The sequence below is a fragment of the Uranotaenia lowii genome, chromosome 2, assembly GCF_029784155.1.
Source record: "Uranotaenia lowii strain MFRU-FL chromosome 2, ASM2978415v1, whole genome shotgun sequence".
NCBI lineage: Eukaryota > Metazoa > Arthropoda > Insecta > Diptera > Culicidae > Uranotaenia > Uranotaenia lowii.
This window is the reverse complement of record NC_073692.1, coordinates 228,931,134-229,168,395: the sequence shown is the minus strand read 5'-3', so window position 1 is coordinate 229,168,395 and position 237,262 is coordinate 228,931,134. Positions and strand designations below refer to the sequence as shown.

General features: G+C 36.8%; 9 protein-coding genes and 3 long non-coding RNA genes across 16 annotated transcripts; 6 read left to right on the top strand and 6 right to left on the bottom strand.

Annotated features, from left to right (window-relative positions):
• Positions 1-15,571: 15,571 nt before the first annotated feature.
• LOC129748599 (uncharacterized) lies at positions 15,572-22,575 on the top strand. The gene is made up of 3 exons (XR_008737774.1): positions 15,572-15,659; positions 16,858-16,931; positions 22,411-22,575. It is a non-coding gene; the product is annotated as an uncharacterized LOC129748599 (long non-coding RNA).
• A 4,670-nt stretch (positions 22,576-27,245) lies between these two features.
• LOC129744419 (nuclear receptor-binding protein) lies at positions 27,246-178,934 on the top strand. 2 transcript variants are annotated; one of them, XM_055736929.1, is made up of 12 exons: positions 27,246-27,666; positions 31,442-32,392; positions 83,248-83,656; positions 159,705-159,929; positions 160,004-160,134; positions 160,222-160,400; positions 160,470-160,760; positions 169,969-170,098; positions 170,206-170,392; positions 174,611-174,730; positions 174,797-175,010; positions 176,844-178,934. In XM_055736929.1, the coding sequence occupies exons 3-12, from the start codon at positions 83,522-83,524 to the stop codon at positions 177,248-177,250; spliced, it is 2,019 nt and encodes a 672-aa protein (XP_055592904.1). In that variant the 5' UTR covers positions 27,246-27,666; positions 31,442-32,392; positions 83,248-83,521; the 3' UTR covers positions 177,251-178,934. The 2 variants fall into 2 exon arrangements, with proteins under 2 accessions (XP_055592904.1, XP_055592903.1); XM_055736928.1 differs by having other exon boundaries at positions 174,797-175,058; positions 176,844-178,933.
• On the bottom strand, positions 57,871-58,296 carry LOC129742382 (uncharacterized). The gene has a single exon (XM_055734283.1). It carries the CDS (start codon positions 58,294-58,296, stop codon positions 57,871-57,873), a length of 426 nt encoding a protein of 141 aa, XP_055590258.1.
• LOC129744421 (uncharacterized) lies at positions 148,357-149,155 on the bottom strand. The gene is made up of 2 exons (XM_055736932.1): positions 148,997-149,155; positions 148,357-148,936 (listed from the first exon to the last, which is right to left on the bottom strand). Exons 1-2 carry the CDS (start codon positions 149,023-149,025, stop codon positions 148,471-148,473), a joined length of 495 nt encoding a protein of 164 aa, XP_055592907.1. The 5' UTR covers positions 149,026-149,155; the 3' UTR covers positions 148,357-148,470.
• On the bottom strand, positions 157,068-157,868 carry LOC129744420 (uncharacterized). The gene is made up of 2 exons (XM_055736931.1): positions 157,710-157,868; positions 157,068-157,649 (listed from the first exon to the last, which is right to left on the bottom strand). The coding sequence occupies exons 1-2, from the start codon at positions 157,736-157,738 to the stop codon at positions 157,184-157,186; spliced, it is 495 nt and encodes a 164-aa protein (XP_055592906.1). The 5' UTR covers positions 157,739-157,868; the 3' UTR covers positions 157,068-157,183.
• A 5,478-nt stretch (positions 178,935-184,412) lies between the features above and the next one.
• Positions 184,413-184,772, bottom strand: LOC129742381 (ribosomal L1 domain-containing protein CG13096). Its single transcript, XM_055734281.1, has one exon. The coding sequence runs from the start codon at positions 184,770-184,772 to the stop codon at positions 184,413-184,415; it is 360 nt and encodes a 119-aa protein (XP_055590256.1).
• A 64-nt stretch (positions 184,773-184,836) lies between these two features.
• LOC129744667 (sepiapterin reductase) lies at positions 184,837-188,169 on the bottom strand. 3 transcript variants are annotated; one of them, XM_055737302.1, is made up of 4 exons: positions 188,036-188,169; positions 187,665-187,902; positions 187,089-187,440; positions 184,837-185,804 (listed from the first exon to the last, which is right to left on the bottom strand). In XM_055737302.1, the coding sequence occupies exon 4, from the start codon at positions 185,775-185,777 to the stop codon at positions 184,971-184,973; it is 807 nt and encodes a 268-aa protein (XP_055593277.1). In that variant the 5' UTR covers positions 185,778-185,804; positions 187,089-187,440; positions 187,665-187,902; positions 188,036-188,169; the 3' UTR covers positions 184,837-184,970. The 3 variants fall into 3 exon arrangements, with proteins under 3 accessions (XP_055593277.1, XP_055593279.1, XP_055593278.1); XM_055737304.1 differs by lacking the exon at positions 187,665-187,902 and having other exon boundaries at positions 187,954-188,108; XM_055737303.1 differs by lacking the exon at positions 188,036-188,169 and having other exon boundaries at positions 187,665-187,947.
• Positions 187,106-187,869, bottom strand: LOC129742380 (uncharacterized). The gene is made up of 2 exons (XM_055734280.1): positions 187,665-187,869; positions 187,106-187,440 (listed from the first exon to the last, which is right to left on the bottom strand). Exons 1-2 carry the CDS (start codon positions 187,867-187,869, stop codon positions 187,106-187,108), a joined length of 540 nt encoding a protein of 179 aa, XP_055590255.1.
• Positions 188,170-188,961: 792 nt separating the features above from the next.
• LOC129744343 (mitochondrial Rho GTPase) lies at positions 188,962-195,259 on the top strand. Of its 2 annotated transcripts, XM_055736815.1 has the most exons (8): positions 188,962-189,160; positions 189,720-190,052; positions 190,906-191,111; positions 191,176-191,328; positions 191,388-192,176; positions 192,245-192,651; positions 193,510-193,572; positions 193,916-195,259. In XM_055736815.1, the coding sequence occupies exons 2-8, from the start codon at positions 189,842-189,844 to the stop codon at positions 194,052-194,054; spliced, it is 1,968 nt and encodes a 655-aa protein (XP_055592790.1). In that variant the 5' UTR covers positions 188,962-189,160; positions 189,720-189,841; the 3' UTR covers positions 194,055-195,259. The 2 variants fall into 2 exon arrangements, with proteins under 2 accessions (XP_055592790.1, XP_055592792.1); XM_055736817.1 differs by lacking the exon at positions 193,510-193,572.
• Positions 195,260-195,504: 245 nt separating this feature from the next.
• Positions 195,505-220,901, top strand: LOC129743843 (transmembrane 9 superfamily member 4). Its single transcript, XM_055736056.1, has 8 exons — positions 195,505-195,705; positions 217,453-217,850; positions 217,919-218,074; positions 218,132-218,415; positions 219,128-219,337; positions 219,400-220,001; positions 220,065-220,203; positions 220,267-220,901. The coding sequence occupies exons 1-8, from the start codon at positions 195,694-195,696 to the stop codon at positions 220,365-220,367; spliced, it is 1,902 nt and encodes a 633-aa protein (XP_055592031.1). The 5' UTR covers positions 195,505-195,693; the 3' UTR covers positions 220,368-220,901.
• On the top strand, positions 199,239-209,953 carry LOC129743847 (uncharacterized). Its single transcript, XR_008736701.1, has 3 exons — positions 199,239-201,592; positions 201,658-202,025; positions 207,977-209,953. It is a non-coding gene; the product is annotated as an uncharacterized LOC129743847 (long non-coding RNA).
• On the top strand, positions 213,130-213,725 carry LOC129743844 (uncharacterized). The gene is made up of 2 exons (XR_008736697.1): positions 213,130-213,436; positions 213,518-213,725. It is a non-coding gene; the product is annotated as an uncharacterized LOC129743844 (long non-coding RNA).
• Positions 220,902-237,262: the final 16,361 nt, after the last annotated feature.

Sequence of the window (237,262 nt, the reverse complement as noted above, 5' to 3'; positions counted from 1 at the left end):
TGGATATTTCAGGAATTTCGCAATCTTTACCCCTGACCACGTCGATTTCTCTACGTGAGTGTGCAGAATTTTCTCTCGCCTTCCGCGTTCCATCGTCGATAACTTTTGACTGACTGCTTCAATCTTGATGAAATTTTTACCACTAAGTAAACAAACCATCCGGATCAAAACACTGTCAATAGATTCACGATGTGACAACTAGGGGCGCTGCAGTAAATGAAAAGATGCGACCAGATTCTATGTGAAACAGACTTTAAACGACAGTCGACGCCCGGACTACACTCTTATTCTCCGTGACTCAGATTTGAAGGAAAACAATTCAAAATGCGCCAAAACTGGGAAAACTCAAATTTTGATTAGAGCGGCATAACTCAGAAATGAATTTTAGGGGTTTTCGCGAATTTTGAGTTGTTTTTGTTCAGGAATGTTTTGAGCTCGTCTGAAAGAATCTGAATCATAACAACTCAGAATTTTATCAAATTTTGATACGCTTTCGAAAGGAACTGTGTATTTTTGAAGAAATATACTGAAATTTCGAATAAAAGAAAAACAAAACAAATTTCTGAAAGTACGTTTATTTATCATCATACTGTTTCACCGAAGTTAGTGAATGGAAACAATTTTCTTCGGTACTGTTATCACGACTGTACCGTGAATCCTGACTTACCTTCCGGTAGTACCGATCCTGGCTGTTCTTCCGATGGTTACCGATAAGATTGCCCCGATCACCACCTTCTCCTCGACCACACCAACTTCTGTCGCCGGCACTCCCGTCGTAGGCGTCTCGCTCCATACTATTTCTGGGAAAATGTTTGAGGATTGTGAGTTGTCACGACTTCGGCTTCCTCCCCCTCGACTGCCTGCCCCGGGAGGCAAGGGAGCTGTGTTGTCACTGCCATCTTTCTGCTTCCAGTTGAGATTTGTGTCCGGCCATCAAAGCTGAAGTTTCCTAGAGGAAAAGATAAATTTGTTACTTTTTTCTTTTTTTATTAGAATTCACACAATTATTATCTGAATTTTGAATAAAGATACTGTAAATTATCTATAACAGCATCCATAAAGTAATTGAAAGTTGTACTTACCATTTTTTTTCATCACCTGCACCCGACCGTCGCATCCAAACAATCATATTGTTTTTTGAACCTCTCTGAGTTGTTTTCATCTATTTTGCACGAAAAAGTGTGCGTCTTTGCTAAGTCCCAGGATTTGGAACTCGCTAGATGAAAACAACTCAGAATTTTGAAGGATTTTAATTCAGTTGTTTTTATCTTCATACATGGTGCGATCCCTGAACCGAAATTATTCAGTCTCTGAATAATCTAAAATTACCGTGTAGAGAGGAATAGTTTCCAAGTCGAAAACAACGAAGACTTATTTGGTGAGACCTTACCTTTTGTGCTATTTTTAGAGTTTATATTGTATAATTTTCCTAATACACAATGCACAGTGGTCCAGAAATGAAATTTAGCGGGGAACAATTAATAGCGTCTTCCCATAAAGTTTGATTTATATAATGTCTTAGACAAACTTCTACACACTTAGATTGCAAATTTCCCCCTCGGGATCATGACTCTCTGAACCACAGGGTAATGGCTGAATTTCTTCGAAGTTCGTATGGGAACCCTCCCGAATCTTGGGACACTTGATTTCTCCTGAAATGTGGGACATAATATTCACGAATGCACAGGCACTCTAACAATTGTCCTGTATCATGGGAAAACTTCAGCTATCAAAAGTTTTCTGTCGCGTTTTTTATATAGTTCATCCTCTTCTATCTTACGCATAAAGTTCTGTATAATTTTCCCTTTTGAAATAAACTAACAGTCGTTCGATTAGAAAGCGGGAGTGGCTGAAATTTTGGCGGGCGGTAGGAACCAACAGGTCGAGGAATTGACCGTTAGAGAATAATATACCGACACCGATGGAGCCGCTGCTGACTGTTGGATATGTTGATTTCCGATGAAGCCGCTATGCTGATTGCTGGAGATATGCTACACAAAACAAGGCTGAGAATCTGACGGATAAGTAAAATCCAGTGGAATCAGCAGCAAGGTATGGTGCTGGGGCAGGTTAGTATTTTCATCCAATTTATAATCGACGAAAAACTGATATTTGACTGTTCTTTGTTTGCAGGTAAATCCAACATAAATTACCAAACCACCAGGAAAGGCAGCTAGGATGTTTATGTGTTAATTAAGGAAAAGGAATGTTAAGTATTGTTGATTGTAAATAAATTTTAATAATGTTTAAAAAAAAGCTTTTGTTATTTTGGTGTAAACAAATATGAAATTCATGTAAATATCGAATGGAAACCATTCCGAACCTACAGGAATACTTCGGAACTCCCTGCAAATTACAGGAGAAAACTGTTTCGAACCTACAGGTGCATTTGACAGTTGTTTTCCTGAGCTGATTCTCTGTCCTGAAATCGTCCTGTAATTTCAGCTGTTGAAAATACAGGACGAAATCCTCCCGACCACACAGGAGAAAAGATTAAGTGTGTACATCAACTAAAGGTGGTCATTTTGACTGGAAAATTTTTAGGGTGTTCCATAAGATTTCTGAGATCTGAAAATGATTTCCTAACTGTGATAAAATAGAAACCTTTATTTTTCTATAATATCGTAGAACATAATAGTTCATGAAACTTTATCGAAGACACGAAACATCTATCTCTTAAACTGAAAGGTTTATGACAACTTCTTAGGGTGGTCCTATAAAAATCAGTTTTTTATTCAGCAACATTTTAGATAAAATGCGCATCTTTTGTTGAAAACGGATTTGTTGAAACGGATTTTGTTTTGAAGTTATGAGGCATTATGTGTTGAAAAATGACTCTTTAAGAGCTTCAGTAACTTCAAATGGAAATTTTATCGTTGACTGCAGTTAAAAGTTCATGTCAAAATCTTCTTAATATCAAAAAATGAAGATGTGTTTTTTGATTAATGCGTTTAATCGTTGAATGACATTTACTAAAAAACTGTCAAAATCTCCATGAAAATAGAGAGAATTTGTACATTGGTTTTTCAAGAACTCAGGAACTGCTGGGCCGATTGATGTGAAATTTTGCATAAAGTAGTTTTTTGAGTAGAGAATGGTATCTGTGGAGTTTTGAGTCCGTCGCACTCAAGGAAGAGAGGGCTCCCGTAAGAAATAATCGTAAAATACGACAAAAAGCGGTAAAATTCAATCCATTGACAAGTGAATCTCATTCAAATAGACTGAAAATGCATACATTAACATGTTCAGATAATTGAAAGTACACAAAAGCCCCTCCCTTCAAAGAAAAGGGGGGTCCAAATTCAATGTAAAAAAAACACGAGGAAAACGCTCATCATGAAATGACCCAGGGTTAAAATTTAGCGATTTAAACAAAAAAGTTGTTTTGTGAAGCACCTTCCCCATTTTATTGAGCGGGAGGGACCATTTTATAAATAATCGCATATCGTTTGTTTGTTATTTGATTTAAATCACCCTGTGTGTTTCCTGATAAGGATTGTTTGTGTTTCCTGCTCTAAAAGAGTCATTTTTCAACACGTATTGCCACATAACTTCAAAACAAAAACAACTTTTGGTAATCCGTTTTCAACAAAAGATGCGCATTTTAATTATCTAAAATTATCAATAAATAATTTTGATAAAATATCACCATGAAAAAATATCCAGAAAAAACTGATTTTTATAGGACCACCCTAACTTCATGAAAACAAGTTGTCATAAACCTTTCAGTTTAAAAGATAGATGTTTCGTGTCTTCGATAAAGTTTCATGAATTATTATGTTCTACGATATTATAAAATAATGTAGGCCTCTATCTTATCACAGTCAGTAGATAATTTTCTGATCTCAGAAATCTTATGAACCACCCTAAAAGTTTTCCTGTCAAAATGACCGCCTTTAGTTGTTGTAGAAGTTTGTGCAAGACATCAAATGCATCAATCTTAAGCACGGTGTGTTTCGTAGAAGGACTTAAAGAAAAAAAAATACAGTAACGCTAATTTTTGCATGGGCTGAAAGTAGAGCTTTTCCCAGTTCATTTCCACCAAAAATTAAAATATTTGGTCGGTGACCCTCCATACAAATTTTTTTTTGAAAATTTTCTATTTGAAATCCTTAAAAAAATATACATATTTTTTAAGTGTTTATTAATTTCAGAGGTTATAATTCTCTTAGTACTAATTTTCAATATTTTTGAATTGAATTGGTAGCTCATCAATCATATTGGAAACTTTGAAAAGTTTTGAAAATCATTTCAAGCTAGTTATAGGGCTAATAAAACGAAGAAAATTGCACAAAAATATCTTATTATCCTAAAATTCAAAAATCAGCTGGCAAATCCTGACAGCAGTCTGAGAGGGTAAAATTACCTTAAATTATTGGAATTATCTGGAATAATTTAAATCCATTTGAATCCATTATCTTTAGATTTTCTGATTGTGGAAGCACTGGAGGGTATTTTTTTTTTAAACCCCCAATGATTAAGAAAATTAGATAATACTAGGAACCGCTATTACTTTTTTGTGATAACGCTTATCGTGAAGCGATCTGGAGTAGAGACATTTGTCTTAATTTAAGCTTTTAAAAATTAAGAAAATCAATATTCAAAAGTAAACGATCCGTTAAAAACAATTTTTGAAGAGAATTCAGTTTTCATACATCTTCTGAGTCAAATGTCTTAAAATCCCATTTGCACTTCAGACTCAATGCAAGTCACTACAGCAATTTGATCTTGCTTAAATTTTGCATGTTACTTTCTTTGATAAAATGATCATTATAAGCCTGGAGTGTTTAATAAAATGTTTTACTGCTATTTTCAAACCCAATTTTAGGAACCCTCCTGTACACTGTGATTCTTCAAGTTTATTCAAAGCATTTCTTTTAAGGTTTAATAATCCTAGCTTCTACAGTATTCAACCCACTATATTATTATAATAATCTTTTGAACTTTTTGTTTTGAATTGAATTTTAAAGTTTTAAGGGTTTTTTTTAAATGGATGAATCTTGTCTAAAAGTTTGAAATTATTCCAAAAAAAAAATGCATGTCTCTTTTTTGTCGATCTAAGAATTACAAAAATAAACAGTTTTGTTGGCAAAAGTGAATTGCAAATGATCGATTGCAAACTAGCCTAAAACGCGTAAGATTCATCATGTTTTGTTCTTCCCATACTAATTTTAGTTATTCTACTGAGCACTGCAGTTCATTTTTTTATTATTATTTATTCAATTGAACATTAATGAAGCATTAATGTAACAGTAAAAAAAATCATAGTTTTAACAATTTTATACCAGATGGGGTAAAAACCTCTAGAAATTAGTGTGAATTAACCATAGATATCCGTAAAAACTTAAAAATTTAAGATGCACAAATCTGGTCTTAAACTATCGATGAAATTGAATCTTCTTCTGAAAAAAATAGTTTTGCATCTTTATTCCATTAATTAAATAATGTCAACAGTATTTAAATTCTTACGCAAAAATGAAGTTCAGATGATTGATAGAAAATTTATTCACCTACAATATGCAAAAAAGTAATTTGTTATTGGGAAAAAGTAAAAGTAAATTGATACTATGCAGTCGAAGGTGCACGGATTTCAGTGCAGTTACTTTTACTTTTAACTAAATTTTATTTTGAAAATTCTTTTAAAACTGGTCTGCTGAGATTTGTTTAAATTTTAATCTGAAGTAAATGAAATTGAAAAAAAAAAACCGTAAACGAGTTGCATCTAAAACAATTTTTTTTTCTTTTCAAAATGCGTTGTCATATGCATCTGAGGATACAAATATTGTGGAATTTATTCAAAGAACAGATTTGAAAAAAAGAAACATTTTTTTTATATTTCGTAGGCAAACAATCAAAGGATGTTGGACTATTGTTATTCATGTATCTTTAAATTTCATTTAACCAGAATTAGTTTTCCAAGATATACACATATGAATTTTAGTTAAAGTTACATTTGGATAACACCAATTATAACGAGGATGTTCCAAATAAGAAATTTCAAATAAAATTTTCATATAAAATAAGTTTTTCAATCCAAAGATTAGTATCTTTCTAACGTTGAATTTTTTTTTATGTTTCAGAATAACAAAAACTTGATTAAAAATGAAAAAAAAAATTTAAAGAAAACAATTGCAATTCCATTGCATTGGAATAATTTTTCAGATTGAAAACTTATAAATATAGACTATAAATGTTCAAAAAAACAAATCGTATGGGGACTCACCGACCAAATATTTTAGTTTTGCCTGGAAATGACTCAGAAAAGACTAAATTTTCAATTTCTGAAAAAATTAGAGTTACTGTTTTTTTTTTCTTTTAAACATCTTCTAGAAACACACCGTGAGAGAGGACGCTAATAATTGTTTCCCGCTAATTTCATTTCTGGACCACTGTGCACTGCACAATGGGTATAATAAAGTGTATTAACCGCGAAGAAATGCAATATCTTTCCTCCTACGTGAACCAAATCGATGAAAATATACTCCCCGTTGGTGAAAATGCCCGGAGAATCGATTGGACATAGTTTCGAACACCGCACGAGCTTTCGAACGGGGATATGTCTTTTTAACTCCTTGTTCCCCTATATTTGGTGTAAACAATTCAGAAAACACTTAAAACACTAGACCTATCTTCTGTGATTCGCACGCTAACGCACGAATCGAAATATGGAGTTATGGCTGTTTTACTTTCAGCTCCCCTACATTTTTCAGATAGTTTAGAAAAAGCATGTGCGGATTTGAAAATTTCAAAACAAATGAGACCTATCTTATGTGATTTTTTTTTTTGAGGAATCGAATCGAAGTCTGTTTGAGCCACCGCAGGCATCGTAAAGTGGAATTATGTTTGTTTTTACAATCATTTTTCAATTCCCCTATATCTTTTATTAATTTAAAAAAGCATGTTAGGACTTAGACAAGTAGGCCATGTGTTTTTGACATCGCACGAATTTATTTCGTGCTCCGTGAAATTTTCTTATAAATAATAGTTCCAATACTGAAATATACATGAAATTGTGCATAAGTGAATTCCAGAGCGAATAGTTAAAGTGGCATTCGCAAAATATAGTGTGGCTTTAGGCAAATTTGTGCAAAGATGCAACAGTGTATTTTGTAGATTTGATGCAGAGGAGTTTGAATCCAGGAGGAGCGCTGAGCTTCAAGAGAACTCCAGATTCATATTCAGATAAGTGTTCTTCATTGATTTATGTTCCTTTAATTTTTTCACATTTCTTCGACATATTTCTTTTGTAACATAACATCCAAAATCTTAGAAAAATGGCAGTTAGATTTTTTTTACCAGCTGCGGAATATTTCAACAAGGGATGAAAAACTTGTGTGCAAGTTTAAATTTTAGCAGCATATATTTAGGCGTTTCTTATTAAGGAAGGGTTTTTCTGTACATAAATATTTCATAATATTTTTTTTTCTTTTTCCGTGATTTTGATCCCTTAGGATGATTCATCCCTTTTTCATAATGATTTGATAAATCTTTCGCAGCATGTTTTATTTTTTAACAGTCATATTCCACAGTTACAGCAAAACTTTTTTGCTTAAAATTTTTATAAAGTTATAAAATTAATAGTTATTTTGAAGTTGATTTACATGAACTTTATTTTTTAAAGGTGCGATATATCTAGATATCAAAAAAAATATTTTTTTTGTTTTTATAATTTGTATCATAATTTGTATAAAATATTTAAAACGTTTCAATCAATTAATCGTCGAAAATTGGCTTTCACCTTAGTTTTCAGCTATAGTGGATAAAAATTTGAAATTATCAGACTTATGTAAACATTCAACAATGGCAACTTTTTTTTTATTAATAATGACTAAGTTTAATGCATCAATAGGGCCGCTTAGGAAAATTGGAAATTCGAGAAGCTGTATTTCAGTGACAAAACAAACCAAATAATCTCATTTATCTTATATTTTTGTCATCCCATTTTCAGCAACTGCTCATTACGTATCGAATTTATCATCTATATATATAAAAATGAATTTCTGTCTGTCTGTCTGTCTGTCTGTTCCCTATAGACTCAGACACTACTGAACCGATTTACGTGAAAAATGGTATCAAATTTGGCATGCGGTGGTATTTGAGAACGGGGAATATTTCAATGAATATTAGGTACCCCTCCCTCCTCTCAGTGGGTGATATGAAGGGGGGAGGGGGGCTACTTTACAATTTTTTATATAACTCGAAAACTATTCAAGATATTCGAACCAAATTTTGCATGGGAAGGTATTTTGATACGAAAAATATTTCAATGATTATTTGAGACCCCTCCCTTTTTGCAGTTGAAAAGGGAAGGGGCCTCTTTCATATTGTTTTACATAACTCAAAAACTTATAAAGGCAAATTTGGCATGGGAAGGTATTTGGATACGAAAAATATTTGTATGATTATTTGAGACCCCTCACTCTTTACAGTAGGGAGATATAAAGGGGGGAGGCGCCCTCTTTTATAATTTTTTACATAACTCAATAACTTATTAAGCAAATAGAACCAAATTTGACATGGGTGGGTATTTGGGAACGTGACATGTTCTAATGATTGTTTGAGACCCCTTCCTTCTTCCAGCGGGGAGAAAGGAGGGAGGGAGGGAGGGAAGTTCTATGTAATTTTTATTGCATAACTCAAGAACTACAACAGCAAATGGAACCAAATTTGGCATGGAACGATATTTGGGCACGAGAAATGCTTCTATGAATATTTGGTATTCCTCAATCCATCAAAAAGGTGGATGAAGAGAGGGAGAAGAGATTTCCCTTACAATTTTCAGTATAACTGGAGATCTGATCGAGCAAATTTGAACCATATTTGGCATTTTAGGGTATTTGGGAAGCTGAAATTTGGATACGAGAAATGTTTCTATTATAAATTGAAGCCCCTCCCTTTTTTCAGCGGAAAGATATAAAGGGGAAAGGGGAGCTACCATATATATTTTTTTTTGCATAACTTGAGAATTAATAGAGCAAATGATATAAATTTAGGTATGAAAATTTTTTTGAGTACAAAAAATACTTTTATGAATATTAAGTTCTCACCCCTCCACTCAATGGGGCGAATGGAAGGGGGTTGTTACTTCCTTTCAAGTTTATGCATAACTCAAGAATTTACATCGCAAATAAAACCAAATTTGGCATGGGATGGTATTTCAATACGAGAATTTTTTTTATGTCAAACAATTCCTTTCTTGCAGTGGGATGATAGAATTGGAAATAAAGGAAGGGAAGTGGAAAGCTTACATTTAACTTTTTTTACAAAATCCGAGAAATGGACACTTAACATGAAAAATCATTTTGGTATGATTCTATGATTATCTGACACACCATCCTCCTTTCAGTGTGTAGGTACATAGGAGGAGGGAGGTGAACCCAATACAATTTTTTTAGCATAAGTTCTCAATTTATGCTAACTAAGACAACAAATGGAAACAAATATGGCATAGAAAGGTACTTGGTTACGAGATATGTTTCTACAATTGTTATAGACCCTTACGCTTTACAGTGTAGAGAGAAGAAAGGAGGGGGTTCCATTTTGTTAGATTTTTAGATTTAGATTTATTTTAGGCATCGGTAGTGAGTTCATGATATAGCATTCCTAGCGAGCAAGTAATTGCTCTTTTAAAGGAATGTAACGTTGTAAAGCTTAAAAAATTATCAACCAATGGATCAATGTTTGATACAAGAAGATTTTTGAGAACAAAAAAATGTGTATGATTATTAGAAATCACGATCTCCATTTAACAGGGGGAAAGGAAGGACATGGGGGGGGGACTCTCTTATCAGTTTTTTAGCATAAATCCAGAACATATTAAGCAAAACCAACCAGATTTTATCAGTTGGATTGTTTGCGTACGATTTATTTGGAACCCTCCTTTTTTTTAGGGCGGAGCTTAAAGAAACAGATTTAAATTATCAGATCTTTAACACAAATCAAGATATAGCGGTTGCTTATGAATTATGTTATATTTTGATTTAAGATAATGCCAACAAAACAATAATAATTTGAATAAATTCTGAAAATATCATTTGATTTTGAAAGGTGTTGCAAAGCACACCGGGTCAGCTAGTCTTTAATAAATTTTATTATAGTAAATGTTGCTCTATTATTCCATTTTGCAAAACGTATCTTGCATCTTATTTTCGCGATACATCCAGCTCACACATTCTACAACTATTTTTACTAATCAATTTAAGTCAGTTTTCAGAGTATCACCATTATCACGGTTGTGTTACAAATCGTAATTCTAAAGATATGTGAATTTCTCATTATGGCTAAATGATCTTTATAGTTTTAAATATGTAATCAATAAAACATTGCATATGAAGCGTTTTGCAGGAAACTCCACGCTTCATTCCTCCCTTTGCTCCAGTATCTTCCGCGGTGTTTATCATATGGTTGGCCTGGCCGTAGTAATCTCTGCAATGCATGTTTACATGTAACAGAGCTTACGTTGAAAAGAAAAAAGAAGGATGCAAGTGCTTTCATTTTCCAGGATGCTACACGATTTGGCCATGTTGGTAAGAGAAGAAAAAGAAGAAGAAGAAGAAGAAAAAGCATGTTCGGTCTTTAAAATAAAGTCTGCTTCATTTGATATTGGAACAAATTCTTTTGCTCATTGTGGCGCTCCTAGTGGACGGATTTGGAAACTTTTTTCACCCACGTGTCGGGAAATTCATTACCTTTCACCATGTATTTATGTCTTAACACCAAACGATAGCATTTTGTAAACAACCGCCATGGAAGCCGAACGGAGAGATCAAATTGTGCACAGTTTTCTTGAAAATCCATTGTTGTCGGCATCGAAGCTAGCTAAACCGCTTAAAATGCCCAGAAATACCGTATGGCGTGTTATCAAGCAGTACAAGGAAACATTGACGACGGCTCGGAAGCCGCATTCGAAGCGTCGGAGTGGAACTGTCGACCGGAAACTGTGTGGGAAAGTCATCAAGGCCGTCAAGAGGAATCCCAATCTTTCAGACCGCGATTTGGCTAATAAGTTCCAGGCCGCTCACAGTACGGTGCGACGAATTCGTCTCCGGGAAGGAATAAGGTCATTCCGAGCCAGCAAACAGCCAAATCGGACGCTGAAGCAGAACAATGTGGCCAGAATCCGTGCTCGAAAGCTGTACGACCAAGTGCTGACCAAGTTCGACGGATGTATTCTGATGGACGATGAGACCTACGTGAAGGCGGACTTTGGGCAAATCCCAGGTCAAAAATTTTATTTGGCGACGCACACAGGGGTAAAACATGAAAAAGGCGATCAAAACTGTTTTCTGCCGAAACTGTTCGTTTTAGACCTATAGTATCTTCGAGACAAATGACCAGCAGAACAAGGACTAAAAAATTAGTTTTTTGAAAAATTGATTAATCCACCTAGTAGTAAGTTAGAAAAATTAACTTTTTAAATATCCATTTTAGAGCTGTATTGTCTGAGAAAAGTTTTTAGCTTGTACCAATTCTAGCAACTTTGCTAAAGAAGTCATAGCTGTAACATTAATCGTTTCAAAGCTATGACAATTTTTAGAAAAATAACACAAATTTTCAGTTTTTTCAACAAAACTTTTTTGCGCGTGATTTTTCATATAAAATATGTTCTAGAGAGTTTTGAAGACAAAAAAGTTGTATACTTTTGCTGAATATACTGTATAGAAATTTTGAAGTTTAAACGAGATATCTTAAAAATACTTAACAAAAATAGTCATTTTGAACTGGTTATATTTGCTGAGTTCGGACGAGTTCGGTTACATATTTTACAGTTTTGCAATAAGAAAAGTATCGCCTTTCAAACAATGTACAATTCAAAGTGGCCAATTTTGATCTTCATTGTGTAAATGTCAATAGAAGTGAGATAAAAATGAAGTTTTTATACTAATTTGAGCCCATCTACCATCTCAAGTCCAAGTGGTTCAAGTAGGCCTACTTTTAGGAATTCTACACATTGCAGCCTGATAGTAATAGTTACGCTCAAATTAGTATAAAAACTTCACTTTCGGCTCACTTCTATTGACATTTACACTATGAAGGTCACAATTGGCCACTTTGAATTGTACATTGTTTGAAAGGCGATACTTTTCTAATTCTAAAACTGTTAAATATGTAACCGAACTCGTCCGAACTCAGCAGATATAACCAGTTCAAAATGACTATTTTTGTTAAGTATTTTTAAGATATCTCGTTTAAACTTCAAAATTTCTATACAATATATTCAGCAAAAGTGTACAACTTTTCTGTTTTCAAAACTCTCTAGAACATATTCTACATGAAAAATCACGCGCAAAAAAGTTATGTTGAAAAAACTGAAAGTTGGTGTTATTTTTCTAAAAATTATCATAACTTTGAAACGATTAATGTTACAGCTATGACTTCTTTAGCAAAGTTGCTAGAATTGGTACAAGCTAAAAACTTTTCTCAGACAATACAGCTCTAAAATGGATATTAAAAAAGTTAGTTTTTGTAACTCACTACTAGGTGGATTAATCAATTTTTCAAAAAACTAATTTTTTAGCCCTTGTTATGATGGTCATTTGTCTCGAAGACACTATAGGTCTAAAACGCACAGTTTCGGCGGAAAATAGTTTTGATCGCTTTTTTCTTATTTTACCCCGGTGTGCGACGGCTCGGGGGGATGTACCTGCAAAATTTAAGTTCGTGTTTGCGGATAAATTCGCCCGCAAGTACATGATTTGGCAGGGGATATACAGTTATGGACAGAAAACCAAAGTCTTTCTCACTGACAAGACAATGACATCAGAAGTCTACAAAAACTGGAGTAATGGCTGATTTACCCTCAATTTTCCAACATTTTTAATATAGTTCAGAAAAAACTTGTTCGGACTGGACAATTTTGGAGCACATGAGATTTATCTAGTGTGATTTTTTGAAGGCTGTTTGAACCATCGATCGAATCGGAAAATGAAGTTATGGCTGTTTTATCCTTAATTCCTCCACATTTTTAAAATATTGTTGAAAAGCACAATGTTTTTACCCTCAATTTCCCCATTTTTTAATTAATTCAGAAAACAATATGTTCGGCTTTGAAAGTGTGGGTTTTTTCCGAGGAATCAAGTGAAGGCTATTTGAGCCACAGCCTTAATGTCCATTCGTTTATCAAATAATTCAGAAAAGGTTTATTCGGACTGAAAATTTATTCCGAGAAATCGAATGAAAGTTGTTTGAGCCACGCATCGGAAAATGGAGTTATGGCTGTTTTACCCTCCGTTCCCCTCCAGTTTCAAATATTTCTAAAAATTGCATGTTTGGACTTTAATTTTAAAGGTTAAAAATTTAGTATCTTTGAGCCACCGAAAGTGTTGTGTTCAATTGCGTAGAGTTTCATGATTAATTTTATGTCATTCAAGTTTGTTCCGAACTGCCTTTGCAATTAATAAACTAGCATTTGTAAATATTATGCAGGTGTTTTATGATAAAAAAAAACTAGTTAAAACCGTCAAAATAGAGACAAATCAATGTTACCCCAAAGTCAAATTCTAAGAAAAGGCGAAATCGATTTTTAAATCAAATTTAAAGTAGTCTAATAAATTTCTGCAATCATGTGTTACGTTCATAGGAGTCCAGTACTGGTTTTAAAAATATGAAACATGCCACATTCTTCTTCACAGAAAAAAATAATTGAAAAATTTTTTGAAAAAAGTGATCAATCTTACCCCGGATTTCGGTATGTATGTTTGTATATTTCTATGCGAATTACACAAATCCACATCGCTTAATCGATCAGCCTGAAATTTGGTACCGTGATGTTTTTGGACCTGGGTAAGGTTTAAGCACAGATTCTCTGTGATGTAAATGAGTTTGCATGCATTGACAATTTACATGTTTTGTTTGAATTAAGAAATTTCACATGAAACAAGCTTAAAATTACTTGAAAATGCCCGATTCCTTTCTACCCATGTTCTTACATGTGAGGGTTACATGGATTTTCGAAATTGGAAATATTTGTTTGTGTTTTTTACATGTCTTTGCGAACGATTTTCATTTTCGAGTTCAAAAATGCAAAATTTCGTGCAACGTAACATTACATTTTTTTTTCTGTGTTATATCTAGAATCAACTTCGAGCAACATTTTGTTTCGGAAAACGTGAATTGCTACGGTTGAAAACGATCATGAACGCGGTTATAAATATTTACTCCAAGATTAGTGTACTAAACACAGATTTGTTCAAACGTTACATCCATGTATAAAAGTTTTTTTTGATTGTCATTTTAATAATTCCACTAAAATCGTGTTTGAAGCATTTTTCACCGTATACCTTCAACTAAGGTATCTGCTTTAGTGACAGAAAAAGAGTAAAGTTTGGTTCGGAAAAAACAAAAAACTGGAATAACCTTTTTCGGCCCTCATGGCAAATTAATGATAAATTTCTATAGGTATTTATAATATTGTGATCTGATTATCTGTGATGAAACGAACTGTAAAAATTTCTTATCACAAACTCTTCTTTACAAAACCAACCGCATTTTAATTGAAAATCTAGAGATTACCGAGTAATGTTTATATAACCAATATTTCAAACGACTGCTAATCTTCGAGAAAAATGTGATCCTGAAATATCTCAAACTCTTGAATCAACACTTCTTGTCAGTTCTGGGATCTTAGCTTAAGATTTTTAAAATAAAGTTTTTATTATAAATTTATATTTAGATTTATAGTTCCCAATAATCATTCACAGAATGCTATAATGATATCTTATTAAATACAGGATTTCATTTTTTAGTCTGAATTATTAAATTTGTACGCCGTCCTTTAAAATCTTAAACCAATGCCATGATTCATTGATGATCGATGCATTCTGAATCGGGATTGTAACTCAGAATTCTGAATCAGAGTTCTGAAATTGAAATTTGAGCTCCGAATTCTAAATCTAAACTTAGAATTAGAAAAGTATTTATTATATGTTTAGTTTCAGTTTGAAACGGATTGAACGTACCAATGATTCGAGATAATGATCAAGAAGATTTAAGGTATTTGCCTACATCTAGGCTTTTAATGATAGTAAACTTTTATTCATTCGGTGTTGCATAAATTCAGACGCATTAGAATGGAAATCATTAAAATATTTTTTGTTTAAATAATGCGCCTGAACATTCTAATGAGTCTAAAGTCGGAATTTAAAATCTATATTATACTTTTGAGTTCCGAATCTGAAATCTGTGAAAGAATATTAAGTTTTCTATTCATCTTTATATTTTCTCCTAACTTTTCTATTCATCTTTATCAATTTTTAATATTCTTTCTCCAAAAATATACATTTTCACCGATGTGCGAAAACGAATTTACAAAAAATCTATTGAACGGTGCACGCAGAAAAAGAAAGGGGGTTGGTTTCAACAAAACGTTTTGTTATTTTATTTTACAATATCGATGCAAATTTTTCGATACGTTTCACTAAAAAGTCGATCGGAAATAATAATAAAATTTTGTAATTTTTACACTCTCATTTTTTACTACCTACCTATAAAATTTGATTTAATTCGAAATATAAAATCGGTTCATTTCAATAAACGTGTAGTTGGCCGAAAAATTAAAAACAAAAGAAAAAAATAGCGGGAAAAATTAACAAATTTTCTCATCCGAACGACTTATTCGTCGGTGCGGCCGGACCCCTCCGGATTTGTTCCACAACTCAGAGGTTTGTATCATAAATTCAAGTACACGCAGAAAAATTTATTGTAGTATCAATCAAATTTGGGCCGAAAATAATAAAAATTTTGGTTGGGAAAAAGCAGAAATATATTTTTGTCTATATTAATAAAAAACGCTACTTGAAATTAAACTTATCGTTTATGTTTAAGCAATATAGGCCCTTTTTGAAAATGAACCATATTCATTTTCGTAATAATAAAATTTTTTTGGGTAAAATTGAAAAAAATGAGATTCGAAAGAAAATTAATTTTTTTTGTGGTTTTCAAAATAAAAGTTTGATTAGTAATAATTCTATGTATAGTTGATATTATTTTCAGATTCTGCTTATTAATTATTAATACTACAAATTTTAGTTTTTCAATGTTTCTTTATTTTTCTCTCCTTGAAACGGGACTAGACGGGATGAATCATCCAACCGGATGAAAATCCCTGAATAAATTATCCTTGAAATATCACTAAAAATAATTGACTCCTCCAGCACGTTTGGGGATAACACTTAATTAACTATTAATTCAACCGGCGATGCTGCTGGTGGCACAGGCCAGCTCTGGAAGGACCTATTCATGACCGTTCATGCGGGGTCGACGGAATTTCGGCCCTATGGAGTTGGAGGTCGAGGTCATCTATTCTGCCCATCGATCTGTAAATCTGTTGTGTTCCGGCATGTACCTAGCAGGAACTCTTACCCGTTCGTGCCTGCATGCCCGAGCCATGTTCCCGGTTCCGAGGTTCTCTGCAAATAAAATAAGCTTAAAAGATTAAAAATATAATTAAAGTTTTTATATTTACCGGTGTCTGGTCCAGCAAAAACGACGTTCCACAGCTCTCCGACTTTGTGCCGTACAACTTGTCGGGCCATCTTGTAGTTGTTTTGTTCGGCTGCTGGAAAATTTTAATATATTTTTTTTCTTTTTTTCACTTATCGTTTTTTGGTTGCACGTTGAATGCAATAAAGCGAATTTTGGTTGCAAATTAAACCAAATTCGATTTGTAAGTAATAAAAAATGTGTATGTATAAATAACAAAATTTCGTTATTATTTTCGATCTATTTTTTCGTGAAAGGTATTAAAAAATCTACATCAAATATATAAAATAAAATAACAAAACGTTTTGTTGAAACCATCCCCCATTCTTTTTCTGCGTGTATGGGTGAGGTGCTTATTTTTATTTTTTTTATGTTTAGGGACCGATCGAAGTCGAACCAATATTCGAAGCTGGTTCAGGAAGGAAATGGGACCCTGCATTGAGCGAAGTAAGGTCAAATTCACAGTGAGCGCGAAGCGAAGTGCGAAGCGAATTTCCAATTCGCGCGACAAACCGCTTCTTATTGAAACACGTTGAAAAAAACATCGACCGGCCACAGTGCAAGCGAATTTTCATGCGAAGACCCGGCTGGATCGCGCGAGTTCATCCTGTTCATGCGGACAGACACTGAAAATATTCTCTCGGATATTTTTATCGTAAAATGATTTATCTAAAAAATCTTTTTCAACAGTTTATTTAGCCGTTTCTGTGTTGGTAATGAAAAATGCACGGTTTTTTAGCGCGGATTTTCGAAAAAAACGCGGTTTCAGTCTTTTTCAATTGAAACAAATTCTAACTGGCAATAAACGACCGGTGGCATGAAAGCCCCACAATATGTGTATAGGGTGAAGGGGCTGAACGGATAGAAGTTGGAGTTTGCTATACGACGCCATCTTGAAATCCAATATGGCCGCTTCCACTCAACTTTAAAATGCTGGAAGTGACTGAAAAACACATGAAACTCCCACAATATGGGTATTGGATGAAAGTACCCAATAAGTAAGAAGTCGAATTTGGCTGTCCGACGCCATTTTGAAATAAAAGATGGCGGTTTCCACTCGATTCAAAATGCAGTAAATAAGTGAAAATCGCATGATCCATCCAAAATATAAGAAATTAGTAAAAGGGATCAAAAAGTTGATAAAAAATGACTGACAAAAATTTTGAGAAAACTGCAAAAAAGCACTGAAACAAATAAACAAAAATATGACAAGTGTTATAAAAAGAAAGTCACATTGGCAAAAATATAACAAAACTGTGGAAAAATATTAAAAATATTACTAAAATTTAAAATATGACAAAAATATGACAAACAAAAAAGAGATAAATGACAAAATTTTGAATAAAACACGACAAATGTAGTAAAAAAAATTATGCCAAAAATATGACAGATATAACACAATTAGACAAAAATATAAGAAAAAAATCACAAAAACTGCAAAACTATGACAAGACAAATGAGAAAAAATATATGACAAAATTATAATCAAAATTTGACCATAAAATGACCTGACAGAACTTATATAAGGACAAATATTTGACAACAAATTTACAAAAATGACAAAATAATAACAAAAAATTTACAATAAAATCAGAAACATCTGACAAACATATATAAAACTATAAAAAAAATTATTACAAAGGTGGTAAAAATATGGAAAAATTTGACAAAATAATGGCAAAAATTTGACAAAATTATGAAGAATGAAATAAACATATGTTGATGATATATATAACAAAATACTTTCAAATATACATGTATGTAAGAAAAATGACAAAATGATGATAAATACGATATTAAAATTACAAAATTTCAACAAAAAACATGACAAATCCGAACATAAAATGATGAATATGTTACAAATATATGACATATGACAAAAAAATAAAAATGACAAAATATGACAAAATCTAGACAAATCTATGGGCTTGTGATATGTGTGACTTAATTGGCAAGTTAGTTCCCTCCTAAGCCAATGTCCGTGAGTTCAAATACAAGAGTAATCATCGGATACAGTTGTACCGGGTAGGACATTCAGTATGAAGAGAAGATGGTAAAACGACTATATATAATCGAACGGAAAAAAGACAAAACTATCAAAAGAAACTTACAATCAAATGAACAAAAAATCTGACAGAACTATGACAAAAATACGACAAATGAATACATGACAAAAATTAAAATAAAATGACAAAAATCTTACAGTACTATAACAACCATTGTCAATTGTTTGTCATAATTTTTTTTTTTATCATAGTTTTGTTATATTTCTATCATATTTTTTAATAGCTTTGTTACATATATTTTTATCACATTTGTAAGATTTTTGTCATAGTATTGAAAGATTTATGTTATTTTATTACAAATTTTTGTCATATTTGTAATTTTTAATTAGTTATTATATTTGTCATATTTTTAATTTAATTTTTCATATTATCCATAATGTTGTCAAATATTTGTCAAAGCTTTTGTTTCGGGTTTTGGCATTATTATTAATTTTTTGTTATTATTTAGTAAATTTTTATTAATTTTTTTCAGATTTTTTTTTTTAATTTAGTTATGGCTTCGCCATTTTAACAGGCAAGTTTATCATAGATTTGGTATATTTTTCTCAAATTTATGTAATATTTTTATCACCTTTACCATATTTTTTATCAAAGTTTTGTCAGAGTTTCGTAATTTTTGTTGTTATAATATTTCAATTTTTTTTTATAATTTTGTAATATTTTTGTCATAGTTTTGGTAGATGTTTTTTCTTGCGATTTTCAGTCATTTGAAATATTTTAAAGTTGAGTGGAAGCCGCCGTATTGGATTTTAAGATGGCGATTCATAGCGTCAGACTGCAAAATTCGACTTTTACTAATTGATTCCTTTCACCTAATACCCACATTATGGGGGTTTTATGCGATTTTCAGTCATTAAAATCATTTTGATTTTAGGCTAAAGCCGCCATCTTGGATCTGGGTGTCAAAAATCAGGTCCTTATTCCGGTCCTAAGATTCCTTTTCACAAATCCTGTGGTCCTAGAACGCGCAGGGTTTTTTCCGCGGTTTTCCGGAATTGACGTGGTTTTTCGGAATTAATGCGGATTAGTATTTTTTGCGCAGTACTTATCCCTCTCTGACAGTTTTAATTCTGCAAATTAATTTGCAAAGATTTTTTCACGTGTGATAAATTTTTGCAAAACACCGAAGGTTTTTTTCAGTGTTTCACCGCTTCGCAATTCGCGTGCACTGTGGCCGGCCATCAAAAACGAACTTGCGAAATTCATCCGGTGAATGAATATTTCGCTTCGCGCTCACTGTGTTCGTACCCTAAGGGTACGAACACAGTGAGCGCGAAGCGAACTGCGAAGCGAAATATTCATTCACCGGATGAATTTCGCAAGTTCATTTTTGAAGGCCGGCCACAGTGTACGCGAATTGCGAAGCGGTTCAACACTGAAAAAAAACCTTCTGTTTTGCAAAAATTAATCACTTGTGAAAAAATCTTTGCAAATTAATTTGCAGAATCAAAACTGTGAGCGAGGGATACGTACAGCGCCAAAAAAAAAAAAATAATCCGCGTTAATTCCGAAAACCACGTTAACTTCGGAAAACCGCGGAAAAACCTTGCGCGTTCTAGGACCGCGGGGATTATGAAAAGGAATCTTAAGGTCATGAATTGCCTGGACTTTATGAGTACGTCGGAGAATAGATTTTTGACACCCAAATCCTGTATGACGGCTTCAGCCTAACACCAACATGCTTTAAATTACTGAAAATCGCATAAAACAAGCATAATGTGGATATTAGGTGAGAAGAATCAATTAGAAAAAGTCGAAATTTGCAGTCTGACGCTATGAAACGCCATTTCAAAATCCAATACGGCAGCTTTCGCTCAACTTTTAAATATTTTAAATGACTTAAAATCGCAAGAAAAAAAATCTACCAAAACTATGACAAAAATATAACAAATAATGAAAAAAAATTACAATATAATAACAACAAATATTACGAAACGCTGACAAAACTTTGATAGAAATATGACAAAGGTGACACAAATATTACAACATGATAAAAATATACCAAATCTATGATAAATTTGACATTAAAATGGCAAAGCCTTGACCAAATTTTAAAAAAATCTGACAAAAATTAATAAAGTTGACTAAATAATAACAAAAAATTAACAATAATTTCAAAACTCGAAATAAAAACTTTAACAAATACTTGACAACATTATGGAAAATATGAAAATTGAAATAATAATATGAAAAATCAAAATTTACAAATATGACAAAATTTTGCAATAAAATTACATAAATCTGGCGATACTATGAAAAAAATCTTACAAATGTAATAAATATATATGTAACAAAGCTATGAAAAAATATGATAAAAATTTAACAAAACAACGATAAGAAAACAAAATTATGACAAACAGTTGACAAAGGTTGTTATAGTACTGTAAGATTTTTGTCATTTTATTTTAATTTTTGTAATAATTTTGTCATGTTTTCATTTGTCGTATTCTGTCATAGTTCTGTCAGATTTTTTGTTCATTTGATTGTGAGTTTTGTCTTTTTTCGTTCGATTTTAGTCGTTTTAACATCTTCTCTTCATACTGAAAGCAGTACTGAAAGTCTTACCCAGTACAACTGCATTCGATGATTACTCTTGTATTTGAACTCACGGACATTGGCTTAGGAGGGAACTAACTTGCCAACTGAGTTACATTTTTAACATATTCAACATTATGTCATTTTTTTTTAATTTTTTGTTTATTTTTTGTCAGATTTTTGTGATTTTATTATAAATTTGTTGTTATTATTTTGTCATTTTTGTAAATTTGTTGACAAATATTGGTCCTTATATTAGCTCTGTCAGGTCATATTGTCAAATTTTGATTATAATTTTGCCATACATTATTTTTCTCATTTGTCATAGTTTTGCTGCTATTTCTGTGAATTTTTCCTCATATTTTTGTCTAATTTTTTTAAATTTGTCATATTTTTGGCATAATTATTTTACCACATTTATCGTGTTTTATTCAAAGTTTTGTCATTTGTCTTTATTTCTTTTGTCATATTTTTTAATTTTAGTAATAGTTAGTCATATTTTCCCACAGTTTTGTTATATTTTTGTCAATATTACTTTAGTTTTATAACACTTGTCATATTTTTGTTTATTCATTTCATGCTTTTTTAAATTTTGTTAAATTTTTGTCAGTAATTTTTCATCAAATTTTTTATCCCTTTCACTCATTTCTTATATTTTGGATGGACCATACGATTTTCAGTTCTTTATTGCATTTTGAATTAAGCGGGAACCGCCATCTTTTATTTCAAAATGGCGTCGGACAGCAAAATTCGACTTCTACTTATTGAGTACTTTCATCCAATACCCATATTGTGGGAGTTTCATCTGCTTTTAGTCACTTCCAGCATTTTAAAGTTGAGTGGAAGGGGCCATATTGGATTTCAAGATGGCGTCGGATAACAAATTCCAACTTCTATCCGTTCAGCCCCTTCGCCCTATACACATATTGTGGGGCTTCCATGCCACCGGTCGTTTATTGCTAGTTAGAATTTGTTTCAATTGATAAAGACTGAAACCGCGTTTTTTTTTTTTCGAAAATCCGTGCTAAAAAACCGTACATTTTTTATTACTAACACAGAAACGGCAATGATAATTAAATAAATAAACTTTTGAAAAATATTTTTTTGATAAATCATTTTACGATAAAACATTTCCGAGAGAATATTTTCAGTGTATGTCCAGATGAACAGAATGAATTCGCGCGATCCAGCCGGGTCTTCGCACGAAAATTCGCTTGCACTGTGGCCGGTCGATGTTTTTTTCAACGTGTTTCAATGAGAAGCGGTTTTTCGCGCGAATTGGAAATTCGCATCGCACTTCGCACCGCGCTCACTGTGAATTCGACCTAAGGCTTTCCATTATTTTTATCAGTAGCTACAAAATCCAACGGGTAAATTATCCCCCAAGGCAAGCTATTAGCGGGAATATAGATTGACCATGATGTGCAAAAAGGGAGACGAAGACTTTCCCAATGATAAAAAGCATTTTGTAGCAAATAAATGAGGCATAAAACAATTAATTGTAACCGAATTCAATTAATCCGAAAATCAATAACCATTTTGCTTTCTTTTGAATTTAAACAAAAATGAATTCAAATAAAAAAATATGATTAATTTTTAACCCCACTTAGTTTTTAATTTTAAGCTAAAAAGTTTTTGTGTGTTTTACCCAAAATTATTTTATTATTTTGACAAGTATGATGGATCATTTTCAAAAAGGGGGTATTTCGTTTTCAATCGAACGATAAGTTCAAATCGAATCGATACTTTTATTCAATGTGGCCAAAAATATATTTGTGCTTTTTCCCAACCAAAAATTTTATTATTTTCGTTCGAAATCTTATTGTTTCTAAAATAAATTTTTCTGCGTGTGGTTGATTTTATCTTAAGAATATGAATACAGAATCTGAATTCTGATTCCGAATTACATAATAGAAAGTTATAAAAATTGAATGATATTATATTGAGCTTCTCTAAATAAAATTCTCGATAATTGTCGCGACAAGAACTGTTAGTCAGATCTTAGTGAAGGTCGTATAGTCAGATCTGAATAGGAAGGGTTTTAGCTAAACTGAATTAGCTTCAGTCCAGCTGCACACAGTTGAAATTCACGAACAGAGTGAACTCAAGTCACAGTAAACGAAAATTACCGAGTTCGGTGGTTTTTTTACCGAAATCCTAACATGTGTAATTTTTTTCGGTAAAAAATAAACGAACATCGGTAAATGAAGAATCGATTCACCGATGTTCGTTTATTTTTTACCGAAAAAATTACCGAACAGTTGAACGATTTACACATGTTAGGATTTCGGTAAAAAAAAAATTACCGAACTCGGTGTCGTATCCTAGCTAATGGAATTTTTCGTGACGACTTTTCACGCGTTCCGAATCGTTCACTTAAGCGCGTCTATCCTCAACAACAATCACAGATAGAATGCTTTTCTCATATTTTCTGCTCGTTCATCCTTTCGCTGTTATTTGTTTCTGTCTCTTTTGTGCATCAGCGATTTTATACACTTGATTATACTTCATCTCATTCAGATGCCGTTTGAAGCGTTTGCACTAAAACACTTAAGCAAACTCTTTTCTATTTCTTATACAAATAATCATTCAATTTAGTTATGTTTTACCAATGCCCACCTTATTCACCACACCTTTATTTTACATCTTACAAACCAAAAAAAACCTGATCATTCAGCCAGGAATAATGAAAAATGTTTGTTTTGGTAACAATATCGAAAAGATATGCCTCTTCCTTACTGTTTTTCTCTCGTATTTGAAATTCGGTTACAACGGTTATTTCTCTCAATCAAGTTCAAAATAAGTCTGTGCTTCACCGGCCTAGTCATGCTCTACATATATAGCCTATTATCTACGAACAACTTTCGCTTTCGATAATGTTTGTTATATTTTTTTCTGCAAGTTTAGTGTAGAGCATTATGTTCTCAGAATGACGTCAGGATTGAGACATTCCACCAGACAATATTGGTTAACCCCTCATCAGCGAACTAATAAGCGATGACTTCACTCACACTATCACGTCATGAACGCGAGTGCGACGTAGTCATATCAGTAAAAAAAATTACAGGAGTGAGCGAATAAGCCAACACTTTCATTGATCATCATTTATCTCTTTCCTACGCCCATCTCACACCTGTTTTTCTCCTTCTTCGATGAGCGTCCAAATGAAAAGGTTGGAATAGTTTTTTTTGGCTGTATACATACATATTGCGGCAACCAACATGAAGGGATTTACTAATTCCGAGGCCTTAAGTAATGCCTTGTCCGCAGTAGAACGCACATTTAGAAACCTCTATTTTTAACTAAAGATTTGAGAATCTTAAGATTAAGACCAACGTCTTCAACATTCATGAGTCCACATTAAGAATCATCCAAATGAACATGAAGAGCATTACCCTTTTTCAATTTGTTTTACCTCCTACTCAACATCACCTGAAAAGTTTCTCGAGTTGAACCTTTTAAAAACCTTGTTTAGTTTATTTCAGAAATCTATCACTGTTTTTCAGTTTTTTTTACTTTCGTAACCATTCTACTACTAATGAACGGTTTTTCAGTTCTTTATATTTTGATTTTTTTTTCATCTTAATATCTTGAAATCTTAGCACAGAGAACAGACATACAAGCTAGCTCACGAAACTTGTGTAAAATTTCCAACGATAGTTTTGAACATTTTTTTTGTTTTTTGGCTGGGCCTTTTCGAAAACTGGCCACCTGAAAATTTGATTTGTAACTTTTGAACGGCGCAATAGATGGCACTATTTCAAGTCAATTTCTATAACGTATTTTTTGAATGTCAGCATTTGAAATTTTACACACTTTTTGGAAGATTTTTTGTTCGAGCTTGTACGTCTGTTCTCTGTGATCTTAGGTAGCAAACCAAGCTTCCCGATATGTTAATGTTAGGACAGAAACTTATTGCTGCTCTATTTTACCGCAAAAAGAAAATTCACTTTTCTTCACATTATTTAAGTTTGATTATTCATGACGTAGAGATTTTTCGCTCTGTTTTTTTTCTCAACTGCTTCTACAATTCGGGTCAACAGAAAGTTTTTCTTTTAAGCTCTCCACGATCCTAACCAGATTTCTAGCTTTCATCTTTGACAGATAACGTTGAAAATTGCTTCAGGTGACAAACCGAAGAATTTTTTTTACGTGTGCGCAACGATTGTTTCAACACTCAGGTTTCAAACCGAGAGTTTCAACTTATGAGATAAAGAAGAACAAATAGCTAGCTCGACCCACTATCGCATTATTTAACAAACCAGAGTCTCTCGCTCTAAAATTTGATTTATCTCATTTTTTTTTTTCTTTTTTCCTTTCAGAGATCTCTCGCTCTGACTCAGAGTACTCTCGCTCTGTTCGTTTTTTTTTGTGCAACTGATATCATTGCTCAGGCTTCCAACCGAGAATTTCTATCAGAGAACATTCCATTTTTCTTTTCCAAAGACCTCTCGCTTTGTCTCAGAGTGCTCTCGCTCTGTTTTTTTCCCACACAATGTAACTTTTATTTCCGCGTGGCTTTACTGAGCTATTTGTTTTCCTTTATCTAGATAACCTGTGAATATTGTATAGCACTCCCGTTTCACTGTAATCACGATTACCGTTAATTTTCCGAGCGGTTATGGAAACTACTGCGCCATTGTCGTATCCTAGCTAATGGAATTTTTCGTGACGACTTTTCACGCGTTCCGAATCGTTCACTTAAGCGCGTCTATCCTCAACAACAATCACAGATAGAATGCTTTTCTCATATTTTCTGCTCGTTCATCCTTTCGCTGTTATTTGTTTCTGTCTCTTTTGTGCATCAGCGATTTTATACACTTGATTATACTTCATCTCATTCAGATGCCGTTTGAAGCGTTTGCACTAAAACACTTAAGCAAACTCTTTTCTATTTCTTATACAAATAATCATTCAATTTAGTTATGTTTTACCAATGCCCACCTTATTCACCACACTCGGTAATTTTCGTTTACTGTGATGTAAACAAAGTGAGCATATTTATGAGGTTTTTCAAACAGTTATTTCAATAGTTCAAAAAGGTTTTTTGGCCCGTTTCTTCTACAAGTTTGTCTCAGGGGTGGAAAACAGAAGAAAAAAAAGCGTTCAAATGTCAAATTGATCTGATTAAATCACCGACCAGTGAGCAGGCATCGAATTTTGTTTAATTAGAATGACCATTATTAAAACTTTTTTCAAGTCGTTGAGAGAAATTTGCATTGGATAAGTGTATAGTTTCACCAAACTGAGCATGCATCATCTATGGAAAAACAGCTTTGTTAATTTTGTTTGGTTCCGGCGCGAATTTTAATCATAAATGATTACAAATCTTTTCAAAAAGATCTCATTTTTTGGTGAAAAGTAAAAAATGCTGCAAAAATGCTGTTTAAACATACTGGGCATGTAGTGTTAGCCCAACTATTTCATCTGAAGGCGTTAGATCGAAACGTCAATCGCGAAAATGCGGATGACAGCAGCAAAACGTAAATGTCAGAAAACGGGGACCGCCTCAAAGCAAACAACAGCGCATCACGGCAACACGCGTTCACAGGTTCACAAACTTCTACCTGCTATCTCTTTCACGCATGGTTTCTCGCTGTAGAGAATTTTCCGAGAGAATAGCCATTACTGTTTCGATTGAGGGAATATTAGCTACGTTCAATCGTTAGTAAAAATCGGTTTCAACTGGTTTCTGTTAACTGATAGATGTTCAACGAGCCAATGTTTTGGTCGAAACTAGTCAGGTCGTTGTTCAATGGAGCAAGTTGAAACTAGTCGAAACCAATCCAGCTCGGCAGCAGGATTAGTTTCGACTTGGTAGAAGTCGGTCGAAGTCAATTGGAAAGAGACAGGTGATCAACTATCAATCCATTTCTACTTGTTTCGACCCGTTTCTACTAGAGTTGATTGAACAGACATATTTATGGATTTTCGTATCTTCCTTTCAGAAGAATGAGAAAAGCTTTTCCAATCTTTCATATGAATTTGAATTCATTGAATTCTGTTGATGAAATTAGTTTTTATTTCGTAATTACGCTTCTGTAACCGAAGTTTTTATCTAATCAAATGTCGACTCTCTTAAGATAGTCTGGAGTTGAAAAGAGACAGCAACATACGGGAAGAGAAGTCAAGTTCAGAGTTTCCGATCCTGACTTTTCCCATCCATCAGCAGTTCCATTTCAAACCGTGTCTCAGTCGCTTCGGATTTTGTCTGTCAAAAGTTGATCCAGATCGTGTGGCTACCCATCATCTTCAAAGGAGAAGAAAAAAAGGCATTGTGCAGAATTTCAACCCATTCCCCATCGAGGATTCCAGTGTTGGCAATCGTGAGAGGGATTGGAAGTGGCTTGTCCTTGCCTTCCTGCAGACGGTCGTGTTGTGTGGACAGTTCTAAATATCCTAACGGTGCACCGGAGCTTTCGAAACTTCCGGCCCTTTCAACTCACCCCAATAAAATTCGATCCACCGCGAGTGATTCGTCGTCGTGTAGTGTGTGTGATTTTTATGGGACGGCCGCAAACGCCTTGTTCGAGTTCCGGATTTCTGTGGTTGGCTGCTGCTGCTTCTGCTTCTGCATGCAAGTTGGGTTAGTGTACATTTCGAAAGTTTTATCTCCTCTGTTTGGTTAATGTTATCGCATCCAAATTGCAATCGAAGAACAGAACCGTGCGATTGTCTGATGCGGAAAATAATTTGATGGCCGCAAAAAGATTGTGCAAAAAAGTATAATCGGAAAGGTTGTCTCCGAAATGGAGAAAAAAAGTGCGCAATGTGGAGTGTAAAGGAAGAAAATCCTGAAGACTTTTCGATGGACGGTAAATACCGAACGAGGGAAAGAGAAAGAGTGTCTGGCATAGCTGAATCGAGAAATTCTTGTGAAGATTGTTTTCATTCCAGGAATCAAATTTCAAGTTCAGCTTTTGCAGGGCCATAAAAGCATTGCGATTGGTGATAAATCAGTCACTTAACCCGAAAGCAAAAATCTTTGATCGGTTTATGCAAACTGGTGTCTGGTTTGAGGTAAAATAGCCGACCAAAAAAAAATGAGTGAACGTGAAATGGCGCAGGAATGAAACAAAAAACCTCTTGCGTATAGAGCGGATTTAGGGCTAGGGCGAGAAAGCACTAGCGCAGACTGTTTCAATGGGAGATAAAAAAAAATCCAATAAGAATATACCCTTTCAGGATTAACGAGCCGTCTGGCCAGAGATGCCAACTGAACAGATACACAATTTGAGTGCTTCCTGAGACAGATGTTGGTTAAATATTTTTAGTTTTGAAAATTTTACCATCACAGTTTATTTTTATTTCAAACGTTGAAGATTAGAAGATAAGATTTGTAGTAGCGCTGATGTGGTCTAGTGGATAGGCTGGCGCGAGTCTGGTAACCCAGGCGTACTGAGTTCGATTCCCGGTATCGGCAAGAAAAACTTTTGGGTTCGAATCTTATAAGTTGCCGAGATGCTTGGGGAGTAAGTAGAGGCCAGTCTCGAACCCACCCTTATCCTTCCTCCAACTGGTATCAGGAGGGGTTGGTTTGTTATCTTGAACTGCATTTTGTCCATATCCAGCTGGAATGGATATAATGAAGTGCATGATGGTTTAACCAACGTCTCATGATCGCTTACTATTCTACGCTGCCTACTCTAAACTTTCAAATTTACTTCTCCAAACTATCTCTAATTTTTATTTCCAGCGTCAGCTCCCCTAGCTATTTAAACGCCACAAAAAAAACGTTGAAGATTAGATTTGTTAAATGTTGTATTTGAAAAATAAACCTTTTTTTGTTCTAATGAAATATTTGTTTCATGTAGCAATTTCACATTTTTTATCAGTTTTTAATAAGATGAATAATAACTATACTTACCTTGAAAAAACTCTTGTGGCACTTATCGTTTGACTTCCATTTGAGTTTGGCGTCAATTAACATATTAAGATAATGCGCGGTCATTGAACATGCTGAATGTTGTTGTTATTTAGCTTACCAAAATCTGCCAAAAAAAATTGTAAACAATGAGAAATCAGTTGTTCGTTTGACAAGCTAGGAAATACACTTTCACCTCATAATACGGCCTAAATACGTTCCATGAAGCATGGTCGTATAGCGAAATGTCGTAAAACGAATCACCGATTTTCATTTCATACAAATCCATATAAATTCAATGGGATAGGTACCGAATTTGTGGAATAAGTAGCACGCTTATCAGATTGTATGGACTTATTGCATTCAAATCAAATTTACATATACATAAAAAGTAAAGGGTGTCCACGAAATCGCCATACTATGAAATTGCTCCAACTTTTAAACCATTGGGTAGAATTTAATAAAAATTTGAGTGGATTTAGTTCATGATGCATTGTTTACAACCTGCATGTTTTGAAGTCCTGTAATCAAAACTCGCGGAAATAGAGTATAAAGAACAGCTCGTGCATGATCAAATCTTGCGCATTCATCACGAGAACAAGGATCTCTTGCATCGTACCATCGCTAAAACGTTGGGAATCGCGAATTCCACGGGGTCGCGAGTGATTAAGCGGTTCGAGGATCGATTGACCACCGATCGGAAGCCAGAAGTGAAGGAAAAAATATTCCGAACAACACCAAACATCACAACCACTTAGATGACGCCTTCAATCGAAACCCGAACGCCTCCGTTTGGGACGTGGCTAAGAAGCTGCACCTTAGCCGAAGTTTTGTCCAGAAAGCCAAAACTAAGGCTGTGCTTCGAACGTTCAAGGTACAAAAGGTCCCTAGTCGCGACGAGAAGCAGAACAAGTCCGCCAAAATCCGTGCCAGGAAGTTTACCTCAATATGCTGACGAAAGTTGGATGCTGCATCATGGACGACGAAACATATGTGAAGGCCGACTTCAAACAACTTCCCCAGCAACCTGTTTTCATGGCCAAGGATAAGTTCAGCGTTCCGGAGCATGTTCGCACTCAGAAGATGTCCGAATTTGCGAATAAATTTCTGGTTTGACAAGCCACCTGCACATGCGGGAAGTGGGGTGCACCTTTCGTGACCCAGGACACGATGAATGGACAGGTGTATATGAAAGAGGGCCTCCAAAAGCGTCTGCCTTCTCTCCTGAAGGCCCACAACGTCCCAAAAATCTTCTGGTCGGATTTGGCCTCATGCCACTACTCCAAGGACGTGCTGAAGTGGTATGCGGACAATATGGTCAATTTCGTGCCGGAAATGTTCAACACTCCGGAGCTCCATCCCATCGAGAAGTACTGGGCGATTATGAAGCAGCATCTTCTTAAACAATCTAAGGTAGTGAAGACAGTCGAGGAACAGAAGAAAGTATGGGGTTAAATGCAAAAAACGGTCGATTCACAGATTGTGCAGAATCTTATGGCCGGGGTAAAGGCGAAGGTGCGGGCATTTGCGTATGGGCTGTAAATAAATTACGAGTAAAATGGTAAAATGAAGTTTAATAGTTATTTTTCAATCCCTGAAAATTTATGCCAATCAAATGAATTTTGCGAATAAATTTTGTGTGTTCCGATTTCGTCGTGGACACCCTTTACTCTCGTGAATGTATTCAATGAGACAATCTTTAGGGTTGAAACTCATGGATTAATGCTCAAGCGTCCACTTCTTCCACTACAAAATCTATCACTATTTTCGGGAGGACAAACGTTTTGTAACGTAGACAGCAGCTAAACTTGATCAACCCGCTACCCAGCGTTTATTCCATTTTCGTAGTATTCCGTCTCACGACATAACTTGACGAACATAATTCCTAAAACTCATTCGGTTCATGGCAACCGTTCTCCAAGTTCTCGGACATTCCACATTCGCCAGATCGTTGCGCCCCCGCTCGTCTTGTTCCTATCGGATCCGTAGCGAACACCTGTTTTGCAGGACAGTCGTCGGGCATTCTCGCAACATGTCCTGCCCAGCGTATCCGGCCAGCCTTCACCACCTTCTGGATACTGGGTTCGCCGTAGAGTCGCGCGAGCTCGTGGTTCATCCCGTACTTCTGCACGCCGAGTGTACGCAGGTCCTCCTCGAGCAATATCCATGTCTCGTGCCCGTAGAGAACAACCGGTCTAACCGCTGCCCAGCTACCACTTTCGAATTGGAATTTTGCCAGAAGGAAAAAATCATGTATTTGTGAAGAATTACTATTTTCTCCTTAGAGCAAACTTTAGATTAGTTTTTAAAATTTATCATAAATGGTAACAAGCTACGTTCGAGAACAAAAAAAAAACTCGAAATAATGATGACAACTCAGATCAAGTTTGAATTGCACAAGGTATTGTGCGATCATTCGATTCGTCATTTAAAATTCTAATATCGATTCGGTGATCGATTTTTTCCAACTAAATTATGTTTTTTTTTCTATTTCCAGAACATTAACCCGACAGCTCGTAAGCTCGTGTCAACCAAAGACAACGAATGCAGTCCGAATGTACGTAGTGATTGGCAGGATCAAGAGTGATACACTGTGTCTGTAAAACGTGTCGTTTACCAACCAGAATCGTTCCACTTCGGGACGAATGAAAACGCCGGAAACGTGTATATTCTGGTAACTTTCCACGAGAACTGGTAGCCCATTATTAGCTCCTTCAAACACTTTCGAGAGCTCTCGGCTGCTTGAATCAAGAAAACCAAAAGATCTGATTTCATCTTATCCCGGATAAGCCAAGTGACGCCTGGCTGTGGACGTGCCCCTGGAACCCGGTTGTCCCATCTTCCAGCATTGTGTTCTTGCCTGTCTGCTAACCACCACACGGTTAGAGAGTGGGATATCTTAAAGGAAAATAAAAGAGGCAGCTCGTGTAAATCATAACAGCGATCGGTCGCGTTCGTTCGCGTTTGAGGGTGTGCGCGTGTGTGTCCGCGACTGTGCCTGGTTGCGCGTGTCCGTCCGTCCGCTGATCGTGTTCAGCTCAGCTTTTAGCTTCTTTCTATCCGCGCACCGCTAATTTGCCGGCCTAGGTCTTTTTTCTGCAGCTAAAGGCCTTCTCCTCCCCCTCCGGGTATTATTGCTAATTCCAGTGATATAGGCTTCCTTTTGGCGGACGAAGATCGGGGATAGAATTGGAATATATTCGCCACTTTAGTCCAGCGAAGCTTGTTTGCGTGTGAGTTGGTACGAATTAGTACGTGGGTCAGTGGATTTGATTTCTGAATTCCGTATTCCAATCACACATATCATCTACTCGGTGTTGTGTATCAGCAGTTAGTGGTGGGCTTGTGTTGAGTTAGAATTTTTTTTCGGTAAATTGATACAGCCGCTTCTCGTCGATCGAGTGCTCTAAATGGAAGAGTGCTGCTTGAAATCAGGAGTTCAATTAGGGTGAGTATTTTATTTTTTTCTATTTTGTTTCTAGAGTCCATAGGTCATCGTTTAGTGTGATTGCTCGAATGCGCAATACGCATTTAGCAATTCAAAGAGTTCTTGTTCTATCACTAGAAACAGCGAAGTTTAGGCTAAATTTTTTCCACTATTTCGGCTTCAAATCATGAACCAAGTTTTAGATTTCTGTAACATTTCATTCTCTATCATACGCAAAATCTCAGTATGGGTCTAACTTTAACTGTATACTTATGTACGATGCGTGAGAACATTCTTGTTTTGCTTTTCGCTGAACCCAGCAGTAATCCGAACATATAGGACGGAGCACTAACAGTATAGATTGCAAAAGCTGATATACAATGCTAGACCCAGAAAGCAGAAATTAGCGAACTAAAGGGAGAATAAAATGGGGAATTCAAATTTCATTGGAGCAGCGTTCAGAAATCGTAGACAAACTCGAACCCGAATCGAAAACGATACAATGTTGCAAGCTTAGGTCTATTACGTTTTTTTATTCAGTCGGACGGAAGCTTAAAAATTGCTGCTGCCCCATTGCCACATTTTGGTTTGAGGTTTGCAAATGCTTAGCTTGAAGTTTTTAGTTTTACTGTTATCGGGTGTTAAATTAAAAAATAGTGTTTTGGAAAAAAATCGAATGAACTTATGAAAAACACTTTGTATTTTTAAACTACGAATCTTAAATTTAAAATACTTAAACATACTTTATTGAATATTGAATGTCATTTCTAAAAAATGCTATCTTTGTAACAAAAGGATTTCAAGAATTCAACAGAAAATGTTGTTCAAAAAATTAATTTCAAAAAGTCCAATTGATTCACATCAGACACAGATGATTAAAGCCAAGAAATGACGACAGTGTCTTATTCGACTAGACTTTTCAATCTTCAGTTGGCCAAATTGACGTCACCGAAGAATCAAAATTGGAACTGAATGGTTCGTGTTTAGGTCGTTTTGCTAAAGAAAGGGAAAAAAATGAACAAATAAATAAAAAAAAACACACAGAAAAATGTGACCGAGAGCAGCTACATGGAAGCTTATTGCTATGCAGAGTTGATTTGGCGCAACGAAATAACAGTACTCTCACTTTTTTCTACCATAGAGCGTCGTTTATCAAACCACGCACAGCCCCTGGCCACGATAGAGGCTTACATTCTAGACACGACATTTCTAGGGTAGGTAACATTTGGAATGGATTGTTAAATCAATGTTGACAAAATATGTTTGATAAGTTGTGCAATTTGACCTTTTTTAACTAGACGATGTTTTTTTTTCAGAAATTAGCTAGGCTAATCCATTGTATTTAAAGATAAATGAAAAAAATATTTGAAAACTAACATTTTCAAATGTTTAACTCGTACACACACCCCGAAAAATGTCAGATTCAATCAAGCTTCGGTAGATTTCCAGACAGAACATGCAAAAGCAGAAGAGCGGGTGGTATGCATTGAATTGTGAACTGAACGAAACGGTTGCAGGAGAATTTCGGCTGACCTTGGTCAACAATTTCCGGCCATGATTGATGGCTGCGAAGTTCATGATCACAATCGTCGAGATTGGGTGGAAATGCGTGGGTTCCGAAGATTGTATCGAAATATTGTCTGATTTCGATGTTCGGAGATTGACAGATGTTCTGATGTTTTTAAATGCAAATTAAAACAAATTTAAAAAATGTCAGCATCAATTTATAAGAAAAAAAAGTTTTCAGAATTAGACTTAGAATAAAAAAAATCGGGATACCTATTGAGAGGATGAAACGTTAAGAAAGTGTAGGATATCAGATATTAGGTATCAGATTGGGGGTAGGCTTAATAGCGGCACGTTATCCAAACATACGGGAAAATTGTGCCTAGCCTTTTTTAATCCAAGATTTTATCATTACTATTAACTGTAAAAATGGGGTTTTGTGTCACTAAAATCAAAATGATATCACGGGTGTTCAGGTTAATAGCCAGAATAGAAGTGACTGTATTATTCTTATCTCATACAAAGCTTCAGGTTTCACTCAGAGAATGTCTCTCTATGATATTCACTCTTTTCGATAGGGCTTGTTCAATTTACCGAGAGCGCTTACACCCTAAATCTGGTTATATCAAAGTTTCCATCCATAAAGCAAAAACAATATGTTAAACTAAACTTATCCAACAATATCGAAAGCATGTCTTCGAACATGCATTAGCAAAGGCATAACATTAAAAAACACTTCTTGTAAAAGATAAAAATTGAAACTCATCCATCTTAATAATATTCAAAATCCGATTTTCGACCCTTCTTCAAAATCCTGGCTGATCTTCTGACCAGGGTCACCATTTTTCATTCCATCAATTGAAACTTGATGCTTAAAGAAGCTTAGTCTCAAAAAGCTTTACTGCCTGTCAAAAAAAACTTTGGATTTTCATACTACAATGAAAAATTTCAGTGTTTATTCATTTCGAGAAGACCGACAGCACAGCAATTGACTGGAAAAAATATTTTCGCATTTTCAGTAATGCAATTGAAACAATTGAATACAACTTAAAGATTTTCTTGTGATGAGATGTGATGATTTTCTTAAAAACGACTTTCCGGTTTTTTATTTCTACTTTATTCCAACTTTCAATTTATTAAAAAGTTCTCCCGGAACTTAATGTTAACTTCATATTGTCATTTCCCAAGTAACGATGTGTTTGTTTATGCAAACACGGGTTGAAGTTCGAAACAAGTAGAATTAAGCCTCTTAATCTACTTCAAAGTTCCTATATTGCGAAGTTGCTTTTCAACTTTCGTTGGAACTAATTAAAAACTTTCCAAGTTTACAAAAGAGTAAAACAGAGCTTTTTTACGAACTATTGAGCTGTACAAAAGGACTTACAACCCTTTGATAGCTACTTGATATTGAAAAAATGAGAAGTACGTAACCAGTATATTGTTTTTCTTCATACCAACTTTTAAGTTCCCAAAAAGTAGAAACAGAAACAAAACAGTACTTGAAAGCTATTTTTTTAATTTTGGCTGAACTTGATAAAGAATAAAGTTCCTGAATGTGACCATCTAGAACAAACGGTAGTGCGAATCAAGGATCAATGTCTTTTTTTTTTTTTTTTAATATGTCTTTATTTGTATCAATTCATCATTACATTTATATTACATTATTACATTAAATTAGGTGTTCAGCTCAATAATGAACTGTTCAAAGCCCTATAGTTAACTAGATAATAACATTTATTTATAAGATTTAAACTTGCTGAGCGCAATCAAGTATTTAATGTAGGAGAACATCCTGTAATGGTAAAAATATTTTAAACTTAAAACTAAACACTATCCTAAAATAAAACTAATTATAAAGAGAACGAATCTCTGCGATGGAAGACTGCATCGATTTGCCTCTGAAGTTGTAGATGATTTTGTTGGCCATCTGTTCGATCGATTCAATGCCCGCAATTCGATGAAGATCTTCGGTGCTGTGCCAAGGTGGAAGCCGCAAAATCATTTTCAGAACCTTGTTCTGAATCCTCTGGATGGCTTTCTTCCTCGTCGCGCAGCAGCTAGACCAAATCGGAACTGCGTACATTATCGCTGGTCGGAACACCTGTTTGTAGATAAGAATCTTATTTCGCAGACACAACTTCGATTTCCTGTTGATGAGAGAATAAAGAGATTTAGTGTATTTATTACATTTCGATTGAATATCTTCAATGTGATTTTTAAAAGTAAGATTCCGATCAAGTGTAAGTCCCAAGTACTTCACGTGATCAGACCATTCTAATGAAACCCCATTAAAAGTTATTGAATGATTTTCATTAGGTTTTAAAAATTTAGCTCTTGGCTTATGGGGAAATAAAATAAGTTGAGTTTTGGAAGCGTTAGGAGAAATTTTCCACATTTTCAAGTAATTCAAAAAGGAATTTAAATTTTGTTGCAATCTACTGCGTACCACCCGTAAATTCCGACCTTTGGCTGAAAGCAAAGTATCATCAGCAAATAATCTTCTACCTTTTCCTTCTGGTACATCAGGAAGATCAGAAGTAAAAATATTGTATAAAATCGGCCCAAGTATACTGCCCTGAGGGACCCCAGCTCTAATGGGTGTCCTTTCAGAGCATGAATTTTGATAGCTTACTTGTAAGGTTCGGCTAGTCAAATAATTTTGAATAATTTTAGTGAGATATACAGGAAAATCAAATCGAGCTAATTTAGCTACTAAACCTTTGTCCCAAACACTGTCAAAAGCTTTTTCAATATCTAGAAGAGCAACACCAGTTGAATAACCTTCAGATTTGCTAGCGTTAATCATATTAGTTACACTCAAGAGTTGATGTGTAGTAGAATGTCCATGACGAAAACCAAATTGTTCATCAGGGAAAATAGAATTCTGATTAATGTGAATCATCATTCTATTCAAAATAACTCTCTCAAATAGTTTACTTAAAGAAGGAAGCAAACTAATTGGTCGATAACTTGAAGGCTCTGAAGCACTTTTACCAGGTTTCAAAATTGGAGTTACTTTGGCATTTTTCCATTTATTGGGAAAATAAGCCAAGTGAAAACATTTATTGAAGATTTTAACTAAAAAATTTAAAGTGCTTTCAGGCAACTTTTTAATAAGAATATAGAAAATCCCATCTTCCCCCGGAGCTTTCATATTTTTAAATTTTTTGAAAATCAATTTAAGTTCATCAATATTTGTCTCACAGGAACTTTCAAATACATTTTGCTTAGAAAAAATATCATCAAATTCAAGGGAAATTTGAGCATCAATTGGACTAACAACGTTTAAATTAAAATCATGAGCAGACTCAAACTGTTGGGCTAATTTTTGAGCTTTTTCTGCGTTAGTTAAAAGAAGTTTATCCCCATCTTTCAAAGTAGGAATTGGCTTCTGGGGCTTTTTCAGAATTTTAGTTAATTTCCAAAACGGCTTTGAGTAGGGTTTTATGTCCTCTACTGCTTTAGCAAAATTTTCATTACGGATGAAATTTAAACGACGTTTGATCTCTTTTTGAAGGTCGCAATAAATAAATTTCAAATAAGGATCCCTAGTACGTTGATATTGGCGTCGACGAATGTTTTTCAGTCGTATCAAAAACTGAAGATCATCATCAATTAAAGGTTGATTAAATTTATGTTTAATTTTGGGTATTGAAGCGGCTTTAGCATTGACTATTGAAGTTGTCAAATTTTCTACAGCCAAATCAATATCTTCAATTGAATTCAGTGGAACGTTTACATCTAAATTACGTTCAATAAAATTCCTATATCGCTCCCAGTCAGCTTTTTGAAAGTTAAAAGTTGATTTTAAAGGGTTTTCAATGGGACTTTGGGATAAAGAAAAAGTTACTGGAAGGTGGTCTGAATCGAGGTCCGCATGAGTAACTAATTGACTACAATGCTCGCCTAAATCCGTTAGAACCAAATCAATTGTGGAAGGATTTCTAATTGAAGAAAAACAAGTATGCCCATTAGGATATTCAACAGTATAATAACCTGCAGAGCAGTCATTAAATAAAATATTCCCATTTGAATTTGATGAAATATTATTCCAAGATCGGTGTTTTGCATTAAAGTCACCAATAATAAAAAAATTAGATTTGTTTCTGGTGAGTTTTTGTAAATCTCCCTTCAAAAAATTTTTCTGTTCACCGCTGCATTGAAAAGGCAAATATGCGGCAATAATTATAATTTTCCCCATAGACGTTTCTAATTCAATTCCAATTGTTTCTAAGACTTTGGTATTGAAAGAAGGAAGAAGTCTAAATTTGAGACGACTATTGATGACAATAGCTACACCCCCACCTTGTCGATCAAGTCGATCATTTCGCAAAATTTTAAAGAAAGCATTGCTTTTCAAGTTATTGTCCGGCTTTAAAAAAAGTTTCAGTGATGGCAGCAATATGTATGTTTTGAGTTTTCAAAAATAAAAAGAATTCATCTTGGTTAGCCAGCAAAGATCTAGCGTTCAATTCATAATATTTAAACATCTATTTGGATCCATGAGGGAATCGTAAAGTCATAATAATTTTATTAGCATAATTAAAAGAAGTTTGGAAAGCTTCAAACATTGAATTTGCTTTCAACATAAGTTGCATCATTTCCATTAAATTTTGATGCAAAAATTTTAATTTTTCCTCAGTAATCTCACCCAAATCAACAAAATTGTTAGGATCAGAAAATGAAGGAGAAGAACAAGTATTTGAATTTCGGGGATTTTCCCAAGCCTTCGCATGAACGTTGAGACTTGGTTTTTTCCCGTTTTTATTAGTTAAACCTGAAGAGGGAAACCCATTTTCAACCACCTCTGAGAACGATAAACAACGAGTCTGGGGCGCAGATTCAGCACAGGTAACATTAAAATCACTTCGGGTATTACCCAGCCGTGATTCCAATGTAGGCCGAGGCTGACCGCGAACAGGCAGGTTGTTTGCCGGCCTGACGTTTGAAGACAAAAAAGAGGAAGGAGGAGAAGAAACTTTTCTGGATACTTTGGGATTTTTCCTAGAAGCAATAATTTTTGCCCTGATGGGACAGTCTAGCGAATTCGAGGAATGATTACCTGCGCAATTTGCACACTTGAAAAATTCTGTTTGTGGCTTATCACCACCAAAAAGGCATTTAGATTTTTCATGATCGAATGAGCCGCAAAGCATGCATCTGGCATTCATTCTACAATTTTTAGTGCCGTGACAAAAAGCTTGACAACGACGACATTGCGTAATATTTTGAAGGAAATTGGTTGAAGATTTTCGAAAAGGTTCGAATTTGACTCGACAATGAAACATAAGACGAGCCTTTTCAAGAATTTGCAAATTATTAACTTGATCCTTTTTAAAATGGATCAAATAAAGCTCAGGAGCAAAACCAACACTACTGATATTATTCGTGTTGGTTCTTTTCCTCATTTGAATTACTTGAATCGGAGAAAAACCTAACAAAGAATTTAATTCAGTTGTGATCTCATCCGGTGTCTGATCGCCGGTGAGACCACGAAGTACAACTTTAAAAGGACGATCACTTCTAGTGTCGTAAGTAAAAAATTGATGTTTTTTATTATTCAAATAATTTAAAATTTTTTGAAAATCATTAAAAGATTCCGCCAAAATACGAGCAGTTCCCCTTCGACCGATCTGAAAAGAAATCTTCACATCCTTGACGGAAGTGACGATTTCTTTTCGAAAGGCATTGAAGTCAGGAATCGTGACCGTAATTGGTGGAACCTTTTCGTTTTTAAGAGTATAAGAAGAAGAAGGTTTCTTAGTACTCTTATCAGAATTAAATATGAATATTTCCTCATCACCGATGAGGAATGAATTGGAAATTTCAACTTTTTTAGGCGATGGACTTGAATTAGGTTCGGCAATCCGTTTTCTTCCGGCCCTTGAACCGGCCGATGACTTCCCCATGCTGGAAAGAAAAGAGAAAAATATGAATAAAAGAAAATAAAAATAATTTTAGCACTGAGAAGTGCTGATTGAAAAACAGGTAAGGAAAAAATAAATAATGTAAAAATGTTCCTGCAGGTACACAGCAACGATACGATGCTCCGGCGTACGTGTTGACGGCTCAACGGTACAGATGGAAGTCTTGAAGGATCAATGTCACTACGTCTATTTGTGCTGCGTTTATTTCAGGCCTAATAGCGAAGCTTCGATGTATTTGTCTCATATATCCGCACTCGATCATCTTACGAAAATCGCATCCAGTCAGGACATCATCGTCGTAGCCGGAGATTACAACCTACCGAATCTAATCTGGGATTTTGACGAAGATGCAAATGGATTTTTGCCAGTAAACGCTTCAACGGAACAATAACTGGCTGTTATCGAAGCAACAATATCATCCGGCTTCTCACAGATGTGCTCTCTCTCGAATGTCAATGGGAGAATTCTCGACTTAGATTTTGTAAACAGACCTGACATCGCCGAAATTGTACATGCGCCACATCGCATCTTAAAAGCCGACCGACCCCATGGTCCTTCTATTTTGTTACTCGAGAAGGCTTCAGACGACATAATAGACGCAGCTCACACTCGTGGACAGAACTTAGACTTCGGGCACTGTGATATCGAAACAGGCCTTCAGCATTTGAAAATTCGACAATCGACGATGCACATTCTGCCTTCTATGAGCATCTTTGGGGAATATTACATCAGCACACTACTCCTAGACACCTTCACAAGTCGTTTAAACTCCCTTGGTGGATTACTGAGCTACGTAGATGCCCGAAAACGTTATTTCAAAGAGAAATCCGATGATAAAAAATCTATTTAAACAAAAATCCATTAAACAGAAGTTAAACAAAATCCATCGACGTTTTGGAAATTTATCAACAGCCGACGCCATTCGAATACTATTCCATCGTCTGTATCATTCCAAGGACGTACGTCAAGTTGTATCAAAGAATCAGCCGATTAATTTGCCGAATTCTTCAGCAGCGTTCTCCGATTCCTATTTTGGAACTCTGCCCAACTATGACATTAGATTTCCGCAACCGCTTTTCACTGAGCAGGAAGTTACAAGTGTTCTGGGTACTCTCGATCCATCAAAAGGTCCAGGGCCGGATGGAATTCCTCCGTCTTTGATCTCGAGAATTGCAGTTTCCCTCGCCAAGCCGCTTTGTCTGTTATTTAACTGATCAATCTCAGAAAGGAGCTTGAAGTCCTTATGTACGAAAGGTTTTATGCGGCAACTACTCCGTTGCTAACCGAGGTACAGCACGGTTATAGTAAGAAAAGATCAACGTTGACCAACTTGTGTTCCAGTGATTTACATGCCGCAATTAGTAAAAAAAATGCAAGTGGATTCTATATACATCGACTTTGCCAAAGCCTTCGACAAAGTTCCTCACATTCTCGTGCAAGAAAAATTGAAGCGCTTTGGATTTCCAGAGTGGGCAACTAAATGGTTATTTTTGTATCTATTCAATCGTCAAGGCTATACAAATATTCGTGGCACACACTCCACTGTGTTCGAAATACCGTCCGAAGCTCCACAAGGCAGTAACTTAGGACCTCTAATCTTCGTGCTCTTCATTTACGACCTGGCTACTTTCCTTCAATCGCCTAAACTTATGTTTACAGACGACTTAAAAATCTTTCGAACCATCGACTCCAGAGTGGATTGCGCAGCGCTTCAAGAAGACTTGAATAGAGTAATCGCATGGTGTGAGAAATGCAAATGTATCAGCTTCTTCATAACCAGAACCACAGTTGTCTTTAATTACGCTCTAGATGGTACTCCACTTGAAAGAGTGACTAGCATAGAAGACCTGGGAGTAACATTCGATCAAAATCTCTCGTTTACCCAACATATCGCCACTACAACAGCAAAAGCTTTTGCTTTGCTTGGATTTCTCCGACGAAACATTGAGCTTTGAGGACCCGTACGCTTTGAAAGCAGTGTTCTTCTCATTAGTCCGCAGTGTCTTGGAGTATGCGGCACCAGTTTGGGCGCCTTTCCACTCCGTTCATGTAGAAAGAGTTGAAAAAGTTCAGAAAAAATTTCTTCGCTATGCGTTGCACCGACTGCCCTGGCAAGATCCCATAAGGCTACCCCCTACACACAAAGGTGTGGCTTGCTGTCTATGACATCGTTGAGTCGAAGAAGAGTGTTCCTCCAAGGAATGTTTGTCTACGATATCCTGTCAAATAATATAGACTGCCCGCCACTGCTTCAGAGTCTAAGTTTAAGCGCTCCAGCTCGCCGACTGGGTCACCAAACCACCTTTTGGATACTCACCAAGAAGCAGAACAGTATGTGAACAAAATCACCCGCTGAATCGATGCTGTCAAGTTTTCAACGAGGTTCGCACTTGTTCGACTTTAATGTTTCAAAATATGTGTTCAAATGTACAATCCGTGACGTTACCTAGTTTTAATTATTTTGTAATCTTATTTAAATATTCGGTCTGTATGACAGCAGTCAAAGACTTCAAATAAATAATAAAGTTCCATGGACCTCGAAAATGCATTTCGAACAGCTTTCACATAGAGCTTGAGTTCGTTTCTTGAGTGAAATCCGAACTTTTAGTTGCTTGGGAAACATTTATATTAATAAATTGAATCTTTAATTTTTCAAATGCAACCAGCGATGATTTAAAATATAATCTTATAATTATTATATTTTCGCATAACTACTCCAAGCATAATTCTGTGCCGAGTTGGTCTAGCTGCTAGCGAATACGCTGGCGAGAGTCTGGTTTTGATATGCTAGGAGTACTGGATTCGATTACCGGTATCAGCAAGAAAACTTTTGGGTTCTTATCACATAAATTGCTAACAGGTAAGATGGGTTTCCTTGAAAATATTCAATCAGTTGCCCAGGCCAGGAAAATATACACGGATGCCGGAATTCATATAGTAAACTAGCCCACCTGTTCTTCCAAAATATACTTTCATCAACACACGCAATACATTTACTCCATAACAGTTCATACGAAGCCATGGGGTCCGGGTATAGTTTAAGCTGCATTGGAGATTTGTCGAACTAATTAATCTAAAAAATGCATGTAAGCACATACTTAGGCAGAAATTGCGGCGAATCCGTGCACCCATGGTGGATAACCAACCTACATACACGGAAAATAAAGAGTTAATCACCGTAAATTTATTTTTTGAAATTATTTTATCGGCTATATCGGTGAAATTTTATATTCTTTGAGAAAGAATATTTTAAGAATTGAAAGAATATAGACGGATAGAAGATTAGAATAAGGTGAAAGAATTTGAAAATGAGCGGAAGGGTAATATTCTTTCTCAAAGAATATAAAATTTCACCGATATAGCCGATAAAATAATTTCATAAAATAAATTTACGGTGATTAACTCTTCATTTCAAAAATCAATACTTGGCTAAAAAGAAAATTAAAAAAAAAACACATTTCATTACATCGCACAGTGGGGATTTTTTATCAAAAAAAGGTACCTATTTCTGTGACGATCGCCTAAACTGCTCTAAATTTTGGAAAACTATCATTTCTTATGCAAAAAAAAAACACGAGGAATCGAATGGTCTACACCGCTTTCTGATAAAATGACTCTTTACATCTCATTTTGCCCGATTTCCCCTATTTTTTAAGGTGCAAAGTTATAATTCCGATTGTAACCATCTACCTTGCAACCAAAAAGTCATACAAACCATACTTATTCATGTAAAAATGTCAGCTGAATCGATTGATGTACTCCACTTTTTGTTTCTACTACAAGTGGCTCATTTTGCCTCTTTTCCCCTAAATTTAAGATTTTTTTCAAATTGGGAAATTGGGGTGGTTTTGACTCTTCTCGTCAACTTCACGCTTAGCGGTATACATCATTTGATTCAGCAATAAGTTTTACACCCGATTCAATGTTTTTTGTATCTGTTAAATTAAATTCTCATGTGTAACAATGTATTTTTCAAAGAAATTTAATGAATTTAGGGGAAATCGGGGTGATTAAGGCTCTTCTCGTCAACTGAACGCTAAGCGGTGTACATCATTCGATTCAGCAATAAGTTTTACACCTGTTTCAATCATTTTTGTGCATTTTATGATGCATTGTCATTTGTTATAATGATTTTTTTTCCACATATCGCTCGATTTTACGGGAAATCGGGGTGAGTGCGGCCATTCTCGTAAGCCGAGCACTAAGCGGTGTACACCACTCGATTCCGCGACAAATTTTACACTAAATCACTTGGTTTTTGCATTTGGTATGTGCATCGCTCGATTGTTACATTGAAATTTATGCATAAATTTAAAAAAGCTAGGGGAGGATGGGGATATTTAGCCATTTATATCCATTCTTGTACAAAAAAGTGACGCTTTTAGCTAGAATATGAATAAATCTACCAGAAATGATCCTTCATGATGAAAAACTGTTGGATTACACTTTGTTTGACTGCATTTCTTTGAAAAAAATCTTAAATTTAGGGGAAAAGAGGCAAAATGAGCCACTTAGAAAGAAAAGAAACAAAAAGTGGAGTACATTCAGCTGACATTTTTACATAAATAAGTATGGTTTGTATGACTTTTTTGCTGCAAGGCAGATGGCTTCAATCGGAATTATAACTTTACACCCAAAAAAATAGGGGAAATCGGGCAAAATGAGACGTTAAGAGTCATTTTATCAGAAAGCGCTGTAGACCATTCGATTCCTCGTGTTTTTTTACATAAAAAATGGTTGTTTTTTCATGCAAGGCGTTCTTGCCTGAATTGGGTACCTTTTTTGGCTCTAAAATCCCCACAGTGCATCGGTAGATAGCCTAGTATCGGACCATCGACCGTAGCGCGAATAGTAAAAAAAACCGACTAGACCGCACGTAATGATACAATACCGAGAACCGCATCTATCAATAAATGTGTCTCGGTCGTATTTGAAGCTTTTCTGAGCGATCACATTTCATCTTTTTGTTCGTTCGTACTGCAAGTTTCCGCTTGTGGGACGAACCACGCTAGGCCTACTATTGTGTGGTGGTAGCTACAAATCTATCTCGTATCTACCACTGCAAGGTAGTAGGCCCGTGAGGAACAAAACGATGAAATGTGATGAAAAGTTTTCAAATTAAAATTACCCTTCCGCTCATTTTCAAAATCTTTCACCTTATTCTAATCTTCTATCCGTCTATATTCTTTCAATTCTTAAAATATTCTTTCTCAAAGAATATAAAATTTCACCGATATAGCCGATAAAATAATTTCATAAAATAACGGAAAATAAAAAAAGGTAAAATTTACCTTTTTGCGAGGTGATTTTTTTCCACCCCTCTTTCGAGGTAAATTTTACCTTTTTTCAATTCACCTAGCAAAAAGGTTAATTTTACCATTTTGGCATTCACCTAGCTAAATAGTAAATAATACCGTTTTCCCATTCACTGATATAAAAGGTAAATGCTAGTTGGTTTGATTGGTTTCTTCAATAAAAATAAAAACTAAATTCATTCAAAAATGTATATTTATTTGAAATAAATAGGGATATTTACCTAATATTTATTTTTGAAATGTATCACCATGTTTGAAAAAATTATTGAGGTAAGTTCTTTTTTGCCAGGCTCGTGGCAATTCGGTTTCGCGTTTTTCCGCGTCATAATGGTCACTGAATCCTCCTGCACTGCGTTCACTTTCATGCCCTTCTCCGTTCGACTAATCCTAATCGCGGCTTTTCCAGAATGATATATGGAGCATGACGTGGAATACACCTCGAAGCTGGGCCGATCTGAAACAAAAGCAAAATGTTATGACTAAAATCAGCATATCTATGATATCTAATAAAATACTTGCCATTCTATTCCGATTTTCTCTTATTGGGCACGAAGCAAAACTTCCCTTCTGAACAACAAAACAGCTTTGGCAAACGGTTACTTTCTTCGAAAAGAATTGTACCGTTTTGTTTAGCTCAATCCAGGTCAACTTCACCTCACTACGAGGTAAGTTTTACCTTATTTGGATTTACCATTTTTTTCTAGGTGAATTATACTTTTTTAGTCAGCTCAATTCAGGTGAACTTCACCTCGCTACGAGGTAAGATTTTTGGATTCACCTTTTTTCTCGATGATTTATACCTTTTTTCCAACTTCGATTCAGGTAAATTTTACCTCGCTGTGAGGTGAGTTTCACTTCGAAGAGGTAGAAGTTATCTTTTTGGCTTTCACGAGCGTTAACCTTGCTATCTCGGTAAATTTTACCTTTTTATTATTTTCCGTGTAGGTACCTCAATTAAACTTTCAGCTCCAATGGAGTTTAGTTTAGGCATTAGGTATACGTAGTTGTTCTTGAGCTAAAACTAGGATTAGTGCAAGATAAATTGAGAGTAAACATTTATTTCTAACTGTCTTGTGTGGGAAACGAAAAGGTATAATTATTTCATATTGTTGCCAATTTGCAAAAATTGAAATTTTGGCTAAATACTCGAAATATGTGAAAATAATATTTTTTCATTATTTTTCCCTTCATGTACTCATCATTGCGCACTATTGATATTTTTTTCAAGAAAAAATAAAATATCATGAAATGAAGGGTTCTCAAAATCGATCGGGTTTGCATTGGCTTTGAGGGCCCCAAATGAATATTTGGCAGAATAAACTTAAATTTTCAGTCTTTTCACACTTTCACCTACAAATATTATGAAGTGTCCACTTGGAAGGTCAATAAATTCTGTTAATGGTTTTAATTGGTGTAAATCAAAAGAATCATTGAATCAAAGCGCTAAAACCGGGTTAAGGAACTCCTCAGTTCACACAAATCAAATTTTTGGAAAAAGGAAAATAATACTAAACCAGCCATTAGAAACAATATAAAGTTAAAAGTTTAATCTTATCATTTCTTAGTGGGTATCTAATTGGAAATTTCCTACTCTGAATCAATAGTGCCACCCGCGCAAACCTAACTATACAATAGTTTTCACACCTCCAAAAGACTTGGTGGAAAACAGTTATAATGGGGCTACCGATATCCATCCCAACATCCAATTCAACAAGTAACCATCAACCGCCATCAGCCAGGCCACACTTTCTGTACAATTACCAATCCCGCGAACGCGAACGATCGGCATTATTTACTTATGTATTTTCAAACCAAACAACACACCAATAACACACATCTCTTGCAGCTCTCGGGGCTTTGCTGATGTGGTTTACTGCATCAAATGGGTGAAAATCAATAAACACATAAAAAGGAGAGCCTCTGTGATTCTTGTAATAGACGAATGTGTCAGCAATTGATGAATGATTAAGGTTAGTTTTTAAATATTTCCTCAATTTTCCCTGTGAGAATATTTCAGTTTTTCAATACTTCATCAATTGGTTTTGTTTTGAACGTTTGTTTTAATTTTTCACTAACGTTTTGAGACACGCAAAGCTCCACCGGCACATCTCGAAACCAAACCTCAACTCAAATCACATGGAAAATGAAAAATTGATTATTTTTCCTCTCGCGTGGCTTACTGAACGCCATCATCGTCGGGCATTTTCCTCCCAATAAAATTGGAAAAAAATCGGCCTGCGATAGTGAAAGCTAACTTCCAATCGACATGCACCGGGTCTGGCCAGACCACGAATCAACCAACCGACTTCTTTCTTCTCAACAACTCCTCAGTCGTCAGTTCCAGGCCGAGGAGGTTTCCTCCGATGGATTGATGAACTGTTGCTAACTCGCTGCATGAAGCACGAAATTGACTGGCCCGGGAGTGCAGCCAGCTATAAGTATAGCAGCGCATTGTAAATGATGCGTTTTGAGAAAATCGAAACATTTAATTGGCAGCAGGTTCACTAATTATATCTTGGTTTCGTGGTTCGTCTCTCGTTCCGCGACGCCATAGAGGTTAGAGCCGGGAGCCGCGATACTTCTTCAAGCTCTGAGTATCGCGACACCGTGCGTTCAGGTTCAAATGGACAACGACTTCAAGGGGTCGAATGTAGAGTCGTTCGGTTTTGATTTAATCGTTAATTTATGTGATTTATAACTGGATGTTACCCTTTGGCTTCGATGTGGGCTGCTTGAACTTAAACTACAACTTTTAATCGATACGCACCATTTCACCTTTGAATTTTCAAGTGGAGAAGTGTGTTCTGCAGCACAGTATCTACCAAGTAGAAAGCAGTCAATAGTTTCAAATCGTATTGTAAGTGCTAGCGGGGTATTCCTGACCGTTCCGCGAAAAAAAACCTCAGCCCATTTGGTTGTTGCGTAACTAAATTGGGACTGATAGAATGGAAGTAATTTATTCTTAGTTTTCTAGCTTTAAATTACACATTCGACTAGTAACTAAAATCATGATAACCTTGATGCTCTACGCAAAATAATACTTCTAGGATATACATCTAGGTAGCTTCTTTTGAATGACTGACTCTATTTTGCATATTTTTGCAAATTTTCTATCGATTCATTGAAAATCATTATTTAAGATTTTTTAAAAATATAAAAATGGATCATTGGTTGTTCCTCTCAAGCCAGGTCGATCCTCATTCATCCCCTTATAATATTTACGGCCTTTGCTTTCATTTTATTTACACAGTTTTCTGTCTCTAACTTGATGAACATAATTCCTCCAATTCACTTGGTCCATTGCAACCGTTCTCCAATTTCTCGGGCATCCCACATTTGCCAAATAACGCTCCACTTGATCCAATCTTTTCGCTAGTTGCGCCCCTGCTCGTCTGGTTCCTACCGGACTAGTAACGAACACTTATTTTGCAGGACCGTCGTCCGGCATTCTCGCAACATGTTCTGTCCAGCGTATCCGTCCAGCCTTCGCCATCTTCTGGATATTGGGTACGCCGTAGAGTGTCGTGGTTCATCCTTCGTCTCCACACTCCTTTCTCCTGCATGCCGCTAAAGATCGTTTTTAACACTCGTCGCTCGAATACTCCGAGTGTACGCAGGTCCTCCTCGAGCAATATCCACGTCTCGTTACCGTAGAGAACAACCGGTCTAATAAACGCCATTAACAGACTTCGTGCGAGGGCTAAGTATTCTCGACCGCAGTTGCTCGTGGTGTCCATAGTAGGCACTACTTCCGCTGCTCAAAAAAAGTCCATAGAGTGGTATGCCGCTAACAACATTCAGGTTGTGCCCTGCGTAATAGGAACGTACGTGTGGTGTGACAGGCGCGAGTCTAGGTTAAGCTGCTTTCGATCGGCACACGGCGGGTAAATAGCCTAGGGTTACCAGCCCCAAAATAACCAACCAAAGGAAGGAGGAAGACCGGACCACAGTCGGAGTAGAATGCCCGTTCCGTGGGGGCTTTCGAGTTGAGTGCGTCCGATCCTAGCAGTAAATTGCATGCTTTAGGTACGGAAGCACTCAACTCGAAAGCCCCCGCCGGAAAGGCATTCTAATCCGACTGATAAGACTTTACCTTCGTGAACGCTGTGTAGGACACCTTCACTGCCGCGAAGTATCCGAGTGGAACGCGCATACTGCGAGGATAAGACAATACCTTCTCCACAGTCGAACTTGTAGGGAAGAGAGTATTCACGCCGTGGAGTACACTCGGATAGAGTGCTTTCGCGTCGTCGGCGGACGGTGTAGGATGACGTATTCGCCGGGAATCATTCGAGTAGTTTCGTAAAGCCCCGGACGTGTGCTGTGACAGGCGCGTGTTCAGAATAAGCTTCTCTCGATCGGCACACGGACAGGCAAAGAGGAGAGGTCCTCGAGCCAAACCAAGCGGTGCCATGACTTCTAGCCGTTAGAGGAGAGGTCATTGGTCTCTAGCAGTGGTCTCAAAAAGAGGCAGAGCGCAATATAGTCGTGGTAACCAAGCGAGCCTCGGGTTACGATTTAAGGCTGGACTTCAAGTCATCAGGGGAGAGGTGCTTAGCCTTGAATCGTAACAAGAGGCGGGGTATATATTTATGCTGGAGTTTTGACTTGAAAACGAGTAAACCGATTAGCGCAGAAGCGTGGACTTGGTCTACCATCACGGGTATAGCCTTCGTTGCAGGTCTAACCTGCAACGACCGCAACCCTAGTTCCCACCTCGAACTGTTTAACATACTATGCTTCAATAGTGGGAGGTCTATCCGCACTAGTGCGCTCCCAGGCAATGCTCATTGACGAGACCACTTTCAGCAAAACCTCTCATCCTTACGACTCGACGTCCGAACTCTCCTCTGACGACTTGAGAACCGACATATCCTCGCAATGATTCGAGATTCCCACATAAACCTCTTCACGTCTCGAGACCTGATCTCTCCTCTGACGACTCGAGATTCGACCCCTCTTCGCATCGACCCGAGGTCGTACACATACTTCTCCTCTGCACTACTCAAAGTCCAATCTCTCCTCTATCGACTCGAGAGCTGTACTCTCCTCGTAATGACTCGAGGTAACCACTTATACCCCTCCTCGTTGATTAAAGGCGTGATCTCTCCCTCTTGCGACTCGGGACCCGACCTCTTACCGTAAAGACCCGGGGTTGACCTCTATCGTCTCGAAACCCGATCTCTTACCTCCAGAATTCGAGGTTTGCCGCCTTTATGCCCGTCATGTGCCGAACGAGAGCAGCTTATTCTAGACTCGCGCCTGTCACAGCACACGCGCGCACTAAACGCAACTACTCGGATGATTCCCGACGAAGACGCCATCCTACTCCGACTTGATTGGCCCACCCGAGAGCCACTTCATCCGTGGGTATACCTTGATCGTGAAATAACCCTTCGCAATGATTTCCATTGCGAAGAAGATCAAGTCTTATTCCTCAGCTTCGGTCGTTGGGAATCGCATTACTCAGATACTCCCCGAAGGTGGAGCATCCTATGCACATACTAGGACAACACAGTCTGCAAAACTCATCATGTTCCACAGGACTACACTCACTGAGACCTTAATTGTCGCCATTCCTTAGTCGGTCATTTACTGTTGTTAGAGTTTATAGAGGTAGTTTTCCATCAGCCTACGGATATATACCTGGATCCTCCTCCGGGTGAGTAACAATGCAATAGCTGCTCAACTGACACTATAGGAGGCTTCCCCACGTCCTGGGTGACAACCGCACAGAAGCCTGGCCTTTGGTCAGTCGAACTTACTTTCCGGGAACCGTACTCTTCACTATCACTTTACCGGCTGTAGAGTGACTCTTGACGCCGGACGAGTCAGTTGAGTCAGTGGAAGATGACGTCTAGACTAGACAGAACAAGCTGCACTCAATCGCAACACGACGGGCAGAAGTTTGAACCTCGAGTCATCACAAGAATGTATCAGACTACAGAGGTTAGGCCTTGAATCGTTTAAAAATAAGGTTGTAGAGTATTTGCTGTGAAACAGGATTCCTGTACAAGTACTGTCGTAGGGTGTACTAGCGCTAGTTTTACCTTCCGCCATCTAAACATAGTGTCACTGCAGTTCAGGGTAGGGTCAAAGCTTAGAGGTCCCAGGTGGTGTGCAGGAGGAGGGTTCACGTGGGTGTACCACGAGTCGTCCCATTGTACCTGTTTGTCAATAAATTAAGGATTAAAAAGTCGGCTACTGCATTCTTCGGCCCACGCGCTGAAGTGCGACTCCTACCCGGGAGTCTGCGTCTTCTCCAAACTTTTCCAAGAGTGAACTTGGCGACGCATAGCAGCGTGAAGAAAAAGAGCCCGATAACTTTGGTTATCACAAAGCCTGCATTGGGGCTTCTACAGGCTGCATGTTCTCAGGTTCTCTGGTGAGCTACGCTTGCGCTTCTCTCTCGGGATTGCTTAACTCGCTTTCCAGCAGTGGAACAATTTCCTCGATGTTCTTCGGGTAGATTGCATTGCTACCGGCCTTTGGTAGCCTCTCCGTCACAGTCTTCCGGTTTTCCTTTTGGGCTGCAATCAGACCTAAAACAACGTTTGCTATGAGATCGTACAGGCTCCGAACCACGGTTACTGCATCCGTAGTCTTTTTGGAGACAGGTAGGTAGGTCGTAGAGCTCCGGAGAGCTTAACATTTCCTTAACCGCGTTGCTCGTTACCTCCAGCGTTTCTGTAGCCGGGTTTTCCTCAAAATGACAAAGTAGCCTGATTGAGGATCGTTCTCATACCCTGGAAGGTCGGACAAGGTCTCAATACTTCTGGCTTAGAAGACTTCAACGCTATCCTCTACACAGCAAAAAAGTAAATATTGAGATATTACATCAAAAACCTGTATATAACTTGAGTCGCAAATGGATACATTGTCTTGATGTGTCCGGTTGTTTGAAATCATAGAATATTTTTGTACCGTTGATGCCAATATATCGAATTTCCTAAAAATGAAAAATCATGAAATTATATTTGAAGCTATGGTTTTTTTTACATTTTTATAGTATTTTGGTAGTACTTATATACAAGTCAAATACAGATATGGTCCGTAATCCGTTTCTTACTTTTTTAATTGAATCAAATTTGAACGTCAATTGAGGAAAACATCGACTACTTGATGCGATATCATACAGAAATGCTGTTATAAGTAACATGGAAGAAGACTTAAAACTCCTTCCACAAATATTTTTCAGCTAACCTCCTGACACTCAGTCTTACTAAAACGAAGTACATGATTTTTTACTCTCTTAATTGCGATCTCAATCTTTCCAATACAACTACAGAGAGGGTTACTAACTTCAAATATCTAGGAATAATTCTAGACGAAACTCTGTCATGGTTCTGCCACATTGATCAACTACAAAAAAAAATTTCATCCCTGAGCGGAAACTTATGGAGGGTGAAAGCTTTTGTTCCACGTCTTATTTTACTTAAATTTTATTTTGCTTTTGTACACTTCCGTTTATACTATTTAATAACTGTTTGGGGCAGAGCGTCGTTATCCCTTGTTTCTCGTCTACAAATCCTTCAAAACCGTTGTCTGAAAACCATATTCAATTTTCCTTTTCTCTATCCAACCAATTTAATTTATTCTAATCGCTCTCACAATATATTACCCCTCTCCATACTTTGTGATCTTCAAACTACCTATGTTTTTGATAATTTAAATTCTTCAAACCATAATCAAAACTTAAGATTCAATGCGGGTTTATGATATCACAATACTGGTCAATCTCACCATTTGGTGCGCAGTACAAGTTCAACAAGTTTTGGCCAACGTCGAATTTCCTTCATTGGTCCAACAAAATTCAACAGCCTTCCTGAAAAAATTAAAAACAAAATATTTTTAAGACTAAACTTATGCAGTACTACAAAGATAACCTAAACCGATGATCAACCAACCACTTATTTCAGTCCTTTTTTTAATTTTCTTAGCGATAAATTTAATTTAAATTATGTAATTTTAGTCATCTTCTTAGTTCCCTTTATATTAATAATTCTTTTAAATCTTAGTTTTTTCATTAGATCAATAATGGATCTCTCAAAAGGAATATTCTTCCACTGAGATTCATTTTTTAACGAATATTGTTATATTACCTCATTACATTTCCTCGCATTAAATAATCACTTTGTAAGTTCTCAGCAATAATTGAAACTTTGCTCGCGTTTTCAAGTACATATTAAGTTTTTTCTTGTTTTGCTGCCAGACATGCTGAGAACAATTAGCGTCCATTACCAGGGGGCTCAAATCGAGCTTTTTGGTGTGGGGGAGTGTGGTAGGCCGATAAGAAAAAAAAATAAAAAAAGGCCACGGTCAGCGGCCCAGGATCAAGTCATCTGAACTCTGCATTTCACCTTTTAACAGCAGAACCTTCAATTAACAAAACTTAACCGTCCTGTATAAATTTACAGCTCAAAAAAACACTAGAAATCCAAGCTTCTTTCATTGAAATGTAATGTAATATGCAGAATTTGACAATTTGCCAACTCTCCTCTAGACAAACCCTGTAAACATCCATGGTTTGCTCAGTCTATCGATAACCACAGTCTCTGAAAGCAAAAATTCAAAGAATATACCGCAAAAGGATACCGAAACATCTGTTTTCCTCATTTGATCCAGATTTCATCCGCTGCACAGGTATTAAAACTGCATAATCGGGGCTGTACAAAACGCTTAAATTATTCCACTTAACCCCAGTCAGCTCCACGACGGAACATAAACGTTATTTGCACTTCATTGCTCTCGTTTATTTTCTCTCCTTTTCTAACTTGTGTTGTTCGCCGCCAGTGTGTGTGCGTGGGTGGAAATGAAGGAATTCTGCTGCTGCTGCTTTTGCCGTATATGCGCCCAGAATGAACCATCCGGCAGACGAACAGACAGACAGACAGGAAATGTTTTAACTTCTCTGGTTGCATTTGCTGTTGGCTGGTTTTATTTATTTTTTTTTTGGTTTCGACTTTGGGCCCCACTAATCGTCCCACAGCCAGCCACTCAGACGTTTGGCATGCGTTCCTGGAAAGATTCGTGAAGGCGTTCCGATTGGACCAATTTATTGTAGCTTCTTTTTTCTGTCCTTTTCTTACTACCGATCTTATAAGGTTTTTTTTAATAATTCGGAGTCTGTTTAAAATTTATTTGTTTGAATATCGTTAAACGTAAGACATATTTTAAATTTATATTTCAAACTTCAGATTTCAGACTTTAAAATAAAAGTAAATCATGTGTTTTTCGTTCATCATTTCTGTGAAACACCGTTATCGAGTAATGGGTTCTGCAGAAATCGATTGATACCTTATTTGTCACTGCAGTTTTATTCCGAATTCCGATCACCGATTTTTCCCCAAGGCAATGAAACAGCAACGGCTGCATGTAAATCCTACCAGCCGATTATTATTCCAAACCATCAACGAAACGTGACTCACCGTCAGAGCCAAAATTTTAGCAACAGGGGTGGTTCAGTGCAGGATGACTCAATCTTTGGGAAGGCAAATGCCATACAACTGGAAGTAATTAATTGTTTCTGCTTTCACTTGGGTAAAGTTGCAGATTAATATTTTAGTACAAAATTGTTAAATTTTATAATGGACGTATTTAAGCATCAAATTGTGATAAGTTATATTTATACAAAACATTCATTGTGCTATGAGTTAATCTTTTACCCTGAATTCGTCCAAAGTCCACTTCCAAAGAGCTGGAGTCAGCATTACCAGATTGCAAACCGCTCAAATCCGTATTTTGGATGAAAAACGAAAAATGTACTGATTTCGGCGCGAGGAAGATTTACCTTAATGGGTTAAATTCCTATAAAAAAGGAAAAAAAGTACTGATTTCGGCCAATTAAAACTTGAGGACTTATTTTATTTTGTGTCGTCAGGTAGAATTTTAGTTAATCCACAGAATCCCTATGCTTTTTTCGATAATCCTTTAAAATCCGTAGGAAATGCCAAAAATTCGTAGATTTCGAGCATCGATCCGTAGATCCGTAGAAGTGCTTAAAATCCATAGATCTACGGAGAAATCTGTAGATCTGACAAAGCGGTGCCGGAGTTACTCGCGTCTTTTGATTCCAGAAAATGGGAAACAGGATCATGAATGAGTTTCGAAAACCCATCGATGTTCATCCGAAGTTTGTAATTCACCTTAACGTCATCAATTTAAAGAGCTTTATGCTCTCAACCTCCACAGGTTATGGGTTCAGCCTACCAGTGTATATGAAGAGAAGAAGTATCACCAGTATTACGTCGGAGAAGATAATTGGGCCTAGAATCTATTGAAAAGTCGTCGAATCAGGGATCTATTGGACCATTACAAAACACGGCCAATAGATCGGTGCCACTGGAAGATCGTCGAATCGGAGGCATGCAAGTTTTTCGAACCGATGCCTTGGAAAATTGTTCCAGGGAAGTTCCTTGGGCCAGAGCCCGAGGAAGGTCTTCGTGCCAGGAATTCATTGTGAGGTCATCGAGCCGGAAAGCCATCAGTGGTAGATCGTTGAATCCTAGTTGGTATCGGTGGAAGGCCATTGGGGTCAGTGCTGCAAATTTTCAGTGTCAGCTTTCAATATCCAATTAATTTATTGCGGTGTATCGGTCAGTTCAATTCCAACTGGATTCATACGAGAATGAACAGAAAGCTCAATCCCGAAAGCACTCTGCACACTCATTCACCAATCGGAGACATCGATTGTTAGTATACATTCAGGCTCTTTGCAGGTTCATGAGATTAGCAAATCTTCATTTTCAGTTTCAGGCAAACAATGCTGATATTGATGAAAGCTTTATTTCAATATCATTAAGTTTAGTCGAATGGTGACAAAGCTTGGGCGAATCGACTCGCTAGGCTTGCGGAAGAAACTATGTGCACGACAATCCACGATGAAATTAATTATGAAAAAACCTTTCAAAATTGCGTTTTTATTTGAGTAGTTGGTCACTTGCATGCGATGTCAATTTTTTATATTGAATTTTGTTGAACTTCTCAACATTTTGTTTTCAAATCCTGAAACTTATCATAACCAATTACGATTGCAGGTTAATATTATGGAATACTTATGAATTTGCTAGTAAAATAATCCGAATGCAATAAAACTGATTAAATCATGAGGTGGTCATTTTATTTATCACAAGGATGATCTGAGAAAAACTAAAAGAAGGTTAGTAACAAACACTATGTGCAGATAATTCGTCATAAAAATAGACAATAGATATATGTATTTTGTCATTCAAGTCATTGTCGCTAAAATACCCTTGAGAAAGTTTTAGTAAATTCTACATCAATAAGAAATTTCTAACCTACGAAGCCACCCGTCCCTCATCTGAAAAATCGTTTAGTCATAGCGGTTTACAAATCGTGTTTTCATTTCAAATTCCAATTGCAAAAATGGCAAAAACAATGTCTACCGAAATTATCAGCAACTTTTGCTGACACTGATTGAATGCTACAGCTGCATTCACTGATCGAATACAAAGACCGAAAATCGCTATCGTAGAAGCCGAGCGAAACAAGTTTGTTCTGGTTCACGAATGTGCTTTCAACTGACTGACAGCTATATCGACAAAGCTTGACGAAAGCATGAGAATGACTGAGCCGATCAGAAGCTTTTGAATTTGCTGACGTCTCGGCTCCATTCATGTCAGCTTGAACTTTCTACACTGATAGAAATTCAAAGTCATTCTCATTTTGTGCTTTCAGAAAATTGCAGCACTGATTGGGGTTTGTCAAGCCGGGTATCCGTTAGAATGCAGTCAAGCTGGGAATCCAATGGGGGGTCGTCGAAAAAGGAGAGCAACTGCTGAAGATTTTTGGACCAGAGTCGACGAACCAGGTCGCTTGGAAGGGTCGTCGAACCGGAGGTTCAAAGAGGTCTTTGAACTTTGAGGTCTTTGAAGGGTCGTTGAGCTGAGGTTGTTGTTGGGTCCGATATCGTCAGACGATTAGAAGGTTGTCGTGCCTGCAAACCATTGGAAGATCGTTGAGCCGGGAATCCATTGGGAGGCCATCAGATAGGAATGCCATCTGGAAGGTCGTTGGATCTGAGTGAATGGACGATAGGTCAGAACTGTTTGGAATGACGTCAGAAACCTCACTGTACGTTATTATGTTGTTCAAGCACCCTTAAACTATTATGAAAGAGAAAGTTTTGACTCGGAAACCTCTCATTATTATAACTCGAAGTCTGAACTCTCCTCTCACAACTTATGAACCAACATCTCCTCGCAATAACTCCAGATTCCTACATAGACCTTTCCTCTTCGCGACTCGAGGCCTGATCTCTTATGACTTGAGATGTCGAGGATTGTCACCTTTATGCCCGTCGTGTATCGGTCGAAAGCAGCTTTGCCTAGACTAGCGCCTGTCACAGCACACGCGCGGGACGTAACGCAACTACTCGGATGACTCCCGACGAAGATATCATCCTACACTGACTCGAATGGCTCACCTGGTATCGAGAGGCACTCTACCCGTGAGTATTCCCCGATCGTGGAATAACCCTTTTCCAACGATTTTCACTGCGAAGAAGGTAAAGTCTTATCCCCGCAGCTTCGATAGTTGGGAACAGCGCTACTCAGATACTCCGCGCACCCTTGACCTCCACTACGTAGAAGATGAAACCTTAGCTTCGATCAAGGGAACGGACGCACACAACTCCTCAGGTGCTCCCAGGCGATGTAGTCATCCTACACCGTTCGCGGACTGTCGATGATTCCTGCTCCTTTGCAGGACAGTCATGATCCGGGTGAACTCGCTAACCACATGTCAAGTATTGGAGTCCGTACACATCCTCTACACCACGTTGTCTACGGTCGTGTCGGGCCCACAAACCGCAAGTATGTTGATACGTTCCGCCGCAAACCTCGGACTGGGACGATGCGACATCCTTCTCTAACAATACCGAGATGGGCATGAAGCCCGCCACTACAGGCGGCTTCGTACGCCGGTTCATCAGCCGCTGAACGCTGCTAAGTCTCTGTAGGTTACACTGTCTTTCCAGTGCCTGCCTCCAGGCCGCCGCTCCGTACCACAAGATTGACGTGGTCACGCTTGACAGTATCCTCCTTTTGCTACTTCGGTTTGCCGAGGAGTTCGACATCATCCGTATGAGTGCGGCCGCGGCCGTTCTCTTACACACGTAGTCGACATGACTCGCGAAGCTGAGTCTTTCGTCGATCATATCACCCCAAGACACTTAGGCTGATGTCATGCTGGAGCAACTAGCAACGCAACACAACGCAACGTTCCAATAAGAAAGCGTTGCATCGCATTGGTATGTCATGCTGGCGTGACCTGTCGCTTTGAAATTCCCTACAAATCATCACTTCTCTACATCTGATAATGCTTTGAGTCGTCTCCTTTCTTTTGGGAGCCATCAAAAACTCATCAAATCACGACCCGGATTGCAAGAATGCCGAAATTTGAACCGACAAAATTCCTTGTTATTTTGCCGGAACTAAGAATTCATGAAAATTTTCTCACCGATTAAGATATTTTTTAGTTTATTATCACAAGTTCGGACAGATCTTCGTACTATTGTGCTTAAAACTCGGAATCACTGCTTCAAATCGAGAAAAAACAATATTCCCATTGGATTTCCTACTAGTCGCGCTACAAAACACACTGGCATCAGATTTGTCGCGCTTTACAAAGCGACCAGTATGACAGGTCTACGCTTTTTCCATGGAGATCAAATGAGAGCTGGTTTGTCGCGTGATTGCGTTGCGTTGCGTTGCGTCGCTAGTTGCTTCAGCATGACATCAGCCTTAATTGCGCGTTTGGACACGATATCACACGATTCAACTGCAATGGTACCTGCTTGGGGTGAGATCAGGTTGGTGATCAGCACCATCTCGGTTTTGTGCATCCAGCTTTCCACTTCCTGGATAGCTACTTTGGAGAGTAGCTGTACCTCCGCTGTCGAGGAACATATCGCCAAGAGGAATACATCATCCGCAAATTCTACGAGTTCAGCTTCCGATGAGAGACTTATTCGTAGGAGCTCGTCGTACGTGGAGTGCAGGACCGGGCCAAGTATTGATCCCTGTGGCGCACCCGCCTAGACCTCTTGTGTGCGTATGCCCTTACCGGCCATGTACTGTAGTTTGCGATTGCCAAACTGTTTCTCGGAGAGTCCACCCGCACTGAATCACCTTCTCCAGGACCTTACCCATTGTGTCCAGTAAACAGATCGGCCGGTGCGCCGATGGATTTCCTGGAGGCCTACTGGGTTTTGGCAGAAGGACTAATTTCTGCCGCTTTCCGTTACATATCGTTACAATGATGATCGGAACATATCGAGAAACTCCCTGATCGTGGCCTTCACTGCGACGTTCGGAATTCCGTCCGGTCCGGGGGCCTTCCTTGGACTTGGCAATTTCGCGAAGTTCATCCTTCGTAATCGTCTCCTCTATGCTGGTATGCCAGTACGAGACCGTTGGCCAGCGGGTAGCATCGTGCTGTGGGAACAGCTCGTTGATGATCACTCTCAATTTGTCTGGACGTTCATATGTTACTCCAAACTAGTATGAAAGTGTATTGCCTAAGAAACCTGGTCATAAGGAACCGAGTAAATACTTCCTGGCCACTGCGAACGAAGTGGCAGGGAACGAAGAAGTAGACTAGCTAGCTAGAGAAGAATCTCAAGGAGAGTTGATTGGACCTAAAGTTTTCTGCGGGGTATCGGGGAGTGCCTTGACTAGGAACTACGAACTGCGAAAGCACCACTATTGTTTCCAACTGGAAAACATCGAAGAGAGCAAGTCACACAAAAAGATTCATTGAACCAAGCGCACGACTCCCCAAAATCAATGTCTCTTGACTGGACATTGGGCTCCAAAGCATCTCAAAAGGATAAACATTATTCAAAACGATGACTGTCGATTCTGCAGGTTCAAAAAGTAAACTGCAGAGCATCTTTAATGCAACTGCTGCGCCCTTCTTAATCAAAGAGAGCGAATACTTGGGGCAAAATTTATAAGCGCACAAGACATATGGTTGCACATCAGTCCTGAGAAGGTTATACGGACATCTCCGATATCCGAATGGGACAAAATGCTTTCAGCTGTCACTCACTGTTGCTCTTAGTTCCAATTCTAGTTTATAAGTCAAATCAGCTAGCACAGACTGAAAAGGATGTTACTATGAATGCTTCGAGATTGTTCCTGCTCCGGCTAGTAAGATAGAGTGGCTGGCAAAGTAGAGATTTGAAACGCTGTTGTCATGATTAATTGTGTCATGTTTAAGTACCTTCTACGTGACTTCTGAATTATTATAAAAATACTTTAATTTATGATTATCTTTCGAATAACTTTTGAAGGATTCTATGGATCGAGTTTAAAATTTGACCTTGTTACTTCTTAATTGAAACGCATTAATTTGCTTATTGACTATCAAAAGACGCCACAGAATAACTTGAAAGGTACGCCAATTATCTTAATAGATCAGACTCTAGGTTCTATTCTAAGACGAAATTCACCGGATCAATTTATCCATCGCTCGGGCATCAGCAGATGCTAACACCAAATTTTAACTATCCCATATCCATCAACAGATTCCCGAGCTAATATTTTCCTGGTCATATAATACACAAAACACTCATCTGCATTCCATAAAAATTTCCAGCTATCCAGCTTCCTAACGTGTTTCGGTTTTTCGAAAAAACACACACAGCGCACACAATTCCGGTCAACTCATAAACAGAAATTTAAGCGAGAATCGATGCAATTTCAGGTTCAGGTCGGGTTAAGGCCGTCCAAGATCATTTCCTTACCTTGCCACCGCGCGAACCAGAAACCAGATTCCGACTTTCGACACTGATGAGCGCAGGAAAAAAATAACTAAGTGTTTGTCAAAGAGCAATATAATAAGAAATCAGCCAGAAAAAAAACACCGCCCGTTAAGTGGGCATGGGTCACGTTTTTTTTTGGGTGTCACTGGCTGGGTAAGAAAAAATATTTAAACGGTCTCGAGCTGCCAGAAGTTGAAGGTGTCTGTTGCCGGTGCGTCTATTTATTCTGGTGAATGAGTAAAATCAGGAAGTTTTTCAGAGATTCGCCATAAACCGGTCCGGGACGGCAAGTTATCTGATTCCGAATGACTGTGGTGGCAGTTTTATGGTTGCATAATATTGATTTCAGAACTATACGGAATGGATTTGCACCGTTTTGTTAGCAGTGAGTTTATCGCAAATTGTTAAAAGTTTGCAATAAACATTACCCTTAGCCCATTCGAGACGGAGGCCTCTTCGAGACATTCGAAATAATAGTACTTCACTCTTAGATAACTTTGATGTCGTTGGATTTTAATCAAAACTAACTATCAATAAATTTTGCCTAAACTTTTCAGATTCCATTGGTATAAGAATATTATTTTTCCGCTCAATAGTAAACTCACAATGAATGATTGTTTTGACAAACGAACAAAAATTCCATAGCACACATGGTGTGCAATCGGGTTAAGATGTTGGATGACAATACATTGTTGGCAGAACGTGATCACCACTTTCTAATTTTTTTTTTAATTTCAAAACTCTCAGTGACTTTTACTTGAGTCAATGTCATTAATACGATTGCTAATATTAACGATACAAGTTCGTTACCAGGGATGATCAACTAATAGACCGATTTAATTGTTTTGTACTGCTTTATTTATTTTCTACTTTCTCTTAAAATCTAGAAATCTAAAATCACCTATTGAAGTTGTTGGCATCTTAGTATGATGTTTTTAAGGTTGTGGAAGCAGCATTTTGAATGTATAACAGTTAGGCAGAACAATAACCATGATTCAAACTTAGGACTCTAGGAATCTAGGATTACTTAAGTCCCCAAAACTTTGATTATGAATCCAAATGGGCTATTTGATTTACCGGAACTCGGTTTAAGAATCCATAATATTACGAGCTTTGGGTCCATATACCTTGAACTCATATCCTTTCATAAGGGGCTTTTCAGACCTTGAGCTGAATGGATTTTGAGCCTCATGAATTTCTGGCTTTACTGACCTTGAACCTCGAAGACGAAATGTGCTACGGATTTTGGGCTTTACAGATTTTATGCTCCGAAGGTTTCTGTATTTTGACCTTGGAGCATACGGCCTCGAGGCCTTACTGACCTTGATCTTTTCGGGCATACGGCCTTGCATTAAGCTCGCCAGATCGCCCGGTTTTACCCGGACTTGCCCGGATATTTGCTACAAAATTTGAGAATGATCAGGTCCAGCCAGGTTGCCCAGATTTCGTTGAAGAATGCCCGGATTCTGCCCGGATTTATTCACTTTTTAAGCGAAATTCTGACCCTAACTAGGAAAATTAACAAAAAAAAGACCAAAATTTGGTTCCAAGATCAGAGATTCTACCCAAAATTCAAAATTTAGAATTATTATTTTAATGTTTATGCTAGAATACAACAGTTAAAAATAATGTGTGGTAAGAAAATTATTAGTTTAAAATTAAAAAAAATACTCTGATCTTTCTTCAATTAATTTGCATTGAAATAAAACGCAATTTTCAACGGAACCCGGAGTTCAAAACTGTCTCGAAGAATGAAATGAAAAATTCTAAAACTCACTTAACATTTGTTCAAGTATCGCATGTCGCATCATTAAAAAAAACGATCAATCATATAAAAACAAATGAATTAATGGTTAAATTTTGAATTTAGAACTCTTTGTCGCAAGCTTGGAACCGTAAAAAGAGGCTTGTATTATCATTTTCCAGCGATAGTGTTTAATTCAAGAATTACCGCAAGACAGAAATAAAAATTAATCTAAAAATCATCTTAATTCTCGGCACGATATTTCAAATTTGCGGAGTTAAATAGTCCTGGAAAAAAGTTATAATATAAATTATAATTTTTTTTTGTAGAGAAATGAATCCAACTTAGATGAAATTTCAGGGACTAGATAAGAGAAAATCGATGTTGAAAAACATGCGAAAAAAATTCGCCTTGTCTCCCGGTGAGACTTGAACCCACATCTTGCGCCTCTCCGGGGCCCATGTATTAACATTCTACTACAGGAAATAGACCAAGAAAAATGATTATGATCACATGGGAGAACTATTCCCTTCATTCCGATAGACATCGACACTCAACCAGTATAATATTCATACGCCAGGTTGGTCTCCTGTAGTAGAATGTTAATACATGGGCCCCGGAGAGGCGCAAAATGTGGGTTCAAGTCTCACCGGGAGACAAGGCGAATTTTTTTCGCATGTTTTTAAACATCGATTTTCTCTTATCTAGTCCCTGAAATTTCATCTAAGTTGGATTCATTTCTCTACAAAAAAAAAAGTTTCGCTGACTGAATGTTTGAGTCAAGACCCATCTCTGGGTCGCAATTTAAAAATATAAATTATAATTTTAGGCACAATTTTCCCGTATGTTTGGATATCCTGCCGCTATTAAGTCTAGTCCCATTCTGAAACACAATGCTTAAAATGCTTTAAAATTGTTACAATTATTCATTATTGCATGGTACCTATTCATGTTTTGAGTAAAGTATTCCAGGAAAATATCATTGTATTTAAATGGTAAGAAGAAGTGATTTTCTTTCAACAAACAAACAAGATAAAATAAAATTATTGCTTTATAATTAGTTTTTTCTTTTTGTTTTATTTGTTCGATTACACAAAGCAACATAATTCTCATTTTCCGTTGTGCCAAAAGTTTAAGAGCTTTTTTGAATTCATTTGATGACGGTGATTCCAAATATGCTATTTGTTTTTTTTCTACAAGTTCCAATTTTTGATATTCAAAGGTTAACTTGTGAAAAAAGGTTAAAATCTTTCTGTTATCTATTAAAAAAGAACTTTTCTAAGATATTCGAAAGAAGTAAGAAATCGAAAATTTTGAATCAATGGTCAACTTTTCCGAAGGCTTTTGAGATAGGTTTTCTTTTAGTTTATTTCATTTTTTTATCTGAAACTAGAATAGTTAGTTAACATTTTAATCCTCGATCAAATGGAATAAAAATAAAAGATTTGAAGTCAGTTTTTGTTTTTATAGAGGATTGTCGGTTCATTTGTTATCAATGGTTGATTTTACTCGAAGCTTAGTTATTTGAAAGTTTTAGATAGAATCTGACAAATGATTCGAATTCAAAACGGCAAAACCCTTAAAATCAATTTTATCATCAATCAATTTTATGTAAACTGTTAAGTCTCTTGGATTTTGATACCTTATATGTAAACCATTCAACTTGGTTTTAGCTTTGCAAGCTCAGCTTAGCTGGATTTTGTACAAAACTTTTAAAATTTGTTATCCTGATACAGAGGTATTTTCCAAAAAAATATTACACAAAACTTTATAACTTCATCATTTACCAGTTTTTTTAAATAAATTTTACCCCAAGAAACTGACTCAAAATAATAACATTTGTTGAAAAAATCACTGTAACTATTTTCATTGATAGAAAAATCCACATATTTCTGCATGACAAAGCTCTACTGTCTACTGCATTCATTAATTAATAAGTTGAGAAAAAAATGTGTCGATGGAAATAACTCGATTAACCTCTTCTTAGAAATTTATGCCAAAAAAATCTGAATTATTTGAATAGTGTAAGGTCGTATGTAGTAGAAGGGTTTGAAAATGTTCTACAATGTTTTGTTTAAAATTTTTATGGCTATTTCAAACAAATTGCCATTTGTGATCTTTGATTTCTAAAATAATATACGAAAATTGTACCTTGAATTTCGAATTCATGGGTTCTGAACCCAGTGTTCAGAGTTTTGAAATAGTACAGTCAAATTCGAGTATAAATCGATTTGGACAGCAAAATTTCGAATTCCAATTTTACTACGCTATGAAATTCAACAATAAATGTTTTGTTATGTTTATTGGTCTACAAACTTTGACAAATCATAAATTAAAAAAACATAGTTTTGAATAACTTTTCCATATATTTTTTAAAATCATTTCGAAATTGAAAATTCCTTGGCTATAAAAATACAGTCGGTGAATCTTATTTGAAACAAACGTATCATTCCTATTTACATCTCAAACGTTGATATTCTGGTAAATAATTCCTAAAAACTGTTAATTCTAGACTGTGAGACTTGTTCCCCATTTATTTTTTAAATTTTCGCAACTATGTTTGAATAATTGTTTCTAAAAAACAAAAAATTGAATATTATTTTTGTTTTTTTTTTCAATTTTTTGGCTTTTTCAAAATAGAAAAAAATTTATATTGAATTGTAAATAACATATTTTTCGTTTTAAAACTTGGTTTAAAAAAAATCAGAAGACAAGTTGGAAAATGGCACTTAGTCAATTTAGTAAATTATGATCAAAATTACCCTGATTTTTCGTTAGGTAATAACTTTTAGTGTTGGCAATATTTCAAAAAAGATTCTGAATACTGCGTATAGATAGGATTTTTGATCTTTCAAAAATTACCACTGATCAGTAAAAATTTATTACACTTGACATTGCATCTATTACTGAATTTAAAACAGTTGAAATCAACATTTTAATTAAATTTACCATACGAGCGAGTTACTAGATTGAACGCATTTCAGAAAAATTTAAAATTCAAAGAGACATGCATTTCGTGAACTGTAATTACACACTTGGTTTCTGTAACTTATCAAAAATGATATAATATCCTATTTGATTCATTTGAATACTTTTTGGTTCTAATCATGGCCATAATGACGACTGGGTAATTGAAAACATTGATTAACACACCATTTCTAATTTTTTCGTGAACATTTTTTAAAAACATCTATCTAAAATATGTTTTAAATGCATTATAGTTTCGTCAATTCAAGCTTCAAGCTACCCATACAAATTTTGTGTGGAATGTTTTTTAATCATTTTGAGAATAGATGATAAATACCTTAAAATAGAATCGAATTCCCTAAATGTGCAATGATATGAATGTGATGATCAATGAAATAGTTAAGCGGAAAATGTTGCTATACTTCGACGAAATTGGACCATTCTGAGAAACCTTGAATTGGGAAAACCGGGAATTCCAAAATAAAAAGTTGTGGTAACCCTATAAAACATATTTTACCAAAATAATCGTGAACAGTTTTTAAAAGACGATGATGTATTTAGTCAAAAAAAATTTTTCTTCTTGTGTTTTGGTGAACAATTCTTGGTTCTTAACCTAATATGCCCGAATATTGGGTTGAAAATTTTGAAATCTAATGCCCGGATTTTGCCAGGTTTTTTTCGATTAGTTTGAACTTTACAGACCCCGGGCGTTGCAGATCTTAAATGGTGTGAACCTTAAATCTTTTATGGACATTTTATCTCTCAAATCGTTCCCCATACTGTTTTTGTGCTTCTAGATTTTAGACGTTATTGAATGTAGTTTTACGAAATTACGTATAACATGCCTTGGCTGTGTGAACCTTTCGTCTCAGGGACCATAGACTTTTTGACATAGGGCCATACAAATTTTGATCAAACAAACTTTCGCGTAATGTACCATTCGTTTTTACAGACCTTTGGTTTTTGCCATTGCTGTTCTTGATGTGTTGACAAAGTAATGGTTAATATCCCTTAGACGGCATTCATAAAGTCATCGTTGAAAATCTTGGCTTGAACAGGGTTTTTACGGTACATAATACGGTGCAAGTACATAATACGGTCGAAGACTTTGTCTATCTCGGCTCCCTGGTGACCAGTCTTCACAAAAACATGTACCGAGTCCAACTTGAGTGCGGAATTCCAGGCGCAAGTTTTCTCTGAACTTGCACACAAGCTTGTACTTGGGTTTAGTTCGAACCTGAACTCGAGCACATTTATTGTACCCGAGTGCGCGCCCCGATGTTCGTACCCTGGTTCGCTTCGGGTTCGTACCGAGTTTTGTACTCATAGTAGCTGGCTGAACTGAGATTGAATGTGTCTGCCTGTGTATGCCTGGGAGTTGAATGCGGTATTAATTATTTTCTTCAGTTAGTTTTTCTATCGTTTGTGCGTATGTTATTCAATTTCACTGCTGTTTTTTGAGCATTTTTGGAGTTATGTATGGGGTGGTAAAACCGATACATATATATGGTTGGTTTTTGAAAATTATTGATGAAATTTTTTTGTCTGTTGGCCAAAAAAACCGATTAAAAAATTCGGCCGAAAATTTGTTTGTTTGAAACTAGATAGTTCCCAAATATTCCCAAATATTTCATAAAATCACCGGTTGATGTTTTTATGAAACATTTGGGAATTGCCGTTTCAACTCTCGCTCCGCAAACCTCATGAAACAATGTTTATGTTTATGAGGCATTAAAAATGCAAACATTAAATTTATAAATAATCGCATGGCGAATAGAAAAAATGTAAAATTTTACATAATTTGAATGATTTAAAATTATAAAAAAAAGATCCAATTGACAGAAATGGAAAAACGGTCAAATTTTCAAAATGTCAACAATGAAAAAAATATAAAAAATGGCTTTAGTGACAAAAAAAGAAGAAAATGGCAAAAATATCACAAATGGCAAAAATAAGCACATGCTTAAATGGCAAAACCTTCTTAAGCTGTTCGAAAAACATCCGTTTCGAGGAAATTTGAGTTGAAATTTGATGGCGTTCTCCTGGCAGAATATGTTATCCGATTTTTATGATATTATATTATTTATTCAAGCTACTCAACATTTCATTATTAGGTCGATATGTATTACCAGCTTTTTAGAAACTGGTTCAGACAGAAAATAGTAAAAATAAAAAACAATTATATTTCCAAAATACTTATACCTTCTGACAGCTTTGCTGTATTTGAATGTTTCATTGATGTTTGGAATTGTCAAGAATACATCCATCCGACGATGTTTAGATTTGTTGGAATCCAATGAAAGTTTTGACCGCTATTTCGGATCTTCCACTAGAAAAAAAGTCTTACTTTAAAATCGACATCTAATTTTGGCTTTGCTTAGCTGTATTTCATTTCTCTATGAGCCGATTTTTTAAAATTAAATTTTAATTTTCTGTAGTTAATTTGATTATCGTTTTGAATGAACATACTAGGTCTTATCATATTGACCCGAACAATGTTGAAGGGTTAGAAATGACAACAAATATTTTGACTATGAAACTGGCAAAAATGGGAAAAAAATAATACTCATAATAATTTGGAAGATTTGTAGTGGTAGCTTTCCACTGATAAGATGTTGAAAAAATTTAATGCCTCATTTTATTGTACACCTATCAAATTGAGAATTTTATATAATTTCTTTTATTTGCTCTACAATTAATTCGTTATTTGAGCCCTGTTAATACCGGGACAGTAAATTGTTTTACAATTGTATATCGCATCATCTATTTATTTAATTGTTTTTTACACAATTACTTCATAGAAAGATTATGTTCATCATTCTCAAAAGTTCATAACAGGCCGTACTAGATTTTTCGAGTATTTGTAGACTGGATTAGTCGTACATGAAATAATGTTTTTATTGTCTTTCAAACTTCGTTTGAATGACATATTCTTTTAATGTGATATCGGGCTCTGAATCGGATAATGAAATTTAAAAAAAACGCAGTAGAACAGTTTTTAAGTTATGCTCGAAATATGAAATTTTAAAAAAAAATTGAAAAGTACTTGTACTGAAATTCAAATATCTCTTAATGCATGACGTGAATTCGAAATCTCTTATTTGTATATTAAAGGTGAATAAATTTTCTATCGATCATGCAAACTTTATTTTTGAGTATGATTTACAGTACATATTGTTGATATTAGTGACTTTATGATAGTTTAAAAATATAAAAATCGCATTTTTATAGAGAATATTTTGTTTTAGCTTTAGTTTCAGACTCGAAGGTAATATGTTAAAAATTCGATTTTCTTTTGTACTTAAATATCAATTCAAAATAAAGATTTCAAGTGATTGTTTATCAAAATCACTTGAAAATTGAAAAAGTTATGGTAACTTTACCATAACAGGATTTTTTGCATATTTGAATAATTTGGCGAACCACGGTGGTAAATCTCACTCGCTCCAAGTCAAAGTTAGTGAATGCCAAATTTCAAAGTTAGAAGGCCAAATGCCAAATTTCAGATTGATCTGACCATGGGGAAGGCTGCTTGAGTCTCAAACGTTAATAGGATTTTGAGGTATTTTGCTCGGGAGGAACAAAAAATACTGGTTTTTCTTTAAATACTTTTTTCTTCACTGGCCGGTTGCTTTAATGAATAATTTTCTTAAAGCCTGAATTCAGAAAAATATTTCACTCGAAGACTGTAATCCGATTGGACTTAAACCAGAAAATTTATTGCGATGGTAACATTCTAATATTGTTTGTTTTATACGGAACTTGAATGTTGATATAAAACAAAGATTTTAAGTTCTTATTTATCAAAAATCGGTTGAAAGTTGTAGAAGTTATGTTCAAGGTTGCCGAAATCACGTAATAATCCGTAATTTTACAGAATTTTGAGCATATTTTCGTCACAGATTCTATGTCATAGAAAAAAATATTCACAGATTTTTGAAATTTTGTATACTTTTCCAAACTAATAAATTTTCATACCAATACTTACTTTGGATTTCTGAATCAAATTCACGAAAATGTTATAAAGTTAACACTGTATATTGATACAGTGTTGTAATTGTAATATTGTAAAAATAACCATATGCGAAATGTTTTTCAGTGAAAATGGTAACAAACATCACAGAATCTTGTCACAGAATTTTGTAGCCAAATCAAAGAAATATAGAACTTTTTTTTCAAAAACACACAGTTTTTTCCAGTTATGGTTATTTTAAGTAAGTAATATTAGCATAGGAAGAATAAAACATGGTAAATCTAACCAGCTGCAAGCTAAAATTAAACATTGCCTTACCAGAAGTTCACAAGCCTAATTATGCAAAATCTGACTATCGGAAGGGGTTGCAATTGAGCCTCAAGCGTGAAAGGGATTACGAAATATTGTGCTCGGGAGATGCACAAAAAACAGATTTTTCATTAATAACTATTTTATCCACTAGCCGATTGATTTTTTAAAATAATTTTCTCAAAGCCTAAATCAAGACAAACATTTTACCCGAAGACAGCATCACGATTGGAATTGAAACAAAAAAGTTACCTAAGATGCGCTTACACTTTCTGCATTGGATTCCGTTTCCTGGATTCTGAACATGGATGCGCGCACACGGGTTCGCACCCGAGTTCGAACACGAGCTCGAACTTGCACCCTACACTTTGAGTGCGGTGAGTTTAAATGGGTGCGTGTTGAACTTGCGCCTCAAAAGTTGTGTGCAAGTAAGTACAAAAACTTGCGTGCACTTCGCACCCAAGTTGTACCGTGAAGACTGCTGGTGACCGCAGACAATGACACCAGCCGTGAGATCCGGAGGCGAATTATCAGCGGAAGTCGTGCCTACTATGGACTCCACAAGCAACTGCGGTCGAGAAGACTTTGCCCTCGCACGAAGTGTAACCTGTATATGACGCTCATTAGACCGGTTGTTCTCTACGGGCACGAGACATGGATATTGCTCGAGGAGGACCTGCGTACACTCGGAGTATTCGAGCGACGAGTGTTAAGAACCATCTTTGGCGGCGTACAGGAGAACGGAGTGTGGAGGCGAAGGATGAACCACGAGCTCGCGCGACTCTACGGCGAACCCAGTATCCAGAAGGTGGTGAAAGCTGGCCGGATACGCTGGGCGGGACATGTTGCGAGAATGCCGGACGACTGTCCTGCAAAACAGGTGTTCGCTACGAATCCGGTAGGAACAAGACGAGCGGGGGCGCAACGAGCGAGGTGGTTAGACCAAGTGGAGCGTGATCTGGCGAACGTGGGGTGCCCGAGGAATTGGAGAACGGTTGCCATGGACCGAGTGAATTTTAGGATGTAAATATAATAAATAATTAATAATACGGTGCAAGCTAGATCTTCAACAAGAACCTATACATTAGAATTTCAGAAATTAGCTCCCTGCAACATAAAAGCGGGATGATCTCCACTCGAAGTAATAATTGATTAGATCAAGGCCATAAGCCTTTACCATGTGACATTGCAACGGATACATCTGGTAACCAAGAGCGCTATTAAATATTGACAACCAAGATTAGCTCAATCCAGGTTTACGGCCATCAATATTTTTAATGATTTACAACTATTTTCGAAGCAATCAGCTGTCCCATTTGTGACAATTTGCGTGCAGCTGCTACGAATCTCTGACACTGACTGCACCAGTTAATGATCGAATTATATGGCACGTCAATCCCATGATTACTGAAAAGATTGCAGGCGCTAATGATTATATAATCATACATCTAACGTAGCTTCAGCAGTATAAATTACCGGTGGCAAGCGCAAGCTTCACTGGAACAGTTTATATCGGCTACCATGCCCTTATCTGAAAGCGCTAAACTGTCATTTGATCGCATATGGAAAACATTCATTATCGCTTAGGACACTTTCGTTACTAACCTGGTTACAAATCAATGATCATTCTGTAATATGGTCCTTGACCTTTGCTTTGGATTGAAAGAATGTCCTTAAACAATTTTAACAAATAAGAAATAATTAGTTGATAAAGTGGATCGTTTACAAACACAATATTATTTATTGGAAGAACTTTTCTATTCGATGTCAAAGAGCTTTCAAATAGATAAACAGAGCTCATCGTCAGATATTTGTTTACTTTTTCAACTAGCAATTAAAATCTAACCTAGTTATCGTATACGCTTGGTTCCTCCTTGTAAATAAAACCGTTACCGATTATCACGGGCCGAATCCTGGGACCGCCTCGAATCTGGCCAATAATTTACCGTTGTAATAAAATAACGATCTCCTGTAGCTCTATGTGTGTGGTGTATGTTGGTGAATCGCCTATTTTCTAAATAACAAATCCTAAACTATAACAAAGTCAAAGTCAACCAACCGAGCGGAGGACGACGACGGCTAAAGGCCAGACTAAACAAATAAATCAAGCAAAATTCATTTGATTTTCGCATGCAAAACGCTTGCGAGGACATCTTCACATAGAAAAAATAATACACACACTCTCACGGTTATTGTGGGTTTCAAACTTTGCTCTGGTCGCGTTATTCATTTGCTATAAACATAGTCACTAGGATTCAGTGTGTATAGATATACTGAATGGTGGTCTAGTTTTTTTCTGACGGATGTCAGCTGCTGGCGTTTGGTTTGTTTTTTTTTCTGTATTTATTTATTTTTCGCTTCAAATTTATGGATGAGCCGTATGTGTTTATGTTTCCTGATTCAACCAGAATGCTTATAATATCAATTGTCACAGGTCAGCACTTTGTTGTGGTGGGTAGAAAATTTTTCTGATATACTAACCCAAGAATACTACTACTTTCTTATTGGTTGTTTTTTTTATTTATTTGAATTTAAAAATAGTATACTAAGCATAAAAAATCCAGATTGTTGGTGTTATCAAGCTTCAGTCGAATATTGTTCAGCTGAAGAAGCAATCTCTAAATTCCAAGATCACTTCTAGCATAGAAAACATTAAAAGACTACTGGGAAATCTTCAGGCAAACGCCCTTATCTGACACGATGGCCAACCCGGAAGAGCCGGTCCCATTTAATTATGTCAGGAATCGGCGCTAACTGAATGTAGATTAAAATTGAAACGCGCCGCACAGGGGGTGCACATGGGTTGGAAAAGCAGAGGACCATCATCGTCATCATCAGGCTGTTTACCGATGGTAAACAAATGTAACCTTTTTATAGCATCTTCACGTCGTTAGAACGGTTCAGAGAATGTTATGGCTCTGTTTTTTTTTCGTAAAAAAACCAAAAAGGATTATTTCGTTTAGACAATTAGCCTACTTTGGCCACTCAAATATTTAATTTCTTGTTAAATATCTTGATTTAATGTTACTAATACTATACCCAAATTTCAGCCTTTACTCCAATCATGAGTTCTTAATAAGGAGTGTTCATTTTATGAAACGGACACTCTGTTTTGACGATATCTTATTCATTTATTGACCAAATTACATAGAGTTTTCTGTAAAACATAGCAAAACTAATCCAGAACAAGAAGAAAGTGAGAAATTTACCCAAAAGTTTTCAGCGATAAAATTGGTGCACTTTCGAATTCCCCTTATAAGCCTCTTTACAGTTTCCGGCTAGACTTTTCGGCTGACTTTTGTCCATATTTAATTGAACTCGTCGATGGACTGTGCTTCTCTTCCATCCTCCCGAAGATTGCGCTTGATGATTGCCCAGTAACGATCCACCGGGCGCAGCTCAGGACAATTTGGCGGATTGTCCTTTTTTTTGCATTTCTTACGATAATTTTCACCATTGATGGTACCTGTTGTGAAATATGGCGAACTTCTTTCTCGGCAAGAGCAGATAGCTTGTCGAACAAGCACTTTTTTGCCAAAATTTTCGATTTGAAGGGATCGCTTATCATGAGGTACTTCCTTACCAACAATTGCGATGAAAAATTTCGGCCCAGGAAGAGCGACTGGAGGAAGAGTCCAGTTTGCAATAAGTTTCATTGTCCATCAAAATGCAAAGGTTACTTTCCTTCTTCAAAATCGTATCCAGTCTTTGACATAGCTGCTTCGCTCGTTCGTGCTGTTCCGCGCTCCGTTTAGGATGTCTCTGCTTCCTGTAGGTCTTAATGTGGTTCCTTCGTTTTATGTTTTGGACGATCCCAACGGAAATTTTCAGTTTCTTGGCAATTCTTCGAACAGAGCTGTGTTCATGTGACAACAAAAGCTTAACACATTTCTTCTCGATTTGTGGATTCACTGTGCCTCTTCTGATTTCGGATCTTGGCAAATCTTCAAGTGTATGGTGCTCTCCAAACTTCCTGATGATTTGATAAACCGCAGACTTCGATCGTTTCACAAGCTTTGCAATATTTCTACACGATAGTCCATCTGAGCAGTACTTTTGAATTATAAAAACACGAGTTTCTTTATCAATTCGTCCCATTTTACGAAATTTAGTCGCTTTCTCACAAAAAAAATGTCAGTGCTTTGTCAACAAACTTTTATACACGTTGAAACCAGTTTCATCAAATTTGGGTTAAACGTCAACTTTTTATCGTAACATCTAGGTGTCCGTTTTATAAAATGAACACTCATGTGCCAACGTCATTGGCATAAGATGTGAATGCCAGCGGCAATGATTCAATTTAAGACCACCGGCATTAACCTCCCAGCGCAACCGCATTGCGTATGACTAAATGAAACAAAATAAAAACGTTTTCATGTCCCTTCCTATCCCAACACAAGATAAAGGAGGATGAACACAAACGCCAGTCAGCCAGACTCGAATGAATTGAACCGCTCGGTCAATGCTGTGCGTGTGTATGTAAGGCGGCATTAGGAAAACTGCAGACAAAAAAGCATTTCCTTGTTCTAAACCACCGGCAAACAACCATGGCCAAGCTGCCCGGCTGTAAGCAGCTGTGCGTGTGTATAAAATCAGGCAGTAAGAAAGCAAGAAAAAGTGTCTCGTTTCCAATTACTTTTCTTCTCATAAGACAACACTAGCACAACCCCGGCCAAACGCCAGTAAGCCAGCACTGTTCGTTTGTTTTTTTTTTAGATTAGGCGTGGCAGAAACACTATGACAATTAACCGTCGTTTACCATCTTGCTCAGGTTAAGCTGTCGGATTGGCAAGATGAAGGTAAAAAGTGTTGTGAGTTCAATTCTCACTACTGGGATGAGTTACCGCATGTGGCCCTCTGGGCGTCCTTGCGTGGCCCGCGATTATTTTTTTAAATTTCTTTTTTTATTTAAATTTTCTATCGACTGATCCAGTAATGTTGAAAAAGTTTTTCGGCGATTACAGTCTCAAACATCATAAAACGATGTTTATTTACTACATCCGACGTTTTGGCATGTTTATTATATGTTTTCACACCACAGCCAACGAGACGACTTTTTCTTCAAGACAGTTTAATTCAAAAACATTCTGGACAAATAAAACGAAAAATAACTGTACGTAGAATTAAAAGTTTTTAACATACACATAGCTTTATATTATATAATTTTTTACTCCTTTGATTTGTATTGTCCTCAACGTTTAATTATATAATATTTATTTTGTCTTGTCCTCAAAGTATTAAAACTGTTAGATGTTAGGAATCATATTAGCTGATACAATAATTAATCGAAAAATATTGTATACTTTTTCCAACTCGCCAGATTCCTTGATAAAGGCAAAATAAACATGCCGAAACGTCGGATGTAGTTAATAAACATCGTTTTGTGATTTTTTGAGAATGAAATCGCCGAGAAACTTTTACAACATTTCTTTTTTTCGGCTTTTTTCTTCGATAGATTGTCATTAAACATTAGTCCATACTAAACCAAAAAAAAATTGACATGTCAGTAACTTGCCTTACAATCATTGAGATGGTTTCTTCTGGCATTTCTTGTGTTCTTTTGAAGGCAATTATTAATAGGCGAAACACAAGATTGGAGTTTGTTTTTTAATCAGATGTCATTTTTTTTCTTGTTATTCAACAATACCATCGAAATTTTAAAAAAACATTAAAGCAACAAAACAAACAAAAAACCGGAAGGCTACAAATTATCAATTGCTCAAATACTGGCAGAAAAATAAAACCATTAACAACAACACTATTTTTGTTCTTGAATATTGAGAGTTCTTGTCGACATGATCATTACAACATGATTTTACAACATCACTCATAGTCATAATCAAAAGCAAAAAGTGGCTATTTCCAGAAATTTCATAGATAAGTCATGCCAAATATTGATCAATTTTGTCATTTTACTTCATAATTTACTTTTAAATAAGTAGTACACATGTAAGTAAGATTAGCTTTAGAAATCCAAATCCAGTGGTATCTCATTTTATTAAGAAAATCCATGAAATCTGTAAAATTAATTTAGAATCAAGAATGTTAACTGTAAATTTAGTGAAATTTGTTTGAAAATCTGAAAAGATTTTTTTCTGAGAAAACCTTACTGACCATCTAAAATAAAATAAAACTTGCAATGCTGAGGAGACAGTGATTTCTCTTAAAACTGTAAATATATTTTTCACGCCATTTGTCATTGCTGTGATATAGATTAAGGCTTTTAAAAGTAAATGAAAATTCAAAAACACAACAACCATCTGTTTGATGAAAAAAGAAATTGTTTCAAATAAACGGTTCGAACTGTTATACGAACCAAAAAAAAGGCTTTAAATTTTTCGCTTCAAACAAAATTAAAAGGTGAACAAATGATGGCTATCCTGAGAGAGAAAATATGGAAATGCTTTTGGTACAATGTAAAACCCTTCCAAAACGAAAAAGTAACACTCAGGTTACTGATGGCGGTTTTCTAATAAAAAAATGCAGGGAAATAAATCTGGGATTCAAGAAATCAAGATTGAGAACTGGAACTTGGACGAAATTCGCTTAAAAACCTGAATTTACTAAGCTTTGCTCAACGCCTAATTTTAAATGAAATTTTGAATTAAAAATAGAGTTTTCACCGTTTGTAGATCTTCGGAAAAATTTAAATTATGGAAAAAAGAATTTCAGTCAATATCTAAGCCTGCAACAACTTAAAACTACTAAAGTACGAACTACTAAAAACCAATTCAATATCAAATTTCGTTAACTTGGATCGTAATTCAAGGGCATTGAAGCTATTAAATTCCATCGATCTCCGTTGAAACTCGTTTTGAATTGGATTTAAAGTAGTGAGGGATTTTCTATGAAGATTTTTTTGTTTTTTTTGTAGATGATGGCTTGAATAGAACTGGATTGATATCCATTCTTATTAGCCGCTTAGAAGATATATTGAAGTTCATTTTCTTTCCCTTCTTTTGAGAGGAATTGAATTCATTCTGTGGATCATATGATGGAAAGCAGCCATCTTATGTTCGAATGAATGATTAGAGGTGCTAGGGATAACCCTCATAGTATTGGTTGGTGTTTTCCTGTAAATCTCAAAATTGAAAAGATTTCCTTCTCTCTTTATAAGAACGTCCTGGAAAGGGGTTTTCTTGTCCTCTTCCATTTTCTTATAAAGAGAGAAGGAAATTTTTTCAATTTTGAGAATCACGGATGTTCCAACTCCGAGCGACAAAAGAAGGATTTGAAATTTGTCCCGGCCTAAATTTCGATAAAGATTTAACGCCCATCGCTTAAAAAAGAGTGATTTCCAAAAGAAAAATATCTTTCCAGCAGACAGATGAGAAGTAATACAATTCGAATGATATTTTTAGCAAACAGTTAACATTTGGCCTCGAATTTTCGTTTTTGATAAAAAAGCAAATAAAATAATGTCTCGTCTTGAAAGAACAAATATTTGCAAAAAAGGTTAAAACCTATTAACAAATTTCCGTAAAAACTAACTTATATTTAGTGATGAACCTTAAAAATTTTAGCTGGTATTGTCGGCTTTGCAGACGATAAACCGTGTTAAATTTTCTTTCAAACTTTTCAAATTAATAATACACGAATTTGTTATTTTTTTTCGCTTTTTAAGTTTTTGTTCTTAAAAATTTGATGTTTAATTTTGATACTTCTCTTTAGCTATCTATGAAGCTTTATAAATTATTAGTTAGTGATATTTTAAGTGCGGCCCTACGTATTATATGGCAGAGTAGGCAGCGAACCGGGAAACCGGGATAACCGGGAAAAAAACCGGGAATTGAGAATAGCACCGGGAAAACCGGGAATTTTAAATCAAAACCGGGAAAAACTGTCAACAAAAGAAATTATTTTTCCTCTTAATATACTCACATACTAAATGGGAAAGTTCATCAAGAGAATTTTTTCCAGAAGCTTTAGATATAAATTTGTCAATTTTGTTCTGTTGTGATTAAATAAGACATGGAGTTGAATGTATGTTGAATGAATGAATGTATGTTGAATGTTAGAAAGAACTAGCCATAAGAGTTCTTCTTTAGAAAACGTGTTTCAAACAATAAAATTACAAAAAAAAGAATTTTGAACTCATATTGAAAATTAAAATATTAGATTCTGAAATAATATTCATATGTGATTTGTCAACTTTTAATGGATTCTGTGAGATACTTTTTCGGCTTGCAGTCGAACTAAATGACTATTTATTTAATAATGAAAGGTCATTTTTGCTATTTAATAGACTGTTTGCCGAAAAAGTATCATACGGAACAAATATTCAAGATTGAATCTAGAATTTCAAAATTTGAATTATTTTCGATTTGGATTCAAAATTCAAGTATAAAATCAAAATTAAGAGATCTATTTAAAATTTCTATTATTCATACAGAAGTCGGACTCAAAATACAGATGAAGAATTTATTTATATTCAGAATTCAGGTTTTAGAGCATTTGTTATTCAGAAATCAGACTGAAATTTCAAATTTACAATCCTAGATTAAGATTGAAATGCAAGTTTTTAAACAAATGTACAGCTTCAAAATCAGAGTCTGTTTTGAAATTTCTGTGGAAATTTTAAATTTTGAAAAACAAATGAATTTATGCAACTAAAATTACCCGAGAATAGAAATCAAAAATAAAAATCCTAATTTCAAATTACATAGGTGAACAGCACTTTAGATTCTTATATTCGTAATGCTGCTTTTGGAAATTTTTGGTCTTGAATTCGAAATTTTTCAAGAATTTCTATTTTAATTGATATCTCGATTGGAAGATCTAAACCTCATCAATTCTGAGTAAATTCAACATTGATAATTGATGAGCTTAAAACCCTATATGAGGCCCTCAGAGCCAAAAGGGTAAAAGGGCAGAAATGTTCGATTTTGAGTTTATAACGCCAATTGATTCTTCATATTTAAAATTATATTTCGTGATTTTTTCAAGGCCTTATATGAAAATCGTTAACGATTTCTATCAACTTTTGTTGCCCTCTAGAATTTATATGTTTTCTCGATGTAGATCTCATAAAACGTATTATTTTTTTCAATGTCGTCGAAATTTCCGTGTTTTACAGAATCGGGAAAAAACGAAATGAAAAATGATATTACTCTGAGGTCAATACAACTCACGATTTTCGATAAAATTGATATGACAAAAAATCTTAAATTTGAGATCCTACTAATGTTTTTCAGTTTTTCTAAAAAAAAAAGGTTAGATACACATTTTTAACATAAATGTAGACCTTTTTTCAAAGGTCAATAGAATCTCAATCAACTCTTGAGCTGATAAAAAAGGCTGATTGCTTGGAATCAGCGCCTCAAAATCAGCTCCTAAATTCTTGACACTTCAGAAAGGGTAAATTTTGTAAACCTTTGTAGCAATTGAAATTAAAATAAAATATTGAAATTGAAAATAGCTTAATTCACTTTCACCTTAAAAAATTGTAAAATGTCTTTTATACGGTATAGACAAATTTCGAAGTATTTATCTGGGTACTTATGTTGAAACCGGAAAAAAGATTAAAATCTTCACCAGGAAAACCGGGAAAAAACCGGAAATTTGATTATGGACATCCGCTGGCCACCCTGAATATGGGCTTTAGAGCTTCTGCATCCGTACTGTCGTAAAAACTTTGTCATACCTAAAGATAGTTTTAGCACAATTTCAAATTGATAGTCCCCACACAATCCCCTCCGGTGTAATAGCAAAATTTAAAGTGCACTTTAATTGCAGACATTCAATATTTGAGAAGAATAAACTAATGACAGCATTTTGATCAGTAAGGTTTGTTTATCTTGTGGTGAAATTTTTGTCAGGATCGGTACACGCGTTTAAAAATTATCCAAGATGAAACGCGAGAGCGAAAACAATCTGCACAACTAAGTGGCAAACCTTATTTGGCCCCGTGAGGTTCTAGCCCGATCTAGGTAGCCCCAACTACACCTGGGATAAATTGTAATGGTTCCAGAATGATAATTTTGATGTTTTTATTTAAAGTTTTAATCCATCAAACTGCCCACAGTTTCGTCCCATCAAAAGATAATGGGCAAAATCAAGCGTATATTGAGAAAGGGTTTCAAATCAATCATATCATCATCTGATGGTGGTAGAAAAAAATGGCCTAAACAGTTGATGTTAACGTTGTGCAGAAATTGTTAGGAGGTATTCGATGAAACGTTCAAAAATCCATCAAAATAGCAAAAAAATCCCAGAAAGTTCAATAAAACATATTTTTACCAATTGTGTACGTTATTTTCTCGTTAAAAAAAATCGGAAATTGTGTGTGATCCGCTTCTAAGCGGTACAATCCTTAATTGAAAAATTGCATTAGTTTTGAGTTCCACAGTTCGATTGTCTGAAAATTCATTCTACGAATACATTTTGGAACGGTTGCTATCATGATCATACATGAGAAAATGTAACCCAATTAATTATTTTTAAACAATCTTAGATATTAACACATTATGTACGATGAAGTAATCTAAGCTGGGAAACACCAAAATTCGACATTCTGTATCGCAAAAACATTTTGACCAAATCCTACAAATTTGAGTAATTTCAAGTACTCAAAATGTTGTGTTTGATTTTGTTGAATAATTTTTAATTATTGAATTAATAACATTTGAGTTATATTTTTTGGAGCAGCTCACTAGCGGCAAGCGAAGCTTCTGCGTAGTACGAAACTAAATTTTTGTATATGAGCACGCGAAACACGTCAAATTTATGCTTGTAGTACTCAAATATGAGCGCGTTGAGACAAATGGAGCAAACACTCATTTGTTGCACTTGGTTCAAGCTTCAACGAGATTCATTTGCACATTTTTGCAATAAGCGCTCTTGAAGTTGAGAAAAAAAACTTTGAGTAGCAATAACTTTGCTAGGAAACGTCTTAGAATGTTGAATGTCTTCTGCAAAAAGTGATTCAACAAATGTTTAGAACATCGAATTAATAGTTCCATAACTCTGCCCTGCACATAAATTGAGTTTTGATGCTTTCAGCAAAACTTTTCAACTTTTTAAAAGATAATGAACCTCTATCTCTTGAAACAAAATAGCTAGAATTTTTTTTATAGTAGGTAGTCTGGCCTGCCATGCGTGTTGTGTTAAATATTTGCTCCGATAACCATTAGCATCTAAAATTGGAATTAAAAATATTCATTTCTTTTTTTTTCGTTTCGTGTCAAACCGGTTCCATAAGGATACTCTTATGAAGATTAAGGGTTCTGAAAATGGGTCAACCAACGGAATATTAATTCGTTCATACACAACAAACCAAATGAGACATAGTGTATCGGAATGGTAGGTTTCGTATGGGATTAATTATCTTTCAAAAATTGATTCTCCAGGAAGTAAGGCTTTAAAAGGTCAAATTCATATAACAGAGAAAAAAAGTAAAAGTATCAAAGATCGTATTCTGATCATTTTACTTTTTGTCTTTCTGTACTGTGAAAGAATTCCTATAAACTTAATTCATCGAGAATTCAATTGGCAATTCTTAAGCCTAAAAAATGTATTCGATCTCATTTCTTACACTATTTGACAATAATAACTAAAATATTTCATTTTTTGGCATAAATTGCTTAGTTAGAAGTCAACAAAGTTACTTCCGTTGTCAATAAAATTTTCATAGTTCATGCAGTAGAGGTTTAGAACCAGTTAGTTAATTTCTGTCCTAGAGAAAAAGAACATGAATCAGACTAATCCGCCTTCACTCACCAACTATATCGAAACATCTAGTCAGTGGCGCCGTTTTCTTCTTTCCTCGGGCTGAATCTGCTGAAGGGAACAAACCAGAAAAAATATAAGCCTGCCACACCAGACTTGGTTGAATGGCGAAAGTTATTCATTCTAAGAACCAGTTGAATTCCGCTACCGAACGGTACCCCGGTATAGTTTGGCAACCAAAGGAAGAAAGACAGCAACGTCATACCTGCTCGTATACATAATGAGAAAACAAAACAATTTGAGCTAAGCGCCCCCTGCACGTGTTGAAATTTTGTTCTACATACAAAACGAGCCAAGCAAACAAACAAACAAAAAAATAAATACTTTTCCTTCCAAGTAAATAAACTCAACCTTGGATGTGGCTTCCAAACTTTAAGGCAGGGTTTGGAAACATTTTCAAGAAAGTTTCGTCGTAGTTTGTTTAATGAAGGCCTAAGCTATACGCTGAAAAACTGAGTTCATTTGTGTTTCTCAAGTGAAGTTAGTACCACTAAAAATCATTATAACTCAAAGCCCATGATTTTTCTTATATTTCCAATCATGACATATGACATCGGGAATCAAAAACGTTTTTACTTTAAGAGAATTTTTAAATCAGCCAAAGTTTAGCTGACATAGTTAAATTTCATTATTTCAAACGAGATTGTTCATCGCCATCGCCATCGCCATCTTTTCTTAGCTATTTTGTCTTTGGACTCAGATTTCAAACACCAACGAAATTAACATATTTTTGTAGTGAACATGCAGACGATTTCAAAATGGTAGAATTTATGGAAATCGGCTCAGTAGTACAGCCAAAATAGTAATCCGGGTCTATATGACCCTAAACGGCTAATTGTTTTTTTTTTTAAACCGTTAAGGAAGGTTAAAACGCGCATTCACTTCCAATGTGATATTTGGTCATTCAATGCCGGTATAATGTAAATGAAAATTTGTATTCTACTTTTAAAGTCGTCTCAGACGTAGGAACAAGAATCAAGAGAAACTATTTTGAATTGTCTATATCAAAATTGTATGACCATGCTTGTTATTTGTATTAAAATGTAACTCAATAAGGATATAATAATATTTTCCCGGTTTTGTTGAAAAGAAGCTCTGTTCAAATTCAATGCAGATGGAGTTCCCGAAAAAAAATATCCCGGCTCCTCCGAAAACTAAATCTGATCCATATTAAGCGTTCAAATTTAATTGGAATCCTTAAAGCTTGTAAAACAGTGTCAAGATTATGGAAAATTTGTTTGGGGTTCATATAAGAAAAATAATTCTCGATTAAGTTCCGTGAATCATCCTGTGATAAATTGTTTTTTCTACCTTTCAACTAAATTACGTTCAAAGTTTTTTGGCTGCTAGTCAGCTTATAAAAGTATTTGAAGGTCACTTAATGCTGACCTTAGACATTATTTTTTTGGCACTCGTACCCCGATAAAAACATCCTTTGGGTCACGTAAAAGACCTTCCGAACCAAAGAGCACCTGGTTGTATTACACACCGAATAAGTGGTTGCTAATTGTCGCCATTCTTAGGAGACACAACTCCCAGCCCAGTTCTTGTTTCATCCTAGTACTAAATCAAGTTTATAACGTGTCCCTTTTTTCTGTTTCTCTTTTCTCCACACTCGCAGATACTAATTAAAATATCCCGGACGCCGGTTCGGCTTCTGTGGCCACTTCCTCCGCTCGTGTGGGACCAAGGGGGGCACGCCAGCCGGTGGAGGAGGTGGAGGTGGTGGTCCAAGGCTTCGGCGGAGGCGGAGGAGGCGGGTGGTTCGGGGTACAGGGTCGTCCATTAAGCGGAGGGGCAGCAGAAGACAGGGGGTTCGCGGCAGGGCAGCAGGGCGCCCAAATTCGGATTGCGGTCCGACTGAACTTCATCCCCCAGGAGCCGCCCATTCTGCCATGCCGGGTAGCCGTTCCAGCCAAAACGAAACCGAGCACAACAAGTCCCCTAGAGAGAGCGGTGAGGATTCGGAGGATGAAAGTGAAATTCTAGAGGAAAGTCCGTGCGGAAGATGGCTAAAACGGAAGGAAGAGGTAAGTGTTGTCGGTTTTTTTTTGTTTTGCCTACCTAAACTCTTTTCAGACTCGGTTCACTAATTGGGAAATGAAAGTTTAGATCGTTTTCTCGTTTGTTAGTTTGGAAATGCCCTAATGAGACTACTTATGCGGCATTTTGAAAAATCTATACATTTTGATGATTGTTGTAAGAGATTCTCAATTTGTTGAAACATGAACATCTTTGTGGCATTTGTGACTTTACATATACAACTTACAACTTACATATACAACTATAATACATATCCACTGTTTTACTCTTGAGCTCGAACTGCTGCTATTTTCATCGAAGAAAACCATCACAGAATTATTGTAAAAATCACAGAGTGCCTGTGTTTTTCTTCGCAAAAACACAGAACTTTTTTCGTCAAAGATTCGTTGTTATCTTTAGAGACACCAACAAACATGAAATCGTATCAGAAATGATAATGTAAGTCGTTTAAAATGGTGTTGAATATCGCAATTCCAACTGCACAGTGAAAAGATCGCATAAAATGTCTTCTTAAAAATCGGTTTTAATCGGATATGATAGAAAGTCCGTCATGTTTGTAAATGTTGAAATGATTTTGCTCCCGCGCGGTCTTCAAGTGAGAGAATCATCGTCATGTCAAGCCGCAGCCTGTGGCGTAGAAGATTGCCTTCAAGTCTTCTAAGCCAATCCAGGAATCTCTTGGAGGAAACAACAAGTTTCATTAAGATCCTGTATGTGTTTGTGTTCGTTTCTATGTTCTCTCTGCAGCCAGCAGTGCATCCAGATGGCTGAAAATCAGATGCGTATTTAGTACCTAATATTGACTAATGAGAGAACTGGAAAACATTGTCGCCGATAACGATGTGAAGGCTGTGGGAGCAAAACCTTACGTTCTCTTGCATTGTTCCGAAAGGTACGAATAAGGTGTCGGATAACGCCCAATTCGTGTAGTTTTCGTCGCATTAGAAAGAAATGAAATTTATAAATATATATTGCCTTCACGTTGGTAGGTAAATGCTGTTTTTTTTTTTAATTTCCCTACGATCATTCTATTATGTGTGTGGAACGTTTATCAAAACAGCATAAGAATATAACTACAAAAATGTTTGGGACATTTCTAGACTAATTGTACATTTGAATAGGGAAACGATTAAAAAAGCAGTACTTTTAATGAATAAACTTTCAATAAATGCAAAGTTTTGGGGCTGCTTCTAAGTTATTTAAAATTTAATATTTTAAACCTTTATTGGCCTTTTTAACGAGTTTTTGGTTGAGTTTGATCAGGCGGAACTTAGCGACATCGCCATGAGAAAATTTTATAACAACAGAGTTTAAATATTCTTAACAAGAATGAAATAGCATATTTGAATGACAGAAATTAGTTTTTTGTATAGAAAACTACTTAACCTTAAAATTCATTAATATATTCTTCTTCTGTAGAAATGATTTGTATTTGTAACTGAAGTTAATGGAAAAAATGCTGATGGCGATCATACGGTGATCGCTCTAATATTTACACTGCTTTCCAGAATGCTCATGAATTACACAAACTGGTACCTTGCACATTTTCTCATTTGGTTCAGCTTTTTTCAATGGTTTTGTTATTTTAAAATTGGCTTTCTTGTTAGCGAGATTGGAAAATGCTCAAAATTAGTGTCGGTCACAGTAAAGTTTTTAAAAATTGAAATTATCTTAAATGTTCTGTTATTTTTGGGTTTGATAAAAAAACTGTTTTTTTGTTTTTTCTGAATCGGAAATTTTGTGAGACCATAAGGGGAAAAAGTCGGAAAAAATGCGGGAAATCAAAAATTGAATTTTAGAGGCCACTAGACCGCAACAAAAAATGACTTTATCTCCAATTTGTTTTTTATGCTTTTTGGGTCACCAAGCATCAGTGTAAAATTTGAGATGATTTAGCTGATTCCTGAGTTAGCGCAACGCGTTTTAATTTTGTATGGAAGAAGAAATTTGTGCACATTAACCCTCATCCGCATTAGATTTCATTACCCTAATCAGCACTTGTGGTGTCAATTTGACACCACAAGCTCAAATCGTTATAACTTTTGGCGTGTTAGACCGATTTAAACAAAACTTACATCAAAAGAAACCTTGTAATGTCAGTAAAATATGTTTAGAACATTATATATAGCTAAAGTTACTAGTTTTCTCGTTATTCAGCATGAAAGAAAAAAAATCCGAAAAAACATGCCTCACGAAAACTGCTGTAGTTCATATGTTACACGTCCAAAAAAATATTTGCCTTATGCATATGAAAGCTGAAGTTAATGCCTACATCATGAAGACAAGAAATATTTTTTTAAATTTTTTTTAATGAAATGGTCACAAAAAGTTCAAAAAAGTGGTCTAAAAAACCTACTTTTCATTCGATTGCTAGTAAATACTGTTTGAGCGATGGTAGAGTTTTGAAAAAAATATGACTACAAAATGTATTAAAATTCCAACATTTTGCTGTCTTTAGATTTTTGATGCAACAAAAATTGAATTTACTGGAATTTTTCAAAGTTCACTACTTTGCGCGATTTTTTTACAAATTGAAATTTCATCTGTTTTTGTGGTTCACTGTCAGGTTGTACCCAGATTATCAGTGCTTTTACTTTGTTTGGACCAATCAAGAGTATATTCATTGGAAAGCACATTTAATCTACATTCTAGTGAGGTGCTACAATTCACGCTGTGAGATTTAACAAAAATATGAAAATTATAAACGTAAAATCATTCCTGAATTTCTAGAACTACAAGCACCTCGTCCAGCAAAACGTGTTTGTTTGCTCTCCGAGTAGGTACGGTGGGTGGTGATTCGGGCAGAGAGCGAAGCCGACAGACGAAATAATGATGCGTGTCGTACGTTTCTCGGTTGGAAATTTTCTATTGACAGTAGTTCTCGTTTGCTAGTCACGACACGCATCAGTATTTCGTCTGTCGGCTTCGCTCTCTGCCCGAATCACCACCCACCGTACCTACTCGGAGAGCAAACAAACACGTTTTGCTGGACGAGGTGCTTGTAGTTCTAGAAATTCAGGAATGATTTTATGTTTATAATTTTCATATTTTTGTGAAATCTCACAGCGTGAATTGTAGCACCTCACTAGAATGTAGATTAAATGTGCTTTCCAATGAGTATACTTTTGGTTGGTCCAAACAAAGTAAAAGCACTGATAATCCGGGTACAACCTGACGGTGGACCACAAAAAGAGATGAAATTTCAATTTGTAAAAAAATCGCGCAAAGTAGTGAACTTTGAAAAATTCCAGTAAATTCAATTTTTGTTGCATCAAAAATCTAAAGACAGCAAAATGTTGGAATTTCAATACATTTTGTAGTCATATTTTTTTCAAAACTCTACCATCGCTCAAACAGTATTTACTAGCAATCGAATGAAAAGTAGGTTTTTTAGACCACTTTTTTGAACTTTTTGTGACCATTTCATTAAAAAAAATTTAAAAAAATATTTCTTGTCTTCATGATGTAGACATTAACTTCAGCTTTCACATGCAAAAGGCAAATATTTTTTTGGACGTGTAACATATGAACTACAGCAGTTTTCGTGAGGCATGTTTTTTCAGATTTTTTTTCTTTCATGCTGAATAACGAGAAAACTTGTAACTTTAGCTGTATATAATGTTCTAAACATATTTTACTGACATTACAAGGTTTCTATTGATATAAGTTTTATATGAAGTTTATAATAATTCAAACGACTTAAATAGATTTTACTTTTGTGGTGTCAAAATGACACCAAAAGTCGGAAAAGGGAGTTTTTTTGTCCAGGCTTCCAGGGTTCGTCCATAAAAAAAGTAAAGATGCAATATTGAAGAACTTTTGAATTCATTTAGGGTCCCCGAAGAAATTTTTGTATTTTGAAGCTTCTGAAAAAAGTTACAAGCCTTCAAACTTGCAATGGTGTCAAAATGACACCCTAATGCGGATGAGGGTTAAATCATCCAGAAAATTCAAAAACCTAGAAATGAAGTTGGTATTTGATTTTTGGTTTTGATCATTCTTAAGATTGATTTTTTGCTAACATGGGAAGCAGCATTTTAGGAAAAGAAGGAATAATCATTTTAAAATAAAAAAATCTGAATTCTTTGAAAAGTATTTAAAAATGGCAGACTTTTCTTGCTAGAGCTTTTAATAATTTTATGAAATGTTTTTTGCTAAGTTTATATAAATCAATAAATTCCCTGGCTAAGCAAAGCAGTTTTTTTTTAGATTTTTTATTCTCATGCTATGGTTACACAGCTTTCAAATAAGCAGTAAAAATGCTTAAATTAAGAAAAATATTTTGAAAAAAAAATAGTATAACATCAAATATCTTTCCTAAGGTCGATGTTGTGACCGATCAGCAAGTCACAAATGAGAAGCGCTCATCATCATCTGTCACGTTGACATGCCGCGAATTGTCATCACTTGGAGAAGAAGATCATAAAACAGAATTGGAAACCACATTGACTCTTAAAAAACCGTAGCAAGTGACCCAAACGTGTTTTCTACAACTCTATCAATTTGTAAATTTAAAGTTTATTAAATCAATTAGTTGTATTGCCAGTATTTAAGTTCACAAAAGAACCCTGTTTTGAAGTATTATCAGAATAACCAAGCTATTATTGTATTCTTTAGTACATTTTCGGAAACGGATAACCAGGATAACCATACAGTGTCGCTCAGATTAGCTGGTCGAATCAGAAAAGGGACTAATTTGTAAGTCAATTTATTATTTCTTTTTCGACTGTTAAATTCATTAATTAAAAATAAATTCTAGTTGAGTTCAGTCGAGGACGAACTGCAAAACCCCCAACATTCTCAAAAATTATCGGCGAAATGAGCAAAACTGATCGTGTCATTCCTAACCTCGAAAGCGCTGTGGCTGGAACCACAAACGTGCACAACTGCTGCGATTGCTCCAAGGCAGATGGGGCTGAAACCATGGTAGCATGCGACCAGTGTAGTCGCTGGTGGCATTTCGGCTGTGCTGGAGTCGACGTTGACGTTGCAGACAAATCCTGGAAATGTACGGATTGCTGCAAGACTCAGATTCTTGATCCGGAGCACATGAGCTCGAAGAGATCTGCAAGATCGGTTATATCGGTTCGATCCACCGCTTCTGTGTCCCAGTTACGGCTCCAACATCTTGAAGAGCAGAAAGAACTGGAAGATCGTTACCGGAAGGAACAAGCAGAAAGAGATCGTCAGTTTCTGGTCCAAAAACATAACCTAGAAATGGCGATCATGCAAGAGGAGAGGAATCCTGGTAGCGAGAAAAGATCCGCTATTCTGGCAAATATGCGGGTCGAAGCTTGGGTCAACGATGCTCGAAATACGGAAAAGGAAGTTTCTGCGACAACTATTATACCACTTACCAGCTCAACGCCTTTGGCACCGCCAAATCAGCATAGGCCCAATTACGACCATCAAGAACCAGGTAGAGCAGCCGCAAATAACTTCATGCTTCCCTCGTCAGTACCAACGGGCCCAAGGGAGCAAGTGAACGTGGAAAACGGCCCTCCTAAACCTGATCATTTTCGTCGTGATCCTGCACCCTCGTATATTAATCAACCATCGACTAGTCGTGCCATGCAAATGCACCAAGTGAACTTCGGACACCGTGTTCTTCCTACTGGTCCTCCTGCGGCTTCCAAATGCCAACCAGAAATCCAAGGCTTACCCAGGAACGATTTCTTTCACGCTCCCTCACGGAACAACCCACCACCAATTTCACAACAGTTTGTGAACGGGCTACCACAAGTCAACCAGCAAGTACCTTCAAACGGACAACCGACACAGAACATCCCGCAATACTCTCCGGAATACGTCACCCAGCAACCAAATTATGGACCAGTTCTTAGTGCCCAGCAGTTCGCGGCGCGGCAAGTAGTTTCGAAAGACCTACCGAAATTCGCCGGCGACCCGCTTGAATGGCCGATGTTCGAACACGCGTTTGAATCGACGACAGCAATGTGCGGGATCCAGCCCGATGAGAACCTTGCGAGGTTACAGAGAAGTCTCATAGAAAATGCTCGTGAAAAGGTACTTAGCATTCTTACAGTACCATCTGCGGTTCCCGAAATAATGGCAACTCTTCGTGCGGAATGTGGAAGACCGGATCAGCTGATTAACAGCCTTATAAGCAGAATCCGAAATACAAGTCCTCCCAGCATCAATAAGTTCGATTCCCTAGTGACGTTTGGACGTGAGGTAAGAAACCTCATTACTTACATAGAAGCAGCTAACCTGGAATCACACCTCAACAACCCGTCGCGTGTTACCGAACTTGCTGCGAAATTGCCATCGGATCTTCTCCTGCAGTGGGGAATGCATATTCAATTGACCCAGCAAGCAACACTCAAAGAATTCTGCAACTTCGTTTCCGCTATTAGAGCTGCGGCGTGTAATGTGTCGGTCCCCTCAAAGCAATCTGTTGATGGGAGCATAAAAAAGGACAAGCGCAAGGACAAAGGCACCTTTGTGAACGTGCACCAAGAAGCTGATCGAGTATGCGAAAAGGTTTTCACCTAGTCTAATACCAACAATACGGCGGCAAAGTCGTGTCTCGGATGTAGTAGCAGGGCACACAAGATCCGTGATTGCCAAAAGTTTCGTAGTCTTACAGTGATGGAGCGATTGAAGCTAGTGGAAGAAAAGCGGATGTGTCGTCGGTGTCTGGCGCCCCATGGCAAATGGCCCTGTCGCACTAAACAACCCTGTGGCCTTGAAGGTTGCTCAGAAGCGCATCACAAACTCCTACACGTGAGTCAATTTGAACCGGCAACGGTTTCCATCCATCGTGACAAAAGGGGTTCTACTTTGTACAAGATTGTACCTGTTACACTTCACGGCAACGGAAGGTCCGTTTCTGCTTATGCATTTCTCGACGACACGGTTCGAATGTAACTTTGGTAGAAGACGAGATAGCAGAAAAACTTGGCCTGGAAGGTGACGATCACGATTTGTGTCTCCAATGGACGAGAAGTGTTACCCGCAACGAAAGTTCCCGAATCGTTCAATTGTCGGTGTCGAAGGAAAACAACGGTCACGAATATCCTTTATCGAACGTTCGAACCATTTCGAAACTAGACCTTCCCCAACAGACTTTGGACTACGAGGAGCTCTGTAAGAGCTTCCCTCATCTTCGCGGGTTACCCATAAAAAGCTACCAAGCAGCCAAACCACAAATTCTAATTGGATTGGACGATGCCAGGTTGAAGCTGTTGTTAAACAAACGTGAAAGCAATGGTGCAAATCTCGTCGCCGCAAAGACTCGTTTAGGATGGGCCATATATGGTGGTCAAAGAGTAGCTGACTCGAATTTTCAAACGATGGTTCACGTTTGCAAGTGCACACAAGATGAGCTGATGCATCAACAGGTAGCGGACTATTTTCTCTCTGAGTCCTCAGGAATTTGTCCACCATCTCCACCAGAATGCGAAGAAGATCAACGTGCACGTAAAATCCTTGAAGCTACAACAAAAAGAACACCTTCCGGACGTTTCGAAACTGGACTTCTTTGGGCAGACGACTTTGTGAAATTTCCCAACAGTTTCTACATGGCAGATCGTCGTTCGTTATGTCTAGCTCGACGCCTCGAAAAAGATCCCCTTTTGAAGGCAAATGTTGTACGGCAAATTGAGGAATATCAGGAACGTGGATATGCCCATAAAGCGACGGAACAAGAGCTACAAGAATCCGACCCGAACCGTGTGTGGTATTTGCCGATAAGTGTAGTTTGCCACCCCCGAAAACCAAATAAAGTAAGAGTGGTCTGGGATGCGGCAGCTCGTGTTGGTACCACTTCGTTAAATTCCATGCTGCTTAAAGGCCCTGACTTGCTGAGGCGTCTGTTATCGGTCCTTTTTCGCTTTAGAGAAAGACAGTTTTCGGTGGCTGGTGACATCCGCCAAATGTTCCACCAACTTTTGATCCGAGCGGAAGACCGACAGGCTCAACGGTTCCTGTGGCGCATCGATGAAAAATCTCCCCCGGAAGTTTTTGTGATGAATGTGGCTACTTTTGGGGCAACTTGTTCTCCATGTTCCGCCCTCTACGTGAAGGACCTGAACGCCTCCGAACACCTCGCTGTTTATCCGGAGGCAGCACAAGCTATCGTTGACGGAACATACGTCGATGACTTTCTCGACAGTAAGGACACCATCGCTGAGGCGGTAAAGCTCGCCAAAGAAGTAGCCATCATCAACAGCGCTGCCGGATTTGAAATACCTTTATGGAAATCGAACTCCGAGGAAGTTCTGCAAAAAATCGGAACAGGACTCTCGAAAATGGAGGAAAAAACGTTCTCCGACAGATCATCGGTTGCTGAGCGGATCCTCGGCATAGTGTGGTTGCCGGATCAGGATGTGTTCACCTTTACCATACAGTTTCGGGAGGACCTCCAACAGTTATTGCGAGCTACTACTATCCCCACAAAGCGCCAAGTTCTGCAAGTGGTGATGAGTTTTTTCGATCCGATTGGTTTTATTGCTGCTTTTACAATCCACGGCAAAATCCTGATCCAGGACCTGATACCAAATCTGGAACAAGTAAGAATTCCCAGGTGCTACTTCCCCGATTACGAAATCGGCAGTTACGATACCCTCCAGCTCCACATATTCGCTGACGCCAGCGAGCTGGCTTACTCTTGTGTGGCCTTCTTCCGAATCGTTGACAGGGGACACCCTCGCTGCTCATTCGTTGCTGCCAAAACAAAGGTCACACCACTACGCCCTCAATCCATCCCCAGGAACGAACTGAATGGTGCGCTCATAGGTGTTCGTTTGATGGAAACTATTGAGAAAAGTCATCGGCTGAAGGTGACGAAACGGTTCCTTTGGACGGATTCTTCCGTAGTCTTGTCCTGGCTGCGAGCAGATCCAAGGAAATATCGACAGTACGTTGGATTTCGTGTGGGTGAAATCTTATCCAAGACCAACATCGATGAGTGGAACTGGGTTCCCTCGAAATTAAATATTGCGGACGAAGCCACAAAATGGAACAACGGTCCCAAATTCGATCATTCCAGTACGTGGTTCACCGGTCCCGATTTTCTTCTGCGTAGCGAAAACGAGTGGCCAAAACGGAAACCAGACCAACAGGAAACACCCGAGGAGATGAAAGTCGTCCATTTAATCCACTACGCAGCTCCGATGCGACCGCTGTTGCAATATTGTAAATTCTCACGCTTCGAACAACTCACCAAGTATTTGGGTTACTTTTACCACTTTTTCCATCTTTGTCAAACCAACAGTTCAACTTACCCAAAAAGATTACGCTGCAGCTGAAACTGCTTTGTGGCGTTTGATACAAGCAGAAAAATTCGCAGATGAAATTGCCGTTTGTCGGAACAACCTTAGCTTGCCAGTAACAAAACGTAAGAAACTTTTGAAAAGTAGCCCTTTGGCGAAAATTTGCTTATTTTTGGACGACGATGGGGTGCTTAGAGCAGCGACAAGAATTGACGGTAAGGCCCTTTATTACCCTTACAATTTTCGAAATCCAGTAGTTCTTCCCAAAGATAGCCACGTAACCAAACTACTTGTATTAAAATTCCATCAACGTTACGGTCATGCTAACACCGGAACCGTACTCAACGAGATACAACAGCGCTTCTATATCCCAAAATGTCGAGCAACAGTGAAGTCGATCATCGATGTTGTGACCGATCAGCAAGTCACAAATGAGAAGCGCTCATCATCATCTGTCACGTTGACATGCCGCGAATTGTCATCACTTGGAGAAGAAGATCATAAAACAGAATTGGAAACCACATTGACTCTCAAAAAACCGTAGCAAGTGACCCAAACGTGTTTTCTACAACTCTATCAATTTGTAAATTTAAAGTTTATTAAATCAATTAGTTGTATTGCCAGTATTTAAGTTCACAAAAGAACCCTGTTTTGAAGTATTATCAGAATAACCAAGCTATTATTGTATTCTTTAGTACATTTTCGGAAACGGATAACCAGGATAACCATACAGTGTCGCTCAGATTAGATGGTCGAATCAGAAAAGGGACTAATTTGTAAGTCAATTTATTATTTCTTTTTCGACTGTTAAATTCATTAATTAAAAATAAATTCTAGTTGAGTTCAGTCGAGGACGAACTGCAAAAACACCAACAGTCGAGTTAGGTTGATTTCATGCTGTTGTCGCCTCGCAGCGCAACACGTTCATACGACATACCTGCTCTCATTTGATCTCCATGGAAAAAGCGCAGACCTGTCATGCTGAGCGCGTTGGAAAGCGCGACAAAGCTAATGCCAGGGTGTTTTGATGCGCGACTAGTATAAGAAATCCAATGGGAATATTGTTTTTCTCAGTTTGAAGCAGTGATTTCGGGTTTTAAGCACAATAGTTCGAAGATCCGTCCGAACTTGTGATAATAAACTAAAAAATATCTTAATTGTCGAGATAATTTTCATGAATTCTTAGTTCCGAAAAAAAACAAGGAATTTTGTCGGTTCAAATTTCGGCATTCTTGCCATTCGGGTCATAATTTGATGAGTATTTAATGGCTCCCGAAAGAAAGGAGACGATTCCAAGCATTAAATATCAGATGTAGAGAAGTGATGTTTTGTAGTGAATTTCAAAGCGACATGGCGCGCCAGTATGACATGCCAATGCGTTGCATTGCTTTCTTGTTGGAATGTTGAACGCAAAGCGATGCTTGTCGCCTCAGTATGACATCAGCCTAAGGTTTATGCTTTGTTCACATAAGTTTTACAGCAAGAATCAAGGAATATTTTTCATCCAAAGTTGAACTTTCAGCTCTGGCGATTTATGAATGAAACATTTTGTATTTCCATTCAAATTTCCATCCATTAAAACTCGTTGCGCTAAGTCAGGACTGGATGGATCGCTTCCAAAAATTTTATTGATATTTCTAGCAGAAAAAAACAATCAAAAACTTATGGAAGATGTAAAAATTTAAGAATTTGATTTTTCCATACAACGCGTGCAGCGGTATGGTGGCCAACCTGCAATTGAAATAGTTTGCAAATTCAGTGGTTTGCAGGTTTCCAAAATTTTACAGGCGTGTAATATTCAACACACTGAAAATTTCGCCTGTACCCGTGGTCCAAACAGCCGGTTTGGACCCAAATTCCGACCCGAGCAACCGCACTGGTGATCCATTATACCAGTTTCAACTCAACTTTTTTTAGAGCTGGTATAAGGATTGATCCAAAACTGATGAGATTTGGATCCAATTTGACGCAGTTCTAAACCGTTTGACAGTTAATGGAACACGAGTGCAGTTGCCAGTTTTTTCATTGGATGGGATCTAATTTCTTTGGTTTAATTCTTGTATAAATTAGACCCAAGAACAGACCACGAATACAGATACTCTTAGTGATGCTTATTTTTATTTACACGGCAACCTTTTAAAAAACAAACCCTTTGTTACGAACTTTGGTAACAAAGTAGACAAATGCATTCAAGTTGATGTCAGTGTTGAGAAAAACTATTGGAAGGTCAATTTCGAGGAATTTGATGTCTTAATTTTTTTATATGGCTTTTCGATTGCTCGGTGAAAGGATATTAGGTTGTCTTTTGAAGTAATAACTTTCGTTACGCATAATTCGATCGGGAGTTTCAGTTAGCACCCCTATACAAGTGTTGCGTGAGATATAATTTTACTATAATAAGAATACCTTCAAAATTTTCATACTTTTTTTCTATATCTCGGTCGTAGCAAGACACCCATATACCACAATTAGCAAATGCATAAAACAATCCGGCCGAAATGGAGCTTCTTTGCTCGAAATTAATTTAGCGGCAACCAATCCATTAACCCTTAATTTACCGGGACCGGTCATACTGTTCGGCTTGGACCGAATCCCGAGAGTTGACACTTTGACTCTGTGCGTTTTTTTATGTTCCCAGCTCGTTCGAAGCTATTAGCATTAATTATGCCCCGGGTGTATGTGCCGAAGTATAGTTGCCAAAAAATCATCCAAGAAGAGCTACCGAGCAACTAACCGTCCGGCAGAGGTCAGCACCTCTTCTCTGTAGTCACATCGAAAAGATTCCCAACACCAGCTTCTGGTAAAATTTGGCCCAGCAAACTGAAATAAACCGAACTCGGCAAGGCCAAACTCGTTTCAACAAGTGATGAACCAACCCAGCCCAAGTCTTCCTCTCCTGCCCGACTTTCTGTCGTGTCGTCGTGACTGGATGATTCATTCACATTCCCGGTTTTGACGCGAGGGTGACAACATAGGGTGGGTAACACCGATACCGACTACGGCGATGCTGACGATGATTAGTTAGGGGAAAGGTGGGCCCCGGGCTTCGTCGAATGGTCAAGCTAAATGGCGTAATGTTTCGAGAATATCGGAAGCAATCCTAACGGTAGCAGTTAAGTGGTAGATCATCTCGAAGTTTAGCGACAGTCGATTGGTTTTATGAATGGGCAGTAAAACTTTAACTGTTTGTTTGACACAGATTAACCGTGGATTTCAAATTTAATAAAATTGGTTTAAATGTGATAGTTCGAAAAACTCAAAATCACCAGCAGTTTGAAAAGCAATGCTTTACATTATTCCGAACATATTTCAATCAAAAATTGATTAGAAAAAGAGTTCATCAACATTTAAACTAGCGTGAGTGAAAATGATTCTTTTGGCTTTTTGTATGTTGGATATTTTGTTCAACTTCATTTTAAAAAATCCAAAAATAAACTTAAAGACTTTTCATAAATACTGTGACCAGTTCAAATGACTGGATCATATCGCAGCCTTTAAGAAGCATTTTTCGAACTCGTTTATCTATCGCTTAATTTGCTGTGTACGTCCTAAAGGTTTACATTCATAAAATTAATGATTTAAAAAAATGCCATTTTGCTTCGAAGAGTGTCGGGAATGAACGCGATGTGGTGTTCCTATCAGTGTGACCAGCGAACCGGGAATAAATGGATTGCTTTTTGGCTCGATGCACGGTTGTAGACGATACACCTAGCTTATTTGCGGCAATTCGGATCGAGAGGTTAGGGTTTCGCATGAAACTACCGGCAACTCTCTTTGTCGTCTCAGCGGCTTCCGGTTTTCGATTTCCCCTCGATCCAGACTTCCTGGCTGTCGACAAAAGTTCCCCAAACACTTTAATAACATTTGTAACGGTTGATTTGGCAACTTTTAGCGATTTTGCCAGCTTTGCGTGCGAGTAGCTCGAATTTCATCGATGCTGGAGCAAAATTTTGATACGCTGCTCTTCTCCTTCCACACACACACACACACACCTTCAAAATGAGGGGTGTTCAGGTTTTTTAAATGCAAAATTGAAAGAAATATGTACGTCTGATAATAAAATTGATATTGATCAAATTTTGACCGTATCACCCTTTATGTTAAAAACTTCATCTGAGACACGCTATGCTGAATCAGAACTCAAATAGGCAGTTAAGAAAATATTTCATATGTACGGAAACAAATTTTGAAGAGCCCGACCAAAAAAACGAATGAATATGTTGAACAAATGAGAAGGAAATGAAATTGACTTATTTTCGGCTATTTTGAATTGAAAAGTACACGTACACGTTTTTATCATAACCATTCTTCAAGTTTTCATTTCATCAATTTATTTAAAAAGAAAATCTAGCTAAACTAAACAAATTATATTTCTGTTATTTATAAACTTTGCGCTTATACTGATAATCGCTTTCTTTATAACAAAAAATCCAGAATTCAAAAATTTCACCCTATGCACGGTTTTGAAAATTTTGATTAAATTTTCAAATTAAAAGTTGACATTAGTATATTAATACTTAAATTCTCATTTTTTTTAAATATTGCAAATCCAGAATCCAGCACCCAGAGCTCAGACTTATTAAAAAAAATTAAAGTTATTAAAAAAAACTGAATTCAACCTAACATGAATCTTGAGCTTTTTGTTTTGATATACGGATCAGTAATTCAATCCTATATTAATTGTTCATGACATTTCAAATATCAGAAGCCAGTGCTTAATAGTAAATTCAGTAAAACATCAATTTAAAATTTTCAGATCACATGGCTTTATATCAAAGCAATATTTTATAGATTTGATAATCATGAAAATTTATTTTAAATAAAGCTTAGTTGTCAAAGAATGAGTAAAGGTGGCAATCTTCGACAAGATTTTGCACTACTGACTAGAATTATATTTTACTAAAATTATTTTCATGAAGCTTGACATTTCAATTTGTTAATATCTAATTTTCTGTAAAATATGCCAACATACATTCATGCACATACAAGTCTACTTCTTTGGTTAAAAAACCCGTTATTCAGATTTCTTCCTGCTATTTAAAACTGGAGAAATCATAAAATTTCCTACGGAAAAACCGGGAATTTTATAATGGAAACTCGCTGGCCACCCTGTCCAGGCATTTGACTGCCAATTTTGTTGGTTTGATAGAATCTTTCATTAAAATTTGGCTCTTATTCTTTCTTCATGATTTTTGTCGAAATTATGTATGTAGGATTTAATAAACAGTTATTCGCCTAATTGATCGTACACCCATTTTTTACTAGTTATTGAATTTTCAACTGTCCAACAATAGAAACTTGAAACCTCCTTTGAATAAATAACCCGAAAAAAATCATAAAAGATGTTCAAATTGATCGTACACTACAAGTGTTTCCTAGACAATTAAGATAAATCCACCAAAAAAAAAACAAAAAAAAACAAACTATCAAATGAAGCATCGAGTATGACAATCAACCAGTGTATTTGAGCGTCGGATCGTTTATTGAGATTTCTGGACACTGGAAACAGAGAACTCTGTCTGGTCTCCTCAACTGTTTTTTTACTAATTCCCTATTATTTCTGAGAATTTTTGGTTTATTGACAAAATTCTTGACACTTTCTCAGGGTACCCTCAATGAATTCTTGAAATCTTTAATTTTACATAATAACTTTTTCTATGGACGCACCCTGAAACCCCAAGAAAGAAAACCCCTTTTTAAACCTTGAGTGTCAATTTGACATTCCTCGCTTGAATTTCCTCAGATAGCCTTTTTCATACCTCTTCTAGTAGTTAGCGCTGCATTACTTTACACAAATATGATGTGGAAATCTTGCGTTAATATACTCAAAATCCAGTGCAAACTTGAATTTAAGTCTTAAATAATCCGAAAATTGCAAATTGACAAAGGGTTCAAAAAACAGCTATATTTGAAAATTCGTCAAATATTCTTTGTTTCGTATTTTGACAATCTAAAATGCAAAAATGTGCCAAATTACGTCAACTTTTCAATCCTCTTTTTAAAATTCATCTGGTCTGACTTAAACAATGTTTACCGATAATTGATTGAAAAGTACGGTTTTTACACCATTTTTTACATTTTATTGGGTTTTGATTTAAAAAAAAATTTAAAATATATATATATCCTTGTGCAGTTTCTTGGACACCAAGTAAAATTTTTGTGAACATTTCGCAGCTGATCTACAGTCTTTTTTCCGAAGCATGTTTTTCGGATTTTTTTCTAAGACTTTGAATAACGGAAAACTGAAGTGTTGTAGCTGAATATTGCCTAAGAAACAAATATGAATTACATTACGAGGTTAGGAAACAAGAGATATATATTGGTTTTAGTCAGGAGTGTCAAATTGACACTCCGAGGACTGTAACTGGTAAAAAATTCTGGGACGGATGAGGATTAACGCATGGGATTTTTTTTTTCAAATGTGAATTGCTTTATTTTGATTCAGTAAAAAAATATAATTTTGTCTGTTATATAATTTTAATTCAAAAAACACAACTGAACAGCGTATGAAGCCGTTATTTTTTTGTCTTATATTATGGCTCATCAAAGTTAAAAAATGATTTAATTCAATCCGATTTTGTAAATGTCTTCTAATCATGATCCCGATCCTTATTCAGATTTTGACCCTGATCCTGTTCGTGTTCCAGAATCTTATCTCGTACCTCTTCCTGGTCCTGGACTATAGGTTTTTTTTTCGTTTGCTGTGTCCTACTATGTTGCCGACTAAAGTGTCTTTTTTAGCTTCGAATTTTCATTTGTGAATCAGAAGCTTAGTTCTATATGCCATTTTTTTATAATCAGTAGCTAGTACTCAGTATCAATTTATAACAATGAATTCGATTCATAACTCTGCATTCTAGTTCATACTCAGATACTCTTTGCACATTTTCAAATTTAAAATATAGCTGCACGGCAAAAGTGCCATATTGCGATTTGTCACACTTTTCAACGAAGTGTTTTGAAACTGCATAACTTTTCTAGTTTCATGACTCATCCTTTCATTATCCACCCATGTTCGATTGTGAAAATCGTGATTCAAACATGTCTGTGATTATTTTTTTTCCCTTTTGACCGAACGTCGTGATGACTCTCTTCCTAGGTATAGAACATATTGCATCTCGTGACCAATGATATCTATAAATATGATTTATCCTGTAGCCACCGTTCATGACAATCAAAGGCGATTGACAATTTAAGTCCTTTCATGAAATTCAGCTGGAATTTACTGAATGTAGCTTGTCTGTACTAATCGCAGCCATTCGAAAAGAGTCATCGGCAGGATCAACACCTAACGGCTTATGTAGTCACCTCGCCGGAAAATTATTGGGTCATTGTAAAAAAAAAACGCAATCGTGATTGTTTTATGATGATAAGCCTCCAATGATTGACAGGATGTTCAGGCAAGGATAAAAATATTTTAAACGATTTAAATTTATGAAACAGAACTCTTAAGTTTTTTAAGGATTGTCATTGAAAGATGTCAGAATACTTCAAACGTGGCCTATTAAACCTCGTTTTTACTCAGTACTGCTACTCTTTTAGAAGAGGTGACGTAATCGGCCTAATGCATATTATATAGCGTTTTCGGCCTTCCTGTCGGTGTAACGTGCTCCGAATGTCGGTAGTATTAACCGGTGTCTTTCTTGCGGACTCTATTTAATCGCCCTTACAAAGGTCCACCTAAAAACAGACATTTTACGAGTGTTATTGAAGAACAGAACAAAAAATTGCCACTATTCATATGCATGGCGTCCAGCCGGCTCAAGCAGTGAACTCTGTCTGGTGGACTATGAGTGTACACAGCTTGGTGTCCTTTCACTGTGGATCAAGCGAAATTCCGGATGAACCAAAACCCTCAATCTCATGACACATCACCGCATGGAGGCCAGCCGCGATTCCATTTCGGTACGTATGTCGTGGAAAATTTTTATTCTGTTAGTTTTGCTAATGTTTTCTGTCTGATGGAAAAAGTTAGTCAAACAAACCTTCGTCATTCATTGTTTTTTTTTTCTCATTGGCCGCCCTGTTGTCCGTTTTGTTCAAGTTACGCGAAGTAGCATCCAGTGGGCGCGCGCGCCTCAATTTGAATTGAAACCACCAAGCCCTCGACTAGAATGACGACACAACAACAATGCAATGGACCAACTGTGTATTGACATTATGGGCCGGCATGATTGGATTATTTGAGAACTGTCAATTATTCCATTCTAGTTTTCTTCGACGAAACTGTTTCTCAGTGAATGATGATTACGATATGATATGGTACGGAGGGAAATTTGTCGTTATGATAGTTATGAAAAGTTGGTTCAATGCTAATTATAAAAAATCCATCCATTCAACAAGAATCTTTTTATTATATTAAAAAACATGCGTACAGAAAAATATCATCAATTGTTTCAAATCTTTTTGATATTCATTCACAGTGAGTACATCAATCAATTGGGTTTAGTATTTCCGCTAGGAAAAATATTACCCGCTTTCAGCATTTGAATAACACAAAGCGCATCCATCTTATCCGGTTGTTGTTTGCCGGTAAAATGCATCTGAGAATTCAAGCTACCACATGGGCCTGTTGTTGAATCGTAGGCGGTTTCAGCTACCCGCCTCCGCACGATGTAAAGAGAGCTCAGGTGGTTCATTTCCTTCACTATGAAAAACACGAGTACTTCCTTTTAGGACAAAAAGTTGTATTCATATTTTGCAGGGTTGCTAGCGAACCGGGAAAACCGGGAATACCGGGAAAAACTTTGGAATTTCATCGAGTCACCAGGAAACCGGGAAAAAAAAATCGGGAATTTCGGCACCTCACTGGGAAAATTTTCATGTTTGATTTTTTCTCACGGAAGTTCTACAATATTTTTAAATTTGATCTAAATTTAAGAGTAGTTTTTGACAGTCTCTATATAGATTTATCTCATAAAGTTTCTGGCTTATCCAGGTTACATTGTACCAGTTTTAGTTTTCGACGTCAAATGGTTCAGTGTTCAATATAGATATTTCATCAAATTATTTTCTGCAAAAAGCAAATAATTTGGCAGCGTGAGCCGTATTTAAGCAGAGTTACACCTCTTTTCCACAAGAACAATGACAACCTATACAAATTTTTCTAGAATTGTATAAAAATTCTAGAAAATTTCACAGGGGCTGAAAAGAACATTATAATTTCAAGAGCAACTTAACCGGACTTATTTTTACAAAATTGTTGAAACTGTGAAGCAAAACAACGAACAGATGCCATTTTCTTTAGATTCGTTATAAAAAATCATGAAAACCTGTCAATTTGATACGAAAAGACTACGTGTTAAAAGATGTCGAAGTATTTGTCATGATTTCTAACCGGTTAACAAATTTTGGGATACATTTGTTAGAAATCTGAGACCCTTTACATTGAATTTTTTTTTTATTCACCATGTTTTTATATTAAAAAATGGGGAAATCATAATTTATAACCGGGGAAAAACCTGGGAAATACCGGGAAATACTTTGGAATTTCAAAATGAAAAACGCTAGCAACCCTGTGTTTTGTTAATTCGTAATTTTCCTAATAACCTCCATGTCTTCTCCCCCATGAAGGTTTATGAGCATCTCACAAAATATATTAACAAAAAACTATGACAAAACTCTTGAAAATTCACCATATTGATGAAAAAAATTCTTAATTTTATCCCTTGTTAGGTTTGGAAGAAATTAAACATCAAAACCAGCTGTTTAATTTTAGATACAACTAGAATCAATCCAGCAAATTATCCAATCAATAATTTTTATTGGTCACATCAACCAAATTCATGTTTGGTTTCTAAACTTCGGATTTTGAACCCAGCCAAGAAACTCAAGTTCCATTTTGGATAATCTTTAAGACACAAGTAACAACAAAATTACAAAACCAATAACACAAAACAGGGGAACCGCATTTTTGGTAACTTTGTTTCAATGAAAGATATTTGCGTCTTGAATTCAAATCATTTGTCAGATTTAGCCTATTACATACCTCTAGTTTTGGTAATTTAGCATTTGGAAGTGTTGAAATAAACCAGTTTTGAGTAAAATCAATCATATGTAACTAATTTACTAACAAATCACCATGACAAACAAAAAAACTGATATTAAATCTTTTTACTATCTTTTGTTCAATCAAGCATTCAGAAATTTCGGTTCATTTATTCTAAGTATCAAAGATAAAATGCTTTAAAATTGAACCTCAGCAATTTTTAGAAAATTTAATTAAAAAAATTAAAACTATTTCTTGCCTTACACAAAATCATTACTTCATTTTATATAATAATAATTTTGATTTATTTTACAACTTTGCTGAAGACTGTAAACCGATTTGACTTATAGTTGAAAAAAATAGCTAGGGATCGTTTGAGCTTTACTTCTTTTTAAAATTTCCTCAATTTTTTCTCTTTTTTCAAAATTAGAAAAAAAAATTTCTATAGGCCCCTTCCGTTTTTGGCAACACGCTCGAGAATTTTGTGTTGCCAAAATCGAAGCTGTTGATGAAAATAATCCGTTTTTATTATTAACTCAATTTTCATCCTTTTTTTGATAAATATAATGAATTCTAGTTAGTTTTTGTTATATTTTATCATGTTGTTGGCACATTTAGAACTTTTTTTGTTATGTTTAGAATGTTTGTTTTTTTTATCATATATGTTATCTTTGTCATTTTGCATCTTCTTTTAAATATTTTTTGTCATTTCTATTCTTTTGTTCGTATAGTTTTTTTGAGTTTTGATTTTTCAATTATTATATTTTTTTCATCATTTTTGGTGTTTTTTTTTTAAATTTTTGTTGTTGTTATATTTTAGCGACATTCAAGGACGTGAAAACGTAAACAAAATAGATCGAAATGAAGAAAACCCTAAATTGTGAATTTTTCACTACACAGAGGCATTTTAAGGAAAAATTCATATTTGCCACGGCCAATGACAGCATTTAAAACAAATTGGCGCTATTTTGCAAGCTTAAAATGACACAGATTCTTCAAAAGAAGAGTGGCGCGTATTAACCACTTGGGGCGTTATATGAACTTTTCCCCTATCTCGAATTCTTCCGTGCAACGATTGGTCAATGATGACATAAATGTATTATCAAAGGCAAGAGCAAAGCGCCATTTGATAACAGAGGGAATTAAAGCACTGCGACTTGAGCCCTTGAAGCGATTTCTGTCTAAGTTGAAGAAGAAACAGCTGATCGTCGTGTTGTCAGACGAGAAACATTTTTCGATAGATGCGGTTTTAAATTCTTTTATTCTTTATTCTTTATTGGAGGGGAAAAAGCCCATATAAGTTGGATTGGATCCCTCTCATATGCGCGTAAAAACCCTCATCTTTTGCATCAACAGATTACAATTTAAATCCAAATGATACATCGAGTACTTAAAATTAATACAACTTACAATCTAGCACTGTTTGCACATTTAAGTATAGATAAGCCTTAATTACGAAAGCTCTCTGCGAAATTTACGTTTTAATGTGTTGTGGGATAAATGAAAATCAAAAGCTGATGATACGCGATTGAATGTTCTAAATATTCTAACAAGTGGTGCATTTTGACCGTAGTTTGTAGAAGCATGTGGAAGGACCAGGAAAGATTGAGACGAAGGTTTCTGGGCCTTACATTAAAATTTAAACTTTCTAAAATTTGAGGACAATCAACATTACCGAGAATGATGTCGGATGTGAAGGATGCATCTAAGACAGCTCGACAAGAAGAGTATCAAGTCCTATAAGATTGCATTCACAATTCACATAGGGATCGTCATATTTGACCCCTGAAGGCTAAGGATGTTTCAAAAAATGTGAATATCAATCAAGTTTACCACCAAGTATCTCGGAGGAGTGATTGTATTTGAAGTTAAAAGTTAATTATGCAAAAGTTAATTATGCAGTCTATATGAACATTTTGAATAATCAGGGGCTTCTGAGGATTCGGGCAAAGTTCGGTGAATCGAGAATATGGCACTCGAGAATTTTTTTCCAAAAAAAATGGAATCCTTGCCATTTCTCGAAACGGACCCTAACCTGGTTAGAGGAGAATATGAAGTGACCGAAGGATCTTTGGCCTCTGCTGCACGTCCGGATTGCAATCTCCTCGACTGTTTGATATAGACGTACATTTGTTCAAGCGAAGGCCCCAAGTGTCCCAAGTGTCGATTTCTGAAGACTTCCATTCAGATCTTGCCTGGAAAGGATAGTTGAGAACAAAGGTGGAGACATCGAATTATTGTTTCTTAATATGATATCTACATTCCTGAATGAATGAAAAATAAAAAATATTTAAATCATGTAAATATAAAAAAATCCTTTTTGAACCTTGATGACATATTTTCGCATTTTTTATGGGTCATACTGTAGTTTTGTCAGAATCAAATGTGTAATGTGTATTATGAAGAGGGTCTCTTGTACTTACGGTGTTTTCAAATCTAAAGTGTAGGTCTATCTTAATCCTAAACTTAATACAGTAGCGATAATAGCTTACACATGCCTGTTGGAGTAAATCACAGTGATTCATAAATTTTTAACTGGGGCATTATTTTTCCGACTGCATAAAACAGCGATTCATATGCGTAATTGCAGCAAACAAACAGAATGAAGAGTGATACAATTGTTTTGTATTATTTTGAATTATTGTGTGTGGTATATCTATATATTTTTCTTGGAATCCCCTTTGTTGAGTATTGTCAAAATAGAAAGATATGAGTTACATCAAATGTGATTATACTACCTACATATTCGTAAAAGATTTATAATTTTTAGATGTAGCAAATTATATGACAAATCAAACCATCAAGTTCCTTAATATCTTCCAATCAATTGTATGTTTGGATCTTACGTCAAAAATCTCTATACTTACCACTCCGTGATTTCTTTAACACAGAGATAAATGCTCTTCAACTTTCCGGCAGCGAAATCACTTAAGAAGACTTCGCTCTTTCGATATCGACTATTTTAGGTGGCAGTGGCAGTTCAATTTTCTTCTAGGGAACTCACGATTCACTTCGCACCTCATTTGGTTTGTGGAGCGACGTATTTTCTTAAAGGCTGGGGACAGGCCGAACAGAATAAACTAAAAGGAGGCTAGAGGAGTTGCCGGGATGGAGTGCAGATGATTTTACAAGTTTACTTACCCGATAGACGAAGACGATGGCGACGGCGGTTGACTATTTTGCATTTATACTTTATGTGATGCACATGCACTTGCAGAACGTGGATACGTGCCCTGAGCAGTTTTTTGCTCCCCTGACGTAGCATATGTGTGTAGGAAAACACTTAGGATTCCTTTCTCGAATCTTGCAACTTAATTATGCCCATGGAAAGACGTTCACGAGAAAAATGCTAATCATAAGTTCTATTGCTTTAAATCAATGTTCAATTTCTTTTTTTTTTCAAGGGAGTTTAACTGCCAGGGTGATTCTTCCCTTAAATTCAATTTCTTTGAAGACCGGGAGACTTTAAATGTTTAAAAAAATTCCTATGTATTTATATTTTCTCCTTTTGTGGCTTGTGATTTATGTAGCTATAATATTCAAAACGAAAATTTGAAGTACATCCTGGCTGAATGAATGTATGAGCGAAGATAATTGAAGATTTGTATTGGCTCCTGTGGCTGAATTCAAAGGAAGTCACCGACTTCTTTTGTTCGGGTATTTGGAGGAAATTTTACAGAAATTTTAAACAAACAGAAATGTAATTTATTTTTTAAAACATAAGTGAAAACGTTTCACAATCTTCAACTGAGTTGTTCAATAAATTCAAGTCTGTAATATCAAAAATCGTCATTTCCAAGAAAAGCTGAAACTTTTTGTATTAAATTTACTAAATGCTGTGGAATTTTCTAAGAATTCCCCTGTTCCCTGTCAATGTGGGAAAAACATAGGCATAATTAACTTACACAGTAAATATCGGAGACTCAATTCAACACTTTATACCTTATCAATGTACAAATATTTACGATATTAAAAACCACATTTTTGTTGAAAAGATTTTGATGTTAGGCTTTATGTAGTTGTGAACAAATTGAACATCGCCAAAACATGACGATTGCAGCCTTTCGAAAGCTGATGCAACTTTTTTTTTCATTGGTAAACAGTTTGTATGGGACCGTCAATGAGGGAAAAAGTGTATAAACTGCGATGAAATTCAATATCTTCCTTCCTTCATAAACCAAAACTATTAAAATATACGTTACTTTAGTAAAAATGTCAGGAAAATCGATTGGAAATTATTTCAGACGACGCACGAGCTTACGAACGGAGATATATTGGCTTTTAATCCCCAATTCCCCTATATTTTGTTCCCCCATAGAAAAATACTGACTTGAACTAGAAAATTTTGACCACTCTTGTGAGTTTTTTTTTTTGAGGAATCAAATGAAGGCTATTTGAGCTACCACAAGCTTGGGAAAATGGAGTTATGGCTGATTTTACCCTCAACTCCCCTATATTTTTCAATAAATAAGTTCGGACTTCAAAATTTTGAATCAAATGAGACTTATCTAGTGTGTTTTTTCCGAAAAATCGAATGAAGGCTGTTTGAGCCACCGCAGAAATCGGGAAATTGAGTTAAGAGGGTTTTACACACAATTTCCCTACATTTTTCAAATATTTCAGAAAAAGCATGTTCGGATTTCAAAATTTTGAACCACATGGGACTCATCTTATGTGTTTTTTTCCTAGGAATCGAACGAAGGCTGTTTAAGCTACCGCAAGCATTGTAAAATGAGCTATGGCTGTTTTTACCCTCAATTCCCCTAATTTTTCAAATGAGAGCAAAGCATGTTCTGACTTGCAAATTTTGAATCAAATGAGATCTATCTTGTGTGTTTTTTTTTTCGAGGAGTCGAATGAAGGCTGTGTAAGCCACCGTATTCATCTTCAAACGGAGTTGTGGCTGCACAGCAAAAATTATTTCCTGTAAAATTACGCAATGTCCTGTAACAAAAAGGAGCAGAACATTTACCGTTATTTTACAGGTCGAAAAAAAAATTACGTGACATTTAATTTTCAGTGTACAACTTTTTTACAGGACATTTGCTGTAATAATAAATGAATCTTCGTTAACTTTCATGGAAAACAATTTAAAATTACAGGTTTTGACAATTACAGGTTGATTTATTTTAAAGGTTGCAGTTTCAGTGACACGTAATATTCAAAAAAAAAATTCTCTGTATTTTACCCTCAATTTCCCAAAATGTTTAATACCCAAGCAACCAAAAGTCGCATTTTTACTTGAAGATGGAACTCCGAAGTTCACATTTGGCTGAAAAAATGTTTTACGGGAACTTCAGGTGACTCTTGTTGCGTAAAAGTTACTCAGGAACTTCCATCGCCCTTTGAAAGGTTGAACTATCGATAACGTAACTTCTAAGCGCTTTTAATGGAACTTCTTTCAAGAAGGTCGATAACGTTCGCGTAACATTCTAAAACGCACCATTAAGATACTTGAAGGTGTTTTAAAGAACCTTTATGGGAATTCTAAGCGACATGTCAAAAATTTCTGTCAATTTCTTGTCATTGTATTTGTTTTGTTTATATCTGTACTTATATTTACAAATGGAATTCAAGATTTTTTCGATTTTTTCTCATAAATGTTAAGATATTCGAATAAATTTTTGATGATGCGAATTTTTGTTATTACTCATATTATGTACTGAAAGTCCTTTAAACGAAATAAGGTACAATCTATTGACCAACCTATTCAATTATCTCAAATGACATTAAGTTTAAATACTAATTATTACAGTGGCAATGAACTATTGCTGGGTTGGTCGAGAGGCTGGTGAGTTTCATTGCTACCTAGAGAGCAGCGGTTCAATTCTCTAGGCGTAAGCAACATTTGTAATCAAAACAATATAATTAGAACCAATGAGATAGACCAAGATAGACTAGCAACCTAAGAATCTGACATCTGGTTGTCAGAGCAATCTGTCAATCGGGTTTTTTTTGACATTCTCTTAGAAGCTGAATAGCGTTCTCTACAGCCACCTAAACGAACTCGAAAGTAGCTTTAAGAACTTAAATTTTGGGCCGATTAGCATTCTCTTCAGACACAAACGAGAGCTGATTAAGCTTCTATGGAACCTTTTTAAGAGAATACTGGTTGCTTGGGTATAGTTCAGAAAATGCTTTTTTCTGAGGAATCGAATGAAAGCTATTTGAGTCATCGCATGCGTTGGAAAATGTAGCTATGGGTGTTTTACCCACTATTTACATTTTTTCAATTAATTTAGATAAATTACAATTTTGACTTGAAAAATCCTGAACCAAATGAGACTTATCTTGTATGATTTTTGGCCGAGGAATCAAACGGCATCGTAAAATGGAGTTAAGGCTGTTTACCCTCAATAGGATAAATTGCATTCAAAACCGTATATTTGAATGCATTTTATCCTATTGATTAAGAATGAGTTATTCATCTTAAAGGTATGAATATAATTGATCATCCATATTGAAAAGTTAAAAAAACAACATAACAGTGGCAAGCACACGCCTCTGATTATTGCCGAAATCTTAGAAACTCAACCATGTCCGTTTCACATTGATAAACTGCTGCAACTTTGTAAGACAAATCCCCCCTGACTCCCTTCAATCATCTTTGCGGTGGTTGTGCATATGGTTTGGGTAACCATCTTCTGTTGTTATGTGTATTTTTCTGTTCAACTAATCTTCTGATTGCCGATGGGCCTATTTGGCAGGCCGATTGACATGAATTGAATTCTGCAATCTTAGGTTTGATTTTAATCGTAATAGTGAATAATGTGATAGCCTATTCCATTTTTATTTGTAGAATAGTTGTAGTTATGAGTTTGGTATTTTATGTTTACTGTACTCTATCTTCCATCACATTTTCCCTATTCTGGTCACCTCACCTACGAAACGCCGCAAAGATTGCTGAAGAAATTTCATGTCACTAATTAATCTTATCCACTAATGGACCATGTTAGGGCGATGCGTCTCATGAGTTGTTGTTGCCTTCGTTGGCTGCGTCGTTGTTGGCAGGCAAGTAGGAAACGTTACGGCTGAAGAAACACAGCATGACGTGACGCGCGGCCTAACCCCATCCCTGAACGGCTCCGAGAAAGGTGTGAATGCATTCCCAAATTAGTTCAAGCATCCATCCATCCCTCGTCATCCGCCAAGCCGTTCCTGCTCATAGAACCCCGTGCGTTGTGTGTGTTCCCTCTCAGGTGTAAACATACGTATTTGGCTTTGTTTTTTTTTGGCACAAATTGTGAGTGTTCTCAATTGGAGCACTCTTTTTCAATGATGGCAATGAACAGATTTTTGCTCGTTATCATCACTTTCAATTTTTGAAAGTGTTCCCTTTAGGATATAAAACTTGCCATAAATTTTAAATTAAACCCAATCTATCCCATGAGGAAGTTTAATATCCTGAATTTTTCCATTGCTGCGTTTCCTCGTCATTTAATTGTGAAATCGAATCATTCAATTAAACGGGCATTTTTCCTTGCCATTGTTCGATAAAACACCCATTCAACGGCCAGGTGCAAGTGCAACTTAATTGAACTATGCCGCCCTGCAGATTAAGGCTTGTTCTCTACTACGCGGCGGTTGTTACAGTTTATGAATAAACTTCCAGAGCTACGATGGAATGACCCGCCGCTGCGCCGGATCGCTGCTACTAAATCATTCGCTTATTAGATCGTATATCAATCAACGTTTTGCCATATATCGGAATTGACATCTGCCTGCCGGATGATATGATTCTATCCATATAGCCGGGCTCACTCCTCAGACAGAGGAAAGTGTTCAGTTGCCCTTGTAGATGCTCCGTAAATCCGCACTGCTGATGATGCTGGTGCATTTCGACCGTAAGTAGTAGTTATTCTACAGATGGTGGCGGAAGATTTTTTTTTCCTAGTGCGCCAGTGGGTATTCCGTTATTGCACATTCCGTGCAGTACTGGTTGTTCGGAGCATGAATGGCGTAAGATTTCCAAATGATTCTGACCGGGGGAAAAGTCTATCAATTGAAATTGAATTACCTTTCGCCGGGCATCAAGCAATTTTTTATTCTGAATTGGGTAAAGTTTTATTTTGGAACACAAACAACTTTTAACGAAAACATTATCTTATTCGTTTTCAGAAGAGATTAGAACTTTTAAAATATTTATATACACACCCATACAAAAATCCAATGCCTATTTAGCAAATCTCTGTGCCCAAATGCGCATCTCATTGGATAATTCACTCCAAAAAAAAAAATAGTCTGAATCGAACTCACTGCAACATTCTCATGTCGGCTTGCCAGTCCAATATCTTACTCAGTGCACCATCCAAGTCGGGTCACAAACGAAAATTTATTGTCATAGTCTTTCTGCCACTGCCTACACAGCAAAAATTATTTCCTGTAAAATTACGCAAATGGAGCAGGACATTTACCGTAATTTTACAGGTCGAAAACATAATTGCGTGACATTTAAATTTTAGTGTACAACTTTTTTACAGGACATTTGCTGTTATAATAAATTAATCTTCGTTAACTTTCAAGGAAAACAATTTTAAATTACAGGTTTTGTTAATTACAGGTGATTTATTTTAAAGGTTGCAGTTTTCAGTGACACGTAATAGTCAAAAAAAATTTCTGTGTATCACCAAAAAAACGCACCGCATTGGCCGTCTGCCGTTTGACCGGTGTGTTTTTTTCATCCTCATTTGTCCTTTGATGGGAAAGGGATGAGAATGGGATGGGAATAAGGTGGGAATGAGATTCTAGAAACTGCTTTCTATTGCCGCCCGGTTTACATACACACGCACAGCTCATCTTGGCTGGTGATTTTTTTATGTTAGTTGGAAACAAAAGATGTTTTTTCTAATACCGGTTTACCTACACCCCCAGCATTCGGCATATCATTCGACAATATCCTTGCAGGCTGATTGTTTCCATCTTGCTTTGTCTTCTGATAGGATGTGGGATATGTTTAATTTGGTTTCTTAGACATATGCAATGCGTTTGCGCTGGGAGGACAATGACAGTTATTAGAAAGCTTGTTAATGCTACTTCGGCATAGAATCTTATGCCGATAATTCCACCTCCAAGGAAGTTCATCATTGGAGTAGAGTCTGATTTGTGAGTGCAGTTACCGGAGTGAGTTCAGATTTTTTTTTCTGAGCAGGGAAAAGCCTGCGGGAGTTGAACTACTTTCAAGTTCATGCTCCCGTAGGCATTAAACCTCCTCTTCATTCTCTATTTTTTGTTTTTTTTTACATATTTTTTTTCCAAACACTGGGTTCACAAAGGTATTTCATTAATTTGTGCACTCGTTCACAATATTTAAAAGTTCATCATGATTTTTGGGAGTTGTAATGTTGACGTTGGTGTTGTTATTGGCGGTTGTGATATCGACGATGAGGCGGTTGGTGGTGGCGGTTTGTGGCGGTGGTTGGCGGAAATGAGAAAAATTAGATGTTTCAGCGTATTAGAACGTAGGTTTAAATTCGTTTAAACGTGGGGGTGGAATTTTGTACACTGGTGGGTGGGTGATTCGTGGTGGAGAGATTAAAGGATGAAGAGGATGTATGGGACGGATTGCACTCCCAGTGAGAATAATCTCTTTGAAGGGAGTACACGTCAGCTGTCATATCTTGGAATCGTTGATCGACTCAATGCTGACCGTCACGATGCTTCAATCAGGGTGACCAGCGAACCGGGATAACCGGAAAAAACCGGGAATTGGAAATAGCACCGGGAAAACTGGGAAATAACCAGGAATTGTAAATCAAAACCGGGAAAAACTGTCACCAAAAGAAATAATTTATCCTCTTAATATACTCACATACTTAATAGGAAAGTTTATCAAAAGAATTTTTTTCAGAAGCTTTAGTTAGAAATTGGTCATTTTTTTTTTTTGTTATGATTCTACAAGAGATGGAGTTGCATGTTTTTGTGTCCCAATTGAGTTTTTTCTTTAAATATTAGAAATAACCAGCCATAAGAGTCCGAATTTATAAAACCTTTTTCAAATAATTAAATAAAAACTATAATTTTGACCTTTTATTAAAAACTAGCTGACCCGGTGTGCTTTGCTACACCTTTCAAAATCAAATGATATTTTTAGGAATTATTTAAATTTTTATTGTTTTGTTGGGATTATTTTATCTAAATCAAATTGTAACGTAATTCATAGGCAACCGCTATAAAATGAGAGCTGCAGCTGGAGTTTCGATTTGCAACACAAAGATAACTTAAACTTATATTCTGAATCTTGATCTATAAATTTGTGTTAAAGATCTGATAATTTTTATCTGTTTCCTTAAGCTTCGCTTTAAAAAAGCAGGGTCCCAAATTAATCGTTCGCAAACAATCTAATTTATAAAATATGGTTGTTTTTGCTTGATATGTTCTGGATTTATGCTAAAAAACTGATAAGAGAGCCCCCCCCTATCCTTCCCTTCACCCATTACTGAATGGAGATCGTGATCTTTAATAATCATACCCATTTTTTCGTTCCCAAAAATCCTCTTGTATCAGATCTAGTTCCATTGGTTGATAATTTTTTAATCTTTACATAAATGGAGCCCCTTCCTTTCTTCCCCTCTCTACACTGTAAAGCGTAAGGGTCTGTAACAATTGTAGAAACACATCTCGCAACCAAGTACCTTTCTATGCCATATTTGTTTCCATTTGTTGGCTTCGTTAGCATAAATTGGGAACTTATGCTAACAAAATTGTATTGGCCTTACCCCCCTTCTCCCATGTACCTACTCACTGAAAGGAGAATGGTGTGTCAAATAATCATAGAATCATACCCAATTGATTTTCCATGTTAAGTTTTGTCCATTTATAGGATTTTGTAAAAAAAAGTTAAATGTAAGCTGTTCTCTTCCCTTCCCATTTTCCCAATTCTATTATCCTACTGCAAGAAAGGAATTGTTTCACATAGAAAAATTTCTCGTGTTGAAATACCATCTCATGCCGAATCTGGTTTTATTTGCGTAGTAAATTCTTGAGTTGTGCATAAACTTGAAAGGGAGTACCATCCCCCCTTCTGTTCTCCCCATTGAATGGAGGGGTGAGAACTTAATATTCATAAAATTATTTTTCGTACTCAAACACATTTTGATGCCAAATTTGGTTTCACTTGCTCGATTAATTCTCGAGTTATGCAAAAAAATTGTATGGAAGCCCCCGTTTCCCCCTTTATATCTTTCCGCTGAAAAGGTGGGGATTCAATTTATAATAGGAACATTTCTTGTATCCAAATACCCTCACATGCCGAATATGGTTCAATTTCGATCAGCTCTCCAGTTATACTAAAAATTGTAATGGAGACCTCTCCTCCTTCTTTTCATCCTCCTCTTTGAAGAAGAGAGCGATACCAAATATTCATAGAAGCATTTCTCGTACTCAAATATTGTTCCGTGAAAAATTTGGTTCTATTAGGTTGTAGTTCTTAAGTTATACAGTAAAAACTGTATGAAACTTCCTCCCTCTTTCCTTTCTCCCCGCTAGAAGTAGAAAAGGGTCTAAAACAATCATTAGTACATGTCACGTTCCCAAACACCCGCCCATGCCAAGTTTGGTTTCATTTGCTTAATTTGTTTTTGAGTTATGTAAAAAACTTTAAAAGAGGTCCCCTCCCCCCTTTATATCTCCCTACTGGAAAGAGGTTGGGTCTCAAATGATCATAGAAATATTTTTCGTATCCAAATACCCTCCTATGCTAAATTTGGTTCAATTTGCTTTATTAGTTTTTGAATTATGTAAAAAAATATAAAAGAGCCCCCCCCCCCGCTTTCTACTGAGAAGTGGGAGGGGTCTCAAATAAACATTGAAATATTTTTCGTATCCAAATACCTTCCCATGCCAAATTTGGATCCAATATCTTGATTATTTCTCCCGTTATTTGAAAAATTGTAAAGTAGGCCCCCTCCCCCCTTTATATCACCCCACTGAGAGGAGGGAGGGGTACCTTACCTTCATGGAAATATTCCTCGTTCCCAAATACCACCCCATGCCAAGTTTGATACCATTTGCTTGATTGGTTTTCGAGTTATGCAAAAAGTTGTCTTTTATTCGGGAGGCCCCTCCCCCCCTTCATGAGAGAGGGAGGGGTCTCAGACCATAATAGGAACCTTCCCCTGCCTCCAATACCCCACCCTGGCAAGTTTCACTCAAATCGGTTCAGTAGTTTCCGAGTCTATAGGGAACAGACAGACAGACAGACAGACAGACAGACAGACAGACAGACAGACAGACAGAAATTCATTTTTATATATATAGATTCAAATATAGTATTCAGAAATAATATTCATATGTGATTTGTCGACTTTCAATGGATTATCAGTATCACTCAGAATTTATGTTCAAAATTCTGATAAGAGTTTCAAAATCTGAATTTATTTTCGATTTGAATTCAAAGTTCAGGTAGAAAATTCATATTAAAAAATCAGATTATAATTTCTATTATTTATATACAAAAGTCCGACTCAAAATGCAGATGAAGAATTCATATTCAGAATTCAGGTTCAGGTTAAAATGATTAAAAAATTAGACTAAAATTTCAAATTTACACTTTAAGAAAAGATTGAAATACAATTTTCAAAGAAATATACAGCTTCAAAATCAGAGTCTGTTTTGAGAATTTCTGTGGAAAAGATAAACTTTTGAAAAACAAATCAATTTATGCAACTAAAATTAACCTAGATTTCAAAGCTGGAAACTTAGAATAGAAATTAAAAATTAAAATTCATTTCATTTCATAAATTCGAAATTTTCCAATCACTTCTATTTTAAGTGACATGTCGTTTGGAAGCTCTAAACCTCATCAGTTCTGAGTAAAATCGATATTGATAATAAATCTATATGAGGCCTTCTGAGTCAAAAGGGTATAAGTGCAAAAATGTCAGATTTTGAGTTTACACCGTCAATCTTTTATTCATATTTCAAATTTTATTTTGTGTTTTTTTTTTCAGATTTCAAGAATTTTGTTTTTATATGTTAACATTCGAAAAAAAAAGTATTTTTTTAAATATACGGAAAATAACCAAACACCACATCTTTAATGCGTGTTTTCTCGAAATTATACCCCTTTGGATCAAAAGGCTTTACAATTTCTTTAAACTTATGTTGCCCTCGAGGATTCAGATGTTTCCTAGATGTTGTAGATCTCATAATACAATGCCTTACTTTTGGCGTAAAATACTTTTAAATGTCTACGAAATTTCCGTGTTTTACAGAACCAATAAAATTCACGGTTTTCAATGAAATTGATATGGCAAAACATCTAAAATTTTGAAATCCTTCGAATGTTGTTCAGTTTTTCTTTAAAAGGTAAATACACATTTTTAGAAAAAATTTCAACGGTCAACAAAATTCTCAACCAACTCTTTAGCTGAAAAAAGCTTATTGCTAAGAATCAGCGCCTCAAATATAAAACAGTTGTTAAATCTTAACTCCTCAGAAAGGGTAAATTTTGTAAACCTGTGTTAGCAATTGAATTTAGAATAAAATATTGAAATTTAAATACTATTCATTTTCTTTTATTCTTAAAAATGGTAAAATATCTTTTCTAAGGTGTAGAAAGTATGTATCTGGGTATGTTGAAACCGGAAAAAAGATTAAAATCTTTCTGTCAAGGAAAGTTAAGGTCCTTCAGAAACGAAAAAAGTGATAAAGGAGTTCTGTCAAGTTTACAAGTCTTCTTTGGATGATATTAGCAAGTGGTTTGGCCCATTGAGTAATTTTAAGCCCGTCGATTTGCTGTTTTTGCTGGAACCACAAAGTTTAAAATTTGAGCAGCTTGAGAACTGTGTGAAAATTTTACCAGTTTTACGAACAAAGGTATTGAAATCAACGATGTCAAACTGTATGACCGATTTTGTCGCCTAAATTCGTTCATTGCGCAGCAGCAAGATGATTTCAGGAACAAACTAACTCATAAAAAATGGAAATTATTATTCCAATCAAAACAATTACCCGATCATCACTCCGAACTGCTGACGATTGCTGAATATTTCTTTGCAATTTCGGCTCACAACGCCAATGTAGAGAGGATTTTTCCCATCATCAATAGCCAGTGGACCAAGGAACGCGGAAAACTCCTTATTGACGCAGTGAGAGCGATTATCTAACTGCAATACAACAACAGGCAATTTTCATGTTCAGAGTTCCATTCCTATTTGTTGAAAAATGAAGAGTTGCTAGAAAAAATTGTCTCTTCAGAGAAATATGCTTTAGAACGAGAATAACTTCCTTTTTTTTTAAGTAAATACTAACGATAAAATATTGAATTTAAAAAATAGAATTACTTAAAAATGTGAAAAAACATTTTATATCTTAATTTGTTGTTATATCATCCTATCTTATTGAAAATTTGTGTAAAAACTTTTTTTTTTTAAATAAAAATCGACCTATTTTTATTCCTATCTTTGATTGAAAAACGTCCTGCTTTTTCATAGAATTTTGAGCAAAATGTCCTACTTCCCGAAATTTTATTCTGGTAAGCCTACATGAAAGTATTTTTTGAGAATAACCATGTCAACATCAACATCTTCATAGCATAGAGATGTATCATCTGCGAACAATCTTGTTTTCCCGAGAAGTGGTAATTCAGGTAGATCGTTTATGTACACAAGAAATAGCAAGGGACCCAGATTGCTGCCTTGGGGTACACCTACTTTCAGAGGGCGATGACTACTGTTAACTCCATTTACCACGACGAACTGATCCCTTTCATCTAGAAAGCTTTTGAAGAGCTTATGTACTCGTCCACGTATTCCGTAATAAAACAATTTTTCGAGAAGAACGGCATGGTCTATCGTGTCGAAAGCTTTCTTCAAATCCAAAAATAGTAGCTCGACTGGTTTTTTTGAGTTGATCGCATCATATACGCTTGTGAACAATTCTCCATAGGCGGTTAAATTTTATCAAACAGATTCTGTAAAGATGATTTTTTCGGTAATCATTCAATTAATCTTTTATTCGAAAATCTCCATATTTCAATTTTTCGGTAAAAAGCACGCCGCATTTAGCGCTTATGTTATATTATTAAGTCGTGATTATTTTTCTTAGAGATCTATGTGATTTAATATAAGTTTTAAATCTACTCATATTCCTAATCTTTTTATAGCATCCGGTCTCCATGTTAGTGGTCAGCTGTTTAACCCTTCGTTTCATAAAGTAACAAATTTTCAACAATTAATGTTTAAAAAAGGTGAAAAATCGTATTTATTTTATTTTTTTTCTTGATGTACTCATCATTTCCAACTGTTTAAAATGATTTTTAAGGGAAAATAAAAAAAAACATGAAATATGGGTTGATAAAATCGAGAAGAAAATCTCCCAAAAATATAAATCACGGTTTTTTCAGTAAACATTACCAGTAAATAAGACAACATTAATGAACATTAACAATTTTTTCGGCAAAAACAATCGGTTTTTCGGTAAAAATTAATGAGTGATAAGATGATAAAAGATGAACAAAACTTAGTTCTTTTAGAAATGGGACACTTTCTTTTGCTAATAGCTCGTTTACTAGTAATCAGACATTCAAAATAAAAAGTACAATCCGATCTTTTTTTTTGAAAATTTAAAATTTACGCGTTTTTTGAGATATTTATGATGCAAGAGAAAAAGAGTAACAAATTTTTCACAGCTGGTGGACTGGTGGAAAAGTATGCAAACACTGTCAGAAATGTCCACAAAGTTCAAACCAAGCATATGATCGGCAACTACGGTTAAGGGTCTTCAGAGAAGTCAAGTTTCATACTATCATTTTTGATTTTCAATAAGCGAAAAACTAAGTGTAGTTCGCTGAAATGTCAAAAAAGATTTCTCCGATAAGCTGAAAGCGTTGCCTTGTTATGAGTCATCCAAACCTTACCTCAAGAAACAATTTTTTTCAAGAATCCTCATAAGATTAAGTTTATTCCCTTCATAGAATGTATTTAGATCAAACGAATGGTTTTTGAGATACACGCATTCGTAACTATCCCATTTCTAAAAGAATTAAGCTTTATTTTCATCAAAAAATTACCATCCACCCGACCCGATGCAATTTTACAATTTTTCGGTAAAAAGTTACCGAACACTCGGTAAAAATTACTGAACAATCGGTAATACGAATGTCAAATCGATAAATCGTTTGAAGTTTATTCGATAAATATTATCGATATTTCAGTACTTTAAGCGAAGTATACCCACAATAACCACAATCCAAAAGATCATCTAAAAGAATTATCAAACTGGTTAACAAATTCCGCATGTTGAAAATTCGGTCAAAAATTGCCGAGTTCGTCGATTCTCGCAAGTAACCCTACGTGTATGCGTTACAAGGAGTACGTCAAAAAATAAACTTAGAATATCACCTTCGGGGTGTGCAGCTAAAACACACCTCAAACATCTAACAATTGTCCAAAGCATTAAAATATGTACGATTATTTCTACGCTTTTTTCTACTAGGTTATTATACAATAGACTGAGTCGATATGTGGTCATTTTTGAATTATCAAATCCTGGTGTTTACAAGGCTTCTTTCTGCTTCAAAACTGATCCATTTTTTTTTTGCAGAATCTTTAAGTAACATTTACATTATTAAATTTAAACTTTCAGGTTGGTATGGGATAATTGAATATTTTGTACTGAAAAATCAACATCATTTTTGTTTCTTCTATGGAACCGAGCTGGCTGATATTTTTTGTGTCAATTTATAAATTTTCTAAAGGAAATGTTACGCTGAACAACTTTTTCGAAGACCATAACTTCCTATTTTATTAGGCAACAAAATTATTAGCTGTTTAACAGGTGTATGTCTTTTGGCATTGAAAACCGATAAATTCAATTGACATCACTGCTGGGTGCCTAGCGAGGTATTACATAAAACTTTTCATTAAATACTTCGCGAGGCACAAGCAGTGATGTCAATTGTATTTATTGTTTTTCAATGCCAAAAGATATACCCCTGTTCAACAGCTAATTTTGTAGGAGATAATTAAAATTTTCTACGTAAATTTATTGCCTTTTACCTTCCAAATCTACTAAGTTCTAGGCATTTGATGGTCGTCGTATGTAGCTAAGCGCCACCTTAAAATACTTCCTAACCCGGAAGTAAGATCAAATTGCGAATAAGAAAACATCATATCCACTTTAATTGGGGTTCGTTAGAAAATAACGCGAATTTTAGAACATTTCATTAACCAACTTCAAAATTTTAACATCTGTTTTTTCTTTTCTCTTTCTAGGTAAGAGTCGTCAGACGTCAGCAAACCGCTTCATCAATGGTTAAATTTCCAGAAACATTTCTTGTACTCTACGCTTGAAAATTTTTCACATTTTAACACAACACAGTAGAGGCATGTCTGTTATCTCTGTCGATTGTAGTTGAACCGTTCATTGAACTTCCTGTACTACGCAGGAAACATTCTCGCCATTCTGTGCAGCAGTTCCTATTCAACATTTGTTTCAACACTAAGTAGTGCAGCAGGAAGATGCCTTTTAATCGAAGTTGTGTTATGTTTTTTGCAGTTAAAAACTGTTTTTGAAAGTAAATTTTTTTTCTCAAATCAATTATAGATTATAGTAAATTTAGTCAAATAAAACGGATGATGGTTACAAAAAACACCAGGTTATGGTGTAACTACCCAAAAATACACTGTTCGATACCTCTCAATCATCCGCCAATTAGCAAGTGATTCACACGCACTCCCATGACCGACCAGACAAACTAAGCCAGAGAGGAAAAAAAATCCACATTCTTTCGTCCGTCTGTTGATTCAGTAAGCGGAGTTAACTTTTTTTTTCTCATTGTTGCGACTTTTAGAATCTAGTAGTTAGTCGACGACGTCTAGTGTAGGATTACACAAATTCTTCAAACCACTTCACTTCACAGCCACGATAAGTACACCGAATGGGAGAATCACTCACTCAAATTCAACTCAACAAAACACAAACATTCCCGATGTTGGTGGTGGGCGCAATCGTCGTCTGCAGGAGGAAGCACAGCTTCACTGGGCGTTAGGAATTTTTATTACGCATCGTAAAGTAAGAATATCGCAATTCAGCTTTCTGTTGCTTGTTTTGGTTTTGGTACCAAAGACGCCTCCACATGGGGCGTGTAACTGATATGATTGTGTGTTATAATTGTATTTTAATTCTGATTTATTTCGAGTTAACCAGTAAAATGTACATTGTTAGGTTTTTATTTCAAATGCCTTCGTGCTGCAAAAAAAATCATTTTCTAGGCGACAATGCTTTAATCTGTACATGGTAATAAAGTGACGTCTTAATTATTTTTTTTTCATTCGGTACATCTTTTTTTACGATTCATACGGTTTACTTACGTAAAGCAGAGATTGATTGTCGCAATGTCGATTTGAAGGTTTGCGAAGAAATGCATAGCTAAAAAATATTAATAGGCAATTTTATCAAAGCCAATTAGTTTTTTGACCATGCTAAGCATTCTTGATAATGGATACTTGATATTTTTCAATTGAAATAATAATATAACTAACCTGGTGAACTCCTTCCTAGTTTTGTTCATTTAGAAACGGGACACTTTCTTTTGCTGATAGCTTACTTAATCGGACATACAAAATTTTGGCAGCATTTTGTTGCCTGTAAAATTTACTATCCGCCTTATTTATTTCAAATTTTAAAATGTTGCTTTTTATTCAGATATTTACGATGCAAGAGAAAAAATATTATGCCAGTTTCCTTCAAAATCCATCACTATCGAATCGAGAGCTGGCAAAACCGTTGATTATTCATAAATGTCTGTGCGTGAGTAGTGGAAAAGTATACAAACACTGCCAAAAATATCCACAAAGTTGGAGTCATGTGTTGGAGTGAAGCACATGATCGAAATTCAATCTCATATAACTTTAGAGTCTAGGCCTTGGACGTTTTATTTTACGACATTATATGACGTTCACAAATTGAAAATAATTTTTAACTGTAAATTTCGAATTGCAATTCCATGAACCTTTTGTTTTGAATCTCATATCTCTAAAAATTAAACAAGGGAGGTTTTGATTTTTCTTTATGATGGGGTTTCCTTCAGAAGTGCAACTAAACAAGTTCAGAATATTAAACCAATCATTTTAATTTCGAAATTCATTTACTGATTATTTATTTAACTCATCAACTAAACTCACGATACTCAACAAAATGAGAAAAAAAACTAAACTCAAATATCTTATAAACTAATCACTATTAATTAAAAAAAATCGCTTTGATCGTTGGAAATTTTATGCTTATATGAAATATTCTTCGAAAAACTAATTTCAGCCTCAATTTATTTTTTTGTTTATTGTTCAACTCCACATTCGAAAGGGTTTTGATAAACACAAGGCAACAAAATACACATTTTTCCGAGGTGCAATGAACTAAAAAGCTTATTTTGGTTAATTTGGGAGCCCTGTCTCCAAATTTGAAATGATTGATAGCAGTTTTTTTTGTTTACATTTCTCGATTCGGTAAAATACGAGAATTTTTACGAATTTTGAAAGAAGTTTCAAACCAAATTGAATTTTAGATATTTGAATTGCAAAGGCTTAAAAAAATTTTTTTAATGAAATAAAATCTTCTATTTCAATTCTCATTTTAATGTCAGATGTACTCGTAATGATTTCTTATTTTTAAATTTCTAAAATAGAATTTAGCTTTTAAGATCGATGAATTTCCGAAATTAGAATATCGATGATTCTTTGGTTGAATGAAGGATAATTAACAGATTCACAATCAGTTCTCGTTTTTTTTGTAGGATTGTTGGTAAATCTGTTATCTATGATTCATTTTATTCAAATCTGATTCATTTTAAAACTTTTGAACGCTACATCACTAAAACTAAAGGTTTTTTATATTTCCCTTTCTATCTTCTTTTTCTTCAAACAAAAAGTGTTACGATAGGCAAACAATTGTAAAAACAAAAAAAAGGAGTCTGGCTCCTTAAAACCTGAAGGTACGAGCCGTTTCAAATAAAGATCTACAAAAAAAAATAAAACTAAAGGTGATTGACAAAATTTTACAAATGATTTGAGTTTAGAACGCCAAAATATTTCTATTAAATCATTTAAGCATAGGCACCAAAAATTCATTTCCTTAGAGTTTATTAATTTTTAAGAATAAGTTTTTGTAATAAATATTTCTTGCTAAAATGCTTAAAAACTATTTTTCTCATCTTCATAGCTTGTATTGATTACCAAATAAATTTACCGAATTTCGTAGCCCTACTTTTTTTTTATAAGTTTATCTTTGCTTTGAATTCTGATTTCTTGTGTACTGGAAACATAATCTTCTTGGAAGTCCAAAAATCTGAATCGTAAGGGAAACAGCGCGTACACAGTGAAACGGATGAGAAAAATTATTTTCTATCCTGTGAAAAACACGAACAGCGATCAATAGGCACTTAGCCATTGAACGAAAATGAAATCGACAAAAACAAAAAGACAGAAAATTTCCTTGAGAAAGTTCAACAAAACCAGTGGAAACTTCGGGTATTTCTAAAACAATCTTTGTTTGATCTACATCCAAGACCGAAAAAGCCAAATTTAAATTGATAAATCTAGATGTTCAGTTAGAAAAACACTTTTAAATTTTACAACCTGCTCTGGAAAATTTATAAACGTTCCACTCATTTTTGTTCTTTAAATACTTTTTTCATCGATTGTGTTTTTTTAATATATTAATGAAAAGATCGAAAAATGTTCAAAAGTAACTACTTTGAAGAAAATTTTTAATGCGTAATGTAAACTATATTAGTATTATCTTTGTGCTTTCAATCTTAACAGATTAACAGCAAAATTTTAAATTCCTTCATTTTTATTTGAATCATTTTCTCATTGCTCATTCAAAGCATTAAATTCCCAACATATATTTGGTCATTATGAGCTTTCAATGATTAATTTAAATATTTAAAATTTATAATGTGAATTTCAAAAGTTAACGTTTTAAGACTTTTCAGAAAACTGGCAGAATATGAATATGAACAAATGATTTTATCTCTGGCTTTGATCCTTGGCACTCTTATAAAAAAAATTGAACATTTTCTTCTTTAATTAAATTAAATTCAATAATCAACTAAGGTACACCGGGGTAAGTGTGGACGGGTTTTCGTATAGTTCAACTTTAAAAAAAATCATTAAAAAATCAGCAGTGGAGCAATTTTGATAAATTGACGTTCAATGTGATGCAGAACATGTTGTTTACAAAAGCTGAAGAGATGACCTCGATAGAAGCAAAGCGAAAAAAGTTATCACGTAAATCGTTATGGACGGCTGGTGTTTTCACTTACCCCGCTTTATGGGGTAAGTGTGGACGGTAGATTTTCCCTTTGAATTCTCAGGAAATTTTCAAAAAAATTGTATTTTCTTGGTTGAATACGTTACTTTATTGCTCGAACCGTACACAATTTTGAAAAAAGTTCATGATACTATAATTATAGTGTGTAATTTATGTTGCAGCACACGAGATCCGATTTTATCAAAAACACAGAACAAATAAGTACTTTACTCAAATTTTCATGATCCGAATGCTAAATATTGCTGAATAATACAACTCATAAAGGATGAAGGACAGAAAATTGAAAAAATGTGTAAACATCAAGTCTTTTTAAAGCCGTCCACACTTACCCCAGGTAGGGGTTGGAGCAGTGATTGAATTTTGCTGAGCATGAATTGATGAACCATCTCTCGCTCAACGCTTTACTCGGAAGCAAAGGTTGCTTTGCGGCAGCGAAAACGACAAAACCGATGATGCATACGCTCTCACATGGCCCGCCTTCAAGAAGCAACATACATTCGAGGCAGCGAATCCAAAAAACCAAACGAATGGCTCTCACTCATCTCCTGTTACATTCTTGAGGGAACCGAATTCAAAAGGCAGAGCAAACCCGAGTCTCCTCGTTTGTGCCTGTATCGAATACCCGAGGTTTTTCTGCTATTGCTATTATTGCACAGCAACCGCACGCAGGCAGCTAGTTTTTTCGTTTCTTTTCCTCCCCTCTCCTTGCTCCATACGTTGCGGGCCTATGCAATGCAATAAGTTCGGTTGTTGTCGTTGTTGCCTCAACCTTTGCGGCGAGGTTAAAGATGTTCTCCTCAACAAAAGCTATCGGCTTGAGTCCATCAAATTCAATAACGTAAATGAGTATGTCTGCCTCGTCTTCTCCATGCATCATGGCATCATGTAGCGACCGAACGTTGAGAGAGTTCGTTCTGAGCAGCGAACGGATAGTGTCTCTCTGAGCAGATCCTCCTCATGGGGGGAGGTTTGAATGAATGTATATGTATCGTCTCCTGTATTACTATCAGTGTTGCCATATCCAAATCTGTACCGCTCATCGATAAAATCTTTTTTATCTGTACCAAAAACTCAAAAATCTGTACCAAAATCTGTACCGAAGAAAACAAAATTCTGCATGCATTGTGTTGATATGTGAAGATTTTGTTTCCTTATTTTGAAATCTTAAAAAAGATAGATACTAGAGTGCCCCAAATGACCCGACTTTTGAAAAAGTTATGCGCTGCAGGCTAAAATTGATCCTAGACCTAGTACAAGATCTCATGCCAAATTTGGGCCAGATCGGATCACGGGAAGGGGTCGCTCAACGAGCCTGAAGTTTGTATGGGATTTTGAGACATTTTGTTCGGGAGAAACATGAAAAAACAGTTTTTCATCAATAACTTTGGTTCCCGTCGGTCGATTTCTTTCAAAAACGGGTTTTCTTAAAGCCTAAATTATGAAAAACATTTCATCCGAAGACTGCATATCGATAAGAGTTAAGACAAAAAAGTTATTGGACTTCCAAAATGGGCTAACTTTTTTTACGGTGGTATTCATCACTGCTAATGAGGCGTCCATAAGTTCGACCGCCCCGACTCATTTACAGTGATGAATACCATCCTTAAAAAAGTTAGCTCATTTTGGAAGCCTAATAACTTTTTTGTCTTAACTCTTATCGATATGCAGTCTTCGGATGAAATGTTTTTCATAATTTAGGCTTTAAGAAAACCCGTTTTTGAAAGAAATCGGCCGACGGGAGCCAAAGTTATTGATGAAAAACTGGTTTTTCATGTTTCTCCCGAACAAAATGTCTCAAAATCCCATACACACTTCAGGCTCGTTGAGCGACCCCTTCCCGTGATCCGATCTGGCCCAAATTTGGCATGAGATCTTGTACTAGGTCTAGGATCAATTTTAGCCTGCAGCGCATAACATTTCACAGGTTTTGAATTTCCCATACAAATTTGGGGCAGTCTAATAGATACCTTATTGCACGTAGTACAGTTTTTTAGTAAACTTATTTAATCATTTTTATTTTCTCCTTTTAAAAAACTAACATCAAAAAATATTTTTTATAACAAACACTTTCTTATGTTCATGATGTTTATACATAGTTTTATTAAAACGATTTTTGTGCGTCATATTTAATACGACATTTTCCGATCCGCCGTTCAATCTTAAACAACTTTTCGTTCTAAGGATAGCGTCCAATGTGTCAATACTCTCACGATTATGAACATAGGTTTTAACGGTATTTACTTGCGAGAAAATGCGCTCAACCACTGCTGAGGAGTGGGAGATTATAATCAAATATTTATTTATTTGTAGCAAATTTGGAAATCTTATGGTTTCATTACTCCTATCGTCCGAATAATAAAGGCTAACTTTTGACTTATTTTCTATAAAGTTTTCAATAAACTGGATTAAAGCAAACTATAGAAACTTTTTTCAGTTTTTAAAAGTCAAAAATCTGTACAAATCTGTACCAAATTTTGAAAATCTGTCATCTGTACGTACAGATTCTGTACCAAAAATGAGCTCACAAATCTGTACCTGTCTAGATAAATCTGTACATGTGGCAACCATGATTACTATACGAGGCCTCAAAGTGTGTATTTTGAATGCCTCTGATGAGAAAATGGTTGAGGATTTCAATCACTGGGTTGGAGACAAAATTTTAGTTTTTTGTAAATAAACTCTTTTTTCTTAATTTTTAACAGCCGTTTCTTTTCCTAACTGGTTGTTTGGAATGTAAGGATTGTTTCAATGTAGAGTTTTTCATCGAGAGCCAGCTAGTTTAGGAGAAATTTGCAATTGAAAAAGATGCACATCAACTCGACATCGTAGTTGAAAATAGAAAATTCCGAAAAAGTCGCTGTAAACATCCGTTATTGTCTGAATCGTATCATTTTCACAGTTATTGGATAGATTACAAGTAAATTGAACATTCTGCATCAAAAGTTTGAAAAAATAGTGCACAGTATTGTTTTTATAGCCATCGTCCACACTTACCCCGCGTCCACACTTACCCCGGTGTACCTTATGTGTTTCTAAAAAAATTCTCTATACTTCAAAAAAGATTTTTTTTTCTCCTAATCAAGCATTCACATGCTAAAGCTGAATATTTTTTCCAAATTCAAGATACAGTGAGCGAAATAAGAATAACACCACTATGTGTTTTGCTTGTTAAAATATGAATGATTGAAAATTACGAAAATTTTCTTCCACAGTTTGTTCTGAATTGCTTAACGGATAAATCAAGCATAAGTTTAATTTTTTTGGACGTAGCAATTGGTGTTGAGGACCAAAAATGTAAAAAAAGGGGTGCGAAATAAGAGTAGCACCACTTGTTTTTTTTTTTGTTTCGATTATAGTCGTTTTACCATTTTTATGGCATTCGCGACTTTATCAACGTTGCAGTTGGCGGATCGTTATTGAAAAACTCATCCGGTACAACTGTGTTCGATGTTTACTCTTGGGCTCGAACTCGCGGACATCGGCTAAGGAGACAACAGACTTGCCAACTGAGCTATATCACAAGCCCAGTAGCAGCACTTGAGTTTTTTAACAAAAACAAGAATATTTTTAAAATGTAAATGTGTAAATGTTTAATGTGTAAAAGTGAATAATATAATGCTTCTCTAAATTATTTGTATATATAACTGCATTTTAGGAGTTTTCCAGAATTCCAAAGGTTTTCAAAGGTATTAAAAGGGGGTTTTAAGATATGCTCCTCTAGCGTTAAGGGATGCATAAGGATACATGGCCGTAGGAACAGGGAGGGGCGGGGGGGGGGGGGTTTGGGAGTTAAACCCCCTCTCCCATTAGTGTCCAAAAAAGCAAGCGAGGTATTTATTCTACTCTACACTCAAAATTTTAAATTCATAATCAAATTATGATAGTAGAGCAAAGCGAAGATATTGAAGAGTAACTATCTGGTCTAAAAATTGATACAAAAACTTCAAAAACCCATTTCAAGTTCAAAATTCTACTAAAGTTTTTCAAAATGTTCTCACTTGTTCATAGAATAAGGTTGTTAGATTTTTTCACCACATATCTGGGCCGGACAAATATTTTATATAAAAACCTAGCAAAATCCGTGTATTTGATTTAAAAATTGGTGATCAAATCCCGGCAAAACCGGGCCATTTTGGTCAAAACCCAGGAATTGCTAATCAAACATCTAGAAAAAAAAATTAAAAAAACCTTTCATGATTATTTTTTTTGAAAATTGCAGCAAAAATTTTGGACGCATTACAAAAAATTACAACACTATTTGTTTTTTTTTTTAAGTTTGATTTAAGAATGAGAATGAGAACAAATCCGGGTAAAATCCGGGCTTTTCCAATGAAATCTGAGCAACCGGGTCGGACCGGAGTTTTCCCAAATATCCGGGCCGATCTGGTTAAAACCAGGCAATTTGGCAACCTTATCATAGAAATTCAGGTCTGAATATTAAATTTTCAATTAAACCCATTTTGGAGGTTTTGGTTCCATTTTCCCATAATCAAAATTGTATTTCTACATATTTTTGTATTTCTTATTTAATATCAAGTTTAGGATTCTTGATATTCAGTTCGAATAATCATAAGAAATAAGGAATGAAAAGCTGCTTTGAATTCCTTGTTCGATTTCGGTTTTGCATTTTGTATGAAATTTGGATCATGTTTTTCGAAGATCAAATGCATTTTGGATATTTTGATAATAGTTTTCCGAATATGGAATAAGAAGAAATCTTATATATAAAAATGGAGGCGTTTTCTGTTTGTTTTATATTCAAATTCGAAGTTCTTAATTTTTTTCTAACAAAATATTTCAACATTGAAAGCTTCTAAGTGGCGAACCAAAATTGAAAACCAGATTTAGATTCATCATTCGAAATTCACCTTTTAAATCAAATTCACAAAATAGGTTAAAAATTAATAATTAAAATAATGAATTAAGATTTAAGCAGCTTTACAGAATTTAAATAATAGAATCATGAATGAGGGCTCATGAAATTCTGATCTGGAATTAAGATTCGGAAATCGTATTTTTTGTACATTTCGGAAATCGTATAGAAATTCGGAAACAGATTCAAAGTTCAATTTTTGAATTTCAAGGTTTGAATTCAGATTTAAAATTCAGAAAAAAGATGTAGCTTGTGAATGAGTTTTTCAATCAACATAAAATTTTTGAGAAATTCAAGAGAACATGAACTTGAAACTTTGTTAATTAAATTTCCAGATTTCAAAGTTTTAATCAGAATTAGTAGGTACACACAATTCAGTTGAAAATCACAAATATTAAGTAGAATTTGAGTTAATTTTCTAAGCTTTGATTTGTGCAAAATATCTCAAGTTATATTTAAAAAAAATCATCCATAGGATTTTTAGTAGGTATGCAATTGATTCTTTATGAAAAATATTTTATGATCTTCAACTTAAAAATCTGCACAAAATTCTTTATTTTCTCTGTGTATTGTTTAACATTATTAATATTGCAGCTTTTTTAGGAGCCAAATTCCAAACTAAAATCAGAAATTTAGTTCAAATTTGCATCAAGAGATTTGATCCGTAATTTTTTTTATCGCTTACTGTTTTTTGGAAAATTGTATTTATTTTCATCAAAGGTTAGAATCTTGGAATTTACAAAAAAAAGATTAGAAGATTTGGCTTGTTTGATTTGAGTATTGAATGAGTTTCTTTTTAAGAAATTGAAGGCTCCCTAAAAAGAACTTATTGTATGCTCAAATTAAACAACTTTGATCAGTGTTTGATCTACAAGACTTTTAAATAAATTTATAATTTTTTCCATCGATGAAAGCACATTTCATATTTTGGTTCTAGAGGTTTCATCAAAATAAATTTAGATCACCCTTTAGGCTAAGGGCCACTTTTCTAAAGTTACTTTTTTTAAGGTTTAATTAATGACACTTTACAATCCTTGTGGCATTCGTGTCTTCTCTTAAGTTACGATTTCATACGTGAACTATTAATGAGTACTTAAAAAATAATAATCATATGGTTACAAACATAATTTATTTTATTTTTTATATTCGTGTGTTGTTAGGCAAAAAATCATAGGTAAACATTAGTCACCAAAACCCCCCCTACCCCATGAGTCAGTTCTTCCTACGGCCCTGTAAGGATATATATTTGTTTTTTAAATTTTTAAAAATCATGACCACAAAAAATGTTCGAAAGTGGTGTTAAAACCGTATTTGTCAATCAATGAACCAAATTCTTTTAAGTATTTTGCAATCAAAACCAAATTCTTTTAAGTAAAACCATATAAATTTGCAATACCGATTCTAGTGGTATAATTACATAAGCTATACTTTACAGAAATATGATAAATCTAAATGTAAATTCAGAAAATTTATGCGAACGCTCACGTGTTGTAGCTGAATATTGTCTGAGAAACATATTTGAGAAACATTACGAGGTTTTCAAAACTACAAATTTTGTAAAAATCGATTGAGAAACAAGAGAGATATAGCGATTTCAAGCGAGGAGTGTCAAATTGACACTCAAGGTCTGAGTAGGAAGTTTTTATGTCTGGGCTTTTAGGGTGCCTTCATAAAAAAGTAATAATGCAAAATTAAAGATTCCAAGAATTTATTGAGAGTCCCAGAAGATTTTTTTATTTATTTGGATGCACCCAAATAAATAGGGCCCAGTATCCTTCTGGATACTGGACTCGCCGTGGAGTCGCGCGAGCTCGTGGTTCATCCTTCGCCTCCACACTCCTTTGTCCTGAACGCCAAAGATGGTTCTTAACACTCGTCTCTCGAATATTTACTTCGAGTGTACGTAGGTCCTTCTCGAGCAACATCCATTTCTCGTGCCCGTAGAGAACAACCCGTCTAACTAATGAGCGTCATGTACCGTTTACACTTCGTGCGAGGGCTAAGTCTTCTCGACCGCAGTTCCTTGTGAAGTCCATAGTAGGCTCGACTTCCGCTGATCATTCGCCGCCGGAACTCACGACTGGTGCCATTGACCTTGTTATTACTGGACAAGCGGGTTCGGTCGTTCTCGGATCCGCAAGCCAGCAGATACTTCGTCTTGGACGTATTAATCATTAACCTAGTTCTTCCTGCTTCGCGTTTCAGTTTGCTATAGATCTCCTCCACTGCCGCAGATGATCTGCCAACTATATCAATGTCGTCGGCAAAGCAGATGAGATTCTAATGAACTCGACAATACACTCGAAATCCGCACACAGCGCTACCGTCCCGTCCATCGTTGCCTTCATCAGTCTGGTCACCTTCCCGGAAAGGCCGTTCTCGTCTATGATTTTCTATAGCTTGTCACGGTCGATCGTGTCGTATGCGTCTTTGAAGTCGATAAATAGGTGGTCCGTAGGGACTTGGTATTAACGGCATTTTTAAAGGATTGGCCATAGTGTGAAGATCTGGTTTGTCGTAGACCGTCCCTCCATGAAGCCGGCCTGATGACTTCCCACGAATCTGTTTGCTTGTGGCGTTAGGCGGCGGAGTAGGATTCGGCACAGCACTTTGTAGGCGGCATTTAGGACAGTGATCGTTCGGTAGTTCTCACAGTTCAATGGATCCAAAATGGATATTTTATATATTACCTAACATCATTTGAAAATTTTAACAAATCTGTTATTGTAAACAACAGCTCAACTATTCGATTAGCCGGTTTTATTTTTCGGCTTAACGGTTAATTTTTCAACCCAAAAATGTTTCGCTACTTTTGGTATTTTAATATTGAAACCTTCAATCATCTGTTAAACAAAATCACAAAACAGAAGCGAACGTTTTGATTGTAAACTCTGTGTAAGTTGTCACCAGAAACAGAAACAATAACATCTTTTGCGTTCGTTGAAACATCTCATCGGTTACCAGCAGCCAAGGGCGGCAGTAATTATCAGGATCATTCAAAGTGACAGCCCATGTGAAACGGCAAACAAACTACCCAGTACTATTTAACTACGCTTTTTCTCCTTGTCAGGGTATGTTTTTCAGACATTTTGCCATACCAGAATAAACCAGCGCCGGGAAGGAGGTCCGGAAATAGCCACGATCTCATCCATTCTCATCTATCAACAGCCGTTATTCTGAAGGATCACCGTCACGTTCCTAGAGAGTGTGGCGAGATTCCTCATTGATTTATATGAACAACCTGTGTGGTATGTTTTGCTTTTCAAAGTGTTAAAGCACCACAGACATGTGATTTAAAACTAAATAACAGAAAATTGAATAAATAAATGATTAAAATAATGAAGTAGAAGAATGAGGAAAATAATAAAGATGTGAGTGAATAAAGGATAAAAAAAGTTCAAGAGAACAACAATAAAATTTTCAAAAAAGTTGAAGGACACTGTTCAAAAACTGCGTCCTCTTATCAACATTTTAATTATGAACTGATAATCTTGCCCTCAAACAAACTTCTGTTTTGTAAATAATCCTCTTTGAAGGACACAGAATGCGCAACATTGTAACTTAATTCAAACGATCCAACTCGACACCCAATTTGCCACATCAAATGCAGCTCGACACGATAAACATTTATAACAATTTGTCCAAACCAATTACAGCGTAAACCAGAAAAATCAAAATCAAGCGCCACCGTAACCGCAACAGCGGATCAAAATATTGCATTTCGCCGCTGTCACTACACGGCGACGGGGTGGCAAATCGGGAAACGGCAACAGGATGATCAACTAAAAAAAGGACAAAAATGCAGACACCACGATTCTTTTTGTTTTCATCAAGCGCCCAGTAGAGCTGTAGTCGTCGACATCGTTTGTTTGTTTTTATTTTTTCGGTCCGCGGACTAGATGCTGATAGTTGTTTCACTTGCTTGACCGACACTTATCGGTAAAAATAGTAATCGACAGTTATTTATAGCAGCCCCCCGTTGTTACTACTAGTAAACAGTTTCAATCAAAGCAAAAAAAAAAGTCTACGTAACGAGGCCTGATGGTTGTTGCCCTGTGAGCCGGCGCGCTTTCTGTTTGGGAAAGATTGTTCTGACTGCTTGTCGAATTAGCACAAAATTAACAGATAACATTAGAGTGTATACATAATTCAGAAAATATGGTGACTAGCTTATTTTTTACAATACTAAATAAACACTTATGTTTTTGTTTTGCGTCAATTGTGAATAACCAGAGTTTTCGTTTGACGTTTTTCATCAGGTTTTGCACAGACTTACTGCACACTAGGGTGTGTAGCATTGCAACTTTTCTCAAATTTGATAAACCCTACAACCTAAAAAAATTCCATTTTGATCAAAACAAACGAAAGAATATGTGAAATTTTTTTTAAGTACCCAGGTTTTAATTTTAAATTCTGTACGGAAAAACGCGAAAATTTGTTCAAAAAAGGTCACTTTTTTGGTTTTTCTTGAATATTTTATTCTCACACAATGCAAATGAGTTTTCCTGAAAATTCTCTGGCTACAACTTTGCCCAAGACGGCAAAGCGTAGCGAGAAAAAAGTTATAACACTCCAAACAGAGTCTTCTTTTTTATGAAAAGAAACTAGCAACATTGACAGATTTTCCGGCCAATTTTCGAGTATTATTCTTACGAGAAAATGATTGATTTTAGAGCTTTGAAATGTTCTGATGAATTTCTCTTCATAAGATTCTTTATAATTTGCAAAAAAAAAAATTAGGGTTTTTAAAAATTAGACTCACCAGATGCCATGATTTTTCAAAAATTAAACTTAAATCAGGTATAACTGTCCTTTTTTCTTTACATTTGGTTTAGAACATGAACCCATTTTTTTGTACAAATCGCATTTTGAATAAAGTCTAGACATTTTCCATGGTGCAGCTTGTTGATATCCAATAAATTCATGCCTTTCTTCAAAAAAGTGAACCTCGTCTGAACCCTCCGACACTATCTTAACCACACGCTCGATTCCATGGCTATAACACTAGAAAAGCGTCCGATAACTGAATATTGTCATTGAAGTTGAAATCCGAAGTTTTCGCGCTGGTGATCGGCAACCTTGCCAACTAGCGACGTTGTGAAATTTCATTACTGGCAACGCTTTTGTAAAGTAATAACCAGCGTGCCTATACAGCTACGGGTGGTTGCATATTGAGCAACAGTAGGCAAGGAGTACCAAAAGTTTCTCATTGGTGGGGGGTGGAGACGGAGCGCTTTTTGACAGCGAATTGTTCGCCTACCATGCCTATGATTGCGATTGCCTGTCACAAAATGGACGATTCCGTGTATTCACGCAGAGCAAACTTGAATTTTGGAACGAATTAAATCTGACTTTGATTCAAAACATTAATTTTTTTGAATCCAGCTCCTGTTTTCTTTGAATCAATGAATTATAGTTTTGATGGAAAAGAATAATTTTTGAAAGAAAGAATATTTTTTTTGAATTGAATAACTTTGGACTTTGATTTCAAATAAATTCTTTGGTTCAAAATAAATTTGTTCAATTGCATATTTCTTTAGAAACAAAGTAAATTTTCTTTCAACCGAAGAAAAATGTTTTAAACTGAAAAGAATAATTTTTTGAAACAAAAACTTCAAACTTAGAAGATATTTTGCATTGACTTGCAAGAAGAACAGAAAATCGAAAAATCGAATAAAGTTCGGCCGCTCGTTTTAAAAATCAAACCAGTGAATCGGAGTAAGCTATAAATAAGGAGGATTCAGGATGCAAAATGGTAAGTGTAAGTTAATAAATACTGAATATTTAAGTGAATTCAAGATTTTCTAAAACGCTTGTATAGTTACAGGACCACGGCCGACGGATAGATTTCGAACATGGAGAAAGCTGCGCAAAGTAACACCGCCCCAAATCCGGCGGTCGTATTTTTTCGGCCCAATCTTCAACGGCAATCACCAGTCGGACCAGCCAGCAGCTGGAGTGGCTTTCGGAAGTTTATTGACCGGCCCACGGAGAATGCGAAACTTTGTCAACGATATCAAGGACCCTACTCGGTTATAGTGAACCAGTGTTTTATGTGTTTGTGAATAAAAAAGAATTTAAGAACTAAAATTGTATCTTTTTATTATTCAAACTCCTAATAAGAACTTCGAAACAACAGGGTAAAAATCTTCCAATTGGAATAAATGGAAAATGGTTCAATGAATAAATGCTTTTAAATCTATATCTAAATTACCTTTGAGCAAAGATAATAACTTTAAATCAAATGAAACTGGTTTTTGTATCAAAGCATTTATATTTTGAATCTAAGATTTTTCAAAAGAAAAAATCTTTGAAACAGAGGAAAATGCATTTCAACCAAAGGATTTTTTTATTTATACCAAAACCAAAGGAAAAAATCCTTTGTTTTTGCGGCACTTTCCTTTGAAATAAAAAATCTTTGGTATAAGAACACATCCGAAGTTGTACACGTCCTGATAATAACTTGTCGCCAGTGAGTATCGCCAGTAAATGTCGCCAGCGCTCATTGACGATAACTCCGGTTTGGGGATTCAGCGACAATATACGAAAAAAAATCGGGTTTGGTCAAATGATGTTGTGATTCCTTTTTTCCAATTCTTCACGCTGAAGAAACAAAGCAAACATTTGGGTCTTCAATCAATTTCCACTAAAGCGGGCCACAGACTACACAACATTTTTACAAATGCGATGAAATTCGATGAAATTTTGTCGCTGTAAACACGATTTACATAGTGTATGGCACTGCTTGAATGAGCGCCCAAAGTTGGAGTAAAATCGGTCGGGATCGAAATATTTTGTACAAACCATCAGTTGGGGTGGAGATGGTTTTTTTTGTTGCTGTTGCTGTTTTCGCCAGCAATCGTTTGTGTTCGCGTGAAATATGTTTGTATAGTTTGTGGGCGAGCATAGATCAAACAATCGTCGTGGAATCATCGAATTTGCACACGCCATTTGTGTGGAATATGGTCCACTTATCACATTTTTAACAATATTTCTCAGCTTAATTTTTGGATTTACTTTCGATTAAAATAGGAGCACTACTCCTGTACATTCAATGCAAGGTTGGTTGGTCCAGAAGAAATATGTGCAAAAAGGCGTTTAAAAAACATGTAGAAGAATTTAACAAACGTTCTTTTTCAACTTTTTAAGAATTTTCAACTTTCAGTACATTTCCGGAAAGATCTCGTCAAGAATCCAAAAATGCGCTAAATTTAGTTCACAAAATGGGACTTAGTTTTTTGCTATCCTTAAACTGAATTTTTAATTTAAAACTTTTAAGTTTAAGTTCTTGACCGTACAGCTACACGAAAAATTTCGCCGCACCCCATTTTTCGTTCGTAACATTTTGTAAACAGGACCTACGAACTCACACCACAAAAGGTAATTATGTACGTCATCGTTTATCGACCCATATCAAATTGGAGAACAGTCCGGCCCGGTCTGGTTTCCCGAATTTCATTGAAAAATGCCCGGATTTTGCTCAGATTTTTTTCAAATTTTGTTGAATTTTTTTCTCATTTATGCCTCTAAAGCGGAATTTTTTGACCAAGTTTTATAAAAATAATCATGAAAGGATTTTTTTGGAAGCCTTAAATGCGATTTTAAGTCTGTCGATAAATGTTGATGAAACATTTTTGAAACATGAAACATGAAACATGCCCGGAAAACCTATGCTATAAATTTATTGTCTTTAAGTTACCGAAAGGGTTGTGTTTTATTTTGTAGAATATTGTTTTATTGTCAAATCAATAACATTAGAGTTATGCTTCCAAGTAGAGTTCACTGGCCGTGGACATAAAAACAAGATATCCCGTATTTGGTTCGCAATGTGTTAACTTACAATGTTTGTTACCTTGATTTATCGGCCTAGCGGTGAAAAGTGATGTCCTTTTTAGTAGGGACATCTAAAGATTATGAAATTTTCATATAGATGGATAGAAGGTTAGAGGAAATGAAAGATGGTGAAAATGAGCGGGTAGAATTTGTTTAGAAGCATTACCATCACATATCAAATTTTTGTTCCTCACGAGCCTACTATTATGAAGCGGTAGATACAGATAGAGTTGCATCTACCACCACACATTAGTAGGCCAAGCGTGGTCCGCCTCACAAGGGAAAACTTGTAATGCGGACGAACAAATAAGGACATCACTTTTCACCGCTAGGCCGATAAATCAAGGTAACAAACAAAAATTACGGTGATTAAATGAATTCATAAAATTAACTTACAATTTTATCGATTTTGTCAAATAAAAACATCCGTATCATTTTCTATTTTGATTAAGAGCGTTTCTAAATAAGTAGACTTGATCCAATGATCGTTTGGTGGAAGAACATGGAACGGGATATCAAACTCAGTGGAACACTACCTCGAAGGTTAAATCGACTTATAAATTAATGGAAGTGGGGCCAAATAGTAGTTAGGCAAAATGAATTATTGCTCGGACAAAATTACGCTTCGAAGAAGTAGTAACGTTCGAGAATATACTGAAAAAAAATATTACTCTTTAGATAACAGACTGAATATTTGACAATACGAAACGCTGCCTTTGATTTGAGCTTAGTTATTTAAGAAATGGGACAGTTACGAATGCGTGTATTCGTTTGATCTAAATAGTTTCTATGAAGGAAATGAAGGTAATCTTATGATAATTCATGAAAAAATTTGAAAAAAAAATATTTATCGTTTTTTGTAAAAAAAAAAACTAATTTATTATCGGTACCTCCCATCGGCCGGCGCACACATTTTTCATTCATGATATTGATCAGTTTTTCAAACTTATTCTTCGTCTAATCTTAATTTTAGATTGCTACATCCTCCTCCTTCAATTTCTGCTACTTTTCGGTCAAGTACTTTTCTCTTTTAAAAGAAATTGAGGGCAATTTAGTGGATACAGCTGTTCCGAAATTAACCAAACTTGATTATTTTTGAGTCACCTTAAAGTTTTTTTAATGCAATTTCTGCAGTTCAAATCTGACTATAACGAAGTAAAACCATCATGTGATTGAACTTGAAGTATAATCGGTTAGTACAGATCGTAGATTGCGTAGGGTACATGCAAGATAACTCTTTTAGGCTTTTAAAAATTGCGAAATTCAAAATTTTCGTTTTGTAAATTGTTGTTTTTTCCATTTGGAGCAGAATTTTGACAATTCGTTATATTTTATTCAAAACAACTAGCGAATACATACTTTAATATGCTCGGGACCTTGCCACGAGCAGACATGGTAAAGGATTCAAACGCAGGTATTTGTTTGAAATAGGATATTTCATAAGTTTTGTCGTTCATCAGAAATCATCTGTCCCATTGCCTCGGCACCGGCTATACAGCTTACGAGCTCTGGAACTAGCAAAAAATTGTTGTTTGAAGTTAGGTTTGAATGACTTATTACTAGGCAACACTTTCAGCTTCTCGGAGAAAATTATTTTGGACATTACAGCGATCCACCCTTAGTTTCTCGTTTATTCCAAATTAAAAATGCTGGTATGAGACTTGACTTCCCAGATGACCCTTAACCATAGTTGCCGATCATGTGCTTAACTCCAATGCTTGATTTGAACTTTGTGGACATATTTGACAGTGTTTGCATACTTATCCACCACTTACACACAGTAATTCTTTAAATAATGAACGGTTTTGTCAGCTATCAATTTGATAATGATGGATTTTGAAGGAAACTGTGCATTTTTTTTAATTTTCTCTTGCATCGTTAATATCTCAAAAACGCGTGAATTTAAAATTTAAAAAAATATGCCGGATAGTACTTTTTACAGGCAGCAAAATGCTGTAAAAATTTTGCATGTCCGATAACTAGTAAACGAGCTATTAGCAAAAGAAAGTGTACCATTTCTAAAAGAACTAAGCTTTAGTATATGGATATCGAACGCAAGGTGAAACAAGATCCTAAATAGTTCCTTCAATTTAGATTTTGTTCCGATGGACATTTGTTACCGAATACGAAGCACGAGCCGCGGTACTTGTACAATATTTATCTGTTCTACGTACAACCCACAGATTTTTATCAATTCTCATGCACGTGTCACTATAAATATTTCTTCCATCATCTGGCAAACATACCAGAAAGGCGCTAGTATTTTTTTCTTCCGCAAAAGGAAACCCTATCGACGTCAGCAAATTAACGCCGGCTTTGAAACGAATCATGTTTCCCGAATCTGATGAAACTCTTCTTTACACCTAAAGAAGAGGTGGCAAAATTTCAATGACACTTGGCGCTAACCATGCCAAAAATGCGCTGAAAAGTGTACAGTACCAAAGATGATATTATTGGATAAGCACTACTGGCATTAAGACTCGACCTCTCAAGCAAAATGATGCCTGATCACTACATTCAAGCGAAACATGAAAAATATTTTATGTGATTTTCATCCTGTTGGATGATTTATCCCAAAATAAAAAAAAAGTGAGAATCGAACCCAACGCAACATTCTTATTTCGGCTCGCAACCCCGATAACTCAACGAGTGTACCAACGTGGCCGTCTGCCGTTTGGCCGGTGGTTTTTTCTTTCAGCGTCCTTTGTCTTTGATGAGAATGGGATAGGAATGGAAAACGAGAAATTGTTTTCTATTGCCGGTTCACATACATACACAGCTGTTACTGCCGGACATCTTAGCCGATGGTTGAAAACAAAGAATGTTTTTTGCCTTTCTTTCAGAAAGGTATAGTAATCGGTCGATTTGGGAGATCATTAATTATGGGTCTTAGATATACCTTTATAGGTACCTATCGAATCAGCTCGACGAGTTCAGACGATGTCAGTTTATTTGTGTGTATTGGTGTGATTTTTTGTAAACTTTGTACTTTGTCCACACGTTTTTTTTTCTAATGTCGGTTTAATATTCACACAGTGCTCGGTACATCATTCGACAATATCCTTGCTGGCTGATTGTTTCCATCCTGCTTTGTCTTGTGATAGTATGTGGAGTATGTTATATTTGGTTTCTTTCAGACATATGCAATGCGGTTGCGCTGAAAGGACAATAAGAAAGCTTGTGAGTGTCGGTCCGGCATAGAATCTTATGCCGATAATTCCACCTCTAAGTCATTATTGGAGTAGAGTCTGATTTGTGAGTGTAAAGGCCGACCGGCGCGGTAAAAAATATCCGAAATACGATAATCCCAGCGAAAGTGTAAATCGTTCTGAACATTTTTGATTTGAACCGATGCCAAATTGGGCTGGCCCGAATTTAATTGTACTTTGCTCCGGCGCTGTCGTGTTATGGTGTTTTCCTGAAACCACATTTGGACCAGAACACGACCGGTCTCTCCATGCAGCTGTCACTTTTTGTCAACACTAATCGCTTCGGTTGTAAGATCGTTGTCGTACCGTGCAAAATAGAGAATAAGTTGTCTTGGCACGCAAGTGTGCGCTCTGTGGTTTATCGGTCTTTGTTTCTGGCATAGCTATCACATTCGGGGCAGCTAGATTCCCACGCTTTTAATTCAATGAATCGCAGCCAATAAATAATCCAGTAAATTAATCCTTCCATCATCGTTCGCACTTCTTCCCCCGCATAGCAAGCGCATAGAGTTGACGGAAAAGTTGGACGACCGGCAGAAGCAAGTGATGGCGCTCAATCACTCGACAAATCTAACCTGACCAATCCCACACGCCTAAGCTACGCCATCATAGAGGTTTCTTCTATAACTATTTTCGTGTTTTGCGTGCTTTCTATACTTAGAAAGACTCCTATTGGATATTCTGTAGTGTAACAGTTGTAATTTTGACATTGTTTATGAATAATAGGTCATTTTTGTTGATAATATCAATCATGTCTCGAATCAGTTGGAATTGGGTTTTACGTTCAGATGTTGAAGGGCAACTAAAAATAATAACAAAGATTTCCCAATGATCCCAAATAACAAAAATATCATGCCTAGATTCTTAACTGGGTCTTGAGTCTTACTAAACATTTGTCGTAGCAAAATGTCATAAAAGTTCAAAGGAATTTTACGGCGCGTTCGTAAATTGATTTTTTTGGGTGATGCATCAGTCGATTGATTTGTTTGGTAGATGTCAAATCACTTTCCATATGCTTTTGCATACGTTTGTTTGGAATTTACGAACGCCAGCATCGATAAAAAAAATCCTTTCGATAGAAAAAATCAATTTACGAACACGCCGTTATTCATAAAAACCATTCGTTCTCGCAAGACAAATGTCATCATGCAAATCGTGCTTAAAATTCAATAGATAATTTTCTATAGACAATGAACATCGTCATAAAAAAATACTTAGATTGAATTTTCCTACCGTTCCATAACGATCACCAATCTTCTAATTAATTTCGTCAATCAACAGTTTGGGGTGTGAGATATTTTCAAGTCGAAAATGATATGTCATGACATTTGCTCAGCATCGGTGGTAAAATAAACCCGTTAATCGGCACCTGTAAACTCGTCTCGGATGGGCCGCTTCATCAGATGGATATTTTTCTTCTTTTATACATCATTCCGCGAACTCCCGGTCAAAAAATTAATCCTCCGATTTGACACATTTGATGAGAGATTTGTAAACATTTGACCGCCCCGAGTTGGCCACCGAATTATCCATCAACACACTTTCGGAATCCCTGTACCCAGAGGTGATTAATTTATTTATCTAGATTTTTTTAAACGAATACAACTGGTATTATGTTTGTAAGGGGCTAGAGCACCTAACATAAGCTTGCCAGTTTGCCCAGTTTTATCCGGGTTTGCCCGGATATTTGATGCAAAATTTCGATAAAGTCCGGTCCGGCCCGGTTGCCCGGATATCGTGAAAAAAGTCCGGATATTGCCCGGTTTTTTTTCAGAATTCTCACAAAGAAACCCAAAAAAAAATTAAAGTTTTTTAGTAAGTCTTAGCAAAATCGATTAACGGTATGGAAATTTTCAACGGTTGTTTCAAATAATTTCGCTGATTTACTTTTATAAACCTTTAAATATTTAAGTGTTGCAAAAAGTTTTTGGAAATTTACAATTACATTAATAAAATATTAATTTCAATTTTTTTTGCATTTTTTCTTTGCTTTAATGTATAATTACACCTAAATTTTGCCCGGTTTTTTTATTTGAAAAATTGAAATCCATGCCCGGATTTTGCCAGGTTTTTTTTTGAATAAATGCCCGGAATTGCAAGGCCCGGATGGGGGTGGAATAAATTCTGACAACCTTAACCTAACATATGTATTGATTGGTGATTTTGAAATCTATCATAAGGGTTGATCATAAGGTCAGTTCTAACTTCCAAATTGGCATTCTCAAATCAGCACCAACCCGATTCTTTACGAACTGAACGGCTGAACGCGTCTTGGGAAGAAGTCAGGCGCCTGTGCGGTCAGTTGAAAAAGATAAGTGACCGTACAGAAATAAATTACTTGTAGACGTACATATGTATGTTTGCTATGCAATGTTAGAAAGACACTGGCTAAAAATATCTAGGTTTGGCTATTGCGCCTCCGCTTTTTTATGTCTCCTTTTGTCTGGGTAACTTCTTTTTTATTTGTTTTTTTTTTTTAAATTGACAAGTCTTCATAACTACAATTAATTACGATTTGGTTAACATTTTTAGCATTCTCAGAATTCGCATTCTGACGAGAGATGAGCGAAATCTAATTTCCACCCTAATCAAATCTCTCGCGAAGGGAAATATCAATAAATCAGTGCCATTTAAATTTACGCGCATATGTCACCGCCAACATCATTGTGTCATATCGCGCACACCGGCTGTTGTCGTATCACTGTGAGGAAACGCGAATCTGGCATCATTCACTGCTATCCGCCGAAATCGGAAGCAAAACAAACAAATTTGGTTGCTGCTCAACATTCTAGTTACCTAGTGCCATTATTTCTATTATGGTTATTGTTGTGGTTCAACCATCCAGTTTGGTGTGATCCGGGACTTTGTTATGGTGGCACTGGTTCTTTTTTTTTTTTTGCTTTGCCAATGATCCGATGACGATAAACCGTGTAGGTCGTAAAGATCCAAATTCGGAATTGAACGAGTGTTATGTTTGAAAGCGCGCTGGAAACCAAATTTTGGGTTGTGGGAATTCGGTAGTGTACTAGCAAAGCAGACAAGATAGCAATCGAATGTTAAAAATAATTTTCATGTGATATGCATTTTTCATACAAGTTTTCTGGACCTGAAGTCACGAATACAACACATATGGTTGTGAAGTTTTTTCTTACATTTTTATATAGCTTTATACAGTAGGGGAGAATGAGGATTCTTGATCCCTGGGGATACATGATTCCTTACAAGGATCTAGGACTAAAAAGGATCAAATGTTCACATCAAAATGTGCCAAATGGAGCAAAACAACTATGCTATGGGCTCAAAAAAATTAACAAAATAATTTTTTGAGTTTTGGACTTTGTTTGAAAAATTTTACAAAATGCAATTTGAAGATTTTTTTATTACTTTAAAATGTTTCTGACATGAAAAAATTAAAACGAAAATATATATTCCAATAAATAAATCTTAACAGTGCAACATGAACTTCATAATACCATATTTTCAAAACAATGATAAACTCGCAACATTTTTCAGATTAAGTTTTCTAAACCCTAGAGTTCAAAAAGATATATTTAAATTCTAAATAGATCGAGATCATTGCTGATTACGTGATACCTAATATTTATCCAAAAACTGATATTTATACAAAGTTGTCTGGCAAAAAGGGCTAAAAAATTGATTTTCTTCTAAATTTATAAAATTATGGCGCTATTTTCTATATTTAGAAGTATGCAACGACTCCAGGGTTGAGACATTATTTTTAAATTTTCTAATTCTGACATTTATAAATTTTGAAATGAAAAAAATATGACCAACTGATGATCTATTTTTTTGATTTTTTTTTTCCAATGATTAGGGCCTCGGGAATAAAAGATCAAGTCTCCTTCAAAAGGCCGGATTGAGGGGGGGGGGGGGGAGGGCAATTGCCCCGGGCCTCCCGACTCAGGGGGACCCCCGAGGGAAAAAAGTTTTAACATTAATTTAATCATACTACCTCAATTTCTTCCAATCTATGCAAAGAAATCAAAACTAGAAATTCGAAATGAAAACTTGAAATATAACAACTAAAGGGGCCCCCTAAAATAATATTTTGAATAGTATTCTCTGTCATTAGGGGCTTCCTTCACCCTAGAGTAAGCTGTGAAGGAGTTCTTGCGCATTTTTTCGGGCTGAGAATATCGAAGTCTTGCTTGGTATTGAATTACAAAATTTTCAACCAAAAATCTGGACAAAAATAATGTCAACAGTATCTATTCCAAAAAAAAAATCGACATAAATAAAGAAAGTATGAGGCTAAACATCTCAAATTTACAATTTTTTTTTCATGGAGACGTATCATATTTTCATATCATAAAAACGTTTTGCACAATAAATGTGTGTGTGTTTTTTTTTTTGTTTCGATTATAGTCGTTTTACCATCTTTATGGCATTCGCGACTTTATCAACGTTGCAGTTGACGGATCGTTATTGAAAAACTATCCGGTACAACTGTGTACGATGTTTACTCTTGGGCTCGAACTCGCGGACATCGGCTCAGGAGACAACAGACTTGCCAACTGAGCTATACCACAAGCCCTAATGAATAAATGTTTATGATTATTTTTACTTTCCAAGTAATGGTTACTGCACTAAAATAGCAGCTTATTTTGCCAAAACTGGCTCACAGTGCTAGAATTTTACCCGAGCAGTATCCGGGCTGATGCCGGGTAATATAATAACTTTTCCCTTTTCAAACATTACTATTGAAAATCGGTTTATAAATTCTAAACCCTTTTAATACATTTTTTTTTTTTTTGAAAATAAAATCTTTAAAAAAATGTAGTTGCTTCAATTGGACCAATCGACAGTACACAGTTTTTTTTTTAATTTCCATCCCAATTTTTGTTTTAGTCTTGAAATTCGTATTGAAATGCAACTGATTTTACAACATTAAATATCCTGAATTCATCATATCACTTTTCAAATGATCATTCTCAAATTCTAAAAAAAACGATCTCATAGTTAAGTTTCTAATATCATTGAGTGATTCCTTTAACACAAATATTTCTGTTCTGTTTCTGTTTTTAGTCTTATCCTTTTCAAGATTCAATTCTTTGAGTATTTCAATTCTTATGTTGTTTCTTCAGTTACTGAAGTCAGTTTCATGGTTTTTCTGAATTTTGAGAATCCGGGATCTTTGTTTAAGGTGCTCAACTCATTCTGTGTTATAAACATTTAATCTCTCTTCTAATTTTTTTTAATCGATCATTTTTGCACTTCTACCCCTTTGGATGTGAGGGCATCGAATGAAACTTTTGTCACATTTATAATAACAATTTGATAACAATTTGTTTCAACTGATGTGATGTGAACTGAATTGTGGTTCTGAATATTACCTGTTCTTAAACTCTTCTATCTGTATCTTTATGGAATTTCAATTTAATTACAGACCCCGTTTGTTTTTGGCAACACGCTCGTAAATTTTATGTTGCCAAAATCGAACGGTTTTTTTTTTGTCACTTTTTCATTTTTAACTTTTAATCAATTCTGTACAAACACGTGAAAAGGATCTATCTCCATATATGGCGAATCGAGAAAAACGCGTTTGAAAAAAATACAACCTATTTTATATAGCTTATTAAAAATTACTTGAAATTTTTGATTTTTATGAAAGACAAACGATTTTTAGAAGCATCCTCTATATGTTGGAATAGAGGAATATCAATTTTCATGAATTAACAACGCGCTATCGTAGATAGAACCTAGCTCACGTAATATTTTATCTCCCTTGTTTATACACCCTTTGCTATTTTCTCATTTCTAGCTTTAGTTTTAGGCTCGCGTTCATTTGCAACTATGTTTTTATTTTGAATAAAGTGTCAAATATTTACCAACACAAAAAGGATCTATATCCATGATGGCGTATTTAGAAAAACGCGTTTGAAAAAAATACAACCTATTTCAAATCTCTAATTAAAAATAACTTGAACTTTTTGATTTTTATGAAAGACAAACGATTTTTAGAAGCATCCTCTATATGTTGGAATAGAGGAATATCAATTTTCATGAATTAACAACACGCTATCGTAGATAGAACCTACTTCACGCAATATTTTGTCTAACCTGTTTATACACCCTTTGCCATTTTCTTATTTTTAGCTTAAGTTACAAGCTCGCATTCATTTGTAACTATGTTTTTATGTTGAATAAAGAGTTAAATTGATTATTTTGAGTTTGTTGGCGGAGTAGTAGCGAAAAATGGTTTCGGAGTAAAGGGTGAGTTCTGGTTTAAGAATGTTTATAGATCCTTTACTCAAATTGAGTTTTTAATGTAACGGAATATTATTTTCTCAAAAGGGTTTTACCGTTAAGTAGTGCAAGTGTTGGCCTATCGCGAGTTACTGAAAATGGTTTTTGTTTACTTCTGGAGATAGATCCTTTTCACGTGTTGGTACAGAATTCATCAAAATTGTCAAAATAATCAAACTTATATCATTAGCCCAAATTAAAAAAAAATCATACTTATATTATGTTTTAAATTAATTTTAATTTATTTGAAATAAAAATAAAAAAGTAGTCTTTTCTGGATGTTGCCAAAAACAAACGGTTTTGCTCGGATTGTTGCCAAAATCGAACGGGGTCTGAATTTTGTTTATTTTGTATTCTATGTTTCAAATCTTGGTAAGCTTGGTCATTTGGTAAATATCTCTCGATGAAGCACAAACCAGACGATTGATGATGAAATAACAATCATTTAAAATATCTATTTTCCAAATCAGAGAATTTTGGTTGGTAATAAGGATATTAAAAAAAATTGAGAATTGAATTTTGCATTTTGCATCTCAAATTTAAGCTTTCATTTTTGAGAAATTTCTGAACTATTCCGCAATGTTTGCACGTGAGTAATAAACAATTTTTATTTTAAGATACCAGAATCTATCTTCTACGCAGACAAAATGGCTATTTGAAGACAGTATACTAAACTCATCTCCAGTTCTTTAACACGTTTAAAATGTTTTGTATTCTCTGGGATAGCATTTGAAAAAAAAAATCGAATCATACGGCCCCCCCCGAGAAAAATTGCCCCGGACTCCCCGATGGCTTAATCCGGCCCTGCTCCTTCAATAAAGGATCAAGTCTCCCTCAACTTAAAAAAATATTGCAATTTTTTTATTCCCACCAAAATGCTTCTAGTTCATATACGGATTCATGAATCGTTCCAACTTTTGTAGCATAGAAACTTGAAATTACACGCTGTCAGAAAATGCAAAAGACGACGAGTTGCTATTTTTTTCCAAAAAGATATGATACAAATAAAAAAAAAGGATCAAGTATCCCCATTATCCCCTACTGTTAAACATAATAAACCATTTTAAGGATCAAAAATGGAATTTTTTACCTCTTTTCTAACAAAAATTAGGAAAACTGATAATTTAAAGGCAGCCGCAATCAATGCTAAAACCAATTTTCAGAATTTTGCTAATTGCTTATCATTTTGGCACAAAATGATCGAGAACACGCAACATTTAACGAAAAACTGACGAAAATCTATTTCTAATGAAGATAATGAATTGAAGCAATCTGTAACTTATTACCATTTTATCAAGATCGCTATGGTTCACTTTGATAAAAATCGTTACTTATGGGAGTACATCTGGACCGAATAAATATAATAATTGTGATATAAACACATAAATACAAATAAATGCAAAAAAAAGTGAGATAGACCACAAGAGCAGAGAGATCGAAAGAGAAAAGAGGGGTGGAAAGGAGAACGACAAAGATAATTCGAAAAGAAAAGAAGCATAGAGGGTGTATAAAACCAGGATTATGCTAAATACTAGAACGTTAGAAAAAGTGTAAAAAGAATAAAAATAAATAAAAGTCAGAAAAAAGTATAAAAAAGTAACGAATAAAAGGAAACAGAGAAAAAAAAATGATAAACGCGAAATGGAGAGAACAGAACGAGAGGAATGAAAGCAGAATAAGAGAAGACTGAAGGGAGGAGCGCTAGATAAACGGAGAGAAAGTCAGGGTGGCCACCCATTTGGAAATGCGGGAAAAAACGGAATTTTAGATCCACCGGGCAAATGCGGGAAAAAGACGGGAATTCTTTCGAAAAGTCTGTGTAAAAGAGCTTTTCTGTTATTTGTGCGAGGCAATGGTAAAAAACGCACTTTAACTTAAGCTACAACGCCATCAACTTGAAAGACAAATATTAATAGATTTCATCTTGCATATATTCCTAACACAAACATTATTAGTATAATTTTGGCTCACGTGTCATCCTATGATTTCGACTCGTCGCATGCAATTCCTCCGATGATATTCTCCTTCTGTGCGCCGATTGCCTTGGCGAACCTAACAGGATCGGGCACCGGACTTTCGGATCCTGACGGTGATGTTCTCCTTCTGTGCGCCAACTGCCTTGGCGAACCTAACAGGATCGGGCACCGGACTTCCGGATCCTGGCGGTGATGTTCTTATTCTGTGCGCCGACTGCCTTGGCGAACCTAACAGGATCGGGCACCGGACTTCCGGATCCTGCCGGTGATGTGCTCGTTAGTGACCTGCGTAGAAGCCCAGCAGGCTTCGTTCCGACACGAAGAGTCTCGCGGTGGCGATTCACCAACACGTTCGGCAAAGTGCTGCTGACATGCAATTGTATCCAGTCCAAAGAGTTTCCGTGCATCTGAGTTCCGTCTTCCGCGGATGTGTGGTATCGACCCGGAATAGACCCGGCAAGTGTTCGGGCTCTGGAAGTCCGGATTGAGATAGTCTCGTTCGTGGGAAAACAGTCTGCTTTTCCCTCGTGGGAAGGACCCCTGCCAGTGACGTGTTTCGTGTGCGACCAAGTCCTCGAACTGCAACTGCTGGTAGAAAATAAGCCGTAGAAAAAAGCCCTGTTGGCGATGCCCAATTAGTTTCATCTAATTTATGGTATTTTAGTTTTTCGGTCTTACCCAAAGGAAGGGGCTGCTTTTTCTGGCATTTAACACGTGGAAGTTTGTCGTGTGTAAATCAGCCTGTGGGAGAGAGATAGACGTCAGCTCCTTGCCGATTGGTCCTTTGAGGTTAACTTACCGATCAATCTTGGGGGTGGCGTAATAGCTGAGTAGCTTAGTCAGCTAACATGCTGGTTTGCTTGCACCCCGTCTTGATTATATTGACGGCAATCGTGCCTCCGGCTCCGATGGATAGACCTGCCAATGGTTATTTCATGATTAACATGAGCTTTCCGACATGATCATCAAATGCCAATGAAAATTTCATTCCGCTTGGAATGCCTACTCACCAGCAGCTGTGGGCGAAGGTGTTAATTCGACGAGTCTAGGGCCCAAGTATCCGCGGCTTTCTTTTTTAGCCGTGGTTCCGTCACGGTCTTCTGATGCTGGATGTTTCGTCGCTGAACACGTGCACTTTCAGGTCCGCTGTGTAGGAATGGCACTTCCCGACCTGACACGTCACTTTTTTTCTTTTCACACTCTGGCGAAAAACTAGCTTGTGTGTTGATACTGTTTACGCTGCTTGGCGAGGGGTACCTTCAATTTCAGCTAAACATGTCCACACTGTGGGGACTTGGTAGCCAATTTCTTTCCGTGGTTTTAATGAATGATAAATGCGTGCTGAATATATGCATAAAAACAAAACTGTAACACAATCCTATCATGGGATCAGAGTTTTTTGTGAGGCTTAGAAGAACCTCACAAAAAACTCTCCGCTTACGCTTTTGTCCTGCGCGTGAAGACTTTACAGATCAGAGGGTGTGAGTAGATCCCATGCGAAGCTTAACTTCGAAAGTGCAGCTGAACTGCAAAACTGAACGGCAGCTGAACTGCAGACACTAGACAGCAGCTGAACTGCTAACTACGGCAACTATGTGTGCCTAAACGGTGATCTGAACGCCATCTCATGGTGGCCAAATGTCTCTGAATACAGCAACTGATTGATCCCATGAAACATTTAACTTAAATCGTGCTAACTTAATTTTCTAAAACTAGCCGATTTAACATCTAACAAATAGCAATAAAAGTTTGGCATTTAAACTAATCTACAAAAGATTTTAAGCAAGGCAATAGGAAAGGGAGTATTTAGTTCCCAAATCGCCAGGAGTCCAAGATAGAGGTTATTCCGCGCCCCTAGATCGCGTTGCTTTTGATTATTTGTCCTGACGACCCCCAAACCGTACTTAATATTCGACTTGACCCAATGGATAGTGTTTAAGACTAAGTTGTGTTAAATTGCGTTGTTGAGGCTTAAATTCTTCATCATGTTTTCTTAGCAAGTGAGATTTGTATCCAAATTGAACAGTTGTACCAAAGATGAGGGTTGTTTAGTGGTTCGTGGCCTCCAATCTTGGTCAGAGCTTATTTTAGCGGCATGATGCTCTTTGTCGTCAGTGATTGTACTGCGTACATAGCTGGATAGACAAATAGATGAGTGCTTTGGAGGTTTCACAGCCTACACTGAAGTCGATATGGCGGTAGCGGCCGTCATGATGTCTACCCCTCACAACTTGCAGTGCAGTGCTGTATTCGATGAAATGTCGTTTTCGGGATGTGCCTGCGTCGCTTCGCTTCTGTGGTGTGACTTTTCATCGCCGGTTCCTTTGCTGGGAATGCGAAGTGACGGGTTCCAGACTTGAAGTATTTGGGTGTTGTCGAACTCGGTGTGTCGTTACATTCGATATTCTGTCATGTTCGAAGGTTTGTTGAATACGTCTCTTGGCTGCACATGTTGTTCGATGACGATTTTCCTCCGTAGTTTTTCTTCGTTGTCTTGATGCCTCGTGCCGTTGGTAGTGTGACGGATTTTCGCTTTCGGTTGTTCGATGACTTCGGAGGTTCTTCATGATGCTGCCTGGAATTTCAACGATGACTGTTTCTCCGAAGAGTATGAGAGGCGAGGTTTCCAGAGTGAGATAGATGTTGATCCGTCAGCCATCATCATTTCGTATTTAGGTGGCGTCTTGAGCTCGTGGTCTGCAACTTAAAGTCTGCTTACATAGCTTGAGTATGTTCCTGCTAGTCGTTTTTGTGGTTTATGGTGTCCTGACAATCGTTTCAATTGCAGCGACGTGGTATGTAGCGCCTGGCTACGGCGACTCACCAGTACTACTATCCCAAGCGCGATAACGCTGCTGTTGATGACAGGATTGCTTTTAGGACACTGAGTGGCGGCAATCCCACGCAAGGTTGCCGGCCCTCCCCAAATTCTGAAGAACTGCATGGCGGAGTTCTCAGAGTCCGTGCAGCTGACGCTGGTCCCACGCAAGGCCGTTGTCTCCTTCATGAACGCCTACTTCTTCGTGTTCGTCGGTGTATTAGCGACGAATTGGCATCAGCTGTGTTCCGTTGAGTTGTTTGAATGGAAGAATTCTGCATAATTTGCTCCGAGTTGTTGGGGGCGAGGTTTCAAAGATGATGTTGGTCCTTCAGCCTTCTCCATTTCGTGTTTTCTGCTCCAAGTGAGCTCATGGTCAGCGTCAATGCTTACATAGCTTCAAAATATCGTTCTTAGTCTGCTTTGATGTCCTTAGCGTGGTACTGACCTCTTTTCCCGGTTGACACATCTTCAAGGGTGTACAGGTTGGTGCCAAGTACTGCTTTCACTATCGCTGGCAGAAACTTCGGATCTAGTTTACGATTTATGTGATCCACCTTAGACGACTGGGTAAAAGTTCTTCGCCATACCAGATCTCCTACGTTGAATATCACAGATCTCTTCCGTAAATCATACCGCTCCTTCGACTTCGCATGGTTGTTCCGGATTCGTTTCATCACAAACTCCTGTATGCGCTTGATCGTGGATAAACGGATATTCAGAGCGATTTTTGGATCTTCGTCGGTGTTCAGATCTTTCTGAGTGTACAAATCGGTGTGCAGAATTAGTTCTCTTCCAAAATTTGCGACGTGCGGACTGGTTCCTGTTACTTCATGCTTGGCACTGTTGATGGCTGCGCAAATTGCAGGCAGATGTTCGTCCCAGGTCCGATGATCCTCGTCAATCAACGATCGTATGCAGGTTACCAAGACTCGATTGACTCTCTCTGCGTTATTCACCATAGGACAATAATATGCCGTCAGCATGTGCTGTATGTTGTGCTTGCTCAAAAGAGATTTAAAGGCAGAAGAGATGAACTGTTTTCCGTTGTCTGAAAGGATTATTCTTGGACGCGAGAACTTCAGGAAGACTTGATTCTCGAGGAACTCCACCATCTTGCAAGAATCCGCTGATTTCATTGGATGAACGACGATATACTTGGTAACCCAATCCACCACGACAAGCATAACTGTGTTACCCGAACGTGAGCGTGTTAATGGACCAACAAAATCTATGGAAATCAGTTCCCATGGGGTGCGTGCTGGCTTCAGCTTCCCCATTTGAGGCATCATCTTGGAGTTTGCAGCTTTACTACCTTTGCAAACATTGCACTGTTTGACGTACCGTGAAATTTCCTCTCTCATCTTTGGCCAGTAAAAGTGTACCTGAATTTTCTGCAATGTCTTTTGAAATCCCAGATGCGCGGCTGAAGGTGCGTCGTGGAATTTCCGCATGATTTCGACACGATTTTCCTTGGGTACTGCTTTCTTCCAACGATGCGTAGTGTTCCCGGCGTCATCCTTGAAGGTACAATTCTTATACAACTCATCCTGAATTATCTGAAAGTCGGCGAAGTTGTTCGGCGTTTCTTTAACGTTCTGCTTCATTCTAGTATACCAGCCATCTGCATTCGAACCTTGAGTGAGTGTTACTGAAGCCACAATCCTGGACAGCGTGTCTGGAACCACATTTACCGATCCCTTTCGGTAGCGAATCTCAAAATCAAAAGCATTGAGTCGTAGCAGCCATCTGCACATCAGCGCTGTAGGGTTCTTCATCGTTTTGAGGTAGCTGAGGGCAGAGTGGTCACAGTACACGATGAAGTGAACGCCTTCTACGTATCCTCTGAATTTCTCGATAGCTCTGATTACTGCCAGACACTCCCGCTGCGTCACCGAATATTTCCGCTCCGCCGTCGTCAATTTTTGCGAGAAGTAACAAATTGGATGTTCTTGCCCGTCGGTTTCCTGTGTGAGCACTGCCCCAATAGCCACATCGCTCGCATCGCAGGCGATCGCAAACTGCTTTGTATAATCCGGTGGCGCGAGAACAGGCGTCGATACTAATGATGATTTGAGTCGTAGAAAGGCTTCTTCTGCTTCAACCGTCCAACGAAACTTGTGTTTTATTTTCGTGAGCTCCGTGAGAGGCGCCGCTATCTCCGAGAAGTCTGCTACAAACCGACGATACCAGTTGCACATGCCGATGAAGCGCTGCACCTCTTTCCTAGTTGTTGGAATCGGAAAATTGACTACACAGCTTGTTTTCTCCGGATCCACCATCCAGCCATCTTGGTTTAACACATATCCCAGGTATTTTATCTCCTTCCTACAAAAACAGGATTTTTCAGCAGAAATTGTCAGATTCGCCGCACGAAGTCTCTTGGCCACTTCTTCAAGTAACTTTATATGCTCTTCAAAGGTCTCCGAACACACAATTATGTCGTCAAGGTAGTGGAAGACCTTTGGTTCCATATCTGCGAAGATGGTTACCATGACCCTCTCCAGTCCTTGGCTAGCGGTGCACAACCCAAACGGAACCACCTTAAACTGAAAATGGCCTCGCTGAGGTACCGTAAAGGCCGTAAGTTGCCTCGAAGCTGTTTCTAGAGGTATTTGCCAGAATGCGTCCTTCAGATCTATCGATGAAATGAACTTGCAGCCGCTGAGGTTGTTCATAATAGCTGCAATCTGCGGTATTGGATAACCCTCATTAATCATGATGGAGTTTAGGTAGCGAGCATCTAGACATACTCTGTACTGGCCCGTCTTCTTCTTCACAGCTACCAGCGGGTTGTTCCACGGCGAAAAGCGAGCTTCTTCGATCACGTCCAATTTTATCATTCGGTCGACTTCCTTGTTTACCTCGTCCAAAACGTATTTTGACATGACGTAGTAACGCTGCTTCTTCGGCTGAGTATCCCCGATTTCAATGCGATGTGTGTATAGATGTGTACGACCCAGACGACCGTCTGTTGCTGTTGGGAAGTTCGCTACTGTTGCTTCTAGCACGACTGATTGTTCCGGTGACAACTGCTTCTGTTGATGCCTCTTAATCGTTACATCGTTGTCGACGATACTGTTGACCTCCTCTTCATCGTCGCCTTGAACTTCGTCTTGTAACTTCATACTACAGCATATTGCCTTGACTCCGAATTCATTCCAAAAGTTCATTCCCAGAATCACGCAATCCGGCAGGGTCGGTAATAGCAATACTGGGATTACTCGGGTCTTTCCATTGTAAGCGATTGGTAGACGAACAAATGTCTGGAAATGGTGCTCCGTTCCATCTGCAGTCTTAATTCCTCCAGCCAATGATCCTTTCCGCAATTTCAGCTGATCCACTAACTGTACAAAGCTTCCTCCGAAGAGCGAGCAGTTCGCCCCGCTGTCTAAGAGACCGGTGATGCTTTTGCCCAGGACTTCGATTACTGCATGCGGTCGATTGTCGTTGTTGAGATTGATGACTAAAGAGTTGATATTGTTGAAATCCGGTATCTGGGAAGGATCGTCAAAACATGGCGAGGAATTCGATCCCTCCGTTACTAGTTCCCCGCCGGGGCATTTCCCGAGCGATGACGGCAACTTGGACAGCTCCGTAACGAAAAACCTTTTTGTCCACAACGATAGCAGAACAGTATCGCTTGTGGTTTCGAACAATCCATAAAGCGATGTCCCTCCTCATCGCAATTCCAGCAAATCATTGGTGGTCGAGTGTTCACGCTCGGTGGTTCTGGATGCTCCTGACTAGACACTGCCGGCCGCGATTGATTTTCCTGCGTGTTTGTAGTGTTGTGTTCCCTGCGTTCGAATCTCACCCTCAGAGCATCGACCTGATGAATCAGTTCCTCCAAACGTTCTTCCACCTTGTTGTTACTGTTGTTCACCGACGATTCACCATGCGAACTCACTGCTTCTTCATTTCTGCGACTATTCATTTCTTCTAGCACATTGACTCTTCCGTAGCGCTGATTCATCGGAGCATTGCGATTAGCGCGTTGTACTGGCACTGGTGTGGCAAGCGATGGTTCTAACAGAGATGCTGCCGGAAGTAGCATTCGCCGCTGAAGCTGTTGAAGCTTTCTAAGCTCATCGAATTCCTTACATGCTTCTACTAGTTGTTCAACCGATGCTGCTTGCTGTGCTGCTGCAACAGGAGCATATGTGGAGTTCATGTTCTTCTTGATAATGAACAATTTCTCTCTATCCGTCGCAGGTGGATTGGCGTAACTAAACAGTGTTGAGATATCCGCGAAGAAATCGCTAAAGGTTTCTTGCTCTCCTTGGAGCCGATGATACGCCTCAGCCCTCAAAATGTAAGCGTAGCTGCTTGGTAAGAACTCTCCCCGGATCAACCGCTTGAAATCTCCCCACGACCTCAAATCGCCTCTTAAAAACGCTCTAGCATACCACTTCAAAGCATCACCCTTGAGTAAGTGCTTGATGTTCTGCAACAGCACCTGCTCAGGAACCTCTTCGGACAATGCGAACACCTCCACGCTTTGAATGAACTCGTTCAATGATGCGCCATCTCTTTCGCCTTTGTAGAAGATCTGCCAATTGTGAATTGCCTTGCTTGAAGAACGCCGGTCCTCCCAACGCTGCTGTTGATAAGCTTCCTGTTCCCGTCGCATGAATCGCTCCAGTAACTCATCCCTTAATCGGCTGTATTCATTCCTCGCTGATGCTTCTTCCACTCGTTCTCTAGAAGCGTACGGAGGAGGAGCGGATTCGTCGTCCGGATACCCAAGTTTCTCGCTAATTCTAGGTCCACGATGATGGCCAAACTGCTGGTCGAAATTGTTTTCTTCAACGTCACGTCGGTATGTTGCTGTATGCTGTGATTCATATGTGTTGCGCTCTCGATCTGACAGCCGTTGCCTCTGCTGTTGTCTCCTCGGCTCGGGTTCTTCAACTGCGGCAGCTCCGCTCACCCATGGTGAATTCCCTAGGTACGTGCTGTCACGGTCTGAGCTGAAGGAGTTGGCTTCCGATTGTGACGTCCTGCGCCCTGGCTGGTCCTTCCCGATGTCAACTGGCTGATTCAAGCTGGCTGTGGTTCTGTTTCTGGAAGGCTTTGGAATAGTTCCTGTTCTGCTCGAGCCGGCCCGGGATACGTTCAGATCCACTGCTGCTGCACCATAATCCTCACTAGCACTTTGCACTTGCCCACTTGCTTTTTTTCTCGGGTTGCTCAACACATCTTCAATGTCCTCTAAAGAACATTGGATTAGAAGAGTCAGTGTTGCGTACGTATCGTTTAATTTTGAAGGTGGTTCTACTATCGCTAAACGTTCACGATAATGAATAAGACGCGACGTTGCTTGACGCATGAATTGGTAATCCGCGGATTTAAAAGCTACTTTTAATCGTTCTAGCAAGTTATCTACGCGATCTTGACATATGCGGATGTTTTGCTCCGCATCCATGATGTGTGAAGAATTATCATAAATTTTATTGTTTCTAACATCCTCTAGCATGATTTGCCTAAGCCTCAACGCTTTCGCTCTTCTCGGAAGAGAACTTAAATTAGCTACGTGACGTAGCGCCAGCTCATAGCTCACCTCGTCTTCAGAAAGACAAGCTGGATCCATATCCATTTTGAAAAAGGGTCTTATAATCTTAAACACAAATAGCCAAACTTTGAAACTTCAAGATATGCTGCATAAACTAAACAGCAGCACATCAAACACCACAAAAACAATTTAAAATGTGGGTTAATTCTAGTTGGGCGCCATTGTAAAAGAGCTTTTCTGTTATTTGTGCGAGGCAATGGTAAAAAACGCACTTTAACTTAAGCTACAACGCCATCAACTTGAAAGACAAATATTAATAGATTTCATCTTGCATATATTCCTAACACAAACATTATTAGTATAATTTTGGCTCACGTGTCATCCTATGATTTCGACTCGTCGCATGCAATTCCTCCGATGATATTCTCCTTCTGTGCGCCGATTGCCTTGGCGAACCTAACAGGATCGGGCACCGGACTTTCGGATCCTGACGGTGATGTTCTCCTTCTGTGCGCCAACTGCCTTGGCGAACCTAACAGGATCGGGCACCGGACTTCCGGATCCTGGCGGTGATGTTCTTATTCTGTGCGCCGACTGCCTTGGCGAACCTAACAGGATCGGGCACCGGACTTCCGGATCCTGCCGGTGATGTGCTCGTTAGTGACCTGCGTAGAAGCCCAGCAGGCTTCGTTCCGACACGAAGAGTCTCGCGGTGGCGATTCACCAACACGTTCGGCAAAGTGCTGCTGACATGCAATTGTATCCAGTCCAAAGAGTTTCCGTGCATCTGAGTTCCGTCTTCCGCGGATGTGTGGTATCGACCCGGAATAGACCCGGCAAGTGTTCGGGCTCTGGAAGTCCGGATTGAGATAGTCTCGTTCGTGGGAAAACAGTCTGCTTTTCCCTCGTGGGAAGGACCCCTGCCAGTGACGTGTTTCGTGTGCGACCAAGTCCTCGAACTGCAACTGCTGGTAGAAAATAAGCCGTAGAAAAAAGCCCTGTTGGCGATGCCCAATTAGTTTCATCTAATTTATGGTATTTTAGTTTTTCGGTCTTACCCAAAGGAAGGGGCTGCTTTTTCTGGCATTTAACACGTGGAAGTTTGTCGTGTGTAAATCAGCCTGTGGGAGAGAGATAGACGTCAGCTCCTTGCCGATTGGTCCTTTGAGGTTAACTTACCGATCAATCTTGGGGGTGGCGTAATAGCTGAGTAGCTTAGTCAGCTAACATGCTGGTTTGCTTGCACCCCGTCTTGATTATATTGACGGCAATCGTGCCTCCGGCTCCGATGGATAGACCTGCCAATGGTTATTTCATGATTAACATGAGCTTTCCGACATGATCATCAAATGCCAATGAAAATTTCATTCCGCTTGGAATGCCTACTCACCAGCAGCTGTGGGCGAAGGTGTTAATTCGACGAGTCTAGGGCCCAAGTATCCGCGGCTTTCTTTTTTAGCCGTGGTTCCGTCACGGTCTTCTGATGCTGGATGTTTCGTCGCTGAACACGTGCACTTTCAGGTCCGCTGTGTAGGAATGGCACTTCCCGACCTGACACGTCACTTTTTTTCTTTTCACACTCTGGCGAAAAACTAGCTTGTGTGTTGATACTGTTTACGCTGCTTGGCGAGGGGTACCTTCAATTTCAGCTAAACATGTCCACACTGTGGGGACTTGGTAGCCAATTTCTTTCCGTGGTTTTAATGAATGATAAATGCGTGCTGAATATATGCATAAAAACAAAACTGTAACATCTGGAATGTTTGGCTCAGTGAAAGTCTGTTCAATGCAGTTTGGTCGAAACAAGTAGAAATTGATTGACAGTTGATCACCAGTATTTTTCCAATTGACTTCGAACGATTTCTACCAGGTCGAAACGAATCCTCCTGCCGAGTTGGATCGGTTTCAACTAGTTTCAACTTGCTTTTTCAAACAAGAGGAGAGAAAGATTAAAGAAAACCATTCAAACTTTAAATGGAGTTTTCCATAGATTTTCCGGTCGAATGTATTCGACATTGTTGCTAAAGTCGTAGATAATAATTTGGTGGTACCCAAATTCACTTTTTTTGTTGCGTTTGTTACGGCCGCATCGACTGTTGAGTCCTTTTTACGCGATTATCAGACAGAAGCACCGATGGAGAAAGTTGTAAAGCCTGAACGACTAAATGTTCAATCAAAAACACTTTTTGGAATTGAACTCTCAAAAATAAGTCTTGAATCACCTTGAAGCGTAGAAATTGTATTCTCAACTAAATCGGCAATTAAAAAACAAATTGAACGGTATTCTCAAATATTTTTAACCAAATCCTTACCCAAAATATTGAACAATTTGTGTAAGTATTTGTATGGATTTTTACCACTCAGCTAGCAAGGTACAGCCAGTAGCAGCGAGCACTTCTTGCTTTGCAATTTGTCCAAAATTTTAGAAATTTTAGTGGACTATTACATTGGAAAATAAATGTAAGCAGAGGCACTCAAAATATTTAACAATTTGGCCAAGAATTATTAAAAAGTTTATTATCCGTTTCATTTACTGAAATCAACATTTGCGCAGACAGAGGACATTATCAGGAAGAAGTCGTGTGTTGTTTTACGATAATGTCCACTGTTTCGCAATTTTTTGGTCGGGCCTAAAAAAGTCACTAAATATAGGCTTCCGAAAAAGGGCCCAAAAAACTTGGTTTATGCCATCGTTTTTTTCGGGGAGAGTTCATCAGATAATGCGCAAGATGCATGTTCGGCATACTTATGTACACACATTTGAATAGGCAGTAGCGAACGTAAATTCAGTGAACGGTCCTGTCTGCCGGGGGTAATAAATTCGCTGTGGATTATTGCTTATTTTTTGGATACACATCTCCATAAAATAAATAATTCGATCAGCGGGTCACCCATCAGTGGCCTATAAATAACTGGCTGTCGATGGTTTGATGTCATCAGATGTTATCTTCCAATTGATTTTAGCTTCCAAAATGTTAGAAGAATAAATATCGATTAGCTGCAATTAGATAAAATTTAACCTTTTTTTTCTTTTTATCTCAATTGAATTTCAGGTCGAGCAACGCGATGTCCCCGGCATCGATTGTGCACATTTGGCGATGGACACCGAGGAAGGTGTCGAAGTTGTCTGGAACGAGGTGCAGTTTTCCGAGAGGAAGAATTTCAAATCTCAAGAAGAAAAAATACAACTAGTATTCGAAAACCTAACACAGTTAGAGCATCCAAATATAGTCAAATTTCATCGTTATTGGACGGATACGCATAACGATAAGCCTAGGGTAAGATTTAGATTGCCGTTTAGATGGAATAAATTTTTTAATTAATAATTGCACACCTTTTTTCTTCCCATTAGGTAATATTTATAACGGAATATATGTCCTCTGGTTCCCTGAAGTATTTTCTCAAACGAACTAAGAAGAACGTTAAGAAACTTCCACTGCAAGCATGGAAGCGGTGGTGTACTCAAATTTTATCAGCACTTAGGTGAGAACGTCGTAGAAATAACTACATAATATAGATTGTAGAGTCGTTAATTGATTTTTTCCTTTCTTTCTCTCGTTTCGCTTCCAGTTATTTGCATTCCTGTTCGCCGCCAGTAATTCACGGCAACTTAACCTGTGATACAATATTTATTCAACATAATGGTCTAGTTAAAATTGGTAGTGTAGCTCCAGATGCCATTCATCATCATGTAAAAACATGTAGGGAAAATATGAAAAATATGCATTTTTTACCGCCAGAATATGGATGTAGGTTCACCTTTCACAAGAAATTCGTTTGATGAGGATTACTTAAATTTTGTCCCCTTCTCCAAGCAGCAGCCGCATCGACGACCGCCATCGATATCTACTCGTTTGGCATCTGTGCGCTGGAGATGGCCGCACTGGAGATCCAAGGGAACGGAGATTCGGGTACGCTAGTCACAGATGAGCAAATCAAACGCACTGTCGAGAGTCTTGAGGATGCCCAGCAGAAAGACTTCATCATCAAGTGCCTCAGTCATGACCCTGCCAAAAGGCCTACCGCTAGAGAATTACTATTTCACCCGCTGCTGTTCGAGGTGCACCCGCTGAAGCTGCTCGCCGCCCACTGTCTGGTGAATACGTCATGTGAGTACTTTGAACTATTCTTTTTTTTATTATCTGAATTCAGGTCCTCGATAAATCCTAGAAGCTCATAATTTCCTCATGTGATACATGAACTGTAAATTCAACAGCTGTCTTCTACATGTAAAAGTAGATGTAGGTAAAAACATATTTTTAAAAATCAAACGTTAGGCACCATCGGAATAGATTGTCACAATTCATACTATTGGATGTTGATGGCTTGTACCTTTTTTCAAAGAAAAGGTTATTTCTTTTGGATTATCTATATAGTGAGTTCAAATTATATTATTTTGCAGCAATGCTTTTATATGGACAAATAATCCTGGAAACCCAAACACAAAAAAAATCTTTATTCAATTCTAGAGTGAAAATTGCCGGCTTTAAATCGCTCTATCTCTTTTCCCAACCGATCTTAACATACCTTAAAGTATTAGAAATCTTGTAATGTAAATGAAATATGCTTCTATTTTTAGACTACAATGTCAGAATCCTAGGTCCAAAGTCAGGTCCAAAGTTACAATACTTTTCACTAAAAACTTCAAGTTCAACTAAAAAAAATCATGTTTAGAGGCCAGTTTTTTATGCTTCTTCAATGTCTGACGATCCCTTCACACTTGAGATTCAGTTCAATCCCTTTCCGTTGTCAGATTTATCTCAAATTTGGCATATGGCCTTCTTATGATTTTCATAAATCATCTAAGTCTTTTTTTTCAATTATTTCGATTTTCGAGTAGGTATTTATTAAGTCGAATTTAATTAATATAATTAAAAAAACCTAAATTGAGATTTTAAATAAGTATATAAATAGCTAGCTCTTAACAGAATGATACAAACGACATATTTTGTTCAGCAAAGTTTAAGCGCACAAAAATTCGTACTTTGGCATCGGCATAAAAATTCAAGCCGGGTACACATTTTTTTTAGAAAACAGCTGGTTTTTAAAGGAATTTGGTTCATTTTAGGTAAAGCCTTTAATATTTTTATTAAATATAAAATATATAAGCATTGTTAAAATTTTAGGACTGATATTTTTAAAAAAAATCAAATCTTTGAAAAGTTGAAAGAACCTCTAAACATGATTTTTTTAATTGGCCACATACAGAAGTTTTTTTCCACACCCAAATCTATCATTTGAAGGTTGAACCTCCAGATTCTCAGGCATTTTGCAATTTTGGGCCTCTCTACTGTCTAAACACCAACCCCTAAAAACATCATTGACGAGCTGAAGCGGTTCTATCTTAAGCCCAAGATCAGGATTTGCTTCAAGATCAGGGTCAGGATTTGAATCATGTAGAGATCTGGATCTCGAAATACTGGGATCAGGATTAGGATCTTGATCTGAATTATGATCAAGATATGAATTATCTTCAGGATTATGATTTGTACTGGTTTAGATTCAAATCAGGATTACGATCTCTCTCAGGATCAGGAACAGCATTAGCATCAAGATCAGGATCTGGTTCTGGATCTAGATATGAATCCGAAATTTTTAGATATGAATCCAAAGAATCAGTGTCGGTTTCAGGAATAATATCTGAATCTGGATCATGATCAAGATCAAGTTCAAAATCTAAATCCTGATCTGTATGTCAATTACATTTTTGAAATGTTTTGCTTTTTCACTCAAGCCAAGTAAGTTAAACTTTTCAAACCTTTGTTCTAACCGGGATCAGCCGAAGGTTTTTCCAGGTGTTTTCGAAAGTTTCTGGCATTTTCACTCGTCATGACTTCATGTTTAGATGTTTTGTAGACGCCTGATAATTGTTTGTTTTTTTTGGAAATAATTCTCATTATTTTACTTTGCTGGGCAATCTTTTCACGAGAGTACTAGGCAAAATGTTGAACAATAGATGTGAAAATTAAAGATGTGTTTTCAACTTTTTTTGTGATGCTCTTTTGACTTCCAAATGTGGTATTTTTTGTATTTATATAAATATCATGTTTCATTTTATAGAATACTAGCTGTCTCGGTGTGCTTTGCTGAACCTTAAAAAAAATCGAATTTAAAAAAGTTATTTGAATATTGATTTATTTTTTGTAGCATCATTTTAAATCAAATGTCAACATAATTCACAAGCAACCACTTGAGAATTAAAGCTGCAGCTGGATTTTCGAAATGCAATACAAACATGATTACATATTTTTAACAGAAAAGGCTTGTGATATAGCTCAGTTGGCAAGTCAGTTGCCTTCTGAGCTGATGTCCGCGAGTTCGAGTCCAACAGTATCGAACACAGTTTTTCAATAATTGTCCGCCAACTGCAACGTTGATATAGAGTCGCGAATGTTCGAGGTAGAATAGCTCAAACGCTAGTGGAAAAACGTCGGGACAACGAGATAAAGTTAAACGCGTCTAGTACCGAGTAGTGAACAAAGGAAAACTGAATTTATTCTTCAAACTTGTACATCGAGTTTCAAGTACTGTTGCCAGATGGGTTAATAGAATTGTTCAGCAGTTGTTCGTCGAGACGGGGGGTCTCAACAGCGAATACCATTAGGATGGTAAACGACTTTAATCGAAACAAATAAGAACTTATTTACGGAAGCTCTCATGTCTCTCATGAGAATTGAGTGATTTTCGGAACACTGCCTAAAGATTCATAGAAATATTTATCGTACCCAAATACACTAAATTGGGTTCCATTTGCCCGATTTGTTCTACTTCAATACAAAAAATGTATGAAGGCCTTCTTCTCTTCTTTTTTCCGATTGGAAGAAGGGGGGGGGGTCTCAAATAACTATACACACATTTCTCGTACCCAAATACCCTCCCATGCGAAATTTGGTCATATTTGCTCTAAAACTGAGGAGCACAAAATTGTAAGGGACCTCCCTCTTCTTTTCTTATCTTCTCTCTGGAACGAGGGTAGAGGAGTGCAAAATATTCATTAAAGCATTTCTCGTACCCTAATACCTTCTCATGCCAAATTTGGTTTCATTCGCTTGATTAGTTTTTGAGCTATGAAAAAAATTTTAGGGAAGTCCCCCTCCCCCTTCCTTTCTCCCACTGGAGGAGGAGGAGTCTCAAATAATAGAATCATTTATCGTACCCGAATACCAAAAAAAACTGGAATCTCAAATCAAAACCGGGTAAATTATGTTTTTTCCCATAAAGTATGGACCACGCAAAATCTGGACGCATTAAAAGGTTCTGTCTCGGAGCTATGATAACGAAATAAAAATGTTTTGTACTCAAAATATAGGGTTTTTATTGCACTTTAAAGGAAAAATAATAAAAAAAATATTCCGATGTTTTTTTTTTGATGAAATTTCGAACTTTTCGTCGAGTCGAGTCGTCATCATAGTTTGAACACTCTATTCAATGACCTTTGCGGCCATTTTGTTCCACAATCTCTTCATTTCTGTTGCATTCGAGTCGTCCTACCATTCTTCTTCATCTTCTGCTTGACAATTGCCCAAAATTTTTCGATAGGGCGGAATTGGGGTCAGTTGGGTGGGTTGATGTCCTATTCGACAAAATCAACCCGTTGGCCCGATACCACTGTAGTACCTCTTTGCTGTAGTGGCAGCTTGCCAAATCTGGCGAAAACTTTACTGGTCCTTTATGAGATCTAATTTACGGAAAAAAACGTTTTTCAGGCACTCCTCCTTGTACATTTCGGAGTCCATGGTCTTGTTTTACACAAAAAACCGGGGTTTTTCATCCGCAGCTGCAAATACCTTGCCAGATCAAACATTTTCTTGCCAACTTATTGTCAAAAACGTATTTGAACTTTGCGGGGACATCACCCGGACCAGTGGCTTTGTAAAATTTTTGGCCAGGAAGCCGCCCAAAATCAGATTTCACGATTTTTGAACCAGACCACTTCGGGTTTTTGACGTGGGTGTCCAAAATTAATTTTCGTCTCGCGGTTTCCATTACGTGTAACTTTTTTGGAACAGAACGAATCTCAATGAAATTTACTGCACTGTTAGAAGAAACATTTCCGAACAAAGTACTGTCAAAACATTCCAGATCCGACAACTAGGAGCGCTATGGTATAATAAACAGTGCGTCCAGATTTTGGATGATCCATGCTTTATATAAACCTATCAAATCCTAAAATTCATTCATTTTATCATGACGATACATTTTCTCAGAAACTTTAGTCGTGTATTTTATGTAGGATTGTAAACCATTCAGGAAAAACGGGAAATTGTTGGGATATTATATTGATCAGTAAAAAGCCCGGAAAAACGGGAATTTCATAAAATATAGATTTTGCGACTCAGCGTATATATTTGTCGACCAAGAATCGTCATAGAAAAATTCCTTGACCATTAACTATTTCTTAGATTTTGTCCCGTTGTGCACTTTCTTTGAGAATATCTGAAAAAATAGATCTTGCCACCATTTTTTTTGATTAACTGATAAACGCACAGAAGGCAGAATGTGAACAAGATACGTTTTTGTGTGATTCTTGTACAAATTGTTCACTTAAAGTAGTAGGATTTCAATTTGAAAAATCGAATAAAACATGCAGCTTTAAGATAGGATTGAAAATGCGAACTTAGATTTCAGATAAATTTACCAGAAATTAGGTTATTAGATTAAGGCATTTTAAACTCAGCGCATTAAAAAAAAATGTATCATTTTCTTACCGTATTACCATCACCGTATTCTGAATCACCTTTGAGTTTTAAGTTTTAACGAAAAAATAGATCCTCTCACACTTTTACGTTTAACTTGAATAAAAATAGAGATGTACCCAATATTCGGTCGGCCGAATATTTGGCGCCAAATACCGCCCAAAAACCGTTAAGCCGAATATCCAGCTCACCGAATAGTTGAGCTTAGTGTTCGGCCGAATAGGCCGAATATTATTAAAATTTAAACAATTACAGAGTTATAATTATAATTATAATTTTTTTTAAATGATTTTGCTAAATTATGTAATATCCAAAAGTTGTGTTGTAAAAGCTGCATAATCATCAGAAATTTTTAGTTTCAGCCAAATATCTCAGGTGTATCCGTGTATCTTTTACTGAAGATCGTACAGGAGAATGCTGACGAGTATCGCTTTATACTTTGATTATGTTTTTTCAGATTTTTTTATATATTCAGGCTTGCCCATAAGAATTCGAGGTAAGTCAAATCTGGCCGAGATGTCAAGATATTCCTTATAACTTCCCGAGTTTTTCTCGAGTTTATTCAGATAATTTGCTTACTTGAATAAAAAAGCCTAAAATTCTCTTCAATATTTTTTTGTTTTTGTGTTCAATAACGATTTAAAAAAAAATCAAAATGAACATAAACTTTGCCCTTTTTTATTTTTTCTAAAATCATCCTGAATGAGTGAAGGTGTGCTTAAGGTCTATAGATAATCTTTTTTTAACAACAATTTTGAAGATTACTTGCTCTAATTCGACTTCCATCTTGTTCTAGTTCTATATCAATTAACCCTCCAAAGCCGTTCGGGTCAATATGACCCGAAGCGCACATTTCAAACATCTTTATCATCATTCCAATATACTGATGAACTGGTAGTTTTGACAGACCAAGTATGTTCTATGAAAATAATGATCAAATTAACGCCAAAAAACTAAAATTTGAGTTTTTAAAATCGGTTCATTGAGAAATGAAATACAGCTAAGCAAAGCCAAAACTGGATGTCGTTTTTTTTAAGTAAGACTTTTTTCTACCGGAAGATCTGTCATAGCGGTAAAAACTTTCATTGGACCCCAATATATCTATACATTGTCGGATAGATGGATTCTTGACAATTTCAAACATCAATGAAATAAATAAATACAGAAAAGCTGTCAGAAGTTATGAGTATTTTAAAAATAAAATGGATTTTTCGGACTTTTAACTTTCTGAACCAGTTTCTGAAAACCTGGTAATACATATCGACTTTATTTTGAAATGTTGAAAAATAAGAATAAATTACCTACACAATGAATATAATATCATCAAAATCGGTTAACATTTACAGCCAGGAGAACGAAATCAAATTACAACTCATATTTCCCCGAAACGGATATTTAGCGAACGGCTTTGGAAGGTTAAGCAAAGCCAAATTGCTTGGCATCTGTTTCGACAGTTTTTGTCATAGATTTCACAGGAACACAATATTTTTGGTAATAATTGCCCTTGTCATCTGATGTCCTTTCAGTTATTGGTGACGTTTTTAAAATCTGAAAGACTACTACTTGAAAAAGATCTTTTAAAACATCATCTGATAATATCACCTGGTTGAAAATAATCGACTCAAAAACATGAGGGAATAGAAAGAAATAGAAGAAAATTGAAAAAAAACACCTTTGTTTTTTCATCAACAACTCAATAGAATATTCGACCGAATATTCGGTCGAATATTGGTTTGGCCGAAAAGTTGAAAAGGTCAATATTCGGTATTCGGCCGTTCGCCGAATACCACTATTCGGTACATCTCTAAAAAAAAATAATTTCATTTTGGTCACAAAACCTGATAAAACATATTTATTTGCGCATTTTGAAACTGGGAAAATTCATTATATTATCTATAAATCATGGTCACGTAAAACATAGATTGAAAAAAAAAAGTTTCTCATCTCAAGCACACAATTGTAAACAAACAAAACGAGTTTGGCTCCTTAAAGCCTAAAGGCAAAATGAAGAAGTTAAAAATAAAAAGTAATATTCCATCACAATCCTTAATAACGCATTTTAATCTTATCTTTGTAACATGCCTTCCTGTACCATTAAGACTTAATTAAACAATAAAAGTTAATTGAAAAAGTGGGATTATTTAGAGGTTCTAAAACGGAATTATCTGGCATGAATTCGAATAACATTCCTCGTATTGACATCTTTACTTAATACAAATCTTCAAATATTGGTAACAATCATTCTTCCCATTTAATATTGACTATTCCGTACTACTACAATTAAACATTAAAAGTAATCAGTTATATCCGTTTGATGAAGAAGCGTATAAGGCTTTTTAGGCTTTTTAAAAGAATAAACAAACAGAATCGTTACCCGGGACGATGCAAATATATGGTTGCTATACTCACTCTTATGTTTACCCCCAACACTGACAACTTTTACGGGTTGCAACCGCCTGCTCTGAATCAATAAACGAACATAATAACAGCAGTTAGGGCAAAACTCATGGGTAACTAGGTTGCCACTGCCAATAAACGAAAACACTATAAGAAAACTTCACGTAAACATAACTAAAATCCTGAATGTGAGCTTTTGGTTCCCTTTTTGAGCTACAGTTATCGAATAATGTATTACAGGTTTATCGATCAATAAGGATTGAATGCTGAGTATGACTACGTGTATGTGTGTGATGACTAGGTAATCCCAAGTAACATTTACAGTTTTATAGCAGGCTACTAGATAAACTTTCGGATTTAGAAGGGGTTTGAGGAGTCTAATAAAACTATCGGTGTTACTTGGGAATGGTGATTAAAAAGACATCTAGCTAAGGAAAGAGAATTTCGTTGATTTTTTTTTTTCTGTAATAAAATCGAAAATTGCTAACCATTTCAAAATATTGTCTAAAATCGCAATAAAAACTATCCTGCAACTATTCTCGTTCCAATTGTCAAATTTGGAGCAAATCTTTTCTGGCGTTTAAAGGCCTTCCCCATACACGCTCACCAACCTTTTGTTTTTTTTTATTTATAGCAAATAGATTATAAATAATAGCTTTATAATGTTCTGTGTGCAATTATCAGGCGGGAAGCGCAATACGAAATAACTCGTATTTGATACTATATTTATTAATGTGCCTTTCATCACATTCTAAGTACAGATAGAAATTTCCAGCTATGTTTCAGATTAGCATCACTATCTAAATCCGTTCTACTGGAAAAAAAATCTGAACGAAGTGTTAAAAAAGAGGACCAATTCTGTTTTATCGGCGTTTAAGCAACCACACAATAAAATTATTCTCTGGAGCCACCACTTTTAGCTGTACCGTTGATTGTGTGTGTTCTGTCACAGTGTGCATATTAAAATTTCACCTAGAGATCCGGATCATTCATTTTCAAAGTGGTACTGAAATAGTTTTCAATGGTACAATTTAGTATAGTTGGCCATGCAGTCGACACCCTTTTCGGGATTTGCAAGAAAAAATGTGTCTGATTTTTTTTTCTAACAATTAGCATATGTATGAAACTATATATGCTTATTATTCAGATTGAATCATGACTTTTCAACATATGTAGAAAGGGAATTTTGGATCCTAATTCAACGACTTATCCAAATGCCGTCGTGTTATAGAATACAGCTTCTGTATTATATGCGGATTGATTTTGGAATATTGTTTGAAAAAGTAGTTGTGCTGTTCAATATACAGCTTTCGAAATCAACTCACATTTCTTATTTAAAACCAAACATTCCTCTAAATACTATATGAACTTGCTAATGTAAGAATGTAGATTTAAGAAATTAGATCCACATTTTTATAGTTCCGTTTTGTCCTTTCATTTCTTTCTCTTCCGAGCTATAACACTGCAAGTATAAATTCTTTATGTCAACCATTTTTAACATCCTCTCAAATCAATTAAGTCGGACAAATTCCCGCATCGCAATTTGCAAATGTGGCCTTCCCTCCCAGTCAGTATGCAAATTGACCTTTGACTCGCTGGTAAGCATCTTACAATGCTTGAACGAGAAGGCTTACTTGTCCGGAAGAAGCAATAATTTTTCGCTACCGGTTCCTGATTCAAGGGACTTCAACTTCAACAATGGTCAATAAAATTGCCATTTTTTACCTGCCGTATAAAAGATGTTCATTATTCTTCCTTCGGTTGAGCAAAATCTTCCTCTTTATTATGCTGTATGAAGAAAAGTTTATATTTCATAAAGATGCAATGAGAGATTTGACTGATTGTCTAGCAATTTCAGACATTTGAATTAGCCCGTTCCATCATATTTCTACTTTGAAGCACCGTATTGCTTAAGCAGTTTAAATCCAGCCATGCAATCATGAGGAAATTACGACAGCAAAACAGAACTGAAAATGTTTTTCCTGTATACCTACACATATTTCGATGCATCGTTGACTGATTATTTTAATCGTTTTTACTATATATTCCTGCTCTTCTTCGATGCACAAAACAAACACCGCGTGTCTCGAATTGCCGCCACCGTCACAACATTCCGGGACGATGTCCTTATCACCGATGATGAACGAACGAACGAACGATGCACAACACCAACACCTCGTTATCTGCCCCCATCATCACACTTCCATCATCTTGCAACCGGCAGCAAACTACGACGAGATGCTGCAGAAGCTGAACAAACCGGACATCGTGTATGCCGAGGTACGGCAAGTCGAGTTCCACCTGGGCGCCGTGACCGGTGCGAAAAATCTGGAAAAGTTTGTAGAAGATGTAAAGTGAGTATGTGGGACTCGAAAAAAGGGGTTGGGCCTAGGGTGGGGGGGGAGGTGATGTTTTACATTTTCCAACTGTTCATTTTCTCTTTTCTTCCTCTCCTATACAGATACGGCATTTATCCACTGACTGCCTTTTCGGCACAAAAACCACCCGCTTCCCGACCACGAGCAATATCGCCCGAGACTGCAGAATCGGTCAAATCCGCCACGCCCGAGCCGATCGACGTCGAAACTAGGAGAGTTGTGAATATGATATGTAGTGTTAAGCCGCGAGAGGAAAACTGTGAACTATTTGTAAGTATGCCGGAGAATATTGATATTACTTTTCAAGTTGAATGTTGATTATGGCATGGTAAAACGATTAATTTTTAGTCCAATAAACGGGGTGGCAATAAAAATAAGAAAAACTTTTGAAGAAATTAACACCGGTGGAGAGTGAGCCGGTGCCTAAAATGTTCAAATATTTTGTACGGTAGCTTTTCTACTTCAATGGCGACCGTCATAAAAGTGATCGCTTGTTGATTTGCCGATACGGAACACGTAGGCATCTCAAAAAGGGATACCTATCATGGATAACGATATGTGCCTGAAATAATTCTGGTGCCTTTCTTCAAGAGTCATACGATAAGGCATAATGTAAAAATGGCCAAAAAGTGGTATGTCGTCAACAACGTCCAGACGGGGTATGCAGAAATGAACACTTTAATTTTTTCGTTTGCTAGTGGAAATTTGTAACATCAAGTCTAAGGCCGCGTTTTCACAAAACTCATTATTCATGTATACGTATTGATGCGTTCATCTTTAAAATTTTATGCGTTATATACACTTTTCAAGATAATTTAGAGTTTCAAAATATCAGAATATTTTTTTAAAAATTAAATGGACTTGTTTTTATACTCATAGAAGTTTTAAAAGCCTATATTCAATGATTTTTAAAATCATAATTTAAGTGCATTTATTGCACTCATTAATAGAAAAAGCCCCCAGATGTAGACTTTTGATTTCTGTATAACAGTTGAAGGCTCTGCTGGAGCTTTCAAATGAGCTGTCGCTGTCATATCTGGCAAACAATATGCTTCTCTTTCTACCATAGGTGAATTAAGGCTAGGGAGAAAAAGGGAGACAAAAGCTCGAACTGCTCGATTTTTCGACTGTTATAATGAGTCCAACATTTCATTTATGCACGCATCAATAAGAAATTTTGTGAAAACGAGGCCTAAATGTCATTTTCCTTTGGGCTAAAACCATTGAACACTTCCAATTTCAACACGCTGTAAGACAGCACACATATTCAAATATTTCATTCAAAAGTCTGAAAAATGCAGAAATTCAACATTTGAAACCAAGTTTGGTTTTGCAGTTTAAGCAGTACAAAAGATTTCAAATTCCCATACAAAATTGAGTAACTACATTAAGCTTTTTTACGCGAAATTAAATCCGCCATGAACGTATAGGAATAAATATATTTTCGCTCAAAAAATGTGTTGACTCGTGAGAGCCTTGTAAAAGGACTGTGTACATGGCAGAAAATCGAGTATAAAGAAGCCGTGTTAGAAAAACTAAGCGAAATCAACTGCTTAAAAAAACCCTTTGTGTATCTTATTGTAAATTTTTTACAACTTTTAAGAATCTTAGAACTATCAAAGACAACTCTGGAATGTGTCATGCCAATTTTCTTTTAATGTTTAGAATCAAAGCAAAATTTTAGGGTAGTTTTTATACCTATATTTACTTCAAAAATGAAAAGAAAAGTTAATCGATGGAGCGTTTTCGATTGATGCCCTCCCAGTCTTTACAGTGTCTTCCGGGAGCCGAAGGCCGATAGGCCGGAAAATGTTAGGCCGAAGGTCGCTAGGCCGAAAAATGTTAGGCCGAAGGTCGCTAGGCCGAATGGGTTAAAAGGCCGCAGGATGTTTGGCCGAATAGGACAATAGGCCGAATGGGACATTAGGCCGAAGGTTATTTGGCCGAATGATCATTAAGCCGAATGGACATCAAGCCGAATGAACGATAGGTCGCATGGCCGAATGGTCATTAGGCCGAATGGTCACTTGGCCGAATGGTCATTCGGGCTAATGCTCATTAGGCCGAATGGTCATTAAGCTGAATGGACATCAGGCCGAATGGATGTTAGGCCGAAAGATCATTAGGCCGAATGGTCATTAGGACGAATGGTCGTCGAGCCAAATGTTCGTAAGGGCGAATGGATGCTAGGCCGAAAGATCTTTAAGCCAAATGGTCTTAAGGCAGAATGGACGATAGGCCGAATGGTCGTAAAGCCGAATGGATACTAGAAGGTCGTTAGGCCGAATAGCCACTAGGCCGAATGGTAAATAGGCTGAATGGTCGTTGGGCCGAATTCATGCTTGTCCTATAAGAAATATTATCGCTTTTGCATTTTAGGTCGATCAGTAGTTAGGCCGAATGGTCGTTAGGCCGAATAGTCATCAGGCCGAATGGTCATCAGGCCTAATGGATGCAAGGCCGAATTCGATCATTCGGCTTTGCGACCACGGCCTATCGTCCATTCGGCTTTACGACCATTCAGTCAAATAACCATTCGGCCTTGTGACCATTCCCCCTAATGACCATTCGGCCTAACAGCCATTCAGCCTAACGACCATTCGGCCTCATGACCATTCGGCCTAGCATTCAGCCTTATGACCATTCGGCCCAACAACCATTCGGCCCAACAACCATTCGGCCTTACGACCTTTCAGCCTAGCATCCATTCGGCCTTGCGACCATCCGGCCTTACGACCATTCGGCCATGCGACCATTCGGCCCAATAACCATTCGGCCTTATGACCTTTCGGCCTAGTGACCATTCGGCCCAACATCCTTTCGGCCTTGCGTCCTTTCGGCCTAACAGCATTTGGCTAGATAACCGTCGGCCGAATAACCCATTCGGCCTTGTGGCCTGTTCGGCCAGATAGCCCATTCGGCCTAACGTCCATTGGCTGAATGACCTTCGGCCGAATGGCTTTCGGCCTCATGACTTTCGGCCGAATAACCCAGCCTAGTGTCCTCCGGTACCAGTTTTTCAGTTTTTTTTTTTCCATTTTCTTAACATGTCCTTCTCGTCTTTTTTCCTGCTCTTCCGTAGTTCCCGCTTCATTATTGCCCAGTATTGCTTCACCGGGCGCAGCGCCGGACAGTTTGACCATGTCCATGTCCTTTGGAACAAAATTGACCTCATACCCTTTCAGGGCACTTTTAGAATAGTGGCATGCCAAATCCGGCCAAAATAGCGGAGCCAAAAAAGGCGTTTCTGGAGTCGCTCAGATTTGTAGATTCGGCCATTTACTGTGCCCTTTGTCACGAAAGGCTCCCTCATCAGTTCGCAAGAGCAGATGGCCTGCCAAACGAGATATTTGGATGCGTACTTCGACATTTTCTTTTTAAAATTGTCTTCCACATCGGACTTGCTTTTACCAGTGAAAAACTCCAACCCCAGTATTTGCTAAAAATCGGCTTTTATATACCTTTCGTCTTCCATCACCCAGCAGCCATATTTTGTCAACATCTTCTCGTAGAACTTCCGTGCCCGGGTTTTAGCCGTCGATTGTTTCCGCTCATCGTAGTTTGGGATGTGCTGTACCTTGGATGTATGTAGTCCAGCTCTCTTCTTTGCATTCTGGACTTAGCTCTGCGAAATTCCGATCTTTTTAGCCAAATCACGGCTTGAGACGTTGGGATTTGCTGTAATCATCCGCTTCAACCTTTTTCTCCGTCTTTTTGTTCTCCGGTCCCGGTTTTCTTCCAGCTCCTTTGTCGTGGTCCAACGTTAACCGCTTCAACACTCTGGAGACGGTTGAATGGTGAATTTTCAACATTTTTTCCAACTGCCGGTTCGACAGGTCAGGAAATTCCAAGTGTTTGAAAGAATTTATTCCCTCGACTCGCGTTGGTTTACCTCCATTTTCGTTGAATAAAAAAAATACGACTTCGAACATGCTATCAAAATGTAAACAGTACACATCAATGAAAAAGTGTGCAAAATTTGGTTGATTTTTACCCAATGCAATGGTAAAAAAAGTTATGCCCTATTGAATGTGTCGTAATGATTTCGGGTCCGCCCTTTAGGCGATATGATTTATCTCTGGAGCCACCACTTTTTGTTCTACTGCGAATTTAATCTACCTGTTAAGTTCCGTTGGAAAAATCTTGTCTACACCGTACAGAATACGTTTGAAATACACACAAGCAGAAGGGCTCCATCCTTCCATATTCTATGCTTCACTGTGTCCGAAAAAAGCTCTATTTATGAAAGATTGTTAGTATATACTAACAAATTCAGTGGGCCCAATTTGCTCCCCTGTGGCACATCCGTAGTAATGAACCGTTTGGTACTTGGGTCTCTTTTGAAGGACACAGTATTTTGTTAGTGATTACAAATTCTATTGAAAGCTAATGATTTGTTTAGTGAAACGTTGGACACAAGACATGTTTTTTTACAAAATTGTGTAAATTTCGATAGTAGCTACAATCATTTCAAATTTATCATTTCAGATGACAATACTATTAAGGATGGATGATAAGATGAACCGACAGTTAACATGTCCCATTTCACCGGACGATTCTGCCGTCGCGCTTTCGCATGAGCTAGTACATTTAGGGTTTATTCATGAGGTAAGTTATTTCCAGATAGTAACTTAAACTGGCTCATTGACTAACCGAACGTGACCTTCATTTCAGACGGATCGTGAAAAACTAGCAACGATGATAGAGGACACGTTACGAAACAAACAACAGCAGCTGCTGGGGGCGGCCGCCAAGCTCCAATCGGCAGCGGCTCAGGCCGCGGAACGGCTCGGGTCCACCGATGGCGGAAGTGGTTCTGCTTCCTCGGTCGGATCGTCCGATGTTGGCTCTATCATCGGTCCGGCGACTTCCACCAACACTTCCTCCGGTAGCAATCATCTTCTTCACCATCATGTTCCTGCTGTAAATTCGGCCAGTTAGTAATCCTTCTAGTTCTTCCTTGATTTTTTTGTCTTACTCACTCACTGCTCACCAACAACCACAAACACACAAACGTTCACACACGCATTCACTAAAGTCCTAAATCGTGTACCCCCATTTTGAATGTGCGTTTATTGTGTTGGTCCCACGCGCTCTCGGTAGTCACACCAAACTGTATGCAGGGGGATCATAGCTTTTCTGTAGTCCTGTTGATTCATTCGTATCGAGCTAACCGTTGTCTGCTGTGTTGGAAGTTATGAATCAAACCATACGCATTCTAAGCTCCCGTTATTTTGTTCCTGTGCGTAAATTTATATTTTTAGTTTTCAGCCGTGTGTATAGATATTTACGCTTATAGGCCCCAAAATAGTCAGCACCGCTCACAGATTCCCTAACATAACTCTCTTGGAGGAACAAAAAAGTAGCTATTATTACGATGAGTGTTCTGTATGACAGTTATCGAACCGAACCGGGAGAAAAAAAAGTAACCAGTGATCAAGTCATATGTGCTATGCTAAATGTAACATGGAGGAAAAACATCTAGTAACTAGAACAAATATATCGATTGTGTATATGTTGATCATATAACAATTCACGTATTGTCAGAGCGTCTAATTGCGCTACTATTGCAAAAAAACTGATGTTGGCTATCCATATAGGATTATGTTATACTCTAAGTTACTTGAAGCTCAAAGAAACCGAACCGTTTAGCGATAGATTTTAATAACGTCAGGAATGACCATTCACCACTAAGCTCACACACTCACAAACACATAGACCATCATTGTCGTTTGTGAATTTAATGTATACATACATGTGTTATAACATAGATAACACAACACTGAAACACCATACCAATCTCAATCGTAGGAGTAAATTCCACAAAATAAAGCAGTATCTATAATCTTTGAAATAATAATAATAAAAAAGGGAAAACAAACGTGCAAGCAAAAAAAACAGAAAAATCAAATATATTTAAATATACTTATGGCAATTTTTAGATTTTTTTTTGTTTTCGTTACTTTTTGAGAGCACTTCTGATTTTGTTGTTTGACCGAGTGAGTTCTGTCGGAAGAACACCCAACCTCACTGTGGCACATCGTGGTTGTACCTTGTCCCAACAATTCGCATTCTGGTATCAAAAAATCAAACCACCATGCTGTTTTTCCTCTCCCCTAAAAGTCGATTTACCATGTGTTTGGCTCATCCTACGTTGGTTACTAGCTTTAGTGTTATCATTTTTTTTTGCTCATATCATAACTCAGTGGCGCACCTGTTCAATTCTGAATTCTTCGAAATATCTAGGTCATTGGGTATATCTGTGGTTCAATCTTAAATTACAAAAGCAATCTTTCGTTATATCTCCTCGTTTGAGATGGTAACGATCACTGATTAATAGAAGGATTTGATAACAAATAAGTCGCATGGCATCAACAGAGCTAGCATATATATTCTAGAGACTGGAAAGGGCATTTACAAAATGCAAAACGGACAGTAAGTTTGGTTTCCAGTAAATTCTAAAGACGAAAATAATCAATTGTGAACTCTTTCGACAATTTTTAAGAGGCTAATGCAATCATATTTTTCGTCAATGTAGGGGTGCGTCACTAACCAATGTTTTATGTAATCTTCTAATATGATTTTCTTTATTTTTTTTTATCTATTTCTAGCATTGCAATTGCCTAATAAGCTAAATATTAAGAAAACTTTTTAAATCAAATACTCATACAAATATTTTCTTATTCTGTTTCTACCAAAACTTACCCTCGATCACCCAAAGGTCTGGATCGTGGATGGCGAGTGGCGGATGTGGACTCCCCGCTTTTGTTGACAACGATGCCAGTCATCATGGAAACATCTGGCGTTAGCGTTAACAGTCTAGATGCGGAATTGTTCGTCAATTTGGACGATGCCGAAGAAGCCCAAGAACAGCAAGAGGAGCAAGAGGGCGATGACGACGGAGACCGGGAGCTGCAGGCCCTCGAAGCGGCCAGTAAGGGTGAACTGGATGAAGAACCGATACACACGCCGCTTGGAGATTTCAGCAGCTCATCAACCATCCGGCAGGCAGCTCAAAGGCCGTGGAACCGCTTTACCCGAAATGCTACTCTGCCGGATGGGGAGGCAACAGAAAACGAGCATGATACCGGGTATCATCAATCAGAATCGTACGAGGCAACTGAGTGAATGTGAGCTTTCTTCCAAAGAATAATTCTAAAGGCTTGAGATGTAGGGGTACGGAGAGAGCTATATAAACCAGTGTTTTTAAGCGAAATAAAAAGTCCCAACTCATTGATATTCGATGAAACATAAACAGCTGAACCGTCGACAAATTGCTTCTGCATTTTCTGCATTCAAGAGTTGTAATGCACTCTGTACTACGACTCCAAACACATAAATTTGCACAACAACATGCACCTAGAACGCAAATATTAATGAATATCTAAAGAAATTTAATTTCAATTTAGAAAAACATCTCAGAATAACGAAAAACATGAATTTCTTTGGTTTGCTTTATGAAATTGAGCTCCCAAATACACACAAATAAACTAGATAAAGCTGGTTAGTTTGAAGTTTCAAATGTAGGCGGTTTTTTTTCTCATCTACAAATTTTAACATACCTTCGGCTGAGTTACCATGCAACCACCTTATTGTTTAATGTGCTGTTATTTTCTTGAAAATAGGAAAAGATATGTACATAGATGAACAAACAACATTCGTTTAAACTCAACAGAATTTTCAATCTTCATCTTTTTTAATATGATTTTTGAAAAGAAGGAATTAGGTCAAATGATATTTGAAAAAAAAAACTAACCAGTATCTCGGATATCTTTGTATTTGAACCTTGTCGTTTTAATTTTGGCTTTAATTAGATAGTTGATTATGTCAGCATACATTCAGGATCAAAATGCGAATCTATGTGTTAATGGAACTGTAAGCATAAACAGCGAATTGCCATAAAATTGTACTAACGAAATAACAACAAACTAGGGAAGAAAACAAGATTTTACCGTAAAAATAGCAAACAGTCAAATTATCGTATCTGACAAATCAGCTAGCAACAAGCGAATTGAAACATAAAACACATTTTACATAAAAAAAAACAAGAAATCATCGACGGCTAAGTGATTGAGTTAAACAACTCTTACGATTGAAATATGCATCGGAAAATTGCACTTCATCTTGGTCAGAAGTTTGACCAAATACAAATCGAAAGGATAGATACCAACAATCTTAAAATTGTCTTCGCAAAATGCAAAACAAAACCAATAAACTCACCAAGAACGAGAACAATGGAATTTGCTCTCCAGAATATCAAAAATTATATGAAAGTAGGAGAAGCGCACAGAATCGTGTATCTATCAAATTTAAGAGCAAACGGCGAGCATGATCATAAAAACGTGGTTATTCAAATCACATTAGGGCATGAAAACAACCAACTGTTAAAGTACTTGCGCTTGCTAGTCACCAGCAGCAGCTACAGTTGAAATAATAATCAAAGCACAGAACAGCGGCCGACTCAATATAGCGGTCCAGATTTGGGAGAAAACCTTCCCGGACGGAGAGACTGGTTGTTATTTGTCGTTGCACACGCCGGCCGTCGCTGTTTCGAGCGAGAAACACGATAGCGTTGAAAGGTGATCGAGAATATAATAAGAAATAGGGCAAAGCTAGAATCTGTTGTGCGTAAAGACGCGCGATGGGTAATGATGCTACGGACTGAAATTTAAGAAAAAAAAACCGGAAATAAATGTGTATACAGGAAAGGATGGACATATGGGAATGAATGCAATGCGAAAGCGATCAAGAGCGAGACTAATAATAAAGTATGCAATGAATCGGGATAGATAATCCGAAATCGGCACCACGTGTGTACTACGTTTGAATGGGGTGGGGTCATGTATACAGTGTAGGGGTATTCGATCGGAATCCTTTTTACCGGATATCACAAGTCCTTAAAATTACTTAAGAATATTGGCATGCTACTATACTGCCGCTGTCGGCAAGACTGTCCCGTATGTAAAAACAACGAAAGATTATATACGGATAGAGGATTAGAATAAGAAGAATGATGTTGAAAATGAGCGGAAGGGTAATTTCAATTTGAAAAACTTTTCATCACACTTTAAACTTTCAATTCTTAAATATTCTTTCTCGAAGAATATAACATTTCACCAATATATAGCCGATAAAATAATTTCATAAAATAAATTTACGGTGAATAATTCTTCATTTCGATTTTTATAAACTTTCGTGGATTTCTCAGTTAAACTTTACCTTTTCTATTTCTTTCTTCACAGATATTAAAATAAATGTTGTAAAATATCGTCCATTGTTTTTTTTCCTTTGGAATTTGCTGATTCAGAGGAGAAAATATTGATTGACAGCCTTGCGAGTATATTTCGCATGCGTTTTAATTGTACCCGCAAAGCTGTCCCATATTTGGCTTTTCTTTTGTCAATTGATCATTTGATTCCCACTATCTGCGCTACATTATTCAATTTAACAGCCTGCACCTTGATCTTCTCGATATCTTTAGAACGACTATAAAAACAAATTAAATTAATACTGGATCAGAAACAGCAAAGTATCTTCACCGTAAATTTTTGCCTCGATTTCCAGCAAAAAAATTTGCTGGAAAGCAACCCAAAGTTTTGCTGGAAACCAGCAATCGGTTTTCGAATTGTTGGATTTTTCAGCATTCGGTTGTGTTCTTGTTATTTTTGCTGAAAAATCAGCAATCGGTTTTCAAATTGCTGGACTTTCCAGCAATTGATCTAGTTTGCTGGAAAATCAGCAATCGAGTTGTCAATTTGGAGTTTGTTTTTGTTTCGTACGCGAAGAAAGGTGAGATTCTATTTTACGAATTTTGGGTCTATTGATATAATTATTTGATTTTCCTATATATTCAGCAACCAGATAACAAGTCAAGGGTGAGTTTTTCTTGGACAGATAGATATTCTCTGAAATATTCTAATCAAAGCTATTTTTACAGGAGGCGGATGATCAACACTTTGGCACAAAGCTGCCAGCCCAGAGCCATGGTTATAGAATATTGAAAAATAATATCGGTTTTTGGAAATAAATATATCCCTTTATTGAAAGAAGGGAAGAAATAATTGTTTTATTGCTGATTATATGCACAGCCAAATCAAAATTTAATTTTGAATTAAAATATCAATTTGATACTAAATACAGCCGGTTGTGTTGAAAGAAATAGCTGGTTTTCAGCAATCTGGATTGCTGATTTTCCAGCAATTTGCATTGCTGGAAACCAGCTAGAACGTTTGCTGTTTTTTCCAGCAATTTAAATTGCTGCATATTTTGCTGGAAAGTCAGCGGGACAAAAACCAGCAAAAAATTGCTGGTTTCCAGCAAAAAAAATTTGCTGTGATTGCTTAGTTTGTCTCACAGATTGTATGAATATTTGTATAATTAACGTAAATTGGCTATTTGAGCCATTTGAAGGCATTCTGTAAAAATTGACATATTGGACAGTTTTGCGGGTATATTTTACAGTATGCAAAAAAAAAATTATCCACCCACCTCACAAATTTACAATTGTTATGTTTTTTCTGGTGAAAATCAAGTTAATTTCATGAATGTTCCTCCACAATGTATCCTTTTTTGTTTATTTATTATATTGCCATTGAAAATACGGCGTTTATATCTTTTCTCGGGGTTTTATGTGGTATGAAAAAGGGTAAAAAATACCCAAATAAAGTTGGATACTACGATTTAAGTGTGTTTTACAAAGTTTTAGCACTGACCACACTGACTTGACTCTTAGAACAAAAATTCAACCATTTTCTGTCTAATTTTTTGTTGTCAGCTTTTGCAGGTTCGCAATACCGACGGCAGGTGGCGAACCTGAAAAATTTGACAAAAAATGCCCTGTAGGAAAAATGGTCCTGTTTAGCCCGATTTTATCGTAGAAATTGCGTGTTTTATTTTTAAAGTTGGGTGGCATTTCCTAACTGGGATAGCATTTCTTCAAATCGATCGATGCGCACTCTGGAATCGACATTGCGTACTGTTGGAAAAATGATTTTTTTTTTGTTTTTTTTTCTGGAAAAATTATCCAGAAAACGAAATCGAGTGTCCAGTCAGTATGGTCAGTGGTTTTAGTGTGTAGCCTACAGCTTTCTTGAATGTAAACATTGTGTCTAGCTGTCATTTAGCGCTCTTGAAGTTTTCGTTTCGTGTTTCGTGTTCAAAATTGGAAGTAATTGGTTGCAAAATGCCAAAAAAAGCACAAATTTCGATCAGCATCCGAAATTTGATTGTTGAACAGCACAAAACCGGCAAAAGCTACCGTAATATTGCCGATATTGTCCAGCTTAATAAAGATACGGTTGCTAGGATTGTTCAGGGGTACAAACAGCGTGGTTCAATCTCACCAGCTAAGCGATCGGGGCGTCCTCCAAACCTACAGGCCGAATTGACAGAGCTATCGTGAAGAAGGCAGAGCTGGGCGGGGGACTATCAGCCCCGAAAATTGCAAACAGATTGAAAGCCAATTTTCCATTCAACTGACATCACAATCCGTGCGAAATCGTCTTCATAAGAAAGGTCTTAAGGGCAGAGTAGCGCTCAAGAAGCCATGGTTGTCCGCAAAAAATATCAAAAAAGATAGGCCCAGGACCACATTTCATGGACCAGTGATGACTGGAACAAGGTGATTTGATCAGATGAGTAGAAAGTAATCCTTTTTGGGTCTGATGGTATCACAAGAAAATGGCGGCGAACCGGTGAAAGTTTGAAAAAGGAGTGTATGCGGCCTACAGACAAGCATGGCGGTGGTGCGTTACTTAACAAACATTGATTTTTCAGCCAACTGAGCATAACTTTGATTTTCATTTGCCGGTAGAGTCATGGTGTGGGGATCTATGGCTACATCCAGCGTTGGAGAACTTGAATTCATCGATGGAATCATGACCAAGGAAGTTTATTTGGATATTTTGAAGCGGAAACTAACAGCGTCTGCACAAAAGCTAAGCTTGGGGCGCAGATATAAGTTCCAACAAGACGGAGATTCAAAACACAACTCAATGCTGGTTTCGCAATGGTTCAAAGAAAATCGTATCAAGGTTATGTAGTTACCAGCACAGTCTCCCGACCTTAATCCGATCGAGCATCTCTCGTCAATTTTGAAAATTAAGGTTCAGGAGCAAAAACCAACAAGCATCCAGCAATTGCGGCAGGTAATCTCAACTGAATGGGACAAAATCACCCAGGAAACAACCGCTAAGCTTGTTGAATCGATGCCACGACGTTGTCAAGCAGTTATTGAAGCCAAATGAGGTCACACGAAGTACTAAAGCTATGTGAGCCAGAGGGGTGGATAAACTTTTTTTGCGTTATTTTTTATCTTTTTTTTGACATCATATCTCAAATGAAACAGAATATATTTTTTATTTGGAACTTGAATGAATTGACTTTGTTTCAACATAAACAATGATAAACTGAACAACAATCACGCAGAGAAAACTAGGCTTTTGAACCAAAACAAAAATGATTTTGTTTCAAAACATTCATTATTTTGAATCTAACACCTGTTTTATTTGAACCAAAAACTTTTGTTTTTGATTCAAAAAAATATTTTTTGAAACAAAGAATTAATTCTTTGAACTAAATATTTCTGGATTTTGAATTTAAGCAAATACTTTGATTCTAAATTAATGTTAATTGAGCTGATTTCTTTTAAAACAAAGTCAACTTTTTTTGAACCAAAGGAAAATGTTTTTAACTTAAAGAAATGATTCCTTTAAATAAAAACTTCAGCCTTTGATTCAAAAGATATTTTGATTTGCCTTGCAAGAAGAATATAAAACCGAAAAATCGAATCAAGTTTGGATGGTCGTGTGAAAATGTAGGTCAGAGTTAGCTATATAAGAAGGATTCAGGATGAAGTATGGTAAGAATGTTAATTAAAGAGTGAATATCGAAGATTTTCTATAAGTGATTGCGTTTTTACAGAACCAGAGCCGAAGGATGGTTTCCGTGGATGCCTCAACCGAGATGAAAGCTGCGCACGATGACTCCGCTCCAAATCCAGCGGTCAGGTCGACAAAAATTTGGACCGGATCGATTTTAGTGAACTAGTTTGTGGCCAAGTGTTTCATCTGTTGTAAATAAAAAAAAATTTAACATATAAACTTCTTTCTTTTTATTTTTTGAAATTCCTAATAGGAATTTCAAAACAACAGGAAATATGACCTCCAATTGGAATAAATGAAAAATGGTTCAATGAACCAATCTTTTTAAATCTAAATCTAAATCTAAATCATTGTGGCGAACGAAAACAACTTTGTATCAAATGAAACTGTTTTTTGTTTCAAAGTATTAAGATTTTGATTCAAAGATTTTTCAAAAGAAAAATTCTTTGAAACAAAGGAAAATGCTTTTGAACCAAAAGAATTTTTATTTGTCCCAAAACCAAAGGAAAAAATCCTTTGTTTTTGTGGCACTTTCCTTTGAAATAAAAAACCTTTTCGCTGCGTGATTAACTGTGTTTTAATTTTCCGTAGGGTTTTTTGGATAAATCTAGTTTTTCGCTGGGGGTGGATAAACATTTTTTGCATACTGTATATGGGACAGACATGACTTTTTTTCATGTATATCTACTAACAGTCTTACAAATTCCGAAAATTCCCTTGAAAATGTCAACAAATAACAACGACCATGTCAACGACTGAAAATTTATGATTAAGTGAAATGGACTTTTCGACACTGATTTCAGTGCTGAAAAGTAGCACTTTTCGATACTGTCCGTCCGTCCGTGTTTCAATGTGGGTAGGAATGCGATGGGTTTCTTCATCGCTTCCTATCAACATTGAAACGGCGAGGGGCAAAGAATCACGCAAGTAGTTCAAAAGCTGTTCACAAAACAAAAGCCCTGCTCACATTTTCCACAACTATTCAATTTCTTCTACCGTAAGCACTCTAACTTTGATTTTTCCTCTTATAATACTTTCATTTTCTGTCTAAAAATTCTACCTTGAATTTTCATTACTCGCCGAAATGCCAAAAATAAAATAAGATTACTGTTTCCAGTGTCGAAATGTTCACTTTTCAACACTGAATAGCATAAAATATAATGTATGTGCGAAAGTTAAATAATATGCTGTTTCTTTGTCATCCAAATTGTAACTTTTTTACGCGGGAGAGCACGGCTAATTTGTTCAAACAAAAGAAGCATACAAAATAAAACATTTACACACATTCAATAATTTATTTATTTTGAAGTTATTCGAGGATAAATAAAACATTACATTAGGAGGAGAGAGCACTCATTCTTCAAAACGTGATCTGCGCAATCGTTCTGACCTCATCGCCAATTCATAAATTACAAGTTCATCGTAAAAATTTCACCCTCGTTCATATCCTCTTCATCATAATCGGTCTCTTCATCGTCATCCTCATCATCTTCGTCATCGTCATCATCCTCATCGCTATCGGTTGATTCCCACGCATCATCGTGGTGATAATTGAAGGCAACATTTCTACCGCCACCTTCCATACCTGCACCCGGTCCTCCTCGACCGTCTCTCGGGATGGCGATCCGTTCGGTGTGAATGTTTATCTCCACTTCCCAGCGGAAGTTTAGGATCATAAACCCGGCCGTGATCAGCACCGGAAGCGTTACCCGACTCTTCCAGGCCAGGTTTGTTAGAAAAAGGAACGTCCGACCGAAGTTGGAATTCATAGCTGTTGTTTTGAGTGTGTGGGTTGGGGAAAGGATTTCGGATCACTGCAAAGAGACAAGAAACACACAGGTTATTTGCTTGAAGCTATAATAGATGTATATTTATTGGATGCAAATGAGTATAAAAAATAACAGACAACACGGAGCACAATCTAAGGTATAAGTGGAATGTTTCTTTTCGGTCGTTTTAACCCTGTTTTAATCGTAGTAATCAACATGATCTCCGGACTTGAACTGGCCGTCTTCGAGAATGCTTAAAAATTTCGCAGTTGTTTGTTGAGTAGTAAGGATCGTTGTAGTTTCTCTCAATCCCCTAAAATAATTTCTAATCTCTTCGGCATTCGAGCGGCCTTGAATATCAATGGTCATGTCGGTATCAACCGGGCCAGGTGAATAGTTGAGCACTACAAGACCCGGTTCTTCATCGGCCAGTACTTTGAAGTACATTTCGCGAGCAGCTTTACCGGAACAATAGAAGCCCATACTTTTGAAGGGAATGATACAAGCCTTCGAAGTAACATTTACTACCAACTTCGAAGGACTAGCCTTAAATTTCCGCAAAAAGCAGCTGTTCAAAACACCAACCGTTACAACATTGGTAGCGAAGTAATCTTCCCATTCCTGACGGTCATCCATGTCGATAGCCTTCCTTTCAACATTGCCAATTGTGCCAACATTATGAATGATACCGGCCAGTTCAAAAGTCTCCAATGGAGTTTTGGCCAGCGATTTTTCTATTATTTCCTCCAGCAAATCCTTGGAAGCGTTGCTCAAATCTACCGAACTGGTAACGACAGTGATGTGCGGGTTGGCATCCAATATCTCCGCCCGGGTCGCTTCCAATCCGGAGGCCGATCGTGCCAACAGAACCACAATGGAGCCGGGTTTAAATTTGCGGGACGTTTCGATAGCCATACGCTGGCCGATGCCTCGCGAAGCTCCCGTTACCAGCAGGTATGCCACCTGGGAGAAGTTGATCGCATTGCTGCTGCTGTCCGTAGACATTTTGCTCCCTTTGGATTGGAGGGTCTCCTGTGAATGGTGTTGAATAGTTCAATAAATACAATGGGGGTTATAAAGAGTTGCGTTTGGAATAAATTCGAACGGCTCGCTGCAATCTTCGTAAGAAGTTACTAAAATAACGAAGATTATTTAAACAATATCCCAGGGGGTAACGATCAGGGGCCGCAGAACTTGTCGATAGGGTTGAAGGATAGCCTTCGGAGAATGTAATGTTAAATTAAAACTAGTGATGTCGAGATATTCATAGCCGCCTGACAAGTATGGGAGACCTCGAATTCGTCTCAGTAACTAACAGTGCAGTATCACTTGCCTAGTGTTGACTAGGCTTAAAACTTGACATATCGGACATAAGACATTATAATGGAGAACTAAAACTTAGGCTTGAGACCGAGGTATGAGACCTGAGACTGGAAACATTAATCACCGAAGTGTGACTGGAGACCTGAGAAATGAAAAATGTAACCTGAGACTTGAACATGAGAAATGAGACTTAAGTTCTTGATATCCGAAATCAGTGCTTTTTCAAAAATCAGTCTGAAACATGGGTGGCCAAGATTTTTACCAAAATAGCCTTACTACGAAGCTACCGGACATCCGATAATGTATTTCTTCATGAAAATTCATGTATCAGCCTGTGGGGTGTGTATGTACATCGAAAGAGAAACAATGTTTGCATACTTCCGGGGGTCCTAAACTATCAAAAACCGTGTGACCCGCTGTCCAAATTGCTATTGAGTATTAGAGTCCTCCGACTTTATGCAAATATGTTTTTTCTTTCGTTGGACCAAAACAACCCACAGGGCGATACATGATGCAAAATTTCATGAAGAAACAATCAATTTCTGGTGTCCGTTTTATGCTATTCTAGTGAAAATATTGACTGCCTCCCTGGACCTTAAACATTCATGCACGGAGACTTTACATCACTTTTAGAATATCGTCCAACAAGATTCATTATTAAACTAAAAACCAATCGCTATAACAATTTTAGAAATTTTAGAAAATTGTATGTAAAAGATTTTATAAAAAGAACGTGGGGTGAAAATCCCAATGCTAGAATGTTCATTACAAATCGGTATCGGTGCATGATAGTCGAGGGATGAGTCACACATTTCCACCTCTATAATGCTTCCTCATGCACATTGACATAATTCACCTTTCAGTGCGCAACAAGCATCACCTAAATTAGTCGGTGCATTAGCATGAGATGTATCTGGTATCATTACAATCGGAGAAACAAACAAAAGCAAAAACATCTCGTCAAATCATCATCGATTGAACGTATATACTCACCGCTTAATTATCGTGACTTAGCGACTGGTCGAGCTTTCCGTTCCACTTTCCTCCCCGTCCTTGCCTGTGGCAAATTCTACAGCAGCTAGATCCTGTTGTTCCTGTTGCTGCCGCTCAAGTTGATCGTGATTTACCAAATGGACCACCTCTGCAACCGATAGGGGCTGTTCGGGCCGGATTAGACGCAAGATTTCCCGATTGTTGACTGGCTCGTCCAGCTCGAGGTACAAGCTGAGATCGTTTCCGATTGGCGCTGTCGAATCGTTCAGCAGATGTTGCATGCAAGCCTCTCGCCGTTCGGCCAGCTGCTGCAGGACGCTCGGGTTGGTCTTCAGGCGTTTCAAACGGCTTTCTGTTGATTATTGCGGAAAACAAGTAAAAAAAAAATCAAAAAAATAAATGAAAAATAGTCTTTTCTATTGCCTAAAACATTTTTGTCAAAGACATAACATTGTTATCAGTAATACAATAAGCACAAGCCTCATTGTGTGTGCTTAGATAAGAGTTAGAAAAAAATTAACATCTGAGCACATCTTCGACTGATTGATAACGTGATTATTGAGATTAGAAAATTACCTAAGGTAGCCAGATAGCTATCGGAATCTGGAAGTCGACCGTCTCGAGGGAGCTGATTATTGTTGGACGAAGCTTCCACTACAGGTTCAAAGTTATCTTCAAATTGTAATGTTGATGCTGCCTCCGCTGATCCGCCTATCTCTGTCGAGTCTCGATCAATACTGTTGTTACCGATGCCTGTCCAAGGATCGGCCGTCACACTCATTATCTCTGATCCGTCGTTAGTAATGGCGAATTTCTATACCCCCACCAAGTAATTGAAGAGATGAGGAAAAATGGTGATACCAACCTTAGAAATAATCGCTCACTGGGCCTAGTTTATGGTTTAACAATCTCACTGTTCATTTAAGCAGGGAACTAGTCAAAATTACCTGATGATTTGCGAAAAAACATTAATCAGCTATTACAAGATCCGAACCGACCTCGAAAATTTTCATATTTTTGAAATTTTACACGGTAACATAAAAATACGCAGACGGAAGCATAATTTGATCACAACTGAGAGGGACAAACATTTGAAGGAGAGATAAGTTAAAAAAATGATCCGTTATAAGGAAACTCTCACCTTTTAAGATTATAATTCTGGGCATATTTTTTTAAATTAAAAGTTAAACTTTTCTGTTCCATATGGAACCAATTTGGAATTTGCACCTTAGCTGACTGTTAAATTCCTATCCATTTACTTGTTCAAAAAGGTTTGCGTTCAGCGATGGATTTTTTTAGCGATCTTTTAAAAACAGTTTAAAATTAAAAAATTTAAAAAAAATCGCCTCGAATAAAGCTTTTTGACTGAATCATGAACAGCAATGACCCTTGAAGACTCTATGGAAGTTCCGGAACAACCGTAACAGAAAACATTTTCTATAAAACATTAAATCTTACAGCTTCAGATTCAGACCCCTTCAGATACAGGCAACCAAGCTCGAAAAGTTCGATTTACAGTCCAACTTGGCCTTTTTACTCGAATTGAGTTATATGTTATATCACATATGCACGCGTTGTTTTGAACTATTTTAAATGATTCCTTTTTTATAATGTTCATTAAAAAATCGTTTGAAAAAATAATTGAATCCTTGCATGAACAAAAATTAAGTTATGTGGAAAATGCCTTTCGGATTCCTTTTGTCTTTAAAATTATAGCAGATAATGCATTTACATGAAGAGTATCAATAAATTGACACGCCTTAATGTTATATGTACAACCTTTAAAAATTAGAGTGTTTGTTTTGGTTAAAATTCAACACACAAATTGGTATTTCGCCCCCATCATGCAGCTTTTCCGTCATCGCATGCATCGTCCGCGAGCGAGTTGCCGTGTGCCGTGGAGCTGCTCGGGTATCAAGTTTTTCTTTCATATTCGCAAAAAGTACCGTGGAAAACATTTTGCCCTGGCTAGTGAAAAAACCTTTGATCGCGGGCACATTTCGATGGGTTTGGGGATTAGTGTTTGGTCTCGCGCTTAAACCCAATTCGGAGGAATATTTTGATTTCGGAAGGTAAGTGCTGATGTTGACTTGGTTAAAAATGGTTTCATAACTGTGTCGTCATAAAAAAAACATCACAGGCGTAATGAAAATCGGAAAACTCGGTGGGGGAGTGTTGGGTTTTCATGTTGGTGGTCCAGCGCCGCAAAATTGCTTCATCTAGGTGCATTCAAGTTGCTATCTCAGAGTCTTGACTGGTAATATTGGCTGTAGAAACATAAAAATAGTAAAATAGTTAATATAAAATTCCAAATTTAGAAAGTATGTACCAAATATGTCGAGACTTGTGATGTGCAAAATAATCTAGCCCTGGAACTTTCATGCCATGGGAATGTTCGTTTTAAAATGCATTCGTCCATTGGACCCCACAGGGAGAAAGTAAAGCGGCAACCGTGGGAACTTTACTAACATCATCCCGTTAACCAGTGAGTTTTGGATCAAGCGACTAGTGAGTGAATCGAAAAGTGTCCCCCATCCTACAATTTTTCGTTATTGATTACTTTTGATTAATGTTGTTTTAATATGAAAAAAGCGTAAATGAATACTATTTTTTTTTGTTTTTTCTTTACAGCACCGAATGTGAATTTCTCGCTTTCCTGACCTACAGTAAAAACATTCTCGCAAGCTAAAACAAAAAGGCATCCAGCCTTCGAGAGCCACCATCCCCATCGGGCTCAATCCAAGCGGTGAAAGATGGTGGTCTGGTCATCGTCTTCGTCGTCGCTCCACCGGAGGCACGTTCGAATTCTGCTCGTCGGCGACCAGGGCGTCGGCAAAACTTCACTGATACTGTCGCTGGTCAGCGAAGAGTTCCCGGAGGATGTACCTACCAAAGCCGAGGAGATTACCATACCGGCAGACGTGACGCCGGAACAGGTGCCAACGAATATTGTGGATTATTCATGTGAGTTGAAAAAGTTAACCTTAAATTCTCTTTTAAAACTTTGTTCAGTTCTCAACACTAACATATTAAAAAAAATCGGTTAAAATTGCCAGCTGTTCAGTAAAAATATTCAGTACTCAAAGCCAGTTGCCAAAAATACCGAATGGATTCCAGTCGAGCGCTTTTCTGCAAATCTCGTTTTCATCTCTTCGCAGCATGTGCCCAATCCATCTCCACTTTCGTTCCCGAATCTCGATTTCTAGCGCCTTTTGATAACACCGGCGAATTCTTATTGATTCTTGAACTTTTGAATTCAGCATACAATGATAGATTATCTGATTGAGTTTATGCATTCAACAATAACTGTAATAGATTCAAGTATACTGTCATGATTGTTTTTATGCGTTAAACAATAATTATAATAGATTCAACCATAATGGTATGATTGATTTCATGCATTCAACAATAAGTACAGTAGATTCAACCAAATTAATATGATTGAAAATATGATAGATTTTTGTTTATTTTAAAAGTGATCATATTTATGGCTCAGCAGGATATAAAAAATTAAAAGACATACCTATAATTAGTCGGAACTGGCATTTTCAGCTTAACTTTTGTTAAGAACCGTTGTACGGAGATAAATATATAATATAATGGCAACATTTGTTGAAATAATTATCAATTTAGTGACATAAATGGTTGTCTATCTCAAAAGTGATAAAAAGCTCAACGTATTCGATTTTCGAAACATTTGTTTTTTCCCACTCTAAATGCAGGAATTACGAAATTTGTTAATAAGACTTACCCAAACTCAGAATCGAAGGCAAATTTTGTGCTAATTTAAGTCATTCTGTTCATATTTCTTCCTCAGCCATCGAGCAAACGGATGAACAACTGGCAGAAGAGATCCAGAAGGCCCACGTTGTTTGCATAGTGTACTCAGTGGAATGCGACGAATCACTGGACCGTATCACATCCCATTGGCTACCGGTGATCCGGGAAAGTGCAGGGGACGTGCGGAAGCCCGTCGTCCTGGTGGGAAACAAAATCGACCTCATCGATTACTCAACGATTGATGTGAGTTAGAATTGGTTTTATGCTATCGGAATAAATTTATGATTTATGATTGATCTTTTTCCAGCATGTCCTGACGATTATGGAAGAATTCCCAGAAGTCGAGAGTTGCGTCGAGTGTTCGGCCAAAACATTGCACAATATATCGGAAATGTTTTACTATGCCCAAAAGGCAGTTTTACATCCAACGGCGCCGCTATATATCATGGAAGAACAAGAAGTATTTTTTTTACTGGGGTTCAAAATTCCAATAAAATAGAAACAATTTTTGTTTTACAGCTAACAGATGCGTGTAAGAAGGCCCTCGTAAGGATATTCAAAGTTTGTGACATCGACGGAGACAATCTGCTGAACGATTACGAGTTGAATCACTTCCAGCGACGCTGCTTCAATGCACCCTTGCAGCCTCAGGTGCTGGACGAAGTGAAGGCCGTTCTGATGAAGAACACACCCGATGGCATCCGGAACGATTCGGTTACCTTGAATGGGTTTCTCTTCTTGCACTGCCTCTTCATTCAGCGAGGGAGAAACGAAACCACCTGGGCCGTTTTGAGACGCTTCGGTTACAACGAAAGTCTGGAAATGAGTTCAGAATATCTTCATCCGCCGGTAAAAATTCCGCCTGGCAGCAGTACCGAGCTCTCCCACCGGGGTCAACAGTTTTTGGTTTCGTTATTCGAACGAAGCGACAAGGATGGAGATGGAGCCCTATCGCCGGAAGAGTTCCGGGTGGTGTTCAGTGCGTGTCCTTGTCCACCATTCTCTACCGACATCAAGCGAACGGTGCCAACGAACGAAAACGGATGGCCAACGCTGCACGGTTGGATGTGTCGCTGGACGTTGATGACTCTGGTCGACCTCAACAAAAGTCTCGAATATCTGGCCTATTTGGGTTTCAATGTGCACGAAAACGAATCGCAACTGGCGGCAATCCACATCACCCGGGAGCGGCGAATCGATCTAGCCAAAAAGCAGAACAGCCGGTCTGTGTACATGTGCCACGTTATCGGTCCCAAGGGGTCGGGTAAAACTGCCTTCTGCAGGGCATTTCTCGCAAATGATATGAAGGTAAGTGTGCATTAATAGGGTTTATTTTCATTATAACTTATCTTAAATTTCTTGAACACCCCAAACAGAAACTAACGGATAAAGACATCCGGGGCACGAACCAGTTTGCCATCAACACTGTGCAGGTTTACGGCCAGGAAAAGTATCTGGTACTGCGTGACATCGATGTCCGTCAGGTGCTGGATCCTTTGCAACCCAGTGAAGTCAATTGCGATGTGGCCTGTCTGGTGTACGATGTGAACGATTCGAAATCGTTCGAGTACATTGCCCGGATATACATTAAGTACTTTGCCGAAAGCAAAATTCCGGTACTGGTCGTGGGAGCCAAAGCCGACATGGAGGAAATCCGGCAAGACTATCTGCTGCAGGCTCCCGATTTCTGCCACAAGTACAAACTGCTACCGCCGCAGTATTTCAGCATCAAGCACAACAAGAAAGACATCTTCACCAAACTGGCGACAATGGCTGCATTCCCGTGAGTAAAAGCTTGATGATTGGGTTCTTTTCTTTTCAATACGATTGCGGTTGTTTTCGAGTTTTGAAAGTACACTTTGATGGGGCACCGCGAGAGGTATAATGCTGATGGCACAATCGATTTTGTGGTGGAATGCTTGATGTAGGGTTGATTTTTTTTTCTAGATTCTCACAGTAAAGTACTTTAATTTAAACTCAGTGTCGTACAAAATTTGAGTGCATTAAATTTACAGCTTCCACACGTTTCACTACAGTAAAAATTATCATTAAGTATTTATTTTTTATTCTATCACATAAACATGATATTATATGATCTTGTCTTTCTCACAGATTTCTGCATGCCCCAAAAAACTTTCAATTTTTTGAGTTTTTTTTTCTAAAATTTAAATAAAATCTCAATTATTAAATTTATTAAAATTAGAAATACTAGATTTATAATAACAATAGGTAAATCACAAGAATTTTGAAGTCGAACAACATTTCTTAAAGAATGAGGGTTGAAGTGAAGATAACGTTTTATAGATAGATAGCTATGTGAATAACTTCACAATTTTTAATAATACTACTCGAAAATATCCATATGGCACATCTCAGAAACTACAACTCTGTCTACTCAGATCATTTAAACCTTGAGAAGAAAATCATTTTACCAAAGGCATGAAATTTGAATCAAATTTTATAATTAAACTTTTTTTAAAACTGAAGCATGATAATATTAGAAGTTTACTTCGTATCAGTAGACCAAAATTGTTCGAAATTGATTACCCAAGTTCTGGCGATAGCAGAAGCTTTCGAAAGTATCTTTAGTAAAACAGGCAAACTTTTTTCTCCTTTTTTTTCTCACATCATACATATTTAGTCGTTTCCAAGCCGCGTGGATTCTTTTCTATAAGCATAGATTGGTACAGCTGTGGGAACAAACGTAAGTTGGTGTTGTTATAATTAGTGGTGTGTACTTCTTGTAGTGTAGCAAATATATTTATCAAACAGCTGATCTTGTATATAAAAACGATATGTAGTCGATGAGTCTAACAAATTTGAGACACCTTAAAAATGCGACAGACATACCATTCACTAACCCTCACCTATGAAACTTATACTCGTTGATTCGTATTCATTCCTGCAACAACAAAAAATCATAAATTCAAAAATTAAATCAATTGTAAATAACACTTGAATATCGAACATCGCTTTGTGTAGTAAACTTAAAATTGAAACATAAGGCCCCACTTATTATTCATAATAACTAAAATTTCTCATTACAGGCACCTGAAACAATTTGGGCTCATGTCCAGCGATCCGCTCATGTGGTGGAAGGCTGGCCTCGGTATTGCCGCTGCTACCATCGTTGGTTTTTTTGTGGTCAAAGCTTTCCACGGTTCCAGTTCACACTCGACGCGATGAACGTAATACACGGTACGTTGCTGCGCTAACGTGTTCCATTAGTCATCGATAATCCAAATTGAAATACAATTAATAGAAGCTAGAACAATATAATTTCCTAGCATTTTGAGTTGTTTCAAGGTAAAAAACGTAGAGGTACTCATGAAAAATATCAGAAACATGTTCGTATGATTGTTTCAAAAGACGGGAAATTAATCGTTTCTTCAAAAACAATCTTCTAGTAAACAAATGGAATGAACCAAATTGTTGAACATTTATATTTTATCTTTATTTTGTAAATAGGTATCATTTGGTCTTAAAGTTTAACAATATAAGATTTACGATTGTGTACCAAGATACAGAATGTAACCGTACTAGAACTTATGGATTCATGGCGGCTTCGCAGCCGTGAATCGAAACTAAATGTTCGCTTTGTAAATGATCGAAAAATTCCAGCTAGGCTTATTTGGAGAGAAACTTGATCAGCAAAACAAACTTTCAAACTCGTACACTTGAGTTAGCAGTTTAAAAGCTTCCTTTATAAGCTGTACTTATCTTCTCCCTGTTCTTCTCACCTTGTGCAAAATTGGTTTATATTATTGTCATTATTTTGAAGTCTGATTTTATTTACAAGAATTTACACAAAACAGTTGAGTTTGCCTTTGTTTATTTGAATAACGCGTTTTCAATAGAATAGGTTTTACTATACTTATTACAATTTGCTAGTCTAGTTATATCTTCAGCATAAGCATACGTACATAAGGCTATTCCGAAAGTTTATACTTCTTCCCAAAGTTCTAAATAATACGTCAAGGAGTAAATATGCATACGCCCATCATGTGTCCCACTGGAAACAAATCGATTAAGCTGCTAGGTAGCTTATCTTGGCCAAGGCGTCATGCAAGATCCTAAAGAAGGGTGGTTTATAACAGCTGAATTTATATGCAGTTGCAGTTATGGCATCAAATAGCGTGTATAATTTAACATTCAATGATGGAACCCTATTATGCGAATCGGGGCTAGGAACGTAATTCCTAACAAATAGGTCTATCGTTTTGCCTGATTTATTAGTGCAAAGTACTAACACGTGAATAGTTCTCACCCGCCGCATCTAGCACAATAGGACCCATAGAATATTGCTTTTTGTTTCGTGTAAATCTTGCATATTTGCAGAACGATTGTAAGAGTAGTATGACCGAATAAAAATTATTGAATCGTTCAGTAAACTCGATGGTGTTTTTTTTGTTTCTTAATCCGAAATTTTAATGTCTTTGCTCATTAAACGTTTAGTTTAGTTTAAACTGAACTACTTAATCAAATTAATATTACTCTTTGTTTAACCTTTTTAAAAGTGACTCTTGTTAATTTTTTTTTTAGTAATTTCAGTTTCCTCAGTTCGTCGTGCATTTTCTTTCGATGGTTGGGTAATCGCAAACCCAACTTCGAATATTCCGCTTTCAACGTGAAACGTCAGTCCAAAATAGTTAAACGTCAACAGATCATTGAAAATTTCGCGTATCGGTTCTTGTTGTGTGAAAATTATTTCGCTGTTTTTCGGAATTATTTAACCGGAATCGCCGACTAGTGGCCAGCCAGCTTCGTTTCCCATGAACTAGACTTGCTAGGGCATTTATCGAATCGTCCACTGTACCTGAAAACGATGGTCAGCAGAGTAAGTACAAAAGGAAAACTTTTTTCTGTATCGTCTAACATTTCCATTTGAGGAGTCGGAGAAAGGCTTTCTATTTTTTTTTCTGCACGGAGTCTTTGACACGTAAATTGTTGCTCACGAATCGTTCCTCAGATTAATATGCTATTACTTAATAGTTTGGATCTGAAGTTAATTCTTACATCAAATGTTAATTATTTTAACGATCAGATTATTCCGTCTAGGATGTAGAATGAGCGATAACAAGTCTTCAATAAAAACATAATTTTTGTTATTCATTGAGATAAAAGTTTCTTTCAACCGGAACCGTAAAATAATTTATGAAGAAATTTAATAATTATGTTGGCTCAGTATTTTTTTTAAACATAATATGTTTCATTTCCATATAAAATTAGTGTGGAAATCGGTGGATTGAGCAGAATTTTGAATTTGTGTCATAAATACTTATTTGTTAAATGAAAAAAAAAGTTGAAAACATTTAATTTGTGGATTAAATGTTGCAATATTTTTTTAACATTTTGAATCATAATATTTACCGCAGAACCTACCCTTAAATTCAATAAAAAATAAACCGCGCTTTCTAATTTCAGTCATGTTATAAATCCATGTTTTACAAGATATTTTGAACGATCCTCTAAGGACAATGATCGTTAATCATCATAATCACAAGAATGCACAACGCCGTCGTGACTCATGGGAATCCAGGTGATCCCTAAGGGTCATACGCCGTTTGGCCTAAAGTCATTTGGCATAAAGCCGTTTGGCATAACGTCGTTTGGCATAAAAGTCGTTTGGCATAAAGTCGTTTGGCATAATGGCCGTTTGGCATAATGGACGTTTGGCATAATGGTCATTTGGCATAATGTCCGTTTGGCATAATGGCCGTTTGGCATAAAAATATAAAAATTTATAAGGTAACACAAAATGTTGCTAAACATTAAAATACATAAGTTTTTTTTCAATTTACCGATTTTCTAGGTTAAATCAAATCCCTAGGAAGGTCCCGTGTTTCTAGGTTTACCCAAAGCTAGGGACAATCCCCTAGCCCGGTCCGCAACGCGAAGCGTAAGGACCATACTTCATTTTAGTTCGAACGCGAAGCGTGAGGAGGCTTCCTCGAAATTTTGATCCATCATTTTAGGACGGCCACGTCTTTCTAGGTTTATTCAAAGCCCTAGGAAGGCCCCGTGTTTCTAGGTTTACCCAAAGCTAGGGACAATCTCCTAGCCCGGTCCGCAACGCGAAGCGTAAGGACCATACTTCATTTTAGTTCGAACGCGAAGCGTGAGGAGGCTTCCTCGAAATTTTGATCCATCATTTTAGGACGGCCACGTCTTTCTAGGTTTATTCAAAACCCTAGGAAGGCCCCGTGTTTCTAGGTTTACCCAAAGCTAGGGACAATCTCCTAGCCCGGTCCGCAACGCGAAGCGTAAGGACCATACTTCATTTTAGTTCGAACGCGAAGCGTGAGGAGGCTTCCTCGAAATTTTGATCCATCATTTTAGGACGGCCACGTCTTTCTAGGTTTATTCAAAGCCCTAGGAAGGCCCCGTGTTTCTAGGTTTACCCAAAGCTAGGGCAATCCCCTAGCCCGGTCCGCAACGCGAAGCGTAAGGACCATATTTTATTTTAGTTCGAACGCGAAGCGTGAGTAGGCTTCCTCGAAATTTTTATTTATCATTTTATGCCAAACGGCCATTATGCCAAACGACCATTATGCCAAATGACCATTATGCCAAACGACCATTATGCCAAATGGCCATTATGCCAAACGACTTTATGCCAAACGACTTTTATGCCAAACGGCGTTATGCCAAACGGCTTTATGCCAAATGACTTTATGCCAATCGGTATACAATCTCCCTAAGGGCTGTCCCAACGGTAGATGCAAAACACGGTTTTCGACCACGCTAAAACATTTCGGCTGGCACCGGTGGCGTAAATTGCTGTTTTAGCACAGTTATCGATTTCAAAATTCCCAACAGTTATACGCCTTTGTTCCAAATTCATGCAAATTTGGAACAGGATTTCAAAATATACGACAGACCGATTTAGTTCACGGTGAGAAAATTTTAGCCAACAATGATTTCTTTCACACATGTTTGGGTAGCATTGGGTGTGATAATAATTTCTTTTTGAGATATTATTTGAATGTTTTTTTTCGCTTCAACCACCCTATACGTAACATAAATTGAGAATAGATGTTAATAAAAACCATATCAAGTATAAATAATAGATGTCACATTATTCTCGATTTTATAAATAAATAAGAAGCTTTTCATTAGGGCTCGACGAATTAGTGAATCCAGCCAGCGTTCTAAAATTAAAAAAAAATATACGAAAAGAAAATTTCAATACTTTTTCGATGAGGTAAAATAAATGTTTATTGTTTGTTCTATAATTTCTGTATTATTTGAGATATTGAGAGATTTTTACTGCCCCTACTCGCATAACAGGCCCATATGCATTTTCGTCAATTTTCATCTAACCTGACAGTTCGCCATTTTGAACATAGGGCTTCAATATAAAACAATAAAAAAAGAGATTTTGTTCTAGAAATTTCGAAAAAATATTAACTTGTGACTGTCCCATACGGAATATACCCGCATAACAGTCCCATATGTGAAATACCACGAATTTGGTTACTTTTCAATGCTTCTTTCGGCGAAATAGTCTTTGATTTATTGCTTTGAATAATTTAAAAAAGATTTCACTCACTCGATGTCGAGTTATACACCCTAGTTTTCGAAGCCAGGTCAGTTAGAAGGAAGGAATGTCTTCCTAAGCGAAAAACTATCAGATGTAATCAAAAATCGTAAAAAGATTCAACTTACAATGCGGAATTCACGATATTTTTCCAAAAGTATCTTTTAATGAAAATTGTATTGAAAGGTTCAAAAATGATCAAATTTAAGTCTTAGGAAGAAGCTTGGTGAAAAAAACATATTCTGTATGGGACTGTTATGCGAGTAGATTTCAAAAAGGTTTGAAATATGCTCGCATAACAGTCCCATAACGAAAAAAATGGTGCTCCCGACCTTACCAATGACCCAATTTTGAAAATTTCAGGTGTTACGATTTATTATGACAACCTAGAACACATTCCATCTAATGTTTTTCGTTTATGCTGAAAGTTGTGGTCAGAATTTCAAAATATATTCAAAACAGAAAAAGCTGATTTTCTCGCTTGCTTGTTTTTCCATATGGGACTGTTATGAAAGTAGGGGCAGTTTAGCTTCGTATATATGTATTGCTCGGAGTTTTCGTCAATATCAGCATATTTTTCTGTATCCATACATAAATTTGCAAATAGTGAAACAAGTTTTTGTCAAACAAAAATTTCGACAAATCAAAGGAAAATTTCCTTTGACTTTGGGATAAACATTTCTCGTTTCTGTATTAATGCCAGCAATAACTTGAAAAAAAAATTGCTATTTCATTTCATTTTAACAAAATTTTATTCCATTAATTCAAAGAAATTTGATTGCATAAATTGAAGAATTGTTTCAATTGACCTTTTTTCCTCGTTGTGTAGTCATTTTTGCTTTTATATTAATGAAATCCTGGTAGAATAGTTGAAATCATTGTTCTGTCAAAAAGAATATTCGTAGAATTAATTTTAAGACAATTAACCGTGAAACTCAAAACTTATGCAATTTTTCTAATAAAATGGGTTTTTCCTTCTCAATTATTGAGTGTCTGCAATGAAAGTGTTTCCGTTTTAAATTTGCTCCTACACCGGTGGGGAGTGGGTGTTTTAGCCGATTCTAAAATTTCAAATTTTGCTAAAACTGGTATACTTAAAACCAATATTTACGCCTGAACCGTTGCAGGTGCTCTAAGTAGTCCTCTTGCCTCTTTCCTTTCCTAAAAGTAGTTTGAATCCTAACAATTGAGCCTCCGCGACTATTACTGCTCTCTCTCTTACTAACATAGTATAATGAAGTGGATACACTCGGCAAAATGAAACTTTAGATGCTAAACGCCAGACACTGTGTGTTTTGGTGATCGACTAGTGACAGAAAAACTTTGACAATTATCGCTCATTCTCCATCTATAGACTGTTCCAGAAATAATAAGCACACCTAATGTTAAATAAGGTCATTTTGAATAGGTACTTAGTTGTTTTTCGAATTCTACTTGCTGCGTCCTTTTGTTCACACTTCTGTACGTGATAACATAAAGAAAAATATTGAGTTTGTGATTACATGTCAAAATGTGTGGTCTTACTCCGGAGAAGAGAAAAAGTATCGTGCACAAGTGGTCTAATGTGAGTGGAATCACATTGAGGAAATTGGCCAAAAAAAAGGATATGAATCTCGGAGCGGTCGGAAAGCTATTAAAATATGGTGAACATTGTACATTTGAAGATGAACCGAAGGGTGGTCGAAAATCTGGACCTGTAATCCTGCTATCAACAAAAAGGGCAGGGATGCCCACAAACAGAACCCATCGGCTTCCGTTCGGGATGTGGCGAAAAAAGTCGGGACCTCGACGTCTAAGGCCGATGACATAGTGAGAGCTTTACGGCTCACGTAGACTACGCCTGTGAAAGAGCGGCAATGGCGACAGCAGCCCTCTCACCGGCCATGTCGAACAACTCGGTGATCCGCTGCAGCAGAAGGAGGGTCCTGGCAAGTGTGACCTCGTCCATTCTGCGGTACGGAGCGGCAGCCTTGAGCAGGCAGTATAACCTGCAAAAGCTCTGCAGTGTACAGCGGCTGATGAACCTGCGAGTAATCAGCGCATACCGAACAGTGTCCTCGGTAGCCGACGGTAGCTGCTGATGTTGTGGCGGGGGTCATGCCCATCTCGGTCTTGCTAGAGGAAGATACCTTCTGCTACGAGCACAGGCACATGCCCGACGTGCGGAAACATGCCAGAGAGGCCTCGCTGTCCAACTGGCAGCACCAGTGGGACAGCTCGGAACGTGGCCGGTGGACCCATCGCTTGATCCCTATCATCAGATCTTGGATGGACCGGAGACATGGAGAGGTGGATTTCTGCATGACACAGACACTGGTCACGGATGTTTCATGCAATACCACCATCGGTTTGGACACGTGGCCTCGCCATCCTGTCCAACCTGCGGTGACACAATATAGACACCAGAGCACGTAGTGTTCAACTGTCCGAGGTTCGAAGGGGTACGTGCTAACATGCCGGACCAGTGTAACACTGTTACATGTTGTAAATATTTACCTAGATATATTTGTATACATTTCGTTATTTATTTATTTATTCGTGATTAGTACAATTACTATTGATAACATTAACCAAGAGCAACAAGACAAAATAAGCCTTTTCAAAATGCTATTACATAGAAAGGTATGCATTCAGACCACGCGCTTCACTTCATAACACTGCATCCAATCTTACATACCAGTTCTTCTTCATAGGAAGTCGAACTTAATCGGGACTATTTCAGGCGTTCTTGATTTAGCGTCGCCTTCAGAGTTTGACCTCGTAAATGTTGGGATCCAAGGGCGGATCGAAATGAGAGGGTAGATTGATTTTATGTGGGAAGGAAAGGGATGCTACCAACCCGTGCCGAGAGCGCATCTATGACAAACACCGACGCTTGAAAGGTCGATGACCGCCTTCGGGGATCATCGGAATTCCTTTGAAAAAAACCAGATTTTCCAAACTTGCGACCTTACTGAGGATCCCAGGAATTCACCTCTTCCACTTTGATCCTGACCGTGATTTAAGCCCAAGCGAGTGTTTTTGTACTTGGCCGCGTTTCGTAGATGTAATGTGAACACGTGAAGTGTCCTTCTAGATTAGATTTAATTGTTCCATAATTTGTTCTTCGTTAACAGGACGATTTAGTTTAGCTAGCTAGTTGTCGTGTGCTCAAATCGTGTGCTCGCCTTTAAAAACAAAAAAGGTAAAAAAATCTATGGTTTCTGTGTGTGAATGACTGTGTGTGCTAATTTTTTTTTCGTTGAACAGCCGTTCAACGGCTTTTTATTTAGGAGCAAACACAACGCTTCTAGCGATAGCTAGCTGACCTGCCGCTCGAACCCGCTGAAGGTGCACGGAACATGATCGAGGTTTTCCCGACCAGGAATTGTCGGAAGTGAACCACCCGTCAACACGTGGTTCAGTGGTCTGCCCGTTACAACCCCTTTCAGGCCACCAAAACCGATTCGCTGCTGATCATCATCATCACTGCTGAGTTTCGCCAACATCGACACGCCGTAATCAACGCCGTTCCCGGTCACTGATAAGCCGGTGATACTCCGCCCAGCAGTCGAATCTATTTTCGGCAACCCCGCAACAATCAGCTCTACTTTGCCGACGTAAGCAGAAATGGTACTGTAAGTACAAACTAAAAATAACCCATGCGCATGTGAAGGAGATATTTTGGCCATTCTAAAATTAGCCACACACAGTTTTTTGGAAACCCTTTCAGTCACGAGGTTTCCCAGTTGAGAAGGCTGCGCCAATAACAGCCCATTCTCACCCACTAAGCACACGTAGGGAAAGCAGAAAAAGGAACCAAAAAGCTAATAATGTAATCCTAGGTAAAAATTCAAATAAAAACTTAGCTTAAGATTGTACAAAAATGTAAAAATTGTCATCTTTTCGTTAATTCCGTCTCAATACAAACTTTTTCAACCGCCAATAATGTATTTTGTTGAAAAATAAGAGAATTCATGCTTTCCCAGAACATTAAGTCTGATTGAAAAAGGTGATTTCACGTGTTTATCCGTTCGTTTTTTAGTTTCTAGTTTTTTGTAGTTTGTTTTTTTGCTTCGGGAAGAACTGCTCGAGAAAACAGTTCCCTCGCTTATGCTTCGGTCACCCAGGGGAAAACCGGTAAGTGAGTTCCTCCTGTGACGATCACGCAAGCGTGTGTTTTTTTTCAAACGGATAGACCGTGGTTCGCGTCCCAGCTACCTCTTCGAATCGAAGGTGTAGTTTCCCTAGTACTTCTCCTTAACTTTGGTCTCCCGATCGTTTCCGCATCCGCTTTTGGATTCTTAGTAAAACCCGCCCTGAGGTTGGGTTTCTCGCCGGGCAATAAAACTCGACGAGCGGTCCTCGGAAGAGGTGGCGCTTAAATCGCTCGTTTATGAACGCGAAACTGATTAAGAGAATCCCACCCCCGCGCCTGCTATAACTGGCGCCCAACGTATTAAAAGAGGCTGTTTTTTTTTTCAATTAAGGCTTTAGTTTTGGGAAATAGCAAAAATTTTCCTTCTGATTGTATATAAAAAAACAGTCGTTGTCTTATAAAAATTATTATATATTGCTCTAATCAAGGTTGAACATAATTATTATTACATTTTTTGTTTTTTGCATCATAGTGTCCTAATCGATACAATTTTTTTTGTTATTTATTGCATATCGTCCTATTTATTAGATATTTTTGTTATTTATTCAGTACGTCATATTTATTACTATTTTTGTACGCAAATTTCTCAATTACCTAGGGTAGTTGTCCTAGACTTTGTCATTTTTTGTAAGCCGTCCTATTTATAAATAATAATCGTTAATTATAAGAAGACGTACTATGTAGGCTAGTTTCGATTATAATTCAATCGTATTTTGTTATTATCAGGCTACTATTTTTCTTCTAAACTGCAATTCTTCAAAAACCAATGTCCGTACTAAATTAAAATTGCAGTAAGTAAAATCAAAATTCTTCTGAAAAACTATTACTGGTCTGTTATCTAACGTTATCTGTTAAAACTACTAGGTGCTAAAAAAAAAAAACACCTTAATTGGTAGTGTGAGCTGTATCCGTCCTCGCTCGGGTAGTCCGCAAACTTCGTAAAGTTTTAATCTGTTGATTAATCCTCTGATTGGTTGTTGTTCTCGTTAGTATCATTGTATCTGAAAAATTTAGGAAAGTAATTAGTTAAAATGTCGATTCTATATTCGTCGGCTGATAATTTAACTGACGAGGAAGTTGACTATGAGATTCAATTGCGTGGGAGTTCTAAAGAAGCAGAAACGTTAGATTTTTCAATTCATTCAGCTGTTGGGTTTGAGCGTTCGATCTCGAAGGAACTTTCAAAAGAAGTTGACCAGGCGAAACCTGTCATAGAACAAGATACTAGGCCTTCTTACGACGATTTAGTTCGGCGAATTCAGGAGCTTGAGTCTCTGTTAACACTCGCTGGAGTTGGGGATCAAACTACACAGGAGTTAGACTGTTCAAGGCATAACAGGCAACCTAATTGCGAAGGGCCACAACCAAATAGTTTGACGTTTGAAATTCCGAGATTTTCTGATCATGGCAGAGGGAATTTTCCACAGCACGAAGGCGACAGCGATGCTAGTCAGCAACAAAATACACGCCAGTCTGTTTCACAGGGAGACAGGGATCGTAGTAGGAGTTTTCCCACAGGCAGCGATACCAGTCTGCAGTCAAGATTTTCTATTCAAGGTCGTGAAATGGAGTTTCGTCAATATCGCCGAATTGAAAATGGGAAGATATATTTTTCGGGTTATGGGAAATCATCCGTGGAAGATTTTCGTTTCAAATTGAAAATTAAAGCAGATAAAAAAGGAGTTTCTGATCACGCTTTACTTCAAAAGGTCGCAGGACGTGAAAGGTTTTTAGATAGTAAAGAATATCAACAAATAAGAAACAGACAATTATCACGAACTACTCAGGAAGAAAACGAATCGCGTAAGAAGCTGTTCGAAGAAATTCAAAAAAATCTAACGAAGGTTTACGAACGCCACAGGAAAAAATATAATCTTCGCTCAAATTTCAATTGCCCTGTTGATTATGAAGGAGAAACTGTTTTGAAAAGAACGTTTGACCTGTCGGATAAGGCTAAAGGATTTTGTTCAAAACTGGCCCCTAAGCTTGAACTCGCCCCCGTAAGAAAAGTACTGGGTAAACATGGTTACGAGCTCGAGTCGACGACCGGAAAAAGATTAGGAGTATTCTATGCTAATCACCTTAAAAAAGCTAATCTGCCCAGAACAAGCTAAAACCTTCATTAACCTATTTTTTTAAAGCTATGTACAACTTGGAAACAAGTGACAAACAATTTTCTCGAAGAAAATCGAAACGAATCGCAGACCATTTCAAATGGGCATCGAACCCATTCAAAATTGAATTGCTCACTATTTTTTTAAAGCTATGTGAACCTTGGAAACAAGTGACAATTAATCCTTACAGGAAAACAAAATTCTAAAAATAATTCACAGTGGAAAACGAAACCACTTTAAACTTCATTTTGTGAACTATGAAAATCTTCTGTAAAAGTGACAACTTGATTTCAAATTTGAAAACTGAAATCGTCAAAAAAAAATTTCACGTTTTGATTGGTTTTTAATGCCACTTGATTGATGCGGGTGTTTTCATGAACTAGGGTAAGCGATGTTAATTTTGGCGGAAGCTTTGAAGGTTTAGGTGCTGATTTCAGAGGAGTCGTAGTGCTCATGAAGCGTAAGAAGGAGCTAAGGTGATGACCTGACAAAAGTACGTGTAATACGAATTTTAAAGCGAGCCTAAGCGATGACTTCGACAACATTTTAGTAGTGGTCGCTATAAGCAAAGAATGAGCCTATCCTCGAAGCAAAACAATTCCGAGAGAGTTCTTATCGTCTTTCCAAATTCATTAAAACGCTTCAATCATTCATGTTGAGCTCGAATCATTCAAATAACGTTCTGTTTACACCTCAACTGAAAAGGTGTCGACCATCGAAAACCGAAAAGGCAAAAAATTTGGGAGTGGAAATTGCTTCCCCCTTTTGTACATAAATTCCTCTTGTAAATAGTATTGTAAATATTAATTAAGTTAGTAGTCGCGCCTGCCTGCGGTTTCTTCTATTGTAAATACTTAAATTTAGGTTAGTTAAATAATATTAAAAATACTCACAGTTTGTTTTTAGTCCTTGTTCCATTTTTTCCATTGTTTCCTTTTTCCGTAGACTTCCTCCTTGTTCAGTTGTTGTTATTCGTAATCCACTTTTTCTTCTTTTTCCGTAGATAATTCCTCCGTGTTTAGTTTTTGTTATTCCTCATAATGTCCATTGCTTAGTTTCAAATTTTTGATAATCCTTCTTCAAATACTAGGCGACCTAGTCCATTCCGGATGTTCGCATATTAACAGTTAAGTCCGCTTCAGTGCATCCTTATTCAATATTGGCTCATCCTTAATGAAATCCGGATCAAGAAAATGGTACTCCACATCAATATTGCTGCACTTGTTAGCCATCGCTAAACCTGAAAAGAAACAGAAACCCCCACCCAAGCCCCAAAAAAACAGTTCATTAATTAAACATCTTACTCACGATACTTAGTACTTTCCTGGAAAAAAACAGCAAATGCAACTGCTGTTACAGCTCGTTGCGGTCCATGGCCACCTGGTCCACTCAATCCCAGGAATCATCAGAAATCTGGGGCCCTTTTGCAGCCAAAAAATATTTCCACACGCCACCGAAATTACACTCCACTCTACCGTCCAAAAATTTTTCCACTTTTGACATTTCTCTTTCTGTTTATATATGATCGTCTTGCGTTGGCTGCGTCAGTGTGCGTGAGAGTTGGCGGTGAGTGGCGCGCCTCATCGGCCAACATGCTAGAGAATAGATATGTTCATTACGATGAATGATAGGTGTGTTCATGAATGGGTTGAATGTGATTGAAACCAAATAATTTTTTTTTTTTGCCTTCTCAAATTATTTCCAAAGAAATAATTTTGATGAAGAGTTATTAATTCGTGTTCGTTTTCTCATGTTATGTTTTCCAGTTAAACAATACTGGTTTAGTTTCAGAGAGTCGTGCATGATGTTCCGTGTTTGTTTTGCACATGTGACGTTTTCCGGACAAGAAGGTCTGGTGTAGTTGCAGTGAGGCAAACCGGGTGTTTATGTTCGTGTTTGTTTTCCACATGTAGCGTTTTCCGAACAAAAAGGTTTGGTATAGCTACAGTGAGGCAAACCGGTTATTTTTCGTGTTCGTTTTCCACATGTAATGTTTTCCGGACAGGAAGGTCTGGTGTAATTACAGTGAGGCGAACCGGTTATGTTTCGTGTTTGTTTTCCACATGTAACGTTTTCCGGACAATAAGGTCTGGTGTAGTTACAGTGAGGCAAACCGGTTGTTTTTCTCGTGTTTGTTTTCCTCATAAAACGTTTTCCGGACAGGAAGGTCTGGTGTAGTTTTAGTGAGGCAAACCGGTAAAGTTTCGAAGAATAAGCATTCCAGAATCTTCGGATAACGAAACTTCTGGAGGGGAATGACTTAGGATTCAGTTTATATATTGTGTAGTTCTATGTAAAGGTTGATGAATTAAAATATCTATAATTTTTTTGTAATAATCTTTGAAGTAAGAAATTACTCCAATTGATAATTGATTTATGTTTTGTTTTCCGTTGCGTATGAATGTAGATGTATGCCAACCAAGGTAGTTACGATCAGAAAAGAGACGTTTGTATAGGAGACCAATAAATAGCTACGAAAATTTGTTTGAATTATTAATTCAAACAAATTTTCGTATTTTCAGTAGGGAATTATGTAACACTGTTACATGTTGTAAATATTTACCTAGATATATTTGTATACATTTCGTTATTTATTTATTTATTCGTGATTAGTACAATTACTATTGATAACATTAACCAAGAGCAACAAGACAAAATAAGCCTTTTCAAAATGCTATTACATAGAAAGGTATGCATTCAGACCACGCGCTTCACTTCATAACACTGCATCCAATCTTACATACCAGTTCTTCTTCATAGGAAGTCGAACTTAATCGGGACTATTTCAGGCGTTCTTGATTTAGCGTCGCCTTCAGAGTTTGACCTCGTAAATGTTGGGATCCAAGGGCGGATCGAAATGAGAGGGTAGATTGATTTTATGTGGGAAGGAAAGGGATGCTACCAACCCGTGCCGAGAGCGCATCTATGACAAACACCGACGCTTGAAAGGTCGATGACCGCCTTCGGGGATCATCGGAATTCCTTTGAAAAAAACCAGATTTTCCAAACTTGCGACCTTACTGAGGATCCCAGGAATTCACCTCTTCCACTTTGATCCTGACCGTGATTTAAGCCCAAGCGAGTGTTTTTGTACTTGGCCGCGTTTCGTAGATGTAATGTGAACACGTGAAGTGTCCTTCTAGATTAGATTTAATTGTTCCATAATTTGTTCTTCGTTAACAGGACGATTTAGTTTAGCTAGCTAGTTGTCGTGTGCTCAAATCGTGTGCTCGCCTTTAAAAACAAAAAAGGTAAAAAAATCTATGGTTTCTGTGTGTGAATGACTGTGTGTGCTAATTTTTTTTTCGTTGAACAGCCGTTCAACGGCTTTTTATTTAGGAGCAAACACAACGCTTCTAGCGATAGCTAGCTGACCTGCCGCTCGAACCCGCTGAAGGTGCACGGAACATGATCGAGGTTTTCCCGACCAGGAATTGTCGGAAGTGAACCACCCGTCAACACGTGGTTCAGTGGTCTGCCCGTTACAACCCCTTTCAGGCCACCAAAACCGATTCGCTGCTGATCATCATCATCACTGCTGAGTTTCGCCAACATCGACACGCCGTAATCAACGCCGTTCCCGGTCACTGATAAGCCGGTGATACTCCGCCCAGCAGTCGAATCTATTTTCGGCAACCCCGCAACAATCAGCTCTACTTTGCCGACGTAAGCAGAAATGGTACTGTAAGAGCAAACGCACCAATAAGTGAGTATACGCGGCCCGGTTTTGCTCATTTCAGCGGACCGGTTTTGGGATACACACTCTTTCGCGCACCGGGCGGTAGCATAATTATTTTTAAATTTAGCATTGCACTGAGAAAACTTTTGAAGAAAATCTTATTCTTAAATTAATACGGACCGAGTAAATTTTCGGAGTCGTCCACCAAACGGCTCTTCTTAGTTACATGATCATTTTTGGTCATAAAATACGATGCTTCGAGTTTGTTTATCTGAAATTGAGTGAGAAAGGAAAAAATGTTATCAAAATTCATAGGTAGAAAAAAGTCCTAAACAATATAAAATACAAAATAAATAACTCACCATCAGAACCAGCAATTGCACTTTCTCGTTCAATTCCTGGATAAATCCGAAAAAATGTAACGAAATTGCGAATTCAACTGTTTATTCAAAAAAAAAAAAATCCATCCACAATTTTAATCTCATACACATTTTTTCTTAAAATGAATATCAACAAACATCCACACGCTGCGACGTCGTTTGTTTAATTCTGCTTAAATCTTCAACTTCTTTTTCTGTCCAACGTGCTGACTGAAATAGTTGCTGCTCCGAAAAACTGGGTCCCATTAGTTGCAAACTTATTGAGAGACCTCGTTTCGAAAGCCGAATTGGTAGGGACAGTAATGGAATGCCACCCATACGGTTGGATACAAAAATCCTGCACAGCGCATTGGTCTCGATTATTATTACTCCGAAAAAAAAATCCTTGAAGCTTTACTCAAGGTTGTGGGAGTCAGTAAAATGTTTACTACACGGATTGCACAATCAAAATTTTCAGAAAGCAATCGTCGGACTTGAAGGGCTTTTCGGAAATATTTCATGGAATTAGTTTTTGCGCAATAAAAAAAGTTTCCGCTTTGCGTTCGTTTGTTTAATTCTGCTTAAAACGGTAGAATTTTTTCAGTGCATGTTTGATCTCGCCCCTTTCTAGTGAGCAAATTTGGTGATTTTGTCGGTCCCGACGGCAACGGCCCTATTTTGCTCACCTTCATACTAACCCCCGGTGCGGTATGGAAGTGATCAAACTCGTGAGCATTTTCACTTTGCTCGCGATTGCTGCGGATGCCCTAAGTACAAACTAAAAATAACCCATGCGCATGTGAAGGAGATATTTTGGCCATTCTAAAATTAGCCACACACAGTTTTTTGGAAACCCTTTCAGTCACGAGGTTTCCCAGTTGAGAAGGCTGCGCCAATAACAGCCCATTCTCACCCACTAAGCACACGTAGGGAAAGCAGAAAAAGGAACCAAAAAGCTAATAATGTAATCCTAGGTAAAAATTCAAATAAAAACTTAGCTTAAGATTGTACAAAAATGTAAAAATTGTCATCTTTTCGTTAATTCCGTCTCAATACAAACTTTTTCAACCGCCAATAATGTATTTTGTTGAAAAATAAGAGAATTCATGCTTTCCCAGAACATTAAGTCTGATTGAAAAAGGTGATTTCACGTGTTTATCCGTTCGTTTTTTAGTTTCTAGTTTTTTGTAGTTTGTTTTTTTGCTTCGGGAAGAACTGCTCGAGAAAACAGTTCCCTCGCTTATGCTTCGGTCACCCAGGGGAAAACCGGTAAGTGAGTTCCTCCTGTGACGATCACGCAAGCGTGTGTTTTTTTTCAAACGGATAGACCGTGGTTCGCGTCCCAGCTACCTCTTCGAATCGAAGGTGTAGTTTCCCTAGTACTTCTCCTTAACTTTGGTCTCCCGATCGTTTCCGCATCCGCTTTTGGATTCTTAGTAAAACCCGCCCTGAGGTTGGGTTTCTCGCCGGGCAATAAAACTCGACGAGCGGTCCTCGGAAGAGGTGGCGCTTAAATCGCTCGTTTATGAACGCGAAACTGATTAAGAGAATCCCACCCCCGCGCCTGCTATACCAGACACAACAGCCGACAGCATCGTGCGGAGGATGCCAATACTTGGCGCGTGGTCAGCGATGGGTTCACCCGGATCATGACTGCCCTGCAGAGGAATTGGAACCAGCACTAGTCCGCGACCGGTGTAGGGTGGCAGTAAAGCATACAAAGATAAGACTATACCTTCTGGGTATACCGAGCTGCTAGGTACGTCGCGCGTCTGTGTGTAGGATACCTCCAACGTTACCGTCGCGGAGTATCCGAGTCGAACGCGCCCTCTGCGACGGAGGCTGTGGGGATAAGACTAGACATAGTGAGAGCGATGCGATGCGAATTGACGAACGTGGCCGATGCGAACTCGAGCGGTAGAACAAATTGACATCTGCTATGCCGCGTAGAGTATGTCAGGTTTAAGCGATTCATCGCATTTCATCGCACACACTATGTCATCGGCCTAACGCAATGCGTGCTAAAGAGCGACTTTGGATCAAGACGTACCGGAAGCAGAATAAACCTAAAAGGAACCCAAATCAAGAAGCTTCTGTCAAATCAAGAGCCCGGAAACTGTATGATTCAATATTTTGCAAAAGTTCTGGGTGCATTATCATGGACGATGAAACGTATGTGAAATGGGACTATAAAACCTTTCCTGAAGGCCATTTTCACCGAAAAAAAATGACAAAAAGGTGATTGTGTGGCAGGCAATTTGCTTGTGCAGCAAAATATCTAGCCCGTACGTCACATCGGGAACAATGAACACACAGAACTATATCAAGGAATGCCTCCAGAAGCGTTTATTGCTCAAGCAGCATGTCCCGTCATGTTTTGGCCCGATTTGGGATCATGTCATTACGCCAAAGATACTAGGGTGGTTTAAAAGCCAAAACGTCTGTTTTGTGCCAAAAACATGAATCCGCCAAATTGCCCCGAGGCACGGCCAATCTATACTTTTTGGGCTTTGACCAAAGCAAAGCTACGAAAATACGTAACACCAGCTGATGACATCGGACATTTAAAAAAAGATTGGCCAAAAGTGGTAAAAATGGAGGGTAATGCAACTGTGCAGAAGCTTATGAGTCATGTTCGAGGAAAAGTGCAAAGTTTGGTTTATGATTAAAGATTTCATCAAATTAGAGTACAGTGTTGGGTAGGACACAATGATACAGTGTGCCAAATAAAATAAATAAAATTAAACTATTTTTTTATTATTATTATTTTTTTTTATTATTATTATTTTTTTTTCTTTTTTTTTTTAGATTTAGATTCATTTATTTCGTACATCAATAGTGGGTTTTTGAGAGGGTGTTCCCAGCGAGCAAATAGATGCTCTTTTAAAGGAACATATTGTTGTTGATGTTATTCAATGAAGTTTACATGATTTCAATTATAAGTAGAAAGAATTGTGAAGTTATATAATCGAATAATGCTTAAGCGATGTTGTGGTAGCGGCGATATGTTGAGGCGATGGTGTGATGAGGCGGCGGTGGTATGTTGATGCGGTGGTATGATGAGGCGGTGGGGTGGTTTTGAAAGTGTGCTTATAATTTCTGGAACAGTCTATAGCTTAGGTGGTACACAGGTTAAGCTATCGTATGAGCAAAATGAAGGTAGAAAATTGTTGTGAATTCGATTCTCATGAATGGGATGAAAATCCCATAAAATGTTTTTTTTTGTTTCGCTTGAGAGTTTGTATGTAGTGGTTCATTAGCTATTAATCATGTTTCTGTGAGTGGTGCAAGCCGAAAATGCAGCGTTCGTTAGACCAGAGGTACGCGATTTAATTCTGTGTAAAACTCGGTAAATCTGCAACAGAGACGTTTGAAATGATCAAGCAGGCTTACCCAGATGTTGCTTTAGCAAGCCCTTAAAATACAAAAAAATAATCTAAAACTCTAGCTAGATTTGAGTTTTAAATTTGGCAAGAGATGTTTACTTCGCTTCGGTCGTTGTTCCTATCGTTTGCGAGCTCTGCGCATTGCTAAGTCCACCACGCTTCCATTTTCTGGGAGTATTTCTGGAATGAACGCTAGATTGTCCAATGATGAGAGTTTTTGGGTATGGTTGTCGTCGAGTCCTTGGTCGGTTTGAGGCGTTGCTGGCCACGCTTCTAGTTAGCAAACGTTTGCTACTTTTAGGCTCTACCTCTAAGCGGCCTAAATTAAAGGGCGAAACCGAAATTATTGCAACACATTCAACAGATCATAACTTTTTTAACATTGGATAAAAATCAACCAAATTTTGCACACTTCCTCATTGATGTGTATTGTTTACATGCTGTCAAACTCGAAGTCTAGTTTTTCGATTCAACGAAAATGGAGGTGAACCAAGGCGAGTTGAGAGAACAAATTCTTTCCAGACTCCTGGAATTTCCTGACCTGTCGCACCGGCAGTTGGGAATAATGTCCGGGACCGGAGAACAAAAAGACGGAGGGAAAGGTGAAGCCGATGATTAAAGCAATTCCCAACGTCTCAAGCCGTGATTTAGCTAAAAAGATCGGCATGTCGCCGAGCTACGTCCAAAATGCAAAGAAGAGAGCATACGTTAACGTATACAAGTTACAGACGGCTAAAATTCGGGGACGGAAGCTCTACGAAAAGATTTTGACAAAATATGGCTGCTGTGTGATGGACGACGAAACGTACACTGTAAATTTTTGCCTCGATTTCCAGCAAAAAAAATTGCTGGAAACGTTCAGCAATCCAAATTTTTGCTGGAAACCAGCAATCGGTTTTCAAATTGCTGGATTTTTCAGCATTCGTTTGTGTTCTTGTCATTTTTGCTGAAAAATCAGCAATTGGTTTTCAAATTGCTGGACTTTCCAGCAATTGATCTAGTTTGCTGGAAAATCACCAATCGAGTTGTCAATTTGCACACAAAACTTTCGGGGCTCCACTTAGCAAAATTTCGCTGTTACTTCCCGTTAGCAAAAATATTTTTTTACTGTTGAGTTAGCAAAAAGCTAAATTTACTTGATTTTAGTAATAAAAAAAGTCATTTTACTTGATTTTAGTAAAACGAAGGTTTTTCAGCCGCTTTGTTCACAGACACCAGCCGCCGCGCCAGTAGGGAGAAAAATAAAAAGCTGTCGCGATTAAGTGCGGTTCCGGATGTTCGTTGCTGATGGTTCTTGTGGTGGCAAACTCCACAACGAAATGGTAGCTGAATCGACACCGGATGCTTACAGGGTAAGGTCTGATCTTAAAGTGTTCAGATTCTATAATTTCTCAATTTCTAATTTTTGTGTTTGTTTTTTTTTTTTCTACCAGGATAAAACCGCAACATGAAGCGCGCCACAGGCCGGTAATGAAGAAGGACCACAACTGGAAATTCAACAAGCTGCATCCGGCAAACACCCCGGTGCTTTCTTTGACGAAGGTGGCATGGCATTTCGCTCGCCAGTAGGTGCGTTCCCAGAATAGGAAAAATGTGAAAAAAATATAAAAAATGTGAAAAATAAATTATAAGTGAATGAAATTTGTGTATTTTATTCAATATTCAAACATTCCCCTGATTCTCCAGAGAAAAAATAAAGAAACATGAAATTACGGATCCGGGCAATCTTTTTCTCCGGTTTTTGCTAGAAATTTGAGTAAAAACTGCGGCGGCTAACTTTTGTACTCGTTTGCTAAAATTTTAGTTAAAAAATATTGCTAAATTGATTGCTAAGTTTCTAGCTGGTCAAATTTGAGCAAAATTTTGCTAATTTCCGGCCTCGAAAATTTTGTGTGTGGAGTTTGTTTTTGCTTCGTACGCTGAAGCAAGGTGAGATTCTATTTTACGATTTCTGGTTAATTTTATATAATTATTTTATATTTTCCACTATATTCTAGCAACCAGATAACAAGTCAAGGGTGAGTTTTTCTTGGACAGATATATATTCTCTAAAATATTCTAATCAAAGCTATTTTTACAGGTGGCGGATGATCAACACTTTGGCACAAAGCTGCCAGCTCCGGTGTTATAGTATATTGAAAAAAAAATCGGTTTCTGGAAATAAATATATCCCTTTATTGAAAAAATTGTTTTATTGCTTATTATATGCACAGCCAAATCTAAATTTAATTTCGAATTAAAATATAAATCTGATACTTAATACAGCCAGTTGCGTTGACAGAAATAGCTGGTTTCCAGCAATATGGATTGCTGATTTTCCAGCAATTTGAATTGCTGGAAACCAGCATTAACGTTTGCTGTTTTTTCCAGCAATTTAAATTGCTGGAAATTTTGCTGGAAACTCAGCGGGACCAAAACCAGCAAAAAATTGCTGGTTTCCAGTAAAAAAAAAAATGCTGTGTATATAAAAGCTGATTTTAAGCAAATTCCGGAATTGGAGTTTTTTTACCGGAAAGAGCAAGTTCGATGTGGACGACAAATTTAAGTAGAAGATATTGTCGAAGTTTGCCTCCAAGTATCTCGATTGGCAGGCCATTAGCTCTGAGCCTTTCGTGAGATAGGGCACAAAAAATGGCGAGATCTACAAATCTGAGCTCCTCGAGAAGCGCCTTTTACCGTTCTTGCAAAAGCACGACGAAGCTCTGCTATTTGGCCAGATTTTCCACTATTCTAAAAGTGTCCTGGAGGATATGAGGCCAATTCTGTCCGTTTTGTTCCAAAGGACATGCACTGTCCGGGACTGCGCCCGGTGTAGCTGTACTGGGCAACAATGAAGCGGGAACTTCTGAAGCGTAAGAAGACAGTCAAAAACGAAAAGGACATGTTAAGAAAATGAACAAAAAAACTGAGAAACTAGTACCGGATGACACTGTAAAGACTTTGGTGGAGGGCATCAAGCGAAAATGCGTTCAGTTTTTCACTCAAGGCTCCATCGATTAACTTTTCTTTTGATTTTTGAATTAAATCTATATATATAAAAATGAATTTCTGTCTGTCTGTCTGTCTGTTCCCTATAGATTCGGAAACTACTGAACCGATTTGCGTGAAACTTGGAAGGTGGGGGTATTGGAGGCAGGGGAAGGTTCCTATTATGGTTTGAGACCCCACCCTTTCTCATAAAGGGGGGGGGGGGAAGGGGCCTCCCAAGCAAAAGTCAATTTTTCGCATAAATCGAACGCATCAAGTAAATGGTATCAAATTTGGCATGGGGTGGTATATGGGAACAAGGAATATTTCTATGAATATTAGGTACCCCTCCCTCCTCTCAATGAGGTGATAAGAAGGGGGGAGGGGGGCTACCTTACAATTTATCATACAACTCGAAAACTAATCAAGATATTGGAACCAAATTTGGCATGGGAAGGTATTTGGATACGAAAAATAATTCAATGGTTATTCGAGACCCCTCCCTCTTTTCAGTAGAAAGGGGGGGCCTCTTTCATAATTTTTTGCATAACTCAAAAACTATTAAAGCAAATGGAACCAAATTTAGCATGGAAGGGTATTTGGATACGAAAAATATTTCTATGATTATTTGAGACCCCTCCCTCTTTCCAGTAGGGAGATATTAAGGAGAGAGGGGCCTCTTTTATAATTTTTTACATAACTCAAAAACTAATTAAGTTAATGGAACCAAATTTGGCATGGGCGGGTATTTGGGAACGTGACATGTTCTAATGATTGTTTGAGACCCTTTCCTTCTTCCAGCGGGGAGTAAGGAAAGAGGAAGGGGAGTTTCACACAATTTTTACTGCATAACTCGAGAACTTCAACCGCAAATGGAACCATATTTGGCGTGGAACGATATTTGGGTACGAGAAATGCTTCTATGAATATTTGGTATCCCTCACTCCTTCAAAGAAGTGGGGGTAGGGGAGAGGTCTTCCTTTCAATTTTCAGTATAATTGGAGAGCTGATCGAGAAAATTGACCCATATTTGGCGTGTGAGGGTATTTGGAGACGAGAAATGTTTTTATAATAAATTGAAGTCCCACCTTTTCTCAGCGGAAAGATATAAAGGGGGAAAAAGGGGCTTCCATACAAATTTTTTGCATAACTTGAGAATAAATCGTGCAAATGATACCAAATTTGGCATCATAAAGTATTTGAATACGAAAAGTATTTTTAGGAATATTAAGTTTTCACCCCTCCATTCAATGGGGAGAACGGAAGGGGGGATGGTACTTCCTTTCAAGTTTATGCATAACCCAATAAATTACAACGCAAATAAAACCAAATTTGGTATGGGATGGTATTTTAATACTAGAAATTTTCCTATGTGAAACGATTCCTTTCTTGCAGTAGAAGGATAGAATTGGGAATATAGGAAGGGAAGAGGAATGCATTTAACTTTTTTTTTTTACAAAATCCGAGAAATGGACAGAACTTAACATAAAAAATCATTTTGGTATGATTCTATGATTATCTGACACACCATCCTCCTTTTAGTGAGTAGGTACATAGGAGAAAGGAGGTGAGCCCAATACAATTTTGTTAGCATAAGTTCTCAATTTATGCTAACGAAGCCATCCAATGGAAACAAATATGGCATGGAAAGGTACTTGGTTACGAGATATGTTTCTACGATTGTTATAGACTCTTACGCTTCACAGTGTTGAGAGGGGAAGAAAGGAGGGGCTCCATATAAATTTTGTTGTAAAGCTCAAAAACTTATCAACCAATGGAACTATATATGATATAAGAGGATTTTGGGGGAACGAAAAAAATGGGTATGATTATTAAAGATCCCGTCCTCCATTCAGCAGGGGGTGAAAGGGAGGACAGGGGGGCTCTCTTATCAGTTTTTAGAACATATCAAGCAAAAACAACCAGATTTCATAAGTTAGATTGTTTGCGTAAGATTAATTTGATAACCTCCTTTTTCAGGGCGAAGCTTAAAGAAACAGATTAAAATTATCGTATTTTTTACACAAATTCACAGATCAAGATTCAGGAAATTTGTTTAAGTCATCTTTGTATTGCAATTCGAAACTCCAGCTGTAGTTCTCATTTTAAAGCCGTTGCTTAGAATTATGTTGTTATTTGATCTAAAATAATGCCAACAAAACAATAAACATTTAAAAAGTTTCTGAAAATAACATTTGTTTTTGAAAGGTGTAGCAAAGCACATCGGGTCAGCTAGTATATGTATAAAACTACTCTAAAATTTTGGTTTGATTCTAAACATCATAAGAAAATTGGCATGACATTTTCGGTGTCGCAATAATTCCTTGTTCACCCTTTAAAATTTTCTGTTTCATACAAAATATTTCAACTGATTACTGACTAAAAATGTTTCTCTTTTTAGCGCCAGTGTATGTTCGTACTGGCGGTGGTGCTGCTAGAATGTTTGCTCTCGCCGGTAAGGGGCTTCTACGTGCCCGGTGTGGCCCCGGTTGAATTTCGCAAGGGTCAGAAGATAGACGTCAAGGCCGTGAAGATGACCAGCACCCATACACAGCTCCCGTACGAGTACTACTCGCTGCAGTTCTGCCTACCCAAAAATGGAACGCTGGTGTACAAGAGCGAAAACTTGGGTGAAGTATTGCGGGGAGATCGCATCGTTAACACTCCCTACGAGGTACGGATGGCCGAGGATGTACGCTGCAAGCTGCTGTGCAACAGCAAAGACCGACCGCTCAATTGGGACCGGGAACAGTCCGAGAAGGTAGCCGAAAGGATAAAACATGAGTACTTTGTGCATCTGTATGTATGAGAGTTTGATTTCGGTAGAATAAAAAAGATTGATGTGTTTTTCTATATGTATTTTTAAGAATTATTGATAATTTGCCAGTGGCAACGAAGTTTGTCAACCCTGATACCAATGAGCTGCAATTTGAACCGGGTTATCGACTGGGACAAGCCGAAGGTAACAACGTTTACATCAACAATCACCTCAAGTTCCGGCTGTTTTATCATCTTCACAGCGAGTAAGTTTCATAAAAATTTCAGGAAAAAAAAGTTTTCAATACCTTTTTTATTTTCAGGAACCAGTATCGCGTGGTAGGTTTCGAGGTGGAAACACTATCGGTGAACATGAAAGACATCCGCTTCGAGGGCGATAGTTGTACTTTCCAGGATAATCCACGCCCGCAGCCAGTTCTGCCCAAAAATGAGCACAATACTCAACTTTTCTTCACATACTCAGTCGAATGGCAAGAATCTTCCGTCAAATGGGCATCTCGATGGGATATCTACCTGGGTATGAACGATGTGCAGATTCACTGGTTCAGCATCATAAATTCGTTGGTTGTTGTGTTTTTCTTGTCTGGTAAGTTTGATTCGAATAAGCGTGCATCCAACTTAATGTTAGCAATCACTAGCAAAACTGACCTTTCAAGTATCTGGCTATTGATACCGCATACTAATGTGAATACCAGTCCGACATCTAACCAGTGTACTATTTGAGCTTCATAAAAAAATCTAATGTGAATAGGTTTCATTATTAGAACTCAGCATAGGCTGATCTTTCCAATGTTTAGATTCGATTCCGTTTCTCGATTCTTTTCGAAGGAGGGATGAAGCTCGGGATTCGTTATGGGCAAAGAGGAATTCGATAACAGCCCGAAAAGGGTAAAATGTATTCAATTGCCTTAACGAAGACCAGATGAACAAATGGCCCAAAATGGGCAAGTAAAAGGTATCTGATAGCCCAGAATATGTTGGAGCAACCTAAAGAATATATGTATATGTTCATCCAGTTTGATGTTATCAATCGCTAGTACAACTTATCTTTCGAGTATCATTCTCGTTCTTTTCATCTGTTTTTAATTCGACTGGGGATAAATGAATCAATCAATGATGTTAAAATGATGTTAAAATCCCTATGATCAAATAAATAAAAAAAAGTTTATAATTCAATTTAAAATCCCAGATAAAAAAAGGTTTTTCATTCAAAACAATATTCCTTAAATTAAATCATTCTCCCCAATAAAGCCCTAATAAAACATCATCAAAATAACGCAAATGTTCTGTTAATCTAGGAATTCTCACGATGATTATGGTCCGTACGCTTCGCCGAGATATTGCCAAATACAACACGGACGACAGCGTCAACATTGAGGACACCCTCGAAGAAACCGGTTGGAAGTTGGTGCACGGAGACGTTTTCCGGCCACCCAGACATCCTAGATTGTTTGCAGCCATCATTGGAAGTGGAATACAAATCTTCTTCATGGCACTGATAACTATTAGTAAGATATTTTAAATAATGATTAAATTTTGTATGACACTTAACAATTTTCTAACGTTCCAGTTATCGCCATGTTGGGAATGCTGTCACCATCTTCACGTGGCGCTCTGATGACCGCAGGAATAATGCTGTACGTATTCATGGGTCTCATAGCCGGTTATTTCTCGGCACGTTTATACAAAACGATGAAGGGACGAAACTGGGAACGAGCAGCTTTTCTAACTGCAACGTTCTTCCCTGGCTTGGTCTTCGGAACCTGTTTCATCTTGAACTTCTTCATCTGGGACAAGGATTCCAGTGGCGCCGTCCCATTCGGAACAATGTTGGCACTGCTTTGCCTCTGGTTTGGAATTTCTCTCCCTCTGGTTTACCTCGGATATTATTTTGGCTTCAGAAAGCAGGCATATCAACATCCGGTGCGCACAAACATGATCCCTCGACAGATTCCGCACCAACATTGGTACATGAATATGGGGTTGTGTGTGCTGATGGCTGGAATTTTGCCCTTTGGAGCCGTCTTCATTGAGCTGTTTTTCATTTTCTCAGCCATTTGGCAAAATCAGTTCTACTATCTGTTTGGATTCTTGTTCCTAGTGTTTTGTATCCTGGTGGTCAGCTGCGGACAGATTTCAATCGTTATGACCTACTTTCAATTGTGTGCAGAGGTAGGTTGAAATAAAAATAAATATCCTTACAGATTTCATAACACGCTTAATTCATTTTTTTAGGACTACCGTTGGTGGTGGCGAAGTTTTATCGTCTCTGGCGGTTCGGCAGCTTATATTCTATTTTATAGCATATTCTACTTCTTCACCAAACTAGACATTACGGAATTTATTCCTACTTTGCTATATTTAGGTTACACAGGTTATTGTTTGTGTTTTTTTTTTAAATTGAACACAAAATTTTGATCTATTTTATTCTTTTCAGGCTTGATGGTGATTACATTCTACGTCCTAACAGGAACAATCGGATTCTTTGCTGCGTACAGTTTCATTCGAAAAATTTACGGAGCCGTGAAAATCGACTAAACAGTAACAAATAACGAATATCAATCCGCAGTAGGTTCCACTAACTTGAAATGCGTGTTACATAAAAAGTGACCAACGATTTAAGTAAATTAAGTCGTCGCTTGAGATGGGTGAGTGCGAATTTAGCGCGTCTAGGAAACTGTAAAGTGTGCAATGCTTAGCTTCGTCGTACCGGTTTAACAAAAAACTAAAATGCAAGTGTGAATATAACCCGGACGGAAACCGTTTTAATACTTTTCTCGCAGAATCACTGCTCGTGTAGGCAAGTAATTTATTTATGGTATCTGTGTTGTAACACTATTAGCTAGAATGATCGAGGATTTCGACGAGAACGAATACAAGAGTTTTATGCGTGATTGAGGGTAAATGAATCGAGGGTACATGAGATGTGATATGTGAAACATTAATCGTACAGTAGAACGGTAAGAACTCAAAATTGGACAAATGCAGCAAATTTAGGAACTAACTCGAGAATTGCCACACTGGTAAACTGTGTCTCATGAGAATATGTTCAAAATAAAAAAAAAACATGAAAAAGCAATTTATGAGGTGCTTCCTTCTTAATTATTCGAAATTTCATCAAAACTTGAATAATTGATTATAAATACTTCAAACTTTAACTTAAAGTTCCTTTCAATATCTCTTTAAGTCATCAAAACTTCCGACATTCAACTAAACTGAATTATAAATCATGATGCTGAAATTTTCAATGCGACTTGAAAATTGAGTAATTATCAAGAAGTCCTACAGCCACACTAGGTATCCGTTTCCGAAAAACCGGACATGAATCCAACAAGAAACTATTCCAGCTATTCTGAAGAAGTTTTGCTAGGGAAGAATGCCACGAAGTGGTAAATTCCTGGCAAAAAAAATCCGAAGAAGCTTCAATGTTCACCGGAACTTTCTAAATCGAACTAGGAAAGGCACTTTCCTAGTTCCCTAGTATCCTCACACTTCAATGTGAGCCGACATTGATGCTCACATTGAAAGCAAACTGAGATCAATATAAGGTATCAACAGCAAATTGATAGCATCGTTTGTTGATTTATGTACAACAAAACTAAGCATAATTAATGTTTCTTGTTCTGATACCTTAATTAAACCTAATTTTGCTATCGGTTTCGGATTGTTTTTTTTTCAATGCATTGTGATACCAAGTTTTGCCATTACTTGATGTCCAAAACTGGCTTTGTTTTGCTCTCGCTCTCAAAGTATTAGAAATATGAGGTATGGTTAAGCGAAAGGTACAAGCAAAATTTGGCATAAGGGGCCCTTGGAGCATAAGTGCAATAAAGATTATTTCGAGAAAACACGCTTTTAAATGGGATTGACCTTTTTCCGTATATTTTTCCAGAATTCGTATTTTTCTATCGAATGTAAAAGTATGTAAAAAAAATCTAAAAATCTGAATCAAAAAATCATAGAATATAGTTTGAAATGGGAAGAAAGGTTTGGCATCATTAACTCAAAATCGAGAATTTTGTCTGAGAGCCAAAGGGACATTTTTTTGTTATTTTGTGGTTTTCCCCATTTCTTTCCAATTTATTAAAAATTTGAAATATTTTTTAAACTTTCCCTTACCACCTCCACCCTCATGACATATTTTTTAACTCTAAGTGATAAATGAAAGATGCCAAATTTCCGATGTTCTGATGATATTTAAAAAAAATCTGAGTATAGGGATTTATAATACATCATATATGTAATTCCAAATCGACATATGGGGATTTTTTTTTATTATCTGACGGGTTTGCGCCGGGGGTCTTCAGATTTTCCCCAAAATTGAAAATTTGGTTCATTTTTGCGACTTAAAAACACATGTATTTTTTCAGATTTTTAACATTTTTATTTTTTGAGTTAGCTTCGGTTAGATTTTTTTGTAAATAAAAAATAACCATTTTTGAAAGCTACATAACTCTGTTGTTTCTCAACGGAAATTATAAAATAGCACATCAAAATGCATTGAAATTTTATCAGCTTTTCAAATAGAATAGTTGAAAAAAATTAAATAATGACCTTCAACATGAAAAGTTGTAAATAAACTTTAAATGGCGTCTAAAAGTACCGTCTGCACCACCGAATATTTTGCAAAAAATACCATTGTATAGCTCGATTCATGATGCAACTTTCATCTGAAGACACCAAAGTGGGCCATTAACACCTTGAAGAGTTATGAAAGAAATAATGACAACAAATCTCTTTTTTTGCATCGAAAACAAACAATGGTCGAACAACTGCACTCACATATGGAGATACCAAGCACTTCTAACAACATGGAAACAAAAGAACTTATCAAAGCTGGTAAAAACACTATTTTTTCGTCCTTTTCAGACTGCCCCTACTCGCATAACAGTCCCATATGAATTTTCGTCATTTTAGGTCAACATAAGGCTTCAACATAAAAGACTAAAAATAGAGGTTTTGTTCTAGAAATTTCGAAAAAAAATATCAATTCGTGGCTGTCCTATATGAAATATACCTGAATAACAGTCCCATATGTGAAATACCACGGATTTGGTTACTTTTCAATGTTTCTTTCGGCGAAATAGTCTTTGGTTTATTGCTTTGAATCATTTAAACATTTTTTTAACTCACTTGATGTCGAATGATGCACACTAGTTTTCGAAGGCAGGTCTGACTTTCTTAGGAATGACTTCCTGAGCGAAAAACTATCGGATGCAATCGAAAATCGTAAAAATATTCAACTTAAAATGTGGAATTTACGATATTTTTCCAATAGTTTGTTTATTTTCTGAAAATTGCATTAGGAAGCTCAAAAATGATCAATTTAAGTCTTAGAAAGTAGCTTGGTTAGAGAAAAATATTATGTGTGGGACTGTTATGCGAGTAGATTTGAAAAAGGTTTCAAAAATGGTCGATTAACAGTCCCATAATGAATAAAAATGGTGCTCTCGACCTTACCAATAACCCAATTTCGGAAATGTCAGGTCTAACGATTTATTATGACAACCTAGAAACGATTTTCGTTTATGCTGAAAGTGGTGGTCGCAATTTAATAATATATTCCAAAACAGAAAGAGCTGATTGTCTCGCTTGCTTATTTTTGTATATTGGACTGTTATGAAAGAAGGGGCCGTAGATTGTTGCAGCTTAACTGACTTCATGTTATATCCAAAAATCTAATAACGTATTCGTTCATACCCAGTTTTGCATCGAGTCACAACAAGTTATGCACATTTTACTGTCATTTTTAGAAGTTTATGCGCTAAGTTTGACATTCGTAATTCCCCAGATTTGATTTAAAATAGACGGTGGAACACTGAAGATTCGTGTGTGAGCGATCGAGGTAGCAAAACACTGACGACGAATTATGTTCGTTCTAGTATGGTAAACCTCAAAACTGGGCGAATGTAGAAAACGAATACGGTTAAAGTATCATATTTTCATCATTTTACAGCCTGGGCTGGCCATACTGAGCTCTTTGATTATTTCTACAACATTTGTGCCACTTTCTCATACTTTTTTGATCAATGGGAAAGGATTTTGGTGTCCAGTGTTTAGCTCCCGATATAAAAATTTTGTAAAGCACGCCTATATTTCATTTTTTTAATCAGATTTTTGTGATCCCAAACACAGGGACTGAACCTTCTACTATTGGCATTGATTATGCTTCACAATGATCTTTGATCGAAAAATTAATAAGTTATATAGTATATGACCAGGTTGTAAAAGCAACATTCCCATTATTAGTTATATCACATAAACAATACGATACTCAGAATTTTGGTTAAAATTTAAAGTCAGTTTTGCTGCAAACACTCTACAAAGCACGAAATAGTAGTGTTTTTTACCTGCTTTGGTAAGTTCTTTTGTTTCCATGTTGTTAGAAGTTCGCGCTACCTCCATATGTGAGTGCAGTTGTTCGACCATTGTTTGTTTTCGTCGCAAAAAAAGAGATTTATCGTCATTATTTCTTTCATAACTCTTCAAGGTGTTAATGGCCCACTTTGGTGTCTTCAGATGAAAGTTGCATCATGAATCGAGCTATACAACGGTATTTTTTGCAAAATATTCGGTGGTGCAGACGGTACTTTTAGACGCCATTTAAAGTTTATTTACAACTTTTCATGTTGAAGGTCATTATTTAATTTTTTTCAACTATTCTATTTGGAAAGCTGATAAAATTTCAATGCATTTTGATGTGCTATTTTATAATTTCCGTTGAGAAACAACAGAGTTATGTAGCTTTCAAAAATGGTTATTTTTTATTTACAAAAAAATCTAACCGAAGCTAACTCAAAAAATAAAAATGTTAGAAATCTGAAAAAATACATGTGTTTTTAAGTCGCAAAAATGAACCAAATTTTCAATTTTGGGGAAAATCTGAAGACCCCCGGCGCAAATTGTCAGATAATAAAAAAAATCCCCTATATGTCAAAGTTGCTTTGTTATTCTGATTTTTTTTTACTTTAAGTGTGGAATGGTGTTTTAAATTTTGAATTTGATTTTGATCCAACTGATAAAAGATTTCAATTCCGCATTTCGATCAAAACATAAAGAAAGAGATTTTCCAAATATTGATTAGTAAACCTGAATTTAGATCGAAAACCAAAATTTCTTTTCTGGAAATATTTTCTCTATTAAAATATCCCACGCCGCTTCACAACATCTCATAGCCACATTTTATGAGACGGGGGCATAATGGCCACCTTAAGCAAAACGCTTATTTAACCATAGAGAACAGCTGTAATATGTGAATTACATCATTGTTTCGTGTTCAGACACTCAAATAGTCCATTGCCTAATTGGATGAAACTTGAAAAAGTAGATAAAAACGTTTAAAAATGCATTTTAAAAAATGTTGCCGAAAGCTAAAAACCAGGCATAATGAGAAACCCCCCGAGGCAGTATGAGCACCATTAATGAAGGCATAATGAATCTACGCCTCACCGTTTAGAGCAATCATGATCATGAATGATAAATGAAAAAAAAAAATCCTCTCGAACAGGAATCGAACTCGAGTCTACTGATTACCTCTCCGACACCTTACTAATAGGCCAAATCAACAGACGAAACAAATCAAGCTGTAGCTCTATTATTCAGTTGACTTCATCAAGTTGATTTCGCTGCTAGATTCCCCGGCAGAAAATGCTCATTATGCCTTCATTGATAGTGCTCTGTTTGCCTCTAGTGAACAAATTAAAGTAAAAACGCGTATTAAAATTGATTAAAGTAAAAAATCAAAAATTTTATGATGGTGAAAATTGAGAAACAATGTGTAAATCATGTTGCAGTGCGTACATTTCAGATCAAGATGATTTAAAGGTCATGAAAGCTTATTTGGTGGTGCTAAAAATTATAATATTTTATTTACGACCGTTTAGATCACCGCTGGCTTTATCTTTCGGGGGTTCTCGTTGATATTGTTCGGTGATGTTTGAGGAAAAGATTTGCTTTATATTTACGTTTCGGTTTACTGTTTATTTCAACCATCTTCAGAAACTATTTTCACCTTTATTCTTGTTTACGGCGTATCTGTCGTTCGTTCGACCACAGTTCGGTAACATCAACCGGGATATCGACCCATAATTTACAATTATAACATTTATGTTTACATTTTCTGTTTTAGAAAACTATTTACCGATAGTAAAATCCCAGTCCATACTCCAAAACTTGGAATTCAACTTTCAATTCAGCGCCAATATTGATACAACAAGGCATATGACAGCCATTTAAGTGTGATTGGAATATGATTTGAATTCTTTTAAATCATGATGTTTTTAAATTTATTACACAAAAAAATGTGTTACTGTCATATATTGCACTGGCCCCCTCTAAGATAAGCGATGAGTATTCATTTCTAAGCGTGTCGATAAAATGAAAAAAAAATTGTTGTACTAGTAGCGACATCTTATGGATGTTAGTCCACTTACGAATTGGTTTGAAACTGAGGTTGGTATTCTCACACACGTTTTCAACACATTTTTGTTCGGGGCTCGCTATCTGTTATCTGTGCTAACACTTCGGCCGTCGGTGCTCCCCGCCGCTCGCTCTTGGTCGTCATGAGGAAGCAAAAAAAATTGCCAATTTTGCTTGAAAATCTATCTATCTATATATATATAAAGTAATTTCCGTTTGTTCGTTTGTATGTTTGTCTTCAATAGGCTCAGCTGCCTTAAGAGCTAGAGAGCTGAAATTTGGCATGGGTGCTCATTAGAGCCAGGAATGATGAAAAATGTTTTTAGATTTTCGGATGATCCCTTTTGAAGGCGGTCGCCCATACAACAACGGTTTTATTCCCCCGAACCAAAAGTCATGGCACCCATTTTGTGAACCGACTTTCGTTTCCGATCGTTTCGTTGGCGGGATTATTTTCACCATCACCATGGGCAGGCTATTAGAAACGACCATCCAGAGCTCACATGTACTGGATAGCAAATCAAAGCTTGCTGAGCATTAAAAATTTGAAAGTGAAAATTTTGGCGGGTGTTTTTTGTACCTTCTACTGTTCAAAGCTCATGCTACCGGTACGAGATATTTGGATACAATTTTAAGCCTACATTTTGTTGGAAAAATAAAACTAGCCTGTTAGGAATATATTGACTAGAATAGTAGTGGCTTTAAAAGTGCTCTTTAACGCCGCTGGGGGGCTTTGAGGTCAACCATTTTTATATTTTTGGAATTCCTCATAGAGATAGACAAAATGCAAACATGCAAAGTGAGTTTTCAACATGCTCAACAAAATCATCCATATTGAAAAGTGGGATAATCTTCAACAGATATTTTCATTAGATAAGGGATGGAAAATATTAAAAAGCAGTTAAATCTTTTGACGATAAAACTATTAGGCCAAATCTATTCAAGCTTCCTAAGAAATGATGTTTGTCAATATTAAGTTTTCAATATCTTAGTCATCTGGCCGTTTTTATACATCGGATTGAGTTGAAAATTGGCACATAGGGGTTATTTCGGACAAACAATTGAATTCACTTATCCAAATTAAAGTCAGGGGTCACCTAAGGGGTCGTCCATATTAACTATTCACTGTTTTTGCGATATTGTCGTTATTATACATCTATTTAGATGAAAATTGGTACACCAGAGTTTTGGGGGACGATCAATCAATTTCAGGTATTGAATTCAGCGTAAGGGGCCGGCAATGGGGTCGTCCATACAAAACTTACAATATTTTTGAAACATCGTCGTTATTATACATCGGATTGGGATGAAAATTTGCACACGGTAGTTTTCAGAGACGGACAATCGACTTCAGATATCAAGGATTGTATAAGAGGCCACCAAAAGGAGTTTAAGTTTTTGGCAATAATTGTGTTGTTATGCGACGATAGACTCGAAATTTTTACGGGATTTTTTTTTTGGCACGGGCTATCAATTCCTGATTTCAAATGAAGTAGCAGACGACAGAAGAGGTGTTTGTTCAATATTTTTGCAATTATAACTTAACAATTAATTCGGAAATGCATCTGGAAAATATTTGGCTATTGACCTTCATACAAACTGTTCATAACATATTCTTTTGAATATGACAGCTAGTTTTGAATAAAAATCTCATTTTTACAAAATAATTGCCATTTGAAGTTAAATAAAAATTTTAGTATTAAAACATAGGAACATTCTTTAATATTTTTAACCACGTATCATTTCCTGAATCGTCGTTTTATTTGAACGTCCAAGATTTGCAACATAAAACTTGCGCTAATTAACGTAGAATAAATTTTTTTTCGTCTTCAAAGTTTTGTTACTTTGCAGCATACAATTTCGCGGGATAAAATGCAGTAATATTCTAATTTTAAACCACTTTTGAAATCCACAATCGATATTGAACTCCACTAATTGCTTTAAACCAGTGTTCCGAAAATCACTCATTTTCAATGAATGTTCCTGATTGCACTTCGCAACTGAACGTACAGCGATCGGGTTTTGTTATTGATTGCTACTGGACTTATCCGATCATCGATCGTTCTATTCATCGCTAAAATACAGATCACCTCGCACGATGTTTGCTGTCAAAACAGTGCAGCACTATCATAAAATTGGAATCTCACCATTGAGCGAGGCATACGGCGAATTATGTTGGGCTAGGATCAGGAGTGAATGGTTCAGGCAGTGAGCGAGTGATACATGTAACCGATCATTAGCAAATGTTGTTTGGGTTTTAACATAGCCAATTAATAAATTTATTTGATTTTACAGCTTTTTTTACTACAGTAAGAATAACATCAAACTGTAGTTGTGTTTGTGATGGAAAGATGGTCACTTCCGCCGTCTTTTCAATTTCTAATCAGCCAGGCGGATACTGAGTGAGTGACATTCAGAATGGATCAGTTGGTATCTCAGGTATCTCACTCATCTCCGATATGCGATGTTTACAAACCCGATGATTCTGAATGATGTAACTCGGTTGGCATTGCTGAGTAGAGCGCTGATCGAGATTGCATACCAGTCGGGCGAAGCAGTTGCGAGAGGCGCTATCCCATTATACAATCAGAATGTATCCAACAGGAAACGCATCCTGAGTGTTTATTTTGATTGATTTTCGGAACATTGCTTTAAACGATCATGGTTCGCAGCGTCAGACTTGCGTATGACAGTCCATAGAAAAAATACGTTCGATCGAAAACGGGAATGCACTGTTTCGTTCGTACGAACGATGTTCGAAAGATCGAACTGTTCTCATTCGTTCGAACGAAAACAAGAATACAAAATTGCAAAACTTTCGAACGAATGTCATTCGATCGAAAACGAGAATAAGGATGTTTAATTTATAATTTTTTTTTCTCTTCATATTATATTATAAAATAGTTTCTGAAGATGGTTGAAATAAACAGTAAACCGAAACGTAAAAATTAAGCACATCTTTTCTTCAAACATCACCGAACAACATCAACGAGAACCCCTAAAAATTATAATATTTTCGTCACTTGAGAACCTAGCTGGTTATCATTTAATATTTTTTTAAAGATGATAAGGATTTTTTTTTTGGTGAAAAATAATACTATAGGTAGTACGAAACAAATCCTCATGAAAATTTGTTTGAGAAAATACGTACTTTTGTAGAAAAGAAGGAGTTCTTATTATGCCCTGGGTTCTCGTTATGCTCTTATCTCCCCTACTTATGTAATTGCAGTTGTTCGACCATTGTTTGTTTCCGATGCAAAAAAGAGATTTATTGTCATTATTTCTTTCATAACTCTTGAAGGAGACATTGGTCCCCTTTGCTGTCTTTAGACGAAAGTTGCATTATAAATTGAGCTATACAATGGTATTATTTGAAGAATATTCGGTGGTGCAGACAGTACTTTAAGACATCATTTAAAGCTTATTTACAATTGTTCATATTGAAGGTCATTACTTAAATTTTCTAAAATACTTTATTTGAACAGCTGGTAAAATTTCAATGCGATTTGATGTGCTAGTTTATCATTTTCGTTGAAAAATAACAGAGTTATGAAGATTTGAAATATAGTTTTATCTTTTTAAAAAAAAAAAACAAAACCTCATCTTACTCGAAAAATTAAAATGTTAGAAATCTGAAAAAATACATTTGTTTTAAGTCGTAAAAATGAACCCAATTTTCAATTTTGGGGAAGATCTGATGACCCCTGGCGTAAATTGTCAGATAATAAAAAAATCCCCATATCTCATATGAAAGCTTGGTTCTTTTTCTCTATAATATTTCGTTGTAAAATCCTGAATGCTTTCAATTGGATTCAGGCTTTCCTATTTTATTTTATTTTTTCCCTAGGATACTAATTTCGATAATGATTATTGACTTAACTCGTATCGGCGCTTTCAGTTTTTTTAACAATAATTTTTTTTTAAATTTTATATGTGAACACAATTTTAACACTATGCCATGCTAAATATCATAAAAAATAAGTCATTTGTCCGTAAAATAGTAAAATGTTCATTTTCTTTTACCGAGAAACATTCCTCTCACTTTGGATACAGAATTAGGAAGACAGGTACTCATTTGAATAATCGCAATCTGATAACGGGTCGGAAAAGTCGGAAAAGGTGGAAGTGAACGATGTTGTTAATTTGTGTACCGAATAAGAAGAGGACTCTTGGCAGCATCATCTTCTCAAGATTCACACCCATAACAATCCCGGGAGCCAAAGTTACCCAAGCCCTAGATAAATCATTTCCATAATTATTTCGTGGCCACCGAGAAACAGGTCCCAGGGAGGAAAAGTGTCTTCACAGGAGTATGGAAAAAGTTTTTCATCTGGGAAATTGTTGTGCAGAACTCATTTCTTAAATACTATTCAGCTGCTTTCCAATTTGTCTTGTCCTAAGCCTCTTTATTTGATTTATGAAGCTTTGCGGAATTTATAATACGGTGGGAGAAAAAAGGAACGATAATAGCTTCTCGGCGCTAAAGTCAATTGATTCTCTAAGAATTCTAATGCAATGATAATTGAATTTAATTTGGTGGGTAATAAAAACCTTATAAATGTGATAGTGAATTATTAGAAAAAAAAAATTAAAAAAAATTACCTAATCATAACAATGGAAAGTCAAAGTTTGTCGCCAGCTTATCCGATAAAAAAAACTGTGAATGAATTGATTCTACGAACTGATTTCAGTCAAACAGTATTGAAGAACAGAATTTAGAAAATAGAAGGAAGGCAAACAAAATAAACGAACGCCAGGAACTGTCCCGATAAACAAATCGGATCTCCAAAGAAGGAAAAACAGTAAATAATAAACTTCTAATTTACGATCACACTTGTTGGTTGAAGCTAACGAAAAGGAACCAAATCGACATCGACGCGTTTCGGCATTAGATTTCCAACCACTTCTGCATTGATCCGAAACGATCAAGTTCACGCACGAGGCTTAGAAGTAATCAAGCAAAACAGTAAAAAAATATCACGGACCCTTCCAACAAGTGGACACACGACGACGCGGTCTCGTTTCTATCTAGATATTATTTCAGAATCTTGTTATTGTTTACGGATTGGAGATTTATGCTGCCTGATTCTTTCGTTTTATTTATCGAAAGCACCGGAAATTGTCGCGTCAACAAATATAAGCCCTGACACGGTGGGTGCTGTGCTACTAGCCTCGTTGTTCTGTCTGTGGCCGCGAAGCGCTCAGCTGATTGGGTGGTCAAATGTGGGTGAACTTTGATGCATTGCTGTACCTACTTGATTATCTCGTGGTATCATTCCAAATTCTTTTTGGCTATTATTTCAACGTATATGTAAACGAACTGACAAAAATCAAAAAGGACAGCTGAGCCTGGCTGAGTAACAAACTCGACTTTCACGTGTTCATATAATCGATATGCCTTTCAAAAAAACATTCGTAAACTTTTGGTTTCACATGGCTCCAATTAGAAATTTAGTGCACCTTGAATTGTCATTGGAAGTTCTGAATAAGTTCAAAAAACATTCCTACAAATGCAACTTGAAATTACTTAGAAGGTGTTCGAAATACCTAACAACAAGTTCTACACAGAAAAAAATTTTGACTATTACGTGTCACTGAAAACTGCAACCTTTAAAATAAACCACCTGTAATTAACAAAACCTGTAACTTTAAATTGTTTTCCTTGAAAGTTAACGTAGATTCATTTATTATTACAGCAAATGTCTTGTAAAAAAGTTGTACACTAAAAATTAAATGTCACGTAATCATGTTTTCGACCTGTAAAATTACGGTAAATGTCCTGCTCCTTTTTGTTACAGGACATTTGCGTAATTTTACAGGAAATAATTTTTGCTGTGTATAGGATGAGCGCTTCATTCGCTGTATTTGAATTAAGATATGAAGATGGTAAAAATAATCAAATATATAAGCTTTTGAAAAAAATACGAACGACGTAGGTGTGTACAAAAAGCAAAAAGAAAATTATTATAATAAGTATCAAATATATCATATATTTTTAGAGTAACATGAAGTGTTGTGGAATGGAGAACTATTTTTTTTGTTTCGATTATAGTCGTTTTACCATGTCTATGTCATTCACGACTTTTTATTAATGTTGCAGTTGGCAAACAGTTAGCTTAGCTTAGCTTAGTTTGATTGACTACTCACATCCACCTGAATCATTGAACCCGAAATGCTCCAACATCAATATTTACTTGATGAATACTTTTTTTTATCATCAATTCATTATAAAATTGTTTACTTTTCAAAACCATGATCGCAGGGGTGGCTCAGTAGAACTATTTCTATTTTGCCAATGGTTGCTACTCCGTGATTGACCGAGGCCATCAATTTTGTACAAAGGCCAAAGAATGGTACTTGGGATTAGTAACCCAATCTCATTGTACAAAATTGATGCTCTCTCTTTGAATACAATAACGACGCCGGCCACGTCCTAGTAGTCAATAGATAGTTAGGAAAAATAGAGAAAGGGATGAAAGATTTAGTTTTATGCTTTAGGACCGAGGTCACCTCTGCATCCTAGCAAACAATTATGTTTTAGAGAGTGAGTGGAAGGATTTGATTAGGAAACACTTTTGACTATTGTAATATAGTTTTTAATCCTAATCTCGAAATTGTTATTTGATGAAAAACCTGAACTGGCACAGGTAGAGTAGGCGTTGACTCCATGAAAGCGTACGCGTTTTTTTTTCTCGGTTCGTGAAAATTGTGTTATTCATTATGTTTAATAGTGGAAATTATTGAAGAATTTTGACGGAAAGCTTTTATCAGATAGCAAGGATATGTGGAGTACCAGAAATAATTCTTCATCATATTTAATTTAACTGCGATAAACTGTGATTATTTCGCGACCCGTCTACGGAAGCTTGAAAAAAAAATAAAAATCCTGTCAGTTCCATGTGTATGTTTTGTCCTTACCTGAGCAAATATTGTTGGTCTGGGTAGTGAATAAAGAAGTGCAATTTTGATAATTTCGCGAGAATCTTAAGTGTGCTCCGCTTTGTGTTAGTTTTATTCGGTCTCTGTTCAAGACAGTGTAGGAATTTCGAATCAAATCATCAGGAAACAAAATACGAATACTAAAGAAGTTAACGCTGGTTGGCATTCGATTTCAGTATTTTTGGATAAAACAGACAGTCACTTGTAAATTGAAAACAGGGAAGTGCCCATTTTAAAATGCAGATTGAAATAACTGAATTGGGTTTGTAATGTAAATGTAATGTAAAAAGTGATTCATGGTGGTATTAGAAAGTGTTTTTTTCGTTCCTTCCACATGTTGTGTGATTTACCCACGCATGTTTTTGGGTTGCTAACGATTACCATTTTTGGCTTACTCTGATTTGCCTTTTGGATCTTTGGTAAATGGAGTGTAGATAAAATAAGAGCAAATTCACTGGTGTTAGGAAAAAGTGGTAGAAATTTTGACACTTACGGCACATTTTGAAAATTTTGCCATGTAAAAACATTTTCAAAATAGCAATATTTCTATCCTATACGGCTGAAATAGAAACAGTGTTGTAAAAAAATACAACGCCTCAAGATCTTAAAAACATTTTTGAATGGTAAAATTTTCAAAACGTCGAAATTTCTACCACTTTTTCCCAACACCAGTGAACTTGCTCTAAGTTATAGAATTGATGAAAATTTCGTGTCATGATTTTTCTTGTGCCAGAATGATATGCAGAAGGAATTTCACAAAATTGTTAAAACGCTTGTGGGTTTCTCTGGGGAAGTGAAAGAAAACTTTCCGCTTACATTCCCGAAGCACAATGGAGACAACCTGCACAAAGAGAAGTATCCTTCATAATTTTTTGAGTTGTGCAATGAGGTGTTTTTTAAAATAAGGCAGGCCCGTGCGAAGGACCCGTCCATGGGGGGGAGGGGGGGGGGTTTGAAATTCAAATTTTGCTAACAATAAGAACAATACCAAAAATGCACATTATCACACTAAATCCAAAAAAAAATACTAATAAAATAAATAAAAAACTCCTAAACAAATCACAATGAAAGTTTCAAATCAATGATATTTTCGGTAAATCATTGATATTTTCAAAATGTTGTTTCTCATTCCGGACTAGAAATTTTCCTCAAAATAATTTCTAAGCAGTCTAGTTTTCCAATATTAAATAAAAATTTCCAAACACACAGATTAAGAAAGAAAAAATGTATTCTTAAATAAATGTCAGATAAGGTTAAAAAATAACCATGAATAATTGTTAGGGAAATAATAATAATTTTTATTTGTTATTCGTCTAACCTTACATTTCTTTTCTTCATATTCAACTGAAGGGTTGATTAATAAAATCTGCTGTAGTGTTTTGAATAAAAAAATAATAATCATAAATTGAAACGTGATTTTTTTATTTGCATTAAAATTAAAGATCTATGTTTTAGAACACCAAATATTCAGAATTGAAGAACATAGAAATACTTATCAAAATTATTATAAGAAATTTAAATAGTTTGACTCTAAAATTCGATGAAATTTTTTAAAATTAAAAAAAACTGTACTTCAACATTCGGTAAAAGCATTAAAATAAAAAATTAAAATTAAAAAAAAGTTTATTACCATTTAATAAGGACTTTTTTCAATAAATACGTCTTACTATTTAAATAATATATTTACATAATTTAATTGATAACTTGAGGGAGAAGCATTTTAGTTCTTATGTTTTAATGGTAGATTTTACCGTCCTGAACCCGAATCTGGTCAAATTTGAACTATCACATTTCGTTTCGGTGTCAGTTTTCTGTGAAATCAATTTTTGATAACTGATAACTGACTATCAAACATGAATTTAAGAAAAAAAAATCTGATTCTAATTTTGTTTGTTATACTTCATTCAATTAAGGAATAATATTTTGATGAGGATGATGCATGATCTAAAAAAGTAAAATTCAACAGTTTTTAAAAATTTTGAAAAATATGATTAGGTACAAGTATTTTTTACTGTATTGCAGAAAGTTAAAAAAAAACTTTGTTCCATTTATCGAATTTTTGAATCCCGCAAAACGGTTAGATGTATGCTTTTAAAAGTGTTTAACATTCAATTTGGTTAAAAATTTCTTTAAAAAATTCGTCAAATGAAGAAAAGTAAACAAAATGAAAATTTCTGTATCTTTTTTCGCAGAACTCTAAACCACTTGTAGTCTTGAGGAAAGTTGATAGATAATGGATTTGAAGCTTTTAAATGTTATATTTTGTCAAAAAAAAGTGCAGACATTTCTTAAATAATTTGAACTAATTTTCAAAAGTCATTTCAATAACAAAAGCTGAAAGAAAAGTTGCATATTTAGATTCAGGGCACGAAAATTAGTCAAAATTACTATTTAAATTCATTACACCTCGAAAAAATGTTCATTTTTTGGCCTTGAGTAATTTATCAAAACCTTTATAAATGTGATTTTGAGCATTGAGAAGAACAAGGAAAAAAATTTAATCAAGGCTGAAATTGGTTTCTTAAAGAATATTTCATTTCAGCATAACATTTGTAATGACATAAACGGTTAATTGAAGTGCAAAACGAAATTTACAGTTAGAAATTAGTTTCGTGAACGTCATACTGTGCCTTCAAATAAAATGTCTCAAGCCAAGGGTTATTTAAGACAAAATTCCGCCGGAGGCGAGCCAAATCTCTGACAAGCTTGTTAACACTTATTTATAGACACATTTTAAGATCACGTTATTTCCCGATACTACAGTGAAATTTTTTTTGTAAAAAATCTCCATGGGGGGGGGGGAGGGTTAAACCCCTAAACCCCCCCCCGTTCGCACGGCCTTGAAACAAGGCCTTTAAAAGAAATAAGTCATGCTTAGGTTTTTAATAAGTTTAATATTTCAATTTTTGTCAAATCATATCTTTTGATTCAGAATCGAGTTTTAAATACAGCGAATGTGCCAACATCAGCTTTTCGAGAAAAAAAAATAAAAAATTGACGGCTCAATAAGCTCTCAAAAAAATATTATTATGTTTTTTATTTCTCTAAAACTAAATATCCTTCAGATAACTTTGTAGCATCAAAATGTAGGTGTCCGAATGGACCTCTTCACTCATCTCATAACGCCGTTTGTTTACATTTGGGGCGCATTTAATAATATTGAATCATATAAAAGGTGATACGGTCAAAATTTGGTCAAGGGAAAACGCGTGTAAATCGGTGAAATCGTTTATTTAAAAATCAAATTAAATTTCTTTCTCAAGTTTAATTGGAATAAAATTCAGGAAAAATATTCAGTTAGGCTTTTCCAAATCCGAATTGCTGGGCCTTACGCTTAACCCCTGCCATCAGATTTTGTACAGCCACCTTGTCCACCTTCTTCGCCGCAGAAAGCCAGTTTGCCTTGAACTGCTGCTCGTCCTTAGCAGTTTTTTAGTCTTCTTTAGGTTCCGCTTGACAATAGCCCAGTATTTCTCAATAGGGCAGAGCTCTGGCTTGTTGGGAGGGTTCTTGGCCTTGGGAACCAACTGCACGTTGTTGGCGGCGTAACACTCCATGGCCTTTTTACCGTAATGACAAGATGCCAAATCCGGCCAAAACAGTACGGAACAACCGCGTTTCTTCAGGAAAGGCAGCAGACGTTTCTTCAAACACTCCTTCACGTACATTAATGTCTTGGTTGACAGTCCCGGAAGCTATGAAAATGCTGCTTTTCAAGCCACAGGTACAGATGGCTTGCCAAACCAGATATTTCTTGGCGAACTTTGACAGTTTCATGTGCTTGACGATATCTGCTACCTTTCCCCTTCCTATTGCCGTATATAACTCCTGTCCCGGAAGCTGCTTGTAGTCGGCTTTGACGTAGGTTTCGTCGTCCATTACCACGCAGTCAAACTTCGTCAGCATCGTCGTGTACAGCCTCCGGGATCGCGCTTTGGCCGTCGTATTTTGTTTATCATCGCGATTTGGAGTCACTACCTTCTTGTAAGTCGATAGTCCGGCTCGTTTTTTTGGCTCGATACGCGGTTGTTGGCGATACACCCAGCTTATTTGCGGCATCTCGGAGAGAGAGGTTA

Excerpts from the sequence above, each read along its gene's own strand:
- LOC129744421 (XM_055736932.1), bottom strand. The coding sequence starts at position 149,025 with ATGCCAGAAAAAGCAGCCCCTTCCTTTGG. Across the intron at positions 148,937-148,996 it reads AAAGCAGCCCCTTCCTTTGG|GGCTTTTTTCTACGGCTTAT; the intron begins GTAAGACCGAAA and ends CATCGCCAACAG.
- LOC129744419 (XM_055736928.1), top strand. The coding sequence starts at position 83,522 with ATGCCGGGTAGCCGTTCCAGCCAAAACGAAACCGAGCACAACAAGTCC. Across the intron at positions 160,401-160,469 it reads TTTACCGCCAGAATATGGAT|CAGCCGCATCGACGACCGCC; the intron begins GTAGGTTCACCT and ends TTCTCCAAGCAG. Across the intron at positions 174,731-174,796 it reads ATTTAGGGTTTATTCATGAG|ACGGATCGTGAAAAACTAGC; the intron begins GTAAGTTATTTC and ends CCTTCATTTCAG.
- LOC129743843 (XM_055736056.1), top strand. Across the intron at positions 217,851-217,918 it reads CATGAGTACTTTGTGCATCT|AATTATTGATAATTTGCCAG; the intron begins GTATGTATGAGA and ends TGTATTTTTAAG. Across the intron at positions 219,338-219,399 it reads CATGGCACTGATAACTATTA|TTATCGCCATGTTGGGAATG; the intron begins GTAAGATATTTT and ends CTAACGTTCCAG.
- LOC129742382 (XM_055734283.1), bottom strand. The coding sequence starts at position 58,296 with ATGATCGACGAAAGACTCAGCTTCGCGAGTCATGTCGACTACGTGTGT.
- LOC129744343 (XM_055736815.1), top strand. The coding sequence starts at position 189,842 with ATGGTGGTCTGGTCATCGTCTTCGTCGTCGCTCCACCGGAGGCACGTT. Across the intron at positions 191,112-191,175 it reads TCGATTACTCAACGATTGAT|CATGTCCTGACGATTATGGA; the intron begins GTGAGTTAGAAT and ends ATCTTTTTCCAG. Across the intron at positions 193,573-193,915 it reads GTACAGCTGTGGGAACAAAC|GCACCTGAAACAATTTGGGC; the intron begins GTAAGTTGGTGT and ends TTCTCATTACAG.
- LOC129744667 (XM_055737302.1), bottom strand. The coding sequence starts at position 185,777 with ATGTCTACGGACAGCAGCAGCAATGCGATCAACTTCTCCCAGGTGGCA.
- LOC129742381 (XM_055734281.1), bottom strand. The coding sequence starts at position 184,772 with ATGAATTCCAACTTCGGTCGGACGTTCCTTTTTCTAACAAACCTGGCC.
- LOC129744420 (XM_055736931.1), bottom strand. The coding sequence starts at position 157,738 with ATGCCAGAAAAAGCAGCCCCTTCCTTTGG. Across the intron at positions 157,650-157,709 it reads AAAGCAGCCCCTTCCTTTGG|GGCTTTTTTCTACGGCTTAT; the intron begins GTAAGACCGAAA and ends CATCGCCAACAG.
- LOC129742380 (XM_055734280.1), bottom strand. The coding sequence starts at position 187,869 with ATGAGTGTGACGGCCGATCCTTGGACAGGCATCGGTAACAACAGTATT. Across the intron at positions 187,441-187,664 it reads TAGCTATCTGGCTACCTTAG|AAAGCCGTTTGAAACGCCTG; the intron begins GTAATTTTCTAA and ends AATAATCAACAG.